Raw genomic sequence first — 276,194 nt, 5'->3', positions numbered from 1 at the left:
CAATTCCAGCTCCAGGCTGTGAGGTCTCATCCTTCTTGTCCCTCCCTCCAGCCCACCCTTGTTTGTGCTTTTGGGCCTGAAAGTTGTCCTTGGTGTGCAGCAGGAAAAGGGTTTGTTTTGTGTCCCTGCTGTGTGCAGAGCTGAGTGACACTGACTGTGAGCTCAGAACTGCACCCCTGGGCTGCACAGGGTCTGGAAAATATGAAAGATAAAACTTAAGGCATCAGAGCAGTGACTGCCATGGAATCCTTATCCCAGAGGAGATGGGAGGCACAGTTTTCCCGCTGGGCAGGGCAGGGAGAGGATCCTCCCTGCAGCCACGGTGGATCCTGGGGGAGATGGAGCAGCATTTGGGATGATAAGGGAAGACTTGGGAGTCCCCAAAACCAGGAAAATTGTCCCCAGCCAGCAGTGGGGACAAGACCAGGGTCTTGCTCTCCCTCCACTTCCAGGCTCTCCCTGGCTTTTCCAGTGGGAAATTAAATTTCCCCCTCCATGAATCTTCCCAGATATTTGGAGAGGACCAGCTGAGCCTGAGGCCTTTTCCATGGGCTTTGGTGGAGAAGAGCCACATCTGGAGGGGGTTTTGCACCATCCAGGCTGCTTTTCCATGGGAATTCCCACTCTGAGCATCCCTCCTGGATAAAATTCCCCAGCTCACTTTTTCCAAGGCACAGAGGAGCTCCTGGCCGTGGATGGGGAAGGTGAGATCTCCAAACTGGGAAACACTAGCATGGCAAATGTCCCCCAGGCCTTTCCCAGATTGCTGGAGGAGAGGTAAAAATGCTCCAGGAAAATCCTGCCCGTGCTGGGAGATGGAATGAGGCCTTTTCTTCCTTTAATTAAACAGAAAATGTCTCCCTCCAAAGTCATTAATTACTAATGACACAATTAGAGCCAGGAAGGAGGGGAAGGAGGGATACAAGGGAAAAAGAAAAGAGACAAAACAAACTCGACACCCCCAAAAAATCCCACTGGCAATTGGAGATGTGTGAAGCTTGAGAGAAATTAAGGAAATAATTGCTTGACTTGAAGTTAATTCTCATTCCTGCTGGGCCCACACAGGATGGGATGGAAACCACCCAGTGCATCCCAGAGCAAGGACAGAGGGCTCTGTCCTGTGGAATTTGATTTTCCTGCTTGGGGCAGAACCTGAGGCACAACGGGATCCTGAAAACTTGGATTTAGCTCCATAATCCAAATATTCACCCTTTTCCACCCCTCCCTTGTCATGTCTCAGGGCCTCACCCCTGCTTTTCCCTCCCCAGCCATCCCATTTTCCCAGACAAGGAATCAGCTCTTCCCTCCTGCCCCATCCCGAGCTCTGCTGCCCCCAGGGATGGGGCAGAGCTGGGGACAGGCAGGGATAACCCATTTCCTGGAGAAGCTCCTTGGCTTCCAAAGGGCAACTTCAATTGCTGAAAAATAGATGAAGGTAGTGGGAATTCCTGGTATTCCTGCCAGTTTTAACTCTGGAATCTCCAACTGGAATGGCTTTGGGAGTGGAGGGAGAAGAGGCTGGATGAGGCAAAAAAAGCAAATTCCAATTGTTTTGGGGGTGAAAAGCAATCTCTGAGCTGGAGGTGGGGTGGGGGAGCCCCAGGGGTGTCAGAGGAACAGGTGAAGGTCACTTTGGGGGGGATCTCCAGGTTTTCCACCTTCTTTTCCGTGCTGGCCATCCCTTGGGAAGTGAAAGCCCCAAAGGTGGCCTGGCAGGGATGAGGCTCAGGGCTGTCCCTGTCCTCTGGAGCCCACAGGGGACAGCAGGGTGGCTGTAGGCCTTGCTTTCAGCCCCCTAGCACTGATGATTTAATTCTATCCCAAAAGCTGAGCTTTACCAGAGGGATTTTTCCCACCCCTGCAGCATCTCTGTCCAAAACTTGCCAAAATCAGAAAGGAGGGAGGTCCATCCTTGCTCTCCCTGCCCTTCAGGCCACCAAACCGCGGTGGGCACCACACTCCTCCCATCAGGAGGCTGCAAAATTCTTGGAGGATTCCCTGGGCAAAGCCAAAGGCCTTTTCCCTGTGCCACCAAAATTGCTCAGCATTTTGTGAAGGTGTTTGTGCCCTGTCTAATATTGGGATATCCTCTCACATCAATTTCCACCAACTTCTTATCCTGGATGTAAAAGGGAAGTTAAGAAAACAAAACAAAACAAAACAAAACAAAACAAAAAAAAAAAAAAAAAAAAAAAAAAAAAAAAAAAGGCAGGAAAGGCAAAAAATGGCAATAAAAAAATCCAAGATTTTTTGACTTGTTCAGTTCCCCTGGAGGTTGGGAGGGAGAAAAGCTCCTAATCCATGGTTTTATCTTCCAGCAATTATGTGCAAATGAGTTAATCACAGGGTCACAGGAGCCAGAACCATTAATTAATCCCCAGCATGAGCTGCAAAGAGGAATTCTTTGCTGCAGTAAACAAATGTGAGGGACCTGGCGAGGAATCAGCTCCCGCTGGATGATCCCAGAGCTCCCTGGAATGCTGGGTTTGATCCCTCCAGACCACAGAGCAGCCCTGCCAAACCTCAGCAACAGCTTTCCTGGAAAATCCCTGCCTTTGGGAAAGGGGAAACAGGGAATGAGCACAAATGCAGATGTTCAGTCACCCCTGGAAAAGATCTGAGGGTGCTGCTCCCTCCTGGTGTTCCCAATGCTTGGAGCAGGGAGAGGACACTGGGATTAAATCCCAGATGGATCCAGCACGTCTCCAATGAAAGGGCTCTGAAGGCAGCCCAGAGCAAAGGAAATTTGGTTGTAAATCCTTGAAAAATATCCTATTTTCTCTTTTTTTTTTTTTTAATATTTTTTCCCAATTTTTTTATACTTCCCCTCATTTCCCCACATGAAGCAGTTGGAAAGGGTGAGAAACCTCCTGAAATTCTTGTGGCAAATTCTTCCTCTAAAAACCCAAACCACCCCAACACCAAAACAAACCCCCTGATTTGCTTTAGGCTGTGTGAGCTGACTGCATACAATGAAGCGAGTTTAAACCCTCTATTTATTCAGCTAAATGGAATAGGAATCATGGAAATCATCCCAATTTCCTCCTGGATTGGGCAAGGCAGGATGAAACTCCCCTGGCTGGGTGTCAGCAGCTCCCTGCTCTGCATTCCTTCATCATTCCCCTGTTCTCTCTGGATCTGTGGGGTCACCCCAAGGGAGAGACCCCCAGATCCTGATGGAGATGCTGAGCTTGGAGACTGCAATCCAAAAAAAAAAAAAAAAAAAAACAATTGGGGGAAACTGGGAAGGACATTCCCTTCCAGATCAGTGGGAAAGCTGAGGGGTTTTACCCATCTTCTCCAAAACACCGTCATTTTAGGGCTCATCCACCCCTTTTTTTTTTTTTTTTTTTTTTCATCTCAGACAATTAAAACCCATAAATCCATTTAAAAGGGAAGTCAAAACTTCCCACGCGTTCCTGGGCTGTCCCTTTGCTGGGTGTCACCAGTGATGGGCTTTGATATTGGACTCTCCCACTGACACTTTATTGTGGTTAATTCCACAATTCCAAATCGCTGCTGCTGTTGCATCCAGGATAATCCACACAGGGATAAAGGTGGAGCCCCAAAACCCACCCAGGAGCTCGTGTTATGACATTTAAATCCCCAGCCACGTGTTCATCCTCAACCCAGATAAATTCCTTGGAGCAGCAGAAAGGTTTTTTAGGGACAGGGAGCAAAAATCACCTTCAGACACCAACCAGTGATGAGAGATCCATCAGTTCATGTGTTCCATCAATTTCCAGGAGAGCAGGGGTGGTTTTTTTGGGATTTCTCCTCTCATTTATGGGATTGAGGCATAGATTTAGAAGAATTAAAGACTGTAGTCAAAATAGATAGTGCTGAGATAATGTAGCTAGGACTTCCCTTTTGCTAACAGAAGCCAGACTGAAAGAACTGATAATCCTTGGAAGGAACCGATCAATCAGAGGAGCTGTCAAACTAGGGCTTCTGCATCCTGAATAATCAATAGACCCCATGAATACAATACAATCATAAATCAAACAGTCCTGGGAAAAACAGGATTTAGCTGTCACAAACACTAAAGGTTAAAAAGTCAGAGCTGAGGAAGACAATCTTACTTCATCATTTTGGGACCCCACCCCATTAAAAAGACCACCGACCCATTTCAAAGAACAAACTACGCATGCTTGGTGGGTTTTTGGGCTAATTACCATAGGAAGCGGGGAATGGGAGGTATCAGAGCTATGAATATGCATTTGTAGTTTGTGTATTCAATACTTCTGTAGATAAAAGGCCCTGTGATGATCTGTAAATTGCGCGTGTGTTTCTGGGAGCGATCCCGCACGCTGCCCGGCGTCGTAATAAACATACACTTTCTAACTTTAAACTGTTAGAGAGTCTTTGTCCGTCATAGTTGGATATTGGTATTAGATCAATGTCCATAGTTTTTTTAATAAATCATTTTGGCGAGCCAGGTAGGAGAACTGCTCTTTCTGGCCGTGGGGCCGGTGGGGTCTAGGACCCCTCAGGGCGCCCACCCGGAAGTTTTCGGGGTGAGGGCTCCTCAGACCTTACCGTCCACCCGGGGAAAGACCTGAACCTCCTGGAGCTACGGACAAAAGGTATGTTTAAAAAATGTATTGAATGAAGGTACCTTTGAATAGAGGCGGCTTATAAGTCATAAGAGACGTCTTATGCAAAGCAGAGGCCTGGGTTTTGGAATCTCCGAGGAGTATTGTTGTTGTGTTGTTGTGTTCCAGGTAGAGCTGGTCACTTGTTGGCTGCATTCCAGGGGGGAAAGCAGCAGCAGCATAGAGATGCTGTATTGGGGGCGTAGTGGCTCCATGTTTGGTTTGTCCAGGTAAAGCTGGTCACTGTGGGCTGCATTCAAGGGGGAAAGCAGCGGCAGCACAGAGCTATTGATATCGGGAGCGTAGTGGCTCCATCCATGGTTTAAAGGTGCACTTTGGTGATTCATAATCTGAGAGGCTAGCCTGAATTTTTAAGGTGAACAGGGTCCCGTTTTGAGTTGCGGTCGCGAACGCTGGATGTGTGTGTATTCGTGTCTGTTTGGGTTTTCTTTGTGATTGAGTGACTGTATGTGTGTGAATTGTGAAAGTTTGTGTTGTAAGTGTTTTTGTTTTTAAGAGATTTTAAAACCCCCGCCGATCCGCGGAAGGATATCTCTGCTGAAAAGCAGAGGAATTCGGGGGGAGGATGTGCTTGGGCCGTGACTGGAGGGTGTCACGGAGAGCGCTGTAATTTCTGACCGCATAACTGATAGTGTGATTTTAATCAGTGTGCTGTTCAATAGAAAAACATCTGTGGGTGAATAGGCTGTTTGTTGTTTATAAGAAAAAAAAAAAAAAAAAAAAAAAAAAAAAAGTTTTGGGTGTTTTTTTGTGACATATCACAGTGATCAGGCAGGAATCTGGGTTGTCCCGGTAACCGGCAGGGAGCCGGGATTTGTCGCCTCCGGCTGTATCTTTGAAATTCTGAAAAGCCTGATGTGTTTGTTTTAACTATTGTTTGTTTGTGGAATACAGTTTTAATTGTAAAAAGAGCCAAAACTGCCTGACCGAGAAACCCCCCCGCTTTTTCCTCAGTGCAAAAATTTGTGGAGTGTTTTTGAACCCATTGTTTTGTGAGCCTAAAAAAAATTGCTATCCCATAAACAGGTTTTGGTGAAGGGGGAATAAGTGTATAAGAAGTGTATAAGGGAATAAGTGTATAATAAGTGTATAAGAAGTTGATTGCAAATTTTCTTCAATTGTTAACTTTTTGTTTTAAGCACAAGAATTGGAAAGCTGGTTCAAAGAGTTCCCCTGCCCAGAGATGGAATTTCAGAAACCCTAAAAATTAATAACCAGTAATTTGAATTATGTGTCTAGGTAATCGCGTGGGTTTTTAAACACAAATTCTTTCTTCAACAGCTGGTGCTTCGAGCCTTGTTTTAAAGAATACATATTGCTAACTTTTTGTTTTAAGAATAGAAGGAACAAGAATTGAAAAGCTGGTTCAAAAAGTTCCCCTGCCCAGAAACGGAATTTCAAAAACCCTAAAAATTAATAACCAGTAATTTGGATTAAGTGTCTAGGCAATTGTATGGGGTTTTTCTTTTAAGTACCTCTGATGGAGAGTGATTTAGAGATTTGGGAAAAGGGTTGCTAAGAAAATGAAGTTTGTAATCAAGCAGCATTTACCAGATCCCAATTGTTGCTTGATGCCATAACAGAAAAAAAAAAAAAAGAAGAAATAAAATTCTTGATAAGACACCGGGGCAATAAAACCCTAACACCTGTAACCAGTAACTATGTAATAATAAAAGAAGCGGCTGGCCAACCTAAAAAAGGCTTACATTTACAAACCATTGAAGTTTAAATTGAGGAATGCCTAATGCTCCATCTGCACTTTTGGGCAGAAATCTGCTAAAGCAGCTGGAGGCAAAAGTAATATTTAAAAATAGAAAAATTATTTTGGAGGTAAAGAATGTAAAACTGTTAAGTTTAATGTAAAAAAAAAAAAAAAAAAAAAAAGAAAAAAAAAAAAAAAGAAAAAATATAATAATAAAAAAGAAAATAGATTAGGTGTTTCCTGGAGTGTAGGCTCCTGACATGCTGGCAGGGCAAAGAAAACTTTTTAAAGATACTGAAGGAGTGTCAGTTTAATTTCAACACTCCTATCGTGCCAGTATGCTTTCTTTTGCCTCCCTCTCCATAAAGCCAGCCAGAAAATCTTTTCATTTGAGTCCTTTGAAGTGGTCCTTGCACAAGAGAACCTCAAAGTGGATAGAAGATATTTGGGGAGCAGCTTGCGAACAATTGCTCCAGTATGCAGAAGACCTCCTAATAGCTACCCAGGTCCAGAGAACATGAGTGGACCGGACGGTAAGCCTCCTAAACTTTTTGGGCTTGCAGATCCCAGAAGAAAGCCCAGCTGATGAGGCAAATAGTCATTTACCTGGGTTAAAAAAGCTATTCAGGCCTTTGACCAGCTAAAGAAGGCCGTCATGTCAGCTCCAGCCCTGGGACTTCCAGACGTGAGTACACGGCTCCTAAAGGATGGCCAGAGTGCCTCAGAATTCACTCTAGGCCAGAAGATGCCTGTGCTAGTGTCCCATACAATGTCTGCAGTCCTTGAAGAAAAGGAGGACATTAGATCTCCCCACAGAGATTCCTAACAAGACGATGTTAAGATTGTGGTAACTAACATTGTGAACCCAGCTTCCTTCCTCAGCGGGAGTATAGGAGAACCAGTGATCCACGACCGCCTGGAGACCATCGAAACCACCTACTCCAGTCACCCGGATCTGAAGGACACTCCGATTGAGAATGCTGAGACCTGGGTTACTGACAGAAGCAGCTACGTTGTCAGTGGAAAGAGGCATGCTGGGTATGCAGTTACCATCAGCAGAGAGGTAATAGAGTCTGGACCATTGCCCACCAACACCTCTGCACAGAAGGCTGGATATTTACTCAAGGTATGCCTTTGAGGTAGTCCTTGCACACGGAGCCATTTGGAAAAAATCCTAAAGCTGCTAGATGCTGTGCAGCTACTTGAGAGGATGGCACAGATCGCATCAAAAAGTGAGCTCTAATTGGAAGAATATGCTGGCGGACAGAGAGGCAAAAGACGCAGCTAAAGGTGAGGTACCCGATGAGACAATTGAGGCAGCACTTCAAAATAGATAGTGCTGAAAGGTAAGCCAGTATATAATATAAAGGGTAAGAAACTTATTAAAGCAGAAAAAGCAAATTATAATCAGGAAGGGTGGGCCATGACAGAGAAAAAGACCATCCTATTTGTTATGGCCATTAGTGTAAAGAGAACATGAGAAAACACACTGGGGAATAGACATCTTGTATAATTATTTGAAAGAAAGAATTGTGGCCAGAAAGTTACAAGGTACAGTGATACAGGTAACCCGTCAGTGTAGTCTTTGCCTCCAAACTAATTCCAAAAATACACCAAAGCCTAAAATGGGACAAATTGGGAAAGGCTGTGGACCTGGGCAACAATAACAAATTGATTTTACAGAGCTGCCCAGGAAGGGGGGATATCGTTACCTATTGGTGTTAACTGATACCTTTTCAGGATGGCCAGAAGCCTTGCCTACTAGAACGGCTACAGCCCGAGAAGTAACCAAAGCACGGTTGCAAAAATAATACCGGGGGTAGAGTTCCAGCCACCATATCCCCAGATAAAGGACCACAAGTATATGGTGGCCCTAAATAGAGAAATTAAGAAATATGTGGCTGGAGCTCAAAACAAAAATTAGACAACCTAGAAATTAAGTCTTTTGCAGAAAAGTTCTTGGAACCACAGTGAGAAGGAGCATTCCAGATGCTTCTTACTACTTTCACTACAATCAAGATCAAAGAACAGAAGGCCTGGATCCATCACTCCCGAGTGAAGAAAGCTCCAAAAGGAATCTGGAAGATCACACCAGGCGACGATGAACTAAAAGACCACCGTGAAACTCACTCGGAACCACAAATAGATGGACTAATAGTTATTATAGACACTATGTGGAAAGTTGTAATTATTGCTGTAATAAGCTTAACCATAACAAGGGTCAATGCAATACTGCGTAGGTACAATGTGACTGAGATAAACAGGTGCCAAAGAAAAGCTTATGATGCTTACTCTCGTAAGGCTTTAAATAAGATGCTAAAGGTTATGGGAAGGAAATGTCCTCCATTTAGACTCAAAATAGAGGGGTGTGCAATAAAAGAGTATGACTCAAATACCTGTAATAGAAAGGCTGTAATCCCCAGGTGCCATCTAGAGATCTCTCACTGGGGTGCTAGGAACAAGGTTGAGAGTATTTCACCTATAACCCTGTGTCTAGTACAGTGACAGCCTTTGTTTTAACGATACATGCCAATAGTCCCCTAAAGATTAAATCATGAAGGAACTGTATTGTACCCTTCTGAACACCAAATGTGAGCACAAGAAATTGAAGGAAAATAGCAAACTGTTAATCTAGAGCCCTGTACTGCAAGAAGACAGTTAAGATCTGTCACTTTGAGACAAACAGAAAACTTCACTGGTGTATACAGGGCAAGGTTGTGTCTGTCTAAGGAGAGCATGCCACATCATAAAAATAGACAACCAAATTACCCAATTCAATTTGTGTATTTGCAATTTTGTCAGAATTAAAGGATGTGATTTTTACTATCGGGCACCTGTAAGATACTGCCTGTACCCATAGGAACATCCCAGATTGAAAGAAATCTTAAAGGAAATTAAAGAAGAGGGAAGAAGGACATTAATTACAATTCACTATGACACAGAAACCATCAAAGGAGTATTTAAGAGGCTTAAGGAACATTTGTCTCATCACTGGTGGGATGTGCTTTTTGAGTGGTCTCCAACAGCAACTGGTATACTAAATGCCTTACTCCACTCTATAGTTGTGTTGCTTATTCTAGTTAGTATAAGTCTAGTTTTATCTGTTGCGATGCTTGTTTGGAATTGAAAGATGCTACGACGAATAGCAGCCTTAACCTCATTATCAAAAGCGTATGGCTTGATCTTAAGAGACACTAGCTGTACAGATTGGATTGATGAAGAAGACACTTTCGAGTAAAAGAATTTACTCACTTTAAAAGGAGAAGTGGGGAAAATGAGGCATAGATTTAGAAGAATTAAAGACTGTAGTCAAAATAGATAGTGCTGAGATAATGTAGCTAGGACTTCCCTTTTGCTAACAGAAGCCAGACTGAAAGAACTGATAATCCTTGGAAGGAACCGATCAATCAGAGGAGCTGTCAAACTAGGGCTTCTGCATCCTGAATAATCAATAGACCCCATGAATACAATACAATCATAAATCAAACAGTCCTGGGAAAAACAGGATTTAGCTGTCACAAACACTAAAGGTTAAAAAGTCAGAGCTGAGGAAGACAATCTTACTTCATCATTTTGGGACCCCACCCCATTAAAAAGACCACCGACCCATTTCAAAGAACAAACTACGCATGCTTGGTGGCTTTTTGGGCTAATTACCATACGAAGCGGGGAATGGGAGGTATCAGAGCTATGAATATGCATTTGTAGTTTGTGTATTCAATACTTCTGTAGATAAAAGGCCCTGTGATGATCTGTAAATTGCGCGTGTGTTTTTGGGAGCTATCCCGCACGCTGCCCGGCGTCGTAATAAACATACACTTTCTAACTTTAAACTGTTAGAGAGTCTTTGTCCGTCATAGTTGGATATTGGTATTAGATCAATGTCCATAGTTTTTTTAATAAATCAGGATCCCTGACCTTTTACAGAATTCCAAGTCTCCCAAGGCCTGGCACTGTTTGTTCTCCTGCTCCTGCCTCCCTGCTCCCACTGATCCCTCTCTTCCCAGCCCTGATAACCTTTGGGAAGAGCATTTTGGGAACCTTGTCAGCCACAGGGACAGGTGTCCCATGGCCCTGGAGGCAAAGGGAGGGATCAGGATGAGGAATTTCCCTGTGAAATGGGATATTTGACACCAGAGCTTCCCAGATGGGAAGAGCTGGGCTGGGAAAAGCAGGGATGGAGCTGCTTGGTGACACTTTTGGGGACAAGGAAATCATGGTCAGAGAGCAAAAGCTGCTGGTACCACAGGGAACAAATTTCCTGCTTTGCTTAGGTGAGGATGTGTTGGGACACAAATCTCCCTGAGCCCCATCCACTCATGTCCAGAGATGTGAATTAAAACCTTCAGAGAACTAAATCCACTCAGACATGAGGTAGAAATTCAAGTTTAGTTTTGAATAAGTAGAAAATATATTAAATGCCTGAAGCAAATAGGAGACTGAATTAGTAAGAAAAGGACCCAAAACCTGGTTTAAAGTTCAGTAGCTTTACCTTTTGCAAAGTTAGTTAAGCTCTAGACATGATGAAAACATTGTAGCCCTGCTGAGCATCCCTAGATGGAACAGATAGAGTTATATGGGTAGAATTTGTGTAAAAAATTACAAATACTGTGGCGCATCAATCTTAGCTTAGGATAGGTCCAGCAAGACTGTAGAAAATTTGTATTTAAGCCTGATTGGCTAAAAATAGAATAAAAATGGACTGGTTTGAGGATGTTATCACAGTCATGGAACACAGATTATGGGTGCTGCCACTGATACCACTGCTGCTGCTGCTGGGGACATGGGGACTTGTTGGGAAAGATGGGACAGGAAGGGCTTGTAGATATGATTGCCTGGTTAGAAATAATAGGGATGTAAAACCTGTGAGTGAAATAGAAATGAAGGGCAGCTTTGAGATGTGATCATGGCAGGCAGGAAGATGGTGATTAGCTGGGGATGGGTTGAGGGACAGAAAACAAAAGGACCCAAGGGTGCAGCCTCTCTCCGCCCTGCCAAGGCATCAGGGAAAAAGCAGATAAGAAAAGTAGTCTTTAGAGTTTAGAATATAGGATGATATGGTGATATAGCAGTTCTCATTGGCTGCATGCAAAGTTTGTAGGTTTTGTATCTCACACTGGTTGGTCACTGTAAATTAGAATATTCAACACAAAAGGAGATAGAATGGATTGTAACAAGGTCCTCTCTCTTACCTCTCTTACTCTTACCTCTCTTAGCTCTCTTAGCTCTTTTACCTCCCTCACCTCACACCCCCTCTCTTTCTCTCCCTCTCTCTTTGGGGTTCCTTCCAGCCTAGGCTGGTGGCTGAAGGCAAAGCCCTTTTAACCCATGACCCTTGCAATAAAACCACATGTTTCTAGAATATCTCAGGTCTGTAGAGTTCCTTCTCCCTGCCACCCACAGATGCTCCTACAGGGACTTTATGGTGGAAGGCTTGAACTGTAACACCAATGCCTTCCTGAGACTGATTTTAATGAAGCAATAAAGGACTTTGCTGTTGCAACTACCCAGCTTTTGGTCTTCAATGGAGAGGCACTAAAATCCCGACGACAAGGGCGGGAATGCTGAAGTGCAGGGATGGGGATGTCTCTTCCCCGCTTTTCTTGGGGTGGTACCTGGAATCCAGCCCTGATTCACTCCGGCAAAATCCTAAAAAACCCACAGAGGCTCAGGGGTGGTTCTGGGGCTGCAGCACCCAGGAACAGCAGGATGTAAAAATCCTTGGATTGTGGAGAGACTGAGGGGAAATCAGCCAAACAAGGTGCCCGCCCTGCACTGAGCCGTAATCCCCTGCTGGAAAAGGGGGAAAAAAAAGGTTGGGATATCTAAACCCTACCAGCAGCAGAGCAGGAGGGAGGCCAGGCAGCTCCCTGTGTTAAAAGAGAGGGAGAAAATGAGTCCTTTTTGGTCTCCTCACCCATTTGCACACATCAAACTTCCCAAATGCTAAGCCAAATAAAGTCGTCTTATCGGTGTATTACCACTTAAGGCTCTTTCAGGCAGATTTAGGATGAATTAGTGCTTTTTTTAACCACAAAAAAAAGAGAGCAAAGTGAAATTTCTCATTCCATCAGCCTCTGCAGCCTCTGCCTCAACCCTTGGAGGGGAAAGAGGGGTCAAGGCTGGGCCAAGGTCTCTCCTGGTGCCAAACTTTGGTGTGGAAGGTGCTGCTTCTCATGGATCCTGGAGATTCTGGGAGAGGTTTGGGATTGGCTCCAGAGCACCCTGATATTCCCTTTGTTATGGTGAGTTATGCAGCTTTTGGGGGCACAGGGAGTGCTCCACAGCTTTACCCCAGCTCCAGCAGTGGGAAAACACCAGTGTGGCTCATTAGGGAGGTAAATTGGCCACTGGATGGGGATGTGGTGGGGTTGTGCCCATCCTGAGAGCCCCAGTCCACACCCAGGGACCTCTGGCTGTGTCTGGAGGGGGGAATTTGGGATCCACAACAGATCCAGGTCTTGTCCTCCTTCCCACCCAGGCTGGATTTGGGACACAGCAGGATGAGGGCTGTTGTCTCAGCCCGTGCACGGAGGTAAAAATCATGAGGAACTGGAGCATAGAACCTCTCCCAACTGGGAAAATGGGAATGTGTCGTTATAGGACACGAAAGAAAGATGAGAGACTCCAAATATTTCAGAGGGCAAAGAGCATAGAAAAATGTCTTTATTGTCTAATCATTACTACCTTTAATAAGGTGTTCTGATACAGACTGAACATGATTGGTGAATAGGAACGACACCTCTCTAATCCCATGGGTTAAACCAGAGAAACAGCAAAACAACACCTGGAGAAAGGAGAGTTGTTTGCCAAGATTGTTTGGAGAAGAAACTTCCTTGAGAAATTTTTTCCTTGGGAATAAGTTAGCAGGTGCCAGCAGGCTGAAATCTCTGAGACCCAGAAATCTCAGGCCCACAGGAATGGGGAGCCTGGGAGTGCACAACCTTTATGTGAATGAGATAGAACTCTCTGTGTTAACAGATATACTGTATGCATGAGTTTTGTGTTAAGGTTTAATATTATCCTTTGTAGTTTTACACACTCTGAAAATTAAGTTTAAATCAGTGTAAAAAGAGTGTTTTAAAATTACCTTCTTAGCTAATTGGGTAACCTATAGATAAGGAAATAAAAATACATTTATAGTTTATAGGTAAAAATTCTCTGGTTTAAGAGCAATAGCACAGCACCCCTCTCCCAGTCACAGGGGACTGTTTGCAGCTCCACGGCCAGGAGCACAAAAAATCTACTTGATGTGAGTTCACAGGGGTGGAATTGTCCCCCCAGAGGAGCCACCAAATGGCTCCTTCACCCATTAGAGAACCACCACTCGTTAGCAATTAACTGCTTGACTTAATTGCTCTCCATCCCTCCCACTGTTCCGCTGTTTCAGGAATGCTGATCCTTTCCAAAGCTTTTTTGGGTTTTTTGGTGGTTTTTTTTTTCTGTGTGTGTGTTTAGCAGGGAGCAGCTTTGTGGCTAAAATTATTCCTGGGGATGAATGGCTGTGGCTTCTGGAGCCTCCAGGAATGGAGTCACCATCTGCTCGTGCTTCTCAGGGAGACACATCCTCAGCACACACCCCCACACAGCTCTGCTCCTCCTGGGCAGCCACACAGGGCCCAGCCGGGCTGGGAAATCATTCCAGGGGGGAAAAGCAGCTCCAGAGGGGCCACAGCGCTTGGGAAGCTGCCAGAAGGATCAGGGCTCTCCAAAGGATGCTCCAGCTGCTGTGGGTCCGACCTGAGCAAGGCTGGTGGACCCTGCTCTGGAGGGGGTTTGAGGAGGGGTGGTTGAGTCCTTGGGGTTGGTGTGGGAACCATCCCTGCTCCAGCCACCATTCCTTCATCTCCAGCCACCATTCCTCCTCCTCCAGCCACCATTCCTTCTCCTCCAGCCACCATCCCTCCTTCTCCAGCCACCATCCCTCCTTCTCCAGCCACCATTCCTCCTTCTCCAGCCACCATTCCTCCTTCTCCAGCCACCATCCCTTCTCCTCCAGCCACCATCCCTTCTCCTCCAGCCACCATCCCTCCTTCTCCAGCCACCATCCCTTCATCTCCAGCCACCATTCCTCCTTCTCCTCCAGCCACCATCCCTTCCTCCTCCAGCCACCATTCCTCCTTCTCCTCCAGCCACCATCCCTTCATCTCCAGCCACCATTCCTTCTCCAGCCACCATTCCTTCATCTCCAGCCACCATCCCTCCTTCTGCAGCCACCATCCCTTCTCCAGCCACCATCCCTCCTTCTCCAGCCACCATTCCTTCCTTCTCCAGCCACCATTCCTTCATCTCCAGCCACCATTCCTTCTCCAGCCACCATTCCTTCTTCTCCAGCCACCATCCCTTCACCTCCAGCCACCATCCCTTCCTTCTCCAGTCACCATTCCTTCTCCAGCCACAATTCCTCCTCACCAGGCAGTCCTGTGAGCCTGGGGAATGTGCTCCAAACCATGTTCCAGAAAAACCTCCTCTGCGTCCCCAAAATTCCAAGCTGAGCTGCCAGTGCTGGAAGATGCTGCACAAACCATCCCTTGGGAATAAAGCTGGGCTTTTTTTAGGACTTGGCAACGTTTTTCCCTATCCTCAGCTGCTCCAGGGCTGAAGCAGGATGGGAACAGGTCACTGCAGCATGGCTTCCAACACCTCCTTCCTGATCTTCACGGGGCTGCCATGGGCACAGCACTTTGGGCTTTTCAGCTGGGATCTTCCAGGGTCAGCCACCACCCACAGCTTTGGGAATGGGGCTTTTGGCCACTCTGTAGTGGTTCCTCTCTGCCCTATCCTGGACACAGCTCCCTTTGGGACACACCACCAGCAATCCTAATTCCCCATCTCCCAGAAGATGAAGCTGCTGAGATGTCACTCCTCTTGGTGACCAACCTTCTGCAGGATGCCCCAGGCTCTGTGGGGAGTTGGCACCCAAGACATGGAGACCCAAAAAACTTTGGGAATGATCCAGCCAGTGGCCACCAACCCCCAGGAAGCCTCCAGGCCATCCCTGGTAGTGTGGAGCTGATCCAGGCAGTTTATGGAGGTGACAACCCCAAGCCAAACCTTGGCAGGTTCACCTTCAACAGGGGCAGCCCTGGTGCCCTCCCCAAATCCTGATATGGAAAAGGAGCCACCAGCAGAGCTGGGAAGGGCCTCCCAGGACCTGGCAGAGCCAGATGGTGCAGGAGGGATGGCGGAGGAGCTGTGAAGGAGCCATGTCAGAGCTCCATCAGCATCTCCCGGCGTGGGAGGCACCTCCTGCCACACGCCAGGGGCTGGATGGTGCTCCCCCTCCTCGTGTCACTCCTGGAAATCTCCGTGCCCTGGGCTGGGGACACCAGGCTCTGGTGGTTGCTCTGGGGGCTGGTGGGAAGTTGGCTGGGAGATGATCCGGGGTTTTCTGGTGGCTCCTCGGCACCGTGGTGATCTCCCCCTCCCTCCAGCCGGCTCCAGTTCCCAGCACTGGCTGCAAAGAGAGTTTTTCCCCCTTGCTGAGGAATCAGCTCCTTTCTGATTCCTTCTCAGGGCCTGCCAGGATGAGAGGAAAAATCAAAATATGCCAAAACTCCAGCTGGGTCTGAGAGACCCTCCTCGACCCTTCTCTGCAGTCTGTTAGCACCAACTCCACTCTCTTATTCTCATTGATTTCGAGAGCTCCTGAGCCATCCTACTAAATTCTGAAGCTGTCCAGGCCTCTTTTTTAAAAAAAATTATTAAAAAAGAAAAGAACACTTTCTTCCCAAGGCAAAATCCGACTCTTTGTGTCCTTTTCACACGAGGCAAGTGGAGCTCACTTTGAAAAAAAAACCACCACAAAGGTAGGAGAGATCCCACATCTCCCCCATCCCAGCTCTCCTCCACTGCACCAAAGCAAATTAAAAGGGAATTTTTCCAGTCTTCGTTCACAATGGGGAAAGTGCAAGGGCTGAGTTTGGATTCAGGTGGGAGGAAATGATGCCTTGATCCTTTCCCACAGCTGCTCTCACCATCCCCACCTCGAGATTAGATTAGATGTGGTGGTGGAAAACTACCCCCAAAAACTCCATTTTCTCCCAGGAAAAACAAGCTCCAAAAGAAAATTTTATGCAAAACAAAGATCCCTCTCCCCTCTCCCAGCTGCAGCCACAAAATTGTCATTTATGGGTGAATTTAGAGAGGCTTTTTCGGGGAAAAGATGTGCTTGGAGACCTTTGCTCGCCTCCCACTTCCAGCCCTGTTTTTCTGACTTTGGAAAAGAAAAAAAAATCTGATTTTCATGAAAACCTCACCTCGCTGCTCTGGGAGAATCCAGATTTTTTTGTTGCTGTTGTTTTGCTCTGGGATGGTTTTGTGGGCTCAGCGTGGTGAGGAACCAAAGGCTCTGGGAAATGAGGGGTGGAAAACTGACAAACATCCAACCCCACTGAGTCCCTCCGCTGCAGCTTTTGGACCTTCTGGTGGGGCAGCAAGACTCCAAAGTGGGGCTGCCTTCCCAAGAGCTGCTGCTCCAAGGAAATGGGGTGAAATCCCCGCATTGTACAAATTAAGGGCATAATTAGGTGCATCAGCCATTAATGCAACCCACAGAGACCCGGCTGCTCCTTCCATGGACGTGGGAAAATCTGTTCATTTTCCCCCCAAATTCCTGGGATTGCTGGAGCCTGGGGAATGGATCCAGCTCCCAGATCCCAAGGCCCCAGCCCGTGTGCAGTGTCCCAGATCCCAGCAAAGCTCTCAGCTGCTCCCAGCCTGGGGACAGGGCACTGCAGGGGACAATTCTCACCTCGCAGTGACACTTTCTCCATGGATCACTGTTGTGGTTTGAAAGCAAAGCAAGTGAGAGGCTCCAAGTCAGAGATATAATTTAATAAGAAGAAAGGTAAAAAGGTAAAAGTAAAATAAAATAAATGCAATAACACAAAGGACCACTGACAGAGTCAGAACACACCCTGAGCAGGGTGGTGGGAGCAGTCCAGGTGAGGGGCTCTTCCTGAAGCAGTGATCCCACAGAAAGGTCTGGGAGCTCTGCTCCTCTGGGAATCCAGTGGCTCAGGGCTGCTTGTCCTGTCCCAAATCCCAGATTCTCTCCAGGTGGGAATGCTTGGCTCCTCCCCCTGGGCATTGGGAGCATCTCCCAATGGGATGAGGAGTCGTGCAGTGGCTCCTTGATGGCCCATTAAACAGAGAGAGCTCCTGGAGGGAGTTCCCTGTGAGTCCTGGGCAAGGCATTGATGGGCCATGAGCAGAAGACACCCCAAAGGTCATTAGCAGAAAAGGCAGGGGGCTTGGGAAAACACTGCCCCACCTGGTTTCAACAGTTCATGAAGATGGTGATAGAATAAATACTTTGTGTACATCCTACACTGCAACCCAGGACAATCACCATCACATTCCCACTCCCCTGCCCAGCTCTGAGCCAGCAGGAACATTTCTCTGCCTTTCCTTTGCAGACCTGGAAGGCAAAAAAAGGGATGAAGAGCCGTGGCTGTGCATCCCAAATGTTTGAGGGAAAAGCTCTGGCAGCTGGGAACTGTGAGGGGTGAGAGGCAGGGAAAGAACTGAGTTAATTAACAGGAGCAAAATGAGGATCTGAGGGGGCTGGTGGATCAAGGACTGCTCACAAACCCTCCAAACACCTCCTGTGGGCCACAGCACTGCAGGAAATGTGACTTTATTGCCCAAACCTCTGGCAGAGCCCAGCTTTTCTTGGGGAAAAAAAAAAATCCTTTTTGTACAGCTCAGAGAAAACAGGAGCTTCACATCACTCTGACCTCCTGCTTTATTCCCACCCCCACTGTATTATTTCCCCTGAAAAAACATCATTTTCCACTTGATCCCCTGAGCTCTTTGTACAGGAAGGCAGAACATCCAAGGTCCATTTACAGCATCTCTCTGACCCCAGGGCTCTGGTTTTTTGGGAAGCTTTGGGAAGCTTTCCTGAGCTAAAAGCCTCTTCCACTCCACACACACCACTTCCCTTGGCCTCTCTCCCTCTCACTCTTCCAAGGCACTTCCAGCAAGTGAATGCCCAAAGTTTTTTCCCCTGGGATGAGGCTGGGCACCTTTTTCCTTGCACAAAACCCACAGCAGGAATTGGCTGATCCTTCTCTGCACGGAGGAGCTGAGTTCTCCAAGGGCACTCGAGGGGTTGGGACAGGCAGGATTTTGATAATTCTGACTTTTTTTCTCTGAGTTTCCCCCCAGAGCTGCTCCCAGGATCCACATTCCCAGGGCCAGCCCTCTCTCAGGCCCAGGTTTCAGCAGGAAGCATTTTTGGCTCCTCTGGATGTCAAACCTTCAGCTCAGCATCTCCGACTGATGCTGAAATAGGACGAAGACCCTCCCAGGCCAATCCTGTTGTCGTGTCCTCTCAATTCAAACATTTTACTTGCAGAGTCACTTAATTTTTGGGTTGTTTTTTTCGTTGTTTTTTTTTTTAAGCCAGATTTGGTCCTGTTCAACTTGGAGATAAAGGTTTTTTATTTCCTGGAGCAATGGCATTTGGTGCCAGATACCCATCTGACTGCCTGGCCCGGGGCCAGCAGCTCCCTGCCTTGCCAAGGATCCCAGGAATTTCACCCCCAGATTCTGTTTGCCTCCCATAGCAGGGACTGGTGCTGGCATTGAGCTGCAATGGGAACAGCACCCCCAGAAGTTGTTCTGGGAGATGAAAAGGGGTGGGGTTTTTTTCTCTTTGAATCAAGCTTGGAGCTGCAGATGGGCCCAGCTCAGAGAAGGGATGGACTCAGCTCCGTGCCAGGACTAACCTGAGCACAGACATTCCAGACAATCCAGAAAATTTCCCTCCCCAAATTTTTGCCTTTCTGGAGCTGGCACAACCCAGTGTTGTGGTTTGAAAGCAAAACGAGTGAGAGGCTCCAAGTCAGAAATACAATTTAATAAGAAGAAAGGTAAAAAGGTAAAATAAAATAAAATAAACGCAATAACACAAAAAGCACTGACAGAGTCAGAACACACCCTGAGCAGGGTGGTGGGAGCAGTCCAGGTGAGGGGCTCTTCCTGAAGCAGTGATCCCACAGAAAGGTCTGGGAGCTCTGCTCCTCTGGGAATCCAGTGGCTCAGGGCTGCTTGTCCTGCCCCAAATCCCAGATTCTCTCCAGGTGGGAATGCTTGGCTCCTCCCCCTGGGCATTGGGAGCATCTCCCAATGGGATGAGGAGTCGTGCAGTGGCTCCTTGATGGCCCATTAAACAGAGATAACCCCTGGAGGGAGTTCCCTGTGAGTCCTGGGCAAGGCATTGATGGGCCATGAGCAGAAGAGCCCAAAGGAGGGGCTGGGAAAACACTGCCCCACCTGGTTCCAACAGCTCATGGGGATGGTGAGAGAATAAATACTTTGTGTACATCCTACACTGTAACCCAGGACACCCAGGCTGTCCCTCCTGGGTCACCCCTCATACCTTCCCATGTCCTAATTCTGCACCCTCAGTGATGCATGTACAGAGCACTGAGTCTCTGGGAGTCAGATCCTGTGGCAGATCAGCACTTTCCTGGCCAAAAATCCCACCAGTCTCATCAGTGTTTGCAGGAATGAGCCCAAATTCACCTCCCTGCTGGGTTTTCAGGCTTGCCCAGCAGCAGCCTGGGGTCTCAGCTGAAAGCTGAACTCAGAGTCCTCCTCTGCTTCCAAACCTTGGGGAGTGACTTTGCTTTTCCCACCTTGGAATGGGACTGGCAGGAATTGGGTGCTCCAGCTTGGAGCAGCCTCTTGCAGGAGCCTGGGGCAAGGGAACAAACCCACAGCAGGGGAGAGGGTGGGTGAAGGTCCCAGGGTGCACTCAGGAGCCTTTTCTCCCTTTTCTTTCCCTAAAATCCAGGCTGGAACATTCCAGGGTTTATCAGAGATCCCGTTGATCTCCTCCTGCTTTTCAGGGCTGGGTAGGTGTGTGGAACTGGAGCAGCTGCTCTGGAGTTGGGGACATTCCTGCCTCATCCCAGCAGTTTGGAAAGCCCTGCAGGAATCCTCCCCCTGGTTTATTGCCCGGTTGTCACCTCCTGTGCCCAGCCCTCGGGGAGGAGATCAAAGCCCGGAGCTGGAGAGCACTGGCTCCTCTCTGAGCAGGGATTCATTCTCCCCGAACAAAGGAGGGTTTCTCCTCTCCCAAGCCCCCTCTAAATCCAGGAATGTGTCTCCCTGATTCAAAAGCCTTCTGACGATCTTGTTTACATACTTCTAGTGGAATCTCTCACGAATGCAACATAAACAAAAGCAGATTGTTTTTATACCTCTCTGTGATGGACTTCTGAATTGACCACTGGGGTCAGAGACCTGTTCCTCTCATCTACCAATCCTTGACCAAATCCTAAATCCTATAAAAACCCCAAATCATAATAAACTGCCTTCCTTCTTTGCCTCACTTCAACTTGCCCGTGTCGTTCTTAATTGCAACACGAACATATCATAATTTAAAGCAAAATACAAAACCTTTTGTTTAAACCGCTGAATTCAGAAGGAAAATCGATCCTTTAAGAGTGGGGCTGAGCCTCACCTCCCCTGTGCCCTCCCCGGGGCTGGGCTGGAACAGGGCCGGATCTCTTTGGGATTTTTGGGGGAATTTTGGCTGCCGGGTGGCGGCGACTCCATTTGGCAGCGCAGTAGCAGAAGGGACCTATTTCTGTCCTCCTTCTGGCACTGGGAAGGCTCAGGCTTTTTTAGGGGCTGCTTGGCTCCCGTTCCTCAGGGAGGGGGAGCTGCCAATTGCATGACTCAGGGTGCTTTGAGGAAAAGAGGGATGAAAACACCAGAGCTCTTGGCTCCCACCTCCTGTCTCTGCCAGAGTTCATACAGCTGTTTCCTCCAGCTCAAAACCCGCTGCTAAAAATATGCTTTGGAAAACTCGGGGATGCTGGCAATTCCAAATCGCCTCGTTACCAGGTTTTTCCATGGTTTTGGGTTTGGTTTTTTTTTCACTCTTGGTTGCTTTTTTCTGTGAAGAGGAGCTGTCCAGGTGCTCCCTGTGCTGGACCATAAAAGCAGAGTGACCTCCCATCAGGAGGAGGAGTCACATCGTGTCCGAGCTGCTGTGAACACCTTGGCCAGCACAAAGAATTGTAAGATAAAAATTAATAAACAACACAAGAAACCAAGAAAACCAAGACCTTGAGACTCCACTTCATTCTCACGCCAAACCGAACACAGAGATACAGAGTCAGACTTAAAATCCTTCAGAGATCAAGGAGGGAAAAACACTCCCTCAAGCCCACCAGAACCACCAGCCTTGAAATCTCGGGTCGGGAAAAAAGAACCATAAAACCCAACAAGTGGCGTCCCTGGGTGGGCAAAAGAAAGAAACATAAAAACCCGAGAGACCAGGGGTTGGGATGGGTCATGAGCAGGAGGAGGAGGAGAAGGAAGGGACAGTGATGAGCTGAGCCCAGCTGAGTCAGAGCTGCGAATGTAACCCCTGGGAATGACCAGATTTACACCAGCCCCGGGCTGTTCTCTGTCCAGCAGGGAAATATTCCTGCTCTCCCACTCCCCACCTCCTCCCTGCTGCCTGTGGCACAGGAGTCAGCCTGCTCTCCAGCCTGGAGCTGCCTATGGGGCAAAATTTGGGCAGCTGGGGCATCCCAAACCATCCCTGAACTCCTGGGAGCTGGGCAGAGCAGCAGGATGTTCCCAGGCTCCATTTATCCTTTTTGCTGCTGGGCACAGTCAGATTTTGGGGAAAGGCTGGATTTGGGGCCATTCTGGGAGGGGAGTTTTGCTTTGCCAACAGGAAAGAGAAGCAGGAATGTGGTGGCTTTTTTCTCCACATCATCCCTGGGTGGATTCAGCAGGCACTGACTGTCCCTGTGTGATCCTGTCCATCAGTTCTCCCAGGATCCCGAATTATCCCCTGCTCCCAGCCTGAAAGGAGCTGTAATTCCACAAAAAAAACCAGGAAATTCCACTCTGCCTGGTGTTCTGCTCTCATTCTTTTCCTTTCTCTTTGGCGTCTCCCATCCTTGGGCCAGGTGCAGCCCCAATCCCTTTGTCAAAAGGGGCAGAGCAGCCCCTAAAAATTCTCCTCCCAGACAGGAAAGATCAACCCTGATCCTTCACCTTCCCGCTGAGTTCCCTGTACCTGCAGGACACTCAGAGGTGCCCCTCAGGATTGGAATTCCCGAGATCCAGGTGCTCTCGGACTTTCCCTGGGATCCCCTTCAGAGTCACCGATCCCCAAGCCCAGCAGGGAATCAGCGTTTCCTTTCAGAACATTCAATTTTAACTCCCCTTCCCTTCATTTAATTCTGCCGTGTCCCTCCCTTCCCACCGGCGGGGGAAGCGATGGCACGTCCCGTTCCGATATCCGTGGGGAATTCGCTTTGCTCGTCTTTAATTCACCTCCACTGTGTTGGGGGTTAGGTTTGCTCCTTTTTTACTTTAAAGAATTTTTTCCCCATGAGTCACCAAGGAGACTAAGTGTTGGATATTTAAGGGTACTTGACCAAAACAAAGAAATAGCCAAAGGTTTTGTTTTTCTTGTCTGTTGTAACTCCAGAAGGGAGGGGGTAACTGCCTTACCTGATAACAAGGCAGCTGTTAAAACCCGGTGGGGTGTTGTTCCTTATCTCTGCTCAGTCTTTCACTATCCCCATGGGAATATCTTCTGTTAACGCACCATCAAAGCTCACCAATGGCACGACACATTTCATCACCCTATGGGGAGATGCTCTACTAGAGAGCAGAACAGCGACCATTTCCACTGAGATAAAAAGGAGCCACAGGTATCACCAGGCACTCCGGTGCTTCCCACGGGACTCCCAAAGGAAGACTGGACCCATTTTGGGACCCCTGGCTCCACCGGACCCATTTTGGGACCCCTGAATCCACCGGACCCATTTTGGGACCCCTGGCTCCCAGGACCATCATCTCTGCTCCCAACAGGCCCCATCTGCCACTCCGGGAGGGCTGACTCTGGACTGTTCCCAACGCCCTGACTAACAGGGTGTCAGGTTGTATTTTTCTGACTCTGTCAGAGGTTTTGTTTGTGTTTTTTTTTTGTTCTGGGATTCCTTGTTTGTTTGTTTGCTTATCATTTTGTACTATGACATTTGTATTTTTAATATCTCTAGTAAAGAACTGCTATGCCTATTCCCAAAATCTTTGCCTGACAGCCTTTTAATTGCAAATTTATAATAATTTGAAAAGGGGGGGGGGGGCGGGGGTTACAATCCAAGGGAGGCTCCAATCTTCCTTGGCAGATCCCTGTCTATTCAAACCAAGACACGCTGTCAAAAAGGAAAGGCCACGATTTGTCTGATGGGATCTTTGCCTTCCTCTCCTCCCAAAGTTCTTCCCAAAGCCCCGAGCCCGTGCTGGCAGCACCTTCAGGAGCTGTTGGAGAAGGATGCAGCTCTGTCCCAGTCCCTCCCAGTCTCTCCCAGCCCCTCTACCAGTTAATCCCTTAATGCTCTCCCGACACGCTCCCATTTCCCGAGTGTTTCTCTTCCCCCCCCCTTCCCCGGAGCTATTTTTACGAGGCCGTTTGTTACTTCCTAATTGTCCAAACCACTTTTCCACATTTCTCTTGATAAAGGCAGATTTCTAAAAGCAGTTCGGCATCTCAGCCATTTCAGCTTCATCATCTGTCTCATCCCTTTTATTGTTTAGCAAATGCCCTACTTTTGCTGGAGCATTTTTATTTCCCCCCAAGAGAGGGTTGATTCCACCCCACCTCCTTTATTATTTTGTTTTTAACAGCTTTTTCTACCTCTTAAATAATTCCTCTTACACTGATCCCTCCTGCCTTTATTTCACTATTTTACTCCCACCCATTCCTCTGCTGGGCCAGCCTCCATGGGTTTATATATTTGGGTTTATTTATTTTATTCCCTTTTCCTCACGAACATTTTGGGGGGTTTTTTTCAGGGTGGTTCAGAGCATTTCTCAAAGGAGGGTAAGTGCTGGGTTCCACCCACCCACAGCGATGTGCTGGTTGGCATCTCAGTGGCCAAACAGAGCAGGTTGTTGAGGTTTTGGGATTTTCCAGCCTTTTCTTGGCCAAAAAAATTCACATTTCAATGCTTTTCTGGTGGTTCCAGTTGTTGAAGGAAAATCCCAGCAGGCCCTTGTCTCTTACCCCATTAAAGAGGGAATTTGGTCCCTAAATGGAGTTTTTGGAGCTGCCTGGGGACCACTCGAGCAAATTATTTCCTCTCAAGGGGAAGGAAATGGAGAGGAGACAAAACTCTGCTGCAAAAGGGTATTGTTTCCAAATATTGGATTAAGGGACGTGAAGGGAAAGGGAATCCTGGATTCAAACAAAGCCTTTTCTTCCAGCTGAGGCAAGGGAGGAAAAAACCCCTCTGGGAGAGGATCCGGAATCCCACCCTGGATGGTTTGTGCAGCACTCACTTTGCTCTGAGCTCGACAGAATCAAGAGCTTTTTGCTGTTTGGGACATTTTTCTCATGAAGGAAACAAAAAAGTGTCAAGAAGACTCAAGTCTAGGTTTGAAACAAACCTTTCTGTGAAACCTCCTGAGGATCCCAACCCGGTGTTTCCTCACATTCCCTGGGATTCTGGGGGAGGGGAACAAGTGACATTTTAAGATGAAAGGGATGTAGAGCAGATCCCTGTGGCTGCCAGGAGCTGAGTGGGAATGGCAGGACAAGTACAGGAGGTGGTGGCTGTGCCTGAAAAATCAGGGCAGCTGTCCTGGGTTGCAGTGTAGGATGTACACAAAGTATTTATTCTATCACGATCTTCATAAACTGTTGAAACCAGGTGGGGCAGTGTTTTCCCAAGCCCCCTGCCTCTTCTGCTAATGACCTTTGGGCTCTTCTGCTCATGGCCCATTAACGCCTGGCCCATGAGTCACAGGGAACTCCCTCCAGGAGCTCTCTCTGTTTAATGGGCCATCAAGGAGCCACTGCACGACTCCTCATCCCATTGTGAGATGCTCCCAATGCCCAGGGGGAGGAGTCAAGCATTCCCACCTGGAGAGAATCTGGGATTTAGGACAGGACAAGCAGCCCTGAGCCACTGGATTCCCAGAGGAGCAGAGCTCCCAGACCTTTCTGTGGCATCACTGCTTCAGGAAGAGCCCCTCACCTGGACTGCTCCCACCACCCTGCTCAGGGTGTGTTCTGACTCTGTCAGTGCTCTTTTGTGTTATTGCATTTATTTTATTTTACTTTTACCTTTTTACCTTTTTTCTTATTAAATTATATCTCTGACTTGGAGCCTCTCATTCATTTTGCTTTCAAACCACAACAGCAGCACATCCTGGTGGAGGGTGAGGGTGGAGAGAAGGGTCCAGCTCTGAGGATTGGGGGTGTCTGGGTCTGGTGAAGCTCCTGCTTCCTGCTGTGAGTGTGGGACAGGGAGGGGGAGGATGGAGAGAAGGATCCAGCCAGGGAGGATTCATTAATTCCTTCAGTCTGGCTGCAGCTCCTCCTTCCTCTTGTGCCACAGGAGGGGACAGGGAGGGTGAGGTGGCTGCCAAGCAAAGGGAAAGGGAACTTTTCATCCTGGAGGCAAACAAAGCCTTTCCAAATGTGTGGAGCAGACACCAGAGAACCCACACAGGAGTGGGGTCTCAAACAAGAAACCCCTCCCTGAGCCAGGATTGCCCCACAAACCACCCCAAAGTCCCTGCAGCCAGCTGTGGGTTTCCTGCTAGTGCTGGATAATGCTCCAGGAATTTCCCCAGGGACTGCTCCTAATTGCCTGGAGAGTCCCTGATGTCTGGTGAAAAGAAGGACGACATTCCCAGCACGGCCCTTTCCTCAGCAGGGCCATTAATTATGTCCTTCACTCCTCTGGCAGGCTGGGGATCCTCACCGAGCCTGTCAGAACATAATTCTCCTCAGATTCCCATTATTGCTGTCAAATCCAGTTCCAATTGCTTCCTAAGTGGGAAATGAGGAGGGCAGACACTGCTGCTGTCTCAGGCACAGGAGGGGAGACCCCACAAACCTCTTTTCCCCAGGAAATCAGTCTTGCAGAAACCAAAATACTCCCTTTTTTGTGTGTTTCTCTGCAGCTCAGCACATCCATCCTGGCACTGGCCTCCAGCCATCAGCAGAATCCAGGGATCCCTCCAGGAATCTCGGAGCACTCCTGGAGAGTTGTCCCAGCAGATCCCACAGGGAATGACCTGTCCTGGAGCCACAGGAAAAGCTCCTGGAGCCACAGGAAAAGCTCCTGGAAGCAGCTGGTGAGAACCACAGTGGGAGAAATCCCTCTGCCTCTGAATTTCCTAGAGGAAATTTCCTAGGCTTTACCTAGAGGTTAATTCCTCGTTTTTTCCTCTCTCTGTGGGGTGCAGAGCTTGGTGTTTTCAGGGATTGGGAGCAGCTCTATTTTGAGGGCTCAAAAGCCAGTTAATCCCTTCTCTGGGATGCAGCAATGTCCCCTGCTCATGGACAGTTTGGCACTTATCAAGAAAAAAATAAAACACGAATGTCTTTCCAAGGTGGGAGAATGTCCATCCTTTGTCAGCCTTCCCCGTGTGTGAGTGCCAGGGAAAGCAGGAGCCAGCTGGGGCTGGAGGAGGGATCCTGAGATCCGCATCCATCTCAGCTCTGGAACAAACTAGAACAGAAATTAAACGTTTTCTCTCCCTTTTTAGTGCGCCTGATGCCTTTTTTTAGGACTCTCATGGGAGGCAGGGAGAGCGCAGGGATGTGGGCAGAATAAAACTGGCTGAAGATGGGGAAAGGAGTTCCACGTGGGAATAACTCCTTGCAGCAAAGTCAGGGGGAGTGATACAGGGACCTGTCCTGGGTGGTGACAAAGCACAGCTCAGGAGTTGGAATATAAAAAGTGGGAAGAGAAAACAGACATCCAGCAGTGGATGAGAGTTGGGAACAGGACAGGGCAGGAGCCCAGGGGCAGCTGAGCCAATGTCACCTCAGCCAGGCTGTGCTGGGGATAAGGATTTAGGCTGGGCTGTCCTGCAGGGCACTCAGTGGGAAGATGAAGGATCAGGATTGATCTTTCCTGTCTTGGAGGAGAAGTTTTAGGGGCTGCTCTGCCCCTTGTGACAAAGAAACTCTCCCTGAGTGCTTGAGGGACTTGGAGACTTTGTTCCCTCAGTCTATCCTCGCTGACTGGGCTGCAAGGTGGGACTGGAGAGAGTGGATGTCTTGGGTGTGTATTCCATTATCATCTGCTGAAACCTGGTGGGGAGCTGTTAATGGGCAGCTGTTAAACCAGCTGGGGCTAGTTCTTTATCCCTTCCAGGCCCCATCCTCCCTCCAGGGGATCTCTGCTGTCCATGGGCCATCCAGGCTCACTGCAGGGCTGAGACAATTCCATCATCCCAGGGGGAGATGCTCCACCCAGGGGGAGGAGCCCAGCATTCCCACCTGGATCAAACCTGGCATTGGGAACTCCAGCACAGCCTGTTTGGATTCCCAGAGGGAAATCAGACCTAGCTCAGCACCACTGGACCTTCTACAGGATCATCTCTGCTCCAACAGAACCACATCTGGCACTGCAGGAGGATTTATTTGGACTGCTCTCAACACCCTGACCAACAGGGGGTCAGGTTGTGTTCTGACTCTGTCAGTGTTTCTAGGACTTTTTTTTTTTCTTTTTTGTACTGCTACACTTTTATTTTTAACATTCCTAGTAAAGAGCTGTTATTCCTATTCCCACATCTTTGCCTGACAGCCCCTTAAATTCAAAATTATAATAATTCAGAGGGAGGAGTTTTACATTCTCCATTCCAAGGGATGCTCCAGCTTTTCACCTGTCTTTCCAAACCGAGACAGTGGAGAAGGGATCTGGTTGGGATGAAGGTGCTGAGCTCCCCTCTGCTGGCTGAGGATGCAGCCCTGAACACAGCCTGCAATTCCCAGAGCTCCAGAAGGAGAAACCAGGAGAGCCTCTCCATTCCCCAGCACCTCACAGCTCGCAGGAGTGGTTGGCGCTGCTTCCCCCAGCACAGGAAGGCAGAAAGGAGCCCTCGCTTCCTCTGGTGGGAAGGAAAGGAAGGAAATGAAATCATCATCCTCCTCCACGAGGCACCAGGATGCCAAAATCAGCCAGGATCCAGCTCAGAAACACCCCCAGAGCGTTTGAGGGTTTGGTGTCGGGGTGTGACACCCACGCACAGTGTGGAGGCTTCGTGTGACCAGCGCTGGGTGTGGTGACACTGCCACAAACCCCTGGCAAGGCACTTCCCTTTAACACCCCAAGGAGCTGGAAATTCTGGGAATGCTGGAAATGCTGGAAATGTGGCTGCCAAGGTGCAGGAGCTCCGTGCCTCCGAGCAGATGTTGCTCCTCCCGCTACACCAGCACTCTCGTCTGCTTCCCAGCTGTCCCTGGCTAATGAGCAGCTCCTTCGTGCTCCTTCCCCTTGTTCCAGGGGTCATCCCAGGTCTGAGGTATTTAAAAATATCCATGGAAGCTGCAGCTCAGCACAGTCAAAAGGTTTTGCTGTACGTTGGGATGTTCCGGTGCAGTGGATGAGCAGGAGGTGGACTTGGGGAGGATTTTAAACTCCTTTTTAAACCTGGGATGAAGCAGAAGTGTTGGTGCACAACACATCCCTCACTTTTCCTTTAGGAAACTTCACGGATGCTGCAGCCATGGGATTCACCTGTCCTGGGGGAGGCGGGCTGAGTTTCCAAATCATCCCATGCAGGGGGTGGACAAAGAGATCCCAAATCACTCCATGCTGGAGGTGGATGGAGAATCCCCAAATCATCCATGCAGGAGGTGGATGGAGAGATCCCAAATCCTCCCAAGCAGGGGGTGGACAGAGAGATCCCAAGTCATCCCATGCAGAAGGTGGACAGAGGGATTCCAAATCACTCCATGCATGAGGTGGATGGAGACATCCCTAAATCATCCCATGCAGGAAGTAGATGGAGAATCCCTAAATCATCCCATGCAGGAGGTGGATGAGGAGATCCGAATCATCCCATGCAGGAGGTAGAGGAGGAGATCCCGAATCATCCCATGCAGGAGGTGCATGGGATGATCCCGAATCATCCCATGCAGGATCTGCTCATTTTCCAAGGGATTTTGGAAGGGGATGATCCTCCTGCCCCTGCCATCTGCCCTGAGCCACATTATGGGGTTGAAATTAAACAGAACCCCCTTTGCAGGTGTCAGTGCTGCACAAACAAATCGGAGCCATGGTGAGAAGGAGGCAGGAGCCCGCAGCTCCAGCAGCACTCGGAATCCAGGGGGAAACGAGTCTGTGAATAATGAATGGGCACTGGAAAAATAAAACACATTATTGTGGGCAAGATAAGTCTATTAAAGTCCTGCTGCAGAGCCTGCCTGATGGATTATGGAGTTCTCTGCCTCCGGCTGCAGCTCTTCCCTATGCTGGGCTGGGTGAGCATCCACCCAGAGAGGGTTTTCTAGGCATCCCAGCTCACCTGGATGGACATTCCTGGCCTCTTCTGTTCCTCAGAAGTGCCCTGCAGTGGCTTTTAGTGAGCTCTAGGGAATGCCCACCATGGGATGGTGAGCTTTTTCTGGGACTACCTAAAAAACAGAGGCCAGACAGAATTAAGGGAATAAAAAGCAGTTTATTTTTATTTTTATTATTTTATTTTTAATTTTTAGGGGTTTTTTTTACCTATTGAAGGGCCTTCAGGTACTTCAGCAGCCAAGGCCCCCGTGTGCCAGGACCTGGGGTCACAGTGCTGTCCCCAAGCTCAGCCCCACAGCACTGAACCCGGCCGTGCTGCCCTAATTAGAAACACCCCAATTAATCAGTGCATTGCAGCTCTGAGGAGAGCCTGTGTTGTTCTGCACTGACCTGAAAGGATTTGTCGGTGGTCACTTCAGCTGTGTCTGCTCCCATTCCAGCTTTCCCTTCTGAGCTGGGCTTGGCTTCCCTGGATTTATTTTTTATTTTCCTTAAAGAAAAAGGGGGTTTGTTTGTGTTTCTCCTCCAGCAGCAGGAATTTTCCTGCTGGAACAGCCACTTTCAGTCAAAGTCTATCCTTTCTGAATGGGCCAGTGAGGTTTGGGGAGGTTTTCCCCATTTCTTTTCGAACTTCTCCTGGATGAGACTGGGGCAAGGTGCAAATGGGGTGTGGGGTCACCACCTCAGCTCTGTGCAGCACAAACTGCTGTGTGAGCCACACTCCTGCCTTGTGACAGATCCAGGGAAGTCCCTTCAGGGTTTTCCTCCCTCCACTTCAGTCTGGAGCTGTGACAGCTCAGGCTGTGCTGAGTTTATCACCCCAAAGAGGGCAGGGAGGCTCTTTTTTTGTTTTCAGCTGAGGCTCAGTCCTGGGCTTTGATGGGGGCACAGGGAGGACAGGTGGGGATTGGACTTTCTCCCAGGTAACAAGAGGAAATGGCCTCGAGTTGCTCCAGGGAAGGATTAGGGTGGATTTCAGAGAAAATGTCTTCATAAAAGGGTTGTCAAGCCCAGAGCAGTGGTAGAGTCCCCCTCCCTGTGTGTGGATGTGGCACTTGGGGACATGTCAGTGGTGGCCTTGGCAGTGCTGACATTGACCTGGATGACCTTGGAGGGCTTGCCCAACCTAAATGACCCCAGAATTCCAATGCTCCCAGGAGGGAAAGCACCACAATCCATCCCTGTTTCTGCTCCCTGCCCTCCTCCAGACTCACACCCAGCCCTCAGCCCATCTGTCACCCCCTAGAAATGGGGATGGTGAGCAGGGCACCAACCCTGAGCAGAGGTGGGATCCCAGCTGGAGCCTGGCACTGCCCCTGTCATTGTCACTGCTGAAAGGCAGCCAGAAAAGGAGGGATTTATTTTGGGATGGTCATGGATCCTTCAGCCCACAGGCAAGGTGGCATTTTGGGGCGTGTGAGAGCTGCCGGGTATCATTTCCTAGCTCAGATGTGCACCCAAGGAGCTCAGGGGTGGTGATTTAAAGCAGCCCGTGGGGTCGCACCCCATCCCAGGTTTGCTCCATCCCAGAACGATGCTCCCGGCCTCAAGAGCTTCTCCTTCTCCTCCTGCAGCTTCTCCTTCTCCTCCCTGGGCTCCCATCCTGGGGGAAGGTCCCTGCAGCAGAGGCAGCACCAGCCTGGCTTGGAGTTTGAAGAGCTTGATGAGCGTTGTGTGGTTTGGGGAATTGCAGGGGGGAGGCAGCAGGAGCTGGGAATATTGGGGGTAAAATAACATCAATAACGGAGGGAGCACGGAGGGAACCAGCCAGGGCTGCCCGTCAGGCCGCTGATTTAGGATCCACTTTGAAAACTCATTCCCCTGCAGGGGAAACACTGAGTGCCCCACCGGCAGGGGAGGGGAAGGGAGGGGGAGGGAAAGGGGAAGGGAAAGGGAGCAAAGCAGAGCTTTGCAGGGCCAAATCCCTTCGGGAGAAAAGCTGGGCCGGCAATTCCCACCCGATGAATGAAGTGTGAATGATAAAAATGAAAATTAGAATGTTGAAATTTTGAAAAGTTAAAACCCTTAATTGTCATGGAATAAGTGTATTAATATTTTAAATGTAATAATCTTAAATTGTAATGTAACAGTAAGGAGCCACCTCCGTGATCCCCCTGAGGGGAGCAGTGAGGGGGGGCTGCTTGGTCGCTAGAGGCTGCCCACAGCCCCCCGCCCGACGCCAGAGTGGACTGCCCGCTGCCTTGGGAGAGCCTGCACCCCCCAGACCCCGGAACGAGCTGCCCGTCGCTTCGGAGGAGCCTGCAACCCCCGCGAAATGCTGGCTGCCCGCACCTTCCCCCCCTGCCGCCGCCGTGGCTCTGTCGACGGGGCGGCCCGCCCCCAACCCAACCCGCTCCAAAAGGACCCACTCTCCGAGCCATGGCGGATAGCCACCGAGCCGCTGGCGTGCCGCTCCCCCCCGAGCATCCGCTTGCCTCGGGCCCGCACCTTCCCACCGCTGCCCCGTCCCAGCATGGCTCTCCCGACGGGGCGGCCCCCGTCCCGTCCCGGCCTGCACGTCTCCCACACCACTCCCACCACGGAGCGGCCAAAAGCATACACACGCCCCCCCCATCGAACCCGCGGGACCTCCGAGACGCCTGCTCCCCGTGTAGCGCGGCCATCTCGCTGATGCCAGTTGCGAAATGCCATGAGGCTGCTCCAGCCCCTGCCCCCCCGGGGCAGCCCCATAGAACATGTAAATTAGAAATCCCAGTGCATTCTGGGACCCTTTTTAACACCAAAAACCCCCTATAAAGATAAATCTAACTAAGATTTAAACCCACAAAAACCAGTACTAAGCTGTATATACCCTAGAGTATCAATAGAGCTAATTAATACAATTTTTGTAACTCGCTGTAACCTAAAAATACCAAAAAAAAAGGTGAGACCCCGAGGCAAACAAACGGAAATCAGAACTCCTTGGAGACTCCCAGCGAGGGAAGAGTTCTCCAGCTCTGCGGAAACCTCCTGCTGCAAAGCTGACCAGGACCCTCCTCCTCAAGAGCGAACCGGGCTGCAAGGTCCTTCGAGCCACCCTTGTAAGAGCTGATTAATAAAAGCATTTTAAGGAGAAAAATATTATCTCCGCCCATTTTTAACATGAGTGGCCAGGCTTTGGCTCGGGGTGCTCGCCGGGAAGGGGAGGGGGAGAGGCTGGTCCTCAGCGCAGGAATTCAGGCACATCCCTCTGGGAACAGCTTCAAAGGCTCTCCCGACCCCAACACCTTTCCTGCTTGTAGCCTCTGCTTTGCCTTCCCATTGGTTGGTTTGGGGTTTTGGGGGGTTTTTTTTGGTGTTTTTTTTTCGAACACCACCTAATCACGCTAATTAATATATTCTGGGATAATTCCTTCAGCCTTCCATCACACAGAAATCAGCTTTTATCAGCATTTTGCTGTGGCTGTGGTGGTTGCTCAGGTCCTGGTGCTTATCCCACCCTCCTGCCAGGACCAGGTGCTCCTTCCCCAGTCACTTTCTTCTCCCCAGAGGTGACACCATGGGGTGACGCTGTTTGGAATCGTCCTTCACAGCCAAAATTGATCATTTTTTTCACTTTCATCCTGCTCTCTTCTTGCTTGCCCTTCCCTTGTACCAGCAGGAGCAGTAAGGGATGCTGGAGATGGGTCAGCACAGGCACACAGGTGGTTTTTCCTCCCTAAAGCCATTTTTTTGGAGCACACAGGAGCTCACACACCCTCCTGCTTCATCCTTCTGCAGGCTGGGGGAGAACGAGGGGCTCGGGTCCATCAGACATGGGATGGGAGGCTGTGCTGGAGGTTTGTTGTGCACTGTGAGATGTTCCTCAAGCCTTTATTGCCACATCAGCCTCATGACAGGGATTGAGGCAATTAAAAGATGGAACAGCTCACATCTGCCAGCAGCAGCTGAAGATTTCTTTGTTTTAAAAACTTTCTAGCCAATAACATATTGCTAAAGCTCACAGACAACTGTTCTAGGCACACAGGCTTTAAACAATGCTTGCTTGGATGCTTTCTATCAACAATACACAATGTTCCATGATGAAGCTTAAAACCTTCTACTATCTTGCTAAGCATATTTTTTCTGCAGTCTTAAGGTCCATCCTAGCCAAGCCTAAAAACTCAGACTATTGTTTCATGTCCTTGTTTGCTGTACCATTGTATCTTCTCCTACTTTCAAGCTTTGCAGCTGCAGCTAATTCCAGGATCTCTTTCTGTTTCTGGGGCCTGTTTTCACAGATTTCCGAAAGCTTTTTTACCTTTAATATTTCCCGCAGGAGGCTGCACCCCTCTCCCTCATCTCTCACAGGGAGGAATGTTTAATTCCAGATTTTTGTGGAGCTGAGGAGGTTTGGGGGTTACTACACGAATCACTCCAGATTTTGAGCCCCTCATGTTTGGGGACAAAAATACCCCCCTACCCCATTCCCCAACACAGAGAGAGAGAGAGCTGAGGCAGTAATGGAAGAGGCTTTGGGGTGTTTTTGGCCCTCTCATGTTTGGGGTCAAAAATCCCCCCTGGCTCCATCCCCTGCCCACCAACACACACAGTGAAAGCACAGGCAGTAATGGAAGAGGCTTTGGGGTGTTTTTGGCACATTTACTGATATTTCCTGGGGGAAATTCCTGCCGTAGGGCTGAGCCACCTCTCCCTCCCTGCTGTCCCTGCTGTCCCCTCGTTGTTGCCAGGATGGATTCCCAGTGTCACCTCGGGGCAGGTCAGGGCACCGTGCCCACAGCATTGTCATGGTCATTAATCTTAATTAGATGTGCCAGGGCGGCTCTGAGCACATGGAGCCCATCGAGCCTGGTCCTGCCAGGCTGAGCTCTCCATGCCCGGGGAATGGGCAGGAAGAAGGTGGAAAGGATGGAGATTTAGGGAGAGGAGGAGTGCACACACCTGGTTTTTTAAGAGCACAGATATTGGGATGTCCCTTTGCTGTCACCCTCTCCCTTCCTTGTTGGGAAAGATGGGACAGGAAAAGCTTACAAATATGATTGCTTGGCAAGAAATACTGAAAATATAAAACCTGTGAGTGAAATAGAAATGAAAGCTTTGAGATGTGATCATGGCAGGAAAGACTGTGATTAACTGGGAGATGGGATTCAGTAATAACAAACAAAGGGACACCAAGGGACTTTAGGATATAGCTTAACTAAGGTATCAGGGAAAAGATAGATAAGAAAGTAACTTTTAGAGTTTAGGATACAGGATGATATAGTAATATAGTAGTTCTCATAGGCTGCATGCAAAGTCTGTAGGTTTTGTATTTCTTGCTGGTTGGTCACTGCAAATTAGAATATTTAACACGAGAGGAGATATAATGTACTGTAACAAGGTCCTCGCTCTCCTACCTTACCTCTCTTATCCACGCCACCTCCCACCTCTTACCCTCTCTCTCTCTCCCTCTCTCTCTGGGGCTTCCCTTCAGCCCAGGCTGGTGGCTGAGGCCAGACCCTTTTACCCACCACCCTTGTAATAAAACCACCTGTTCTCAGAATATCTCAGGTCTGCAGAGTTCCCTCTCCCTGCCATCCATGGATGCTCCTACACGTCCTGTCCCAATTTGCCCTCACAGAAGGCCCTAAAAGAACCAGAAGGCAGCAGCACCACACCAGCATTAACACCATCCCTATTTATTTATTTATTTATTTATTTCCTCCTTTCCCAGCAATTATTTGCATTGAAAAATCTCAGAGGCTTCTGCCTCTGGCTAACACAGCCCCTCATCTCCGCACTTCTTCTGAAAGCATTCCCAAAATATTCGGGGTGGAGTGGGGATGTTTCCCAGCTCTCTGGCCATTTAGAAGGGTAAAAAAAGGATCAAATTCCAGGGGCTGCTCAGTGCAGGGGACTTTGCTGCTGCATTAGCTGCATCAGCTTGGAAAATGTATCCTTCAATCAGTTTAAGCCTCTAGGCTTGATGTAATTTTACTGCTGCCTTCTCTCTGAGGTGCTTTTACGGCTGCTATCTCTGACTATTTACAGCAAAGTGAGGAGAGACTCGGCTCAGTTTGTCCCCTGCTCCAGGCTTGGCACAGGGATTTTTTTTCCCAGGGATTCATCCTGCTCTGACACGAGCAAGGAGCATCCTCCAGCACCAGCAAAACCTTGTGGGTTTGTTTTATTTAGTACTGTAAGTGATATTTTATTTTATTTTATTTTATTTTATTTTATTTTAATTTAATTTATTTTTGCTTGTTTTATTTTATTTTATTTTTTTTATTTTATTTTATTTTTACTTATTTTATTATGACCTGTTTTATTTAGTACTGTAAGCGATATTTTATTATGCTTTTGTTATGTTTAAAGTTAAGTGACCAGGTTTTAGGGCTTTGGGCTTTGTGTTGGTTGATACATTCATAAGGTACGTAGAGTGTACCATAATTTAAATTAATTTAGAGTTAAATTCAATTAATTAATTAAGAGTAAAATTTAAATTTTTACTTAATATTTACGTGGCTCAATATATTTTAAATTTTTTAAAAGGCTTTAATCTAATTTTTACATTTAAATATTTTTTTACAAAAAAAATTTACATTTACTATTTATATTTACATTTATAACTTATATTTGCATTTATAACTTATATTTGCATTTATAATTTATATTTCCATTTATAATTTATATTTGAATTTATAATTTTTAATTTTTACACTTCAATTTTTTTTTTTACCAAAAAACATTTTTTTTTACATTTATATTTTAGATGTTTTTTCTAAAGGCTTTAATTTTAATTTTTACATTTTTCTCTCTCCCTCGCCGGACAAAAATAAAGGACTCTGCTGAAAGTTCAGCAGAGTTTAAACCGCTCTGCGAGGTGGATCCAGTCCCGCAGCGAGAGTTTTGAATGGAGTTAATTGCTCATTGTGTGCCTTGGGAGAGTCCTCGCCTCCAAAAATCACCACCCATTAATTCTTGGGAAGGTTCTGCAGCAGCTGCACCATCCACACCAGCGGTGCTCCCAGCTGGATTGGCACAGTTTGCTCGCTGGGTAGAAAAATAGGGATTTATTAGAGCAGCCGGTGTGGTTTGGGTTCCTGGGGTAAATCCCGGTGGGACCCACAGCCCAAAACCCACAGGGGAACAGAACAGGGAGAGGAGAAATGATGGGAATCCTCACCATGGCTTGCAGCCTGAAATTAGGGAGATTTCTGCATCATTTCTGCATCATTTCAACTTCCCTGTGTTATAAATGTATATTATACAGTTGGCTTTTCCCAAGATGTGTGCTATATGATTAATAATGTTGCGGTAAGGATCTAGGATATAAGTTTTTTGTTTCTGCTATTAGTAAAGAAAATTAGGCATAGTGGTAGTAGTTGATGTAGTCTGCTTAAACTGTCTGTTTGGTCAGGATAACATCCAGTGAACATGTAAAAAGGACCCTGCTATTGATACACCAACTATCAGCATCTCCCATCTGAAGAAAGGCTGGAGCAAGGCCCAAGCTGGAGGTGATAATGAAGACACAGCCAAGAAACACACATGCTCTAAAAAGGCAAACCCAAAAAGAGACCATGCAAAACAGCTCCTGGAATATGGAAACTAGTTTATGGAAAAATATGAATATCCATAAACTGATGCAATAGAAAGGGTATTTAACAAATGTCTCTGAGATAGCAAGGTGTGGACTGGGCTGAGTGCTGAGTCACCTGACCAACCGTACTTCGCTTTTTTTATCTCTTAATTGTCTTAATTTTTTTATTAAACATATTTCTTAAAATTTACCAAAAAGTGAAGCTCGTTTTTCACACCTGGATCTGTCCCTGTGACAGTATAGGGTTAAAATGATTTCTGAGGTAGCAGGGCCCGAAGAATGGGACATTGGATTCACTGCAACCAGGATGTTATTCCATGCTATTGTTTTAACCAAATCAAGTATAACTTTGCTTAGGTAGTGGGGGAGAAAGGGGGGACGATGGTGATTCTTAAAGTACACAGGCCTTGAGAATAAAGTTAGGTCAGGAGGATCTGTACCTGTACAATCGTCTGTACAATAAATGATATTATTGTTAATTGTAATGTTAGTTTGATAACTAAATATGACTATTCTCTCAAACCAGAATCTTAAGCAAGAATCACGAGGATCATTGTTGCTTGGGTAGAATCAATGGAACAATGGGGTTTAATGATTAACATGAATCCTTATGTAACAAGAAAGGTATAAAATTGTATTAATTTTGAATGTCGGACAAAGGTGAGATCTGGGTCTGGGGAACCCTCGGCTCCCAGAGCTCTCAATAAAGCACCACACTCAATCTGTGATTGTGTGTTCTCTCCTACTCTAACGCCTGCTGTCTGTCGCCCCGATCTTTTTCAGCCCTTCTGATGTTTGCGTTTTTGTAGTGGAGTTTCTCACAGATTTACATGTGAACAAAGTGATGTTATGGTAAATTGTCCTTTTTGTTTATCATTCCTCTCTCGAGGAGGGACAATTGATGGACTTCCAGTTTGACCAGTGGGGTTGGAGAAGGGGGCACCCTCATCCTCCAATCCATGGTCATTGTCCAAAATTTATATAAATCGAAGTAGAAAAATAAACTTCCCTCTTTTTGCCCTGACGACTTGACTGCGTGTGTGTCCTTCATTTTGTGTCCTATAGTGACAGCTGTCCCTGCTCCTGGCAGGAGCATCATCATCATCATAATCATCATCACCATCACTCTCCTCCTCGCTTCTGGTGGCTCCTGGGCTGCTCAGGGTGGCACCTCCAGTGGTGCCTCCTGTGCCAGTGCTGTCACTCAGAGGTGCTCAGGCAGGGGGATGTGACACAGCCAAAGTGTCTCCAGCTGGCTGCAGTGACAGCCAAAGTTGTCACATCCATCCCCACTGAACCCCATGGAACAGCAGATCCCAGATCCCGGGGCCTTCAACTCCACCAGCTTCTCTTCCCTTGGGTGAAACCCACCCTAAATCTGCCCTGTGCCCATGCAAGACCCTGGAAATGTTGTTTTTATCCCCTATTTTTTATCCCACTCTACAGATAATCCCAGTTAATTCACCCACATGGCTCCAGAGCTAACACAACCTTCCCAATTGCCTGCCCTTGCCCTTTGACATGTCCGTGAAACAGCCTGGATGGATGGAAATGCTCCAGGTTTGGGTGGCATGGACAGAAAACTGATCCTGGGACAAAGTTTTGTTTTCTGGGACAAAGCCCATTTGTCCATCCCTGTGTCCATCCCTCCATTCCTCACATCTCCATCCAGCCAAGGCTCAGCCCCATTTGCTGCCCTGGCCGTGCAGGTGAAGGCAAAGTTGTTAATGTGGTAAATGAAAATCATTAATCAGGGGGAAGAGAAGATCCTGGAGGGAAAGGTTCTCATTCATCCACTCCCTGACACCTCTAATGGGGCTTTTGTTTCCCTGCGTCTTCATCTCACAGATGCAGAAATTCCAGCACTGAACCGAGTTGGAAACTCCAGCAGGAGGAAGCCCAAAATCTTCCTCCCCTCATCCCTTTGCACCCTCCAGACTGGGGAGGTTTCTAAGTGACTTTCCTGCTCTCACGGACCCACCTGAGAACCTGAATGCTTTAAAAACAAGAAAATGCCAGTTTAAGGACCTGATAACTCCTGGGCTTGGGGGGGCCTCTTTGTTCTGGGAGGAATGGGGGGAATTCCAAGCAGGAATTTGGAGGGGATGGCTGGGGATTCCACCTTGTCTGCAGAGCTGGAGCGTGCCCAGATCCACGGGCATCCCTTGGGGGGTTTCAGCTCAGTTTGAGCCTAAGGGATGCTGTGCCTCAGTTTCCCCATTCTGTGTGAGGAAGCTCAAGTCTGAAGGGACAGCCACATACCACATCTGGATGTCCAGGACCTGATGGTGATGCCACATCTGGATGTCCAGGGCATTGGATCCTGTGCCAGGTGTGACATTAAAGGGCTGATCCCCATTTTTCTGCCTTTTTCAAGCTGAGCCTGCTCCACCCTTTCCAGTCTCTTCATCCAGGCAAATTCCCGAATGGACTGGGCAGGTCCTGAGGCCCTGGAGCCCACACCAGCAGCAGAGCTGGGTGCTGTCAGCCCAGCCCTTCCTTGCCTGGCAGCTCCATTAATCATTTTTATCCCTCTGCTGTTGGGATTGCTGTTCTGTGATCCCATTTAAAATCATTGATTTACCACTGAGGCATCGAGAAGCAATTTGGAGCAATTGGAGCTGTTATCTCATTGTGGATCTCACTGTGCTGCTGGCAGTGAGAGGGGGGAAAGGGGAAAGGAAAGGAAAAAGATCCAGCCTGGATCCATCCCTCGCTCCATTCCACATCTCTGGAAGGCTGGGAGGGAGTTTGAGTGTTGTGGTCTGGGAGCAGGGAGATGGTCTTGGCTCCTTTTATTGGGATTTATCCAGGATTTGGCAGCACAAAAGGACAGGGAAGATCCAAGGAGGGCCCTGAGGGTCAGAACTTGGGAATAAACTGGATTTTTCCACCGCAGCCATGTGCACTTGTGGGAAGCATAACAGCCCCAGCAGCAGAGCTGGGAGCTCTTTTGCAGCTTGGCTTCAGAAGTTTCTCCTCTCTCTGCTCAGGTTTGAAGCCCTGGATGTCACCTTCCCTGCAGGCTGGCTTTGCCTCCTGTGTCTTCTGCTGTATCCTTGGAAAAACACCCTTTTTGGGAGCCAGGGGGGAAAGGAAAAGGAAATCTCAGCCTGGTTAGAGGGAAATCTCTGCATCAGTGAGCAACAAAACCTGCCCCAGCTCCATCAGGCAAAAAACAATTCACAGGGTCAAGGGGAAGGATAAAACATTCCAGCACTGTCGATTTTTAGCAGTAAATTTCCAGTACATTCAGAGCCCACCTGGAAAAGCGTTCAGAAAAGTGAAAAGCCACTTCAGAAAGTGCCTCAAGAAGCACAATTAAGGTGGGTTTTGGAGTATCTGTGTCTTTTTAATCATTAGATGAGGATGAAACCATAAAAGCCCTGAGAGGCTGTCCCAGAGAGGTTTTTCCTCCTTGCTGACGGATGGAGAACCCTCTCCTGGCCAAAACCTCCAGGACAAACCCTAAATCCCAAAATCTGCTCGTGGAGCGAGTGAGAGGATGTGGTGAATGTGATCATTCACAAACCGTGAACGTTCTTCGAGTGGAGAGAAAATAAATCAGCCATAAAGCAGCTACCTGTGAGCTGTGGTAATAACAGCTTTAAAAAAACACCCTCAGGAAGGGATCCAGCTCTTTTCCAGAGGGTTTTGGGAGCTGCTTTTTGGGAGTAGGGATGGGCAGAGGGTTCCTGTGCCCTTCTTGCATTGGTAAAGGCAAAGTGATGCTCTTTGGTGGCAGGGAAACACCTTAGAGATGATGTTTTTTTGCTGAATTTGTTGCTGGTGCTCCAAGAAATGCCTGGTTTGTGTTTCTCCCTCTCCCCTGCAAAGCTTTCTGCTGGAATGGAGGTCACCCTCAGGGCTTTTCCTGTGTCCTCACCCTCAGCAGGATGCCCGCGTTGTGTGGGTGCCACACACAGCTTTGCTCACCCGGGGTGACCCAACCACTGCAACCAGCAAAAACCACACAAGAAAAACACCCCAGCAAAAAACCAAACCCTTCCAAGTTGTGAAGATCCCCAAATTCCCCGTTTTTCTGTAGGGAAGAGGAGATTTTGACATGATGAATTGGAGCAGAAGGCTCTCCTACAGAGCAGGACCCTGAGCTGCCTCCCTCAGAGACCAAATCCTTAAAAAGTGCCCCCAAGAGACATCATTTCCATGCTGGAGGGCTCAGCCTGGTTTTGGGCATGCTGGATTCTCTTGCTGTGCACCCCACAGCTTTTTTCCAGAGGCATTTTGGCATCTCCAGCTGTTGGCAGAGCAGAGCCAAGGCCATTCCTGCCAGAGACCTCCACAAACTCAATATCTCCTTTCCCAGCACTGCCAACAGCAGATTTATTTGGGCTTTTTCTTTTTCCTGATTCTGGAGTAGTTGGGAAAAAAAACCCAAAACAAACCAGAAATCACTTTTCAGAGACATCCTCTGTGCTCTGTCTCCGTTCCAGTCAAAATCAAAAAGGGCTGGGGTTGACTTCCAGCTTTTTTAAGGTAAAAAATAAATAAACACAATCAAAGGAAGTGTCAGGGGGGAAGAAATTCCAGATCAAAAGATTGAGGCGGCTCATTGCGAGCCAAGGAAACGTGTCAAGAGGAAATGTTTTTATTTCTGAATGTGGGGTTTTTTCTGTCCTTTTTCTCCAGGAATTTTCAGCCACGAACCATCAGGTGCAGCAGGGATAAATCCAAGGGGCTTGGAGCCACCTGGGACAGTGAACAAACACCAAAATATCCCCTTTTGTGTCAATGTAAAAAGTGTGGGAATCGTTGGTGTCATAGAGCTCCACTGGCACAAACGTGGTTTGAGATTCTAAATCATGTTGTGGTTTAGAATTCCAAACAAAGGACAAAGCCATTGGATTTTTTGTTGCAGTGGGTCACAAAGAAGAAAATTTCCCCTGTCTTCTTACTCTTAAGAAGAGAATTTTTGAGAGAATCAAAAGAGATTCAAATTTGCAGAGCTGAACGCAAACAAAACAATTTAGTGCCTTTTGTTTGGTTGGTCCCGAAATAAATTTGGGGAAAAAAAACTTAAAAAGGAATGTGCTAAAAGATTTGCTTAGAAATAAAGAGTGGAAAAATAAATGCCCTAAATCAAAAAATCAACCAAAGAAAAAGAACTAAAGTTAATCAGGTATCATGTTCATATCTTATTTTGTTTGCTTTCATCAATGCAACCTTACCTGTCAATTAACTACTAATAATAAATAATAAAAATAAATAATACTACTAATAAATAATAACAATAAAATTGGAGTTGAAGGCGTCCAGGAGGGGTGGAATGAGATGGTTTTTAAGGTCCCTTCCAACCTTAACCATTCCATGACCCAGCAGGCCCCTGTGGGAATCTGGGGTGGGGAGAAGGAGCTTGGGATTTTCCACGGAGCTGCCTCTGAACCTTGTGCTTCCAGAGGGACTGGGATGAATCCAGAGGGGTTGGGATCACCAAGATGAGGCAGCACAGCCCACGGAGATCAAAGGTGGGACTCTGAGGTTCTCATGGAGGTCTCCCAGTCCTTCCCCCAGCTCATGTCCGTTCTCTCCAGCTCCATAAATCCCTGACTTGGGTTACACCCACCCCAAAACAATATTTTTCCCACCTCCACTGCAAACACAACTCAGAGAATCCCTCTCCTTTCCCTAAGTGACCCCAGAGCCATCTGAGCAGCGATTTTTCCTCATTTTTGTTTTTTCTTCCCAGCGGTAAAACCGGGACCTGCGGCGCCTCCGTGTCCCCCCAGCCAGCCCCAAACCCCATTTATTAATCTGCTCAGCGGGGTCCTGCCAGATAAAATGTATTTCACTGCCAGGACAGAAAGGGATGGGCTGGCAGGGAGGCAGCAGGATCATTTCCATGGCATTGATCGGGGGCAGAGCTGCTGCTGGCTCAGCACTTTGGAACCCCCTGGATTTCATCAGCGGAGTGCTCAAAAGCCTCGGCTAATTGGATTTGCCGTCGTTAGGGTGATCTATGCCTCCTCCAAGTATTCCGGGCACGGGCCTGGCTGGGATTTTAGCAGAGACAGGGAGCCAAAAAGTCCTGAACCGGCAAGGTCGGCCAGGGAAAGGCATCCTGGGATGTTCAAAAATTGGGACATCAAACATTGAGATATCAAACATTGGGACGTTACCGCCTGGAAAAGAGCTGGAGCTGAAGTTTGGGCTGAGGGAGGGTTTTATTTTTAACTGGCACCTTGCAAAGGGCAGAATCTGCAAATCCAGGGTTGGAGAGGGTGTGGAAAACAGGCCGGGGTTAATTACTGAGCGGTGAATTCCTGTGGTGTTAATGAGGCTGCGGCATCCCCTGAGCCTGCCAGGGACTAAGGGGGTACCAGTGGTGAGGTAAACTTAGGCATGGCTGGGTGAAGCTTTGCCACTGGGCCACCAAGAGGGGTTTTGAGGGACTTTGCTCCTTGTCCCTGTCATGCTGCACCGTGACAATGATGCTGCACCGTGACAATGCTGCTGCACCATGACAATGATGCTGTTTCCATCCCCAGCTTGGTTTTTCCAGATGTGTCTCAGTTCAAGCCACTTTTTCCTCGATCTGGTTTCTCCCCCGTCGTGTGGAGCAGCTCTTTAGATTTCTAAGGAAGACAGAGAGCTACAACCAAAACCAGCTGTAAAGCCACTAATTTGCAGGGAATGAAAATCCATGATTTTTTTTTTCTTTTCCTGGCCAAAAAGAAAAAAAAAACAACAAACACAACCACTCAATTTTGGATCCAAGCATGAGGAGAGCTCAACTGTGCCTCAAAAGTCAGATATTTCAGATATTTGGGAGGTGTTTGCTCCCAGGGGAAGAAGGAAAGGCTCCAGCCATGCCCAGCCCTCCCAGCCTGGTTTTCAATCATGTCCAACAGGAGCCCTTTGCCGGGAGGGAGCACAGACGGATAATTGGGAGCCGAGTCACGGCGGGTCAGACAAGCTGCTCTTCCCTGACCTTTAAATCCAGAAACTCACAAAAATTGGGGCTTTTTTTCTACAGCCAGGCCACCGGGACAGCATCTGCTGCTCTGCCCTGGCCGGCTGTGCCTGTGGATCCAGGAATAGCTGGATTTATCCCTCTGAGCAGAGCTGGGACAGGGGACAGGGAATCCTGGCATGGGACAGGGATGATCCCGACAGGGGCTGGAGAGATCCGGGAAATGATTCCCAACCTGCTGAGTCGGGGGAATGGAAACGAGCCCGGCGCCTTTACGGGAAGCGGGGACAGCTCATTGAAAATGCGGCCGTGGGTAAAGGATCTGCCTCTCCCAGAGCAATCCTGATGCTGATCCTTTGCTCAGAGAGAACCCAGAGGTGTTTGGAGGAGCAGCCTCTGTCCCAAAACCAAACAATTCTCTGTCCCAGAGAATTCCTGAATGATCCGGGTTGGAAAGGACCTTAAAGGCCGTTTAATTCCAATGACATGAGCAGGGACACCTTCCCCCACACCAAAAGACACTCAGACCCTGCCCCACACCAAAAGACACCCAGAAAATCCCTCAAATTCCTGGCAAGCCCAAAAGGAGATCTGGAGAGCAGCAAAAGTTTCCAGCAAGGCCTGAAAAATATTTCAGAAGGGCTCCAGTCCTGCCATCCTTAGGGGAGTCCTAGAAAAAGGGGAGAATTCATAGCAGGATCCTTGAGGAGGCTCCGTGGGGCTGATGGGGGATTTGGGAGCCAGAATATTTCAGCAGCACAGAGGGATCCTCAGCTGGGAGCACTGGGAACGACTTCCTCTCCCAAAATTTGGTGTCTGGTGGGTTTTCCTATTCCCTGGAGGCGCTCAGAGCAGGCCTCCAGCTGGTGCAGAGACAGGAGCATCCCTCCTCTCTCCCCAGGGAGGGATCTCCGCTGAGCCAGGCAAAAAAACCAGCCGCGAGCCCCCAGAAATAATGGCGCAATTACCAAAGTAATTAAATCGCGGCTGCCGAGCAAATCCTGCCCCGGTAATGTCAACAGCGGGGGCGGGAGTGGGGACAGAGGCTTTGATTAAACTTCCCCCGGACAGTCAGGGATGGCTCTTCTTATCCCGGGAAATGAATCTCCTACATTTCTGGGAATTTCCTCTGGGCAGGCCTCAATCCCATTTATATTTATATTTATATTTATATTTATATTTATATTTATATTTATATTTATATTTATATCTATATCTATATATCTATATCTATATCTATATCTATATTTTTATTATATTTATATTTATATTTATATTTATATTTATATTTATTTTTGTGTGTGTGTATGTGTGTATATGCATATGCACATATATATGTATATATATTTTTATATACATATATACACATATATATGTGTATATGCGCATATATATATACACACATATACATATATGTATATGCACATATATATTAACACATATACATATATGTATATGTGTGTGTGTATATATAGGTATATAGAAAACCAGCATAAAGCTCTCCAGTAAAATTTTAAGGCCAACCAGAGGAGAAATTTCCACAGACCCAAAAGTAATAAACTCCTTGCAGAGGCTTTTGAAACACCACACACCACCCCAGAGCACAGCTCACCTGGCAGGGAAACTGAGGCACGGGTGGGGCTGCTCCGGGTGCACCACAGGGGTCTCTGTTCCCAGATAAATCCCACCCTGGGGACACCCTGGAGGCATCCCAAGGGGGTGGGATTGAGGGGAAAAGGGCCCTGAGCGAGGTTAAGGGTTGAGAGAAAATCGAAGGCATGAGGAAATGATGGAGGAAAAGGGAAGGGACTGACCCCAGCACAGAATAATCCCGATTTTTCCACTCTCCTTTGATCCCTCCTCTCTCTGAGCACACAGACATTGACAGCCCGTGAGGTTTGTGGGGTTTTAGAAGGGTTTAAAGGGTTTGTAAGGCACCAAGCATCCCTTGGGGAGGTGAGGGGACACCAGGGTGCAGGTCCCCAGCTCTGCCTCCTCCTCCTCACAGGTGGCTCCCGCAGCCTCACCAGGCCAAATTAAAATGCAAATATGTCCCTGCCTGCTGGGAACAGATAGTGAACCACTAAACAGGGAAAAGGCAGCAGGAATAAACACAGGGAGCACTGAGGGGAGCTGCTTTTTCATTATTTTACCTTTTTTTTTTTTTTTTTTTGCTATCTGTGACACGCTGTTTGCTTGGGGATGATTTAATAGGATCTAAGGCAATCAAGAGGGAAGGCGCTGGGTTTTGGGGTAGCACAGGTGGATTTGGGCCTTGTCCACACAAGTGCCACCAGCCCCTAGCTGTAACCTCCATCTCCTCATCTCCAACAGCACCCTGAGGTCTTTTTTAAAATTCATTATGTCCCAACTGGATCAGTCCTATGGGAGAAAATAAATAAACTGGCAGTGGCAGGAGTGAAGAGGACCAGACACCATCAGAGCCTTCAGAGAGTTCCCATTTTCCGGGGGTTTGTCCCTGGGTGTTTTGCATTTGCTGATGGATTTCCAGAGCATCAGAACCCTGGAAAAATCGGTGGGGAGCTGTTTTCCTGGCATTCTGAATTCCCAGAGGGACTGGGATGGTGGGTGAGACTCAGGGGCCTGAATTTAGGGGTGTCTGTAAGTGCACCCCTACCCCTGAGAAAAGGGGGTAATATATATATTACCCCCTTAATATATTATACAGTCCTTATATAGCTATATATCTATATATCATCTATATATCTATATATCTACATATGGATATAGATAAATAAAATTTAAAATATAAATATATAAGTTTATAAGTCTATAAATAAATCTACACACACATTAGAGATGCATATATATGTGCAAAGCCTAAATACATCCATATGTATGAAGCAGAAATATCCACATCTGAAGGTACCAATGAATAGATGGAGCTGCACAGGAGGGTTTGCTCTCCTCACTCTGAGCAGGGCTCTGCTCCCTCACTCAGGAATGGTTGGGATCAGGGAGACCGGGGAATGACTGGAGGAGATGCCAGGAATGCTGCAGGACAAAAGCTTGGGGTACACAGCCCTGAGAGCATCCTGGGCCTGTGGGTGCTGCCTTCCCAAGGATGCTGAGCTGGATCCATCAGCTGGAATGGGGAGTGACGGGCTGGAAAAGTGCTGCTGATGCTCCGTGTCAGACCCTGGGCTTGGCCACGGCTGGGAGAGCAGCCAGGAGAAGTGGGAAAACCTGGCAGTGGGGACAGCCCGTGCCAAGCCTGGCCACACTCCCTGATTCCCATGGATCTGTCCCTGTTGTCTCCAGCTCCCACCTCCACAGCCCCAGGACATGCTCATGGACTGGAGTCAGGCACTGCCAGCTCTTATTACAACTAGAAAATTTTATTCCGCCCTTTTCTGACCTTTCCCTCCGTCTTTTTTCTTCCCTTTTTAAAAATTTTTTCTTTTCCCTCTACAAGTATTCATTTATGTTAATTGAGCGAGGAGGTTTGGCAGTTCCAGGCAGGAGAGGCAACTGCATTAATTTTCCTGCTCAGAGCCACAATCAGCTCCGTGGCTGGTTCAGATAAAGGGGCAGAGTAAAACCAACTTCCTGCACACCCTGGCTGCCCTCTGGGCAGGCCTCAATCCCCCCGTATTCATATTTATATTTATATGTATATATATATGTATATAGAAAACCAGCATAAAGCTCTCAGGTAGATTTTAAGGCCACCCAGGGGAGAAATTTCCACAGACCCAAAAGTGATAAACTCCTTAAAGAGGTTTTTGAAACACCACACACCACCCCAGACCACAGCTCACCTGGCAGGGAAACTGAGGCACGGGTGGGGCTGCTCTCTGCCCACCCAAGAGGGGAGGATTTTGGAGGGGGAACCCTCAAAACCACAGCTTTGACCCCAAAATGCTCAGTCAAAGCTGAGCCACCCCCCAGCAGACCCCACAGCCACCAGGGCTCACCCCCAAACCCACTGTGAACCCCCATCCCGGGCACCACAGCAGAGACAGGGCCCATGACAGCGCTGCCACTTGGGTTTTTGTTTCATTTTTTTCCTTTTCTGGTCTTTTATTTAAGAAAAAAAAAATAAAAGAAAAAAGAAAAATAAAAAAAAAAATAGAGACACAGTGGTGGGTAACTTTCGATCCAGAAATAATCCGCTGCCAGCCTCCAATGGTGATGCTGGGGGTGTCCCTGGCCCCCCATGCTCGGTGCCCATGGGGACAATTGCACAGCCCAGGGTCCCCGGGTGTCCCCCCCAGCCTGGGGGATGCTCCACACTGGGCTGGGACATGGGGTGGCCCTGGAGGTGCCACCAGCACGGGGGGACCGGGAGGCATCGGGTTATGGCAGTCAGAAGGCACCACACAGGCTGAGCCTGGCCCCGGGAGTCCCTGCTGGGCTGGCACTGGGACAGCTGGGCTGGCACTGGGACACACAGGCCAGGTCCCATCAAGGGTGTCCCCGGGGCACTGGGAAGCCCCCACACCACATTCCCATCCCATTCCAGCACTGGGAGAGGGCACAAAGCAGTGGCTGGCCCTGGAGGCCCCAGCAGGGCTGTGGGGGGGGGGGGCTCAGCACTGGCCTTATGGCTGGGACAGAGGGACAGGCAGCAAATGTCCCAACTGGTCACCCCCAAACTGCCCAGGCAGACAGGGAGTGGGGCACACCGGGAATTTGGGGCTGGTGATGGGGACAGCAGTGCCCTGGGCCCGTGGCCACTGTGCCCCACTCTCCTGCCTCCCCCAGCATCACCCAGTGTGGGCAACACCCCAAAAACCACAGGGCGACCCAGCACTCATGTCCAAAATTGTGCAACTGAGCGCGGCAAAGGCTGGGGGAGACCCTTGGGAAGCCCTCACCCACCACCTCCCTGCTGGGTTCTGGGGGGAAAACAGGATCTGTCCCCTCTCCCAGCCCCTTCCCAGCAGGACACACAGCCTCCCCCTGCCAGGGCCACACGCCCGCCCTGAGCTGTGACCCCCATCCCCTCTGGGGGGGCCACGCGTGTGCTGCTGCCTCCCCTGGGAAAACCGGTGTGGGGGGAGAAAAGGGCGAGAACTGAAAAAAGGCACCTGTGGAGGTGCCTTTAGGGCGGGGTGAGGAGGTGAGATGTGCGGAAAGAGGAGCCGAGGGCGGGTGCCCGGCCCCGGGGAAGCGTGGTGGCGCGGTGGTGGCACGGCGTGGCGTGGCGTGGCACAGCGTGGCAGCCCCCTCCCCTCCCGCCCCTGACCCCGCTGCCCCTGCGTTAAGCGATCTCCTTGATCCTGCGGATGTAGTTGTGGAGCTCCTCGGGGTCCTGCAGCCCCATGTCCTGGCACACCCACTCCAAGTCCTCCTCGTCGGCGATGGGGATGGAGTTGTAGGCCAGCTCGTCCGAGGGCATGGTGGCGAAGGTGGTGAACTTGACCCGCTTCCGTTTGGAGGTGGGCGAGTTGAGCGGGTCCTCGCTCTGGTCCCGTGTGGAGCCCCCTGAGGAGCCGTCCCCGCGCCCATGCACCTGGCTCTGCACGCTGGTCTGCGAGCTCCCGCTGCTGTGGTGGTCCCCGTGGCAGCAGGTCTGCACGTTTTCCAGTGGGTTCCCCGGGCTCTCGGGCTGCGGGGAGAGGTCATTGTGAGCCCTCAAGGGCTGCCCGTTGCCCAGGAAGACCCAGTGGTGGGAATGGTCCATGTTGGTCTGGCCTTCCGGCGGGATGCGCTTGTGCCGGTACTTGAGCACAAAGACGATGCAGTTGATGAGGAAGACCAAGATGGCCAGGCAGAAGACGCCCAGCAGGGCATACATCCCGATCTCCAGGTCCGTCAGCCCCCGCGTCACCTGCACAAAGCCGGTGGGGATGGTGGGGAAGTCCTCGGTGGGGTGAGATGCGCCGGACACCCGGCTGTCCACGCTGGGGTCCGCTTTCCTGTCCACCTCTGCCCGCAGGGTGGTGCTGGCCCCGGCCTCCCCCAGCCCCGGCCTGCTGGACACGTGGTCGTAGTCATAGGTGGGGTCCTCCTCGGAGCCAAAGTGGACGCGCACAGTGGCCAAGGCTGTGGAGAGGACGCTCTTGCGCTTGGTCTTCTGGCAGCTCTCACAGATGACCAGCTCCGCCCGCAGCAGCTCCCCTGAGCCCTCGCTCTCCGCCACCACCAAGGGGAATGCCCGGTCCTGGGTCACCGACACCACCTTCTCGTCCAGGCTGCTCACCACCAGGTTGTAGTCCTTGGGGTCGTACAGGGACAGGGGGGCCGTGGTGCCGTCGCTGTAGGAAATCCACAGGCTCAGCAGCGCTTCCTGCGGGACCAACACAGGCACCGGTTGCCCAGCAGGAGGCCAGTCCCACCTGCACCCCTCTGTCCATCCCCCCCCCATCCACCTCTCTGTACAATTCACCCTTTATCCCTCCATAATCCATCTTGTTCCAACCATTCCCTGTTTTTTATCCTCAGCCTGTTCTTCTCTCCATGTTCCCCATGCTTGCCCAGGCTCAACCCAAATCCCAGAGGTGCCAGATGTGGCTACCAAGAGCTGTATAGGATTCCATCCCTTCCTCTTTGTGTCCTGTCCCCAAGCTTGGATCATAGGTCTCTGTGAAGGTTTCTGGGATGTTTTGGGGTCACCAGGGTGTCATGAGCACAGTGGGTGTTGTGTGGCAGGATTTAGGAGGAGGGGGCTGCACCTCAAGTTCCCCCTCAAGCCTGGAAGCCCCCTCGGCCTCACCTGCTTGAAGAAACTGAGGGTTTGCTGCACGGACGTGCGGGCAATGATGGTGTGGCTGTTTCCAGGGCTGGGGTGGAGGGACAGCGAGAGGCTGGAGACCACCTGGGCCTTCAGGTCCGTGATGCTGACCTTCTCCTCAGCCACTGTCACCAAAGTCTCGCCCAGCACCGCCTCCACCAGCGGGGACACCACCTGCAGGGGACGAGGTTCCTGTCACCACCTGCCACCCCCAGCCAGGCTGGCAGAGCGGGGAAAGGTGACCAGGGGTACCTTGAAGAGGGTGGTGCCTGGCTCCCGCCCAGCCAACGTGGAGCTGTCCACCATGTGGGCCACCCGCGGGTCGTCCACGCGCATGAAGTCGCTGACCAGGTCAGTGACCTCCACCAGCCAGTCCGGCCCCAGCATGGTGACCACCTGGCCCGTGCCCTCGGCTGCCGTGGTGTGGAACTGGGTGAAGACCTGCAGCGTGGAGTGCTGGTACTGCAGGGCACAGCCCCGGCTCTGCTTCCGCTCATCCTCCTCCTCCTCGTGCTCGCTGTCCCGCACTGACCTGTGGGATGGATGGATGGATGGATGGATGGATGGATGGATGGATGGATGGATGGATGGACAGGGCAGTGGGTAGGCAGTGCTGCCAAGCTCCCTATACCATGGGTCCTCAGCCCCCTACCCAAGAAAGGTGGCCAATCAGGGAAAAATGCAATGTCACCAAAAAATGGTGTCTCCTGGGCAAAAGACGCCCATTGTCCATGAGGGATTCAAGGGATTTGGGAGGAAGTGGTAACAGCAGGGTCACCAGCATTTCTGCCCACTAAACAAATGAGAGGATAAGGTTTCTCTGCTTAGGATGGACACCTAGAGGTCTTTAGATGTCGAAAAAGGGACTTTGGAGCTTGGCTGTTCCCAGTTTCATCCAGGGAACTTTTGACCACCACCAAGGAGGGATGTTCTCCACCAACCTGTGAAATTTTTTCCTTCTCCATAACTCATGTCCATGATCCCTTCCGTTTCCACCAAAGACCCCCTGAGACACCTCTGTCTCCCCCGCCTTTAAAACCTTCACATGAACTAGCTGAGCAAGGCAATTAACTCATGACCACCGCCTCCACCTCGCCTTCCCCAGTCTGACCAGCACAGCCCCTCAGCACCCACCTCCTGTCCGGCAGGATGGGCACCCTCCAGCCCTTGACTTGGCTCAGCCGGGCGTCCGAGAGCTCGATGTGCAGGGGCAGTTTGGGCACCCACACCGTCATCTCCAGCGGGGCTGACAGGTGCTCGTAGGTGAAGGTGACCCGGGCACTCATGGAGCCCCGCGACTCCTTCCCGCTGACGAAGACGTAGTCGCAGCTGCTGGAAACCTGTGGGGCAAGAGAGGGTGGATGGTCCTGTAGGCATAGCTGAGATCTTGGCAGGAGGCTGGAAGAGCAGAAGGTCGCCCGGTGTGAATCTGGTTCATGCTGGCCCCTGGAGCAGGGATGATCCCTCTTCCCAAAAATCCTGCTCAGAGGGAGATCCACACCCCGTGTCTATCATGCAAAGTGTCCCCTGACCCGTGCCCTCCTGAGGCACACATTCACAGATCTGTGTCCATTACGCAAAATGTTCCCCAACCCAGGTTCTCCTGAGGCACAGATCCACAGATCTGTTTACACCATGCAAAGTGTCTCCTGGCCCATGGCCTCCTGAGGCACAGATCCATGTCCATCATGCAAAAGTGTCCCCTGACCCAAATCCTCCTGCGGCACAGATCCACAGATTCGTGTCCACCATGCAAAGTGTCCCTTGACCCAGGTGCTCCAGCCAGCCCTCACTCTCTCCCACCCGACCAAGAACCTCCACTTGGTGCCTCAGTTTCTCTTTGGCCTCCACACTGAATTGTCCCTGAGCTAGAGGCACCCATGGGTGCTTCACAGAGGTTGCAAATTGCTCAGCCTGGAAATTTGCCCCAAAGTCTCCTCCAGAGGAGGCAGCAAGTGCAGACCCCTCTCGTGCCTGTCCCCACTGGTGCCTGGTCCCTGTCCCTCCTGCTCACCCCAGAGCAAGATTCCTATGGTCTGAGTGAATCCTCCTGCTCCTCTTCTCCCTCCTCCTCTTTTAAATTCCCACTAATGCAAATGCCATTAGTGAAATCGCTATAAAACAAATCCATCCTGCAGGGGGTCACTCATTACCACCCGCCTGAGCCAATTAAGGAGCTCAGGGGACACCAGGAAGCACCTCCCAGGGTTTGAGCTCAGGTCACCAGCCAACAGCTCCTTCCCAGCCAGAGTGGCAGAAGACAATCAGAAGGAGACTCCAACCTCTCATCTGCAGCCCCACAGCCCAACCCCAATCCCCTGTCAGAGATTGCATCCAATTTTCTGGATGCTGAAAAAGAACAGAACTCATTTGCTCAACCAGCAGCACTGAGCACCTCAAACAGCACAGGAGAGCTGATTTCCAGCAGTTGAGAATCCCTGGATTCTCTGGTGGATGATAAAGGTGGATGATAAAGTTGAGGCCAGGCTGCAGGTGGCTGACAGCAGAGGTGACAGCATCCCTGGCTCTCTCCCAGCCAATTCCTTGAGCACCTGTGGGCAACCAGATGCATTTCTGAGCCCACAGCAGGGTTTGGCTTGTACAGCAGCTCCAGGAGCCCCATGCACGGTGTCCATAGTCCCCTGGGGCTGGTGGAGGAGGCAGAGCCCTGGAGCTGGGCTCCTGGGGACACCCCTGAGCACAGGAGGGAAGGGCAAGCAGGAGGGTTTGTTCCTTGTCTTCCTATCAGAGGTACCAGCTCAGCAAGTCTGACAAGACAATCTCATCTGTGGCGAGGCAGCGTCTGAATAAAGATGAGCTCCCAGGTGAATCCTGCAGCAGAGGATCTCTGGATATTGTGCCATTTATCACAATAAACACGATGGGCTCTGCTTGCATTACCTTGGCTAATAAAGCCCCCGGCACCTCCTTCTGGGCACCACTTGCTCTGCAGCCGGGAGGGGGTTGAAACTATGACAACAAAAAATCCCTGCACACCAGGCCTGTCCCGAAGATGGAGTGACTGCAGATTAGCTGGGAAATGAAGCTTGTTGGGGGAAACTTCCCGGATTTACAGTGAGGTGTCAGGAGCAGGGAGGTTGAGGGCTGCCTGGGCTCCCAGCCAAGACACCGCTGCCTCTGCTGCCGTGGCCAGGAGATCCCAGCTTGGCACAGGGACAGGCATGGGGACAAGGGGAAACACATTCTCCAAGGCCCCCAGGAGTGGGGAGAGCCACCATGGTCCTGGTGGTGGCTGTGGGTGAGAGCAGGATCAGTCCCATTGAGCTCCTGGGAGCATTCCCCAGGGGATGTGGAGTGTGAGGTTCTCAGAAGAGTCACACGCACAGGTGAGGTTAAGCATCTCCCACCCGTGTGTCACTCCACACCTTTACCCATTTTAAAAATAGGGGGTGATTTCCACCCAAGACCCTGAGTGATGATGTCCTCCTGTACACCTTCGTCACCCTGTGTCGCCACAGAAGGAGATGAGCACGACAACTCCCACTCGTGCTCTCCCACCACATCCTTCAGAGAGCCACGTCCACACCAAGCCCAGGACAAATCCCACATTACACAAGAGAGCAACCACCAGGGAGCCACACCAGCTCCCCAGCCCGCCCTCACGTTAAATTATTTACAGTAACAGATAGCACATCCCACTCCGTAAGCTGTGATTTATGGAGCAGGTTTGGAGCCCTGACACCGCAATCATACTTCCCGATCTCAGCAGGTAACTGAGAGCTCCCTCGGAAATGAAGCTCCAACACAAACACCAAATAACTCAGGGAGAAATTGCGCAGGGCTCCGAGCAGGATGAGAACTGGGGCCAGAGGGCTGCTCCCTGCATTATTCATCCCGGCTCCTGGGCATGTGCCTGCTCCCCCCAGGTCTGGGGACAGAGTGTCAGTAGATTTATGAGCAGAAAGGCAGCACATTAAACAGTTTAAGTGTCTTGGAGTCCATCCTGAAGTGTATTATTGCTCCAGTGTTTTATCACGCTGGGGAGGACTGGGCTCCATAAATTAGAGCCGGTCCTGTAAATCCCATGGATCTGAGTTTTAGTCAAGAACTCAGGTCAGCACTCTGTGGCACTGGATGTCCCCTGTGGTGGGTGTCCCAGCAGGGACAGGGAACTGCCATCACCCTTGGGGCAAAGAGGAGAATCCAGACCCCTTTCCTGCCTCTGCTCACCCCAGAGGGAACATGGAAAGGGAGAGCTGGCTGGGTGCATGCAGGGAGAGGGGTGGGAGGTGTTCGGGAGAAGGGAATGATGTCTGGGGGTGGATGGATGGATGGAAATGGTGGCAGAGTGACATGGGCAGGTGGGCAGATGGATTTATTCAGGGATGGAAAAATGTATATGGATGAACAGGGCTGGTGATGGAAAATTGGAGGGTTCGAGGATCAAGGGCTGCCTCAGTGGCTGGGGCAAGGAGCCTTTGGCATTGGCCCCACCAGCACCTCTCCCACCTGGATCTTCCCCCTCAGCTCCTCTTGTCCCTCCATCATTCCCATCTTGCCAGTCCCCAGCTCAGCATCTGATCCAATCAGGACATCAATGTCACTCCAAGGCCTGAGTGCAGGCAGCGATGGAACATGCAGCTCAGCCCAACAGCAACAGCATTTCCCCTTATCAGCACTAAGTGTTGTGATAACCCACAGTCACTGTGGCTGCCAGTGTGGGAGCATCCCATGGTCTCCTTGGGGACAGTGACAAAGTGCCTTGTCCTTCTCCCAGCAGACCCCAGGGAGAAGCTTGCACAGACTGGAGCCACCCAGGAGATGACCCTTGGTTTTGGGTGGGGTTGTGAGCCCCATCAGCTCAGCCACCAACTCCAGCCCAGGGTGCTGTTGAGGTCCTGGAGGAACCCCAGCCACTCATGAGAGACCTCCCCATCCCCACACCCACCTTGATGATGTCCTCGTTGTTGGACTTGCACTCCACCATGGCCGAGACATCCACGATGACACCGCTGAGCTCGATGGCAATGACCTTGACGGGAATGGCCACGGTGCGCCCCGTCAGGATGGCCGTGTTGATGATCTCTGTGTCCTGGGGGTGGCATGGAAAGGGCAGCACCGTGTCAGAGGCCAGCCTGTCCCATCTGGGGCAGAGAAGGGCCTGGGTGTGGGTGGGATGGATGATGGATGGATGATGGATGGAGGGATGGATGGAGGGATGGACGGACAGATGATGGATGGATGGATGGATGATGGATGGACAGATGGATGGATGATGGATGGATGGACAGATCAGTGGACAGATGGATGGATGGAGAGGCACTATATGGCAGGTGATCAATCCCCCAGGGGGGCCCGACCCCTCAGAACGGTAACAGCTGAGGGCAGGAACCTGCTCACCATGGCCAGGGGCACGATGGCCCTGATGTCCCTCTGGATGACCGTCAGCTCCGTGACCACCTTCTCCAGGTCGGGCGGGGGGTTGCGGCCCCGGTAGTCGATGTGCCACATGATGCGGCGTGTCACCGACTGGCTTGTGAAGTTCTCCATCTCAAAATCCAGCTGCATGATCTCAGATGAGGAGTCCCCATCCCTGGGTAGGGGGACAGGAGCAGGGGACACATTCAGGTGGCTGTCCCAGGTTCCAGGATAAGCACCAGGCCATCATATTCCCCAGCAGGTGTCCTTGGTGTCCCCAGGCTGCCAAGGGGGACAGTGCAGCGGGTGCCACCCAAACCCAGACACACTGACCCCCACCCCTGCAAAGGCTGCTCCAATGGGATCCTGCAGATTCCCATGGGAATCTCCCCAGTGAGAGAGATAAATGTGTTTTACCATCTCTCCTAGCAGGACAAAAAATCTTCATCAGCTCTGCTGGGTGACATCACAGGGTGGGTGTGTGGCCATGGCCTGGGGGGACAGTGGGTGGCTGCTGGTGCTGGCCTTGTCTGTCTGACTCCATCTTCCCAGCAGTGTGGATGGATTTACTGCTCCTGCCTGGACACTCATGTCCCACAGGTCAGATCCCTGTGTCCCACACTCAGAGCACTCAGGAATGACAGATAAGTGTCAACACATGAGCTCAGCCCAAGCTGTTGATTTTAGAGGCCCTGCCAAGGGGATCTCAGGGAAACTGAGTCACAGGAGAAAGAAGTTCCAGTGCAGACAGCAGGTGGGACAGCACTGAGCTGAGACATGGGACAGGGCTGTCCCCTAGGCTGTGAGGGAGGATGGGCAGGGGACAGGGGAGGTGGACAGAACCATCAGGGGAGAACAGCCCTGAATCTATCCATCCATCATCCATCCATCCATCCATCATCCATCCATCCCTCCATCCATCCATCCCTCCATCCATCCATCCATCCATCCTCCATCCATCCATCCATCCATCCATCCATCTATCTCTCCATCCATCCATCCATCCATCCATCCTCCATCCATCCATCCATCCATCCATCCTCCATCCATCCATCCATCCATCCATCCATCCATCCATCTATCTCTCCATCCATCCATCCATCCATCCATCCATCATCCATCCATCCATCCATCCATCCATCCATCCCTCCATCCCTCCATCCATCCCTCCATCCATCCATCCATCCATCCATCCATCCATCCATCATCCATCCATCCATCATCCATCCATCCATCCATCCATCCATCCATCCCTCTATCCATACCTCCATCAGCTCAGCAAATACACAGCAATGCCAGGGCTGATGACAGCAGGACACAGAGCTAAAGGACAGGGAGTGACCCCTGAGGTGTCCCCGAGGCAGGACAGGGTGGAGAGGATGTCAAACCCAGCACGTGGTGCCAGACTAATGGACAGGTTGATGTCCATCTGCATCATGGCTTGGACACAGCCCCACAGCAGCAGCATAAATCACTCCTACCCCCCCATCCCTACAGTCAAACCTCCCCAGACCTGATCCTGCCCTCCCAGCTCTGCCTCTCCCCTTCAAATCCTTGGAGTGACTCAGGGTTCAACCCTGCCCCGAGTCAAACTTCCCTGCCCCCCAAAAATTGAACATCCCTGGAGGAAACCCCAGAGCCTCCACAAACCACAGCACTGGTAAAAGGCCCCCAGAGCCAGCAAGGAAAAGTGAAATTCCAGTGGAAGGGAAGCCAGGACTGGCTCCAGTTTCATCTCAGTGCAGCAGCAACCAAGGAGGTCCCATCGATCTGGGGATTCAGGGCACAGCCAGGCTTCTCTCTAATCAATATCTAATGAGTGACAGGGAGAGAGCAGAGCAGGAAGCTGGAGCTGCTCCAGGCCAGGGCAAGCCCTGCTCCCTGCTCCCTTCTCCCTGATCCCACAGCAGCTGTGATGGGCTTTGCAGTGGAGCTGGTCCACAGGGGCTGCGGGAGTCTTGTTCTGCCCCAGGGCAGCCCTGGGGTTCAAGGGGAATCACCAAAGGCCACAGGGTCTGAACAGCAGATTTGGCTGCTCTTACAATGCCAGGAGTATCAAACCCAGCTGGGAAGAGGCAAGTACAAAGACAAAGCAGAGCCAGAGGTGCTGTGGCAATTGGACTCCTGGCCATGGGGTGCCCCGAGGTGTCTCAGGAGCTCTGCCAGGCCCAGCAACATCTCCTGCCCTCCCCCAGCATCATCTGCTCAAGCTGAGACAAGAGCCAGGCTGCCCACATTGCGGGAGAACAATTTAGGACACAGCTGCTGGGGTGCAAAACACCCCAACTTGGCCATTCTGACCCCAAAACTCAGGACTCACAGCCCCTCCCTGCACAGCCAGCTCTGCCAAAAGCCCCCAGAGCCCCAGCGCAGCAACTCCTCTGTTTGCACAGCCCGGAGGGCAACACGGCTCGGAGTCATTCATCCTCTCCATTCCGTTAATATTTGATGGAGTTGTTTGTCTAAAAGGTGATTGTAATCACTTTAAATTCCTCCCCCGTCTCTAACCTATGCAGGCTGATTGGAAGCAGTGCTGGCAGCGGGAGAGGGGGAAGGGGGAGAGGATCCTGCTGCTGGCAGCTCTGGTCTCCCTGCTCTGGGGTGGGCGTGCAGGGGACAGGGTGGCCCTGGTGGCCCTGGGGACACTCCTGGGTCAGCCATGGGGCCCTGGGTTTGGATGCTGTGGGTGCATTTTGGGGCAAAGGGAAATCCACCCTCCTGGTAAGAAAGGGGTTCTGCAGAGCTATGGAGGTCACACCAGAGCAGGCAGAGCTGAGGGGCTCTTTTTTCCAAGGGTCTGGCCCTAACTTAGCTCAGTTTTGGGATAGAGGAGAGACATGTGGGGAGATTTCCATGGCAGAGGACAGGAATGCCTTGAGCACATCAAGTTGCTCTGACCCAGCTCCTGGAGACACTTGTGTGCCTTTACCCAGGGCACAGTGACACAGATATCACTGCTGTTCTCCAGCACTTCAGAACCATTCCTGCTGCTGTTTTTGACCCTGTGCCCATCCCCTGCCCTCGCCTGCCCTGTCCTGCCAGTCTCACATCTCCCCTTCCTCAGGCTGAGAATCCTCCAGGGGTGTCAGCTTGGCCTTGTGGCTCCTTCCTCCTTCAGATCATTCTCAGTTCCATCCCCAGGGCTCTCCTCAGCTGATCTGAGCCTTTCCCAGAGTCCCAGGAATGTGTGAGCAGGGCAGAACTGCCTGTCTCAGGTGCTGACTTGGATCCTGCTCTCCATCCAACACTCACCCATCACTTTAGGGTTCAGATGAGACCTTGCCTTGCTCTCCTTCCTTCTCAGAAGAGACACCAGGATAGATAGCAAGGAGCTGCTGCTTCTTACAGCATTAAAACTTAATAAGAAAATCAAAATTCTTCCACCCCAGACTAAGGAATCCTCCATAGCCTCACAACTCAGCCTTAAAATCCTCACATTCCCCTGCTCAGCTCCCACACGGCACTGCAGCCACCCACATTCCCCCAGGCAGGGAGCAGAGAAGTGCTCCAGGCCACATCCCAGCACTTCCCTGGCATTCCCAGAGGTGCAGCCCTTACCTGGGCCCGGCCCCTTCCACCCTGGACACATCAACGGTGGCAGTGGAGTGTTTGCCACCCGTCAGCAGCTCCGAGCTCACCAGCCACTGCCCGCTCCTGGACTTGGTGCTCAGCAGGTTCACACCTTTCTTGGCCTTCACCCTGCAGAGAGCAACAGTCAGGGGTGGATCCTCACCCTCAGGCACTCCTGGATCCCCTTGGACACCCTGCCATGGCACAGGAGGAGTTCTTCCCCTGATCCCTTCAGGCTGTGGGGAGCACCATCCAGGCTGGCAGCAATAGCTCGTTCCAGCTCCTCTTTCATGGCATTTTGTGCCTCCGATTCTGGATTTTGGATCCCCAGCCCCCCAGTGCTGCCCCAGGGCAGTAACACCCCTGTGGCATTGGGCATCCCTGGGGTGAAGGACAGGAGAGCCTGGAGCACCACATCCCCCACTCCAGGTGCTCCCTGCTGGTCCAGAGGCCACAGGACACCCGAAAGTGCCCTTTGAAGGGCTGTGGCCAGGGTTTGTGTCCCCATCTTTGTGTCCCCACAGGGACACTTGAAAATACCCTTTGAAGGGGTGTGGCCAGGGTTTGTGTCCCATCTTTAGGGACATGCAGTGATGGGAGTCCCCCCTGCTCACACCGGGATTCTCAGCACCTCCTGCCCACCACCCCATTCTGCTCCCACCTGCTTCTGGGGCAGGAGGAGGGGCTATGGGGGATCCCCCTCACTCCACAGCAGCCCCAAGGCCATGTCCCCAAAGTGGCTGGGAATAAACCCACAGCTGCTGGCAGAATCCCAGAGCAACTGGGAGCACTGGGAGAGGCAAGGCAGCAGTGCAGAGGTGTCCTGCGTGGACAGGCCTGCCCTGTAGCAATGTCTTTGAACACCTTAGGCCATAATGTGCTCCAGCCAAACCACCTGTAGTTATTCTCATCAGAACTCTCAGGAATTTGTCCAGGTTACTGAGACATAAACAGTGCTAAAATAACTAAGAAGAGTCTGAGAAACAGAATACCAAGAATGCAAGAACTAGATAAAGGAGGCCTGTGAAGTGATGGACTGTAAGCAATCGTATTTCCTGAAAAGGGCACACTGAATGCACGGACAAGATAGAGGAACCAGTCAAATAACGTGAGATGGCGTGAACACTAGTGTTAGAATGCACAAATACAGCTTAATGTGAACAATAAATGGCTTCTGCAAAATCACATTGCTTGGTTGTACAGAAGTCCTGAGTTTCTGCACTTCCCTTCCTGCAGGCAGCTATTCCCACGTTCCAGATATTGCTCTGGCTCCACTTCCAGACCTGCCCCAGCCTCCGGCAGATCCTACGCACACACCACACCCTCCCACCCCCTCCACAGCCGCTTCTCCACAACCACCCCTCGGCAAAAGGAGCGCGCACATCCCCCAGGGCCTCACCTGAGGGTGAAGTGCTCCACCGTGGAGTTGGACATCAGGTAGAGGAGGATGCTGAGCACCTCTCCCGGCTTCAGCGGCTTGTCGGGCAGGCGGATGAAGACGTTCCCGTCCAGGCGATGCTCCTGCAGGGCGGGCCCGGCCGGGGGCTGCAGGAGGCTGACGCTGCCGATGCGCAGCAGCGGGTGCTGGGTGGGCCCCTCGGTGCGAGCCCCCCCCGGCCCTCGGCGAGCCCCGCCGTCCCCCAGGCACTGCCCGGCGCCGTCGGGAGCGTGCAGCGTGTAATACAGCTCGGCCTGCTGGCTCTCCCCCGCCACCACCTCCAGGCTCTCCTGGGCGCTTTTCCTCCTGCCCAGCGGCACCGCCGAGGGCCCGAACCAGGCGTGGGGCAGCTCGGCCTGCACCAGGCACATGGCCAGGCTGCCCCGCAGGCGGCAGGAGCTCTTCAGCTCCCGGGCATCGCGGAAAGCGTGCAGCCTCACGCAGGGCAACCTCTCCGTCACCTCGAAGTCATCCCAGTCCCGGCCGGCCACGTAGAAGAGCACCTGGACCACGGGCTGGCTGGCCACCAGCCGCGGCTGCACGATGAAGGCGCGCACCTTCCAGTTGACGGTGAGGCGGTCGGGCACCTCCAGCGTGCTGGAAGGCTGCAGGTGCTCCTTGGGCAGCACCAGCCCCGTGCTGAAGGGCCCCAGGGTGACGTTGAGGACGGGCAGCTCCTTGGTCTGGAAGACGACGAAGGGCTCGGAGCGCTGCAGAGGGGCGCTGCCGTTGCCCGGCCCCCCCGGGCTGGCCCCCAGCTCCTTGAGGAAAAAAGCCAGGCGGGTGTTGGACAGGCGGTAGCTCACGGGCAGCAGGATGGCACCGGGGGGCTCGGCGGGCTCGGGGCTGGGGGCTGGACCCTTGGCCTGGGCTGCAGAGGGGAGGGAGAGTGGAGTTAGCACGGGCAGCCCCTTCTGGAGCAGCTCCTGGGCAGGGAACAGTGAGCCAGGGAAGAGTGGAACAAGGAGTGGGAGTTTCAGCACCCAAACACCTGAGAAGGGCAGCAAGAGCCTGGCTGGGTTTCTGTCCCACAAATCAAAAATGCAGAAGGTCCCGGGACTGGAATCCTCCCGTTTGGAAATCAGTGAAATCTGATCTCACTCTCCTTATGTTATCTGCTCCCTTGACCCAAACCCTAGAGTCCTCCCCTGCAATACGCAAAAAAACCCCACCACCCTGCCCCTGCGGCCTCCTGGCCTTCTCCTCCCTCCCTGCCTCGGGGTGAGGGGGGAAATAAAATGGATTCTGGAGCTTAACACAACAGAGACTTGTTTGATCTGTTCCCTGCTGGCAGCAGTACCTCCCTGGACAGGATGATCACCAAAGCCACCCTCGGTGTGGGGTGGGCTGTGCTGAAGCCACATCCAGCCTCGTGAAGTGCTGGTCACCCACGCCAGCACTGCCTGACCCAGCACAAAGCCTTTCACAGGAACAGGGCTGGCTCCATCCCAGCTCCATCCCAGCTCCATCCCAGCTCCATCCCTGCTCCATCCCTGCTCCATCCCTGCTCCATCCCTGCTCCATCCCAGCTCCATCCCTGCTCCATCCCAGCTCCATCCCTGCCCCATCCCAGCTCCATCCCTGCCCCATCCCTGCCCCATCCCTGCCCTATCCCAGCTCCATCCCTGCCCCATCCCTGCTCCATCCCTGCTCCATCCCAGCTCCATCCCTGCCCCATCCCAGCTCCATCCCTGCCCCATCCCAGCTCCATCCCTGCCCCATCCCAGCTCCATCCCTGCCCTATCCCTGCGCCATCCCAGCTCCATCCCTGCCCTATCCCTGCTCCATCCCTGCTCCATCCCTACCCCATTCCAGCTCCATCCCTGCCCTATCCCTGCTCCATCCCTGCTCCATCCCTGCCCCATCCCTGCTCCATCCCTGCCCCATCCCTGCCCCATCCCTGCTCCATCCCTGCTCCATCCCATATCCATCCCTGCCCCATCCCCTGCTCCATCCCTACCCCATCCCTGCTCCATCTCTGCTCCATCTCTGCTCCATCCCTACCCCATCCCTGCCCCATCCCAGCTCCATCCCTGCCCCATCCCAGCTCCATCCCTGCCCTATCCCTGCGCCATCCCAGCTCCATCCCTGCCCCATCCCAGCTCCATCCCTGCCCTATCCCTGCGCCATCCCTGCTCCATCCCTGCCCTATCCCTGCTCCATCCCTGCTCCATCCCTACCCCATTCCAGCTCCATCCCTGCCCTATCCCTGCCCCATCCCTGCTCCATCCCTGCCCCATCCCTGCTCCATCCCAGCTCCATCCCTGCCCCATCCCTGCTCCATCCCAGCTCCATCCCTGCCCTATCCCTGCCCCATCCCAGCTCCATCCCAGCTTCCCAAGGCACAGATCCTGAGTTTCTCTCGAGGCTCGTTACCAAAAGTGACATCCAGGTGAATTTTTGGCTGGCAGATCCCACCACATATTTATTATCATCAAGGCTTTCCTTCTGCTTCCAGCTCCCACATCTCCAAGGGAAGGTGGCTAAATCAGCCCTCAGACCTGCTCTGTCCCCTCACCTGCCTTCAGGGTGGTGTCACAACCAGTCTGTCCCCTGTCACCCACCCAGGGGTGCCACCCACACTGTGCTGTCCCCATGTGATAAAACACCACATTTTTCCAGACTTGTTGGAAAGGTGACACAGATGATGTTGGTGCCACTTTGTGAAAACCCCAGGGCCCCTTTTTTCCTTCATTTTGGATATTTTTGCTGTAAAAAAACAACTCCAGGACTGGCAGAGCAGGGAGCCCCTGCCAGCCGAGGGGCAGAGCTGCCCGAGCCCCTCGGAATGGTCCCAATACTCGCTGTAAACAGAGGGAAAACCCACGGAAATGTCCCTGGGAAAGGCGGCCAGAGCCCGGCACGCCTTGTGCTGCTGGCAGCTGCCGGAGCCTGGAAGACATCTCAAGGTCTTTGCCTTCTCCAGCGGCTGCCAAGAATTCCCGGGAGGGCTGGATCCAGCCCCCGCTCCCCTCAGCTCTCCCCATCCCCGGCGCTGATTGCAGCCGCTCCCAAGCGGCTCCACGAGCGGCAGAGCCCAAATTGCCGGTGTCAAACGGCGGGGAAAGGTGTGGATGTGACGGCTCCGCTGCCGGGAATGACTCAGCCCCCTTCCCCACGGGAGCTTCTGGACCTGGAGGCTTTTTCCAGCCCTGAAAGTGACCCCAGCCACTTTTTCCTTGTGGTTCGAGGGGTGCAGGAACCCCGGCCCAGCCGGGGAGGTGTTTGCTGAGGGGCACAGGGGAGTTTAAGCAGCTTAGAGGGCTGATAAAAGGATTAGGGCTGGATACGGGACAGGCAGAGTGCACAGCCCGGGATGGAAACTGTCCCGGAGCCAGGGAGGGAATTCCCGGGGGTTTGGGAATGCTGGGGACCCTCTGCCACCGTGGCACAGCCCCATCCCGTTCCCTCTGCCTGTTTTCCCATCCCCCAGGAGCTGCAGGAGAGGTGCTAAACCCTGGACAGCACCCATGGGTGCCCTTCTGCTCAGCAATACCAGCACTGAGGGGCCTCCTGCTCCTGGGAGTCATGGAAGTTGTTTTCTGCTCTGAAATGTGAACGTTTGCACGCCCAACAAGTGGGAAAAGGGAAATTTTTTTTCCAAGGTATGAGATGATTTGAGGAAAAGGATCCATGAGCTGGACCTGCTTGGGTGAGGTTTAGGGAAAGGGGCTTTGCTCAACCCACTGGCTGAAACAGCACCAGCCTTCATCCCTTCAAAATCTCTGGGGTTTGGAGCAGGATCAGGATATTTCACAGGGAAAATCCACCCCAAAACCCACCCAAGTCAATCCCCAGCACAGCCCCAAGCCAAATCCATCCCTGAGGTGCTGCAAAATCCCTGGTGTCACCCCTGAGTGTGGGACAGGAGAAGCTCTGTGCCACCCCAGGCAGCACCCAGTGCCTGTGGTGAGGGGCACCCGCTGTCACCCACTGTCACTGACCCTGGGAGGGCCAAAGCCACAGGATTTGGGTGCAATTTGGCCCCTCCAGCACCCAGCTCCTTCCTCCTCTGATGGACAATGAGGGTTGATATCGTCCTGATTTTTTCAGCCTTCTGATGTTTTACATTTTTGTACCGGAGTTCTCACGCATTGCAACATCAACAAAAAGTGATGTTTTGAAAACTGTGCATTCCCTCCTGGGGGAAGGACAAATCCATGGACTCCTGGTTTGACCAGTGAGGTCAAAGAGGTGTCAATCGCATCCTCCAATCCCTGATCAAACTCCAAAGACCATATAAGTCAAAATCCCAAATAAACTTCTTTATTTTTTTGCTCTCACAGTCCAACTGAGTGAGTGTCCATCCAGCGACAGGTTGGGCATTGCAGGATGAGGAAAACCCCATCCCAAACTGGTTTTGGGGACAGGCAGGGTGGCCCTGTCACCGAGCCCTGCACCCCGGCTGGGGCAGGGCCAGGCTGGGCTGCAGATTAATGGGATGGCCGTGATTAGTCGAGCGCCGGCGGATGGTGGCACCCAGGGAAAGCGATTTCCTGCTCAGACAAAATGCATTTAAATGACGCTCTAATCTGTAGCCAGGAAGGGACGGGAGCGGCGCCTCCTTTCCCTGGCCATAAACTCATCCTGCCAGGAGAGGGTCTAAACCAGCCTGGAATCAGCCACAGGGACAGCAGGGAGGGAGAAGGGAGGCAGGAGGGGCACGGAGATGTGGGTGCAGCTGCTGGGTGGGGGGAAAAGGGAAATAAGGATAAATAAAGAAGGAGGGAGACTAAAGGATGGAGGGGTGTGGGTTAAAAGTGGCTGGAGGGCAAGAGAACAGCTCCAGGGATGAGGGAGAAGAGGGAGGGAGGGAAGGAGGGAGGGAAGGAAGGAGGGAAGGAGGGAAGGAGGGAAGGAGGGAAGGAGGGAAGGAGGGAAGGAAGGAAGGAAGGAAGGAAGGAAGGAAGGAAGGAAGGAAGGAAGGAAGGAAGGAAGGAAGGAAGGGAAGGAGGAAGGAGGGAAGGAGGGAAGGAGGGAAGGAGGGAAGGAGGGAAGGAGGGAAGGAGGGAGAGGAGGGAAGGAGGGAAGGAGGGAAGGAGGGAAGGAGAGGAAGGAAGGAAGGAAGGAAGGACTGCCCCTTTCCTTCCTTCCTTCCTTCTTCTTTTCTTCTCAGTAGACTGCAGTCCCACACCACTGTCCCCTGCCCTGCTCCTGTGTCCCTCCCGGGAGGGGAGGTGACCTCAAGTCCCCCTGTGGCCGGGTCTGGGGCCCAGAAGGGTTAAGCCTTGGCGGCTGGCTGTGCTCTGCAGCCCTGCTGCCGCTGTGGCCAGTGGGATTTGCAGCACCTGACCTGCATTCCGGGTTTATTAGGCCGGCACTGAGGGGCCCATATGGCCCTTCCACCCTGGCAGCCAAAACACAGCTCTGCGTGCCTGCCCAGATCCCCGCTGCCCTGGGGGCGTCCCGGGGCTGAGCCCCAGCCCCACCCTGGACCGGCCGGGACTCCCGTGTGTCTCCTGGGCCGGACCCGCAGCCTGGGCAGGCACAACGAGATATAAACACAGCGCTGGTGACCCCTTTGTGCAGCCCCACATCTGCCCCGCCAGATGTGCCCCGTGCCGGCCGCAGACACCGGGCCAGATGTGCCCGAGTTGCTCTGCCCACCCGGGAGGGCCCTGGGCAGGCACAACGAGATATAAACACAGCGCTGGTGACCCCTTTGTGCAGCCCCACATCTGCCCCGCCAGATGTGCCCCGTGCCGGCCGCAGACACCGGGCCAGATGTGCCCGAGTTGCTCTGCCCACCCGGGAGGGCACACGGGGACAGGGGCAGCGCCCTCCAGCCCAGCCTTAAATTCCAGACCCAGTCCAAGAGGGAAAAACAGCACCAAAATCCCCCTGTGCCTCCCCCCAACGTCAGGTTTAGATCATCATCATCATCATTATCATCATCCCCACTCCTGGTGCGGGGGATGTTGGGCTTGGTGGACACACGAGAGACCAGATTGAGCCCCCAGCCCCATCACCTTCCCCTCCTGCCCTGAATTCCCAGAAAACAGGGCACGGGAGCTCCTCTCCATCCTGCTCCCACCATCCCCGCTCCCAGCTGCTATCCCGAGGCTGGAGATCCTCCATCCTCCTCCTGTTCCCTGCTCCAGACCCCCCAGCAGCTGCTATCCCGAGGCTGGAGATCCTCCATCCTCCTCCTGTTCCCTGCTCCAGACCCCCCAGCAGAGCTGAGCCCCAGCTTAGCCCAGCCCCAGCTGTCAGCCATAGGGATCGCTGCAGCCTCGCTCCAGGCATAGGGATCTTTATCCCGGCTTATCCCGCGGGACACAGCGGGGGCTCCCGGGCCTATAGCCCCACTTATGGAGGGAAAAACACCCTGGAGAGGAGGGAGGGGAAGTCTGAGGTCAGCCCAGGAGGGTTAAAACCTCTCTGGATGTTAATGGGTGGCGCTGTGGATCGATGGATTGAAGGCAGCTCCAAGGAGTGTGGGACACTAGTCCTGGCTTTCACAGCTCCTGCCAGGCTGCCGTGGTGATCCCAGCTTGGAACAAGGCAGGAGAGTTGTCCCCAAAGCAGTGACTTGAGCTGCCACAGTGATAAACCCACCCCAAATACCCGGGGAGGGATGGAGGGGGTGTCACTGTCCCTCCCGGAGGGCTCCACCCCAGCTTGGGGCTCCTGTGGAAGGGTTTTGGTGCCCACCAGCACCACCAGTGCCCCCTTATCCCCAAATCCAGTGCCATTCCAGGGTGATAAGGTGATGATGTTAGCCCTGAGCAGGGTGATGATGGCAGGATGTGCCCAGAGGAATCAGGAGGGTGATGGATCCCCCCAAAACCCCGAGAACCAGGAGCCCCCAAAGAGGATGTCCAGCCTGGCTATTCCCCTCTGGACACCAGCATGGATCTCAGTTCTCTTTGCTTCCACCTCATTCCCCTGAGCATCCCGTGGATCCCAGGACAAGCCCCAAAATCTGCTGGTTCAGGCTTTGCCACCCCATCCAAGCACAAAGGGGAAACGGGTGGCCCCAAATACCTGGGGTGTGCCACATCTGGAGCTTCTAGAGATGCCCCACACCTGGAGCTCCCACAGCTGGATATTCCCACAGCTGGAGGTGGTCCCAGCTCCCAGGGAAGGGTCAGGCTCAGAGATCTCCCTTCTCCTCCTGGGAATCCCTCCCCTCCTCATCCTGCAGCACCAACCCCTGCCACCCTACACTCACACCCCAGTGGGGTCAGCACCTCCAGATACCCTAAAAAACCAACAAAAAGGGAGAAAAGAAGCCTCCAGGCCTCCACCCAAAACCCAGCCAGCCCCAACATGTGCCCCTCTCCACTCCACACTCTCCACTCCAGGGTATAAAAACAAAAATCCAGGAACTAAATACAAACCAAAAGCAGAAAATCCAGAGAGATCCTTCATGGAAATCTCCAAAACGTTCCCTGCAGGCAGAGCCTTGGAAATTGGTTTTGGTGACATAAATGACAACAAGCTCCCTCTTCCCTCTGATGCATCCAGAGCCTCCATCTCCAGTCCCAGCTAATTGGAACTCAATTAAGTGAATAATTGTTACAAATGCGGAATCACCTTCCCCTGGCGTGCGGCGTGGGAAGAGAGGGATGCAGGGATGCTCCTGGATCTGTCCACAGCAGGGATGAGCTGGGGATTCCCATGGCACCAGAGGCTAAACTGGCTCAAGCTTCCCAAAATCAGCCTGGGGTGGGGATTGAGTGGGAGCTGGATGGGATATGGAGTGCTGAGGTTGGATTCCTGGAGCAGCAAATGTGGATTCTCCAGCACAGGGGAGCTGTGGCTGCTGGGCTCTTTTCTTGTAGATCCCTGAGATTTCTCCCTCTCCCAAAAGTCCAGCCTGGCTTTTCTATCAGCAATAAAATCCAATAACACTGGTGGGACACATCCTGGGATTTTCTTACGGGGATAAGAAGCAGCACTGAGCAAAAGGGGAACCACCCCAGCAGTGCTGAGGGCTGTGCTTCCCTCAGAAAATTAATAAGAGGAAAAAAAAAAAAAAAAAAAAAAAAAAAAAAAAAAGAAAAAACACACCAGGGACCTAAAGGAATAAATAAATATGGGCTAAATGGGATGTGCCGTGCAGAGGCACAGCCTGCCATAAATTCCTGGAGCCAGCAAGGCTTTTACACGGCAGCTACTTTAGAGCAATTTCCACAAATCATGGCAAGGGACAGGCTGGGGGACAGGGAGGAGAAGGCCTTTCCAGGGGAGGGAGAGAAAGGAAGAAATTAATTAAAAAGGGGAGGGGGGGATAAATAAAGGAACAGGGAAGTGGCTGATTATGAACGTCCAGAAAGCAACAGGAGGGGAAATACCCGGGATAAATAGGGCAGCCCCAGAATGTTCCATGGTGGCTGCTGGGCTGGGGGAAAAAAAAAAACCAAAACCACCGTGGGGAGCCAGAAATGGGAATCAGGGACAGGGACAGCAGCTCCTGAGGGACAAACCCTCAGCACCCCAGTGTGGGGACAGTGACAATGCAGGGACATCCCTGAAGCCACATGTCCCCCTCTCCATCCCTTCCCAGCACGGCCAGGAGCAGGAGCATCCTCCCAGCACCCTCTGAACATTGAATTTGCCCCCCAGGCTGCCCTCCCTGACACCTCCAGGCTGTGCCCAGCAACACCTTCCAGAATGATTGGATGTAATTGGAATAATTCATTCCTTTCCCTCTGGTGACACGTGGTGGAGCCGGCTTGGATTCCAGAGGCACCCAAGGGAAATCCAGCCCCGGATTTCAGGTTTGGGGTCGAACATCAGCCCCAGGCACCCCCAAAAGCAGGGCTGGGGACTGGTACCAGCTCAAACACGGCTGGAATTCCTCCCCTTCCTCTGCTCCAGGAGAGGAGCTGATCCCGCAGCCGCACTGAGCTGGCAGCAGCAGGGATTGCATTTCCAACCTGATTTATCTTCCAGAGCAAAAACACAGCTTCTCCTTAAAGGAAAATTAATGAAAAAAATGAATTGGTTCTCAAGTTTTGCCATTCCTGGGGAAAAGCTCAGAGCAAACCCAAACTCCTGCAGGGGACAGGAGGTGACAGCACCATGTGAGGTGGCAAAGCCACCCCAGCAGCACCTGCTTGGGCTTTTAGGGAAAATCCAGGGTGACAAATAGTATCCAGGTGGTGGGAAAACGCTCACCAGAAGGTGACAGTGGCTTCAATCAGAAGATTGAGCTGCCCTTGTTGGTAGTGTCCTCCCCATGGCCAGAGCAGAGGTGAGGGGGGACAAGGGACACAGAACAGGCCAGGAGCAGCAACAGGTCAGGGAACAGCTCAAGGAAAAGAGAGGGAGGGGCACATCCTTAGGAACAACATGTGCATCCCAGCCCTGGGGTGCTGGTGGCACAGGTGACAGCTCCAACCCCCCGGCCCAGCTGGTGCCACCCCAGACCTCCCCATTTCCAGCCAGATGAGCTCCAGCCTCCTTTCCCCCGGGCAATGGGCAGCAGGAGTCCCCTCACTGCACCCCACTGAACCATTCCTCCTTCTGCCACCACAACTTCCAGGGGACATCCCATCCCCAGAGCCACCACTGGTGTCCCCAACCCCATCCCAGCGTGTCCCACCCCAAGAGCAGCCCCTTCCCTCCCTCCCTCCCTCCCTCCCTCCCTCCCTGCCTGGGGGGCTGCTCGTTAGCAGAGCCACATATTTAATCATCAAAGATCCTGATTAGATTAGCAGGAGTGACCTTTCCCAGATGGATGGGGCGCTCCTGTGGTGACAGTGACGGGCGCCACACGGGGAGGGGACACCCAGCAGCTGCCACACACCATTTTGGCAATGCAGGAGCCCCTCAAAAAAATCAGATTTTGCTGTCTAAGCAGCCCTTCCCTCACCCAAGATGATGCTACATTCCCCTGGCCCCCTCCACAAGAGGGACTGGAGCTGGGATGTGCTGATGGAACGTGGGGGATCCTCAGTTTTTCCCTCTTTTGAGCCTTTTATAGGATGCAGAGGAGCTGGGAGAGGGACCTCAGCAGCTGGAGTGGTTTAAAGAGTAGCATTTTTTTTTTAAATCTCAAGGAAATAGGCAGGTTTCCAAAAATTCCTGAGCAATCCCCAGCCAGAGGGTGCTGCCACCCCATCCCCTGCCTCAGTTTCCCCCAAAAGGACAGGTCTGGATGAGGCCCAAACCCTGTGGCTGGTGCTCCCCACAATCATTGCTCAGAGGATCTCCCTCGGCCTTTTCCCTTCCCTCAAAAACACCACGAGGGCAAAAGGAATAGAAGAAAAGACAATTTCCCAGTGGGGTGCCCAATTTCACAGCCCTAACTCCCAGCATGGGGCCGGGATTTAAGGTATTGGGGTTGCGGGGGGGTGGAACAGGCCTTGGGGTCACACAAGGGCACTCCAGAGCCAAAATCCAACAGGAATATCCCTGCACATCCCTTTTTTTTTCCTGTGGCACCAAAGGGAAAACTTGTGCTCAGAGGCCTCTCCTTTCACCTGCCTGCCAAAAATCCTATTACCCCTTCCCTGCTCCTGGGAAGGCTCCGCTGCTCCGACCCCATCCCGGTTTGGGGACCGTTAGCCCAGCACACACCGGGAGCTGCTCCCGGGGAGAATTCCCGGTGTCAGGCAGCGGAGCCGGGTGTGGGTTCCCAGCTCCCGGCGCGTTATGGCACATCTCCACCTGCTGGCCTGAAAACCCCCGAGTGGGAGAGGCTGAGAGCCACGGCCGTGGGGCTTGGGGTGGAGACCCCACAGGGATGGAGCCCTGGACCCCAATCCTCTATCCCCAGTGCCGTTTTCCTGGGCTGTGGGAATGGGATTTGGGATCCCATTGGGATGGAAATGGGATCCCCGTTTCCTGAGAGCTGAGAATGGGATACACGGGGAGAGCAGCACAGCCCAGCAGTGGGATGGGGTAGGATGGGATGGGATGGGATGGGATGGGATGGGATGGGATGGGATGGGATGGGATGGGATGGGGTGGGATGGGGTGGGATGGGATGGGGTGGGATGGGGATGGAATGGGGTGGGGTGGGATGGGATGGGGTGGGATGGGGATGGGATGGGGTGGGATGGGATGGGATGGGATGGGGTGGGATGGGGATGGGATGGGGTGGGATGGGATGGGATGGGATGGGGTGGGATGGGATGGGATGGGATGGGATGGGGTGGGATGGGGTGGGATGGGGATGGGATGGGGTGGGATGGGATGGGGTGGGGTGGGATGGGATGGGGATGGGGATGGGATGGGATGGGATGGGGTGGGATGGGATGGGATGGGATGGGGTGGGATGGGGTGGGATGGGATGGGGTGGGGTGGGATGGGATGGGGTGGGGTGGGATGTAGGATCCAGCACAGCACCCCAAACCTGCCCGGAATGCTGGGACAGCATAAGAGCAGATTATGAGCACCCCAGCACATCTGAAGCACTCCAGAGCCTCCAGGCTCCTCTGGGAGCAGGGAAACTGAGGCACGCAGCAGGGAGCTGAGGGAAGATGCAGAGTCCAGGTTCAACCCGACAGACACAGCTCAAATCATCCCACAAAGCCATCAATTATTCCCCCAACAGGTCCCGACACAACAGCACCGAGCAGACACCACCACCAGCATCCCCCACGCTCCACATGCCCGTCTGTCCATCTGTCTGTCTGTCCATCTGTCCATCCTGAGAGCCCTCGGAGCCACCCTGGGGCCATCCCACCCCCAAAAAAACCAAAAAAAAACCCCGGATTTCTGGAAGCAGCTGATCTGGGGCCTCGGCCAAGCAGCTCCCGGGGAGCGCAGCAGGAGTGAGCCTGGCACGGAGGGCTGCTCTTAAATAAAATTAAAAAAAAAAAAAAAAAAAAAAAAAAAACAAGGGGAAAGGGGAAAATAAAAGGGAATTAAATCCTCCTAGCAGGGAGAGCGGGGCACTGCCTCACCACGGGCTGACCCCGCGAACGCCGGAGAAATCTGGAGCTCTCAGCGCCTTTTTCCGGCTTCCTCTGAGACCTTTATTTGTCCACCAAAGGCCAGCGAGGGCAGCTGCGAGTCCTGAAAGGAGCTTGAAAACTCCTGGCAGAGGTTTCCCTCTGGGTGGGCACAGGCCAGCCCTGGCACAGGCCACCCTGGGCCACCTCGCGGTGTCACCGCTGCCACCGGGACCCGCCGGCGACAGGGGACAGGGCATCCCCCAGGCCTGAGCCGTTTGTGGGGTCCCAGCAGCGATGGGGGGCTCAGAAAGGGGATGGGGAGAAGGGAGGGGTCACATCCAGCCCCTGCAGCAGAGCAGAGGCCGTTCCTGATGGATCGTTATTCCCATAGGGATGTTTCTTTCCCACAGCCGCCCCAGACAGCGGGATGTGAGCCAGGGAAATCGGGCACTGGGAGAGATCCTGCTTCCCTGCAGGCTCCCAGAGAGCTCTGCCAGCACACCCTGCCCCCGGGAACAGGGCTGCCTCTGCCACCCCCCGAGGGTGCCACAGAAAGTTGTGTGGCTCCACAGCCCTGGAGCATCCCTGCTCCTCCTCCGGGCTCTGAATTTCCAGCGTGGAAAATCCATTCCAGCCCCTTTCAATGCTCCCAATAGATTTATTTTTTTTTTTCCACCGCTCCTCCTTATTTCTCCCCTCCTCAAGCTCCTCCAAGACCCCTCGGGTGCTGCAGATGCTGAGAGAGCCCCCAAAGTGCCTTGGCCGTGGGCTATTGGTGTGACACAGAGCCGGGCACGGGGCAGGGGTCCCTGCAGCCCCTGGGGGGGTCATCAGAGCCGGGCAGTGTCCCCAGGACAGGGCACAGGGGTCCCTGCAGCCCCTGGAGGAGCATCAGAGCCGGGCAGTGTCCCCAGGACACCTCGAGGCCGAGGCCAGGGTCAGGTGTCCCCCCAAGGCTGCAAACAGCCCCCGCTTTCTGCTTGGCCGGGCTGGGGAAAGCGGCTCCGGCCGGGGTGAAAAATCCACGATTTTAAATGGAAAGCGGCACAGAAATGATCGACTGGAGCCAGGCCGGGCCCCTCAGGGTGTGTGGCCCCTCCGTGGCCCCGCTGGCCCATCCCAGCCCCCGGCAGCAGGTGCTGGGGCTGTCACCGCCCAGGCCGGGATGTCACCGCAGCCCGGGGGTGACACGGCAGCCCCCCCAAAACAAACCACGGGGTGGGAGAATGAAGGAGAGGGATGGGGCTGCCCCCACAGCCCAAATCGCTGCCAAGCCAGGCTCGGCTGGCCCAGCAACTCGGCACAGAGCGGGACAAGTGTCTGCTGCGGGTCTGGGGGATCAGCGAGTGGATAATAGCGGATAAAGGCTGATCCCGCCGCTAAAGCAGCTCTGCGTTAAGGAGACAAGACTCGGGGGGGGACAGGGGGACACCCCCTCGCCCCCTGTGTCCCCCCGCCACCCTGCTGGCAGCCCAGGCTCAGCCCAGCCCGCTGCCGGCGCTCGCAAGCACAAGCTGTCATTTTATTAAGCCAGGAATAAAGTCTAATCTTCACCCATTTCGCTGTGAGATGAGGCGGGAGGGGGGGCAGGGGATGGCCGAGATGAGGGAGGGGGGCACAGAGGGTGCCCCGGGGGTGTGCGGGGCAGATGGTGCAAAGCCCGCTATTGCAGACGTGTAAAATATAGAGATATATTTATAAATGTTGCCCCCCGCCGTCTCCCCCGGTGGCGGCACTTACCGGGGAGCAGCAGGGAGCACAGGCAGCAGAGCAGCGCGGCCGGTCCGGGCAGCATCTTCTCCAGAGAGGCCATTGCAAAGGTGGGGGGACAGCCAAAAAAAACCCCCCAAAACCGCGGGGGGAGGCGGGGGGGGTGGGGAAAAAAAACCACCCGAGGCACCCCCGCACGGCGGCAAAAAAAAAATTTAAAAATAATAAATAACAATAATAATAATAATAAAAAGGAATCCAAATCAAGCACCCAAAAAAAAATAAAAAAAAAAAAAATCGCAGAAATCCCCCTAAATCCAACCACGTGCGAGGCAGGAGCGGCGGAATTTGGGAATTTGGGGAGGGGGAGGGGGGGAACCGGCTCAGGTAAAGGGGGGCTCAGCTTTGCCCCCTCCCCGGCTCAGCGAGCGGAGCGCCCCATCCCCGCTCCCCCCCGCCCCTCCCCAGCCCAGCCCGCACCCCAAAGCTGAGCTGCCGCAATTCCCCCCTCCCCTCCCCGCCCCAGGGGCTGCAGGGCGGCCGGGGGAGCGCCCAGCGCCGGGGGAGGCTCCCCCTCCTCTTCCTCCTCCTCCTCTTCCTCCTCAGGAGCCGCGAGCGGGGGGAGCGGAGCACGTGGAACCCCCTCCCGGAGGTAAAAGCGGCCCCGAGGTGCCGATGGAGGAGGAGGATGAGGATGATGCTGATGATGCTGCAGGGTGCGGGTCGCCAGCCCACCTCCCCCTTCTCCCCGCTCTCCCCTGCACGGGAAGAAAAAAATCAGAATTCCAAGCGCTGTTCTTCCAAAGAGGTGAAAAAAAAAAAAAATTAAAATAAAATGGGGGGCGGTGGGAAGCCAAAAAAAAAAATATTTAAAAAATCGGAATTAACGCGCTCCTCCAGAGGAAAAAGATAAACAGGCGGAAAAAAAATTAAATAAAAAAAAGAAAACAACAAGACCGTAACAAATAAAAAACCACCACAAGCCAGAGGCGGGTGAATAATTAATCCCAGGCAGATGCGATTAATCGGCGGCGGGAGCAGCTCGGCGGAGGAGTCCCCGCAATCCAAAGTTTGGGGGGGGGGCACCCCGGGGAGCGCCGCAAGGAGGGGGTCCCGTCAAACAGGGGGTGCCCCCCGTGCTGCCGGCGGATGGACGGGCACGGGGGGGCCGGAGGGTCGCGGGGGTGAGGGGGGCTCTGCCGAGGCCCCCCAGGCTGTGCCGGGCCGGGCTGGGCGCTCCGGTGCCCGGCCCGAGCCGCATCGGCTCCGCTGGGCGGCAGCGAGGGGAGGCGCCTTCCTCCTCCTCCTCCTCCTCCTCCTCCTCCTCCTCCTCCTCCTCCTCCTCCCCACCCCGAACAGCCCCGGGGAGGGGGGGGGTGGGATCCGGCCCTGCCCCGGCGGCACAGCAAAGGGATGGGGAAATTTGGGGGGTGCAGAGCCTCCCCCCTGGGGGCACGGGGGAGTGAGGAGAGGAGCGGCCACAGGGTTTGGTCACTCCTGTGTCACACCTGTGTCCCCTCTGTGCCAGCCCTGGTGTCACCCCCACCCTGCGGGCTGACCCCCTGTGCCCCCCCCCCCGGGTGGGGGATCAGTCCCCCCTTTCCCTCCCTCGACACATCCCGGGGCGCGCTCCTGCAGGGCCTGGAGGTGCTCCCAGCACGGCTGGGGAGGGATTCCTCCATCCCGCCTTGCTGGAGCCGTGTGAGAGCTGGAATTTTGGGAATGCCCAGCGGGAATGTTGAGACCCCATTCCCAGCACGGCTTTTCCTGCCCGCAGCGAGCCCCAGGTGCCTCCCCGTGTCCCTCTCCCAGGAAAGCTCCAGCACGTCCCTCCTGGCAGCCTCGGTGGCGGTGGAAGCGCTCAAGACATCTCCATTAACGCCCAAATAACTCACGGCAATTAATGGCATTGACCTTGAGCGGTGACAGGAGCTGGAGATGCCCCCGGGAAGAGGCGGCCCCGCAGGGCTGAGGGGAGGATGGATCCCCCTCAACGAGGGTCCCCAGCACCTTTGGGTGCTGCCGGCAGAGCTTTGGGAACAACGAGGAATGGGGTGAGGAAGAGGAAGGAGGTGGGATTGTCCCTCAAACCCTCCACCTGGAATTCTGCAGGAGCGGCCCCGGCTGCTCGTTTCCATAAAAACACCATAATTTATAAACCAATCTCCCGATGGTTTCGGGAGGGGAGGGCCGGCTCCAGGGCTGAACCCCCAGGGATGACACCAGCTCAGAGGGAGCGAGGCCCACGGCTGCCCAGCCCAGCATTTCCTCCTCCCCAGCAAAGCCTCAGTTTCCCCGCTCCACAAGGAGCCTTGGGGAACGGGGAGGAGGATGAGGATGATGGCAGGACCGCGCCCCATCCCTCCCCGCCCTGGCATCCTTCTCCCGCTGATGGATGAGGGCTTTTAACCGGGGATGTTTGGGTGCAATCCCTCCTGCGCTCCCGCGGCGCCTCTGGCAGGTTCTTGGCATCACCGCCGGCAGATTTTTCAGCCGTTCCAGAAAGGAGTATTTTTACCCCAGCTGGATTTTATTTATGACTCCGGCGCTGGCGGGAGCTGGGGCGGGCAGGAGCCGGGATGGGATCGCTCTCGCCGTGAGGAGCAAAGCCAGGGGGATGTGCTGGAGGTAAATCCCGATATTCCAGCAGGAGCTGAGGCAGGAAAGGGCAAAATTCCGGCCCAGAACAGGGTCCTGGGTGTCTTTGTGGGGACCCACCCCAGCACCTTCTGGATGGATTTTCCAAGGAGTTATCCCAAAGAGCACTGAGGGAGGTCCAGGCAGGGATTTGACTTCCCAAATCACCGCTGGGCATCTCCACCCCATTGGCTTTGCTCCCCAAAAACACCACGAACACCCCATTGTTGTTTTGATTTTAGGGGTTTTTTTTAGCTTTTTGATGTTTGCATTTTTGTAGTGGAGTTTCTCACAGATTTTCATGTAAACAAAAGCAACGTTAGTGTAAACAGTTCTTTTTGTTTATCCTTTTTTCTCTTGAAAAGAGACAACTGATGGACTTGTAGTTTGACCAGGGTGGCTGAAGAAGTGTCAACTCCATTCTCCAACCCACATCCATTGTCCAAAATCTATATAAATCAATGTAAAAAAAAAAAAAAAAAAAATAAACTTCCCTCTTTTTTTGCCCTTCATTTTATGTCCTACGGCAACAGGCCGTGCATGTCCACAGGCCCTGCAGGGAGCTGATGGGGTTTGATGAGCTGGAGGCTCATCCAGGCTGTGGGAGCCAAATCCCGCAGATGCGGTGCCAGGTCGGGCAGAGAGCAGGGCCGGTAATCCCCGGCTCACCTGCCCTGATCCCTGATCCCGGGGCAGCACTAATCGCTGGGATTACAGGGCAATAATCCCCCGGGCCAGCCCTAATCCCTGTGGGAGACACCCGGAGGTGCCACCGGGACAGAGCCACTTTCCCTGGGGAAACTGAGGCACACGCAGCCTCTCTCCAGCTCTGCTGCTCCCAAGGGGTTTGCTGGGATGATCAGATGGATCCTGGAGTGCAAACCCCTCCTCATCCAAAAACACACCCCAGGCCCCATTTTTGGGATGCTTTGCACCTGGAGTTGTTATTTTCCCACCCTCAGGAACCTCCAGAGAAGATAAATCCCTTATAAACCAGAAAGAATTAATCCAAACCAGCCCCTGGGGACAGGCCAGGAGAGTGAAAGCCTCACTCCAAGGTTTTCCCATTATTTCCCAATAATTCAGGCAGGGAAGTTCCTTGGTGGTGGCTGGAGCATCCCAGCCCCACAGCTAATCCTGAATTGTGGTTAAAAATACATCTCCATCCCCTCCCTTCCAGAGCACTGCCCGAAATCCATTTGTATCCTCAGCCTTTCCTTCTACGGCCCTGATAATGACAGAAATAGAGAAATCCCGTAATTGCCGTAAATTCATTTTATGTGATTATTTCTAAGGAGATGGGGGGGAAAAAAAAAAAAAAAAAAAAAAAAGCTTTTTATTGGAATTAATTGTCCAGCTGGATTCATGTGGATCCATGGCTCTGTCACTGGTCCCAAGGTTCTCCATCCTCCCAGAAAAATGGGTGGGAAAAACAAACAAACAAAAAAAACTATTTTAAAAGGGCTGAAATACTGAAATATTTGACTCTTGAGCACATCCCAGCAAATCTGACTTTTGGGTGCCCCGAAGAGTGCAAAGGCACATTAGGTAGGGAATGCAATATTTATAATATTAAAATGAATATTTCAATAGGGCCCATAAAAGGAGAGGAAGGAAGAGGCAAAGCGGTGGCGCCGAAGCCGCTCCTTCCTGCGGGATAAAAAATGTTTCATTTCACTTTTACTGCCCCAACTCGTCCCTGCCTCGACTTTTACGTTCGATTAAAATATTCATTTCGGGGCCTAACAGAGGAATTTAATATTTCAGCTGATTTAACAAGTCAATATTATCAAAGCTGGGGGGGGGAAGTCTCAAAGGAGAACATCTCAACAGACCCTTTTCCTTCCAAAAAATTTTAATCCTATGAGGAAATTTCTCCATTTTTGCTTTAACCTCTACTTTTGTGAGAGGGAAAAAAAAAAAAAAAAAAAAAAAAAAACCACCACAAAAAAAACCACAAAAAAACCACGCAAAATATTGGGTTGCCCAATATTTAAATCCCTGTGTCCAGGGGCTGGGCTGTGTTTTGTGTGCACCCAGAACTCCCTGATGGAAACAGAACATCCCAACATCCCTGAAATCCAGGGAATTGCTGCACAGCCCCTTCCTCCAGCACCAGGGAATGAAAGCACCTAATTACAGCAGCTCGTTTGGAGGGTTGGTTATCTTGGCAGCCAGAGAGGCCAACAAGAGAGTTCTTTTCCTTGCCTTGCTGTTTGTTTTGGGTTTTTTTAAAAAAGAAAATAAATAAATAAATTGTGGTGGTTTGGAGTTGGATTTAAGCACTGGGTGAGTTCAGGAGCAGCTCCCCTGAAATCAGGGCTGGGCTGGCCATGGGGGTTTGGGGTTGGGAGCAGTGGGGTGAGGACCAGAACATCATTTATCCTCATTTTTAGGGGGGTTCAGGGAGGATTTGAAGCACGATGAGAACCAGAAAATCATTTTATCCTCATTTTGGAGGAGTTCAGGGAGGATTTGCAGCACGGTGAGGACCAGCCCATCATTTTACCCTCATTTTGGAGGGGCTGGGGGCATTTGCAGCACCTAAATCAGCCTCTTGAAGTGAGCAAGGCCCAGCAGACGCTGATAAAACCCAAAAAGCTCTTGGGTTTTTGTTTGTTTGATAAAACCCAAAAGCTTTTTGTTTAAGGTTCTGCCTTAAACAAAACCCATTTTGACACTGAATTTCTGTGAGGGCAAGATCCCAAATAAATAAATAAACACATAAAAAAGGGAGAATTCCTTCTTTTCCAGCCCTGTGCAGGTTGGGAGCTGGCAGGAGGGCACCTGGAGCACCAAGGGACACCTCACCTGTCCCCACTGCCCTTTCCCTCCATCCCCCCCCATTCCCTGTCCCTCTGGCCCAGATGGGGAACACAGGGAGGGAAAAGCACATCAGAGCAGCCTCACTTGTTTTAGTTTCCCAGTTTCCCCCTCACTTGGCTTCTCCAGGCAAATTTTCCAGAGGTTTTTAGGATCAGGAGCCTTTAATGGTGTCTTGGGGACAAGGTCACCACAGGGCACAGCCTCAGGAGCTCCTGGCCAGCCCCTTTCCACTTTCCCCAGTTCCCCAGCTGGGATATTCCGGGCTTGAGCAGATTCCAGGGAATTCTGGGCAGGGGAGAGGTGGAGCTGGGGGTTTGCAGGGTGAGGGGAAGGGCACAGGGATGTTCTGGGCGTGCTCAGGGGTTGGCAGCTCAGCAGCCTGGGACTCCTCCTCTGGGAAGGGCTGGGCACCTCCAGGGTGGGGATTGCATCAGGAATTGGGATTGGCTGCTGGCTCTGTGCTCACTCCATCCATCCATCCATCCATCCATCCATTCATCCATCCATCCATCCATCCATCCATCCATCCATCCATCCATCCATCCCTCCATCCATCCATCCACCCTCTCCTGTCCCCTCTCTCTCTCCCCATGGCCACTGTGACTTCCCAGCTGGGGATCCCCCATTCCAGGGGTTCCAGAGCCCCTTTTCCCCTTCCCTGGACCCACCCAACAGGGGTTTTCCATCTGGGGCAGAGACAGTTGAGCATCCCACAGCCTGGTTTGATTTTAGGGGTACCTTGAGATCAGTTTTCTCCATCCCAGTCTGATTTGGTTTTTTGGGGTGCCTTAGGATAGTTTGCTCCATGCCACAGCCTGATTTGGTTTTTTGGGGTGCCTTGGGATCAGTTTTCTCCTGGCCACACGGTGGTGGCAGCTCTGGCATCACCCCATCACCTCCAGGACACACAGCGGGCACTCTGCTGCACCCCAAACCCCACCCAAGCATCCCCCAAACCCCAAACCCCAACACCAGCAGCAGGAGGGGGGGTTCTCATTCTCCCTCCCAGGGGATTTTAACACATTCCCGAGGGAATCTCCTCCCCGGGGCCAGCAGAGCGAGCAAGGAGGGATCAAACCCAGGCTGGGGAGGAGAAAGCAAAGCCTGGCTTTGATCCCAAAGCTCCATCCCAGCGCCCGCCCGGCTGCGGGAAAACAACGGGAGCAGCTGCTGGACCAGCTGGGGTCATCCTAATAGGCATCCCATAATGGCCAGGGGATGCGGGATCCCAGCTGGAGCAGCATCCCAAGCCCATCCTTCCTGCCATTAGCCATCCCAGCTGGGATTTGGGATGTGGGATTTGGGATTTGGGCTCTTCCCGTCCCTCCCGGACCGGCGGAACTCCCCCTGGAAGAAGGAGCGTTTTAGGAGTATTAACTTTTCAGGAGCTCGTTTAGCAGCGAGAATCTTCCCCAGCTGGTGGTGGGCAAAGCGGGTTAACCCTTTTTGGGGTGGGGATTTAAGGGGCAGATCCCCAGTGTTAATGGGGCCGCTGGGGTTTGGAGGGTGGGAAAGGCAGAATTAGGAGCAGGGGATGGGTTTGGGGCCCTGGTTTTTAATCTTTGAGACCAGGGAATGGCAAAAGGAGCAGCAGGAATTGTGTTTCACCCCATATATCCCCGAAACAAGCAGGAAAAAGCACCTCAGGGTGCACCTGAGAGACAAAAAACCTGCTGGGAAATCGGGGCAGAATTTGGTCTCACCCAAAATATCCCCAAAACAAGCAGGAAAAAGCACCTCAGGGTGCACCAGGGAGGAAAAACCTGCCGGGAAATCGGGGCAGAATTGGGTCTCACCCAAAATATCAATGGAACAAGTAGGAAAAACCCCTTCAAGGTGCACCAGGGAGGCAAAACCTGCCGGGAAATACTTGCAGAATTGTCTTTCACCCAAAATATCCACGAAACAAGTAGGAAAAAACTCCTCAAGGTGCAGCAGGGAGGCGAAACTTGCTGGGAAATCCTTGCAGAATTGAGTCTCACCCAAATATCCCCAAAACAAGCAGGAAAAAAACCCTCAAGGTGCACCAAGGAGGCAAAAAACCTGCTGGGAAATCCTTGCAGAATTTGGTCTCACCCAAAATATGCCCAAAACAAGCAGGAAAACCCCCTCAGGGTGCACCAGGGAAGAAAAACCTGCCGGGAAATCGGGGCAGAATTGGGTCTCACCCAAAATATCAATGGAACAAGTAGGAAAAACCCCCTCAAGGTGCACCAGGGAGGCAAAACGTGCCGGGAAATCCTTGCAGAATTGGGTCTCACCCAAATATCCATGAAACAAGTAGGAAAAAACTCCTCAAGGTGCACCAGGGAGGAAAAACCTGCTGAGAAATCCTTGCAGAATTGTCTTTCACTGAAAAATATCCCTGCAACAAGTAGGAAAACCCCCTCAAAGTGCACTTGGGAGGCAAAATCTGCCGGGAAATCCTTTCAGAGTCCCCCCATCACCTGCCAGGAGCCTTTGGGATCACAGGCAAGGCCGGACCCGACGGGCAGGAGGCACCAGCAGGACTGGGAGGCGTCGGGGAAAATTGCATTTGAAGCACAGCCAGTGCTGGGAGTCTGGAATAATTATAGCAGCGGGGTCAAAAAGAGCCTCCTGCGACATCGTTTTCCTCGCTCAATAGGCAGCAGATGTTCGAAATAAAATTAAAAATAAAATTAAAAATAAAATTAAAAATAAAATTAAAAATAAAATAAAAGCCCCCAGAAAATCCACACAAGGGAAGGGCCAGGAGAGAGGGAGGGTTCTCTAGTGGGGTAATGGCTGGGCTGTCTCAAGGATCAGGGTTTTCTGGCCAGTTCTGCTGTTTGGAGTTTCTGGCAGTGATTTCTCTCAGGTTTTGCAGCAAAACTCCCCCTGCCCTCGGTGGCGTGGCCAGAGATGAGTCAGGGTTTGGCTCCAGGTGGGCACAGCTCCATTAAAGCCCCCAGGGCTTCTGGTGAGGCTCTGATCGATCCTTTACATCGATCTACTAATGGGGCCGGGATTTCCTGATGTCTCCAACCCTTTTAGACCTTCTGGGAGCAGAGGGAGCATCTGCTGGGTGATCCCAACCTTCCTCAGCCTCACCTTCCCCTGCAGAGGGTCCCCCCAGTTCCTGCATTTCTCCAGTCTGGGATCAGGATTTGTGAAATCCAATAGCCAGAAGGACTGAGGTGCTGTCACCAACACTCAGAGTGTCCTTTGTCACGTCCCCTGCTCGTCCCTGGCACAGGTCAAAAGGGGTTTGGATTTTGGGGCGTTTGCAGAAGGGTCTTGTCATATATGCCAAGGCTGGGGTGTCCCACCAGTTCCTCCTCTCCCATTTCCCCATTTTTTTCCTCCCAGCTTGGCCTGAAGGTGAATTCTGGGGGGAGCAGCATTGATTTAGGGTTTTGTGCTCCCAACAAACCCACTGGGATTTGGTGACAAAGCGCCCTGACCAATATGTGCCCTCTGGATATTCCCCCAAACGTCCAGGCTGCCATTCCCATGGAAAAACCCCTGGAAGAGAACAAAATCCCACAAATGCAAAGCCAAACACCCCAAAAGAGACCAACAAAATCCCATAAATTCCAAACCAAACACCCCAGAACAGACAAAACTCCCACAAATTCCAACCCAAACCCTCTGGAAGAGACCAAAATCCCACAAATTCCAAACCAAACCTCCTGGAATAGACAAAAATCCCACAAATTCAAAAAAGTGAGGATTCAAAGTGGGTTTTAGGGTCCTTAAAAGTATTTTCTGGACACTTTCCCCTTCACTGCTGCTTCATCCTGAGCTGCAGAAGGATCTGGGGAAGGGATGGGAAGGTGGAAAATCCCAGGAAAACCAGGGGTTGGGTGAATGGGATGAGGATTTGTGGGCACAGGTTTGGGATGGGATGGATTGGGATGGGTGAATCCCACCAGGGATTCAAGAAAAAAAAAAAAAAAAAAAAAAAAAAAAAAATCCCTGAATTCCCTTTCCTCTGGCCAGAATTCCTGGGAGGAATTTGTCCCTCTTTTCAGGGGTAAAATTCCCGAGGGATCCTCAGCCTCTCCCTATCCTGGTGATGGAGGGGGAGAATAGGAGCATCCAGAGTTTGGGGAAGTAGCCAAAAACAATGGGAAAAGGGATAAAATAATTGGAAAATCCAGGAGAGGGCTGAGCCAGAGCCGTGGGCAGCAGGGAGAGAGGGGTGGCAGCTCCTCTGTGCCTGGAGCTGGATCCTGGCCCTGGCTCTGGGCAAAGACAGGGAAGAAAATCCTCCCCCAGGACCGCTCAGATCCTCTGAATGGCCCAAATTGGGGTTATTTTCCTGCTTTTTGGCCAAAGCTGCTGGAGCTTGACCTTGAACCAGTGTCTGGTTCCCTCCTGCCAAGCCTGAGCTGCTGGGATTTCAGCAAAATAAAACCTGGGGCTGGGGGAGAGCTGCTCCTGCCCAGCTCTGGGGCTTGGCTGGCACCCCAAGTATCCTAAATGGCCTCGGGGTGACAGCCAGGCACCCAAAATATCCCAAATGTCACCTCAGTGTGACAGCCAGGCACCCCAAATATCCCAAATGGCCTCGGGGTGACAGCCAGGCACCCAAAATATCCCAAATGTCACCTCAGTGTGACAGCCAGGCACCCCAAATATCCCCCATGACCCCGGGGTGACAGCCAGGCTGGAGCAGAGGGGGGTTTCAGGTGGATTTTGGGGACACCCAGCAGCAGCAAAGAGGAGCCTGGGGAGAAAAGGAAAACCAGCAGCCCCTTCCCATCCCCACCGCTGCCCCAAACCCCTCAATTAACGCCCCTAATCTCCCGTTCCCAGCCCCACGGGCTCAGGGATCCCTCCGGAGCCTCCCCTGACTCCGGCACGGCGGCACCGCCTGGAGAATATTGAATTATCCCCCTCCTTGTGCTGGGAATTGCCAGTTAAGGCTCTCAGGCAGGGCTCCCTCGCTGCCCCTAATCTCATTCACCTGCCATTTAGATTGGGAGATACCGGGGATTTCATTGCTAATTAGAGGGAATAATCAACATTTACCAACATTTACCAGAGAGAATAATCGATGTTTAGCGGGGGGTGCTGCAGATTGGTGGGGTTGGGGTGTGTTGGGATGGAAAAAGATGGGACAGGAAGGACTTATGGATATGATTGTATGGTGAGAAATACTGCAGATGTAAAAGCTGTGAGTGAAATAGGAATGCAAGCCAGTTTTGAGATGTGACCATGGCAGGCAGGAAAATGGTGATGAGCTGAAGATGGTTGAAAAAACAGGAAAAGACTCAGGAATGTTGCCTTTCCACCCTGCCAAGGTATCAGAGAACAAGTACATAAGAAAGGAGTCTTTAGAGTTTAGAATATAAAATTACATGGTAATATAGTGGTTCTCATGGGCTGTATGCAAAGTTTGTAGGTTTTGTATTGGTCACTGTAAATTAGAATATTCAACACAAAAAAAAGATAGAATGGATTGTAACAAGGTGATCACTCTCTTCTCTTTACTCTCTTGTTCTGCCCCTCTGCTCTCTTGCCTCTCCCCTTTTTCCCCCTACTCTCTTCTCTTCGCTTGCCCTCTCTTGCTTCGCCCCTCTCTTCCCCTCTTGCTCCTGTTTTCTCCCCACGCTTTCCCCCTGTTCCTACCCCATTTCCACCCCTTAGCTCTCTTCTATCTCTCTTTCCTCATTCTCTTTTTAGGGCTTGTTGTGGTTTGAAAGCAAAATGAATGAGAGGCTCCAAGTCAGAGATATAATTTAATAAGAAGAAAGGTAAAAAGGTAAAAGTAAAATAAAATCAATGCAATAACACAAAGGATCACTGACAGAGTCAGAACACACCCTGAGCAGGGTGGTGGGAGCAGTCCAGGTGAGGGGCTCTTCCTGAAGCAGTGATCCCACAGAAAGGTCTGGGAGCTCTGCTCCTCTGGGAATCCAGTGGCTCAGGGCTGCTTGTCCTGTCCCAAATCCCAGATTCTCTCCAGGTGGGAATGCTTGGCTCCTCCCCCTGGGCATTGGGAGCATCTCCCAATGGGATGAGGAGTCGTGCAGTGGCTCCTTGATGGCCCATTAAACAGAGAGAGCTCCTGGAGGGAGTTCCCTGTGACTCATGGGCCAGGCGTTAATGGGCCATGAGCAGAAGAGCCCAAAGGCCATTAGCAGAAGAGGCAGGGGGCTTGGGAAAACACTGCCCCACCTGGTTTCAACAGTTCATGAAGATGGTGATAGAATAAATACTTTGTGTACATCCTACACTGCAACCCAGGACAGGCTTTGCTTCAGCCCAGGCTGTAAAGCCCTCTTTACCCACGACCCTTGTAACAAAGCCACGTGTGTCTAGAATATCTCAGGTCTGCAGAGTTCCTTGTCCCCGCCATCCACAGAAAATACTACAGGGGTGAAAAATAGGTCCTGGAACTCCAAAATTCCTCAAAAAAAAAGGAGTGGAAAAGGAGAAAATTGGAGTTTGTTGTGCATGTGGATTAATGGCATGAATTAAGGAATTGAAATCGCTCCCCCAGTTACCCACCCAAAACACCAGCCTGGCACCTGGGAGTCTCCAGGGAATGTTCTCCCAGTTTCGGGGATTTCTGGGCCCTAAAACCAGATTTGGGGACACCAGAACCATTTCCAAGCTCGATGGAACTCGGCTGAGTCGCTCAAAATAAGGAAGAAAATAATGAGAGAAGGGATAAGGAGAGAGGGAAAGTGACAGTTTTGGGTTTCACGTTGGCAGAGGGAGAGGTTTGGTCCCAAAATCCCTTCTCCAGTCCCCTTCCACCTCCGGGGATGCTGGAAATACCCTGAAATCCAACCAGGCCCTCTCAAATCCCTTCCTTTCAGCCTTCAAAATTATCATTTAATTAAAAAGGACACAAAATGCTTTGATTAGGGCCCAAGACAGAAACATCTATTTTTTTCAAACCTATTAGTAAAAGATAAAATCCCCAAAAGCCTTGGAGGGGGTGGTGGAAGTTCCCACCAGTTTTGGGGCAGAACAGGGACAGAGTCAGATGGAGAAGAGCTCTGCGTGAGAAATCCTCTTCACCCCATCTATATTTTGCTAAATTTTGATTATTTTTCGTCTGGAAAGTTTAAAAAAAATCCAGTTTTTTAACACCTTCCCGAAGCTGCCGAAAATAGGGAGGGTGCTGACACCCACTCCACGGCTCCTCCCGTCCTCAGTTCCTTTTTTTTTCTTTTTTCTTTCTTTTTTTTTTTCTGTCTTTTTTTTTTTTTTTTTTTTTTTTTTTTTTTTTGTCTTTTTTTTCCTCTTTTTTTTTAATCTCTTTTTTGTTTGTTTGTTTTTGTTTTTTGGGATTTTTTTTGTATGTGTGTGTGCTATTGATATGATTTTTTTTTTTCTTTTTTTCCCTCCTGGCTCATTTCAAGCCTGAGCTCCCCAGCCTCTTGCTGACATCTGTTAATATCCCTGAAACCTGAGCCCGAAGGGTTTGGAACCACGACTTTGCTGCTATTTCCAGGATCAGGAGGGGTTTTCCCCATGCTGGGTGATCCAGGACATCAACCCGCTGAGTTTTCCGCTGGGTTTCTCCTCCAGGGACAGCACAGGCTCCGGAGGAGCTGCTGGAAGAAGGAGAATTGTCCCCAAAAACGAGGACAGAAGGGACCAGCAGGGAAAGACAAATCATCCTGAACATTCCACTGTGCCCAGCCCACCTTTCTGCTAATTCCAATCAAGGAAAACTCCATCTGAGACGAAGAAAAAAAAAATAATTTCATTTATTTATAATATTTTTTTGGTGTATATTGGGCGTGCTCGCCAACTCACCAGCCCAGCCCAGCCCTCTGTTTCACTGTACTAATGACTTTTTACACTCAGGGACAAAATTGGGGTGCAGAGACCCCCAAATGAAAGGTGGGAGCCCCCCAAAAGGGAAAGTTTTGTTTTCCAAGACCCACTCAGGGAGAGAACTCTTGCATGACCTGGGTGTTGCAGATCCAAACCAGCCATCCAAGGAAATGACTAAAAGTCGTTTTTGGAGGTTCAGGATGCTCCAGAAAAGCAGCTTTGCCCATCAGCACCACGGGCCCCCCATGACACAGAGGGCTGGGCTCAGGTGGTGAGTCGGCGAGCACACCCAATATGCACCAAAAAAAAATTATAAATAAATTAAATTACTGGTTTTCTCTTCTCCCTAAATGGAGTTTTCCTTGATTGGAATTAGCAGGAAGGTGGGCTGGGCACGGCGGGATCACCACCCCGAGCCCGGCCCTCTGTTTCACTGTACTAATGACTTTTTACACTCCAGGTAAAATCAGAACAAGACAGGGAGAGCTTTCGGAGAGAGAGAGAGCTCGTTCTGACAAATTCCTCACTGTAATTACTGGAGCAGAAAGAACTCATCAGCAGAACACGCCGTTGCTCGGGGCGCTAAAAGTCTCGAGTGGTGGTGGATGGCCCAGATCCTGGAGCCGCAGAGCCGGGAGGGGCTCGGCAGGTCCCGCACGCCCAGCCCTGACCCAGGGTCGTGGTTTGAAAGCAAAACGAGTGAGAGGCTCCAAGTCAGAAATACTATTTAATAGGAAAAAAGGTTAAAAGGTAAAAATAAAATAAAATAAATGCGATAATACAAAGGAGCACTGACAGAGTCAGAACACACCCTGAGCAGGGTGGGGGGAGCAGTCCAGGTGAGGGGCTCTTCCTGAAGCAGTGATCCCACAGAAAGGTCTGGGAGCTCTGCTCCTCTGGGAATCCAGTGGGTCAGGGCTGCTTGTCCTGCCCCAAATCCCAGATTCTTTCCAGGTGGGAATGCTTGGCTCCTCCCCCTGGGCATTGGGAGCATCTCCCAATGGGATGAGGAGTTGTGCAGTGGCTCCTTGATGGCCCATTAAACAGAGAGAGCTCCTGGAGGGAGTTCCCTGTGAGTCCTGGGCAAGGCATTGATGGGCCATGAGCAGAAGAGCCCAAAGGAGGGGCCTGGGAAAACACTGCCCCACCTGGTTCCAACAGCTCATGGGGATGGTGATAGAATAAATACTTTGTGTACATCCTACACTGCAACCCAGGACACCCAGGAGCGGTTTTATACCCCAGTGACCCCGAGAAATCCCCGTCCCCTCCAGGGTGATGTGGGGAATGGGATGGGGTGGATGGTTCCAGGAGGTTTTGGGGCTGGCTGGAATACCTGGGAAGGAAATTCAGGCTTGTTCCCACTGCTCACCCAGGTTTGGTGCTGCTCTGGCAGAAAAAAATAAAATAAAATAAAATACAAATAAAATAAAATAAAATATAAAATAAAATTAAAAATAAAATAAAATATAAAATATAAAATATAAAATATAATCCATTTCTGTAGTTTTGGTTTCATGTCTGAGATGTTTTAGTTTTCGAAAATTCTTCTCTTTTTTGGGGATTTTTTTTGTAAACAAGAAAAGCATTTTTCTAAACTGTACTTTGGTTTTTGTTTCTTTTTCTGGGAGGGACTTCTTGATGTCCCTCTGGTCTGACCAATGTGATTGAAAAAGTTCACCTTTTTGTCACCAATCAGCTTGGTCTGTGTAAAATAGGATATTAAAGAAGACACATCCCAATAAAAGAATCACTTTCAGCCTTCTGAACCTCAGAGTCTGTGTTGTTGTGTGCGTTGTGTCATTGTGTCCACATTTCCATCAAAACCAAAATCAAATCCATGGAAAAGAAAAAGGGAAATAAAGGCCAGCCTGGGCTGGTGGCAAAGCTCCAGCAGTGGGTCCAGCAGGGCTGGAATGTCCCTTTTTGGCAGAATCCACAGCTCAGGGGGTGCTGGAGAGGCAGGCAGGGAGGGGAAAGCCACCGGGATGTCCCCAGGGACAGGAGGAGGTGACAGGCACGGGCTGGAGGGAGCAGCACCAGGGGGAAGGAGGGGACAGAGTCCCCAGGACTGTAGCCCTGGTTGGTGCCTGATGTGTTTTGGTTTCTGAAATTCCTTTCTCAGGGAATTTTCTGTGAACAAGAGACAGGTTTTGGTAACGACAAGAATGTTCATATATTTCCCCTTGGAGGGGCCTCTTGATGTCCCTCAGGTCTGACCAATGGGAGTGAAGAGGTTTGTCTTTGTGTCACCAATCCAATTGGTCTGTGTAAAATAGTATAAAAGGAGAAACATTTTCCAAGAATAAGTCACTTCTTCAGCCTTCTGAAGTCAGAGTCTTTGTGTCATTGTGGTGTACAGCAGCGACACAGAGCCATCCCAACCCCACATCCTCACCCCAAACCTGGCCCTGACACCCTCATGGGGGGACCCGGGGAATGCTTCTCTCCCACGAGCAATGGCTTGGCTGGGAAGGGGTTTGGGAAGAGCTTTTGGGGCATTTGGAGGGAAGTGCAGAAGTGTTGTGATATTCCTGTGCTTCATGTCCTGGGAAAGGGTTTGGGAAGAGCTTTATGGGGGTTTGGAGGGAAGTGCAGAGGTGCTGTGACATTCCTGTCTCTCACTCCTCATGTCCTGGCCTCAGCAAAGGGAAAACTCATCCCAGGTCTGCTTTCACTGCCCCTCCAGCCAAGGCAGCTCTCAGAGAGGGAATTCCCCTAAAAACACGGGAAAGGAGGGCCCTAAATGTAGGCTGAGGGGGTTTAGTGAGATGAGGGAGAGGAGAAATCCCTCCATCCTTGATCCTCTCCCCCGGGATGAGCTTCCAGCATGGGGGGCCGGGGGCTGCAGGGATGTCCCCCCGCTTAGGGGACAATGGGGACACACAGAAGGGCTCAGGGCGGCACGCAGAGTGTCTGTCCCCTCCCCTGCCGCCACCCCGCAGCCGCTGCCGGCACCTAAAAGGATTAGTCATTAGGGATTCATGGTGGATTAGACACTCGGCCCCATATGGCTTAAACACCGCGGGCAAAGCATTAGCGGGGAGCCAGCAGGGGAGGGACAGGCTGGGGGCAGCTGGGGGACACTTGGGGATGGGCTGGCACCGCCCTGTCCCGCTGGCTGGAGGGAACAGAGCTGGGGGGGCTCCCAGGCACCGGGGCAAGAGGGGGATTTGGGGCCCAAAAAGGGAAAAATATGGACCTGGAGGGATCTAGAGCAGGGTGGACCCAGGATGGACCTGGACGGATCCAGAGAAGGATGAATCCGTGGAGCTGGATGGATCCAGAGCAGGATGGATCCATGATAAACCTGGATGGATCCAGAGCAGGATGGATCCAGGATGGACCTGGGTGGATCCAGAGAAGGATGGATCCATGATGGACCTGGATGGATCCAGAGCAGGGTGGACCCAGGATTGACCTGAATAGATCTAGAGCAGGATGGGCCTAGGATGGACCAGGATGGATCCATGATGGATCTGGATAGATCTAGACCAGGACAAACCCAGGATGGACCAGGATGGATCCAGAGCAGGATGGACTGAGAGCAGACCTGGAAAGATCTATGATGGACAAGAATGGATCCATGATGGACCTGGATGGATCCAGGATGGACCCGAATGGACCCCGAGAAGAATGGACTCATGATGAACATGGGTGGATCCAGAGCAGGGTGAATCCATGGACCTGGGTGGATCCAGAGCATGGATGGATCCAGGATGAACCCAGGATGGATCCATGTTCCTGGATAGACCCAGAGTAAGAGAAGTCACCCCCAGCTCACCCCCACCGAGGTCAGCCCCACAGAGCATCCCCAGCTGAGCTCTTCCAGAAGCACCACGACCCCACAAAGCTTTCCCTGCCCCTGGAAAAGCTGGAGCTTGGATCCTGCCCCATCCTCTGCATCCTCCAGCTCCTCAGTTCCCAATCCATCGAAACATGGGAGCCCCGTGGTGCTGATGGGCAAAGCTGCTTTTCTGGAGCATCCTGAATCTCCAAAACCGACTTTTAGTCATTTCCTTGGATGGCTGATTTGGATCTGCAACACCCAGGTCAGGCAAGAGTTCTCTCCCTGAGTGGGGCTTGGAAAACAAAACCTTCCCTTTTGGGGGCTCCTTCCCTTCCTTTGGGGTCCCTGCACCCCAATTTTGTCCCTGAGTGTGACTCCAGGCCCCCCACGTGCCCCAAGAGCTCCCCCAGCACCCCAAGAGCGGGGCTGGAGCACACGGGAGGGAACGGATCCCTCTGCTCTTAATCTCCCTCTATCTGCTAATTAAATATTGATGGTGGTTAAATATTCATAGAACACTTGGCTCGGAGTTTTTATCTGTCTTCAGGCAGACGTGGGGTCTTTGATGTGTTATTTTCCTGGTCACCCAAGGTCCCAGAAGCCTCCAGACTTGTCAACACTCTTTTGAGGGCTTTTTTTTTCCCCCTCCCATTGCCACGTGTTGCTGAGAGAGGCGTTGGGTTCTTTCATCCATAGCTCTGTATCCTCCCGGACCTCTCCCCAGATGATTCCCGGGGCTCTGGAGGTGTCTGGGAGCCTTTTGGTGCCTGCAGAGGGGAGGTCGAGCATCCCCCGCTGTTCTCAGGGGGGGTCCCCCCGGGTCCGGGGGGCACGTTCGGACCCCGGGGTGCTGCACCCCGGTTTGGGGACCCCCAAGGAGCGCCGTGGCCCGGCCAGACAGGGCGGTGGAGCGGCACCGAGAGCCGTGCGCGGGGCAGCACTGACATCTTGTGCCAAACGCAGGGAAAACAACATCCAGGGATTGTTGAGATGCAGGAATCCCTCCGCTGCCCCAAACAATCTCTGCTCGTGCCCGCCCTGGGCTGGCGCCTCGTCCACCTCGGGGTTTGGCCGCTGCCGTGAACCCCGAGCAAGCCCTGAGGTCCCAAAAATGGCAGAGGGACCCAGGCCTCGCCCCAGCCCTGCACAGCTGGTGCTCATCCCCATCTTCATCCCCATCTTCATCCCCATCATCATCCCCAGCTTCATCCCCATCATTATCCCCAACTTCACCCCCAGCTTCACCCCCAGCTTCACTCTCATCTTCATCCCCTTCCTCATCCCCATCTTCACCCTCATATTCATCCCCACCTTCATCCCCATCTTCACCACCATCATCCCCATCTTCATCCTAATCTTCATCCCCATCTTCCTCCCCACCTTCATCCCCATCATTTCCTTCCTCATCCCCATCTTCATCCTCCTCATCGCCATCTTCACCCTCATCTTCATCCCCAGCTTCATCCCCTTTCTTATCCCCACCATCATCCCTATCTTCATCTGCTTCCTCATCCCCATCTTCATCCTCATCTTCACCTTCATCATTCCCAGCTTCATCCCTCCCATCTTCATCCCCATCATCATCATCCTCATCTTCACCCCATCATCCCCATCATCCCCATCATCCCCTTCCTCATCCCCATTTTCACCCCCAGCTTTACTCTCATCTTCATCCCCATCATCATCCCCATCCTCCCCGCCTTCATCCCCATCTTCACCCTCATCCTCCTCATCTTCACCGCCACCATCTCCCCTCATCCCTTTTGAGGTGTCCCATTCCCACACTTCTCACCTGGAATTTTCCCTGCAGCAAACTCCTCAGGAAGGTCCTTCCCCACAGCCAGCCCAGGAAATGTTTGTGAAAGGATTTTTTTAGGGGGATTTCCAAAACGGGGGAAGGAGAATCCACACCGGGACTCTGCTGCGTGGGCTCCACCCGTCCCACCTGCCGGGAGTGATGCCAGGGGAAGGATTCTGGAGGAAAACACCCCGGCTGGGGCTGGAGGAAATGAATTCATCTCCCCTGGGGTGTCTTTTCCTCCCCTGGTCAGGCGGTGGCAGAAAATACGTGTGAAAAAGGTCACCGAGGCCACAAAGGCCGATCGGAGCTGCTGATAGCCGGGAAAACACCGCTGGAACCAGGGTGTGAAACAGAAATCCCCAGATCCCGGTGATGCTGATCACCACCTCCCTGCATCCCATGGGCACCGTCCTGCCTTGGGGCTGGAGCCTGGAGAAAACCCAGTGAGCCCAACAAGTCCCCAGAGTGGATTTTTTTTTTATTACTTTTGATCCCAGCACCTGGGTACAAAAGGTTTTAAAAGCATCTTCCTTGCTGCTTTGGGATTTATTTTTCTTTTTCTGTCCCTTGCAGGGTGCTGGGAAATCGTGAGGGAAGTGGAAACTGCAGGAATTGGGGTGCAGATGAGGAATTCAGATGAAGATCAGGAATTGGAGTGAAGATCAGGAATTGGGGTGTAGATCAGGAATTGGGGTGTGGATCAGGAATTGGGGTGCAGATCAGGAATTGGGGTGTGGATCAGGAATTGGGATGAAGATCAGGAATTGGAGTGAAGATCAGGAATTGAGGTGAAGATCAGGAATTGGGGTGTGGATCAGGAATTGAGATGAAGATCAGGAATTGAGGTGAAGATCAGGAATTGAGGTGAAGATCAGGAATTGGGGTGTGGATCAGGAATCAGGGTGCAGATCAGGAATTGGGATGAAGATCAGGAATTGGAGTGAAGATCAGGAATTGAGGTGAAGATCAGGAATTGGGGTGTGGATCAGGAATCAGGGTGCAGATCAGGAATTGGGATGAAGATCAGGAACTGGAGGGGGCAGATCAGGAATTGGGATGAAGATCAGGAACTGGAGGGGGCAGATCAGGAATTGGGGTGAAGATCAGGAATCAAGGGGCAGATCAGGATTTGGGATGAAGATCGGGATTTGGGGTGCAGACCAGGAATAGGGGTGCAGCTCAGGAGTCAGAGAAGGCTTTGAGTCCCTTTGAGTTCCGAATTTGGGGTTTTCAAAGGTCAGGGCTGGGAAGAGCTGGCTGAGCTCTGAGCCCAGCCCTGATAGCAATCTCAGGCAGAGGGGTCGGGTGTGAATTCAGCGGTGGAGCCGGGCCGGCCCCGTGCGGAGGCAGCCAGGAGGGGCCAAAGGACACGGGAAATGAGTCATGAGCACTCTGAGATGTGTCGAGGAAGGGGAAAAGTTCAGCTCGGGACAGCTGAGAGAGGATGAAACGCTCAGGGACAGGGGGACCACCACAAACCCCCTGCCCTGTGCCCAGGGACAAAGGGACAACACAGACCCCCTGCCCTCAGGGGATGGGGACAGGGATTGTCATCCCAAATGGGAAATTTTCACCTCTCTGAGCTCCCCACCACTGCTCTGGGCTCCAACCCCTTCCCTTTGGGGCTGCTCTCCCTCTGGGATGTGGGGACTGAGCTCCAAAATCAGGGGAGGAGCACAAACCCCCAGAGATTTACACCAGAACCGCACAAAGCCGTGTTTTCCAGGGTGTTTCCTCTTCCCACAGCTGGGAACATCAGTCCCAACTTTTCCCTGAGCCTGAATTAGGTCGGTGAGGGCGACGTGGGCTGGTCCAAGGCTGGACCAGCTTCTTCCAGCAACACCTGTGGCATGTTCAGCATTCCCACCACAGGATGGACACATCTGAAATTGGATTTAATCGGGATTTTCCTGGTGAAATCTCCCCTGGAACAGGAGAACAGCACTCATTCCATGTTAATTCCATAGGAGGAAGGAGTCTCAGGGGAGCTGGGTGCCAGGCAATGCCTTGGACAAAAAAATACCCACCCCAAAACATCCCCATCGATTTTGGGGGGCTCTGCAGGGATGTGGGTGGCAAAGGGGACACCGTGAGCCACCTTTTCTTGGAGACCTTTTTTCGGTGACCCAGCCCTGACAGAAACCAGGGGAAGTCCTGGGTGGCTGGGACCGGACAAGGACTTTTAAAAAAGGAAATGGCACAAACAGGGTGTGAATTCAGTGGTTACCTCAGCGTCAGCCCCGGCCAGGAGACGGAAAAGCTGAGCCGACCACACCTGAAAAGGGAGAAAAAAAAAGAGATCAAACGAAGGGGAAAGAAGAGATCAAAGGGAGAAGAAGAAATCAAACAAATCCTTGTTAAAAGCATCCCCAACCTGGGGAAGCAGCTTTGCTCCGGGCCGTGGCTTTGGCCGCCCCCGGGGCATTGATCAGTTGGATGCAGCATCGATAAAGCTTTGGCTGCACAAGCAGGTCTGCCCTGGAGGGGAGAGGCATTCCCGGCCTGTCCTGGGCTGTCCCGGCCTGTCCCAGTGTGTCCCGGCCTGTCCTGGTGTGTCCCGGGCTGTCCTGGTGTGTCCCGGGCTGTCCCGGCCTGTCCCGGTGTGTCCTGGCCTGTCCCGGTGTGTCCCGGCCTGTCCCGGTGTGTCCTGGGCTGTCCCAGCCTGTCCTGGCCTGTCCCGGTGTGTCCCGGTGTGTCCCGGCCTGTCCCGGCCTGTCCCGGTGTGTCCCGGCCTGTCCCGGTGTGTCCCAGTGTGTCCTGGGCTGTCCCGGTGTGTCCCAGTGTGTCCCGGCCTGTCCCGGTGTGTCCCGGCCTGTCCCGGTGTGTCCCGGTGTGTCCCGGCCTGTCCCGGTGTGTCCCGGCCTGTCCCGGCCTGTCCCGGCCTGTCCCGGTGTGTCCCGGCCTGTCCCGGTGTGTCCCAGTGTGTCCCGGCCTGTCCCGGTGTGTCCCGGGCTGTCCCGGCCTGTCCCGGCCTGTCCCGGTGTGTCCCGAGCTGTCCCAGCCTGTCCCGGCCTGTCCCGGTGTGTCCCGAGCTGTCCCGGCCTGTCCCGGCCTGTCCCGGTGTGTCCCGGTGTGTCCCGGCCTGTCCCGGTGTGTCCCGGCCTGTCCCGGTGTGTCCCGGTGTGTCCCAGTGTGTCCCGGGCTGTCCCGGTGTGTCCCGGCCTGTCCCGGTGTGTCCCGGTGTGTCCCGGCCTGTCCCGGCCTGTCCCGGCCTGTCCCGGTGTGTCCCGGCCTGTCCCGGTGTGTCCCGGCCTGTCCCGGTGTGTCCTGGTTGGAGGGGGTTTGTCCCGGTTTTGGGCCTGGTTGGGAGCACAGGGCAGGATCCAGCACAGGCATTCCTGGTCCGGATTTCCGCAGGAACGCTCTGGTTTCTGTCAGGAACAGTCTGATTTCTGTCAGGAACACTCCAGTTTCTGTCAGGAACGCTCCGGTTTCTGTCAGGAACACTCTGATTCCTGTCAGGAACACTGATTCCTGTCAGGAACGCTCTGATTTCTGTCAGGAACACTGATTCCTGTCAGGAACACTGATTTCTGTCAGGAACGCTCTGATTCCTGTCAGGAACGCTCTGATTTCTGTCAGGAACACTGATTCCTGTCAGGAACACTGATTTCTGTCAGAAACGCTCCGGTTTCTATCAGGAACGCTCTGATCCCTGTCAGGAACACTCTGGTTTCTGTCAGGAACACTGATTCCTGTCAGCAATGCCTGCTCAGGACCGCAGGCTCCCCCAGCACATCCCAGTCCCCCCCAGGAGCAGACCTTTGGAGCTCCTGCGGATATTCTGGCGCAGGAATGAACTCCGGGTGCACTGCCCAGGTTTGTCCCCTCCCTCCAGGCAGGAGCGGGATCTGTCCCCTCTGCCCAAGCCTGGAGCCACAGCTGGGGGTGCAGACACCCATAAAACAGGGAGAGAAAGGGAGGAAAAAGGTGTTTCCCAGATAATTTGTGGGATCAGAGGGTTCCTGGGCCCACCCCAGAGCAGGCACTGTGCCCATGGCTCTGCCCAAGGCCTTGCTCTGCACCAAACATGAGCTGGGAATGTCAATCCTGGCCTTCCTTTCCTGCCGCATCCCACCATTTCCCCTCTGAGTCCTTTTTGAGGGGTTTTCCCAGACGGATAAACACCGGATTGTTTTCCTTCCTTTTGTTTTCCGGGAAATGTTTTCTGCCCTCAGACGGCCCGGCCGCACTGGGAGCGCCGCGGTGCGCGGGGGCAGGAACAGGGATGGGGGAAAAGATGGATCCAGGCAGGGAAACACGAGCCAAGGACACAGCCGCAGACATCTCCGCTCCCCGAGGAGGGATGAACTGGGGAGTTTTGTGATGACAAAAGGTGCTCAGCTCCGCCAGACAAACACAAACCCCGCACCTGCATCCCGAACAAAGCCAGGCTGGTTTCTGGGAAACGCCTTTGGAGAAGAACAAATGAGGCGCTTCTTTCCATCCCCATCGGGGCTGGTCCCTTCCAGGAGCAGCAGCCCAGGGCAGGGCCGTGCCCCGAGCACCCCGGGGTGCCCTCGGTGCCATTCCCGGCCCCTCCAGCACGGCCCCCGCCTCTCCCCGCCGCCGCTCCCACCGCCCGCCAGCTGCCGGCAGCTGCGGAGCGCCCTGGGACTTGGAGGGATTGGGGGGAGAAGGGGATTTTTTGACAGCTGCAGCCAGGCACAATCCACCAGGGAAGCCCCTCACTGGCCCCTGCCTTTCCCAGCCCAGCATGGCCAAGAACATGAGCTATGGCTTTGGCACTGAGTGTGGGGAAGTGGAGCCACCTGTCTGTTCCCCCACCCCGGCCCCAAACACCCCAAAACCTGCTCAGAGGAGTTCTGTGCCTGATGCAACCAGGCAGAAGCTGTTTCTCTATGATTTGGGAGTCTTCTCTATAGGTTTATTTGCTCTCTGGCTGTTTTTCGGGGGCAGGGTAAAGGGGTCTTTTGGCTTTGGTGGTCCCCAGGGCCAGGATAGAAAACTGCAGGGCAAGGAGAGGACATGGACCATGAGAGACTGCAGAATGCTGTTACCCACCCAAAGGACATCCCCAAACCCTGTCACCTACCCTAGGTCTCCTTCCACGAGGCCTGGACACAGCCTGCCCAGAGAACCAGGATGCAGAGCCAAACTTTGGGAACAGCCTGTCCATCAGCCCTAACACCAGAGCTCAGGAAATAATCCCAAGCCCATCGGTGCCAGAAGCACAGCCTGGGAGCACATTTTTTCTTTCCCAGGGCTGGGGAGGGGATGAGGGGATGAGTATCACTTTACCCTCTGTGCTTTGGGACGTGGCAGGGGACCAGGCCCTCCCCCCGGCCCTGGGAGAAGCTCCCCCATAAAAGCAGCCGGGGCAGCCTGGCCCCAGCACAGGCGGCTCAGGCACGGCCACAGCCTGGCATGGGGACAGCAACCAGGGTGGTCTGTGCCCTCCTCATCCTCTCCTCGCTGTGCTGCCACAGCCTGGCTCAGAGTGAGCATCGCCCTCACCCCAGGGATGGGGGACAGGGACAGAACCCAGGAGTGGGGTTCAGGGACAGAACCCAGGGATGGGGGGGATGGGGACAGAACCCAGGGATGGGGACAAGGACAGAACCCAGGGATGGGGGGAATGGGGACAGAACCCAGGGATGGGGGGAATGGGGACAGAACCCAGGGCTGGGGACAGGGACAGAACCCAGGAGTGGGGTTCAGGGACAGAACCCAGGGATGGGGGGAATGAGGACAGAACCCAGAGTTGTAGGATCAGGGACAGAACCCAGGGCTGTGGGACAGGGACAGAACACAGGGATGGGAACAGGGACAGAACCCAGGGATGGGGGCGATGGGGACAGAACCCAGGGTTGTATGATCGGGGACAGAACCCAGGGATGGGGGATGGGGACAGAACCCAGGGTTGTATGATCGGGGACAGAACCCAGGGCTGGGGGACAGGGACAGAACCCAGGGCTGTGGGGTGGGGTTTGCTTCATGCACGGGGTGCAGGGGGATCCCCCCAAGGAGCTGCCATTGCCATGGAAGGAGGGCTGAGGAGGGATTGAGGGTCTCCAGGCTAAGCCAGGCTTATGCTGTCCCCCAGGAGCTCCAGCCATGCCCGACAAGTGCTGCTTCAACTTCCAGACCAGAAGGATCAAGAGGGACAACGTGGTGTCCTGTTACCCCACCAGCCCTGAGTGCCCACACCAGGCTGTGATGTGAGTACCCCTAATCCCCCCTGGATCCTGCCAGTCCCCATCCCTGTGCCCTTGTGCCCCTCAGGGGCTCAGTGTTGGGGTCCCCACTGACCCCAGCCTCTCTGTGTCCCAGCTTCAGGGTGAGGAATGGGAAGGAGATCTGCACCCAGGCCAGCAGGCCGTGGGTCAAGAGGTACCAGCAGAGCTTCCAGGTCAGCTCCTTCTCCATCCCCAGCTAACAAGGTGGCCGGGGACAGTGGGGACTCCTCCCCACGGGGGACACCCCCAAGGCAGAGGGGACACTTGTGGATGGAGCAGCTCACAAGGGACATCCTTCCCATCACGATGACCCTCAGCACCTCCCTGAAGGCAAACCCACCAGGATGGAGTGTCCAGACCCTCTGTGGGTCCACGGAGAGGCTGCAGCAGGCAGGGGGTGAAGGGGGAGCAGCTCCACTGTTGGTTTTTTGTAGACACTGAACAGAATTAAACGTGATTCCCACATGCAAACATCTGTCTGTGCGAGTCTCTGGGGAATGGGCAGATCCTTTCCTGCCCAGGTGCTGGGCTGAGGAGCCAGGAAGAGCTGGAGCCTCAGCCAGGTCTCTGTGAGGATGTCCAGGGGTGGATGGGGCCAAACCAAATCCATGAGGCCTTTGGGGAAGAGCCAGAGGGACAACAATGCCTGGGATGAAGGAGTTTCCTGTGCTCCTCACCCACCATCCTAATTAACAGCCCAAATTCCATTAGAGAGGGACCTCGGGGATGCCTGAGACAGCCCAAAATCCCAGGATGCCACCAGGAAACGTAGCAGGTGCTGTGACAGTGGGAGAGCCACCAGGATGAGCAACCAGCAACATGTGATGGAGAAACCAGGGACAAACCTGGCCACCAACAAACCACCCACCCCAGAGCGAGCAGTGACCTCACAGCCACCACCAAGAGGTGATTTTTGCACAGGAACTCGTAAAGGATGAGCATCACCCTGCACTGTTTGCTGCTGACCACAACCCAAACCCAAAATAGACTCCCAGCCCCACAAGCACCGGCCTCTCCCACGCTTTCCAACAGCTCTTGGGTGTCACTGCGGCCAAAGGGGCTGCCAGAAGGAATTTCCCTCCACCACTTGCCCTTTATGGAGAGATCCAAGAGGTTCTTTCCGCGGGGAGCCATCATGGAAAGCCTGGCATGGGCTGCTATAAATCACACAGGGCTGCAGGCAGGAGGGCAGGCAGATCTTGGTGGAATCAGAGCTGCTGCTGCTGACAGAGCCTCAGGTTGGAATGAAGATCTCCTTGGCCCTGCTCATCCTGCTGCTGGCAGCTACCTGTACTGGGAACCAGGGCTGTAAGTACCAATAGGGAGATTTTCCCCTCTGAGCTGTCCCAGCTCCTCCTCTGATGGGATTTGAGAGCATCCAGAGGAGGCAACGAGGCTGGTGAGGGGCTTGGAGCACAAGCCCTGTGAGGAATGGCTGAGGGAGCTGGGGCTGTTTATCCTGGAGAAAAGGAGACTCAGAGGTGACCTTATCACTCTCTACAACTCCCTGAAAGGTGGTTTTAATCAGGTGGGGTTGGTCTCTTTCTCCAGGCAGCAATGAGAGGACACAGCCTTAAGCTCTGCTAAGGGAAATATAAGTTGGATATCAGGAAAAAGTTTTTTACAGAAAGGGCAATAAAGTATTGTAATTGCCTACCTGGAGAGGTGGTGTATTCACCATCTCTGGATGTGATAAGAAAAGACTAGATGTGGCACTTGGTGCCATGGTTTAGTTGAGGTTAGGGTTGGGTTGGACTTGATAATCCTAGAGGTCTCTTCCAACCCAAAGATTCTGATTCTGATTTGGGGCTGGGGAAGGGGAGGAGAGTTCAGCTCCTGATGGGGTTGTGGGGCTGTGGGGCTGTCATCACCAGCTGCCTGAGCATGGGGCTGGTCCTGGGCTTGTTCAAAATGAGTAAAAAAGGGGTTGGTTCAGCCCCAGAGTCCCAGCTGGGGAGCTCCATGGGCAGGGAAATGAGGGGCTCCTACCCTGGGGCAGAACATCACTGCTGGGGCTGCAAGATGTTCCCTCTGTGGGATGGGGGAGCAGGAGCAGAACCCACACCCCTCGTGCCAGCAATGGGAGAGCACTGAGCCCTCCCTGCTGCTCTCAGTCCACAGCTCCGGAAGCAAATGCTGCAAGAAGTACTACCCTGGAAAAATCTTGGAGTCTAAGATCCAGGACTACAACTACACACCTTCCGACTGCAAACTCAAGGCTGTTCGGTGAGTAACCCCAGATCCCACCCAGCCTTCCTCCCCACCACCCCATCCTCACCTCCCTCACCCTCCTTCCCCACCAGCTGCTCTGCTCCTGGGGACTCCCCAGAAACCTGGGGATCAACCTGATCAACCTGCACAGGGTGCTGTGGGTGGGGCTGTCCTGACCTGGCCCTTCACACTCACCTCCCTCCCTGCTTAACCCGAACAGCCCCAAATCGCCCCATTTCTGCTGCCAGCAGGCCGAGAGTCAGCACTTGCAGGGAAAGTGGGGGTGAGGAGGCTGCAGGAATCCCTGGTGGGATCCTCCCCTCCCAGGCTGACTCAGGATATTCTTTCCCCCCAAGTCTGAAGGTGCCAGTGGGGTGGCTCTGTGTGGACCCAGAGAAGCCGTGGGTCAAGAAGTACCTGGATAATCAGAAAAAGTCAAACAGCATCTCCACATGAAGCTGCCTGTCCCAAAAGCTGTATTTATTTGTATCCCCTGATTCTCTGCGTGGTTTTGTCACTCATTGATTCACGGAGCTGGCTCCGTCCCCTCCCACATGGACTCAGTAAACTTCCTTGTGTTCACCTGCAGCTGGAGTGACGTGTCAATCCTGGCTCACATCCAGGCTCAGCCTTCCCAGGGATAGCCCAGGAGCCCCTGGGGGGACAGGGAAACCCAAAGGGCCCAGCTCCCCTCCAATGTGACCAAGGTGAAGCAGCCCCTGCTCAAGTGTGGGGTTTGAGGACACCCGTGGGATGGGGATGGGGAGGCGAGGCTGGCAATGGGAGGAAGATTCCCTTTGGGGTGTTTGAGGGTGTTTAGGGTTTGGGTTGGCTCTGTCCCTGGGGAACACCGCGGTGACAGCCCCAGCTGGGTGTCACTCCCTTCCCTTCAGCCAGTTTGTCACTCAAACAGGCCACCAAGCCATGGGCAGCCAGTTTCTCCAGAATAATCTGCCTTATCCAGGGCACCCATCCAAGCCATGGGCAATCAGTTTCTCCAGAATAATCTGCCTTATCCAGGGCACCCATCCAAGCCATGGGCAGCCAGTTTCTCCAGAATAATCTGCATTATCCACTTCCCCATTAGTCTGTGACTCATTTTGAATCATCTTTTTGACGAGTTAGGACATGCCTCACTCTCAAAGGCACCTCTATACACATTGGCAGATTTGTTGCCATTTATCTGCTCCCATTTAGGGGCATTTTTTGTACAAATCAATGACCTCGGGCCAATGAATCTGCCACAATGCCCACGGGACTGCATCACCTGGAACTGGTCTGGGATTGCAAGGAATATTCTTGCCTAGGACTGTGTAACTGCAATTCTCCATCCAAGCACTTTTGCAGAGAAAATGAGAGTTAACAAGACCTTTCTGGTTGCTCTTTGGTGCTGGAAATCCAGGACCCAGCAGAACATTGGGAGGTGTGAGGGATAGGGCAGGAATTGCTTATCTGAATCATGGAAGCAATTAAGAAAAAGACCTTTAAGGTCAAGTCCAACCATTAACCCAGCACCAAAACCACATCCCCAGGTGATGACACATCTTTGTGTCTCATCTCCAGGAGTGGGGATCCCACTGCAAATGCCACTGAGCATTCTGACTCAGAGATGGAGCCCACACAGAGGTGCCAGATGATAAAAGCATTGAATGAGCTGGAGATGCCAGTTATGCCTTGGGAAGGCTGAGCTGGAACACAGACTGCATAGAGCTAAGAGAATAAAGTAGAGATTTATTGAAAGGCCTTTAGGACACACCTTGGGCAGGACAAGAGCCTGACCAGGGTTACACCCAAGGTGGACCCAAAATGGTCACAAAATGGACACAAAATGGTCACAAAACGGACCACTGGTCATGAGGTTTCACACTTTTATAAGTTTTGGTCCATTTGCATCTTGGGGTTTAATTGTCCAATTCCAGCTCCAGGCTGTGAGGTCTCATCCTTCTTGTTCCTCCCTTCAGCCCACCCTTGTTTGTGCTTTTGGGCCTGAAAGTTGTCCTTGGTGTGCAGCAGGAAAAGGGTTTGTTTTGTGTCCCTGCTGTGTGCAGAGCTGAGTGACACTGACTGTGAGCTCAGAGCTGCACCCCTGGGCTGCACAGAACCTGAAATACATGAAAGATAAAACTTAAGGCATCACCAGATTGCCAAGGCTGGGGCTGAGGGCCACCAGCTCAGTGTCCCTGTGGCCCTGGCAGTGCTGGGGGCAGGAGGGTGGCAGGAGGGTGGCTGCAGTGCCAAACCACCCCCCTGTGGCTGGACATAATCCCCCACTAATCCCTTTGGGATTTTCTGGAGTGCCAGGTGTGCTGCAGCCTCCTGCCTGGGAGAAGTTGTTCTTTCCCTCACCATTCCTCCTCTCAGTCTGGTGCCAAAGCCACTCTGTCTTTGATGCAGGACCACAGAAAATCTGTCCTGGGCTGGAGGTTTTACCACAGGATCCTCAGAGAGGGAAGGAACATTTGGAAATGGGGCCTGGTGTAGGAACTGTGCTTTGAATGCAGAATTTCTCCCACCAAACCACACACACGAGGCTGAGGAACAGCTCATGAGCCTGCCCTGTGCTCTCCTCGGAACCAAGGACCCTTTAGCATAATTTTTATCAATGAGTGTCACTTCCCAGAGGGATGTTGCATAACCCCAGTGGCTTCCTCTGCCCTTGCACAGGATCGAGGTGCTGGCACTGACTTTCATTTCTTTCATTTCTGCCTTGGCCCAGAGCCTGGGGAGGGCAGAAGTTGCTTTGATCCCTTTGGTGCTGCAAAGTCTTGGGTCCATCTCCTGAAAGGGATGCCCAGAGCTCCCCTCTGCCCCAGGGTCAGCAGCTGGACTTGATTGTCCTAGTGGATCCCATCCAGCTCAAGAGTATTCTGTGATTCTCCTATTGTCCCTTATTTCTGGGGTAAGAATCCTCCGGGAGAGGTTCCTCACCCTGGGACTGAGCAAATTTGGGGTCTGCTCTGGCCCCACACTGTCCCTGCTGCTCCCCCTTGTCCTGCCCTCAGTCCCTCTGAACAGCCCCAGGGGCTGAGGGGGTTTTACACCTAATTTCCTTTATTTAATTCCCTTAATTCCCTCCTTGTCTTTGGGATACTCATGCAAGGCAGTGCCAAAGCCATCAGGTTATGCCAGACCAGTGCCATGTTTGCTCTCCCACCCCATGTGAGTTTGTACTGGTGGTGAGGTGGCCACAGCCTGGCTCAGGAGGAATTCATGGGAATCATTGCAGCCTTTTTGTCTTGGCTGCACCTGCCTCAGCTGTCTCTTCCTTCCTTATTTGTTCTCTTTTCCCTTTTCTCTCCTGGGTGCACAAAATTTTGGTGGTGCTGAGTACTGGACCATAACCAGACAAGCCAAACAGAAGCAGCATCTTTGGCTCTTTACTCCCCTCCCTAACTAATGAGCTTTTTCTTCTTCTAGTTTTTCAAATCTGCATTTGGAAAGCTGAAGTTTCTCTTTCCCTTTGTTTCCTCCCCTCCCCTAATTTGTGTTCCTCTGCTGGATCCACACGTCACCTGCTTACATTTCTCCATGGCAGGAGAAATAAAACCACAACTCATTTCTTTACTCTCCCTTTATATCAGTTCCTCGTATCTAATTCCTTAAACAGAATTAAACACAAGCCTCCCTGCTCCTGCTGAGCTGCACTTTTGTGCAATTCTCCGTAATATCCCCGATTCCAGTCACAATGGAAAGTATTTCATCAGCATCCAGTAAGAAGTCCCATCCGGCCCTCAGCTGAATGGAGAACTGAAAGCTTGGCCAGTCACTTCTGCAGGAAAGAGGAAATGGTTTTTTAGCCTTTTCCATCAGAAATAATCTATTAATTGTGAGATTTTCCTGCTGGATGACAAGTCATCCTCTGGAAACTGCAGTGCCCACAGTTCTCAGTTTCCAGAGGTTTCTGGCTGTGAGATATTCCTCACAAAGCTCCTGGTGTTTGTCATCCCCCAGTGCTGCTCTCTTGCCCATCCTGCTCCTTTTCCCTCTGTTTGGGCACCCACCAAGCCGAGCTCAGCTCATCCCTGGCTCTCTCCATAAAAAATCCCAGCCCAGGATTTGGACAGCTCAGGATCTCGTTCCTGTGGTTAACCCAGACAGCAATTCCTGGTTTCCTTCATCCTGCCTGTCCCCACTCCCACCTCTCCCTCATGCACAAACAGAGCTGGCCCTGGTGAGGGCAGGAGAGGTGCCAGAATTCCAGGGGTGGCAGGAGGGCAGAGGTGTGGGGAAATCTCTTTGGGACATGTGGGGTTTACAGGCAGAGAGGGGCATGAAAACACAAAAAACTCCATGAAAACACAAAAAATTTCATGACAACACCCACTGGCTGGCCCTGAATTTGGGATTCCTCTGCACACAGAGGATGCTTTGAGTTCTAGAGAAAACCTCTTAGTGTCTGTGCAATCAGCAGGGCAGAAAAACAAAATAAATGCATGCAGATCTGCATTATTCTGGGGAAATGAGTCCCTTCCTTCTGCCTTTGTGTGGCCAGGGACGTGTGACAAAGCAGGAGCATTTTACAGCAGGTGAATTTTCCAAACCTTCCCAAACCACCACAGATGGACACTCCGGTTATGGTTAAATCCAAAGAATTCATTAATTTATTCTTTTGTGTTTGTTTGTTTGTTTGTCCATTTATTCCTTTTATTAATTTATTCCTTTGTAGCCCTCATGCACAGAGTGGCTGAAACAGAAAGAGCTGAAAGTTGGGAGCTGGAGAAAGAGCTGGAACAGCTGGAACATCTTGAGCTGTTCTTCCAGCACCCCAAGGCCAGATCAGCACTGCTCAGCTCCGCCTGAGCAGCTCCAGGAGATGATTTGCACCCATTCCCACCTCTGTCCCACAGATGTTCACACCAGGCAGGACCTGGTGGCTGGGGAAGATATTCTGGACAAGAAATGGGGCTGGGAGCAACAGGCACTGCCATGGCTCAGCATTTTGGGCAGTTGGACTTCTCCCTTGAATCAGTCAGGAATTAGTCATGCCCAAGGCAGGGTCAGCAGCAAGGCCAGGGGAAGCTGAGGTTTGCATGGTAACTGGTGGCAGCATCAGGAAAAGGCTGGAAAAAGCAAAAAAAAATTGGAGGAAGGGGTGATTTTGGCAGCTGTTCCTGTCTGGGTGTGCAGCAGAGTGGAGAGTGTTTGGGAATTGCCCTCGGGCACTGGAGATGCTGCCCTTTTTCAGGCACTCTCCACTTTCCTGGAGATTTTGTCTGCAGTGAGCTGATCCCTGTGGGTACCAGCAGCATCCCCTCCTCCCTCTGCTTCCTGCTCCTAATGCTGTCCCTGAGAAGAGGGGGTTTTGCTTTTTGGGGCTAAATCAGGAGAGATTAAATTGGATTAAATGATCCGGCTTGGGAAGAAGTGGGCAAGCAGTTATTGCAACAACTGCAGCCAAAACTGAAACTCTTCAGTGTAAATTCAGCCAGGGGACAGGGAAAGTGGCAGGACTAATGCCTTGGGAAGGCTGAGTTGGAACACAGACTGGGCAGAGCCAGAGAATAAAGTAAAGATTTATTGAAAGGCCTTTAGGGTACACCTTGGGCAGGACAAGAGCCTGACAAGGGTTACACCCAAGGTGGACTAAGAATGGTCACAGAACGGCTGACCGGTCACAAAGTCTTACATTTTAATAAGTTTGGGTCCATTTGCATCTTGGGGTTTAATTGTCCAATTCCAGCTCCAGGCTGTGAGGTCCCATCCTTCTTGTTCCTCCCTCCAGCCCACCCTTGTTTGTGCTTTTGGGGCTGAAAGTTGTCCTTGGTGTGCAGCAGGAAAAGGATTTGTTTTGTGTCCCTGCTCTGTGCAGAGCTGAGTGACACTGACTGTGAGCTCAGAGCTGCACCCCTGGGCTGCACAGAGTCTGGAAATATTAAAGCTAAAACTTAAGGGATCAGGGCACCTGAGGCCAGGCCCTGCACCTGCAAGGACTCTGTACCTCTGCAGCCTTTCCTGTAAGGAAATTGTTATTTTGACCAATCATCAGCAAAAAGGGACAAATGTGAGAACCACAGTGACTCCGAGCTCGACACAACCTCATTCCCTCATGCTTTTCCCTGTCCAAGCAGGAGTTGGTGTTACCAGTGGAGATGTGCAGTGGTTGTGGTGGTGGTCCTGCCCAAGGTGTACCCTAAAGGCCTTTCAATAAATCTCTACTTTATTCCCTGGCTCTGTGCAGTCTGTGTTCCAGCTCAGCCTCCCCAAGGCATCCCCCTGACAGAGTTTGGGACCCCCAGGCACCCAAAGAGCCTCTGCAGAGCCGCAGCCTCGTGGCCAGCGCTTCCCCTTCTGCGGTTTCCTCGCCTTTTCCAGCTCAGCGAAACTGAGCCCCCCTGACATAATTTCCTCGGTATGATGCCCTCACTTTCTTTCTTTGAAACCCTGCACCCGCCCCTGGGATGGGGATAAAAGGGGAGCACAGCCCCAGGGGCCACAGAGAGATTCCTGCAGCTTCCCCAGCTCCAGCTTCAGCTTCACGCACAGAGCACTCACCCAACAGCACCATGAAGGTCCTGGCAGCCACCCTGGTCACTCTGCTCCTCCTGGCCACTTGCTCCACATCTGAGGGTCACCTCGGTGAGTCCAGCATGGCTGTGTCCCCCCTGGAGAGCCCCAGCCCTGGTAGGGTGCCTGTGGGGAGGGGTTTGGGGTCAGTGTGGGATTGTTTGGAGACGAGGGGGTTTCTGGAGGAGGTTCTGCCAGGGAACGCGGCACCAGATGGTGAATCCCTGGAGGGGGCCGAGGCTGTGGGGTCTCACCAGGGCCGTGTGTCTGTCCCCTGCCCTCACAGATGGCGTCCCCAGCACCTGCTGCTTCAGCTACCAGAGGCAGCCCATCCATCGGCGCCGCGTCAGCTCCGTCTTTGTCACCAGCAGCTCCTGCAGCCAGCCGGGTGTGATGTGAGTACCAGCCCTGCCACCACCCAGGGGGGACCTGGGGACACGCAGGGGACATTCAGGGTGCTGATGGTGGGACTCAGATCCCACAGCCTCGGCCCAGCAGCTCAAGGCAGGTTTTCTCCTGGCAGTGTGGTCACCAAGAAGGGGAAGAAGGTGTGTGCAGATCCACAGGCACAGTGGGTGAAGCAGCTCCTGGACGACTTCCAGAGCCAGAAAAACTGAGCCTTCTCTGCTGACAGCCACCATCCCACCCCTGCACAGCTCCCAGCCTCCAGCACAACAGAGAGGATTTTACCCTCAGCCTTCTCAAGATGGAAAATTATTTTATTTAACTTATTTAAGTTAAACTAAATATTATTTTTTTTTCTAAGCACAAAAATTATTTAAACTATGTCAGAATAATACACTAAAATAAAGATAATGTCAATTATATCCATGTGTCTGTTAATGAAGTTTTGATGCCTCTTTGCACCAAGGTGGGAGAAGGGATCCCTGGGTTTGCTGTTCCCCAGCTCTGGTGCCACCCAGTTTGTCCCCACAGGTGACACCAGTGGCTCACCTGGGGCTGCCAGTGGTGCCTCTTGTTTGGGGCATGTCCTGGCAGTAGCTGTGGTGCCACGGGAGGGTTGGGGAACGATAAGATGGAACATCTTTTGGTCCATCCATCCATCCATCGACTCCATCCATGGGATGGAACATCCTTTGGTCAGCTTGGATCACCTGCCCTGACTCTGCCCCTCCCAGCAGCTCCTGAGCCCTTGAGGAAGGAGAACACCACTCAGGAACAACTAAAACATCACTGTGCTCTCAACATTATTCCCATGCTGAACCTATCAGCAAATATCTAAAAATTTATATAAAATTGAGCTGCAGATCCTTCCTCAGCTCTGTTGTCCCACACCACTGGTGACATCAGCAGCCAGTTTGTCACCCACCCATCCAGGACCCAAATTTCTGTGCCACTCAACCCTTCATTAACAGGCACATTGATATAACTGAAACTATTTTTGCTTTAAATTATTATCCTGAGCTATTTTAAATACCTACACCTAATAGCTGCCTTTTGTGAGTTCAGAGATATTTGTGGTGAAGGAAAGGCAGTGGATTTCACTCATCTGGGCTTCAGGAAGACACTTGAATTAAGGCCAGATAGTAAATTATGAGCAAAGGCAGGGAAGATGTGACTGGCATATGAAAAGTAAATTTGGTCAAGAGCTGCCTGGAAGGGGAATGGTAAATTGCTCCAGCTGAAAAGAGCTGTGTGACACTGAGAGGGGCTTGCCCACACAGTTCCTTGAGTTTCTGCCTCAAAAAATATCCTGCTTGACATTTGCATTAATGACCTTGGCACACAAAGCAGGAGAAGGCAGAGGAAATGTGCTGATGAGGCAAAACGAGATGGGATCATCAATCCAGGACATCACACAAAAGGATTCTAACGACCTTGAGGGATGGAGGAGGGATCCAAGGCAGCACAGCAGAGCGGGATCCTGCTGCTGGGGACAGGGATAACGGGAACAGCCCCTCCAGTTTGGGAGCTGGGAATGTCTAGGGCAGGGAAAATCCCATGACACACACCACAAGAATGATGTTATCATGAAAAGAGTTAAATGCAAAAGGTTTGGGTTGAAAACTGAGGGACTGATCCATGTGAAGGCACCAGAGGCTGGAAGGAGGTTGTGGACCTCCCTCTGGATCCCTGTGATGGAGCAGGGTGAGAAGTGGCATTTGTGGCAAACCTAGGGAGAAGTTGGCATCTGTCTCCTGGCACTGGTTTTCTGCCAGCAGCAGTGGCTGGGGGTGTCCATGCCAGGGCACCTGAGCTGGGCTGTGCCACCCCTGCTGTGAGGACAGGCTGGAAACTGCCCGGGAATATCAACAGAAGGAAAATCAGGTTTGCATAGGGATGTTGTAAGGGTCTCATGCAGGTTTCTGACCCAAGATAAAAACCAAGCACTGCTCCCATGGGCACCAGCCCCACCAGCACCTTCCACACTGGAGCTGAGATTCCTTCCTGGGGTGAACTGGTTACAAGAGCCTATTCCCAGAGCCCTGTTTTCCAAGGTGTCCCCCAAAGCAGTGTTGTTGTGGAATCCAAAGTTCTCCAAGGCTGTCCAGCCACCAGCAAACTGCTCCCCTTCCCAGGAAAATCACCAGATTCCCTCGTTCCCCTCCAGGCCTGCAGGTGGTTTTGGTGGTTGTAGGTTTTGGTATGAGCTGCTTCACCCCGAAGCTGGCTCAGCTCAACCACAGAATAACAGCACTTCTGCCAAATTTCCTCCAGAATGTCCTTTCTGGACACTCCCAGCTCTACCACTCCTCTTTCTGTGCCCTGGAGGAGCAGAGCTGAGGCAGCCTCTGGTGGTGCAGACACCCCCATTTCCCTAAGCTGACTGTTGCAGCTCCCCAGGGTTGAACGAATTTTGTGGTTCCAACCTTTTACTCTCCACATTTCCTGTGTGTGCCCATCCTCAGGGATGTGTCACCATCACTGCAGTCCTTTAGCACACTGAGCCTCCTTTGGGATCCTCAGGGGTTTCTATTTCTTTGTTTCTCTCCTTTCAGTTTCCTCCACATCCTCATCTCTGATCAAGCCCCTCAGAGCTTCCTGGGCCACCTCACTGCTGAGCTGAACGATTTTCATAGCACTATTTTAAATTTTCAGGCTTTTTCTGGTGACTTCCTCTTTCTCTGGAATTTCTCTTTCGAATTTACTGAGAAAAGATTAATCCTGGGCTCTGCTTGGATCCCTTTCCTTTTTCAACCACAGGATGTGGGACTGACTCACGTTTTAGGGTGAATTATTTCTATCCCCCTTGATCTGTGAATCCCAGCACCTACAGCATCCCACCACTCCCAAATCCCAGCCAAAGGTGTCTCTCTGGACACTCTCTCCTGCTTTTCTCCTGAATTTTCCTTCAGTGAATTCCCCAGCAGGACAAACCTTTGCTTTAATTTTAGGACCAAGCCAGGAGTAATGGGAGCCATCAGCCCTTTCCCACCCTTTGCAGAGCCACTTTTTTTCCCCTGCAGCCTTCCTGCCCAGACCCTGCTGGGTGTAATTCAGCATGACAAAGCCTCTTCCTCCCAGGAGAGGCATCACTCCTGATCCAAAGTGCCTTTTGGTGTGAAAACTGCTTTTTACCTTGGGCTAAACGCCTCAGTGCAGCCCCAAGGTGGGGCTGTGTGCCCCCAGCCCCTGCAAAGAGCTGGCCTTGCTACCCCCAAAAATGCCTTGCAGGAAGGTGGGAAAGAGTCCTGACAGTGCAGAAAACCAGAAATAACAAAACACAGCCGGGTTTTGTGTCTGGGCCTGCCCTTTGCTCAAAGAGCTGAGGGGAAAAAACAGCGATTTTGCAAACAAGGACTCAGGACAGCTGTCCCCACACCAGGACTGTGTCCCCAACATCAAGAGCAGCAGGCTGGGAGCTGAGGTGACAATGAAAAATCACAGGTGCCAGCCTGGAGCTCCATGCACAGCCCTGAGGTTGGGGCACAAGTGCCAGGGATGCTCTGGGGAGGAAGGACACAGCCTCCAGCAAACACAAGAGCCAGCAGACCTCGGTGGCTCAGAGGACACAACCCAGACACGGGGATGGCTGCAAGGAGAAAGAGGAAGGAGTTTGCTCTGGGGGTGATTCTGCAACAGGAGAGATGTGAACTCATCCTGCTGCTGGTAAACAGGCTCCAGAGCAGCAGCAGCACGGGCAGGAAAGGATCAGGATGACTCAGGGGTCAGCCACAAGCGTGTGGTGGTGCCCAAATTCCAGGGCCAGGTCAACTCTGGATCATCCAGGGGGTAAAAACAATCTGGTTTTTGAGAGATAGGTTCCAGCAGAGGATGTGCTGTCTCCAAGGACTGAACAGCATCTGCTGCTTCCCATGGCTCAGGAGCAGCCTGAGGAGCTTCCCATCTGCACAGTTCCCCTTCTAAGGGTTTCTGAGGGAAGGGAGAGGCCCCTGGGGTTAGAGCACGAGGTTTTTCAGAGAAACAGAGAAAGCAGGGCTGGGGAAGCTCATCTTCCACTCCCTGTGTCACTCTAGGAACAGACTTCCCCTCTCTCCAGGTGATCTCCCAGCACCTCCTCACTGCTGCAGGAATTTCTCTCCCTTTTTTTTCTCTGTTTGAGATCAGAACACCGTGTCCTTTCCTGCAGGAAAACAAAGGATGGGATTGTTCAGTGACCCCTGTGACTCTTTCTCAGGCCCCTCTCACCCTCTTTGCACTGCACACCACGATCCTTCCACGCTCTGCAAATTTAACAGATCCACACTTGTTTTGAGCAAGGAACAATAAAAATATCACATATCCCCAGAGCTGTGGGGTCCCAGCACACTCAGGGCTGAAATCCACCCAGGCCATTTCCACAGGCTGACAATGACAATGAGGTTTCAGAAGCATTAGGGGATTTTTGTTGTTGTTGTTGTTGCAATTCGGGGAGCTGGCTCATCCCCACGGGACCGAGCTCATGCAATAATCCCTTCCCAGAGCGCAGCGCTCACAGATTTTGAATCCCTGTCAAAAATGATGTCAGGGTAAACTCCAGGAGAAGAACAGGAGCGAGTGAGTGCCTGCTAGTGTGGGAACAGAGGACTTGGCAGAGATTCCCAAGGAGGATTTCCCAGCCAGGTCTTCCCGGGCTGTTGCAGAGCAGCCTTGCAGCACCATCTGCTGCCTGCTGCTCCCCAGCTCCTCCACGGGCAGCTGAGAAATATCTCCCTGCTCAGGGTGACAAATCCTGCAACCACTGATTAGAAAATGGATCTGTTTTCTCTTCTTGGGGGAAATCAGGGCTCAGGCTGCCCTCAGCTGAAGCACAGCCTCACATCCTGTGGTGATGCTGCAGGTGAGTGTGAGCAGCAGCAGAAGCACCAACTTACAACATTTAATGGCTGCAAATATTTACTCAGGGTTTAAGCAAATTAACACCCTGCTGGCACTTCTCTTTGCAGTGGCCTCCCTGTGGGGGCACAGCACCCCTGGCTCCATGTGTGGCTGTGCATTTCTCAAGCTGATCCCAGCTCCTCCTGACCCATCTAAAAAGCTCATTGCAGATTTCAGCTCCTCTTTCTCCATCTGAAAGGTTCACAGCAGATTCCAGCTCCTCCTGCCCCAGCTGAAAGATTCACAACAGACCCCAGCTCCTCTTTCTCCATCTAAAAGGTTCACAGCAGATCCCAGCTCCTCTTTCCCCATTTCAGTGCCTTACAGGAGATCTCAGCTCCTTCTGACCCATCTGAAATGTTCACAGCAGATCCAGCTCCTCCTGACCCATCTAAAAGGTCCACAGGAGATCCTAGCTCCTCCTGCCCCATCTCCAAGCCTCAAACACCCCTCCCAGCCTGCAGGACCGAGGTGCTGCACAGGAGCAATGCACAGCAAGGACACAGCAGGTTGAGAACAGCTTGTAAAGGCAGGGGTTGTATTTGAACTGGCAGGAGCGTGACCTTGTCCTTTTCTTCACTGGGATTCTCAGGGTTGAGTCCAAAGGAATAAATCGAAGGTGCACATCGTGCAGGACTCCTCTCTGGGTCCTTCTCCATGGTGCAGCTCAGACACAAGAGCAGAAGGAAAGGCCCAGCACGTGTGAAGGATGAGGGCACAAGCTCTGTTGGCTGTGGTAAGACACATGCCAGAAGAAAAGAGGGAACAGGAAAAGAAGAACCAGGGGGAATCCCAGCATTTCTCCTCACCCTCAAATCCGAGAATGTCACACTCAAAGCTGCTGCAGCATTTCCTGGCTAATAGAGGAGATGGTTCACTGGCCCAAATCGTGGCCAATGCCCCCTCCCCAGCCTTGGGACCATGACAGCATCTGCCTCATCATTCTGGCATCTCTGACAGCTTCTCCCTCTCACACACCAGCCTTCTGCAGACAGCTCAGGAATTGTGTGTAACAGCCAATATTCTGCAAACATCTCGTGCCAGATCAAGCTGGGAGAGAATTAACACACCCCAAGCCACCCAGGCAAGGCAGCGAGTGCTCCCAGGGCTGGGAGCAGCCAGGGCAGAGCACTCCTGCCCCTCTGCACAGGCAGCTGCCATCCCCCTCTGTGCTCAGCCTGCTGCAGATGTGTACAGAGGAGATTTGGGTGTTTGTTCTCCAAACCTGCCTCGGTAATGCTGGAGGAATATTGACACAACATTCCCTTCAAAGCAAGTGGAAATTGAAGCTTTTTATTGAACCTGTTTTGGTTTTGTTCTTTAATCTTAGCTTTTAGAACAAGACACTTAACAACATTACCATTCATTTTTGCATACATGTCACAAGTTCAGCTGGGCTCCTGCTTTAGCTGCAGCTGAATGTTGTCTGCTTCCCCAGAGTGAAGATTTGTGGAGGAGCAGACACTTGAACACACACAAAACCAGAAAATGCAAGTGGGTTTTACTAATGAGGCAGGCACTTTGCTGCATGCACCTCTCCACCAGAAACAAGTCCCACTTTAGCAGACACCACCAGCATCTTTTGTCTTTGTCTAACTTGGGAGCTGTGCTGCACAGAAGTGGGAAGACAGTTAATGTATGCAAAGTTTGCTCGAGCAGAAAGTGCTTGATCTCGTCAGGGACTGGAAGAACAGAGGCTTTGCATTCCAAACAAAGGATTCCCCCAGGAATGGGAGGTATTTGAAGATGTCCACTTCTGCATCTGGAATTAAAAGCTGAGACTTCTCACAGAGAAATGCAAATCAATTAAGTGAACCAAGAAATGTTTGGGGAGGAGAAGGAAAATATTTGGCAGGCAAACATTAAAACGTCGAGCAGCTCTGTGGGAGTCATGTCCCAGGGACTGGACCAAAAACATAATTAGTCTGTTGTGGAGATAAACACCAAGCTTGTGTTCTGTCTTCTCATCCCAAACACCTCCTGGGCACTTGCTGCCTCACATCCTTCCTCCAGCAGCAGAGCTCCAAGGGTGTGAAACACCACGGGGAGGAAGGGTTTTAGCCAAGTGTGAAGTGTTCCTTCCAAAGTGCACAAGTAGTAAACAACATTTCCTCTGGGTTTGCACTGCTCCCAGCCACACTGAGGGCACTGTGGCATTCTCAGCTGATGGCACCTGCCTGGGAGCTGGATGGCAGCTCTGCATCCACAGTGCCTTGTCTCTCACACCTGGCAGCAGCCAGAGCTGCCCGAGTGTCCCCACAGAGGTGAAAAGGCCACCAGTCCCACCAAGGAAATGAGGGGCTTCAAATGTAGATGACATCTGAGTCATGCTGCTGAACCTGCAGGCAAATCAAAGAGGGAGAATTAGTTCTGGCTTAGAGCAATTCTCTTTGGTCTGGGTCTTCCTTTCCTCCAACTCTGGAGCCTTTTGCAAGATGCTCTGCAATAGCTTTTTCTTCCTTCCTTAAACAAATGTATTTGCCTCATCCTTTAGTGTTAAAAGTTGCTTCTGTTGCCTCAGAAAGAGCTGCTCCCTCAGCTGCTGCTGCACTCAGTGTCCTTTAGTTCTAAGCACACCAAACCCTGAAGGAGGTATTGAATGTTATATTCTGGAGCTTTTAATTGATCCTAAACCTCTCCAGTTTTGTTCAGATAAAGCACAGCAGATCCATCAGGCTTTGCCCATTCCCAATACCTTGCCCAATTAGCACTGCCTACAGACAGCTGATTTCCTTCCCACTGTTCCAGACTACGTTTCCTTCCAGCTTCTTCTTCCTTCTCCAGCCCAGTGACATTTCAAAGCAGGTTGTTTTCTCCTGCCACCCAGCTCATTGCTCTTCAGGCCTCATTGACAGGGAGCACATGGAAGAGAGCTGAGCTGTGGGGAGCCTGGGTATTTATCCCTGCCTTTTAAAAGCAGAAGACGGCACAGTATGTTTTAAGCTCTCTATACCTGGGAGCACATTTCTCATTTCCAAGTCTGGCTGGTACAAATAAAATTTAACACAGATCCTCCTGCTGTGTACAGACATCTCTGCTTCATTTACCAAGGCTTACAGCTCTGCACTCCAGCTTAGATCAGAAGTGAGAAAAAACAGGCAGCCTCGAGTTATAAACATTCCCAAATGATGTGCCAGCACCAGGGGCTCCAAAATCCTGCAAAAGGGAGGCTGGGACAGAGCAGGACAAAGCAGGTCCCTACAGGCAGCCACCCCCTCTGAACTCTTCACTTTTAGGCAACATTTAGGAATTTACTTATGAATCTGATTACCTTTATAATCTGCTTTCTGGTTCCTGTGCCCACACTGTTGGCAGACAAGGAATTGGCTTGGGAAGATGACTTTTCCACTGGCACCGTGTGCTGAATTTTGTTGGTGCAGGGCCAGCTGCTTGCAGTGTTTAACAAGTAGGCAGGGAAAGGTCTTTGAGGATTTACATCCAGTGAATCTCCAGTCTCGAAGGTTTTCATCCATGATGGGGCCTTTAAAAGAACAGAGCACATAGAAATTTAATGCCTTCTCTGTATCAGCACTCATTAAGCCAAAAAGAACATCAGATGAGCAGTCAGAAAATAAAAGGCCATCTTTCCTCATCATTTTTCAAACCTCCCTCCTGCCTCTAAAAAAACCATTGACTCAGAGCCATTTCTGCTCCATGAGGAACAACCTGCAGACAAAGCCAGCCCTATTCCTGCCCTGCTTCAGGAAGAAGTTGAAGAGTTTATTTAAATAACAAGTGACTTATGACAAAAATCTGGGTCTAGTTCCTCATTGCCTTCAAAAAAATACACACACCAAGGCTTTTATGACTTTCAGCAACCACAAAGCACATGAATGAGAATGTGATGCAAACTGCAAGAAACCACATTTAAATGTGTTAGTCACAACAATTTCATTTGCTCCAAGACCTTAAACCCTGACTGTGATTTCATAATCATAAAATAAGATGATTATTTTTTTGCTGATGGCCCTGGTGTTCAGCATAGGAAAAAGGCCTTAAGATTTTGTTTTGACATGAATTTTCCTCTAAAAGTGTTCATGTTTCTAATATTTTATCATCAAGGGTGCTAAAGGCTTGGAGTGGAATACAGCAGCTCCCTTTAGCACACCCTCACTGTTCCATTTTAGGGTTCATTCTGGAGGAAAGGACAGGGATTTAGGGTTCTTACACTTCCTAAGGAGCGATCCAAGGAGCCCAGGACTTCATTCCAGTGACTGTAAAGCCCAGCCTGTTTCTCCTCCAGTTTCAGAGCATGAATTTCAGACTTCAGTTCTTTCAGTCGATCTTCAAATTTCCTGCTCTTTTCTAAGTAGTCCAGCCTGGGTCCACACATTGGAGACAAAAAAGTTTAGGGGGGCAGATTTAAGTCAAGAACAGGTGTTTGTGGAAGGAGGAGAGTTGTTTCTTGTTTCGTTTGATGTTTTATGAGTAAAATGAACTCTGGCAATGCCAGCCTGGCTCCCCTGACTCAGTGACCACTTGTTTCCTTTTTGCTTTCAAACTTTTTACCAAGCATTTCCTCCCAGACTAAGGGATGTCTGATGGATCAGCTCCCAGCAATTCCCCACTTTAGCACTAGAGGGAAACTTCTGTGCTCTCACATGCTGTTAGTTCAGTCTCTCCCCAAGACAGAAAGTTCTGGATTTATCATGCCCTGATGCCACAAAAAAAAAAAAAAAAAACCTTCACCTGTGAGAAAAGCCAGTCTGACACAGACATCACCCACTCCAGCTCAGTAAAACGCCTCCAGCCATATGCACATCCCAAATCATTAAAAGATGAATGTGATTCCCAAAGATTCCATTGCCTTTCTCATGCATTTGCACCACAGGCATACTGATACCTCTCTCTCTCTATCTCAAAGGAGAGTCTCTTGAGGTCGATGTCCTTCAAATCTAGTTTGGTGGATCCTTTGTCAAAGTTGGCATCTCTGCTGTCACCTGGGGAGTACTGGGGGTACTTGGCCATGTGCTGCAAGAGGCAACACAAGCACTGTCAGTCAGATCTGGTGGACTGGATTGGGATTTATCTCCTCAGTGCTGCAAGAATGCCATGTTGAGTTATCTCCTACATTTCTGAGACATGCAGATGCTCCTGCAGCCCCTCCCCTGCACCCAGCAGAAATCACAACCCCACAGATCCAAGAGCAGAGATTTATCCTGGCTGCAGTGTTTCTATCTCAGCAGAGAATAGAAACCCAGCCTCAGCAGGGCTGCAGCAGAAGAGGGAATTGGGGCACAGAATTCTAGCAGTGTTTTCTTGCTGGGGACAACTTTCATCTGCTTTGCCTAAAGACAGAGGGATGTGCCAGGATGACACAGCTGGCTCAGCACAACTACATCCACAAAAACTGCCTGGCTGAAATGGCACCATGAAGGCAAGACAGCCTCTGCTCCCCAAATCCACCACCAGTTCTGGTTTTGACTTTTGCCTTGCCTTCCTTACCACCCTGAACAAACCCAACTCCCATCCTCACTGCTTTTCCACACCAGTTTGTCCCCCAGTTGGGTCCAGCCACGCCACGACTCAGCTTGATGGGGGCTATAAAAATGCCACCAACACCTGACTATCCCTGAAAGTGAAGTGGTGCCCAGTGGAGCAGAACTCACAGGATAATTAAGCCTGGTTATGTCCAGGAGCTTCTGCTTGGCTTTGCGTTCGGCCTCGCGGGCTTCGTGCAGGTCTTGTTTCAGGTGCTCTGCTTCCTTGGCTCTGCAAGGGAAACATCCTGAGGGGAATGGCTCAACCAACACACGGATTTCAGAGCTCACTGACTTCCAGAGAACAAGCCCACTACTGTGTTATCTTTACACCAAGGCACTCGTGGGAGGATGCTCACATGGGCACAGAGGACAGAGACACCCCTGCACAAAAGGCTGAATTAACATGATTGCCCTATTCCCCATTTCCATGGGCTCAGTTACAACCTGCTGCTACAGATTCTCTCCAGGCCATCAGAGATCCTCCCTGAGGTGGGGAGAGGCTGCTCTTTATTTTGGCAAGCTTCTTGGTTAAAACAAGTAAAAGGATTTCTTAATAACAGAGTTAAAAAAAAAAAATCCTCTGTCAACATTGGCCTGCTCTGCATGCTCAGGGAACAGGCAAACATTCAAGAGTGGTTTATATCCCACGTGAGTTTACCTGATTTTACATTTCTTAAATATCTGAAAAGGAAACAAGAGAATGTTTTCATTCATTGGTACTAATGAATGAAAACAGCCTCAAATCTCACAGGGTATAAAGAGTAAATTTAGATAGGTAGCCAGTGCTCATTTGATAACACTAAATAGGGGAAGATTCTGCATTCTGGATCTTTCTTGCCAAACATCTCTACAGCTTTGCATCTGATCCTCTGTAAACCTGACCTGCAATACAACAACAGCACCCAGGTGGAACAAACAAGGCACAAGGAGGCTCAGTCCCTCTGAAGAGTCACTTGAGGGATAATTCTCCGCATCCTGGGCTTGGCTGTGAGGAAAGCAGCACCCTCTGCAGCCGAAGGAAAGCAAAGCCCACCTCCTGTCAGACTCCTTCACCAGCTTCACGGCTATCAGCTCCGCCTCCCGCATCTTCTGCTCCATCAGCCTCTTCTCCTCCTTGCTTTTCAGAGCCGTGATCTCCAGCCTCTGGCGTTCCTGCTCAGCCTCTGCAGCGTTCTGGGCCAGCAGTTTGGCCTCTTCTTCTGCAATCTGGGCTTTCTCAGCCAGCAGCTCTGCTGCTTCCTGGGATCGGAGCTGAGGAGAAAGAATTTTCCTTAGTTCCTTGTCTAGAACCTACAAAATCACCCCTGCAGGCAGGCAGGCAGGCAGGCAGAAGTCACCTTTTACCAAGAGATCAAGTGATAAAATGTTATTTCTTAAATAAAAGCCAGACACAATTTCAGGGTCTAATGTTCCTCCTCTGCTCCAGAATTTCCTGTGCCTCACCTCTACTAAGAAAGGAGAAAAATCTTAGAGCTGGACAAAGCTGAAGTCAGCCCCTTCACTTGCCTCTTTCTCCCAATTTCAGCTCCAAGATTGTTTCCTTTCCCCCCCTCTTAGCCTGAAGAGAGCACTGTGAGCCAAGTGCAGGGAGGGAATGGCTCACAGATCATGGATTTCCCAGGGATGCCCTTTCCACCAGTGACCAGAAACTCTCCAGCCTTGCCCGAGCTACAATTCCTGGTGGCAAAAAACAAATCCTGCTTCCAAATCAGGCACAAGAACATTCAGTCTGACCCACCAGGGCCTCATTGGCCTGCCTGGCTTCATCTTCCAGCTGGAAGAGGCGCCTTTCCAGCTCTTCTTTGGCTCTCTCAGCTTCTTCCCGGAGCTGCTTCTCCCTGGCCAGCCTCTGGTTCTCCATCTGGAAGCAGGAGGAGCAATAGTTGGTGGGTTTGCAGCAGAATCTCACCTGGGCCTGAGTGAAATGCACCAAACGAAGAAGGGGCTGCCCTCCAACTGGGATGTTCAATCCAGACAGGCTGGAGCTTCCTGAACTTTGCAGCACTGAACTCCTCAGGCAGGCACTCCTGGTTATTTCACACTGCTGGGAGAGCCCTTGGATTGATCTGTTTTGTGCCCCAGATCTTTGGGATCACCACACAGACACACCTCTGACCTCCTGAGGTGCCACAGAGCTGTTCCCACATTCAACCCTGCTGCACCTCCTCACCTCCCACACACACTCTGATGGAATACAGGAGCAGCAAGGGCAGCAGCTGGAATAATCATCACTGTCTTCAACAACACAGGAGCAGGAAGAATCTTACCTTTTTTCTGGCTTTTTCTTCCCTCGCTTGTGCTTTCATTTGCTGGATCTCTATGGAATCCACTTTTCTCCTCCTCATAAACAGGTCATGGTTTCCAATGCATAACTGGAAAATCTGGATAGGAAAGGCAAAGCAAATGGGATTTTGGTGGACTTGTGGCCCTGCCAGAGGGACAAAGAGGCCCACACTGGCCCCAAAGGACAATTCTGACCAGCACAAGTGCTGGCAGCTCCAAGAAAATCAGCACCCAGGGCAGGCTCATAGCCAGGCACACGACAAACAGCTCAGGTAAGTTTGTTACAGGATGAGAGATTCCTCCTGTCCTTCACCTCCCTCTGATCCCATTTTCCTGAATCACACAGGCTGATCTAGGCTGAGATCCCAAAATCACAGTTTTGTTTACAAACAATATTTCTCAGCTTTAAAGCAGTTCACTCACCAGTTTGTTCACTTTGAGCTGGGAAGAGAAGAACTTGAAGACTTCTGCTTTTTTGTCAAGGGGTTTAATAGTTAACTGCACAGGCAAAAGAAAAAGAAAGGAAGCACAATGAGGAAGAAAATAAGTTGAAACTATTAAAACCAATGCAAAACTTGAGCTCATCTCCACTTCTCTCTGGGGAAGCAGGGATTTATGCCACAAACAGGGGCAGAGTGATGTAAAACTGGTTTTCTCCATGGAGTCAGGCTGTGCTGGAGGATAAACCCCCAGTGCCAGTGTGGGTGGGGGTTTTCCTGATGCCACCTGTGCACTGCCCACTGTCCCCAGAGCTCTGGAACAAGCCCTGGTTGTTCAGGGCAGGAGAACAGGACACAGCAGCAATCCCTAGAAGCAGACATGGCCTTAAAGCCAGGGAAATGGCAAATACCTCTCAGAGCAGCAGCAATTGAAGGGATAAACTAAAGTGTCAAGGGCCTAAGGACTTGTTCTTCAGAGCAGCAGGTGAAAGCCCTGGAGAATTCCTCACTTTTTCAGTCTCAAGCTGTTCCGAAGCCAGGCAGAGTTTTCCTTTTTTTTTTTTTTTTTTTTTTTTTTTTTTTTTTTTTTAAGGCCCTGTTTTCTGTGCCTCACAGGTTCCTTGGCACTCTATTCCTCTAATTCATTGGCAAGGTAATTCCTGGATAATTCCAGGGCATCTGAGTCACCAGGATCATAATGTCCTTTCACCCTCTAGGTAATGACTGGCTGCCTTTTGAGGAGCAGGGCTGTGATATGTGACTGAATAAAGTGAAACTTATACACAGGGCTGCCCAATTTCCCCCCAGTAGGGAGTTAAAGTAGTTTATTCACATATCTCAGGGGATGTTTGATGATATAAAACCTGTTTTGGAGGCAGCAAATCTGTAGTCCCCTCTGATTTAATAGACACAAATCTAAAATCCCATCTCAGTTTTAGATCTCAATTTTCTGTGGGTCATTTTCCAAAAGGCCCACAGAAAATAGAACAGGCTGTGCTGACAAATTGCTGCCCTTTGGATGCCAAATTCCAGGTATTCCAGTACCACTGCAGTTTTCCTGGGTTTGTTTTTTTCTGATTATAGCCTTCCATGCAGCCCATGGAGCTGGACTGAGAATAAATTTTCCCCACTCCTTCACTTTCCAGAAGCCAAAGCTGGGCTTCACAGTGAAATTGCAGTGGTGGGGAGTGAAATCATGTCCCAACAAAGTGGCAGAAGTGAGGCAGAAAACCATTAATATCTCCCTGCATGTCTCCTCTGGCCCCTGGGCTCCAAGCCTCAGCTTCTGCGTGTGCAAACAGCATTAAGGTTTTAAGGATCATGGAATTCCTGCTGGGATAACTGAAGAAGCCAGGCACGGTGGCATTCATAATATCTGTCTTTTTCAGAGATCAACACATTTGTTTTGCAAAGGCCAAGCAGCAGGGAAGGAGGCAGAACAGAGTCAGAGCTCAGAGCAGCCTCGGGGAAGCGAGGTGTTGAGCTCATCTGCAAGGCAGGGCTGTTATTTTTAGTTTTGGAACAAAGCTCCTCAGGATTTTCCCCTTCTCCCCCAAAATTATTTCAACAGAGGAAGCTTTCAGCCTGTTCCAAGAATCCCAGTCCACACCCATGCCCATGGAAAAAGAATAATATATCAAAGCCATCATACCTCTTTCTCACTACAGGAAATGTTTCTGATAGAGCTCCACTCAAAGGATTTATTGGGGGAAAACCTGTTATTAATGCTGTAGATGTGAATACCTTTGGCATCAACTCCAAGCAGGAGATCTGTGTGGTTTTTGTTTTGCTAAAAAACAAGAGAGATCAGTAAGTGGCATTTTTGGTGACATGAAACAACCACAGACAAGAACGTATTTTGGTATATTGATATTTATTTGTCTTTTAGGAAATTGGTGTTTATATAAAATATTATGAATGCTTTCACTGGTAATAATAAACTCAGTCCTCTAGGCTGCTTAGAGCAGCTCAAACTATTTCTCCTTCCTATTCCAATAACCTGGAGTTACTCAAAACTTTTGTCACATTGTAAAATATTAATCTTAACTCTTTTATTCACCTGCTTATTTAGCAGGCAAGAAAACCAAGCTGGAAAAAGAAAAAAAAAAAAAACAGCAGCAGGGAAAAGCAGAAGTCAGGAGTCCCAGTTCCAAACTCCCTGGAGGATTTTAAAAGGACAGCACCATTATCTGCAGCAAGTGAAAACTGCTAAAATAAGGCACTTACAGCAATTGGGAAATAATTGACACCGTACATTTCCAAGTCTTGGGCAATTTTCAGGTAGTTCATCTCAGCTTCATCCCTGGAGAATAAAGCCATGGTTATGAAATGCCTCTCCAGCCTTTCTCTCCATTTCCCACTAAGAAAAGAACAGCCAATCTGGCCCTTTGTACAAACTTACTTTAGTTTTCCCATCTTGCTCTCAATTATAGAAAAAAAAAAAGGATAATAAAACCAGCAATCTGGACAGACTAGAGACAGTAAAGTTGCACCTATTTCAAAAGATGACTCCTGGATAGTGTAATCTTCATTAAAATTCATTAAAAGTCTTATCCTTGTCTTAGTTTTGCCACTCCATGCCTTGGAAAATCCCCCTTGCATTGTTTTCCATGAATGTATTTCCTTCAGGAAATAGAGTTCATTAAGAAATGAATTTTGGACAGAGCTTTTGGCCAAGGCCAAAGAAGAGTGAGAATCTCTCCACTCGCTATTCTTCTCCCTTCAAGGTAAATCAGTAAATCTTGAGGAAAATCTTCAATAAAAACAATGCTAAGAAGCCTCCAGAACAGAGAGAAACAGAACACAAATATTAGTAAAAGCTGCCTCTGGGTGCTAACAGATCTTATTTATTGTTTAATTGGATTTCCAGATGGGCTGAATTACACTGAAGACAACAAATCTCATAAATAAAAATGTCTGGGGTTTCCAAGAAATGCAAAAGTTTCCTACCTGGCAATCCCCCTGTGCTCAGCATACCAAGCAGTGATCTTCTCTTCCCACATCTCTGCTGTCAGCTGGTACTGCCTGAGCACCTGCAGGGGAAGGAGGGAGGTTGAACCCCTGGGAAGACCCAAATCCAAGTTCTGCCTCCCCCAAGCAAAGTGAATGCAGAGTTGCAGTTCTCAGCTTGGTCATTTTGCAGAGTTTTAATGCTCTGATTAATCTCCAGCAATATCTGCACTGCCAAGAGGAGATTCGAAGACCCTGAACTGCAAAAGAGGAGGTTCAAAGACCCTGAACTGCAAAAGAGGAGGTTCAAAGATCTTGCACTGCAAAAGAGGAGATTCAAAGATTTTTGTACTGCAAAGAGAAGATTCAAAGATTTGGTTTTGTATAAAATTCAGACTCACCCTTTTGGGTAGCAGCTCATCATGGGCTAGAAAGCCTGGCTCGTGGAAATTTGGGTCATAGTCACCATACTGTCCCAAAAAAGGAAAAGTTATTTCAGTTTGTTAGAAGCAGAATGTTGGGGGAGTTGTTCCTTGCACAGTTTGAAGTGAAAGCTTGAGGGAGATTTTTTTTTCCCCTCATCTGAGCAGTCCATGGAAATTTCTTCCAGCCCCTGTGCCATGCAAGTGGCTTCAACACAGCCACTGAGCCACTCAGACTTCAATCCTAACCTGGAAACATCCAATTCCAACCAGGAAACCTCCAATCCCATCCTGAAAACCACCAATCCCAACCTGGAAACCTTCAATTCCATCCTGAAACCTTCAATCCCAACCTGGAAACCACCAATCCCAACCTGGAAACCACCAATCCCAACCTGGAGACCTCCAATCCCAACCTGGAGACCTCCAATCCCAACCTGGAGACCTCCAATCCCAACCTGGAAATCACCAGTCCAACCTGGAAACCTCCAATCCCATCCTGAAAACCGCCAATCCCAACCTGGAAACCTTCAATCCCATCCTGGAAACCTTCAATCCCATCCTGAAACCTTCAATCCCATCCTGAAACCTTCAATCCCAACCTGGAGACCTCCAATCCCATCCTGGAGACCCCCAATCCCAACCTGGCAGCCTCCAATCCCAACTTGGAAACCTCCAATCCCAACCTGGAAACCTCCAATCCTAACCTGGAATTTAATGTTTGGGGTTTTTTCCTAGCTGTGCTTGTACCTCCCAGGATGACCAACTTTCCCAGCAAATTTTAACCCTGCTGTGTATTACACACCACCATGCAGATGTGCTGGTTAAGCCAGAAAAAAAAAAGTCAATTAAAAAAGAGATTTTTCTATGCACAAACCTTGGCCTGGACAGCATAAGAAGCCAGTAAAACTGTAGCTTCTGGTGAGCAATAGATTTCCTCATCCAGGATCTGCTTCTTAACCTAAACCAACAGAAAAATGGAGCAAGTTCAAAGTCAGGACTTAAGTCAGGCTTGAAATGAAAGCAGACATGCCCAGACTATAACTTGGCACCAAACATCACCTTTAAGAGTTCATAACAGCAACAAGAAATTGGCATTCAGGAACACAGGAAGCCTTTAGTTAGCATTGCATTTAATGAGAGCAAAAATGCCAGTCAGCTCTCTGCACACACTTACATAAGGAGTCCTATAAAAGAATATCCTATAAAACATCAATTTTATTGTCTGTGCTTCATTTATTTTAACAATACTCCACTTTTTTTTTTTTTTTTTTTTTTTTTTTTTCCTGCCTGCTTTGGAAAAGTCAGCTTTGCATCACATCAGACATCAAATTTCAGCTTGGGAGGGAGCTCTGGAGGTCAGGTCTAAGCAGAGCAGGCTCAGGGCTGTGCAGCTGCCATATAAAAACCATAAGAGATGTTCTCCAGCTTTCCAGAACGAGACAATAAAGGAGACTCTCAAAAGAGAAGCTGAATAATAAAACACCTAATTTATTCATTTTCAACGGTCCAAGCACAATCAGACAATTCTAAAGAGTCTTTCAACATTCTTTTCATTTTAATAACCTGTGGTGCTACCAAGAGCAGAGGTGTTAATAGTTTGTAAGGTGGTGTTTGATTTTAAATCAGTTGTGCAATTTCTGTTTGAAAACCTAAAGAGGGAAGGGGAAATTAATCTTCCCAAATCCTCCTCTCAGGTGTATTTAGCTTAGGAACAAGCACAAGACAACCAAATTTTGCACAGCTCACAGTCTTAAACATTTCCAAATAGAAAAATGACTCAAGCTAGCACAGGTTTATAAACACACCTCTGTAGGTGCTGGGAACTGAAATGAACCACCAAGAAAGTTTTTGCTTTTAAATTTAGTCCCTGGTGAGCACAATTTGTGAAGCTGAGTTACAGTGCAGGGAACATTCTTTCTAAGCTGTTAAAATGGAAAGAATGAGAAGATTTCTCTTCCCATTTGGAAAGCTCCAGCTTTCACTCTCGACGGTGCAAATCATGATCTAGAATTTAAAACAATGTGGATAAATCCCCTGTAAGTGCCTGGGTTGTTTTGGTTTTTGTTGGTTTTTTTTTTCCTGATCAGTTTTTACAGGGACTTTTTGTTAAACTTCACAAAGAAGCAATAAATTACCTCATCTTTAAGGGGATAATATTTAGCTTTAGCCACTGACATTTATTCAGGCATTTATGGCACATTAATTTGCAAAGGTCTGAAGAGTCAGGAGAGCTGAAATCTTCAGGCATCCAGATGTCTGTACATGTTTTTCCTATTAGCATCCAGGTGTGAGCTGAAGTTCTTACAGTCGGGAAACTTTGCAAGTTCCAATTTGTTTCAGCCTTGTTTTCCTACTTTGGAATGAGAAGAATTTGCTAATTGCTTATTTGCTAGTTAAGGCAGGTTGAAGGAGAAAAGAAAAAAAAAAAGTGGAAAAATCGGGATTTAAAGAGTAGGAAAGGAATTCTGCTGCTCTCATTCCTTTCCAAAAGATAAATTGCCACGTGGTTAAAAGTTCTGGATGAAGTTCTGGTGGGTTTTTGAACTCCCAGAGCTGCAGCATTGCCCCATTATTTCATTAGCACATCCTCCTCAAGGAACAAGGGAATTTACTGGGTTTATTTCCAGCTGCAGACTGAATTTCTCCCAGCTACCTGCAAAGACACATCCTGCTGGAATAAAGCAACACTCCAGAGGCTGAAACTTCCAGAGGGACTCCACAGCAACTCAGAAGAGAAGCTGGATGGCCCAGACACTGGAAGTTGCCATCCCAAACTCAGCTATGGAGTTTTCCTGGTTGCTCCATCTTTATTTTTGATAAAGCTCCAATATTTTGATCCTTCATCTGCTTTTTTGATTGGAGCTCAAATGGTGTCTGCTGCTCTGCTCCTCTTAAGCCTTGCCAGGTGAACACACCTGGATTTCAGAATGCCTGTCAAATTCCATGATCTTTTATCCCTGCAATCCAAAATGAAAGTTTAGGGAGTCCTTGTTTTCTAGAGGTTTTGCCCTCCAGCATGAGATGTCCTCAAAAGTCTCACAGTTCTTCCAGCAGTTCCAGCTTTGCATTAATTTTATTTTATTTTTAAACATATATTAAGGAGTAAAAAAAGCCTGGAATACTCAGGTTTGGAATTATCCCCCCAAACTGCTAGGTGTTGTCACAAAAAAATGCAGGAGATTAAATATTCCACTTACCTGGACACCAAACCCACAGCAGGCAGGAGAGATGTTTGTACTTCATAAAAATAATCTCTACAAAGTTCTTGATACAGTTGAAGCAAGCAAAACTATCCTGAGCTGCCAACAAGATCAAAGACAATGCAAAAGGGCTGGGGGAAAATACAGAAGGAATTCATGGTTCAAAACTGTTCCTGACCTGAAGGAAGAATAAATGCTGGGTAATTTCCTGTAAGAGTTCCTCTTCTACCTTCTCTGGGTAGAATTTAGCCAAAAAATGAAAGCTAATGGGATCTTCTTTGGGGATTTCTTGATCTAAAACCTGTTTACAGATAAAATAAAATCCAATCAGCAGCAGAAAAGACACGAGTGTCTCCAGGTAATATTCCTGAGGAAAATCAGAAAGCAGCCAATAATCCACTTAAAGCAGCCTTTCTAGATTTTAGAGGGAAGGGTAATTCTGAGCTTTAATCTAACAGCAATCAGTGGTGATTAGTGTGGGATGCTCCAGGTCAAATAGGATAGAAGCAATCAGAGCAAATAATCCAACTGTAGCTTTGAAGAAAGCCACCATGCCAAATTCTGAGTGGTCATGGAACACATCCCTTTAGTTCCCATGCTCCAGAAAGTCAATATTTGTAGAGGTAAATAATTAATTGCCACCCATTTTGTCTCCTGTACCTTTTTGTCCATCTTTAACCAGGTGCACATTCCTTTAATTGTGTACTGCAAGCCAAAGAACCAAGTCTCCCTCAAACCAAGGGCTCGGCACACCAGGTCAAACAAATCCTTTCCCTTCCACTTCATCTGAAAGAGAGAAAAATCAAGAAAAAACATGTCTATCCTAAATGAATTTGCTCCATTTTAGCCCTTTGTCCTATGAAATCTTGTTTCATTTGTAGGTTTTTAATGAAATACTCTTGCTGCTGTGTCAGAGTTGTTGTGTTCCACCTCCTCTCCTTCTCCAGACACACCCAGAGAGCAGCTGGAGTCATTTAATTCACTTGAGGGAATGAGAGGGTTGTACCATAGATTTCCTGGGATGTGGCAAGTCCTTATTAATATTTGTCCAAAATTTTGACTCAATGGTTTATACAAATTGGAGAGACTGAGAGAAAGCCAGGGGAAATCAAATCAGAACCTGGGGTAGGAATGCTGAACAATGAGAGCAGATTCACCTTTCATACCTCTCAGGTATTTCAGTGGCACCAGGCCAAGCCTTTACCCTACTCTGATTTAAATGAGTCTTCTTAAATGTTCTCATTTCTGTTCAGCAGCCACAGAGAGCAAACTTTGATTCAAAGTCCCACATCCACACACATCTGCTGCCTTTTTTTTTTTTTTCACCAAAGAGGCTTCTCTCATCTGTTTCTTCTATTTTACCACATTTCAGAAAGCTGATTTTATCTAATTGCTAAAACTAAAAACTGAATGGCAAAAAAAAAAAAAAAAAAAAAAAAAAAGTGAACTTTTAGGCAGTATTTGAGTGGGAAGCTGGAAATCATCCCAGCAAATGAGCTGGGGAGAAAGGAGAGGTAGCAAAGGAAGGAATACAACAAATTGTTAACAAGGGCTCTGATCTCTAAATCAAATTTTCTAAATCCTTTATTTTCACTATTTTCACACTGCCTGCAAGTACTCCAGAGCAGTAAGTCATACAAGATTAATATATTCTGTTTCTGAAGGACCTAATAAACTACATGAAATGGCTCTCACAACAGTCAGGTCTCACTAAAACTGCCAGTCCCATTGGAACTGAGTTTTCTAACTCCCCACAATACCTGTGTGTCTTGTTTTGCTTTCGCTGGATGATTAGAATTAATTAATCAGGGGCAGTTCTGTCCCTTCAACAGTGCAGCCCAATTTAATTAGCAATCAGTCATTTCTTTTTATCCAGCCATGATTTCTCTAATCAATTTATCAGATAGCCAGAATTAATTGAACTGCCAGCTTTTTCATCAATCCTTTTTTCTCTTCTGCCCAGAGATCCAAACATCCAATTGCAGGTAAAAAACTGTAGTTTATAAATGGCAAACTGGAAGGGAATGTCCCAGATCAACAAAAGTTACCAGTTTATAAATTATTTTATAACCAATATCTTAGCACCAGCTCTGACCAGTTTATCTGAGCTGGAAGTGACTTTAATAAAGAGTTATGTCAGTTCCAAAAAATAAAAGCATTTCATGAAGAAGTAGGAATCCTTATGAAGAAAGTAGGTTTAGTGTTAATTTAGCTGTGTCAGTCAAATGGATTTCATGCAAACAGCTTTAAATTCTGAGCAGAGTCAAGAGAAGAACACATCAGAGGTTAAATAATCCATTATCTATAAAAATAACAGATCAGTTTTAAGACCATCCACAAGCTGATAATCTGAATTTTTCAAATCTCTTGCTCACACAAAAGGCACTGGCCAGCATTTACTGCCACTCTCACCTCACAGCTGAACTCCATCTCAGCATCCACTGTTATAATTCTGACTTTAAAAGTCTTTGGTTGTTTCTTCTTCAGGCCTCGGATGGACATATTTTTCAGCTGATGAGGGCAGCCACACCTGAAATCAAACATTGAGGGGATGAAAATTCAGCAGAATTTCCTTGGTTCCATTCCAAAGTAGGATAAGTCCAAACGTGCAGAATAAAGTCACGTTTACAGATGCATTCTTTGTGTCTGCTAAGGATGTTGGAAGAAAAACCTTTAAAATTAGCTTGCTCCTTAAAGTAAGTTGCTCAAAAAAATGTTATTGCTGTCTTTTCTCAGATTTTTGGCTCTCACCAATAAAATTCTCTTTCTCAAGGGTCTCTGCAGCATCTCCACTCAGTAGAACACCAGAAAATGCAGCTAAACTTTATTATGTCAAGTCCAACACAATCCTTTTCCATCAGTTATGGCTCCTTCAGCAACTAAACTATTGGATTTCTTTACAGCAGGAGACTTTAACTCCCTGAAATTATACAAATGCCAAGAATATATGCATTGAAATTCAGCTGCATTTACCACATTCTCTTGTGCTACTCCACGCTGACAAAAGTTATTTAGGACAGGAATTTTCCCAGTGAAGTTCTTGTGAAATTAATTTAATTCTGCACAAGCTGGCAGAAAATTCCATCGGAAATCTTCTGTTCTAAATGTAATCACCTCCATACCACCCCAAAAAATGGCACAAGGGTTTTATGGAAACCAAATATTGAAAGCTGGAGTTAAATGATGGTGTGGATCTGCTCCAGGCAGTTCTCAGGCATTTCTTCCTGAGCCCAGGAAATCACCCTGTAAAGTTGTTTTTTTTTTTTGCTTCTTTTTACTTCATAAAATTAACAGGTCAAAGTTGTATAATGCAGTGAGAATCTGTGAACTGTACAGGGCAAGAGACTGAGGCATTCCTGGTTTCCTGCAATATAAGACTATTACAATGTGGCTGAGTTCCAACCTCTCCTTGAGGAATTCCAAAATAAAGCTCTAGTTTAAACTGAAAATTTCCATTTGCCTGCACCTTCCAGGATTTTATAAAATATTCTGCTCCCTTTTTTTCTGCTGAGCTCTAAATTGGCTTGCAAATATATCGATTTTCCACTCACTTTGTGCCCCTCACACACAAATTTTGAGAAGTTAAATAGGAGGTCAAACAGAAATGGAAGTTTTCCTTTACAGATTATAAGGAAGTTGAGGCAGGGAACAGATAAAATAGTTACCAAATCATAGGGACATCAGAGGCAGAGCTGAGAACAAGTGATGGAGACAACTCAGAGTGGGGAAGAGAAGCTCAGGAGGAAATTCATCCTTCTGACACCACTGAGAGCAGGTAGGGAATCCTCTGCCTCCAGCTGGCTCTGGTGGAGCTTCTGCTCAAGTCTTGTTTGGGTTTGGGGCACCACTTCTGGAGCTGGGAAGAAAACTGGAGACAGTCCACAGGAGAGGTCCAAGGGCTAGAAAATCATCTGTGGCAAGATGAAAGCACTGGTCAGAACAGAGAAAGGAAGAGTGGTGAGACATTGTGATGGCTGCTCTTCAGGACAAGGAATAATGGCCTTCATGAAGTGGCAGATTGGGTAAAATCCAAGAACAATCAGGATATTAACAGTGCTGGAAAAGCACAGGGTGGCATTTCTCCTTCTAAAACAATACGACAGCATTGTCCTCAGGACTGGAGACACCTAAACCCTCAAGGGACTCCCCCCCAAGCTGGTTCCTCCTGGCAGTGCCCACCAGCAGCCCAGGAGGGGTCACACCACAAAACCCAGTGAAACCCAAGGAACAGCACACCCAGAGCCCAAATCCCATCACCCTCAGGGTACCTGTCTCCTCAGGGTTTATATTTTAGAGTGAAAACCAGATCTTCCCACAAACCCTCCTCTGTAATTTCAGCATCTCAGTGCACCCAACTGAGCAGAGCTCAGGTCCTTCCTACTCAGCACAGCAAAGAGTGTTCAATTAAGGAATAAGAGAATATTGAAAACCCCCAAAATGATCACAGCAATATTGACAGGCAGAGCCTCATGTAAGGGCATCCAAACCAGCTGTAAATTATCACACACATTTTTTTGATCCATAATCTGCAAAATTAAATTTTAACCTGTTCCATTCCAAAGCTCTTTCCCGTCAGTTTTCTTCAAAACTGTAAATGGTTGTACCATTGGATACAGCATTTATAGCCTGAGTACTACAGACTTCTATGCAAATCTGGAAAAAGTTTTATAAGTTTCTAGAAGAAACATCAATGGCTGAAAACTAAGGAGAAAAAAAGCTTCATAATTCATTTTTAATATGCAACCTGAAACAGCCAACTGAGTTAAACAGGAGCTCAGAGTTAGGGCCAGTACAGAACATTCTCAGAGGTTCATATGGAAAATTCTGAACAGATAAAATTGAGCAGCTGGAGAAAAATGTACTAATTTTCTCAAAATATGAGAAAAATACCAGAGCTTTTCACTTGGACTTTGAAGTTATTTCTTTTTTCTTATATAACCAGGTTGAAATGACAATATAATTTGTTCACCATTTCCAATTGCATTTTTTTTTGTTGTTCTTTCCAAAATTTTTATTCCATGGAAAAGTACATTCTGACTCAGAGCAAAAAGACATTTTTGAATATCAAATTTTCCCCCAGAAAAGTAAACTGCATTTTAATCAATAGCACTGGTAAAGAAATTGGAAAGGGTTTTCACACTGAATAGCTGAAATGAAAGTCAGATCCTGACAACAGAAGCGGGAGCACTTAGCAGACCAGATTTTACAAAAAGAAACTTTTTCAAATAAGAGAAATCTGCTGGGGAAAAAAAAAAAAATAATAAATAAAAAAAAAAAAAAAGACAATTGGGTTTGCAAATTTGTTTGTTTGGGTTTTTTGGGGTGGTTTTTTTTTTTTTTTTTTTTGGTTGGGGTTTTTTTTTTGTGCAAATGCAAAAGCAATCCCTTCCCCAGATCCCAGCTAACAACAACCTTTAACTGGGAATCAAGTGCTCCAAGGCAGAGCTCCTGACACCCAGCTCCAGTGATTTATCCCTGCAGGTGCCACAGGGATCCAGAAGGAGCAAAATGTGATGGATCAGAGCATGAATGCAAAATAGGGCAGGGTGATAAAAGATCCCTGCCCAGCCAGAACCTGGGAACAGAGAGTTCAGGGGCTGGGAACAAGCACAGGGAGATGATAAAAGCTTGGTGTGGCGAGGGGGAACACGGAATAAAAATGTGAAGGGAACAGAACAGCCCCAACTCTCTGTTCACGCCCAAGACGAAAGGAGCGACATCCAGCAGCTCTGGGTTTGAGCGTTCACCCTCCTGGACAATGAGAAAGCAGGAGCAAAGCGTGGGGGGCTCGATGGAAACTGGGAAGAGCAGGAAGAACTGGCCGGGTGAGTGTTGCTGATGTGTGTCACAGCGCTTTGATCCACGTGGGGAGCAGCCCAACACCGCTCACTCACACACAGGCACAGGGAGAAAAGGGAAACCAGCACCACCACACACACGCCAAGCTCCATAAACCCACCAGAACTCAGCACCTTGTAGATAAATGCCTCAGCGGCAATTTATTCCCAGTTTAGCATTTCCCAGGTGAATGGATGGGGTTCTGCGGGGGGGATAAGAATTTCCCTTCACAGTGCACTGCCCCTCAGTGACACACTTGGGGCAGTCACACTGTAGTGAAAAATCATCTGTTTCCACACACACAAAATTCAGCAGCACTTTCTAAGGTGAGAACTCAGGTGCAGACAGGTAAAGAATTAATGGCAATAGACACCCCTCTCTTACACCCCCAAAATGAATCTGTCCTGAAGGATCAGCATCGTCCCTAAAGGAGCTGGAAATATAAAAATCTCTGGGACAGCAATGAGAATTCAAGAGACAAGGCTTGGGAATTACTTTAAGAGCCACCAGCAGAAGATGCTTGAAGCATCCACTGCAAAAGCACATTAACACAGCCACTACTACACAGTTTGAAAGAGTGTCACCGCTGAAATATTTACTGCAACTCCGAGCGGCAAACTCCCCTGACTCATTATGTTTTCTCCCAGTTGCTGAATTTCCATACTCCAGCTCAGGAATTAATGCGAGCGATTTGAATGCAGACAACACAGGCGAGCGTCGTGGGCTTTGTGCAGTTGTTGACTCACGCTCCTGCCTGTGCTCCCTGCCCGAGGAACAATTTAAGCAAAGCATTCACTTTTGGTTTAAAATGGGTCAGCAAGATAAAGGGTTTTCTTAGCCCACACTCTAAATAGAAGTCATCTAAAGTCACCAGTTGGAATCAAGACTTACCTCACAGATCCTTTTTTGAATGACGATAAGAAGGGAGGTGAAAAAATCCCTTTTAATCCAAAAACTCCGTATTTTCCCCACAGACATCAATATCCAGCCCTCACAAGTTCTGCCACTGAGAATAAAATCCAAGAACAACTTTTCTACTTGATCCCCTTCCCTTTGTTTCCATGAGCTGCAGCATGTTAGCGCCCTCTGAAAAATCAAAGGATTGCTTTCCCAGGTGATAGGAACGGCTCTTAACCATTTCCTGCCTGCACCGGGCTCCTCCCAACCTCCCTGCTCTGTAATTCAATTAACCAGGCACTAAAATAAGAGAAATCCACGAGTTCTGGCTTGGATATCTGTAAAAAAATAAAAATTGTAATGAACTTATTAATAACTCTTTGGATGGTATTTGATCAAACTATTTCAGCAGTGTCTCCTGTTCTCCCCATATCAGCCACCTTAAAAGGGAACTGCCCGGAGTCGTGCTGTTAATTAAATATGATTCCCTACCTCTCCTCTTCCTGCCGTGAGAGATGATGGGACATCCACCCCAGAAAGAGGACAAGGCTCAGAACTGGGCAGCAGCCAAAATACCAGCAGAAAGTGGTAGGTAAGTGAGCACATTTAAATTAAAAAATAATAATAATAAAATAAAAGGATGGCCTCAGCCTGAAGTCACAGGGAAAAACCAGGAGCATGTTACCTCAAAGTCCAATAACTTTGCCATTATTCAGCTTCTAAGTGGTTTGGGATTTGTTGGGTTTTTTTTGCAAACCCTCCATTTTACACGCAGATTTACAGAAACTGAATATCTGCCAGGTTATGGATAGCAAGGCCAGCTCTCACTCCATATCTACTATAATTATTCTGGATTTTTATGGAAAACCTTCAAGATTTTTTCTCACATCCATCACTTATCAGCAGGGGGACGAGCACCACACTTGTTGATGTGCAGAAACCTCAAAGAGGCTGCACTGAGAGTCAGCTCCATCCCCAAAATTCCATGTAAAGGGGTCCCACAGCCTGTGTTTGTTTGGACAAGGAGGCTCAGGGAGGAATTTCATCACTCCCCACAACTACCTGAGAGGAGGTTGTGGTGAGGTAGGGTCACTCTCTTCTACTGTGCTTGCAGTGACAAGACAAGAAATACCAGCCTTAAACTGAGATGGGAGATTCAGATTAGATATTAGAAAAAATGTTTTCACTGTTTGGGTGGTCAGGCAAGGGAATAAGTTGCCCAGGGAGGTGGTGGGGTTGCCATCCCTGGGAATGTCTGGACCTGGTGCTGGTTTAGGGTTATAGTGGCACTGCTGGATACACAGCTGGACTTGACAATCAAAGAATCACAAAATACCCTGAGGTGGAAGGGACCCATCAGGAACATCGAGTTCAACTCCTGACAGTGCAAAGAACACCCCAGGAATCCCACCAGGTATCTGAGTTCTTGAGCTCTGTCAGGTTTGGTGCCATAACCACTGCGCTAACAAGGAGGCTGTTCTAGTGCTCCACCACGCTCTGGGTGAAAAAATCTTTCCCTGATATCCAACATAAACCTCCTCTGACTCAGCTCCATTTCCTCGAGCCTTGTCACACATGGAACAGAAGAGATGGGGAGCTGCCCCACCTCTTCCCCTCAGGAGAATGTTGAAGACGACAGTGAGGTCTGACCTCACTCTCAGGCTGAACAAACCAAGTGACCTCAGCCACTCCTCTCAAGGCTTCCCTTCCAGACCCTCCACCATCCTTAAAGAGCTCTTAGGTGTAGGAGCAGCTGTGCATGGCAGGGAGAGGGAACTCTACAGACCTGAGATATTCTAGAAACATGGCTTTATTGCAAGGGTCATGGGTTAAAAGGGCTTTGCCTTCAGCCACCAGCCTGGGCTGGAGGGAACCCCAAAGAGAGAGGGAGAGAGAGAGAAGGTGTGAGGTGAGGGAGGTAAAAGAGCTAAGAGGGGTGAGAGGGGTAAGAGCAGTAAGAGAGAGAGGACCTTCTTACAGTACATTATGTCTCCTTTTGTGTTGAATATTCTAATTTACAGTGACCAACCAGTGTGAGATACAAAACCTACAAACTTTGCATGCAGCCAATGAGAACTGCTATATCACCATATCATCCTAGATTCTAAACTCTAAAGACTACTTTTCTTATCTACTTTTTCCCTGATGCCTTGGCAGGGCGGAGAGGGGCTGCATTCTTGGGTCCTTTTGTTTTCTGTCCTTCAACCTGACTCCAGCTCTTCATTGTCTTCCTGCCTGCCATGATCACATCTCAAAGCTGCCCTTCATTTCTATTTCACTCACAGGTTTTACATCTCCAGTATTTCTTACCAGGCAATCATATCTACAAGCCCTTCCTGCCCCATCTTTCCTAACACTTAGGGAATCTCTTCCAACTTTAACGAGCCTCGCCCGACACCACACACACCCCTTTCTCCCTCAGCGCTTCTGAGGGAACAGCCGCCACCTGCGCCTTTAAATACCCGTGATAAGCCCCGCCCCCTGTGGCCCCGCCCCGACCCCGCCCCTTCCCGCCGCGCGGCGCTTCCGTGCTCGGCGCCGCCCGTTCCGGGCCCGTCCCTGTCAGGCCCCTGAGGCGCGGCGGCGGCAGCGGCGGTGAGCGGGGCCGGGGTCCCCGGGGCTGCGGGCTCCCCTCTGGGGGCTCCCCTGTGCTGGGGCTGTGCCCTGGGTGCTGCACGAACCGCCCGGCTGAGCCCCGCTGCCTGTGCGGCCCTGCTGGCGCGGAGGCTCCGGGGCAGGGCCTGTGGGGAGCCGCGGTGGGGGGGGCTGAGGGCTCCCTGTCTGTTTCAGTTTCTTCTTTCATCCTTGTCCGCCGGTGCTCTGTGGGTGTTGGCCTGTGCTGCACACACTTGTCTGCGTGGGGTGTTTAGCCCTGGGGTACAGGAGGGCTCCCCACACTGAATCTTTCCAGCCCTGAACACCCACAGCGGAGTCAGGCGGGGTAAAAGCAGCCCCCGAGTATTTGCTGAGGCTTTTCATCCTATGGCTGTGTCCCCGTATCCCTAAACTCTCCTTTTGATGTGTTGCGACATCAAAGCAAGTTACAAATTGGGGGGGGCATGGAGAATACACAGGTGTTGGTAGTGCTTAACAACGTGTCTGAGTGGGAGAGAAAATGGCCATTAATCTCCATCAGTATTAATATTGATTCAAGTCTTATATTGGCTTTTCCCCTGACTCTTGCAAGAGTGGTACAGAAAGCTCACTCTAATTAAACCGAATAAGGTAATGGGATATAATTTACTTGCAGGAAAGAACTCAAAAGCAAATACATGTACTATAGATCAGACAGCTCTTTGATGTGTCATTTATGGCTTGGGAAGCTCATTACCCTCCTTAGGTTTCATCAGCTCAGCTGATAATGAGAGGCACAGAAGCAAATGACTGAACAAAAGCTGTAGGCTGCTCCCTTGTTTGGGGGCACTCTGTTCTGATGAACAGGTTTCCAGCCAAAACAGCTTTTGGAGTATGAGTTAAATTAATAACTTCCGCAGCTGAGCTTTTCTCTATGGTGTTTGTGACAACTGGGGTGATTGAAAGGAGTTTTGTGAGGTAAGGTCTCATCCTCGTGCTGTCCTAAAGTAACTTTTACTGATAGCAGGCACATGGTGACATCCCCTCTATATTGTCAAAAGGACTGAGGTAGTGCAATAAATGGAGTTATGAACTATTCTTCCAACAAAATGACCTAAACTCTGGCTGGAGTCCCTCCAAATGCAGCTAGATCCCCCCCCAAAAAACCCTAATGAAGCTGTAAGTCTAAAATAAGGGAAATTTTGGTATTGATCAGAAAGGGGTTATGTTTTTTACTTTGTTACAGTAACACATCTCCTTTCCTTGCTGCCAGGCACTGCATGACCATAAGTGAAGGATGTCTGTCCCACGCGGAGCTGTCCATGCAAAATGGATAGTGGGGAAAGTAATTGGGACCAAAATGCAGAAAACTGCCAAAGTGAGAGTGACCAGGCTGGTGCTGGATCCCTACTTGCTAAAGGTAACGCCAGTGACCAACTTCTCCTGCCTGCTGGGGTTGGTGTCTTGTGGAGAAATGTTCTGCTGAATTGACTCTTAAACGTTTTGATGACTTTACAAATCAAACTCCTTAAGGGATGTGGGGATGACTGCAAAGGACTGAAAAGCAGTGAGTGGTGAGGACTTACAAATTACCTGCTAAATGTATTTCTTTGAAGTGCTTTGTTAATGCACTTCATTTGATCTTTTTGGGGAGGTAAGCTTTTGTTGTTTCACGCTCAGATTTAATGTTTCATCTTGATGTGGAAAATGCTTTGGAGGCCTGACAGTTTATTAGTCACTTGTACAATAAATTTTATAGCTGCTTTTTTTCTGTATGCATAATTGTAACATTACTGTGATCTTGAATTTAGCCCTTGTCAATGCACTTCAAACAGGAAGGTTAAAAATTGTATTTTCTCCATTTAAAACAGGGAAACAGTGGTACATAGAGGTAGAATAAATTGCTTTTGGTGACCCGAAGGTTAAGTATAAAGTCAAGATTGGAAAATGGGTGTTGTGGAGCCCATTTCAATATTTCATCCAGTAGAAGAACCTTTATGTATTTCTTAACCTAATTTATTTCTTAAAGGATTCTGCTGTTCCAAGAAGAAGAAGAAGAAGAAAAAAAGAAAAAAAAAACCAAAAAAACACCCACCACTTTTTATGTGAAAAAAATATTATAAAAAACTTCAAAATACAGATTTCAGAGTTTTTTCTTCCCCATCTCCTTTCCTCCAGGCTCAGTTGGCAACACTATCCTGACAAGAGATTGGGAAGGGCAGTGCTGTGCTTTCTGTGGAGAACCTGTAGAGTGCACAGTTTCACTTCTCTTCATGATCCAAACTAAATCTCACTTGCAAACATGCATAACACCTCAGTGAAATTTATTTATTTGCTATTAATTTTATATTTCCCCATCGCATAATTTTGAAATAGCATGCCAAGGTTTCCTTTTATTTTTATTATTTTCATTATTGTTGTTGTTATTATTATTATTCTTTTTGTTCCTTTTACAGTTCTTTAACAAAAGAAAAACCTATTTTGCCCATGACCCACTGCAGCAGTGTGTTGTTGGAGACATTGTTCTTCTGAAAGCTCTGCCCGAGCGAAGGAGCAAACACGTGAAACACGAACTGGCTGAAATTGTGTTCAAGGTTGGCAATGTCATAGATCCCATCACAGGAAAGCCCTGTGCAGGAACCAGATTCCTGGAAAACCTGTCAGATTCTGAAAACCTCACCGAGGCAGATACTACCTATCTAAGTGAGAAACTTCAGGAACTTAAAGTTTGTTCGACAGACAAATAGTGGGGGAAACATTTTAAGCAGAGGGCTTCCAGCTTTTGTCTCTCTCTCTCTGTTGGGGGTGTTTGAGGCCCTGCTGTGATATGTTCAATGTTTCAGTGAAATCTGTAGTCTAAATAAATAGTAAATGTAGTTGCTGATGCAAAGAGATGTTTTTTGCAGATGGATGGACACCTGGAGTTTTGAATGGAAATAGGGAGAAAAATGCAAGTTTAGTGTTCACACTTCATTTAATTATCTGTAGTTTTGCCCCAGTGACAGTTCCCAAAGCCAGCTGCCCCCCTGGAATGACCCCTTTGTGTTAAGACAAGACTGCAACCGTGGGATGTTTCATTTTGGTGGGAGGGTCATTCTCTTATTTGATTGTTCTGTATTTCAGGCAGTCTTTTGTGGTTTGTAGGGTTACTGGAGATGATGCTATTAAAGCTTTTGAAAGGAAGTGTAGAATTTTAAAACCAGCTGCATGCTTGTGTCCTTATTTCCTCTTTACAGTGCTTGCTTTCTGACTTCCAAACTCTAACAAAAACACAGCCCTGTCCTTTATGGTGGCAGAGAGTGAGAATCAAAGCTTTGGGCAGCTTAGAGTAGTTGTCTCTGTCACCTGTCCAAAGGCAGGATTTCATTCTGCAATCTCTGAGCTGCCAGCAGGACAGAGAGCTGATGAGAATACAAAGCCAAAAAGTAAAAGTAAAGGTTAGATTAGATTTAGTCTTACTAGAAAAGCTAATTAAAATAACACATTTTGGGGAGATAGAGGTTTGCTGGATGCTTTAATGTGGAGCTAAAGGCCAGAGCAGCTAATGATGAAAGATGACTTTATCCTGGTGCAGCTCTGGGGATCTCATGTCCTTTGCTCCAGGACATTCAGCAAGCTGAGAGCCTGCAGCTGTTGCAGCAGCCTCGTGTTCCTGACTTTCCAACTAAAAGGGCATCTGCCTCAAAATTTGGTGTGGGAGGAGAGAGTGGGATATGAGAGCTGTGAGAAATCTTTCCAAAGTGGCTCTTGGTATTTAGGATCAGAAGGAAAGCAAAGTGTATCAGGTCTAAAATCTTATCCTCTGACCTAAAATAGCTTACTTGAAGCAACTGAGTAGCTTCCAGTTGTGTTCTCTGCTGTTCTCTGTTGTGTTCTCTGCTGGGAGTTAAAGATCATTTGTCCTTTAACTCCCGGCACAAAATCACTTCTGGCTGCCTAAAAAGCCTGACTGAACTCAGCAAGTGATTTGGGACAGCAGGAATGAGAAACTTGAACTTCCTTCAGTGCTTCAAAGCAAAAAATGCTGCTCTTTGGATGCCAGTGTTCATGTGGGATGTCAAGAGACCTTCACTGAAATGTCTTTGTATAAAATACTGTGGCCTCTGAGGTTGAGGAAGGGCCTTAAGCATGTGGCTGGAGGGTTTTTCTTGTTGTTTGTGGCAGAGGTTTAGGTTTATGTAAATTCCTCAGGAACTGGAGCTGCCTGATCAAAGCAAAGGAAAGGGAAAACCTGAGCTCTGACTCCTGCCCAGGTGAATGTAAAATGTGAAACTTCATCCAAGCAGAGATTGGGAGAACTTGGGGTAGAATTTGGCCCTGGGCTGTGGGAAATGCACTGAAGTTGTATGGAACAGAACTTGACCTTCAGTATATGGGATATGAGTGTTCTAATAATTAGATAATTATAAAAAATAGAAAAGGTTTCCTGTTTGCTTAAGAGGTTGCATCTACATCTAACTAGGGGAGTGAATATCTTCTTGTCTTTCTTGGGATTTCCCTTGAGTAGCTGTGAAAATGCCACATTTTTTTTCTCTAAGATTGATTCATCACAGAAGGTTATAATTTTTTCCAGTGTAGGCTCTGGGAGGGTTGCTCAAGCTCTTGCCATGCTGTCAGATCAAAATGTGACTAAAACCAAGGTACATATCAGACTGTGTTATTTAATAGAGTGATGGGCAATTGTAGGTTAAATTGTTTTAAAGTACCAGGATTGTACTTTTGTGATGTTAAAGCCCATCATATGTGTTATCTTGTGGATTAGTCTCAGAGAGTGCTGATAGAAAAATCGTAAAATGGGAAGGGAAAGTTTATAGGGCCAAGATAGAATCATAATAGGTGTTATGTGGAATGATAAGGATTAGTCATTGACTGCTTTCTGTGTTTATTGGCTTCTTGCTTTTAGAACTGCCCTTTAATTTTTACCCTAATTATCACTTTATCCTTAATTTGAAGTGATTTAAGGATTCGATGCCAGCACACACCTCCTCCTCAGCCAAAATACCTCTGAGTGCAGCGGAGCAGATTGTGAGGAAAACCCTTCAGCTGCCAGCGACTGAAAAATGTACCGGGAGAGCAACAAACCAGGGCTGGGAGTCCCCTAAATCCAACTGGGTCCCCTAAAACCAGGGCTGGGATTCCCAGATTCCCCAAAATCTGCCCGGGGTGCTCCAAACTGAGGCTGGAGTCCATCAAAACTGGGGCTTGGGAGGTCTCACTAAATCCAGGTGTGTCCCTCCCCAGACCGGGGCTTGGGTACCCCTAAACCGGACTGGGGATCCCCCAAAACTGTGTCTGGAGTCCCCCCAAATGCTGCTAGATCCCCACAAACCGGGGCTGGGCTCACCCCCAAACCAGGCTCGATTTGACAGTCCCCCCAAACCGGGGCTGGGGGACCCTAAAACTAAATCCGGGCTCTCCTAAGTCTCAGTAGGTCCCCCCAAACCGGGGCTGGGGGACCCTAAAACTATATCTGGGCTCTCCTATGTCTCAGTAGGCGTCCCCAAACCGGGGTTGGAGCTCCCCTCGGCCGAGGGGCCGTGAGGGGGTCCCGGGGCCGCCCCGGCCGCGCATGCGCAGGCGGCGCTGCCCGCCAGGGGGCGTGGCCGCAGCCCCCGGCCCAGGAGGGAGGCGGCGGGAGCAAGATGGCGGCGCGAGTGCTGCTGCGGGGGAGCCTGGCGGGAGCGCCCGCCGTGCCGCGCCTGCCGCCCGGCGCCGGGCTGGCCCTCAGGTGAGCCCTGAGGGGGCGAGGCGGGCGGGACGGGGGCCGCCGGGGGAAGGCTGCACGCGCGAAGCCGGCGCCGCCCGAGCCACCCGAGCGCTCCCGCCGCGCAGAGAGCGTCCCCCCCTTTGCCAGGCTGGAAATGGCGCCCCGCTCGCGGGGCAGCGGCCGGGCCTGGGCCGGAGAGTGCGAGGCGGCGGGGTGTCCCTCAAGGTCACGGGCCGCAGGGCCGGCCCCTTCCTTCCCTCCTCCGAGTCCGCCCCTGGGTGGGCGGGTGGCCGCGCCGCTGACCCGCCGGGACCAGGCGGCCGGCGGTGCCCGGGCTGAGGGGGCAGCGAGAGCCCTTCCCTTCCCCGCACGGAGCGGGGCACACACACAGCCCACGGCGCTCGGGCTGTCCGCCCGCCCTGCACACCTGTGGTCTGCCCTTTAAATACCTGGATGCTCCGCTATCGCTCCGGGATCACAACTCCTCCGAGCAACAGGGTGCACACAGCCGGCAGCGGCTGCTGGCAGCGGTCACTGCCCGAAATCTGTGTTTCCTCAGGGCTGGGCTGCGTGACTGCACGTCCCCGCATCTTCCTGCCTTCACCGCGCACATAGAATCCCCTCGGGAGTCAGGGCTGCTGTGTCCGTGCTTCCCGTGGGAAGAAGGGAACATCCCTCAAGGTTTGGGGTGCAGGGATTTGTATTTTTGTCTGCAGGGATGCCTGAGGTGCAAAAACACACAGACACAGCTCCTGGGGCACCTCCCAGGTGTAGGAAGCAGGCACAGGGTGATGGAAAACACAAGAATTCCCAAGCTGGGATGGATCTACGCGGTTTTTCCTCCTTTTCTTTGAAGCAGGGAAAGCTGCTGCCTCCAGCTTCAGAATAGACAAGACTAAAAGCATCGCTGCAAGCAGCTGTTCAGGGGATATGTTGTGAGGTTTTTACCTGCATGTTTTGTGGTTTAGTTTCAAATAAACTTTGTTTAGACCGCAGATCAAAAAGTGTCAAATGTTAAACAAGTTGTTTTTCTTACTCTTCAGGTAGATTTGGATTACTACAAAATCTAAATACTTGACCTGGTATGTCCCACCCAGGTTGTATTTTGTGCTAAAGCAGGAGCTAAGTGTAATGAAGTGTTTTCCCTGACATTTTTAATCTAATCTAAGCAAGCTGTTGAGTGTTAGCCTTTTGTGTTCAGAGCCCAACCTTTGCAGCAAGAAGGCAAAGCCCACAGTTAATATTTGCAGGTTGAGAACTTGCTACCAAAGACAAATTGATGCTCACAGCTGTTTAAAGAGCTGAATTCAATCCCTGCTCCTCCAGAACTGATTTTGGGTACAGATTGCCCCAAAAATTGAACCAGTGATCAGTTCAGGGCTTCTTGGTTTGTGGGAGGCTGAGGTGACAGTGATATTTTAGGATGTTGATTAAAAATCAGGCCCTTGAATCTCAGTTTGGGTGTAGTGAACATCTGCTTTAATAAACTCAGCCTGTTACCTTTATTCCATGTGAGGTGTATATTTAGTGGTGATCTGTTAGTCAGTGCTCATGAGGAGCTTTACAGCTGCTGGGGAAAAGGTTTTCCATAAATGTAAAGTATTACTCATGTCATTGTTTTGAAAATTAACCTCCAGTTTTAGGTGCAGTTTAGCGTTCAAGTCATGAGATTTCTCCTAATAGCAAAGAAATTGGTTTTTCAGAGTTATACCTGTAGCTCCAGCTTACTCCTGCTGCTGATGAAGTTAACAAAAAAAAGCATCAGGATTATTTCTCTCTTTCTTCTTCCCAGTTTGCTGCAAACAATGATCCTCATAGATGAGTTTTCTAAATATTACTTTGCTAACTTTGTTTAATAAAGGGGAGGGCATGGTGAGAGTTTACAGGTCTGAGTATTGCAGGACTATTTCTGCCTCCTGGAGCCAATGAGGGCTTAATTTGAGGGAGCTTTTTAAAACAAAACTTGAATTTCTGAGGAGGGGTTCACCCCTGTGCTCTGAGCTCAGAGGAAGCTCTGCTGCCTTATCATGGAATGCCCTTCAAATGCCTGCCCTCAGGAATAGCTGCTTGGCTTCCAGCACAGCCACATGTTTGTGTGTGTGCCCAGGGCAAGGGAAGCACCATTTCCAGTAAATACACCAAGATTTATACAGTATTTCTTCATGCTGAAGGTCATCTCAGCTGTGGTTGCTGTTTCTTTGCTGTGAAATACTTTCCCTTTTCTCCATCCTGCTCCCATGGGCAGAATCAGGTCATTATGTTCTTTTCTGACACTGGGATTAAAAGGTAAAAAACTGCTTTTGTGTAACACCGGTGTGTCCAGGGGGACATTTTCCCAAAGGAAATTGAGATTTTCTTTCCCTTTTTTTTTTTTTTTTTTTTCTGGAAGAAAGCTTTGGGCTGGAGATCCAGCTGTCTTCTGGGTGAAAAGGTGACATCTGAGGCAGGAAAAGGCTAAGGTTTCCAGTTTAGGAGTAAATAAATGTGGTATAAATACCACATTTAACATTTTAGTATTTCAGGAGAAGCTTGTGACAGAATCAGTTTTCACTGTGGCTACTATGGGGCTGTCCAACAAAAAAAAAAAAAAAAAAAAAAAAAAAAAAAGACAAATTGAAGGAAGAGAAAGAAGCAAAAACATTTGAGCTTGTCAGACATTGTAGGGGATCAGTTAAATGCGTCCAATTCCTTGTCTTGGTCATCTGGAAAAGAGGAATAATTCCTTTAACACATCACTTAAAAAACCACAGTTATCACTTGGTCTGTGTGCTCTGATGTAAAGGGAGGTGACACTGTTTTGAAAGTGCACTTGGAGAAGCTGAATGAAGATTAGATAAGGAAAGCCAGTGAGTTGTGTTTTGAGGTGAGGGAAATGTGGATGTTGCACAGAGATCCTGGCTCTGTGTCCCCACATGATGCAGTTGCCAGAATCTGGAATTGAAATATCTCCTGGCTGCTTATTTCCTACCACTCATCTTTTTTTTTTTTTTTTTTTTTTTTTTTTTTTTTTTTTTTTTTTTTTCCCAAATTAGTCTTTAATGCTATTTTTCCCTCTTGAAAGACATTTCCCTTTTGTAGAGCTGTCTTTAAGCAGCACAGGAACATAGGGCAGTTCCTTTCCCTTTTACACTGTGCACACTTTTCCTTCTGCACTTTTTTTTTGTTTTGTTTTGTTTTGTTTTTTGGCTCTTTTTCACTCCTGGTTCAGACCTGGCCAAAGACAATAGGTTAAAAAGAGGCTAAATAGGCAGGGAATAACCATGGTTATTAATTACACAGGGAATAGCCATGGGTAATGTGGATAAGTCTATGTAGTGAAATGATAAATCTCAGTGAGGATGAGCTGCTTTTGCCTTGCTGGGAGAGACTGGGTGGGAAGTTTCAGCAATGTGTTGGTGCCTTAAGTTTTAACTTTTATGTTTTTTGGCTCTGTGCTGCCCAAGGGTGCAGTTCTGAGCCTCATATTCAGTGTTAGTCAGCTCTTCACAGAGTAGGGAGACAAAACAAGCTTTTTTCCTGCAAGGACAACTTTCAGGCCCAAAAGCACAATCAAGGGTGGGCTGGAGGGAGGAACAAGAAGGATGAGACCTCATAACCTGAGGTTGAATTGGACAATTAAACCCCAACATGCAAATGGACCAAAACTTATAAAAGTGTGAGACTTCAGGGCCGGGTGTCTGTTTTGTGACCATTTTGGGTCCACCTTGGGTGTAGCCCTGGCCAGGCTCTTGTCCTGCCCAAGGTGAATCCTGGAGGCCTTTTAATAAATATCTACTTTAGCTCTGTCCAGTCTGTGTTCCAACTCAGCCTTCCCAAGGCATCAGTGTAACTGTAGGTTGTGATTCTGTAGTTCCCATTAAACCTGTGGCTGCCCTGCCTGCAGGTGGGAAGGGTGGGAAAGGTGGGAATTGCAGAGGCTCAGTGCCTGTCCTGGAGGGAATCGCAGGGCTCAGTGGGAATTGCAGGGCTCAGTGTCTGTCCTTGTTCCCTGCAGGGGGCTGGGCTCCTCGGCCCGCAGTGCCCGCGAGGACAGCTGGTTAAAATCCCTGTTTGTGCGCAAGGTGGATCCCAGGAAAGACGCCCACTCCAACCTCCTGGCCAAACGAGAGACCAGCAGCCTGTACAAACTGCAGTGTGAGTGATGGTGCCTCTGTGCTCAGCAGCACCTTTCCTTCCCTCTGCCCCTGCCTGCCTCACAGCCCTCTTGTTGTTGTTGTTGTTGTTGCAGTTCACAATGTCAAACCTGAATGTCTAGAGGCCTACAACAAGCTCTGGTAAGTGTGTGAGTTCTCTTTTCACCTTTTAGGTGTGTGGATTTGATCTGAAAATTGGCAGGTAGCATAGTTATGTAGAGGGGAGGTGACAAAATCCTGCTTTTTTTAGGATTTGGTATTAGATCCTATGAAAGAGCAAAAGGTCCTGTACTCAGTTCACCCCACTTCCCTCTTGGTGTTGTCATCTCCTGAGCTGCAGTTGGGGATGATTTCCTGTCCTGAGAGCTTTGGTGACATTTGCTGGAGCAGCTCTCCCCTTTCCCTGAGTGGTCTCAAAGCTCCTGCTCCCTGCAGGGAAAGGTGGGATGTTGGAATTCCCACTGCAGCTGCCAGGTTGAGGATGGTTTTTGTCTGCACACTGGAAGGAAAGAGAGATCACTGGTAAATAAAACTACACCAGTGTAAAAAACTCAGGTAGAACTTTGAGATGGGGCTTTTGATTTCCTCTCAGCTGATTTATATCCCTCTGCACAAGTCCTGTTGCTGAGCTGCTCCCAAGGAGTTACACAAAGCCTTGGATGGGGTCTCTGCATTGGGGTGATTCCCTCCAAAGGGAGCAGCACTGGGACAGCTTTCCCAAAAAGTTACAGCTTTAGAACACATAGAAATTACTCACTGCTTCAAGGGTAAAACTGCAGAAATATTACTCCTTTTCTGCCTCCACAATCTCCCCTCTGGAGCCCTGAAAGAGTTTTGTGTTTAAATTTGGGGATGGCGTGAGCCTGGCACCCAGCAGTGCTTTTCTCACTGACAATAAAGAACATTCTCAGCATAATGACACCTTTCTGCAACCAGCTCTGAAGTGTGAGCACAGCAGCTGGGCTGGAGGGAGGGGAGGAAGTCCCAGCTCCCAGTTCATGTCCTCAGCTGTTCCTGGGTGGCTGCAGTTCATCTGTCACCTCTGTGCCTCCCTCTGTTGGGTTGGAGAACCCAAAACTGTTTCAAAAGCATAAAAAGCCACTAGAATAACATTCAATTGAAATATTTTTAGCCTTTTTTTTTTTTTTAATCGATACACAGTAAAGGACAATTAACATTCAGCCAGCTTGCTGTTTAAAAGCTGAATATAAACATGTCCAATTATGCAAAGACAGGGAATCACTTCTCTGCAGTATTTCATGAGCTGCCTGAATGTTGGGTGAGGGCAGAGATTTCTGTTTGCAAGGAAAGAGACAAACAGCAAAGAAAGAAACTGCTGACAGCAGTCAGATGAAATATCTGTGGTTAGATTGATTCTTTCCAAAGCAAATGGAAGTATTTCAGGCAAGGAGACAACTTGAATAAAGTAATAAACAAAATTAAACCTCTCTGAACTTCCCTCCTGTCTCTCCCTAAAGAAAAAAAAAAAAACAGGTTCATTCTGAATCCAATCAAAATGAGGATTAGTCATCAGATATTAATAAATAGTGTAATGAAGATAATTACAAGAGTATTTAATGAATCACTGTGGTTGAGGAGCCCTTCTGAAGAATTAGGGTCAAAATTAGGAAAATTAGGGAATTTTTTTAAAAGGTGTTCTGTGAGCATTTTTTTCGCTAATTTGCAACAATATATGGTAGAATTATGCAATCATTTCCCATTCCTCTTCAAAGCTGCCTTTCCAGGATCTCATTCTGCTTTGCAAAAATGAACTGCTGCTTGAGAATGTCCTTGAAGAGTCGTTTTATCATATTATTTACCCTGGCTAGTGAGAAAATGTCGAGGTACAAATTGATAATGAGATTTGCTCAAGGTTGTCTGGAAAGTCAGTGGCAGAATCCAGAGGAAAACTCCTCTCTAATGACTCCCAGCCCAGCCTACTTTTTATTCCTTGATAGTGTGCAGAGACTCGTTGCCTGTGAGCCAGACTGAGGAAGAAGGGTAATTAAATAGGGAAAAACAGAAAAGGCAGAGTTCAACCAGACTAATTGACTTGTTCATCAAGGCACAGTGCAGGGAAAGCTGTCTTGGCCCAGTCAGCAATCAGCAAACTTAATTTCCTCATGCTAATACGGGCCACTTCTAAAGTTTGAAAGAGTGTTAGAAACCCTGGGCAGAGTCAGAAATTTTGAGTTGAAGGTGTTTTAAGGCAGTCCCACTGCTCATTAGTGGGTGAGTTGCCTCCAAGAGCACTTTCTGAAATCAAAAAGCCATTATTTCCTTTATCAAATTATTTTTATTCATCCAGCTCAGCAACTGTAACTGGTTTAGAAGGGTGTGCTTTCATATTTCTGTGCAATTCTCCCCCCTTGAGGGGAGCTTTTCCTCAAGCAAAGAAAAACTTTTCCTCAAGCAAATCACCCACATAAGCTGAATTGTCAGTGATATTTTCAAATATCCTGATAGTTATTATCCTGATGTGTTGGATGACCTTTTAGATAGACATAATTATTTAGATACACCTAATTTACTGCATCCAAAGAATCCCTTGTTGTAGATTTCTAAAAAAAAAAAAAAATAAATGGTAACACTCACCTTAAATCTCCATGGGGAGAATTAAGCTGAATTTCAGTGATATTTTCTAATATCCTGATACTTGTTTTCCTGATATGTTGGATAACCTTTAGATGGACGTAATTATTTAGATACACCTAATTTACTGCATCCAAAGATTCCTTTGTTGTAGATTTCTAAAAAAAAATAAATGGTAACACTCACCTTAATTCTCCGTTGATAGCAGAATTTGATATTTCAGCTTTCCCCCTCTGCAAAATAAAGCTTGTGAAATGTTCCTAGCATGCTGCTGTGTTATACATTATGGACTGTGGCCTCCCTGGAGGTCAATGCAACCCAGTGTCTGTGTGTTCCTTGTTTTCAAGTCAAGAGGTGCTGCCAAAGATTCATGAAGAAAAACACTACCCTTGTGCTCTGGTGGGGACTTGGAACACGTGGTACGGAGAGCAAGATCAGGCTGGTAGGAGATAGAAGTACAACCCAATGTAAACCCATGTGCTTGGCAGGTTTCTTCTTTTTTAAATCATCTCTGTTGGCACCTAAAAAAAAAAAAAAAAATACCCCTCTGTGGGGGTGTGTCCAGTGAGGGGTGTGTGCATCACTTCTCAGCTGTCTTTAAATGTTGCACTGCTTTGCTTTTTGTCGTGCTGGGTTGGACAGCAGAGCCTTCATCCTTTTGGTTCTGTCTTCTTGTTGATGTGTTTTTTTCATGTTTTCCAGGTGGTTGTTGAAATTAACAGGTTTTGGGGATAAATTTGTAAAATTTATATATACAAAGCTCCTGAGTATTTGTGGATAATTTGCAAAGCCAGGGTTTGTCCCTCCTTTGGGCAGTCTAAAAGCTTTGCTCAGCCTTTCAGACTGTAATTGCTGTATTGATAATGAATTGCAAATCATTCCAACCCATCTGCATTGTAAACTTAACATGAAACTTTACTGGGGGAAAAGTAAAAATCTTTCTGTTCATGTTCATACAAGGGTACTGCCTAACTATGAAAACAAACTGGAACTAGACATGACTGAAGAGCTGCTACAGAGGTAACTCCAAAGAGCCCAGTGTAGAGAGAAAACCTGAAAAATGCCCTGGGAATTGGAAGGAATGGGAAGCCACAGATCCAAGTCCTGTGAGAGCTGTGCCAGGATCGGTGCTGTTGCTTCCTAATTAAAGAATAAACTCCTGCACACATCAGTTCTCCCTGCACTGCCAGCATATTGCAATGTTGACACTGAACAAATGCAGGGAATTAACAGCAGATGAACCAAACAATGTCTGAGAGCCAACCCTGGAAGTTGAAGGGGAATTGGGGAATGAGGACAATTGAAATGGGAATTCCTCAGGCAAGTCCCAGTGGCTGCTTTTGGAACAGATGAGCACAGGCGGGATCTGTCACTGCACCCCCCAGCCTGCCTGGGAAATGTTCTTGCAACACTGGAACAAAGCAGATTGTGGGGTTTGACTTGTTCAGTGCTGGGTTTATATCAGGTGGATCCATCAGATCTGCCCTGGGGGTGAGGCAGCAGGAGGAGAAATCTGCTCTGCCAGGGCAGTGCCTCCCATCAGCCTCCTTTGCTCTCTTGGAAAAGCTGCTTTAGAGGGGAGAAAATAGCTTTTATTTTTGTGTGAGCTGAAATTATTGCCTTGCTATACTAAATGCTTGTAAATGCATCTTTCTGTGATTTACTAAAGGGGTTTATTCTGATTTATTAAAGAGGGAATGCTTTGAAAAAAATTTAGATACAAACATAGATACTGGAGTTGTTCTTATGGGGGAAATCCCAGCAAATGTTCAGTTTTCTTCTGCTTTTATTAATGTTGAGCTCAGAAATAACATCTGCATCGTTTTTCATGTCCTGCAGAAATTGTCTTGCTTTTGTGCTGGAGTAATTTACTGAAGTGAAAATCTGCCCCTCTACTGCTCTTAGATGAAATTGGTACAAAGAACATTTTTGGAACTAAGTCATCCTCTTCAGCTGAATCTTAATTTCAGTAATGGCCATGACAAGTGATCACATCTCTACCAGCATGGCAACAAAAAGTCCTTTCAGAAACTCCCCTCTTACCGTCAGAGTAAATTGCAAAATTTTCCAAGAGAACCCCTTTCAAAGAGCAGATGATTCCATTATCCCTAAAATATTCCAATATGCAGTGCTTTCATTAGTGAAAATCTATTTTCAACCCTGCTGCCTGGTTTTTATTTTTGCGTAATTTTGTAGTGTGAAGAGCATTGTATATTGTGATTTTTTTTTTTTCCATAAGTTTTACCACTGGTCTGGGACATCCCTGAGAAAACTGAAATTTTCTCTGTTTCAGTTCATTTGTGGAGATATGAGGGAGGTTACCCAGCTCTCAATGAGGTCATGAGCAAACTTCGTCAAAATAAGGTAAAAAATACTGATTTTGTTACTCAGAAAAGAGCAAAGAACAGGCAGAGCAAATAAAAAAATCCAGATTTAGATACCAAAGTGTCTCATCCCTTCCTATAAAAGCCCAGAAACATCTTTGAGAAAGGATTTATTGTCACATTCACCTTTAATTCCTGAATACTTCACCTGGAAATCCTTGGAATTCTCAGATTCACCAGGGAGAATTCAGATTCCTTTCAGGATTTCACTGTCCCACAACACTGACAGCATTAAAAAACCCCAAATTTAACCCACTATAACTCCTGCTGTTTGTTTTTGCAGAATTTGACCCGTTTGTCCCACGTTGTTTTTTTAGGAATTCACAGAATTCCGTAAGGAGAGGGGTAACATGCTCCTGTCCCGTAAGAACCAGCTCCTGCTGGAATTCAGCTTCTGGAATGAACCTGTGCCCAGAAATGGCCCCAATATTTATGAACTGAGATCCTACCAACTCAGAGTAAGTCAGAGTTTTTTATTTCTTTCTGATTTTTGAAAGCTTTACACTGTCCTAAAAACCTTTGGAAGGGTTTTTAATGGCAAGCAAAGCTTGTCTGAAAAATCTGCTTTTTTTAATCCAAGCTGGTTTGTGAGTCAGGGCTGCTCTCAGAGTGTGGGGTCTGAGGTGAAGGCAGGCTCCAACAAGATCCTGATGTCTGCAGGGCTGAAACCCCGTGGTTGCTTTGAGGGATGCTTCAGACATGACTAAGAGGTGGTAAACAGAGCAATTAAGAGATTATTTTAATATTCTTATCACTCAGAGGAAGGGATTGTGTTATTACAGGGTGGTTTCCATACAGAAACGGTGTGAAAATAGTTGTTTTTTTTTTTTTTTTTAACTGCAGCTTTAACAGTGTGATTTGTTTTTGCAGCCTGGAACAATGATTGAGTGGGGCAATTACTGGTAAGTGCTGCCTTCAGGCCTGGACTGTGAGAGGTGCAGGTGTGGAAAAAGCAGGACAGGAGGTGCCAGAGTGGCACCAAAGCCACCAAACCCCAGTTCAGGGGCTGCTGCTGCACTTGCACCTCTGCTCAGACAGTCCTGTGACCCTCTGAGGGAAAAAAAAATGGAATTTTGTGCACAAACAGCCCTCTGTGGTTTGGTTTTCCTTCCCAGAACCTTTTTAGTTTGCTGCAAAAACCTGAATTTTCAGCACAAAGAGTGGCACTTCTTGGTTCATCTTTCCCAAGACCACTTCTAGTTTAAATCTTGCCTCTTGAAGCTTTCAGAATCAAATTGCTTTTTGAAAAGCTGCTGAGCAGCACGTTTGTATTTTAATATATGGGTTAGAAGTATTTCAGACAGTTTTCTATTGATTGTATGCTTCTGGTTTTGTATTATTTTTAACCAGTGTAAGTTTATTTCAATTTACACTCACTGTCCTTGCAATTCTAGTGGTTGATAGTTAAACAATTTGGAATATTTTCAGATATTTGGACAAAGGTGAGGACCTAGATTTTCACACTTGTCATTGATACAATTTTTTCAATTACAGTCATTTGAACAAATTGAATTTAGAATAATTTTTTTTATAAAACAGGCACATGTCTACTGGTAGAAAATCTGTTTTATAAGATGCAACAAGAGAAATATTTATCTTAATTTATGCAAAGATCTACATGAATAAAAAGTTGTATTCCACTACCACAAAATCTGTGGGAAATTAACGTGGCAAAGCTGACATGACTAAAACTTAAGGATTTAGTTATAAAACCTGCTATAAAAAGGTCACTTTACACTGTTCCAGCAATTACCTTTATCATGAATTTGGTTGAAAAATTATGGTTGTAAAGCTTAGTGAAAATGTAGCCTCCAATTTAAATACATCCTAACAAGACACTTAAGAGGTAAATCTTAATTATTTATTGCTGGAAATAAGCACGATGCAGATTTTCCCCTCATTTTTGATTGCTGAAGTGCCCAGAAAACCCAGTTTAACATTCCAGCTTCCCTTCCAGTGTGTTTTCCTTCCCATTTTCCCAGATTTCCTGCCCAGCTGTGCAGGCTCTGATGTATCTGTGTTCCTCTGCAGGGCTCGTGCCATTCGGTTCCGACAGGACAGCAATGAAGCAGTTGGGGGCTTTTTCTCCCAGATTGGACAGCTCTACATGGTCCATCACCTTTGGGGTAAATTCCTGCTCTCTGCTTTTTTTTTGGTTTTGGGGTCTTTTTTTTTTTTTCTCCCACCAAGTCAGCCCAGTCACTTTGCCCAGGAGGAAATAGTTGTACAAAAGGCAAAGGAAATGGTGTCTTAAAAGTTGGGGTTTAAAGGGTTTTTTAATTATTATTTTCTTTTTATTATTATTATTTCTTAATTTGTTGATATTTTCTTTTTTAAATTGTGTAGGCAAATTTATTCTTTACCAAACAAGAAATGAACATTTCATGGTTTGTTCTGGTTTCTCCCACAGTTTCTGCTGTCCCTTTCTCATTAGGAACTCAGTGTTTGCTCTCAGTCCCACAACCACAACCCTGCTGAAGTCAGTTTTTTACTGTTTCATTTCAAGCCTCACCTGCAGAAAGGAAAGTCAGACATTTATTCCCATTCCTGCATGGAGACGTTTTGGCTTTCTCTGTGCATTCATATTCATATAAACACATTAGGATTGTTTCAACTTGAAAAACAATAATTTGTTAGAAATTACTCTGGTTTTTTCTTCATATCCCAACATATATTTCGGCAATCTGACAGCCCTCATTAGAGCTCTGCATTATCTTACCTGTGCCCAGGGATTCTCTCTCTTCCCCAGCTCCTCCTGATTGTGCTGCTCTGGGAGCTTTTCCTTCTGGCAAAGAACTCCTGATTTATTTTTTTCTCCTTCCTGCTGTTCCCAGCCTCCTAATTCCTCCTTGGAATTCTTTAAAGCGATCCCTTCCTGTGCAGAAGGGAAAGGAATCACTCTGTGCTTGTTTTCCCAGCTTACAAAGACCTGCAAACCAGGGAAGATATAAGGAATGCAGCGTGGCACAAACCTGGCTGGGATGAGCTGGTTTATTACACAGGTAACCCATTAACTCCTCTGGAATGCTGGGGGCAGACTTTGGGCTGTGCCACCCTCTCTGCTCCTCAGCACATCCCACTGGGAGAAAAACTTTTGTATCTCGGGGGAAATATGTGTAAATTTCAGTTTTCAGTCTATAACGGAGCAGAGGGGCATTGCACTGAGCTGTAAAGTGAATTTTTGCAGCTGGTTTTACGTGGAAAAGTTGCCCAAGTGCTAAAAATTTGCTGCATTAATACTGAATTTTTATAGCAGCACTTCTGTGGAAGAAGAGATTTATGCAAGTGCTTGTCCAAAGGTTTAGGGAGCCAGGAGTGAAATTTACCTTTATATTAAGTGATTACTTTGAATGCTTCATGGGATACAGGAGCCTTGTTAAACGCATTGCTGGGAAAAGGGAATTTAGACTTTGGCATGAAAAGCCAGGAGATCTTTGAGATCAAAGAAAGCTGTCACAACAGAACTCCCAGAAGTGTGCCAAGCATGTCAGCTCTGGGTTCCATAGGGCACATTTCAAAGGAAGTTACACCAGAAAAATGTAGGATCGCTTCCATTTTGGTGAAAAGAATGGAAATATTTGTCTTCAAACGAGCAGAGAGATGATATTAAAATAATTTTTTCCCCTGAACTAATGATTACTGAATGTGCTGAACTCTGTCAGTGAAATTAAAACCTCTCTCTGTTTCTTTCAGTGCCCCTTATTCAGGAGATGGAGTCCAGAATCATGATACCCTTGAAGATTTCTCCACTTCAATAAAGTCACTGATTTTCTTGTGCCTACATAGATGAAGTGACAAGTATTTGTCTTAATTTATGGTATACACTGTATATCATAGTCTGAAATATAAAAGTACTGTATTGAGCTTATAAAAGAGACCTCTTTTCTTCAGAACCCACGACCTTGTGCTCTTAGAGGGGGGAAAACAAAAAAAAAAAAACTCCAGGACTGTGATGAAAAGGTTGGGGAATTGAAAACAAGTCCAAATGTGTGCGCCAGGTCCCCAGGTAATGTGTGACCCAGAGGATTTGAAATCTCCTGCTCCACAGGCACTGCCCAGAGCTCAGTACCAGCCCTGCTGTGAGCAGTTAATGACTGCAGCTTTCCAAAACAAACGTGGGAGTTGACACCAGAGGCTCTGGAGAAATGAGAATTTCAGATTGTGAAAGGAGCAGCTCTGGGGTTGCTGTGAAATCACCCCTGGCTGGTGGAGCAGGGCTGAAATGAGCCAATCTCCGTTTCCAAGCAGGCAGTCATTAATTGGGGATAATCCTGCATGGCAGGGGATGGACTGGGGACATTGCAGGGACATTGCAGGGGCTCTGAGCACACCTTTTTGTGGAACCTCCCCCTGGAGTGGAGCCCACACAGGGTGAGCCACCCCACAGACACTGCCTGAACACCCTGCAGGGAATCCACCCACTCCAAGGCACTTCCCTCCCCAAACAGCTCCAAACTCTGGGAAAAGGGGTTGAATTTAATAAGCAGTGCTGGTTCAGACTCAGAGGCTGGGTTGGTGTGTGAAGCTGGGCTTGCCATTTCCGTGTACCATGGTGTCCAGTTCTGTTTTGGTTTCACTTCTAGGCTAGAATGTATCCACACTTTTTTGGTGTCTGCAACGATGTGAACATCCTGTAAGTGACAATAATATTCTCTCTCTCTCTCTCTCTCTCAAGTGGCTCCAAGAATCAGTGTAACATACTGAATGTACAAATCAGTTCTGAATGTCCAGTTTGTACATTTCAAGAAGTTTTCAGGAAGAACATATCAGTCAATAAAAACCTTTTAATTTTCACTTTTTTTTTGCTGGCATCTCCTATGTATTGCACCACTTGGGTTTTCTCTCCTCTTGCAGTGTTCAGTATGGAAAATTTGGAATATTTCAGCTTAATTAACCAATATCACTTCTCTGGGTCAGGGACAGCATTTCCTATTTTCTGCTTCCCTTCAAATTGAATTTACAGTCTCTTCACCACATCCCATTTTGCTGAGTGTTCTGAGTGCTTTGGTGATAAATACAAAACACTTTTGATTATTCTCCACAAATTATGCTTCATTTTTCAGGTGTGGTTTCTTCCCTACTTACATGAACTACACTGCACTTGTGCCTCCCCTTGAGTCTCCTCTTGAACAAAGCCAATATTTGATCTGGTTCTTATCTGGTTTTATATTTCCCTCCTGTTGTAATGATGGAAGTAATGATGGAATTTTACTGAGTTACATTCTGTGCTTTAGCAACTTTTAAGTTGCTCAGTGGGCCAAGGAAATCATTTGAGCTGATCCTCCTTGTAAATCAGCCCTGAGCAGGGATACCACCTGGGGCTGCCATTTTTCCAGACTTTTGGGGCTGCTCTTCAGCTGCAGAAGGAAAAAACGGATGTCAATATCACCTTCCAGCCCTGTTCATCTCTCCCAGCATCCTCCCAGATTTTTTTCCCCTGGAGGATTGTCCTTGTAACTCTTACCCAGCAATCTCAGACAGAGACAAACAGAAAAGAAAAAAAAAAAAATCTTTGGAGCTACAGGATTTTTTGTGTTCTGATGCAATCCATATTTTTTACCCTCACCAGGAATTAAATTCTGCCTGGCACAGCTCTTGTTCAAAGGCCACGAAGTTTTGCCTGAATGAGGAATCAGAGGAGTGTCCTGTGGGGTGACATCACAGAGTGCAGGTCCCTTATCCTCTCCCAGGATCTGAATTCCCCCTGGAATTCTGAATTCCCCCTGCCCTGATGTGTTAAGGATGTGCCTCCTCTCATTCTGAGCTTCCTGCTGGTGCTCTGGCTGCCCTCAGGGACAGGTTCATTCCTGTTATTTTATCTGCAGATAAAACAGTTCCTGTTCTTTTCCTTACAGGTAACAATGTAAACTCCAATGGAAATGGGTAATGCCAATCTTTCCTTTTACCTGGGCTTGGCTTTTCGCTGGTCCTGTGAACACTGCTGGGATTTTCCCTCTTAATTCCATGGCTGAGTTGAAGTTTTCCTGAGATGAGCAATCCCTCAGCATTCCTTACATCAGAACTGCTGGAGTTCAGAGCTGAAGTCACTTCCCAAAGGTTGAAAAGTGAGGGACAGTGCCTGGAAGGGCCTCTGGCAACTCCCAACTCTTGTTCCACTGCAATGACACAATTAAAGCTCAGCTTTTATTGTCCTGGAGAAAGCTGCAAAGTGTTCCTCATGCAAATACATAATTTAAAGCAATTCTTCCTCATCGAATAATCACAACAAAAGGCTTTATATGAAGGTCAAAAGACCCACCTGGAGCCCTGTGTGCCCTGTGCTGCTCCCCAGACTTTGCCCCTCCGTGCTGGGATGTGACACCGAAACTTCCCTCACTGCTTGCTGGGAATTTTCCACTATTTCACAGCCCAAACAGCTGAGCATCTCCCTGAGCTCAGCAATCCTCCAGCTGCCTCCTGGGCTAGAGGTCAGCCTCGATAATTGCCCAGTGCAAGGGGAGGAGGGCTTTTTTTCTTTTCCATGCCAGTGCGACCTCGAGAGCTGTTGTGAAATCCCTGGCACAAGCCCCACGTTTCCATAGTGCCCCGACGGGCAGAAGCTCCTGCTGTGAATGTTAACATCCCTTCCAGGGCTCCGGGGAAATGGCAGAGCCCTGAGCCGTGTCCCAGTGCCTGCAGCTCCAGCTGATCAGCTCCATGTCAGGTTCATTTCCTTTTAAATCCATAAAAAACAGCAAACTCCTTTAAGTCCATAACTGTGGGATTGCACAGGGGTGCAGAATCACTCTGGACATGCCCTGCTCGTGCAGCTTTGCCTGAACAAAAGCAGGATTGTTGTCCAGGGGCTGCCCTGGGAGCTGGCTGGGACTTGGCTCAGGGAGAATTTCAAAGAGCCCATCTCGAACCCTCCCAGAAGTTGTGGGGAGCGCTGCCAGCCATTGTCTGCCTGCCTTTGGTGGGCTGTGCTGGATCTCTGCAGATCCTCCGGGGCTCTGACGTGTCTGCCTTGTCCCAAAAAGCATCACAACTTTGCTTCTGGGCTTGTTTTTTTTTAACCCTTCTCTACTATTGAAATGCTATTGGAACTTGAAGCCAAAAGCATCTGAGAGCATCACTGAGAGCTGCACCCCTCACTCTGGGCTGGGTCATCTCCTCTGTCCCCCAGCCCCTCCTCTGTGGTGTCACAGAATTAACAGAACCAGTGTTTGCTTTCATTGTTGGTGAGGCTTTAACAACTGGACAGCAGCTGTCTCCTGGCACCTTGGTTTATTCATCATAAATTAAGGAGATTCAGTGCTAATTGGGAAAAGCAGTGATTATTGTGAGACACTATGGAATTTTGGAGGGTGGGGATGTCACTTGTTTCTGTTCCACCCTGAAATACTTGGAGGGGTGAAAGAGAATCTCCAGACTTCAGTTTCTGGGAAAACACTGGGACTCTTTGTAAGTATTTAGAAGATAAAAACCTCTGTAGATATTACATATTTTTAATACTAAATCATGTCATATTTACCCATCCTTCTCCTGTGTGTTGTGGGGATTGAAGGAAGGGGCAGGTGTGATGTGTTTTAATGTTGGTAAAGCTTTTCACATCCTCACAGGTCAGGGAAATAAAAGTCCCACAATGTGAAAAACACACTCAGGAGAGCTGGCAGCATTTACCAGCTGTGTTCTCTTGGATCAGACACTAAAGAGACTCCTTAAAATACCAGGATCCATCAGCTGGAGCTCAGAGGAGTTCTTAGAACGGGTCAGGCTTAACTCTGGCAGAGTTTAGGGGTGGTTAATCCATGTTGGAGGCAGAGGAAGGGACTGAAACTTCCCAGAATTTCCTGTAAAGGTTGATGAATTCGCTCCCATCCCATGGTAAATGAATAAAACACTTCCACAAACACTGGGACCACTTTCCAAAACCAGCAGTCTGGAGTTTGATTGGAATATTTTGATGAAAGATGGGAACCACTCTACCCCTCAGCTGAAAAATGTTTCTTGGCCAGGGATGAGGGTTGGATCTGTCTCAGATTTCCATGCAGCTCCTGCCCCAGACAGGTTGAGTAACTGGTGTTGAGTAAGAGATGACACCTCAGGTCCTCTGTAGCCATAATTTTAATGAAATCAGAGATATTCAGTGATGTTTTACACCTGTTCACTGATTACCTGCTGCTGAGATTCTGTGACGTGAAAGGTACTTGCCAAACTGTAGCCTGAATTACATTATTATTATTATTATCATCATCATCATCATCGTTATTATTATTGATTGGGAAAAGTTCGTGTTTGTGGCCTTGTTCTTTTTTTGTCACTCAAAATAAGCAGAGACATTGCTGATGAAACAACAGATGTGCAATATTGACCAGGAGATAACCCCTTAAGGTATTTTTAACTTATTATTTTCTATGTTTGGTCCTCACTTGGAAGTCAAGAATCAATCTATTTCTTCCACCATAGGAAACCTTTCTAAAAAATCTTTCCCATTTTCATTACAACCCATTTGAGCAGAAAGGTGCCACTGGCCACAGCAGCCAGAGTGGAAGGTCCCCAACTCCCAGAACCATGAAAAACTCCAGCCCACGAGTTTGCAAACAAATAAATGTTTAATGGCATTGTATAATGGATTTACAGGTGTTAAATAGATTATTTTACACGAGGATTTATCGCTCTTCCAGCTCCTTTAGCAATTCATCAAAGTGGGTGATGTACCATTTTGCTTTCTCCTTTACTTGCTTTCTGACTACGTTGCCTCCAAAGCCAATGAAGCAATCCTGGAAAAACACAAGGAATGGGCACATGGATTATTGCATGGAAGGAATGGAGTTCTCAGTGATTAAATTTCCTTTTAGGATTGGATTTTAAAATCACAGCATTCCTCCCTGCCCTGGTTTCCTCTGCACGTTCATTTTTCACATTTATTAATGACTAATTCTGCAGCATTTTGGTTTTCCTCAGTGCCTTGTGGCTTCCAGACTGTTCAGATGTGAGATTTTACTGAGAATCTGATGTAAATGTGATGCAATTCCATTCAAGAGCAAGTAAACATTGGCTCATGCAGGAGCATCCCACAATTACCCCTCTGCTGTTTGTCTAACCTGTTTACCTCACCTGAGAGATACAAAAAGCAAACTTTAACCCTGTCCTCAATCATTAACCAGAGCAATCATCGTTTCTACATCTCACAAAACCCCCTGCAGTGAAAGTGCAGGGTTTAAAATTTCCACTGCAGCTTTTCTTTTTTTTTTTTTTTTTTTTTTTTTTTTTTTTTTTTTTTTTTTTTTTTTTTTTCCCTTGAGGTGGGAAGCATAAAACAAATCCTAAGCTGCTTTGGGGTACTGGGGAGACTTTTGTGTGGGGAAAGGAGCTGAAGGGGAGATGAAATTAAAATCTCTCCCTGGATCATGACCATTTATAAAAGTTGTCTTTCTGGTGATTTTTTTTTTAATTAAAGAATCCAAACCTCACTCTTCTTTTTCCCCCCAAGGATTTGCTTAGAAGGAATTCAGGATTTCTGTAATACTCACTCCAGGAGGGCAGGCTTCCATGTCTGTAGCTCCATCTCCAATCATCACCACTTTCTTGAAATGGAACTGTTCTTTCAGATGAGTGATAACCTTTCCTTTGCCCCCTGATTCAGCTGTTGGTTGTGTTTCATCAAACCCTGCATATTCTCCTAGAAAACAGTGCAAGGACAGGTTGGAAACACAGATATTTTCTTGGAAATGAAGGAAGATCTCTGCCTGTGGTCTTGACTTCACTGCATGCAGCCCTGCAAAACTCCCAGCACCAGCATCCCAAATAAATAATTCCAAGGTGAGCTTAAGATTGGGATTTCACCCAAGTCTTCAGTGGGGGGATTTTCAAAGAAAAATAGAGACATTTTCAGAGAAAAACAGAAACCTGTGTGGGCAATGCTACCAATGCATTCCCAGGCACTCTGGTGTGGATTTCCCAACAGCAGCACTGAGGATGATGCAGAGACAGTGTAGGAAAGCCTGAGTAAGGAACAACCTCAGTCCCCACAGCTCTGCTGGGCCACTCCAGATAAAAACCCAGAGCAGCTCTGCTCCAGAGCCCCAAAGCACTGAGAGGGAGGTCTGTGAGAGCAGCTCAGGTCATGAACTCTTCAACTTGAAGGAGCAGGAGAAAATGAAACTCTGCTCTCAGCAGCTGTGACAAGTTTTACCTTTGGCACAGCTCACAATTAAAAAGTAACTGCAGCTCTGTTTCTTGCACTGAGTATGCCCTGAGCTGGTTTGGGGTGAGGTTTTGTGAGCTGGATTGGTGACAGGACAGTGCCTGCAGCCCAGAGTGTGACAGCTGCAAACAGAAAAGGTCCATGAATGGGCAGAGAGAGGAGATCTGAGGGGACTCTCACCGTTGAAGTAGAACTTGAGCCTGTTGGCGAAGACGTTTGCTGTGGGGATGTTGAGCTGCAAGGCCACGTGTTCCACAATGCTCTGAAAGCCCCCAGACACCAAGAACACCTGGACCCCTCGTTGGTGCAGCCTGCTCACCAGCTCCCTGAGAGGAGACAGCACAAAGCTCAAATTAATCCTTCCCAAACTAAGCTTGGTGCTATTCCAGTTCAGTTTTGGCGTGTGCTGCTTCCAGCTCCATCCACCTCTGCTGCACAAAACTTTTCCTCCTTTCTTTGTGCACACCTGGCTGGAAAGTGCTGGACAAAACCATCATTTCATTCCTCAAAAACAAGCTCCCCCTCAAACTCTTTCCTTTCCACTTTCACATTAGTTCCATTTCTTTCACATTCGTATAAATCCTTTCACATTTCTTCCATTTCTTTCACATTAGTTCCCTTGACCAAGTGAGAGCAGATCCAGCAGCTCAGATTTTATTTTTTTTTTCTGAAGTGAAACAACGGCAAGAAAATGAATCTGGAATTGCAGCAAAAAGCAGGGAATGAGATAAAAACCACTGCTCCAAAATGCTAAAAAGGTGCAAAGTGCAAATGTTTTCTAGCTCAGAGTTGGTTCAGCAGATGCTGGGCATTGATGCCATCTTTAGAAGAGGGCACCAGCTACAGGAAAGGAATCAATAAAAGCAGTTTTTGGGCCCAGTTCATGTGAGCAGGACTTGCAGGCAGTGAAAAGTTTTGGGGATTTGGCTCTGGAGGCAGGAGGATCAGCCTGCAGGAAAGGGAGCAGGGGAAGGGGTAGCAGGAACAGCAAAAACACTAAAGACTGAAAAGCAAAGCAGAGGCTTAAAGCAGGACACAGAAAAAGAGGAAGAAAGGGAAGGAATGAAAAGGAGGAAGAAAAGGAAGGAATGAAAAGGAGGAAGAAAAGGAAGGAATGAAAGGAAAATCCCATGATCCTGAACCAGGAAACAATGTTCTCTTTGTAGTTATCTCTAGCTGTCTTCTACAGAAAAAAAAGATAAAATACTAGCACAGGATCATCTAAAACTCCTCTTATATGCTAAAAATATTTCAGACTTGAAGCTATGGTCAGATTTTGTAGTAAAGAAATTCTTTTCAATTGTTAGAAACAATCTGAATAGGGAAAAAATCCCCAGAGCTTTTCAGTTTAAATAGTTCATGTTCATTCCAAACCTCAGGACGAATGAATACATATATTTATGTGTGTTTGGTTAATGAGAATTTTAATCTTTTTAGGGATTCAGAATGGGTAGCTCTGAGCAATGGATCCTCTAAACTGAGCCAGGGGTGTGACTGCACTGAGGAGAGTCAGAGAGAGGTCACAGAGTTGCAGAACAGACCAAATTTAAGGAGGTATTAAATCTCCTCACCCCTGAAAAAGCAGTGGTTGAACAGATTCTTTTCCATGCCCATTTAATCCTCAAGCCAGGATTTGAGCTTGGCAGCCAAGGTGCCAGTTAATATCTAAGAATCTTTTCTTTTTCCATGGATGCTTCATCACTTGCCATGGAGTCAGGCTCCTGATCCAAGCTCTGTAACACACCCAGCAAGGAGGTGGAGCAGGAAGGCAACACAAACCAGCTCTGATCCACAAACAGGATCATTAATGACACAGAATTTAGTTTATTTATACCATCCGCTTCCTGAATAATGAAAAAAAAATTCCATTCTTCTTACCTTATTCCTGGAGTTAGTTCAGGTGGGTTGTCAGATATTAATTTCTGCACTTGCTCGTAGGAGGGCCGGATGAGCCCTAACCGTGCTGTGAGAGCTGCCTTGAATGTCACAGTGCCACCCATGGCTCTGCGGGTCCTGGGGGACACCAAAGACTCACATCAGGGACACTGCACCAGCTGAGGCTTCTCCCAGAGACAGAGCATCACCAGGGAGTGACAAGAGAGGTAATACTGAGCCCAGAGACTGGTGGTGGTGTCCGCTGCCAGGAGATCTCCATGGATGGAGCAAAGGAAAACGGCTCCATTCCCTCTGTGATGCCAACTGGGACCATATTCCTGAGCTGAATCTCAGCTTTTTTTGCTAAAAAAATCTCAATCTTTTTTGCTAAAAACTTCAGCTTGTGCTGTTTCCCAGCCTCAGCAAAGGGTTGGGAGTGCTGTCCCCTCTCCTCCATCTCTTGGTAAGGTTTCCTCGTTCAGAGCAGGGTTTGGTAGTGCTTGGCAAAGTTTAGTGATGAGGGCTGCTCCTGGTCTATCAAAATTACCACTGGACAATTCATGCCAGGATAGTTTTGTTGGGTGGCCTCACAACTCCCACACCAAGTTACTTCATTAATCCCACTTACTACTTACTAAGTTACTTATTAATCCCACTTTATAATCATTCAAGTTACTGCATTAATTCCCCTTATCGCCCCGACCCCGTTAATAAACCGTAATAACCCACAGCAGACTCTAAAGACCCTAAAGGCTAAATTCAGGGTCTCAGATTAATCCCATCCCTGGCTAACTCTGCCTGGCCCTGTGTGGGCTCCCCCAGCCATACATACATCTCTGCCACGGCATCCCCAACCCCACAGAACTTGGCCAGCTCGTCGATGCCCTCCTCCCTGATGACGGTGCTGTCCACGTCGAAGCACACGGCGTCGGCGCTGCGGAAGATCTCCTTCAGCTCCATCAGGGAGGCCATCCTTTTGGGAGCCTTCTTACTGTGAGGGGACAAGATGAAGTCTTTCTCTGAGTGGGAGTAGTGCACTGTTTCCTGAGCCATTGGTGCTGCTGCTCTGGCGCGGGCGAGAAGGGCCGAGCACAGCCCGGCCACGGCTTTTATCCCGAGGGGAATGGTGGTGGAGGGTCTGCCTCAGCTGCTGATTTGCTCCCGCCTGTTGCTGCCTACTGATGGTCACCTCGTGCTCCAGGTGGGCAGTGGAGCCCTGGGCTGCTGCTGATTTGCTCCCTGCTGCCTCAGCCCACTGATGTGCGTGGGTTCAAGGTTGTAATCCTTGGCATTGGCTGAGGCACCAGGCTGCCAAGGGCTGTGCGGGATTGCGCGGCTCTGATTCATCTCAGGGGAGTCTTGACTCCTCATCCAGGCCCTAAGGATTGATTGCAAACTATCCTAAACCTATCAGTGAGTGCTTGTGCCTAAATCAGGGAAGTTTGTATCCTTTTCTACACCTTCATTAATAAAACGGGGATTAGCCTTTTATAAATCCATCAAACCTCTGAGAACTTCAGTCAACCCATCAAGACATCACAAATTTTCCTATCAGTCCCCGACAAAAGTTTATTTTCTACCCTTTTAGATCTGTCCACTTCAATATGTTGAGCACTTCTGCAGATCAGAAACCTGAGGACTTAAGTATCTTCTCACCCTGTGCTTCATCCTTTCATAGGGGAATTAATTCAGTGTGGATTTTACTATTTACTTCATCCTTTCACAAGGGGAATTAATTCAGTGTGGATTTTACTATTCACTGATCTATAATTTAGACACAATCAACACCTTCCTATTTATCTCACTTCTCAGATTTTGGTAGAAGTTTTTGTTTCTTCTAATCTCTCAGGACATGTCTTGTATGATGGGTTGCAGGTTCTTTTCCTGAGACAGGGGAAAAACACCATCGGACAGCACATTCTTAAAAATTATGGGTGTCTTTATAACCTTTCATCTTTTGGTCATCTAATGGTCAAAGCAGGAATGAGAACTTTTGGGTTTATTCCCAGGACATGGTGAATATTGGGACACAAAAAGAAAAATTTATGAAAATTTCCCCTCATCACTACAAATGTAGAACACACACCTCTCTTATCTGCTCTTGTGCATGGAATAAAAGGGAATGCTCCAATCTGTTGTTGAAAGGTGGAAATCTGCCTAAAGGAAACCACCCAGCCTGAGTGGTGAAACCTGCTGAGAACAGCCAGGAGCTGTGTCTGCACGAGAGATTGTGCCTGACAAACAGGGACATGTCAACGAGCAAGGGACAGAGACAAGTGACAACAAGTGAGAGGCACGGGCAGCCCTCAGACAGGATTTCTTTGTGGGGTTTATTCTTCTACCTTTAAGGGGAGTGGGTGGAACTAGAGGAGATCCCAGAAAAGGGCTTTCACAGAGCTCCTCTGAGCTGCAGTTTGGCAGAACTCTGTACATGGGCACACCATAAAACTCCAGCCCAGCCTTAGGACCGTGACTAAAGGATTATTTGCTGCAGGCCACGTGGGGTTTTATCTTTTTCTACAAAGACTGCACTGAACATGTAAGAATAATAGTTATAAGCCATCAGCACAGCATCTAAAAGAAAAGTGACCAGGGACATCCAAACCTCCCTGTGCCAGAGTCCAGCTCCGAGGTCAGGCTCGGTGGCCAGGGGCCAGCTCTGAGGTCAGCCTTGGCACTGACCAGGCAAGTGACACCTGAACTCCAGGTTGACTTTGCTGTAGCCTTGACTCGCCCCGGGCTGCGGAGGGCGGGCTGCGTGTCTGTGTTTGCAGTGAAACATCCCGCTGTCCCAGCGCGGGGGTGACACTGGCGTCACCTGTGCAAAGGCAGCCTTGGCTCACCTGGGGCTGCGCTGTGACACTGCCACAGGTGAGGCAATGGCACAGTGTGGGGACACTGCTCTGTGACGTGACGAGCTGCAATGTCGGGCTGGATACACGGATTTAATCTGTCCCAGGGAAATGTTATCTCGTGCTGGGAGCGGGGATGATGAAATGTTCACGTTTCTTTTTCTCTGATATCCACATTTCCCGTGTTCCCTTCACTGCTGGATGGGCCTTACAGTGATGACATGAAAGCTGTGCTGGACTTTGATGGGCAAATAAAGAATTATTGTGGAGTCATAGTTGGAATTAACCCTGTCCTCTCTTTATTCCAGGAAAAAACTCTTTGAAAATAGTTGCAAACTGTAATAAATAAATCTTTGAAAATAGCTTTAAACTGTAGTAAATAACACTTTGAAAATAGTTTCAAACTGTAGTAAGTAAGTCTTTGAAAATAGTTTCAAACTGTAGTAACTCTTCAAAAATAGTTTTAAACTCTTAAAAATAGTTTCAAACTGTAGTAAGTAACTCTTTGAAAATAGTTTTAAACTAGTAAGTAACTCTTTGAAAATAGTTTTAAACTGTAGTAAATAACTCTTTTGAAAATATTTTTAAATTGGAGTAAGTAACTCTGAAAATAGTTTCGAACTGTGGTTTGTGTTGTCTAAAAATGACAAACGGGAAGGGAAGAATTGCAAAAGTAAAGGGTAAAGGATTAAAGTTGTGTAAAACCCTTTTAGGGACAAATCTCAGCTGCAGTCAGGGAAAAGCAATTTTTGTTTTCCAGAGTGATCCAGGCCTGTGTAAGTGGCAGAGATTAATTATCCCAAAATACAGAGCATCTGATTGCTTAAAAGTGTAAATGTCTTCATGAGATGGGAAGAAAAAAGAAATTCCCAGAAATAATGGGTTCTGTTTCCACATGAAAAACACTGATAGGGAATCTCTGGTCTTCCTACCACTGAATTTCAGGTAGGTAATTAATTCCTAGCCTGAAAAGCATCCAAGCAGCAAACATTTCAACAGGTCTGATATAAAATATCATGGGGAAAAGCTGGGAAGAAGAATATAGGGAAGAGAAGAACAATGGCTAAAGAAGACAAAAGAATGACAGTGAGAGAGAGGTAGGGTGAGAGTTGAGATAAAAATGGAGAAAAAAGGAAATCACAAGGGAAAAGCAGAATTCCCATGAGATCTCCTTGCCTCCAGACTATGAAGTGTTTCATTAGGCTGTTCTGAAGAAAAAAAAAAAAAAAAAAAAAAAAAAAAAAAAAAAAAAGACATTTTCACAAGAAACAATTCTCTTTCATAATAGACAGGGTGGAGTCACAAAGTGGAGAATTATGTAAGCGCACATGGGAAAGGAAAACAACTGAAATCCTTTCTGTTTGCTGTCCCTTCAAAGAAAAGCACTTGCTTCACTGGGAAAAACCTCCACCATCCTCTGTATCCACATGTAATGCAAACAGAAGCAGTAAGTGGTGCTCAGAGCTGCAGGTGTTCTGGGGCTGCCAGGTTTTGATGAGATCTCAAACCCCTCATTGTGACTACACCTCCCTTGTTGTCATATCTCAGCTCTCAGAAGTGCTGACACCCTGCTACTTTGCATGATGATCACATTTATTGCTGTTTAAAATGAAGATTAAGTGAATCTTAATGAAATGTTACGCAGCACTCAGGAATATCCTTGTTTGCAAACAATTTCTGATTCACTTCCCCGTTTAACATTGTATTGAACATTAGGAGAAGTTCAACCACATTAAACTGTTTCTTTTGCCTTGAAGGGGAACTGCTGTTCAGAGCAAAGGATTTGGAGAAAACAGTTCTTGAAACTTTTTTTCAGGACCTTTTTCCTCCTACAGCTTCTAAGAACATTCCCAGGAGTGTTTCCACGGTATGAGTTGAAACAAACCACTTAATCCTCATTGTTCCCAGTCCTGTGTCTGTAAAATGGGAATAATGCAGTGACAGAGCTTTTCTGCGCTGAGCTTTCATCCTCAGAATTAGCAACGTTTTGAAAGCTTTAGAGGAAAGCTGATACCTTTAAGCAGATTAGTTATATTTAAGCAAATTGTGTTTGTGTTTATGTAAGTTTTTGAAGTTCAACCCATCCACCCGTAACTTTCTATGGTTGCAGGGTAAGAAATAGGAAGATTCAGTCCTTAATCTCCTGGGTTTTCTTTTTTTGGTTGTTTTCTTTTTGTTTTTGGTTTTGTTTTTTTTTTTTTGTTTTTTTTTTTTAGGATTTTGTTAAACCCTCCCAGGTTTTCTATTTAATTTTCGGTTTTTCTTGGACCTGCTGCTGGGTTTGTACAAGGCAGTGGCACAAAGCCGCCTGCAGTGCAGGGATGAGCCGCCCGCAGCCCCAACACCATTATCTGCACAGCAGTGCCTCACAGCGAGCTCATTCAAACACCCCGCGCCAAAAGCAGGTGAAAAAAGGGCAGAAAGGAACCTGTTGGATGCTGTTGACATCCACCTCCCCACTCTCCAATCCCCTCTGGCCTGCCCTGCCCTGCCAAAGCCGCCGCTCCCCCCGTGCCCGGTTGCATCATTCATTCACGCCGCTGTGATAACCCGGCACCGCGCCGGGCACGGCCGCAACTGCCTCACTCTCCTTGCTGGGGAAAAGAAAAACCAAAACCTTCTGTGTTACGGGTCTGCCAAGCCCTTCCGCCCTGGAGGAAAGCACGGTGGGGTGACTTACAGAAGCGAGCCGGCCGTGCTGCCGCTGGAACCCTCGGCGGCGCCGGGCGGGGAGGGAGCGGCCCAGCCCGTCAGCGCCACAGGCCGCAGGCACGGGCCCGGCTGGACGGGAGCCGCATTCTGCCGCTCGGGCCCTGATAAAGCGCTGACTCAGGCAGGCCGGGGGGTTTGTTTGAGCTGCTCGCACACATGGGAGCCGCGGCAGGGCAGGCCGTGCTCGCTGCCAGCCGGGGCACGGAGCTGTGACCGCCCCGCGCCGGGGGAGGAGCCGCGCCGGGCCGGGCCGGGCCGGGCCGGGCAGGGCAGGGCAGGGCAGGGCCGGGATGGGCAGGGCAGGGCAGGGCCGGGCCGGGCCGGGCAGGGCAGGGCAGGGCAGGGCCGGGATGGGCAGGGCAGGGCAGGGCCGGGCCGGGCCGGGCAGGGCAGGGCAGGGCAGGGCAGGGCAGGGCAGGGCCGGGCCGGGCAGGGCAGGGCAGGGCAGGGCCGGGATGGGCAGGGCAGGGCAGGGCAGGGCAGGGCAGGGCAGGGCAGGGCCGGGATGGGCAGGGGCGCGGGGAGCGGGCTCGGCTCCCGGGCACGGGCAGCTCGGGTGAGCACGGGAATGAGGGGCCCACAGGCTGCCATCGGGAGTGTCTCCTGGCACAAATCAGAGGCCAGGCAGGGACGCTGTTTTCGGGAGAGAAGAGAGGATTTGTGAGCGGAGATCAGAGTCACTTTTTAAGATCACCAAGTCCAACCCAGCCCTAACACCTCAACTAAACCACGGCACCAAGTGCCATATCCAGTCTCTTTATAAACACATCCAGGGATGGTGACTCCACCACCTCCCCGGGCAGACGAGTCCAACACTTTATCACTCATTCAGTAAAAAACTTTTCCTAACATCCAACCTTGATTTCCCTTGGCTCAGCTTAAGACTGTTCCCCCTCATTCTGAAAAAAGAGACTAAACCCCCTACTGACCACAACCACCTTTCAGGTATTTAAGTTTGCAATTTCTCCTCTTGGCTTAAGCTGTCAGTGCATCCCTGAGCGAAGTTACACACACAAATCACATCCAAAAGCTCGGCAGCAAAGGGAAAAGGCGTGGGAAAAGGCTCGGTGTCGTTTCCCCAATTGCAATGTTGTCAAAAGCTGTGGAAAAATTGCCAAAGCTGCCCGTGCTTGTGTTTTGGCATCCCACGGAAGAGCTGCCCAAGCACACTGCCGTGGGTTGGAAAATGGGAGAGTGCCAGCCCCGGAGCTGTTTGGTTCAAGGTCAAGGAAAGCTGATTTAGCTGATTTAGCCACTTCTGTTCCCTTGTGCCAGGAGTCCTGTGACTGCTGCCCGCCTGTTCTGCACCGCTGGCTGCTCCAGTCACACTCCACGCATGACCTCTCCTGCCACCCCTCAAAACTCCATTTATTAATTAAAACAAATCTCCTTTCGTGCCCCTCCTCACTTTATGTCTTTGCAGAATTTCTCAGTACAGGAGCAGATGTTGACAGGATCATCTGTCAGTCACTGCTGGAGTCAGGAGAAGATGGGACCGAGCCCCTGTGCTGCCAAACCGGTGCCAGGGATCAGCAGCCCGGTGTTGTTTGTCAGCTTCAGACAGGATGTTGTTTAAAGCAGATTTAGAAATCATTTCTGTGAATAAGGTTAAAGGAAAACCCATCTTGATAAAGATGAAAGAAAATGGCTTTTACTGAGAATCTCAGAGGGGGTTTTTGCCAAGATAAGCAGTGCCTGCTTTGACTAAGAGAATTGCTGCTGAATATTTCATGAAGGATATTGCCTTTATTTGGCTTGGTTTAATGGACATGTAGGCTTTAATTTAGTTAAATATTTTGATTCTAACCTGGTGTAATCCATTGAATTCATGGTGCAATTTAAGTCTAGTAAGCATTTGCCCTTTATTTTTATTACACATAAAAAACAAATACACAGAACAATTCTACAGCTAAGACTGAAAATAGGAAGAAAAGCTTGTCTTGATGGCTGAAAATGCTGCAAAATGGGAACTTAATGTGAAGATGCTCGTGAGAAATGTTACTATAACACAAAATAACTATCCTGAGGAATGTGAGCCAGGAAAGAAACACAGAGAGCTCTGCCTGGGAGCTGTAGGAGGATGCTCAGGAGTGAAAATACAAACGTGTACAAACACAGCGCCCAACTCTTGTACATCACTACAAAACCTCTCCATTTCTACAAAATCCAGCAGAAAACACCTGCATGGAGGATTAGGAAAGCTGTCTTTGAAAACAGCTTTTCCTTTTTATCCCCTATTTTCCTAAAAAAACCTCAGAACTAAATTTTTCCTGCAGAAATAATTCCTCTCACAAACCTGAATCACTGCCAGCCCTACACAACACAGGTGTTTTAGGGTGGGCAATTCCTGCCTTTCCATAGGCATCAGCAAGGAAAACAGAAAATATAACAAGCCTGCTGGGATGAGTTTGACAAGGCTGCCCTCTGCTGAGAACAGCCCTGAGAGGAACAGGAAAAAAAAATAAACCAGAGAAGCAAGAGCAACAAAATATTTGACCTGGGAGTTCCAGAATCCAGGGCAGAGCTGGGGTCCAGGTGTTTTAACTGGACATTGCACAGCAGCCTATTGGGCTAGGTTTGGTATTTTGGTCTGTTATTGTTTCAGCATCCCAACGAATTGCAGACAACATTTTAACAGAATTCCAGAGCCAATACTGAAATGGCAATTTTGCAACGTTTAATGTTTATTCCTAATGGTTGGAATCACAGAGGAGAAAGCCCAGCCACTCCGCTGGAGTCAGCATCAAAATATTTCACAAGACACTGCTCAGCTAAACAAAAGGGCTCCAGACTTACTTGTAGGACACCCAAACACCACCTAAAACATTTAAAAAACCAGAATCCTGAGGATATCAGCAGCTGTCCCTTCCAGGGAGACAGACAGGCCACATGTGGGAGTCCTCCTCTTGTGCACAGAGTGGCATTTTGGCCAGAAACATGAGATCCACAGCCTGCAGCCAAACCCAGCCAGGCTGCCCTGACACTTGACACTGACTTTTCCCACCAGGCTCCCCAAAACTCCTGTGCAGCAAAGCTGGACCCAACGGCAGGCTCAGGCTTTACTCCTGGTGCTGGTGTGGAAATATGTCCAGGTTGTTGCATTGCTGAAGCAACCCAGGGCTGCATCCAGAGCTCCCTGCTGCAAAAAATGGGATGGAGAGGGAGAGATTTCATAGAATTCATAGGTTTGGCTGGAAAGGAACTTCAAGAGCATCTTGTTTCAGCCCCCATGCTATGGGCAGGAACACTTTCTTCTGTCCCAGGCTGCTCCAAGCCTCATCCAACCTGGCTTTGGACATTTCCAGCTTCTCTGGACATCTTCATACCTGGTGGGCGAGGGCTGGGGAAGGGTCTCTGCCTTCCCTATACCAAATACTGACAAAATCCTGGCCTCAGGGCCAGTTTTCCCTGTGGTCAGCACCCTCTGGAGCACCTGGGCTGCAGAACACGGGAAACTGCCTGGGGACTGTTCTGGGGCTGGGCACCTGCCTCATGCAACACTTGAAATAAGAAGAGGTTGTGTCACACCCAGTGTTGCCGTGTGCTCCAGTCTCAGGGTACAAGGTGAAGCAATTTGGGATCCAAACCTGGTGCAATCAGTGCCCGCAGGGATGTGAGGGACCACGCCAGGAGCTTCTTCTCACGCTCCTCTCCAGGGAAAATCACTCATTTCAGAGCCCAAAGATACAAATATTTCAGCATCTCCAGGAGTGAGATCAGACAGGCCACGTAGGGCAAACATTTCAGTACCCATCAAGGTTGTCTTGATAACAATATTTCTGGTTTTATTCTACACAGAAACCTGTGTGGCCTTGGCAGGGACCGACCCCATCCTTAGAACCCCTGGGAGGGATTCAGTGCAGGAAACCCCCAGGTATAGGGTGTGCACTGGGGGCTATGGAGGCCCCGCTGCCACACATATGCTTGTGTGTTATAAGAAGACGAGTTTTAATTAACCCCAACCCCGAATTTAACCAAGAACCGTTGATTATTAACCCAGTCCACTCAACTATTAATTCTGTCGGCCTGATGCGAAATCAGCGTGTTTAATTATTTATTCTCACGGCTCTGGGGAGCTGCTAGGGGTGTCTGTGACATAAGAGGGTGCATTATAAGCACAGATCATCCCCACCCGTTCAGAAACTGCTGCACCCGCCCCGCGCTCCCCTCACGGCCCGGTCTGAGGGCGGGGCCGCGCCCGCGCCTCAGCGCCGGGGTGGGGGCGGGACTGGGCGGAGCGACAGGCGCCACAGCCAATGGAAATGCGGCAGAGGCGCTAATAAACCAATAAGAAGCCGGAGGACCTCAGCGGCGGAGCAGCGGGAATGAGCGACAGGCATAATAACCAATAGAAATGCAGTATCCCGCCGGGGGCCAATGGACGAGCCCGGAGTGTTCTAGAAGGGGCGGGGCGGAGGCGGGGCCGCGGTGCCCCGCCCGGCGGGACCCAGAGCGGAGCGCAGTCATGGCGGTGAAGGCGCTCAACCCCAAGGCCGAGGTGGCCCGTGCCCAGGCGGCGCTGGCCGTCAACATCAGCGCGGCCCGCGGGCTGCAGGACGTGCTGAGGACCAACCTGGGGCCCAAGGGCACCATGAAGATGTGAGGGAGCCCGCGCGCCTCTCGCCGCGGGTGGGGTTAGGGGGGAGCGTGGTGTGAGGGGAGGCCGCGGTGTGCGGAGGGAACAAAGGCGGGAGGGGTGAGTGGCTGAGGGACGGAGCGAGCGGCGCGGGGCCCCGCATGTGTTGCGGCTGGGGATGGACGGATGGATGAATGGACGGGAAGGAGCGGGGCGGGCCCGCGGCCTCACACACACACACGTGTGTCGGGGCCGGGCGCTGCTCACCCGCCCCGTGCCGCCCGCAGGCTCGTGTCGGGCTCCGGAGACATCAAGCTGACCAAAGATGGCAACGTGCTGCTGCAGGAAATGGTGAGCTGGGGCTGGTCCTCGCAGGGGGATTTCGGGAGGGATGAGCGCCTGTGGGTGATCCCACTCATCCCACTCACCCTTATCCATTGAAAGCAAAATGTCCTTTGGGAGAAGGGTAACAAAGTAAAGAGCAGATTAAGACAATACTGTAAGGAAAATAGTGTGAAAAATATAAACGGCACCATTAGAATGAGTGAAACAACCAGCCAAAGGAGTAGCAAACCAATTAGGGTAAACCATTCTTTCGGTTCTTTCTTAGCTGATCTCAGAGTTCTATTTGCTGTACCACTGCAGTGAAACCTAACTGCTCGGCTTCTTCTTTTTGTCCAGCAAATCCAACACCCCACGGCCTCCTTGATAGCAAAAGTAGCAACAGCACAAGATGACATCACTGGAGATGGCACCACCTCGAATGTCCTCATCATTGGAGAGCTCCTAAAGCAGGCAGATCTTTACATTTCTGAGGTCTGTATGCAGGGTTTCATTTGTAGGTGGGCAAGTTAAAACCTTCACTGAGACCTCTCAGTGTTTTTTGGGTTTTTTTTGTTAAATGTTTAATAGGAGTGGAACATAAATACATTGTTCTGCTTAAAATGAGAAGTTGTAAAAAGGGGAGAAAGCTAGAGGAGAGGACTTAAAGCTTGTTCACAATCAAACCCACTGATTGTGGATACTGTAGCTGTTAAGGTGTTGTGTGATAGCTGCTGTTACTTTGTTTTGTGTGAGTCTAAACACCTCTGGGGTGTTAGAAAGGAGCTCCTCCCTGAGGGCAGGTAAACGTGGATCCTGCACAGCGAACACCCAAGTGTGCTTTGTAGTTCCCTTGGTTTCAGTCCTGTGCTAAATTAACCTGTACTTTTCCTCTGCATTGGAAGGATTTGCATTCCTTTTATATGTATTCAGAAAGACAGAACACCTGGCCTGTGTGGGATATTCCCTGTGTTTTGCCATTCCATGGAATGTTGAAACCATGGCTTCTGTTTGTGGGGAAAGGACCATTTTGTCTTCCATAGTCCAATGATTCTCTTCCCTTGCCTTAGGGTTTGCACCCTAGAATAGTAGCAGAAGGATTTGAGATTGCCAAGGAAAAAGCACTTGAGGTTTTGGAGCAGGTCAAAGTGTCCAAGGAGATGGACAGGGAGACCCTGATCGACGTTGCCAGGACATCCCTCAGGACTAAAGTCCACGCTGAGCTCGCTGACATCCTGACAGAGGTGAGTGTCCCTGTCACCTCTGCCTCTTTGTGTGAAGAGATCCAGCTTTGAACATGCTGGGATTGTAATTCCAAGTGTGAAAGGTGTGAACTTGCACTTTGGAAGGCTGCTGGTCACTCTGGGATGTTTCCCTCCCCTGTGTTGCAGGCTGTGGTGGATTCTGTCCTGACAGTCAGAAAACCAGGTGAGCCCATTGACCTGTACATGGTGGAGATCATGGAGATGAAGCACAAATCAGAAACAGACACAACGTAAGTCAGGAGCACCCTTGAGCTTCACTCTAATGGGGCCTTGAGCTTTGAGGAGCCTGGGGGGTTTTGGTTTCTCTTTAGGGTGTCCCAAACCTACCACTGAAGAGTTGAAATACAGATTTCAGCCATAAATACCTTGGCAGAGGTTTCTCAGTCACTGAACTTGATTCCTTGATAAAATTATCAAACACCAAAAAGCAACACTGGCTTAATAATGTTGGATAAATACTCTTTTCTTAGTGTCTGTGGCTTGATGATGCTTTAGATTGGCACCTGTTAAATGCAAAGCAGCACTTGATAAATGGAGACTGGGTTGTGGATTGGCCATTCCATAGGATTCCCATTTCCCTCAGTGCATGGATGAATTCTGCACTAGCTTTCCTCAGTAGCTGATGCAGTCAGACACCATGCCAGAGCAAATTCTTCTTTCCACTGTGCCTGGTGTGCTTTTTTTATGGAATGGGCATGCCCTTGGAAGGGGAACACATCATCCTTGTTCACTGCCAGCCCGAGTGCCCAGGCAGTTTGGGTTGGGCCAGTTCCATCCTGTGCACTCCATGAAATCCTGTGTTTGTCCCCACTGACACCCAGAGTGGTTTTTAATCCTGCAGGCTCATCCGGGGGCTGGTTCTAGATCATGGAGCTCGCCACCCTGACATGAAGAAAAGAGTGGAAGATGCCTTTATTCTCACCTGCAACGTGTCTCTGGAGTATGAGAAAACGTGAGTACACAGCAGATGCTCCTGTCCTAAGGACTTTTATTTAAAGTGTGCTTAAATACCAACCAAGACTGTGAAGGTGAAAGGTGATGCCCCTTCTGCAGCCCTTTTGGGAAAGGTGGTGGGTGAAAAAAACCTTCCCAGCAGTTTTTATTTTGTTGTGTGATCACAGAAAGGTCGAAAGTCCTTTCTTTTTGTGGGCATAATTTGATATTCTAGAGCAAACACATTCACAGTTCTCTCAGCTTCAAGTGTCTGCCTTATTTTTTGAAGTAAAAGCTCTGAAAAAGCTCTGAGGAAGCTCAGGAAAAGCTCTGAACTAGAGAGCAGGAACAGCAGTATGGGTTAGGGAAACTGGTTTGGTTTGGGTGGATTTCTTTAGAATGTTACTGAAAGGCTCATCCCTTATGCTGAAGTTTATTTCTGCAGCAGAGAGGAAGTTTTCTCACTGCTTTTTTGTGGTGTTTTTCCCCCTTCAGAGAGGTGAGCTCTGGATTCTTCTACAAAAGTGCTGAGGAGAGGGAGAAGTTGGTGAAAGCAGAAAGAAAGTTCATTGAAGACAGAGTCAAGAAAATCATAGAGTTGAAAAGAAAAGTCTGTGGCGACTCAGACAAAGGATTTGTTGTGATCAACCAGAAGGTGAGAGGAAGAGAATAACTAAAAATTACTTGAAGTGCTGCTTCCTTGTGTTACCCACCTGGTAATTGTTATTGAGCCAGAATTAGCTAAATTTAGGCTGATACTTCTGAATATAATGTACAGTTCCTGCTTGAGGATCTTCTTAGAGCCTTGAGGAAGAACTTACTAGTGCCAGAGTGAGAGAAGGTGTTTTTAGCTTTGTCCTTGTGCTGATGGTCACTTTCTGTTTGCAGGGAATTGACCCATTTTCCTTGGATGCCCTTGCCAAAGAAGGAATAGTTGCTTTGAGGAGAGCTAAAAGGAGGAACATGGAAAGGTCAGTTTTGGGGAGAAGGAGAGGAAAGGACACAATAATTACCTGCTTTTCCAAACTGAGACAGTGAGTCAAGTCTGACTTAAATCCATCTTTAAAGACTTGATTAAAAATTCTGCTTCAATTTGTGCAGCTCTTCTGGTGTAACTCAGGGCAGTTTGGACAAACTGTAGAAACAGCTTGAGCTCTCAGAATGTTTTAAATGCAGACACCTACAGAGGAGCCTTAATTCTACAAGTTAGTTCTTTAAAGAGCTCTGCCATGAACAGAACCAAACTGTTGCAAGCACTTACTGTCAGCGCCTTTGTGTTTTATCAAACATAAAGCTGAGCTGTCCCTGTTCTCTGTCAGACTGACCCTGGCCTGTGGAGGCACCGCCATGAATTCTGTGGAGGATCTCACTCCTGACTGCCTGGGGCACGCAGGGCTGGTCTATGAGTACACCCTGGTGAGTGACCAAATGTTTAAAGATTAAAGCTGGAGTGGTGAAATAAAATACTGAAAATCCACTTGGATGTGAACATCTGCCTGGATGTTTGCTCCTGAGAAAATGGAAATTAAAGTTCTGCTGTTTCTCATCACTCCTTGAAGTGCTGTCAGTGCAGAACCCAGCCTGAAAGCATCCAGTTGATTAGTTTGTGTCCACATTGCTGAGGTAAGTGCCTGCCAGGCAAACATGAGCCTATTTTCCACAGGGAGAGGAGAAATACACCTTCATTGAGAAGTGTGAGAACCCGCGCTCGGTGACCCTGCTCATCAGGGGCCCCAACAAGCACACACTCACCCAGATCAAGGATGCAGTCAGGGATGGGCTGAGGGCTGTGAAAAATGCCATTGAGGATGGTGAGTCTCCTCCCTGCTAATCATGATAAGCACTCATCCCAAAATTAGGGAATTATCTATCAGCTCCCTTAGTTCCTGCTCCAATCCAAGCCTGAGTTTATTGTGAGGTGATTTTATAGTTCTGTGGTTGATACCTGTGTAAAATACTCCCCTGTTCATGTGCAGGGTGTGGAGGGAAGAGATCAATCTGCACTAAAAGTGAGCTGTTTAGACTGAAACAGGTGCTCTTCCCTTGCAGGCTGTGTGGTGCCAGGAGCAGGGGCACTGGAGGTGGCAGTGGCCAATGCTCTTGTGAAACACAAACCCAGCGTGAAGGGAAGAGCCCAGCTCGGAGTTCAGGCTTTTGCTGATGCTCTGCTCATCATTCCTAAGGTAAAAGGCATTCCTGGGTGATAAAGTGGCTTTAAAGCACACATAGACTCACTGCTCTTTCTGCTGGAGGGCTCTGTAATCAGCAGAATGAATCCAATCCCTGTGTCCTGTGGCAGGTGCTTGCTCAGAACTCGGGGTACGACCCCCAGGAGACGCTGGTGAAGGTGCAGGCCGAGCACGTGGAGTCGGGGCAGCTCACTGGGGTTGATCTCAGCACTGGTAAGGGCTCCCTCAGCCTCGGGCTGGTGCTCCTGTAGGAACCTGGCTCAGCTCTGGAGAGCAAAGTGCTCTGAATGCAGAAAGTTTTACCTTTGCTGATAAAAAGCTGCACAGAAGCCTTGGCAGTCAGGCTGCTGTAGTTCACTGTGTTCTCTGATCTGAGGTTTTTAGAGGATAAAGCACATAGTACCACTCTGCTGGGTAACAGTGAGTGATGTCAGATGTCAGCCAGCAGAAAGTCTCTGTGGGAACTGCTTATTTAAAGGCTGCCTCACTTCTATTGCAGGGGAGCCAATGGTGGCTGCAGCAGCTGGAATCTGGGATAATTACAATGTCAAAAAGCAGCTGCTTCATTCATGGTAAGGCTGGCACTATTTCACTTCTAACATTACTCTGAGTGTGTTTAAGTGATGTGAAACTGGGATCCCACCTACTGGAGGATGTCTTGAAACAAAAAATGAAACAATATTTCTTTCCTGTTTCCAGCACGGTGATCGCCAGCAACATTCTCCTGGTGGATGAAATAATGAGAGCTGGGATGTCCTCCCTGAAAGGCTGAGCTGAAGCTGCTCCCTGAGGAATTTCTCCAAGGAATCCACCCCAGGGCCCTGTCCTTGGCTGTGGTGGATGTCCCAGCACCACAGGTCACTCTGCCACAGGGGCAGCCCCTTTGGTAACATGGCCACTCAAAATCTCAGCAACTTCAATCAAAGATTTGGCTCTAAAAAGGAGTTATTTATTTTTGATTTCACTGAACTGTGTGGCTGCAGTTGCTTTCCATTTTTACCCAATAAACTGTTTTGTTCTGTGCTTTAAGTGTCTGATTTTTAACCATCACCCTCTCCAGAACGTTCTGCAGTGGAGGGGCTGCATTCCTGGGTCCTACTCTTGGGAATTTTGTGAAATTACTGCTCTGGGAACAGGGTGGGATCAGGCATGGAATTTTTTTCAGTAAACTTAAAAAAAAAAAAAAAAAAAAAAAAAGCTGGATTAAGGCGATCACTTAATAATTTTGTACTTGCTTGTGGATAAAACTGAGTTCACTGACTGTAGAATGGTTTGAAGGGGAGGGGTGAAGGAGCTCTATTAGGGGGTGGATTTACACTGGTTCTGCTGCATTAAAGAATTTATGGATGACGAGTGCCAGCGCAGGCACAGGCAGAGCTGTCAGTGGGGTTGTGGCAGGGGAACAGGCTCCTGCCCTTTGGAATGATTTCCCCTCATCCCAGCCGTGCTTTGTGTTGAGGAATCTCCTCCTTCTGTCACACGCGATCCTGGATGACCATAAACAAAACCTTAAAAAACCCTCAACCACCCAAAAACCAAAAGGGTTGCGGGTGGCCCCGGCGCCTGGCAGTTTTACCCCGGTGTGCAGCCGGAGAGTGACAGAACTGCCTTTTTTCCTACAGAAATCCCCTTTCCTACAGCAGGGCTGCCCCGGAAGCGCTTCCCGACCCGCGGCACCTCCGGGGCGGGCCCGGTTCCTCCGCCATGGGAGCGGCGGGGCTGGTGCTGCTGTGCTGGGCGGTGCTGGGGGCTCAGCGCGGTGAGAGCCCCGAAATAATCCCCCCTGGCATCCCCGAAATCCCCCCTCAGCGTCCCCAAAAATCCCCCCTGGCATCCCCCTCCACGGAGCCTCCTGCTGACCCCCCACTCAGGGCTCGCTCTCCCTTCCCAAAGATGTTATTTGAAGTGCTTTGAGCTGCCCAAACACCACTGGTTGTCACCACGCAGGAACATCCCGTCAGTAGCTGCGCCTCGCTCCTGTTTAAAAGTGAAATTTGGACTGAATTTCTCCCTTTTCAGGGCTTGGGGAGGATGGGGGCATGGTGCAGCTGCCCGGAGGCACCTTCCAGATGGGATCCCCGCAGAGGAGCGGCGAGGAGGGGCCCGCCAGGGAGGTGACAGTGCAGCCCTTCGCTCTGGACAAACACCCGGTGACAAACAGGGACTTCAGGTGAGCCCCTCTGGTGGCCGTGGGGAGGGGACAAGGGGAATCGTGGTGCCGGATATTCTGGGGCTGCTTCTGGGGTTTGAAAGCCGATGCTTGGGTGCTCGTTGGGAAAAAAATGTGTCTGGTGATAGTAAATCACCCCTAGAGGTGCAAGCTGAACCATCGTGGCAGTGTAGCTTGCAAATATACTTTTATTTCCTTTTATGACCCCCTCTTTCTTTCCTCTTTTTCTTCTTCTCCTTTCCATTTCCTCTTCTTCTCTTCTTCCTCCTTCTCCTTTTTTTTTTTTCTTCTCCTCCTCCCTTCTTCCTCTCTTTTTCTTCTCCTGCTCCTTTCCCTTTCCTCTCCCTATTCTTTCCCTCTCTCCTACTTTTCTTCCTCTCTTCTCCTCTTCCACTAACAGCAGCCACAGGTTTTATTGGCTTTTAAGAGATTTTTTTCTCTCTGCAATTATGGGAACCTGAGTGCAGGCTGAGTTTACCTGCACAGGTGACATAAAAAGTATTAAATCTGTGCAAAGATGTGCACACTGGACTGTTTTATCTGTTAAATCTAAATTAAACCATCTGGAGCTGGGGGTTCTGTAAGTTTTGTACCTTTTGCCTTGCTCTGAACTCGTTGCACGAGCAGATTTGCGAGGCAAAGCTTGAAGAACTCTTACCCAGAGCGTGTTGTATTTATGCCAGGGAGTTTGTTAGAGAAAAGAAATACAAAACAGAAGCAGAAGCATTTGGCTGGAGCTTTGTCTTTGAGGATTTCGTATCTGAAGAGCTGAAAAAAAAAGTCACCCAAAAACTGGAGGTAAATCTGAATCCTATGATGAGTTTGGTGTTGCTTTTCTGATGAGCAGCTGCCTCTTTGCAGAGCCTGGCTGTTCTCAGAGGTTTTTCTTTAGTCTTGTTTTGCTTTTGAAATTTAGCAGAATTGAGCTGGGGTTGATTTATGTGCTCCTCTATTTCCATGTTCTTTGAGCTGTCAGCCTGGACTCCACAGAGCTGGAAGGAAGTAAAATGTATTTCAAAGTACTTCAATAATCCAACTTTCAAACAGAAAAACCGAACAGCACGAGCCTCTTGATCTATTTTCACTTTTAAAAGCAGATGCCTCTGCTCTGTGGGAAAGCAGCATCCAAATGTCTGTGATAACCCAGCTCACACTGCAGCATTTCCCAGACTAACACACCCTGCTGTGGGACAGTGTCACCAGTCCAGGTGTCACCAAATTCCCCTTTAATCTGGTGTAATTTCTTTCCCCAGTCTGCCCCGTGGTGGCTGCCCATCGAGAAGGCATTTTGGAGACAGGTGAGTAAAATCCTGGTGTAATGAAATCCTGGTGTGGTAAAATCCTGGTGGAATAAAATTTTGGTGTGGTAAAATCCTGGTGTAATAAAATCCTGCTGTGGTGACTCCTCCCCCCATGCTGGGAGCTCGTGTGTGTTGTGTGTGCTGAACCTTATTGACCAAAAATAGGTGAAAAAAAACATTTTCTATCCTTTTGACTCTTCCACCCCTTATTCCCTTTGTAATGAAAATTGTATATAATTAATTCCAATCTGCTTAAATCCCTCCCAGCCCTCAGGCCCTGGCTCCAGCATAAAGGACAGGCTGGATTACCCAGTGCTGCATGTGAGCTGGAATGATGCTCAGGCTTTCTGTGCCTGGAAAGGGAAGAGGCTCCCGTTGGAGGAGGAGTGGGAATTTGCTGCCAGGGGAGGACTGCAGCGTGAGTAGCACAAGCTCTGAGCTTTTCCCAAACCAGGAATGGAGTGGTGGTAGTTCCACCAGATCCAAACCTCCCTCCACATGTTAATCTGAGGGGGTTTGAACCACCTCTTTTGGCCTGAGAGGGTAATATTATTAATAATTAATAAAATGAATTAATAAAACCTCAGTATCCCAAGCTGAGCAGAAAAGGATAATCCTAAAAGCCTGGCTGGAGTAACCCAGGGCTAATAAGTGTCTTTTCCTCCCTGGCAGAAAGGATGTATCCCTGGGGAAACAAGTTCCAGGCAAACCGTACAAACCTGTGGCAGGTAAGATCCTAAAAATCATCCCACACACACTGGGCTCTCCTCAAGGTGGGGTTTCACTGACTGAGGGTGTCCTGGGAAACACTGTGGGCACTGAAACTGTGCTCCTGAGGGGGTTGTAAAAACACTCTCAGAGGGAGCAGGCTCAGTCCATCTTCCCTGGGAAAGCAGGATTTTACTGCTTCTAAAAATTAATGCACAAATTCATTTGAAGAGGGAACTTGTGACAACTTCAGCTGATTGATCTCTCTTGACCGGCATAAATTCACACCAGAGAGTTATTTGCCTACTCAAAGTGTGGCACAGCCCTGTGAGGGGTTTGTTTTGGGGTGGTTCTTTGCTGGGAGTGGTTTCTGTTCCCCCAGGGTGACTTCCCTCAAGGGGACACAGCTGAGGACGGCTACCACGGCGTCTCCCCAGTGACAGCCTTCCCTGCCCAGAACAGCTACGGTACACAACACCCTCAGCCTGCCTTGGGGATGGCATCTGCTGCCTAAAGTCATGTTCATTGGCAAATCCTGGGGCTGGGCAGAGTTTCAGATGGGTGGGATCTGGAGGAGAGTAAGTGAGCCCAGGAAAAGCATGGATGGTTGGTGCTGGAGTTGGCTGAGGTGCACCTGCTGCACTTCAGGCACCAAACCACCACCTTTTAATTAAAACTGGGTTATATTGCAGCTCAGTGGGATGTAACGAAAAATTCCAAGGATATTGTTTGGCTGCACATGGGAAATGATGACACATTGAAGTTTGAAATACAGTGAGGAATTTCTTGAGCCTCACCATTGAACCACACTCTTGAACAATGCTTTGAATGTTGTTCCCCCTCCCATACACCAAGTTTGCAGCCCTTGCACACCTGCTCTCCTAATTCTCACACAAAACCATCTCAGGGCTCTATGACCTGCTGGGAAACACCTGGGAATGGACAGCATCAGAATTCCTGGCTCCAGGAAGGACATCCAGGGCTCAGAAGATGCAGGTGCTGAGAGGAGCTTCATGGATTGACACTGCAGATGGCTCTGCAAACCACAAAGCTCGTGTCACCACCAGGTAGGTCTGACCAAAGCCCAGGTGCTGCTGCACATGGATTTTCTCTGGGTTGGTTTTATTTTAAAAGATGTCTGTTCGTTCCTACACAATTTTTTTGAGAAGCAGTTGGCAGAGCACACTATAAATATGGCTGAAAACACCCCTGTTATAAATCCATTCCTAAATGCTTCTCAAATCATGTGTTTTCCAGCAGGTATTAATAATTAAATGCTTTTCTGTAAGATATTTAGGGGAAGTGGAAGATATTTCTGGGCCGTTCTAGCAGATCACATTAGGGTTGTGAGGGTTGTAACATGTTAGGGGTATATGTTAACAAGTCAGGATCTCTAATTTTGCGTTTCTTTTTTTCTGTGAGGATGGGGAACACACCAGACTCTGCCTCTGACAACCTGAGCTTCCGCTGTGCTGCCGACATCCCGCCCGTGCCAGCCTGGAAAAGCCAGGGCAAACCTGAGCTCTGAGGGCTCACTGGGAATCCTCAAACCCTGAGCTCTGAGGGCTCACTGGGAACCCCTCACACCTGAGCTCTGAGGGCTCACTGGGAACCCCTCACACCTGAGCTCTGAGGGTTCATGGCAACACAGCACCTCACATCTGAGCTCTGAGGGCTCATGGGAATCCTCAAACCCTGAGCTCTGAGGGCTCACTGGGAATCTTCAGATCCTGAGCTCTGAGGGCTCACTGGGAACACCTCACACCTGAGCTCTAGGAACACCTGAGGCATTTTCTCCTGTGGAGATGGACAGTAACCCGCAGTTGTCACTTCCATTAAACCCCAGTTGTTTTTAAAATTCAAAATTATGTCAGTCTTTTCAGTGCTGCGATGTGTGGGTGTGAGCAGCGATTGGGATGGCAGGAAGGGGAGGTTTGTCTTTAGGCTCCTTTTGGTGTGGATACTCCAGCTCTCCTGCTGTTGGCCATGTAAAGCAGAGGGGTGCAGGTGTGGGACTGGGCCTGAGCTGCTCTGACCTCCAGCCCCAGCCAGGGGACACCCACAGCCCCCTGTGACCATCCATGTGGGGCTGCCAAGGGGGAAGTGATGGGGGCACATCCCCAAGAGGAAGTCATTCATCAATCCCCATTCCTTTGGGAAGTTCCAGCTTTGGAGCAATGCTGAGCCTTCCCAGAAGTAAAACAAGGCCCCTTCATTGGTGTTTGAGCAGTGACAAAATGATGTGTGTGACAGATGACACAAATCAGTGCCCCACCTCTCCCAGGAATTAAAACCAGCACAAACTCTCTGTGCACGAGCTCTGCACCAAAGCTGATGGGACCAGGAGCCTTGACAACAACAGATGGGCCAGAAGACTACTGAGGGATCTCTCATCCGCCTCTTAACTGTCCCAAAACAGGCACTGCAGGTGCCTGAGGGCTGAGCCTTCCCCATGGGGAGCTGCAGCTCCAGTTGGACACCCCCCAGGAGCAAATTATCTGCTGGGTTTGTATTTACACCAGTCAGTCCTGAGGCCAGTGAAAGAAAACTTAAAAAACCCAGAAATCACCGTTTCGTTGTCCAATATTTTACTCGCCTACTGTGAGCCAAACCAGGGGCTGGGGCAGGGATCAGAACAGCTCCTCCTCGGCTGCCAGGGTGAGCAGGATGGCCTTGCAGGTGTTCTCAAAGAGGGCAGCTCTGTTCTGGGCCTCCCCTTTCTTCACCCAGTGGCGGTAGGTGCGGAAGGCACAGGCGTCGATGAGCTTGCGGACGGGCTTGAGGGCATAGGGGTCCCTGACCACCAGCTCCCTGGTCACTGACTTCACCTGCCGGTACTGGTAGTAGATCCTCACCGAGGCCAGCACAGTCAGGCAGATCACCTGGGGCACAGGGAACAGCCTGGCACTCAGGGGAATTCTCCTGCAACAGCCTGGCACTCAGGAGAATTCTCCCACAGCAGCCGGGCACTCAGGGGAATTCTCCCACAGCAGCCTGCGACAGCCTGGGATTCCTGGCATTTAGGGGAATTCTCCTGCAACAGCCTGGCACTCAGGGGAATTCTCTCACAGCAGCCTGGGAATCAGGGGAATCCCAACAATGGCCTGGCATTCAGAGGAATTCTGTCACAGCAGCCTGGGATTCAGGGGAATTCACCTGGCATTCACCCCATTCCCACAATGGGGTGGTCCCAGTGCATCCCCCCATGCAGGGGAGTCAGGAGGGAGCTCAGTGCCTGGCACAGTTAAGTTCCTGTGGGGCTGGCAAAGGGCAGGGGTTCATGCCAGGGAATCACAGTATCACAGCATGGTTTGAGTGAAAAGGGAAGATAAAGTCCATTTTACTCCACCCCCTGCCGTGGGCAGGGACACCTTCCACCAGCCCAGGCTGCTCCAAGCCTCGTCTGACCTGGCCTTGGACACCTCCAGGGATCCAGGGGCAGCCACAGCTTCTCAGGGAAACCTCTGCCAAGGCCTCCCCACCCTCACAGCCAAGAATTTCTTGCCACTATCCCATCTATCCCTGCCCTCTGGCAGTGGACAGCCACTCTCCCTTGCCCTGCCACTCCATCCTTTGCCCAAGGTCCCTCTCCAGCTCTCTTGGAGCCTCTTTAGGCAATGGAAAGGGCTCTAAAGTCTCCCTGGAGCCTTCTCTTCTCCAGGCTGAACTCCCCACCTCTTTCAATGGGTTTTTTTTTTGGAGGTGAAAGGCAAACTCTCACCTTTACTCCCTCCCGTGAGCGAGTGCCTGGTCTGCACCCAGGCTGCCCCATCCTCCCAAAACCCAGCCCCACCAGCCTTACCCAACCCTCAGTTTCTCCCAGCTCAGCTGCCAAACCCATCCCACCGCTGTCTCCTGCAGCTCCCAGCCTCATCCTCACCTTGAATTTTCGGAAGGGGCTGAAGTGCCGGACCTCCTCCACGTCGTACTGCTGGAAGAAGGGGTGTGCCAGCGCCTCTCCCGCCGTGTACCGCTGCCGCGGGTCCACCACCAGGAACCGCGAGATCTGCACGGGCCACCCGCTCAGTTTGGGCCCTCCCAGGGGTCTGCAGCACCCCCTGCTGACCCCAGTTCTCCCAACCCGAGCGCTTACCAGGTCCTTGACGGTGTCGGAGCGGTCGTCCCACTCCGGGGAGCCGAACTGGTAATCGCCGTTCATGATCATGCGCAGCATCAGCATCTGCTTGCGGTGCCAGAAGGGCGGCGAGCCGGCCAGCAGGGTGTACATGATCACCCCGGTGCTCCACCTGCGGGCAGGCACACCGAGCTTCCAGCACCCCCGGGCCACCCACCTGCCCCTGCCCCCCTGGAAAACCAGCAGGGAACTGCCCTGCCTGTGCCTGGGGCTGAGCTTGCTGCTGGAGCAGGGCCTTGAGCTGAGCTGGTGGGGAGTTGCTCCCTGGATGCTGCAGCACATTGAGTATTTGACCCTTGCAGAGTTTTTTAGGGAAGAGAGTAGGGCTTGGTGATGCTGGGCAGGCTGGATGCCCTCAGCTCACTGCCAGGTGTCCTGGCTTAAACTGGGAAGAGGATGAAATCCCCTGGTGAGTGTCACAACTCTGCCGCCACCAAAGAGGATGGCAAAGAGCAAAGACGGCAGAGGTGATGGGCTGCCCTGAGCTGGCTGCTCTCTCAGGAGCTGCACAAGATGTGTGTAAAACCCCCATGTCATGGAGCTCAGCCTAAGCTGACTCCCATGAACAGAAAGTGTTGCTTTCCCTCCCACAGTGCAGCAAAGTGGGGAGATGGGCTTGTCCCCAGGCTGCTTCTCCCCCTGCTCTGTGCCAGAGCCCCCTGGTGACCCAGACACCCCCTCACAGCCACCAATATTGGCTTTTGCTGCATCATCTCCTTCTTTCCAAACACTCAAACAGGTCCCCACCGGCACAATTCCGGCATGTGTGTCTTTAGGGAACAGCTTCTCACTCACATATCCACCTCCTTCCCATAGCCTTGGTGCTCATCATCCATGGAGCACTGCAGGATCTCAGGGGCCAGGTAGCCAGGAGTGCCACAGATCTCTGTGGGGACAGGGACACAGGGCAGAGCATCAACCCAGGTGCCATTCCCACCCACCCCTAGGCAGCCCATGGTGGGATCACTGTAGGGATGGTGGTCACAGGGAGGAACTGCAACCTCTGTGCATCTCACTGGTGAGTTTTTTGGTGACTTATTGTGGCTAAAAAGTGAGCAAAGAAAATTACAAGGGTGCTTGTGGGAGGGGATGTCTATGTGGCTCTTTGTATGTGGGAGCTGGGGGAAATAATGCTGGGCAGTAAGTGGATGAGGTAATGGGGATCAAGTGGAGGAAAAAAAGAAGGGGAATGGATTAGGATGATTTTCCTAAAGAGCAGCAAGGAGAGAGAGGTGTGGAGGCTGTGTGCAGTCATAACGTGTGTGAGGACAGCAAAAGCAGCCAAACAGCACCAATTTTCAGCCCCAGGTGAGACTGGTGACAAGGAGAGAATGGGGCAGGAAAATCCCACCAGCCCAGCATCCCTTCACCTTGCCAGCCCCCTACCTTTGAGCTTCTCATTCTCGTTCAGCTGGCAGGAGAAGCCAAAATCTGTCAGCTTGATGTTCATGTCATCATCCAGCAGGATGTTCTCTGGCTTCAGGTCCCGGTGGACGATGTTGATGGAGTGCAGGTACTGGATCACTTCCAGCAGCGCTCGCATGATCTTCCTGGGGATGGGGACAGCTCATCCCCTATCCCAAATACCCACTGGCACCATGATCCCAGGGATGGGGACAGGGACAGGGCACAGGGACACAGCCCAGGGTGCTGTGCTGCCTGCAAGGTCTCCCCTCAAACCCACGCTCTGCTCTTGCAAGGTGATTTTCACCCCTCTGCCCCTGGCCTTACCTGGTTTCCTTCTCGCTCAAGGTGACTTTCTCAGTGAGGTAGTCAAAGAGCTCCCCTCTCTTCATCCTGCAGGAGGGAGGGGAAACAGAGACAGGCAGAGGCTGAGCTGCAACAGCAAACCAGCCCTGAGTCCCTGGGGAGGATCAATCAGGAGTCTGTGCCCCTTAACAGCCCAAAATAACTTTCATTAAAAGGGTTAAAAAAGCCTTTATGTATTTCAGTAAAATATCAGGCAGGAGGAGAAGCTGTGCCTGGACAGGGCAGGTTTTGATAGAAACACAACTGTTAAGGTTGGAAAAGATCTTTAAGATGGTCACCAAGTCCCACCATCAAAGATGGAGCAGGGATGGGGCTCTCCCAGTGCCACCCCACTCCTCTGACATCCACTGCGCTGCCCTGGCATTGGGAATTGTGGCTTTGCAGACACCCTGGTCCCACTGAGCATATAAATAACTCTCAGGGATGCATGACAGCTCCCACCAAAGGTTACAGGGAAACCCGAGCAGCGCTGAGCCGCTGACAGAGGGGAAACAGTGCTGGCAGTAGGGCTGCAATGAGCTTGCAGTAATTGGGGCTTGGTTCTACCTTAAGGGCTGCCTGTCCCTCCACTTTGCCATTTTTGGGCCATAAAAAGCTGGGACCAATCTGCAGAGAAGGAGTGGTCCCAGGGTACTGAGCCAGCTGGTACTTACAGGTCAAACACCAAGAAGAAGAAGGTGCTGGATTCATAGCTGTCCTTCAGCTGGACTGCAATAAAGCACAGGGGCTGTGAGCACGGTGTTCCTGTCCATCAGTGGACTAAAAATCTGATTAAACTGCTAATTGAGTTAATGAGGAGCTGATCTTCACAAGTGTTGTGGTCGGGAGACAACACGGGGGGTACTACTGGGGTGTATGTGTGTGTGGAGGGAGAGCAAACAATGCTCTGTGTGTCTGAGTCTGCATCATCCAGGGATTTCACCCCAAAAACCCCTTCCAGGGGGACACCCAGAGGAACAAACAGGGCAGGAACTCCCCTTGGCTGGACGCTCGAGGCCTGACTTACTGACGTTGGGGTGGCCCGAGACCTTGCGCAGGATGTCGATCTCCTTGGCCGTGGCTTCCCGCAGCTCCTGCACCTCCTTGGGGGAGATGTTCCCCGCCGTGATGTCGATGATCTTCACGGCATATTCCTGCCTCGTGGTTTTGTGGATGCACCTCCGGACCACGCTGCTCACCCCCCTGCCAGGGACAACAGGGAGAGAAAAGGGGGGGTTCCATCCCTGCCTGCCCAGCCACCGGCACCTGGCCTGGCTGGGATTTTCATGCACCAGCGGGTCTTGCTCTGTCACCCTGTCTCGGTGGGACAGAAGGTTTTGAGCTGATGGAAAGTGCTGTTCCATGCTATTTTTAGCCCCATGCTGCTGTGGGCCCTGTTTGTATCAGATTCCCATGGAATGCTGTTCCTCTCTGGCACTGGAGGACGTGCAACCAAAACAAGCTGCTTGGCAAAAAATAAAGCTTTACCTGCCCAAAACCTCCTTCGGCTCATATTTTTCATAAAACTCCTTGGATGAGTTCCAGTCTGGTAGATCTTCTTCCTTGGTCATCTCTGGCTCCTGTCAGGCAGCACTCTGGGCTTGTCTGAGGGCAGAAAGGGGCTGCAAGGAAAACAGAGAGAGGATGGGAACTCACTGCCCCCAGAGTTGGGATCATCAATCCCTCGTGGAAGAAAAAACGTTGAGGAGGAAGGAAGAGAAGGAAGATCCTGGACCAGCCAAAAGGGGTATTTTGCTGCTTGGGAAAAGCCAAGCTTTGCCCTTGGGATGCTGTGGAGATCCCACTGGGAACAGGAGAAACCCCACTGGATTCCCTCATGGCCTGGCTGTCCTCAGGGGCAGAACCAGCCTGGCTGGGGCCAAGGCTTTGGGAAATGCTGCAGCACCCCAAAACCTCATCCCTTCCCTTTTCATCCCTTCCCTGTTCATCCCTTCCCTGTGCACAGGTCACAGCAGCAGCCCCCAGAAACACCACCCCACCCCAACACCAACCCAAGTGGAACTTGGAATCTGCCCCTATTGCTTTTCTCTTTCTTTACCTTGTTATTTTTAAGAGGGTAAAGTTGTCTTTGGCTGAGAATGAGGAGGGAAAATAAGGTTTAAAGGGAATGGAAAGGGACTGAGGAGGAAAAAGAGGTGGTGAGGGTCAGTGAAGCAGCAGGAGGGGCTGGGTGAGTCAGGGTGCAGGTGGGGACAGAGGGACTGGGGACAGTGGGAGCTGAGCCAGCGTGAGGACAGCGGCTGAAAGAGCTCCCTCAGCCACTCCTGTGCAGCTGCCAGCAGCCTCCACAACTCCTCAAAGGCTCTTGTCCCATTTCTTTTTCCTATTTCAGGCTTGGAGAGGTTTTTACACAGCTTGTTTCTGTATGTTTCTCCATACACGGAATCCAAGCAGGTAGGATGGAAAGCAGTTCTTACAAACCTGCGCAGCAAAAGTGTCCCTTTGGGATGACAGCTTGTTTCTGGGGAGGGGACAAAGGTGGGCAGGAGATCCCCAGTTCTGTGAGCTTTGCCCTCCTCTCAATAACCCTGCCAGGGCACTGGCAGCTCTAAGTACATTTAAATCTCATTAGCAATGTGTATCTGTCCTGACCTGGTTTTAAGGGCCAAAGTGGTGTTCTGGGTGTCTGGCTGCTGCTGCCAGGTGTACCTAACACAGGCTGGAGCATTTCTAAACAGCCACGAGTTTAACTTACAAAATTTTAGTTGTTGGAAACACCGTGAGTAACGCCAAACCAAGCTGGAATCACAAAGGAGAGCAAAGGAGCGGCAGGACCAGGAAGTAGGGACAATAAAATATCTCTGAGGTGTGGGGGAGCACTCAAAACCTGATTATTTTTAAAAATCCAGGTGCTGGGGGTTGGCGTTGTGGGGAAAGGCTGGAGGCTGGGGAGTATCCACGGAGCTCTGCCGGGAGAAGCCCGGGATCTGTGCGCTGCCTTCTGCTGCCAGGGCAGACCCCGGGAGTTTGTTTAAAACACCCTGAATTACACCCGCAGCCGGTGCAGGGCTCTTAGGGGACACCCCGGGTTCATCAGCAGAGCGCAAGGGGGGCCGTGAGGGGATTTTCTGCCTGCACAACACTGAGGGTGAGGCGCCGGGCATCGCCCCCCGCCCGCGGCTGCCGAACCGGGGGGAGGCCCTGAGGAGGACAAAGATACGCAAATAAACCCGCAAAGCTCAAGAAAAAAAACCGCAAGCTTTTAGGCCGGCAGGAGAACGCGGCCCCTCAGGCGCTGACCCCCCGACCCTCCCGCCGCTGACCCGGAGACAAAGAACGCTGAGCACGGGAGTTTTCCGGGGCAGGACCCCCCCTCACGCACCGTCCCCTCAGCGCCGTGGGGGCTCGGGCTCCCCCCGGGCTCCCCCCGGGCTCCCCTCAGCCCCTGCTCACCTCGGGCTCCCCCTCAGGCTCCCCTCAGCCCCTGCTCACCTCGCTGAGGGCAGCGCCGGGCCCGGGCCTGCCGCCGGGAGCCGCCGGGAGCCGCCGCAGCGCTCAGGGCCGGCCGCCGCCGCCCGGCCCCGGAGACAGCGCAGGGCGAGCTGGCAGCGGCGGGCGCCGGGCGGGCATGGCCGGGCAAGGGGCGCGGGGGGGCCGGGGCCGCCCCGGGGCTTCCCCGGTTTAACCCTTCCGCCGCCGGGCCCCGCCGCCGCCCCGGCCGCTCCTCCCCCGGGGTGGTGCCGTGGGGCTGCCCCGGGGCGGGGGGACGGGCTGGGCCGGGAGGGCACGGCCGGGATCGGGACAGGGGGAGAGTCCCGGCGCCGCCGCCGTGACCGCTGGGCCGTCTGTCCTCACCCAGCACCGGCTCCGGCGCCCCTTGGACACCTCCAGGGGTGGTGACTCCACAGCTTCTCGGGGAAACCTATTCCATTGCCTCACCACCCAAACCGTGATTTATTTTTTTTTTTTCTCTAATAGCTAACTGAATATCCCCTCTATCAGCTTAAGGCCGCTTCCTCTCGTCACAGACTGGCCCAAACACCCCAATGATTTTATTTCAGTTTCACCAGGACGGTGAAACACCCCAGAAATGAGATGGGAGCTCGATCAGCAGGGGCGAAGCTGCTCCTGTCACCAGGACAGGCACTCCTGTCCTCATCCCTCCCCATGAGATGATTCCTCGCCCTTTTAAACACTGATTTAACCTTTTCATTTCCAGGAACTGCAGGTGAAGTGCATTAAGAACGGGCAGGACATCGGGGAAAACAGGTCATGCTAGGGAAAATATTTTTAACGGAAACTGCACTTTTCAGAGCAGGGTTATTCCCCACCACAGTTCGTGGTGGGAGCACAGCTTATCCAGGCTTTTCCAGTGGTGTCCAGCAGGGTGTTTACTTTATCAGCCTCAAGGATTTGAGCAAGGCATGACGTGGCTGCTCCCTCCGATGGAAAAAGGAGGGTTTGCACTTTGCGTCAGTAAATACTTTTAAAATAATTATTATTTTCATGTAGCAGCGGCGGCTTTGCTCGAGCCAGGCAGGAGGGAAAGGCCACAGGCCCATCCTCTCATGGTTCAGCCCCACCACAGCATGAAAAAAAAACCCACCTGCAGAACACCCTGTCAAAATCAATTCACCTCCTCACCCTTCACCTCCAGCACTCAAACTCAACCAGAGCAAGGTACTTCAACAAGAGAGAGAAGTTTATTTATAGACAACATTACATACATTCAACACAACAATCAGCAAAACCAGTTAACCCAATGTTAGTTCATTCTGCTTTATTATTCACTCTTCCATTTTGTGCTAAATTAAATTGCAGCTGTGAAGTTGGCTCACATCAGAGGCAGCTATGGCAGGAGTCAAGCCACAGGGATGATGATGAGAGTGTGAATATATGAACTAACAAGATACCAGACAGCTTTAAACTTTATTACTGAAGCTTTTTTGGTTTTCATTCATAGGTCAGTTCTTGCAAGATGATCTTCAGCAGCCTCGTTGTGCAGGCTTAGGCCATACCTGAAAGGCAAAGAATCACGTCAGTGAGTTTTGGAACCCTGAATGGGAAGTGTTTTCCTTGCCCTAAGACAGATTTGTCAGGGTGTCCCCCCGTCCCTCATGCATTTGCTGGGATATGCTGTGCTGCAGGCATCAGCACTGGTGCACAGCTGCCTCCTTCCTCCCAGGACAGGATGGTTTTGTAGCCCTTAGAGCTCTGCTAATGGCCCAGATGTGCTGCTGCCACTTTTCCAGTCATCTTCAATCCACAAAGCACCAGGAATTCACCCACTCTCCAGCCCAGCCACACGTACAGCACCCAAGCACGAAGCCCAACAAAACAGCAGCTGCTTTACCTGACTCCAGAGCACCTTCACCACTCCCCATCCTCCACCAGCTGGATCAAAGCCCCAGGACACCATTCCCACTGATTATCCCATTTAACAGCTGCCTGTCAGCACTGTGGACTTACCATTGGCAATCCTGCATTGCTTGAGCACCTCACTGAAGCCCTCACACAGCTTGAGGTCAGTCTGGTTCTGGGCACACTCCAGGAATTTTTTAATCTCATACTGGCAAGGACCCTGCTGCTGCTGCTCCTGGACAGCCTGAGCAACCTGAGGCTCCTGAAACACCAAATGGCTCCATAAGGACCCTTCCAACAAAGCCAAACCACCCCCAATGCTGCTTGCTGAGGGTTCTCCCCTGTGTTTCAGTCAAAATCTTCAGTTTTGTAATGGAAAACAAGAGAAGGGCTGAAGTACAAAACAATTTTCCAGCAGTGGTATGCCACATTCAGAGAAGTTTTTGAAGTTACAAAGACTTGAGTGACTCTGATACACTCAGGTAACTCTGATGTGTATCAGTGTATCAGGTAACTCTGGATGGCATCTGAGCAAAAGTCTCCCCAATGCCACACCTGGAACATGGAAGTTCTACCTGAACCACAGGAATAATACAGTAGAAAATAACACCAACACCTGGCCACACATCACTCCTGCATCCCTCTGAACTCTTTTTAAGGATGATTCATTGTAGCCCTGGTTCCGTGCCTGAGGTGTTTTGGTTTTCTAAAATTCTTTTTTCAGAGAATTTTTTGTAAACAAGAAAAGTGTTTTTGTAACTGTAACTTTGTTATTCATTCTTTTTCTTAGGAGGGACTTCTTGATGTCCCTCTGGTCTGACCAATGTGAGTGAAGAGGTTTGTCTTTGTGCCAGCAATCAAATTGGTCTGTGTAAAATAGTATAAAAAGGAAACACATCCCAACAATAAAGAAGTAATTTTCAGCCTTCTGAATCTCGGACTCTGTGTCATTGTGGTGTAAAACAGCATCAATTCATGGTGAGTTACCTTGGAGATTCAGTCTGTAGCTACAGACTATATATAGTCTTATATATATGCAGTTTATAGACTATATAAAGACTATAAGTAGCCCAGCTGTGACTCATGTGGTGTTTAAGGCTCCAGCAGCTCCCTGAGCCCACGTGGAGCTGAGCTGCCCTCAGCGGGTGTCCAGCTGTGCTCCCCCTCACCTGGTAAGTGATATCGGGCCTGGCGGCCTCGGAGCTGCCGCCTCCACTGAAGCCTCCGGTGATGGCGTGGCCGATGGTGTGTCCCACGGCCGAGCCCACGGCCACCCCGGCAGCGGTCGTGGCCATCTGCGCCATCAGCCCGGGCTGCCTCGGCGCCGGGGCCGCCACGGCGGAAGGCGGAGCCGCTGCGGGGACAGCGGCCCGAGGAGCCGGGGCTGGAGACGCGGCTCTCCTCGGGGGTGCCCGGCTGCGGGGACACGGAGAGAAACATCACTCCATCATCATCATCATCGTGATGACCCCAAACCACGCGGCTGCAGGGCCAGGAGCGCACCGTTCCTGCTGTGAGGAACAGGACGTCCCGAGCTCCAGGGGACACTCAGGGAGCGCCAAGCGCGACTCGTGGCGCTGTACAGGAGGCCTCAAGGATCACGCTGGGATTACACACACCCCTGCTACACGCTGAAGGGATGAACTCAGTGCTCTGGTGAGCGTATTATGCAAGACAGGGTCAGGATTACAGGCGTCTTTCTGCCTGGTTATTCCCCACCTCACATAGGGCTCTGCTCTTTTGCGGAAACATAATACGACCCAAAAGCGGTTGATAAACACGGTGCTGGCGTCCAGGCCCTGCAGCCGAGCAGACCCATTTCCATTCCCCGAAGCGCCCAACCCCGCTCCGCTAACCCAGAGCCAGCCCAGCTCACACCCGCCGGGCGCTGCCACCGCCCCGGTGCGTCACCCGCCCGCACAATGGCGGCCAGGCCGCTGCGGCCTGCGCGGGGGACACGGGACAACGAGAGGGGGCCCCGGCAGCCCTCACCTGGCGGGGGGCGCCACGCGGGACGAGCGGTTGCCCCTGGGCATGGCGGCGGGGAACCGAGACAAGCGAGAGGAAGCCCGGAACGGCGCGAGGGAACCGAGACAAGCGGAGAAAACCCGGAACGGCGCGATCCGGCCCGGCCCGACACCCGCCCGCCGCCTCTGAAGGTCACCGCCTGTGCGTCACTTCCGGGCCGCCGCGCGCGGGGCGGGGCTGGGCCGAGGCCACGCCCCCTCCGCCCGCCTGAGGCGCCGCGATGGTGGCGGGAGGTCGCGGTGAATAAATAAATAAATAAACGCCCAAACCGCGGTTAAACCCACGCTTGGGGGACCGTCGGTCACAATAAACGTTTAAATAGCGATAATCCTGCGTCTGCGGGACTTTCACAGTAAGCACCTAAATTGTGATATATAAGTGCGTGCAGAATCCTCGGTCCCCAACGCCTAAATCGCGATAAACCCGCCTTTGTAGAATCCTCAGCTACAACAAGCACCTAAATGGTGATAAAACCCCGTCTTTGTGGGACTTTCAGCAACAATAAACACCTAAATAGGGATAAATCCGCTTTTTTAAGATCCTCGGTCACGACAAACACCTAAATAGCGATAAAGCCGTGTCTGTGTGGGACCAAAGGTTACAATGAATACCTAAACCACAATAAATTTGCACCCGTGGCACTTTCAGTCACAATAAGAACCTAAATCGCGATGAAAAGTGTTCCAGCCTTCAGGGAATCGTTCTCTGTGGAAAAGGAGCCTCCAAAAGGCTCTCGGAATACAGCAGAGTTACAGATTTTAGATTTCAGTCTGGAGCAGAGAAGGGATCCCATCAATCCATGGGGTGCCAGAGGAGGATCCCAGATTCTTTTTGGTGATGCCCAGCAGCAGGACGAGGAGTAATGGCCACAAACTAAAACACAGCAAGTTTCACCTCAACGTGAGAAGGAATTTCTTTACGTTGAGTGTGGCAGAGCTCTGAACCTGCAATGTCCCTCTCTGGAGACATTCCAAACCTCACCTGGATGTGCTCCTGTGTCACCTGCTCCAGCTGATCCTGCCTTGGATGATCTCCCTTCCAAGTCCCTTCAAATCCCAACCATTCCGTGATTCTGTGATTTTCACCCCAAAAAAGAAGCAAGGCTCCCTCCTGCCCCCTCATTCCCACCCAAGGGCTGAGCCTCCTTACTTTAGAAACACTATCTACCTGTAGAAATTAATTTTTAAATGAATTTATTAACTATGGTATTAATTAAGCTGTTTCTACACACAGCAGCAATGATAAAGGAGACCACAGTCAACAGTTATGATAATTCATGAAAAAAAAAAAAATTGTTTGTTCACAGTTTCTTCACTTACAAAGAGGTGAAAGACCAGGCATTTCAACATCTTTTACATCAGGGGATGTAACTGTTGCCTGATGAAAGAAGTGCTAACGTTGTGAGTTTATAGAGCAGAAGTACGGCTCAGAAAAGCAGTTGCTGACAAGAGAATTATCAGGAGATAAATATAAATGATAAATCACATTGAGAACAGGGACATCTGCAGAAGCTCAGACCACTGGTGTTGCTGCAGGATGCTTTTCTCATTCCTGAGAATTTCTTCTCCCTGGCTCTTGGCCTCTCTCCATCAGAGCAAATCACAGCACAGAAAGCAGGAGTTATAATTTTGCTTTCACGGAGTTCAAGCACCTTGTTTCTTAATGAGCGGTTTTCTCAGTGCTTTTTAATTAAGAGTTTTCAATTTCCCCCTTTTTTTTTCTTTTTATTTTTTTGCTGGCAGTGGGATTCTTGACGCTCGAAGTCATTTTGCGGCCGCGTCCCTCTTGGATTTGTTTTGTTCTGCAGGACAATGAGGGCAGGATGGGATGAATGGTGCCATTGTGCTTTGTCCCGCTGCTCTCCTTGGGAAAACTCCAGAGCTGCCTTTTCTACCGGCTCAGCCTCGCATCTGCTGATGCCCACAGCAAGGGTTTGGGGAAGGGCACCAGAATGAGTAGATGGTGGCCAATCCCAAAATTCAGCAATAATGGTGGCTGTGTGTCGCCCCTGACTTTCTTGCTTTCAAGTGTTTAAACCTTTGCAGCCTGATTCTCACGCTGCTTCATGTGAACAATATTGTATCCTTAGAATTTATCAGTATGTTTTGCATAGTTGTTCTCTGAGAGAGAACTTGACTGATGCTCATAGTGACCAAGGGAGTCAGGAGGTTGTAACCTCCTTGGGCCAATCTTGGCCCACTGTACAAAATGTATATAAGTAGAATTAGAGTCAGATAATAAAAAGCCTTCCATGTTTAACCATGCTGCTGCCTGCTGTCCTCTGTGAGGGTCTACACCCACGTCACAACGTGTTTTCCCTCTAAGTGGAAAGGTAACAGCCGTGGGGATGTTTACAGCAAGCAAAGATTGTTTGTTTTCAGCTGCCAGGACTTTTGTGTGGCTACACCACAGGGATTCGGCAGTTCCTTAACCACCAGACAGGTGCTGATGCTGCTTTTGGTAGAAACGGGTGGAAGGAGAAAGATCCAGCCTTGATTTTGGGTTGTGTCCATCTGATTGTGACCCGGTCTGGCAGAATGTGACCCCAGAGCTGGGAAATAAGTGATGAAATCCCATTGCTCAAGTGCAAGGCCCTGGGGGAATCCATCAGCAGCTGCTCCCCAGCCAAGTGGAGCGCAAGGCTGCGCTATAAAAACCAGACTTTTAATATGTTTCTTCTATCGTCTGTCCAAATGACACATCCCAGAGCAGCTCGTGGCGAACTTTGGGAGTGTAACAGGCTCTCTGCACACCAGATGGGCTCTGTGCCTCTGCAGGATGCAGGATTTTGGTGTGTTCTGCCCAAGATCATGAAAAAACCCCTGGAGAACGGGGCTGAGGCTCACATCACCTGAGTTCCGGTGAAATGACACATCATCCCTGAGGGTCAGGTCAGCCGTGAAGACTTTTTTCACGTATTTCGGAACTGCCCAGTTTCCCCCATATCCCAGATCTGAGGGGGAAAAGGCGAGGAAAACCCCATCTTCCTGCTGGAAAACCCCATTTTCCTGCTGAAAAATCCCATTTCCTTGCAGGAAAACCCCATTTTCTTGCTGGAAACCCCCATTTTCCTTCAGGAAGAGCCCCTTTTCCCGCTGGAGTCGGGCGGGGCGGGGGCGCGGGCGTGAGGGGACTGTGCCGGGGGTGCCGGCGGCCGCCAGGCGGCGCTGTGCCACGCCCCCCTCCCCCGCCCAGCCCTGACGTGACGTCGTCGCGGGGCGCCACGTCCGGCGCGAGCGGCGAGGGGCGGGGCCAGCGCGGGGGGTGGGGGGGCACAGGGGAGGGGGTTGTGGCGCGCCCGCCCGGCCGGCCAATGAGGGCCCCGCGCGCGTGCGGGGCGGGCCAATGAGGTGCGCGCGCGCGTGCGCGGGGCGGGGCGGCGCCGGGCGCGCGTCGCGGGCTGAGGCGGAGGGACGGGGCCAAGATGGCGGCGCCCGTCCTGCTGCGGGTGTCGGTGCCGCGCTGGGAGCGGGTGGCGCGGTCCGCCGTGTGCGCCGCCGGCATCCTGCTGTCCCTGTACGCCTGCCACCTGGAGCGCGAGAAAGGCCGCGACAGCCACTACCAGGCCCTGTGCGACCTCAGCGAGCGGGTGCGCTGCTCCGCCGCCATCACCTCCAGGTGAGGCGCGGGTGGGACCTGCTGCCGCCCCCGCCAGGGGAAGGGGCTGAGGGCGGCGGGAGCGCTGGGGACGGGTCCCGGAGGGCTGCCTCCGGTGCCTCCGGGGGTGCTGGGGCGCCGGGCCGGTGCTCGGAGGGGCTGCGGGCCGGGCGGGGCACGGAGGGGCCGGGGCAGCCCGGGGAGGGTCGGAGCTCCCGCTGTGGGGCGGCCCCATCGCCCGAGGGCTGCTGTGGGAGCCGGGATTTTCGGGATCACTGCGGGCTGGAGGGCGAGGCACCCGCAATTGCTGTGTTGTAATCAGCGGTAATTAGGTGGAGTGACAGGCGTTTTAGTGGTAAAAGCTCGGGAGAGTGGAGTGTTGTAGCTGTGAGTTGTGGTTAAGGACAACATAAGCCAGTGCAATTGCAGGTGGTTTGCATTATTAGCTTTAATTGCAGTATCTGTATTGCGTTTTCATTGGGGTGTCTCCTGGTAGCACAGGAGATGCTTTGGTGATACGGAGGAAGTGCTTCATTCAAGGGACACTTGGGTGCCTCTGCAGCACAAGCCCAGTCCAAATCCTGGCTTGTTTTGCAGACGTTCAGCCTGTTTAGCACTTATTTTCTAAAGTCTGAGGCTCGTATTCCTGTTGGGAAAGTCAGTGTATAAATCTGGTTCTTGAGCAGATCTATGTATTAAATCCCTCCTCTTTATTTTAATGAGAATTTTGTTATTATTGTGCTACTCCCTTCAGCTGAGTGAGTAGTGGAGGTTTACTTTTTCCTCTCTCAGTGTAACCCCTGCAAAAGCTGTCACAGTTTTTATAGATGTATTTGCTGTATCATCATAACAAGCCATTTTGAGGGAATATTTCCATCCTCTGCCAAGCTGGGACCTGTGAAATTACTGAGGCAAAACACCCAGGGAGCTTTTTTCCCTAAAGAAAAGAGCTTTTCCTTTTCTGTGGTGGCAGAAGTGAGATTGTGTGACAGAGATCTGTGTCTCTGGCCACCTGAAATTGTGGTTAAATAAAGGCTTTAACTCTGCTTTTCTGTCTGCCTCAGGTCATCTGTAGTTTGTGAAGGTGCTTGTTCATGTCTCTGCTTGGAAAATGTCCCAAAATGAGAAGTTTGGATCTAACTAGGGAGGAGACTTCAATAACCTCACCAGATAAATTCAAATAATATAAATTAAATTATCCTTAAGCTGCTGAGGTTAAACCACATGAGTCTCATCAGTAATTTAACTTTGATCACACATACAGGGGTGAAAAGAGAATAACAGAGATTTAAACATTGGGTAGCCTGTTCTTGCATAGAAGTGGTTCTCCAACAGCTTTTGGTTGTTGCTGCAAATGCTGTTGTGACAGGGAGCTGGATGTCACAGTTCTGGTGCGTGTTTACCAATGCTCAGGAGAAAGAAATTACCTAAAGATATAATTGGAATTATTTCTAATTCCGGCATCAAGCTCAGTTAATTACAGCGTTCATTAGCGATGCTGTAGCTGACAACGTTGAGTAAGACCTGGAAATCCTTTGCTGTAGGAATTGTGTGTGATGATGTGAAGAGTTTTGGGGATGGAATGCACTCAGATCTCCCAGCAGTTGCTAGGAGAACCGTGCCTGGAGTGAAGCCTTGCAAATGCCAGGAGAGCTCGTGATCGTCGGAGCAGGTGGTAAAAGGAGTTTGTGCAAAAGGAACGTGCAAGTTCTGTTCACTCCAACCATATTTGGAGAAGAATTTGCTTTCCAGGCTGTGCAGGACACAGAGGGGGAGTTCTACTTTAAAAGTGAGGCAGGAGGACAAGGCATTAAAGTTGGAAAGAAATGAATTTTATTTTCTATGTTGCCACAGCTTCCCATCCATCGTTTTCTCTCACTTTCTCCAGCTGAATGTTCCTTGTTCCCACATCACCAGAGCTGCTCAGAAACTTCATTTCTAAAAGGAACTTTTAACCACACTTTAGATTTCACTGGGGTTGTAGAGTTTCAATTTTGTGTTCCAGCTTTTCCTCAGGTAATTCAGATTTGACTTGCACATTTCTTTTCTCATTAAGCTTTTACACTGATAGTCAGAATTTCATTGATTAGTTAATTATTGGAGTTCACTCTGCAGAGTTAACTGGCTGAGAAACTTCTGTTTCTACTTTGGCTTTTAGATGGTTCATTGGGTTATGTGACCTTTTATTTAAGCTGGATTTGCTGATGGAACTTGGAATGTTGCAATCTTCACATCTTGAGTTTTGACTCCAAGAGTGGGCTGAACTTTAAAAAGCACTTATTGCTTTTTAAAGGGTTTTTAATTATTTTTTTAGGGTTCATTTTAAATGCACAGAATAATTAGAATAAATTAGTTTATTCCTTCCTGAGCTGACTTTCTTTCTGGTATTTTGGGCGGAGTTTTTTGCACCAGCTGTTGGTATTTCCAAGTCTTGCTTTTAAGCCAGACCTGGCATTGGCACAACAAGAAGAAGAACAGAAATGTAAAGACTGCCAGCATGCAGAGGGAGGAGCACAGAAAATCTCCTATCAGAGCCTGACTCATGCAGAGGATTATTTTGGAGAGATCCCTTCCCAGTATCCCTTACCCAAAACATGAATGGTCAGCATATTTCAAGTTTTTATCAAGGGGAAAGTTCATGAAATCATTTAAAAATAAAACCTGCTGAGGAGTGGCTGATAAAGGCAGGTATTAGGGCAATACCTCACATCTCCATTGGTAATTGCTGTATTTATTTTAAATTAATTGCCGTCTTATAGTTGAGAATAATTAAGTGTCAAGAATGGCTTTCTTTATATAATGAAACTGGCTAATAGCAGTTCCTGAAAAATAGATTTGGTCTTGCTGTAGTTTCACAGAGGGAATTGAAGTAATAAAACACATTTCAAGTCATACAGGTCATGCTACAGCTTGAAATAAAATGTGACTTTTAAGGGGTAACGCAGAGACCCAGAGCCTTTGGCTTTGGTCTTTTCCACACCATTTCCTAACACGTTTCTGCTTTCTGTCTTGATGAATTGGAGATTCTGGAGGATAAATTAATGGGTTTGAGTGGCTTTTGTAGGCTGGCATGCATTAATGAGTGCTGTACCCAGTGTGACAGAGCCTCAAGACAGCAGCACAAACGAGCAAAGGGCACATGTCGTGGATATCTTTGGCAATATTTGCAGCTACATCAGTGAGGAGGTTTGGCAATAGTCAATATTGATCTTTGCCTGATTGCTGGAGGAGTTCTAGAGTCAGAATAGTGTTTTGAGAGTCAGGATGTCATTGATATTTTAGGAATTACCCATTATGTTCCACAGGCAAAGTCTTGGATTGGTGTGTTGTGTTTGAGGCACTCTGAAAAGTTCTGGAAAAGTCTGATGTGACAGAATGGTTTGGGTTGGAAGGGACCTTCAGGTTCCTCTTGTTCCAGCCTCTGCCGTGGGCAGGGACACCTTCCTCTAGACCAAAGTGCACAACCACCTTGTGTTTTCTGAAACATGTTTTCTGAAAATATTCACCTGGTAGTTCCTGAAAGTGCCTGTTAAATGTGGGGTGTGTTGTGGGTGGGTCTGAAAGGGTGGCCTGTGACAGCTGTAGTGTTCTTGTACAGCTCATAAATCACTTTAAACACAGAATTTACACCCGTTTGTGTTCTGTTTGGTGTTCCTGTGCAGAGAGGGTGTGAATTGCTCTGAGAACTGCAGGTAAAACTGCCCCGTGCTGGTTTCTCAGCAGAACACGCCTTGCTAGAACTGTTCCAGGGCATCTTTACAGGGACCAGGGTGACAAGAACAACCCCATTATCCAAAGAAATGGGACATGGAGAAAACTTCCCAGACCTCCCTAAGCTGATGTTTAAACAGATTCCTCCCATGAGCTCTGTTGTGGGGCAGTTCTGTAAACTTCTTGTCTGTCAAGTTTGCTTAATTCCAAGAGAAGAATATTATGTAGCAGTTATCATTTGTATTTATAATAATAAATTCCTGATATCCTAGGAATTTTTTCATTGCTGTACCTGCAGACAAATATCAGATATGTGTGATTATTTCAGCTGCAAGTGTTAGTGACTGGTGTAAGGTGTTAGGAGATGTAACAGGGTTTTTTTTACTGGGTTTGCTGTGTGAGGGAAGCTTGGAAGATCTCTGGTTTGCAATTGGGCAGGGAGAAATTGGAGCAGCCAAATTCAGCGCCACAGGGGAAGGGAGAGAAACCCAAAATCACTCAGCTCAGCTGAAGGGAAACCTGCCCTGGCAGCCGAGGCTCTGTGTCCCCTGTCCCCAGCTGGGCTGGCACTGTGCACACAGGACTCACACAGTGGGGAGCAGAGGATGAGGGGCTGAGCTGGGAGGATCCAGAGTTTATTCCATGTGCTGGAGAGGGGAGCTGTGCCAGGAACGCTGCTAGAAACCAGCTTGGAGTTTTAAAGTTGCTCTTAAAACTCCAGAAGTTGAAAACTCAACTGTTTGGGGTTTGTTTTGTGTGGTTGTGTTTGGTGTTTTGTTTTTTTGTTGTTGTTGTTGTTGTGGTTTTTTTTTTGTTTTTTTTTTGTTTTTTTTTTTTTTTTTTTTTTTTTTGGGTTTTTTTTTTTTTTTTTGGTTTTGTTTGTTTGTTTGTTTTTGTTTGTTTTTTTTCATCTTTCTAATAGAAAAATGATGATTTAATACTGATACAACATTTACTGACTGAGGCACATCTTTTATAAAGCACAGCAGTGCCCTTGCTGTGGGAATCTTTTATTTCCCATCCTTACAGTGCTCACACAAACGCTTTAATTTTTGCTTTTCATAAATATATAATTTCCAGCTTGACTGGAATTTTTAATATGGCTAGGAATTATTTTGCCTGGTGCAAAGTAAATTTAACAAAGTGCTTATAATTCAGACTTGCGCTTCATTTATGGCTTAATAGAAAAGATTATGTAGAAGGAATCAGTGCTGTTGGGTTGTATCTTGAATAGCCAGTGCTTCTGTAAAGGCTGCTATAAAATAATTACCCACTGTCTGCTTAATATTTTGCTGATGTGGACACTGAGAGTTTTTACAGAGTCTTTCTGAAGCAGGGCTGGAGGTTATATAGAAGAAAACCTCATTTGGTTATGTTAAATGCTGCTAATAGATTTAAACATGAAATTAAGTGTATCAACATTTTCGAGCACTCCTGGCAAGTTTACAAATGGGAATTTTTAATCTCCTCTTTTTTGTGGCTTCTAATTGAAGGCTTTTACTTAATTTATTAAAACTGTTAAGAGTGGCCTTGAAACCATGAATTAGGTTTAATCCAAAATCCTCTGGTGAAGCTGGAAAGAAATTGCAGCCAAAGTTTCTTAACATGCTCCAGATCCTTTGACCTTTATATGAGCTTTTCTCTGAAGACTGAGCTCTGCTCCCCTCTGAGAACTTCCACTCTGGACCAGAAATTACCTCACAAGTCCAGTGGAGCTTCAGGAAATGTGCACATCACTTATCGAGCGTAGCCTTTTTTGATTCCTGTGGAAAATTAGATTTATTGTTTCCTCAGGGTTACAAAGTGGTAAGGGAGGCTTGCTGTTGATAACCAAGTGATGCTTATGGGATGATAAATAATCCTGAAATGAGAGGCTTCAAGGGAATACTACTACCCAAAAAACCACCCAGACTTGAGTTCTTTTCTCGCAGTTTGAGGGCAGAATCTTATTTTATTGTTTGCCCTTTTCACTGCAGCAAACCCAACAACTGAGAGAGAATTGTGTTGGCGAAGCTGACAATGCAGAGATTTGGGCTCACACCTGCCTTTGGATAATCTGGTCCCCTGAAGGATTTGATTGAGGACACTGGAATGTGACCTGGGAATTGTGGACCTGCCCTGACCCAGTATAGTTTTTCCATGTTAAAATAAAAATACAGAGGTTAACTCAGTTCTGGGCATAAAAACTAAGTGGGTTACCAGGTGGAATTGAGAGGATGTGGCCCTGCTTATCACTAGGGGTTGTGGAGGTCAAAAATGCTCAGAAAGCGTCTGGGACATCCAAGAAGGTTTCAGAGTAGGGCACCAGGTGTCTTGGTGCAGGTAAAACCCTAGTTCAGAAGTTTCAGCTGATCCTTAGGGACAGTGGAGGCCAAGGAAAACATCCTGGGGAATAATCTTTGACAAAATTTTTAATAATATCTGCAGGTAACTGTCCGAGCTGGGGCTTGGCTACAAAAACACTCCGGCATGTCTTACAAGGGCTGCAGGGGACACTGATCCAGCTCCTGGCTAAATAAACATTTTCTGGTTTGTTTGTTTGACTTGGTGTGTTTGGCAGGCTTGGAATTCTGCTGCTTTTGGAGCCAGTGCTGATCACTCATAGCTTGTAACCTGTTAAACTGGAAGGTTGTTTGCTTGTCCTCTAAAATACTTGAGATACTGGGGGACTAAACGAGGTTCTTCTGTTCCCTTTTAGCTTTTTCTCTGCTATATTATGCTAAAATGTTTCAAGTGTGTCCAGTAATACACTGTTCTGGAACACAGAGGATGTTCATCATTGTGCAAAAGTGATTTAAATTATTTTAGTGATTTAAAAGTGTAAGGTTTTATTGGAGGTACGTCACTTGTGGAACACAGTGACCTCAATTCTTTTTGTCTTCCCGTCAAGAAGTAACAATTGCACACAAATATTGCTTTAAACTTCTGAAAAATGCAACATTTGAGCTTTATGAAGCACCTCAAACCAAAAGGGACTTTGTTTAGAGGGTGGATAATAACTTTCAAAACCTCCTTTTGATAAAAGTTAGTGCACATTGGACTGAAAATCACCGCAGTGTTCAGTTGTAGGTGTTGGGAAAGCAGATGAATCACTTCATTTTAGATTTCTTGAATCACTGTTAAACATTTTAAAGAACATTCAGAGCGGTCCACGCAGGTAGGGAGGGAAACTGGGTTCCAAAGATGTCTTAAAGGTTTGTTCCTTGTAATTAGATCAGAGTGCTTTTTATTCTTTAATAGCAGTGAAACTCGGGCGTGGCGAGAGTGGGTTTGGCACTTGTGTTTGTCACAGTGCTCTGAGTCACCTCGAGTGACTTCGACCTGGATCCTCAGGGATGGGAGCCGCCGTCAGAACCAGGAAAAACGTGGTGAAATCAGGCTGTGCTTTTATCTTGCTGTTCAAGCAGCTCTGTAAATACTGCAGGTCATTTTGTTTAGCGTTCTGCATAAAAAAAAAAAAAAAATGCAAATGAATAACACGTCTTCTAAATTACGGGTTTTTTGTAAAGTGCAGGTTACATGAAAGAGTTTTGAGTTTATTTTTTTCCAGCTTATCTTGCTGTAAGGACTTTTTTCTTGTATTTTGTTTGCCGTATTTTTTTAGCCTTTAAAATTATCATCAGTCAGGCAATTCACACCTGAGTTTGGTGTGAAAAGGAACATTATCTACTCTGGTTTTATCCTTCCTCTGCTTGTTGGCAGAAGTTCCTGGTTCATTCTGGGGTTTACAACCTTTAATAAAATTAGGAGACAATTTAGACTTTTCAGTAGGGAAATGAGATGGGAAAGGGAGTATACAAAGTCAATATATTTAAGGGTAAATAATTTGCTTTTCAGTTTGATGCAGAACAATTTGCTCCCACTCCAATCCTTATAAGGCTGAGAAAAATGTTCTGTGCTAAACCCCAGGCTGCTTAGCTGTCTCCAAGTGTGTGGAATAAGATGTGAGATTAAACCTGGACTCCATGGGCTGAAATTTAATACTTGATGTCCTCAAAGCTGCTACAAGGCCAACAAGACACTTAATGAACTCCTGCATGTGGAGAAAGCTTTCCCTGTGCTCTGACCTTGCAGCTCTGCACAGATCACTCCGGGACTCTGACTCTCAGGACGGGCTGGAACTCATTATCCTTCCACTGGCAACATTTTATTCTCTCACAGAACGACTGCAAGGGTCAGGTTCTGTAAAATGCCGTTTCTGATGTTTTAAGCACGAGTTTGCTCTCCGACACCACAGGATCTGCTGAGCATCACAAGTGAGAGCACTCAGGTGGGGATGGATTCAGCATCCTGCAGTTATTTGGGGTTAGGCTGAGGCTGAGCCTTTGCCCACTTTGGGTTGTGCAGGAAAACCTGAGTGTGTTCAAATCATTTTAATGTCACCCTGCAAAGAATTCTCACTTGGAGTCCAGAACAATAAACTGAGCCTGTGGATGGCAGGCTGAAACATCTCTAAATGTAGTAATACAGAAAAATAAATGCAAACTATTAAATGTAAAAATGATAACTCCTTTAATATATTTCTGTGGCTCTTCAATACAGCCTTTGGAATTTGGACAAGACAATTGTTACATGTGTTGTGACCATCTTATCAAAGGAAGGCTAAAAAAATTAACAGTTCTCACTTAAAATCCATATCACATTCGAGGTGTGGGATGAAATCTCACCATATCTGAGATTCTCTGTCGTTTCCACATCCCCAGAGTTGCCCTGGGATGAGAGCAGAGAGCCAGGCAGTTCTGCTCTGCTTTTCCCTGCAACTCCCTGTCTGGCAGCTCTGGGATGCTGAGGCTCTGTCCCCTGGAAAATCATTGTCTGTGCTGCCTTGAAGGTTAATATTGGCACAAATTAAAAGATTTGAGACCAAACCAGTATGTTTAATTTTGAACTGTTTATATAGTGAATCTGCTTTCTAAGAATTGGGACCTGCTGGGTTTCTTGGGGAGAAGAGCACTGGAGTATTAATAGTGAATTCAAACTTAGTCTGCAATTAAAATGATGAGTTTAAATGAGTCTTTGCACAGATGGCTGTGAGACTAGAAAGTGTTTTGGAGATGGTGTTAAATTGTCCTTATTGTGGTGCTTCTTCCTGTGAGCAAACTGCTTGTGGTGTGGTGATGGCAGGTCCCAGGTGAGTGACACCAGCAACACTCCTGCCACGTGCAGGGACAAACCTGAGCTGTGTCATTGCCTCTAGGACAAGAAACTTCCTGAAAACTGCATTTTCCTTGGAGTTTTCTGCTGCAGCAGGATGAGGAATGGCACTTTGTTACCTTGCTCAGTTAAGCTGGTAATGTGAATCAAGTCTTGGATTTGTGTAGTGCTTGGCTTGATGCTCCAAAACTCTGCTGGCAGATATCCCAATATGCTCTTGTGAGTTAAATTACCTGTTGGAGCAGCAAAATAACTTCATATTTTCAAGTGACACTAATAAATAGGGTCCTCACTTTGCTTTTACAAATAATGGCATGATCTGCCTTAGGGCACGGAATTAATGGTTTCTGGCACAAACACATTTGCTAATTTAATCTTTCCTCCTCCTTCCTGCAGCAGCAGTTTTGTAGGGCTTGTGCTGCTTTCTGCTTTATCACTGGAAAGTTGAAAGTCACTTTGTGGGGATTTCAGGTGTTGGTTCAGTGTCACACTGAGCAAGAGCTCCAGCAAACGGGGGCTGGGGATCTTGTGATGGTGCCATGCTCAGCTCGTGTGCTTGACAGATTTGGGTTCCTCCTGTGCTGTTAGACTGAGGTGCAGATTTCTGTCCTGATTCTCCTGCTCTGGTGCAGGGAAGTGAGTGGAACAAATCCTTGCCTCAGCTTTGTGGTGACCTTGTGTCCAATTTACTGTGGTGCTAGTGCTGTCACTGGGGGAAGGAAGTGTTTGTTTGACAAAACAGCTCCCAGCTGCAGCGCTGGGAAGCAGAGGTGGTGCAGCTGTGTGAACTCAGTATTTCCTGATGTGTCAAACAACTTTAATCAGCAAGGTGTGGGATAAAATTGTGCCCAGTGCTCCCCCTGTTGCTGCTTGGTTTTCCAGGAGAACTCCACATCGATCATGTCAGAATATGTGTCCTTTTCTTTTCCCTAACAGCCCTGAACTGAAAATGCTGCTGGAAAGCAGTAGGTGGCCAATTAAGAGTTAATTAGTTTCCCTGTTTTACAGATGGGGTCGAGGATTCGGTCTCTTGGGTTCCATCTTTGGGAAGGACAGTGCAATAAATCAGTCAAACAGTGTTTTTGGCCTGGTGTTTTATATACTACAAATGCTACTGGGTAAGTATTCATTCACTTCAGAGCCTCAAGTTTACAGCAGGGCTGTGGGGGTGAAGGAGGAGAGCAATATCCATTGCACAATCTGCAGGAAACCAGATAAATGCTGCTGATTTTTATATCTTGGGGTTTTTTTTTTTTAGCATCACTCTAATGATACATCTGTCCAAAGGGCTTAAAAACCCGACTGATAACAAGAGTAATTGCATTTTCTCCTGATATGCTATTAATAATCTGAGTGTGAAGACGGTTTCTGTGCTGGTATTTTCACTCCAGGATATTTGGCATTGGATTGCATGGTGGAAAAGAGCGGGAATAAAAATGGAATGGGCAAGTTTTGCAGGAGTAATGGAGAGAGCAGGCAAAGAAGTGCATGCAATATAATTATATCTATTTCTTGGTAACTCTGTGGTTTGCTATAAAGCTGTTAATCCTGACAGAAATAACTTGACCACTAATTTCCCTATAACTCAGGAATATGAGCGTGGTTAATCCTACACACCGTCCTTATCACAGGGCTGTCAGACAGAGCCTGAGATACTCCCCTCCAAACACTCAGCCTGGTATTTAAACCAGAATTTTGTGTAACTGTTGCTGAGTGGCTGAGTTAGGATTCAGTTGTGCTCTGTGCGGGGAGGGGTGAGTAACTTTGTCTCTCTTGTTGCAGGTATGACAGCAAGTGCAGTAGCAGCTCTAATCCTCATGACATCCTCCATAGTGTCTGTAGTAGGGTCCCTGTACTTGGCATACATTCTGTACTTCGTGCTGAAGGAATTTTGCATTGTCTTCGTGCTCACATATTTGCTGAACTTCATTCTCTTTATCATCAACTACAAACGACTAGTTTATTTGAACGAGGCCTGGAAGAGGCAACTCCAACCCAAACAGGAATAACCCCTGGTGGAACTTTTGACTGACAGTCTGAAGACCCAACTTCCATTAAGTTTATTTTGCAGTAATTTTTTTATTCTCCATATCAGACACTTTTTTCCCCCCCTTCCCCCTCCCCCTCTGAGAATCATAATGGAAATTTTGAATTAGAAATTTCAAGGTGCCCCCAGATAATTTCTCTGTGCTAATCTTCAGTTTAAATGCGGTTGTGAAAGAAAGCTCTATAACAATCAAAGACAAGCTTTAACTTTACTTTGAAGGAGTTTTAGCCACAGCAAAACCTAGACTCTCTCTCTTCCCCCTCCACTTGTGAAGTGGGTAACACTTGCTATGAAATATCCTGTATATAAATTCAGGTATAACAAGATGTGATCATGACATGAAATATTCTAGACTAGCATCACCATATTTAATGTTGCCATGTTTACAGTATGTGTATTTTTTTCTTTTTTTTTTTCTTTTTTTTTTTCTTTTTTTTTTTTTTTTAGCTGATGGACTTAGATTTGACTAGGACTTATACTGTAAATAAAATTAGAACTCTTGGTTTCATCCCTGGAGAACTCACTGTCCCATGAGTTTGGTTAGGAGCTGTCAGAGGGTTCAGCTCAGAGTCGACTGACACGATGGAAGAAGTGACCTCTAAGGAAGGTGGAGTTGCTGCTCTCACTGTTGTGCTTTCACAAGAATAATGCTTGGGGTTGGTTCCATTTTTTTCTTCTTCTTTTTTTTTTTTCTTTTTTTCCTTTTTTTTTTTTTTTTAATCTCCAGTAACAAAAATGGAATTAAAGCTGAAACCTGAAGTATGTTGATTAAACGACAACCTCATTAATTTCTGTACAGAACAAAAATAGCTTCATGTGGTCAATGGAAAGCTGATTTGCAGATTGGGGGTTGGATGAAGTGTTCTTTGAAAGGACTCCATTTCCAAGCAGAGCTGTTTCATTCGAAGCTGTGCTCAGCCCAGCCAGTGTTACTAATGTTTGATGTTCTATGAATGCTGCAGTATAGAATTGCAATTTGCAGTGGAAACCACTGAGTGAGCAGGATAACCAGACAGTGCGCTGAAAAAGCAGGTCCTTAATTGATCTTGGTCAGGATCTTTGGTTTGTGCTATATTGGGCGATGAACTTTAGGCCTGACACACACACACACAGAAGATCTCTTGGAAGGGCAACCTGTTTAATGGGATAAGTAAGTCAATGTGCTCCTGAAAATAAAATGTGATATAGTGCTATCATTGCTCTTTCTAAGAACTAATTGGGAAAAAAAATATATTAAACTGCAGATTTAAACAAAGGAACAAAATTGTACACGTTGTTTCTGCACTCAGTATTCTAAGGCTGAATGTTAAAAGTGCCTTCTGTCTTCAAATCTTAAACCAAATACTTTGTGTTGAACTTGGCAGGCAGAAGTGTCCTTGCTTTAAAAATGAACAAAAAGAATTCCCAGCAAACTTGCTGGGGATGGGAGAGTATTAAGAGATCTGTTTTTTAGTTTTTAGACTGAGAAGTGGTAGCAGTATTGTTTTCAGATTAATTTAAAAGGTTGATGTGATTTGGAAAAGTGAAATACTCGTGTTTCAGACTGTGTGACACCAAAATGTGTGGGTTCAGCTACTTTCTGTAATTGGTGCTGTGCTGCTTTTTGCCGTTGTCAGTTCGAAATACGAAGAATTCCAACTGCATACCCATTTATTTAAAGAACTAATTTAACATTTTCAGTCTCAAACATGAATGTCAGAGAGACACTTCCATTGTAAGTGGATTTTAAACACTAAGGATAAACTTGACTGTGAAACGAGCAGCGTTTCCATAGAGCAAAACAAGTTTGGAGCTTGAATTCACAAAATTAACACTGAAATTACTACTGGAGTAATTCTGATTTGCACCAAGAGTGGGGGTGGAAACTGCTTTTCTGTACAGAGTTCTGTGGTGTGAGTAACATCTGTTGCATGTAACACTAAATGACTTGTCCCTCGTCTGACAGTTTTAGCCAACAATTCATTAAATGAGTTTTGTATTGACCGGGGTATAGTTAAAGCTTGTCTTGATGTTCAGTTCTGTCTCTCAAATGCCTTCCACTTTGATATTAAGGGGAATGAATGATGTTGAATTGGTCCCTCAAGGCTTGGCTGTGTTCTCTCCCAAGCCTTGAGGCAGTAGCAGTGGTTAATGTGTTGTATAGATTTTATTTCCATGCATTCCTGTGATCTCTACACTAAAGGCATCTTTTTTTCCTCCAAGGAAGAGGTGAACACAGGTGCTGCCTGAAAGTTTCTCCTCTCTCAGAGCAAGCAGCCATGGAGACAAGTCTAATCCATGAGTACTTGGTCCAATTCCTGGGGGAAAAAAAGAGGAAAAAAAACCACAAACCCATCAGCTGAAAGTATTGGTATTGACTTAACTTCACTGTGTCTTGTGCTTGTTTGTGTGGGCATAGTCTGTTGATTCAGTTTGTTTAGTAAAAAATTAGGGCCAGATTTTCAGCAGTGGTGTCTGCAGTCCTTGTTTGTGTGCACAGAGGGAGCAAATGGAGCTGGAGTTTGGGCTCTGGGAGAATTTGCAGCCACACTTTGTGCACGACCTTGCAAATCTGATCCTTAATTGTGAACTCTCTTGTCTTATGTGCATCTCTTGCAGTTACTTTTTACTGGAAGTGATTTGCTAGAAGTGGCCCTGATTTCTTCTATTTCTCTCTCATGCTTCAGAAATGCAGTTGGCCTGAATAAAGGGTGGAATAATCTTAGCAGGAGAAATTTGGACCTTTCTGCTTCCAGTTCTTTTTGACTCTTTCCTTGCTGCTCCCAATGATGGAAACAGCATCTTCCTTCCAGTAAAATGAGTTGTGATGGAAATCAGGAGTGCAGCTGTGCTCCTCTTCCTGCCCCAGCCAAAACCTGGTGGCAAATGTGTGCTTGGTACTGGTTTTACCCTTAAAATCCTAAAAATTCTCAGTGATGCAGGAGTCAGGGTAAAGGCAGGTATTTGTGCTGGCAGGGGACAGGGGGGTGTTGCAGAGATCCTCGTTGTGGTTTCAACCCTCAGGAGAATGAATGGGATAAAATTCACAGTATCTAAACAGAGATTCTGAATTTGGGCTCTTCTTGCCCTCCTTTGGCTCTCTCAGAATCCCAGAATTCCTTTGGGATCACAGAATATTCTGAGTTGGAAGTTCCACAGTGAGGGGGCGGATTGGAAAGGCAAAAAAACCTCATCCCAAAACCTGCTTAGGAATTAAACATTCCTGAAATCCTCTTACTGTAAGGTACTTGCTACTCTTTGAGGCCAACAAAGCATTCGAGGAAATGAATATTCTTGGAAGTTTCTTCCTCTAAAACGTTTGTGACACTGAGACCAAGGAAACATTCCTGAGCACCTTGGAGATCTGAAGTGACAACAAATCTCTGGTGAGGAGGTTTCTGAGGGCTGTAATTTGCATTTTTTGTGCTGCTGCAAAGTCTCAGTTGTTCCAGGAGGCTGGTGAGGTGCTTCAGGCAGTTTGCTCCTGATTTCTGTGGGCTGAATCAGAGGTTGGATGGCTCTGGTTCTGCCAATGTTGTTTAAACTCAGAAAAGATGAAGTATTCTGTTACCATAAATCTGTATTAAGCATGGCCTAAATATTAGGTGTTTGTTCTGTATAGTATGTTCCATCAACTATTTATTCCCAGTGCTTTCAACTCCAAATCCAGCACCCATTTCAAATGGAATCATTGGGCAGATATTCCTTTTCTCAATAGAGGCTGAGAGATTCTCTCTTGGAGCTTTAGGATACAATTTTGCTAACAGGTTAAAAAAAACACAAAAAAAACCCCATGTAAATATGTACAAATTCTATTTGTTGCACATAACTTTTTTGGTATAAAAAAAAAAAAGAAAAACCCCACAAAAATAAATGTAGAAATTACCTGTGGATGTCTTGCTGCAATCATTCTTATGCTGCAATCATGCAGTCCAAACATAAGAGCTTGAATGAACCCAACCAGAGGCCTTTTTGGACTCAGTCTGAGCCTTAGAAACTGTTTTTAATGTCAGTACTGTAATTCTGTTTCTAGAAATTGTACCAAGTCGTGTGTTGTTTTTTTGTTGTTGTTTTTTTGTTTTTGTTTTTTTTTTTTTCTCTAAGACCTTGTGTGTGTTTAGCTGTAGAAGGGTTAAAGCACTTGATTTCCCCCCAGATCCCAGTTTTCCCAGTAGAATTCCTGCAGCTTTGTGTCTGGCTGAGCATTGTGTGTAAAGGCTGAGCAGCATTGACTTGAGGCTTTCACTGTTTACAGTTCTTTAAGAAAAAACAAAACAAAACCAACCCAACATTGTGGTTTTTATCACTTTCTGCTTTATTGGGGCTGCTCAAAGCTGGTCCCACAGACCACAAAATCCCTGGAAACTGCTGGATGTGTCCCTGGATTTGGGGATGGAGCTGCTGGGCAGGGTTGAGTTTGTTGAGAACAAGCAGGAATTAAACCTCAAATGTGTGCTCAGATTTTGGGGGGGCTGAGCTGAGCCCTGATTTGTAAGGAGTGACCAGTGTCAAATCCTCAGCTGTGTTTTGGTCAGGTCTGTTGAAATTGGGGAAGAAAATGAGTTTTGAAAGGATGATGGCTAGAGATGGAGAGGAGTTTCAAACACTGCTAGTGGGCTTAAATACAGGAATTGCTCCTACCATGGTGTGTTTGAACAAGTGTCTTTTTATTGTGCATAGAGTTTTATATCCTGGGGGTTTAGTTCTAGGGAAAATCTAGGCCTAGCACAGTGTGAGGAATGCTGTAGTGTTGTTTCTTTTCCCTTAAAAACACAAGAAAAATTGTTGTGGAGTCTGCAGTGAACATCTGTGTCCTTATTCTGCTGGGGCAGGGTGGAAGGTGCTGTTGGTTCCTCGTGTATCACCTCTGAAAGGAACAGAATTTGGCCACCACACAACAGAAAAGCAAATATTTTTGTGATATGGTCAGATTCAGGTCACTCCCCTGAGCCACTGACACCAGAGGCAGCTGCAGGACAGGGAATCGTGGCACCAGGTTCACCCAGAATCTGTGAATTCCAGGAATCAAACTCCAGAATTGAAACTTCCCAAATGCACTGGGCAGCTTCTGATTTTTGTTGTGATGCTGCTGGGAAGTTTGCAGACTAAATATGCTGAGTTTTTGTGTGAGTGCTGGCATGATCCATGCCAGGGTAAGCCTAAAGGGACATCACTGCAGCAGCACAGGGATTTCTACCTGGCCCTACCCCAGAGGGCTTCAGGCCACTCTCAGAAAGGTTTGGAACACAATTTCCCCCTGGGCTGCTCCTCTGTGGTGACACTGAATATGAAGGAAGCCTTTCCACAGTGGAAGTGGCATTGTTAGGCACAGTTTGTGTCCAATAGTAGCAGTTTTGGTACTGTAAAATAACTAGATTTAAAGTTGAGTTGGTGTAGTCCCTCCCTCTCTAACATTCCACCTTGCTGCTGGAACAGGAATTCCAAACTCTCTGCTGGAGTGTGTTGGGTGGTTCACACCCTTCCTGACTGCTGGGAATGCTCAGGATTTCTCACACATCCATCCTGTCAGGCCAGAGCAGCTGCACAAACTGTGCTCCTCTGCAATCCTGTGGGCAGTTTGCTGTGATCTCAGTAGTGTTAACTCTTAGGGGAGTTTAACTGGAAAACCTCATTTGCTCTAGGAGGATGTGATGTTCATTTAGAGTAACTTAGATTTTGTTTTTAAGTTCAGCATCGAGTTGTATCATGTAATATTTGTGTATATTTTTTTGCCATAAACAGATACCTCAGTCAGGATTTCTTAACTTCAGCTCCTTGAAAGTGAATATTTGTTTTCCTGCCTGGAAAAGCCTCCAGACATGGCTGAGCACAGGAAACAAAAGTTTCTGATCTCTTTTGCATCACAGTAACTACTTCAGGTGGACTAGAAATCGCATTGGACTTGCAAGACTTGAAACAGGCATAAAACTTCTTTTAACAGAAATTTAATAACAAGTTCAACATAGTCCCCAGCCACTAAACCCTTTGTTTTCATTTTAGGAAGAGGGAATGTGATGTTATTACAGGAGGAAGGCAGCTGGATTCATTTGCAATCTTCCAGTATCTGTCTCTAAGAACAAATGCAGCTGCTTTGGGCTGGCGCTGGCGGGTGAAGATTCCTTTCTTGTTCCCCAAAACTCGTGTGGTCCCTGCAGGGAAGTTAGAAAATAAAGATTTAAGCCAAGCTCTTCCAGGCCCTGCTGTGAGCTGTTACAATGTAGGTACTAGATCAGGCCAGGTGGAAGAGACCTCTGCACTTTCTTCTGGACAGTCAGGTACAACAGGGAAGCTTGGCAGGATCCCAGGCTGTGACAATTCCTTCATTTTACAGCTGGGACACTTAACTGGGGTGTGCCCATTGATCAGGGTTAGATCTGCAATAGGTTGGCTCCACCTTCAGACTGGATGGAGGAAATGGTGGTGACTATTCACTGCCCTCTGTGGTGTCTGGATCCTTTCTTCCCGTTTTAATTTTCATTGAAAATTAGAGAAAAGGATTGAGAGACTGGAACTGCATCACTGTGTGACCTGTATCTACATTTTCTCTGTCCTTTTTGATGCTGCTTTTCTGGCCACTGCCATCACTGAGCCTTCTAAAGCCTGTGCTGGTGCTCTGCAGGGTATTTTAGTGCTGTTCCTCCCTCCCACTGACTGCTCACCACCTCAACCCACTGCAGGTGGCATAAGCAGAGCAGATTCATTATTAGATTGTGATTGTTTCATTTCTGTGGGACTGCACTGTAAATTAAGGGATTTCCCTTCCTTTGTGACTGCACTTATCTATAAATAATAGGTAGAGTGTCATGGTGAGGCAGCTGTGTGCCAGTGTGGCACCTGCTCATCTCCTGCTAAACCTCTGCCCAGTTAATGATGAGGATTTAAGGTGACACTGGGAGCAAGTGACATGTCCCTGACAGCTGCCTGAAGCTCTGAATTGAGGGTAGCCAAAACCCAGGAGCTGTCTGGGTCCCTCACAAGCTTCCCCTGTACATTGCCTCACGTTCCTGGGAACATCTGTGCAGGAGAAAGGATGAATTAAACACAGGCAGGAACTTCCCTCTTGGTCCTGCTGGATTTTGGGTCAAAAGCAGCTGTGCTCTGTCCTGGTGAACAGAGGGCAAGCACAGTGTTTGTGTGGCATCAACCACTAACCTCCCAGGAAGGGTGGAAAGGTGTTCAGAATAGAAATAAAAGCTCACCTTGATTGGTCATGAAATCAGCAAAATTCCAGATGAGCTCCCCGATGACATACTCCTTCCTCTTCTTGTCAAAGACAGAGTGGTACTCCCTGAGCATGGCCTGCTGGTACTCCTCAGTGAACATCATGGGGGGGTCCTGCAGCCACAACAACAGCCTGAGGGGACACATCATCCCAGCAAAGCCATTCCCACTGACCCAGGAACTATTCCTGAACAGAAGCCCTGGGGTTACCTGCTCTGCATTTACTTGGCTGTTGTGACCATTAGCAAACACAAAATTCCAGGTATTTCCAGGGGAAATTTCCCTGGTGGCCTTTGGCATGACAGGGACAGGAGTGTCACCTCCCCTGCACGGGACAGCACCACAAACCTCCATTCTCCAGGGTTTGCTTTATTTGAAGCATTTTCTACCACTGCCAAGGACAGATTTTGGAGTCATCTTTAAGCTCACTGGTTTTGGTGGAGCAGGATCCCAACCCTGGAGTCTTTTGGACACTCCCAGGGGTGCAACCCTCTCCCAGTTCCATTTTGCTGCCCTGTAAGAGCTGTTTCCATCAGGCAAACACCACAACACTCACACTGTGCAGCCCAGGCACTGAGTCTGCTCCATATTCACTCTGGATTATGGGTTTTTGGTAGGTTTTGTACCAGTTCTCAAACTGGGCTGTGAGTTGGAGTGGGATCACTTCCAGGTGGCCTGGGTCGTGGTACCAGGAGAAGTAGCTGTTCACACAAATCACATCCACGTAGGGAGCCTGCAGAAAACAAGGTGAGAGTCTCTTGGCACAGACTTCAACCTCCTCTTGTAAACCTAAATCCTCCTTTGGGTTCATTTAATGGAATCCAGGTTTATTACACACAGAATGAATTGTTTCTCCCATCACTCAGGCCCTCCAAACATCATTATCTTCCCCAGAAAAAAAAAAAAAAAAAGCAGGATAAATTTAATAAGCTAACAGCATTAATCAGGCATTTTTCTTACAGATTAGGAAATCACAGCAAAGAGTTAGACAAGATCAACATGTTTCATTCTCAGGTTTGTTAGAAGATTTTTGGTTTCCATGATGTCTCTGGCTTGCTGGTACATTTAGATGTACTTTTTCTTTTTGAGTATTGGAATGTGATTATCAAGTGAGTGGTCAAATATTTTGACTAGCAACTAAATTTTGTGCATCAATGGTGCAATACTAAGACTAAAGCATTCTGCAAGTTATTTGCCATTTCTACCACATGGACAGTGTGATAAAAGGGCACAAAGCCCCCTCAAGATAAAGTGATGTTGTATGTAACTTGTTCAATGTTCTCTTAACATGTTTTGTAATAAAAGAAAAAAAAAGTTCTAATATCACATCAGTGTATGAGAGATCTGTTCTTTGGGTTGGTTTCCCTGAGCTCCGCCGGTTGGGCATAGTGGAAATGGGATATCCAAAATCAGATTCCTGCTGGGACCCTTCAAATTTAAAGCCATCAGAAGTTGGGGATTTTTTTTCTGGGGTGGGGAGGAAAACCCTCAGAGTTGCAGCCATTCCTGCTGATTAGATGACATTTTAGAAGAAATCCAAAGTGTAACCTGGAGCAGGGATGTGTGGCAGCACCAACTCACCTGCTAGAAATGATTATTGTACAAGGATCTACCCTGGAAACAAATACAGCTGTTAAAAATTCCTTGGTCCATGCTATGAAAGGCCCAAAAATCCAAGGAAAGTGCCTTTGGGTTATTTACCCAGCTCTAAGGCTTTAATTATGGATCTGGAGGAGCTTTTAGATTGTTCAACACAAACAGACATCTGCCAAAGCAGATCTAGAGCAGTTTAAAGCGGGAATTAAAGCAAAGCTCCCTTCCTTTAGCCTTCCACAAGGGTTGTGAGTATTTTAAAGAGGTTTAAGCTTTGGCTTAATTGCAAGTGAAAATCCTGAGCATTAGTAAACATAATCAATGGCAAGGCAAAGCATGGCAATATTAATGGAATCCAGGAGCGTAATTCTGCACACAAAGAATTATTCTCTCTTACAGATTTATTTTTTTTTCAGCTGGGCTACAACTACGGAATAAAGTGATTTCTACTAGAAATAAAAATGTAATTTTTCTTTAGCCTTTCTCCAGTAAGGAGAGCAAGGAAAGGACTTATAAAACAAGTGACAAGAGGAGGAAATTTAATGTTTGAATTAAAAAAAAAAAAAAAAAAAAAAGGAAAAGCTAGAAAATGAAGCAAACTTACACCATGATCAAGAGCGTAATTAGCATCTGTCACAAAGGTGACTGGCCTGGAGGGGTCCAGAGCTTTAGTGTGAGCTATCACTGTCCTGTTTGCAAACAGTAAAGCAACAGTTCAACAACAGCATGGAGAAGCACAGCCTCCTCTCCCCAGGCTCTCTGTCCTTCCACCCCCCAGACAGAGCTGCTTTTGATACAGCAGGCAGTGTTTTAATGAAATAAAGAGAAGAGCTGTCACCACGTGGTTGCTGCACCACCTGGAAAAGAGCAGAGGGGAAGCACACCAAGCACAGGGACATGGGCTGGTGCCAGCAGCTTAGAAGTTGAAGGAACAGTTGAGTTTGAGGACAAAACTGTAAAAAGGGCAGTGGGAAGTTTCTCAACAGCTCCTGGGACGTGTTCTTGAGGCCTGTGCCACAGCAGGCAGAGGTTGGATGCTTTTGAGGAAGCTCTGAGTGAGGGAGATGGGACAGGATGGGATGGCCAAGCTCTGCTGCTGCCCTGATATTGCAGGAAGGTGGCGGAACATCCTGCAGGATGAAACTTCAAAGTTCCCTCTTAATGCACCTACAGCTCCCAGGGACAGTCTGCTGCCCATCACAGAGCTGCCTCTGGGCTATCCAAAGCTTAAATCTCTTTAGAAATAAAACCAAGGGGGCTGCAGGGACTCCAGGAAGTGGCTTTGAAGTGGGGAGCCACAGAACATAGAAGCAGCACTAACTGGAGAACCTTGTGTTCAGAATGAAAGGCCAGTTATTTTACAGCTTTGCTGTTAACTCTCAAAGGATTCAGTACTCATCTTCCAGTGCTAACGAGGAACATTCCATTCTCACCAGGATTTTACTTAACCCTTAGCTCAAGAAGAGATGCTCAAACCAAATGGACTCCTGGTAATTTTGTGGAGTCTTGGCAGTTCAGAACCAACATGTTGGGACAGTTCTGAGCATCAGTTGGACACATGCAGCAGTTCCATTTCAGTTTGCATCCTCAGGTTCAGTTCCAGGGTTCCCCAAAAATGCCTGCCCTCCCTTTACTACCTCTCTGTGCCATGCCATGCCATCCCAAAACAAGAAGAGGCATCATGTGCCCAGAGGTGAGGAGCAGAGGCACTTACTTGAAGTAGTGAGCAGCTGGGGGCAGCTCTGATGCTGGCTCATTGGCCACTGACCACATCACCACCGAGGGCCTGTTCTTATCCCTGCGGACCAGCTCCTCCATCACAGCCAGGTGATGCTGCAGGGACTTGTTCCCAAAGCTCTCCCTGCAAGACACAAGGAGGTGAGGGTGTAAAATCCATCTCCTCTGCCTTTCCCTGTGCACACTCAGCCTCTGGGCACAGCAGAGCCTCGATGCTGAGCATGGCTTCTGCCCCTATTTCCCCTAAGTTTGCTGCACAGTTCAGGGCCGTGGTTTGGGCTCGTTAACGGAGCCATGTGGCAAAATGTGGCAGAATGTGGCAAAATGCCCTCGGGTTGCCCAACATCACAAGGCACTGGTGGCGCAACGGGAGATTTCCACACAGAGCAAAGTGCTCTCGTTATCAGCACAACGGGTGGGACACCAAGGACAAAAAAAAAGGGTAAAAAGGGTACTGGGACACTTGGAAAGAGCTCAGAGGGGGCAGAGGAGCGAGGGGCAGGGCGTGCTGGGCAGCTCTTACGGCAGTTTGATGCCCACCCCCGGGCTCTCGTCGATGACCACGATGCCGTAGGCGTCACACAGGTCCATGATCTCCTCAGCGTACGGGTAGTGGCTGGTGCGGAACGAGTTGGCCCCCAGCCAGCGCAGCAGGTTGAAATCCTTCACAATCAGAGGCCAGTCCAGGCCTTTGCCACGGATCTGGGGGGAGAGAGGGATCACCCTGTGTGATCACAGCTTCCCTGCCTGATCCAGCCCCGGAGCTGCCTGCCACTGGTGCTGCCCGGGGTGGGGAACCTGACACCATTGTCACAGTCACAGGGGTTTGGGTTGGAGGGCACCTTAAAGCTCATCCCATTCCACCCCCTGCCATGGGCAGGGATACTTTCCTCTAGCCCAGGTTGCTCCAAGCCCTGTCCAACTGGCCTGGAATGCTTGCAGGGATGGAGCAGCCACAGCTTCTCTGGGCACCCTGTGCCAGGGCCTCCCCACCCTCCCAACAGACTGACTGAAATCTGGGGCTGGGAGATGCTTCAGTGTCTCCACTAGCACATCCATGTGCCCTGAGGGATGTCAGGACTGTGGTAGGACTGGGCACGGTGTCCCCTTAGTGCCTAGCCTGGGAGGAGAGTGTGAGGAAACAAGACAGAAGAGGGAAGAGGATTTCCAGTGTGAGCTGAGGTGCCCCTGGGTGTCCCTGCACTGGGTGCCACACTTACATCTGCATCCTCGTGCTTGTTGACCCCGTGGAAGTAGAAGGGCCTGCCATTGATGAGGAATTGGGTGCTGGTGACGTGCACGGTGCGGATGCCGACCGGGAGCGTGTACACGTCCTCCAGCAGCTCCCTGCCCACCTGGGCCTGCATCTTCACCTGCAAGGCCAGGGAGGAATGGGAGGGATCCTCAAAGGGGTGCCCAGTGCTCTCTCCCCTGTCTGTCAGGGAGATTTTGGCCCCACATCCCTTCCCAGCCCTGCCTCAGCACACGGCCTGTTCCTCACTGCTGCTGCTCGGGGGAGAGCCAGTCTGACTAAACAAAACATAGAAATCCAAGGAGTGGGAGCTGAAGGATGAAGAATGAGCCCCTGGATGACCCTTCTGGCATTTGCTCATCCCAAAAGCTTCAGTGTCCTTTCCCCATGGCATCTACCCAGGCCAGAACATTTATGTGCCCTGCAACTTCATCCCAGGCAATGCCATTTGCTGGAAAATCAGAGCAGCTCATCCTCCCTGATTTCTGCACCTGAACATCACTACTGATCCTAAACTCCCACAGAATCTCCCAGGCTTGAGCTATTGAACTCATCATCTCCCCGGAGGGGATGGATTGGACCCTCAGTGTGAAGGGCCAGCAGCTCAGAGCACACTCCAGGAATGCCCTTCTCTCTGCCAGACCCTTCAGAAGCTGCCAAAGCTTGATTTGATTACTGCCTAATTAGCAGAGCCACTCTGGTCACAGACACAGGGCCTGTGAGAGGAGAGGACAGAGGATGGGCCATATGGCACTGCCTTAACCCTGTTAAACACACCCACCCAGAGGAGGAAATGCCACTTTACCTCCAAGGAGTACAGGTATCCAGGGTTCTCATGCATCAGGTAAGGCCACCAGAGGTTTGGGTTGAGGACCTTGAGCTCTCCCACTGGGCCATCACCTGTAGCAACCACCTTCCCCTCCTGGTCACGTAAACTCAGGGACAAGGAATTGGCTGTGCTGCCAACCACTGACACCTGATACTGCACCATGGCTGGCTCAGAGGAGACAAAACACAATCAGAGACTGCCAGAGGACAGCTCAGCCTCAGGAAAAAAGACACTGGGAAATAAATTCAATCAGGCTCGTGCAGGATATTTGCCCTGCTACCCTTGTCACCTCCACATGGAGTATGAGGGAGCTGCTGTAATTGCAGTGGACCTACCAACAGTGTCTGATGAAGTGGTTGTCACAGTGATGTCATCGATGTAGGCAGCAGGAGTGGTGTAAAGCACAACTGGGCGGTGGATTCCGGCATAATTAAAGAAATCAAACTTGGTGTTCTGCACAAAGTAGTTCCTGGGGTACCTGAGTGAGCAAGACAGGAGGACTGGCTGCATTACACTTCATTACACAGCTGGAGGGAGCATGTGGAGGCTGGCAAGTGCAAAATAATCATGTAAAATACCTTTACAACAGGATGGATCTGTCTTACAGCTGCAACACTGAAGGGTTTTGTGTGGTAATGCACCCCACACCCCCAGCTTCCAAATAGGGAAAGGGTTTCAGTTTACTTTTAGATATTTTTGGAAGTTTAAATAGAAAGTCCTGTGCCCTTCCCATTGTAATTAGCTCAGGGCCAAGAGATAAGCACTTATTAGACCTTGTAACCGTTCTTCAAACCCTGTATCTCTATTGGCAGCAGGCCAAATTGTCCTTCCTAAAACATTCAGTATTTAGGAAGGGGCACAAAAGAAGTAAGAGGCTTTTTGGAGTGTTTCTAACAGGGTGTCAGAGGTTTTCTCAGACACCTGTGCACAGCTTTTCTTCTGTTTTCCAGAACATTTGTTATTTTGTTATTTTTCTTTATTAAACCTTTTATTTTACAAAACACCTCTGAAGAGCAGCCTCACTAAAATGATTTTAAGCCAATCAGCAAAGGCTGGACCCTCAGAGATTGATACATTTACACCTGGTTCATAAACCTGGCCAGGTGCTAACCTGTATCAGTTTTTGCAGTTAACAAAAATCTTGATCCTTCAGGTACTTGCAGCTTCCAGCTGAATCCAAGCTTCCCTAACCTGCCATGAATTCAGCCTGACAAATCACCCAACCTGATGTGCACACAACAGATGCAATAACTCACTGCTGACTCCTGAGAACTTAAACTCCTCACTGCCCCACTGACGAATTCCACCATAAACACAACCCCATGGAGGGATTTATGAACCAGCACCGGAATGAACTCCCCCTCTCCCACACCCCTGGGACGAGCCCAGCAGTAAATCACACCTGAATATCGAATATTGAGTAAAAAACACCTGAATATTGAGAAACTCACCTGGATTTGTCAGCCATGTACTGGATGGAGCCCGGGGGCAGCGTGTGGGGGCTCAGGGTGTTGTTGAGGGCGACGGTGATGCGGCACAGGGCGCCGGGGCTGCTCTGCACCACGCTGCTGATGTCAGCCTCAAAGGGCAGGTGCCCCCCTTCGTGCTCCACCACCTGCACCCCGTTCACCCACTGCAGGGAGAGACCCCAAAAAAAACCCAGGTTATTGGTGTTGGAGTCCAAGGCATCCCTCTGGGCACCCTGGATGGTCACAGACCTCAGTAGAGAGGCCTGAGACCCAAAAAAGAGGGTCTGGGGTCTGTCCAGGGGGGTTTGAGGCCCTGGCACAGAGCCCAGGAAGACACAGGCTTTAATTTCAGTCCATGAGAAAAACTTCCACCACAGAGAGGAATTACAAGTCACAAAGGTGTGACAGACAATGGTGTAGCTATCACTCGGTGGAAAGTTTTGTAGTTTTGGGGTTTTTAGAATTGAGGTGCAGGGGAACAAGATGGAGGAATTAGGGTGGAACCCTGAGTTCTCCTTCTTCCTCATCATCCATCTTCTGCAGTGACGTGGGCACAAGGTAGTTTGAAGGGATTGAGTCAGAGTAGAAATGACCCTTTTAGTACAGGCACTAGGCGTTGGTATGAAATGGTAAATAATTTGACACGTAGTTATCTGTATAAAGCAAAGCAATGCCCCATCATGGGGGGAGTCCCCTTGTGTCCTCACCACTGTCCAGACCTCGGCTGGGAGCAGAGAAAATTTTGAGATACCAAATAATAAACAACATAAGAAACCTGAAAACTTGAAGACTCTGTTTTTTTCTTGGGGCCTTTAGAGGGCCAAGGACTTTTAACAACCTGAATCCCGGGTGAGAAACCCAACCCGAGATATCGGGATTTTGCACGGAGAAGGGAAGCCCAGCTACAAGGAACAAGTTCAGGCTCTTGATCCTCAAAGGATCTTTGAGGGATCAGTCTTGATCTTTGAGGGATCTCCCTTTGCTGGGTCACATCAAGTGTCACTGAGGGACAGTGTGGGAGAGATCCATTAATCAGGAAACGTTTAGTCACCAATCCTGAAACTGCAGGACCAGAGAGGAGAAACTGGAATTCATTCCCACTGGGGGAAAACAGGCACAGGCTCAGAAGGGGATGCGAAATCCATCCAAATTTACGCAAAACCATAAAGCTTAATTTAGCCCAGCCTCATTTAGGCAGCACAGGGCCAGCCTCCGAGGCCACACGTACCACGATGGAGTAGTAGTGGGCGCTGCCGAAGCGCAGCACCACGCGGGGGGCCGGGTCGCCCTGCAGCCAGCGCGGGGGGAGCAGCACCTCCTTCTCGTACCACACCCAGCCGATGTAGTTCTCCAGGCTCGGGTCCTGCGTGATGTCGTTGAAGCTGGCAGGCACCGGCATGTCAATCACGGGGCCGCTCTGGTGGGAATTGCATGGAAAAGGAAGGAACAGAGCGTTTAAAAAAAGGGATTTCACTGCTGGAGGTGTCCCCCTCCACTGACAGCCTTACAATGCCTTTGCCAAGGGGAAATACTTGGGAAAAGCTGTTTAAAAACTGCTGAGATCTCTCACAGCTCCTAATTAGCACCTGCCTGTTCCTACAGGAGAAAGCTGCTTCTTTCTTTTCCCCTCCTGGTGTGCAATGAAATGTTTTCATTCATGGCTCTGGCATTACAGAATCAGAGAAGTGAGGGGGGAAAAACCCAAGCCCAAGTTGTTCTTTCAGTGAGAATTTTCTCCTGCACAGCTCCAGAGCAATGTGGGGGTTGTGGTGCTGTTTGTCAGCTAAGAGCTGTAGTAAAACGATAACAAAATAATAGATATTTGAGCAGTAATGGATATTTTCGGGTATTTTTCTCCCCATGGAGACTATTTGGGCTGAGTTCAGTCTTTCCCACTGCGTGAAAGCAACAGAGATTCCTTGGAATTACAACAGAATCCGTTCAGTTGCTTATTCAACACGAAGCTAACAGAGGGGCAGTGTCACAATACATTGGAAATTGAGGAATCCAGATGCTGTTGCCAAACAGAGCCGTTCATTTTCAGCACTTTCTGCCCTCAGGATGTTGCACAAAGGAGTTCTGCAGCTTCTCCATTCCCCAGGAAGCTTCAGGAAATGGAATGAGGAAGGTCTGGGCACCCAGGGTGGGCATCATGTGCATGGCTGACTCAGCACCGGCACTGCACAGAGCCCAGTGCCCTCAGCACAAAATCCCAGGGGGAAAATCCTTGGGTGAGGACGGGGATTTTCTGTGTCTGATCCAGGAGAAGCCTTGCCTGGGCTGGCCAGAACCTGTGTGTCCTTCAGGGAGCTGCTCTGAGGCCTAGGACAGGCTGAATGCACTCAGCCAAGCCTCCCTTGGAGGGAGCACATTGCAGGATTCCTCTCCTCTGGCAAAACTTCCAGCAGCACAGTGCCCTTCAGCCCTTCCTCCACAATCTGGCAACAAAATCGGCCAAAAGGCTAAAAACAGAAATAATGAACGACTTATCCATGTTATGCATAAAACCCATAACTCTTTTCCTTCAGGTCATGTAATTAATTTCCAAGCAGGTCCCAGTCGCACCAACACCTGTCTACCAGCGCTCCGAAACTTTGAAATAAACAATAATAAAATAAATAATAAAATCCCATCGCCCATTCAGGCACATTTTTTGCCGATTCTGGGCTGCTGGAAGCTCAGCGCCGTGCAAGGCTCCTCCAGGGGACACGGGGAGGTGAACGGGGCTCATCTAAACCGTGTCTGCCCTCGCAGCAGCGCCAGGGGCATCAGCAGGGGCTGCTAATTAGGAACTGCCTCGAGGGGCTGCTAATTAGGAGCTGCCCCCTGGATAGGGCCAGCACGGTGGGGGAACGGCAGCGGCTCCGCCAGCCCGGTGGAGAAGAAAGCAGGGAAAGAGGAAGGAAGGGAGAGAGAGGAAGACAGAAGTGGAGCCCCCGCAGCGGCTCGGAGGGAAGAGCGCGGCCCGAGCCGGGGATGGGCAGTGCCCGCCCGCCCCGCTCCCCGCTACCTGCCGGAGCGGCTGCCGGTACCAGCGCTGCGCGAACCCGGCGGCCCTGCCCGGGGACAGATCGGCGCGGAAGCTCCACAGCCCGCCGAGCTCCCTGCGCTCGCGGGTCGGCGTGTCCCGGGGCTGCAGCATCCCGGCGGGACCGGCGGCCAGCGCCGGGAGGAACAGCAACAGCGCCGGCAGCGGGCACAGCCCGGCCCTGCCGCCGCCTGAGGCCGCCAGCGCCATCTTGGCTGTGGGCAGGGCCCGCGGAGGGAGGGGCGGGGCTACGGCTGGAGGCGGGGCCTGATTGGGGCGGGGCCTGATGTATAGGCGGGGTCTGTGTGAGGGGCGGGGCCGTGGCTGAGGGGCGGGGCCGTGGCTGAGGGGCGGGGCTGGGGCTGTAGGCGGGGCTGTGGCCATAGGCGGGGTTTGTAAGGGGGCGGGGCTGTGCCTGAGGGGCGGGGCCAGGGCCCGGTCCCGATCCTTGTCACGATCCCGGCTTTGGTGCCGATCCTGGTCATGACCCCTGTCACTGTCCCCATCCCGACCCCTGTCACTGTCCCCATCCCGACCCCTGTCACTGTCCCCATCCTGACCCCTGTCACGGCCCCGATCCCGGTCCCGATCCTGGTCCCCGTCCCGATCCCGCCCCAGCGGGATGAGCGACCGCAGAGCCCGGCAGGGACAAGGCCCTGTCCCACCGTCCCCTCCGGACAAAGCCACCAGTGTCCCCATGTAAAGGCGGCTCCGGGAAGTTTCAGGCTCTGTCCTTGATCGCTGGATTTCATCGAGCGTCTCTCCTCTCCTCTCCTCTCCTCTCCTCTCCTCTCCTCTCCTCTCCTCTCCTCTCCTCTCCTCTCCTCTCCTCTCCTCTCCTCTCCTCTCCTCTCCTCTCCTCTCCTCTCCTCTCCTCTCCTCTTCCTCTCCTCTCCTCTCCTCTCCTCTCCTCTCCTCTCCTCTCCTCTCCTCTCCTCTCCTCTCCTCTCCTCTCCTCTCCTCTCCTCTCCTCTCCTCTCCTCTCCTCTCCTCTCCTCTCCTCTCCTCTCCTCTCCTCTCCTCTCCTCTCCTCTCCTCTCCTCTCCTCTCCTCTCCTCTCCTCTCCTCTCCTCTCCTCTCCTCTCCTCTCCTCTCCTCTCCTCTCCTCTCCTCTCCTCTCCTCTCCTCTCCTCTCCTCTCCTCTCCTCTCCTCTCCTCTCCTCTCCTCTCCTCTCCTCTCCTCTCCTCTCCTCTCCTCTCCTCTCCTCTCCTCTCCTCTCCTCTCCTCTCCTCTCCTCTCCTCTCTCCTCATTGCATAGGAGTTTAAATGTATTTATCACCTACTTTTACTTATTTATTCATTTGCTTACTTCTTTACACTTTCATTCATTTATTTGTCACATTTAGGTGGGAAAAGCTCTCCGAGGTCCCCAAGTCCAAGCTGTGGCCCAACAGCACCACCTGTCCCCCAGAGCCGGGCACTGAGTCACATCCACCTTTCCCCTCCAGGGGTGGCGATTCCACCTGGCTGTGCTGATGTTTGATCTCCCCTTCTGTGCAGGAATTGGACACCCTCCTGATGTCCAGCTGTCCTGGGTTGCAGTGTAGGATGTACACAAAGTATTTATTCTATCACCATCTTCATGAACTGTTGAAACCAGGTGGGGCAGTGTTTTCCCAAGCCCCCTGCCTCTTCTGCTAATGACCTTTGGGGTGTCTTCTGCTAATGACTTTTGAGGTGTCTCCTGCTAATGGCCCATGAGTCACAGGGAACTCCCTCCAGGGGTTATCTCTGTTAATGGGCCATCAAGGAGCCACTGCACGACTCCTCATCCCATTGGGAGATGCTCCGCCCAGGGGGAGGAGCCAAGCATTCCCACCTGGATATAAGCTGGTATGTGGGACAGTGCAAGGGTACTTACCCACTGGATTCCCAGAGGAGCAGAGCTCCCAGACCTTTCTGTGGGATCACTGCTTCAGGAAGAGCCCCTCACCTGGACTGCTCCCACCACCCTGCTCAGGGTGTGTTCTGACTCTGTCAGTGATCCTTTGTGTTATTGTATTTATTTTACTTTTACCTTTTTACCTTTCTTCTTATTAAATTATATCTCTGACTTGGAGCCTCTCATTCATTTTGCTTTCAAACCACAACACCAGCCTAAACTCAGCTTAGGTTTGTTATTGTCGCTTACTTTTGGTTGTTTTATTGCCTGCTTGCTTACTTCTATTTATTTTCAGAGCGGCTTTTTGAAGTGTGAAGGTGAATGGTTATTTGACACGGCAGAAAGGGCGCTGGGGGGGAGAGGAGGGTGAGCCCCCTTCCCACCTCGGAGAATGAAGAGTCAGGAGCAGGATGTCAGTGAACCACAGACACCCCGGTGTTTATTCACTCCAGGCACAACGCTGCAGGCACGGGATCTCTCCCCACACTCTAAGCCTGTTCCTTGAGCCTCTTGAGCAGCTCCCGCAGCTGCTCGATCTGGGCGGAGACGCTGCTCTTGGCGGTGCCGCCCGCGGCCGTGTACTGCTCCACGCTGCTGCCCGCGCTGAACACCTGAGCCACATCGCTGCCGAACAGGGGGCTGCGGGCACGGCACGGCTCTCACCGGGGGCTGGGCGGCCCCGCCGGGTGATTCGGGGAGTGGCAATAGCGGAGGTGCAAACCTGATGCTGTGCAGCTCCTCCAGGCTGAGATGGTTGATGGCGATGCCTTTGCTCTCGGCCAGCTGGACGGCCTTGCCAGAGGCCACATGGGCTTGTCTGAAGGGCATCTGCGGGGGGGGAAGGGGACAGAGAGAGGGGGCTCAGCTCAGCTCCTCTGCAGCCACACAAACCCCAGCTCCAGCTCTCCCCTGGCACTTACTCCCTTCCGAACCAGGTACAGAGCCAGGTCAGTAGCCAACATCTCCGGGCTCAGCGCCCTCTCCATGTTCTCCTTGTGGATCTGCAGGAGGAGGAGCCCAGGGACACGTTACCATCAGCTCCTCCTTGGGGCAGCGGAGTGCTCAGGGTGAGGGGAATTCATCTGGAGCTCTAAAAGGCTGCTCTGATCCCCTTGAGCAGCTGGCAGAGGGGACCAAAATGAGCAGCGTGGGTGAGCACTGAAGAGTTTTCATTTTAGGAGCAGTCTGGACCCCTGGCCCCTGGGTTACTCACAGAATATGCACCATGATGATGTTGAGCAGTGAGAGGATGAGGAGAATCCTTACCTGGAGCGTGGAAATCACTCCAGTGGCAACCTGGAGCACGGCATTCAGGGTGTCTACAACATCAAAGACAGCCTCCTTGTCCTCCTGTGTTGGAACAGGGATGGAAATGGCTCTGAGCCAAAAACCCCCCAGGCTGAGCTCTCCTGACTCCTCCAGCCAGCAGGAGAGATGGTGTGGAGAGGAACAAGTGCTTTACCTGCAGGTCCTTGTTGTAGGTGCTCGGGAGGCCTTTGAGCACCATGAGAATTGCAGCCAACTGCAGAGGGGAACAGGAGAGGCACAGAGTGAGGCACAGAGCAAAGCAGGGCAGGCCCACAACCCACAGCTCTTTACAAAATAAAAGGCAAGAAAAAGGAAATTCTCCGGCCCCAATATGAGCAGTTTCCTCTCCCTCCTCCTCCCTCTTGGGGCTCACCCGTCCGAACACTCGCCCGGCTTTGCTGCGGATCAGCTCCAGACTGTCGGGGTTCTTCTTCTGAGGCATCAGGCTGCTGCCAGTGCTGGGTGGGACATGAGTGGAGTGCACTGGTGAGCAAAACCCTCATCCACACACACACATCATCACTGACCCAGCCCTCCAAATGCAACGTGCAGGACCCTCTTCACTGTAGTCCCGTTCAGGGCGTAGGAAATCACTGAACTGACTGAGTTGCTCTTGGGATCTGTATCTTGCCTGGAGCTGTCACACAGTCCCACCTCTCAAAGAGAAATTTTAATAAAGGGGGCTCCTGCTCCAGGCTCCCCCAGGGTGGTATCAGCAGGTCAGACTAAGTGTCAGTGTGACTTCATGGAAGGAGAGGCTGTGGCTGTGCCACCCTGCAGACAAGAGTCTGTTGGGATTGCAAACCCAGCCAGGCAAGGAAGGGCTCTGGCAGCATTCCCAGCACAGCAGGAAGTTCCCTCTGCCAGCAGTTCCTGCACAGGAGCTGCTGGTGAATGCAAACTTGGTTAAGTTACCAGAATGACAAATAATTGACCATTGCTGAGGAATATTCACCCTGAGGGTGCTTTGTGCCAAACCCTTGATGTTGGGTCAGCCTCAAGCACAGAGAGACCCCAACCCCTGCCTCACCCAGGGTGGGAGAGCTGGGGAGGGGCTGAGGGAGGAGCTCTCAGCCCTGAGCTGAGACCTACCTATAGGCATCAGAGAGGGTGAGGAAGCCAAACTCGCTGGTGCTGTAGATGATGAGGTCCTCAGCCATCTTGCTGAGGTGGATCATCAGCAGGGTGGCAGCAGAGAGGAATTCCACTGCAGGGAAGGCAGGAAATCAGGAGGGGAAAAGATGCTTGGACAACCCAGGGAGCCCTGACTGGGGCTTTACTTCCCAGTGATGGATTTCAGCCCCTTCATTAAATAAACTGGAAAGGGGTCAGGTGTTTCCCACAGTGCTGGGAGGGCTGGGCTGTGCTCACCCACAAAGTCCCTCTCGCTGACGGCATCCATGCTGTTCAGGCTGATGGAGGCAAAGTCCAGCTCTGCAAGGAAGGGGATGGACACAGGAGGTCACAGTGGCCCTGACAGGACCCTCAGTGCACCAGGCTGTCCCAGAGGAGGTGACTTTTTATCTATTCATGACCCTCCACCCCCTTGTTAAAGTTCTATAACACATCCCAAATAACATCAGGGCAATCCACTGATGCTTCCCAAAATCCCAGATATTATGAGTAGTCCTGTTCCTCAGTCCCAGGGAGACATTTACCACTGCACAGCAGCTCTCTATCGATTCCCAGGGGGTTTCCAGCCAGAGCTCCACTGCCAGGGGAGAAAGAACCAGAAGTCACACGTGGTATCCAAACTGAGATCTGACCAAAACTGAGCTCTAGTGATACCAGACACCTCTCTGAAGATTCCCCTACCCCCATTCACTTTGATGTCACAGTGTGGTCTGAGGCTCATCAAACTCTGAACTCTGGACTAAACCAGAATTTCTCTCCCACATAGGAAGAGTTGCTTAATGGAATCCTTGTGATCCTTGATTTTCAAGAAGGAATAGAAAAATATTTCTCTGGTCAGAGTCTGCGGAGAGGGAATTGAGGTGTCTATGGAACAGAAACCCCAGTGGCTCAGGAGATGGACAGATCTGCCTCTTGCCTTTATCTCAGAGCAAAGCGAGGGCTGAGGATCACAATAAAAAATAAACTTTACCTTCCCAAAGGCAACACATTGATCCTCCTCTTCACCTCTCCCAGGCGCTCAGAATCCCGGGTCAGAGCCACGGCATGGCTGGGGAAAGACAGGAGAGATGGAACAGGGAGATGAGGCTGGAAAATCTCCCACTCCAGGAGGTGAGAATGGCCAAAGGATGGAGAACAGGGAGTTGCCCAACCCATGCTTGGATTCCCAGCTGGCCAGAGCCACACGGAGTTCCTGTTGCAGTTTGCAGAGGTTCCCTCTGGATTGTCACCAGCCCTGGCTGTCCCCTGAGCAGAGCAGGGCCCCCAGGGGGCAGAGGGTGCCAGGGGCTCACCTGAGCAGGAACTGGCTCCATCGGATGGGCTGAGCTTTCTGCAGGTGGGTGTAGCCAGGCAGGACCACATCGATTTCTCTGCGAGGGGAAAGGACAGAGAAGTGACAGCAGGGACAGGAGGGAGGGCAGGGACAGCTCTGTAACTCCCTGCACAGGACATCCTGCAGCTGCATGATCTCACAACAAGCCAAGGAGTCTCCTGCCCCCAAAAGGCCAAAGTTATGGAAAACAGGGACTGTGGACAAGGACTCACATGGCAGCACGTTCCACCAGGGTCTCGATGAGCCGCAGAAGGTGCGTGGAGATGATGGAGAGGGAATTCCTCATGAACAGCTTCAGGTCAGTCACAACCTGTGGGACATTGGCCAAGCACAACGGGACAGATTCAGAGAGCAAATATTGCCCAGCAGAACCCCCTGGCACCATTCTTCCCTCCTGGTTCTGTGTGATGGGAAGGGAAATCTTCCCTTAGGATGCATCCCTGGTCACTGATTTTTGAAAGCTGCTGGTGCTTTCTAGGGACAGAAACAAAATCTGTTATTTTCCGTGAATTTGTCAGATATTGCCAACGTGGAAACAGAAAATTCCCAGCCAACACAAGCTGATCATCCTGAGGAAGACAGCCCCTGAAAGATGTGTGTACCCAGACAGCAGAGTCAGGGGTTCTGGAGGCTTTCAGAGATATCAGTGGAATTTTGTGGCCTTTTACCCCCAGGATGCAGCTCTGCAAATCCCACTCCCCTGGGTGGACGAGTCACTGCAGCATCATTAGTTTAAAGCCATCATTAATTTAAAGGGAATACAGGCTGGAGTGTGTCAGGGAAGGAGAGAAACGGCATATAAATATTAAATTCAGGAACTGAGGTGGAGAAATACAGAAGGAGAAAAACAAAGATTCTGTCCATACCTGATCATTCCTGCTCCTGCCAGTGTGCAACTTCCCAGCTACGTCTCCAATCAGCTCCTGAGAACAAGAGCAGGTTTCTGTCACCATCTCTGTGCTCTGAACAGGACAATCCACACCAGCAGATCCCCCTGCCTGGAGGGGACTCAGCTCCAGGAGCCTGGGAGGATCCTCTGGGCAAGGGCAGATTTGGCTCCTGTGCCTGTCCAGCCCCAAAGGGGGTGTGGAGACCCTTGGCTGTGCCCCAGGGGGTTCAGTGCCAGCAGCTCCACAGGGATTTCATAGAGGGACAAGCCCTGAATGTCAGGCAGAGGAGCAGGAACAAGAGGCTGGAGGGGCCAAACCTTCAGCCTGCGCTCGTTGGCAGTGTGGATATCCTCATCACTTTGTTTCAGCACAAAGACTCCCTTGGACCATTCCTCAGAGATCTGCAAACAGCACAAACACCAGTCAGCCACAGGAGTTATTAAATCCAGGGAGGATTAATCATTAAATTTATTAAATTATCAAATCTCAGGTCAGGAGCTGTTCATTCACCTGACAGTTTTTGAAGGAAAGAAGAAATACCTTTTCCAGGCCACCCAGGATCTTCTCCAGCTCAGTTTTGGACAGGATCCCAGCCTTCTCCAAGGCTTTGGCATAAGCCATGCTCCCCTGGATATCCACCTCAGACAGTCTCTGGTCATAGCTAATGGAAGCATTGAGCATCTCCATGATGGGATCTGTGCTCCCTCTGAACCTTCCTCCCCAAAGTTTATTCCCCTGAGAGAGAAAACAGCAAATTAAAGAGGCCTGATGAATTCAGTTAAGTCCTGTGCAGTAAATAACATCCAGTGATCCATTTATCTGATACAGAGAGATCTCAGCTCCTTTCAGTGTGACAGAAAGTCCCCTGGACTCCAGGACCTCTGGCAAGTGGTTGAAGAGCTGGAGAACTCATCACTGTCAGTGTTAGTTACCCCTGAGCTCCGAGGCCTGGCCCAGGAACCCTCCAAGGTATTTTGCCTCTGCAGGACTCTGCTGGGAGTCCTTGAAATTAATTATCAGGGGAAGATGCAAGACCAGCACAGATTTCTGTTTTGAGGCCGTGTAAAGGGAGGAGAAACTAAGCAGTCAGTGGGATTAGAGTGAAATTAATATCCTCAAAATCCTTTTTGTGCTTAAACAGACCCTTCTCTGACTGACAGAGCTGTGGGCCAGCACAGAAACAAAAGTTTTCCATCCAAACCAGGATTCCTGTGGTGACCTCAGCCCTGGAATGTGTCAGGCAGTGAGCAGGGGCTCCAGCTGTGCCCCAGAGCAGGCTGTGAGCTGTGTGGAGCTTCTCCAGCTCTGATTCACACTCTGGGTGGCCTCACCTGAGCTGTGTCACCTGCTGAGGAGCTTTTTCCTTGCCCAGCTTGGGCAGCCCAAGGAGTTTTAGTCCTGCCAGACTTGCACTGAAGTGGGTAAGAATTTTACCTGGGCAGAGACAATTAATTTACCCAAGATTTCAAAAGCAACTCTCCAGTGGTGCCAGGCACAAAAAGGAATTGGAGGGCACTAAACAGTGGATAATTACTAATCTACTCGATTTTTTAATCACCACTGGCAAGTTCCTTCTCCTGCTGGTCTCTATAACCACTATGGACAGCAAGGAGCTGGCAGGGCTGGCTGGGAGCTGATCTGTGCCAGGGCTTTACCAGCCAGACAAAACACTCAGAAATGTTTTCCCTGGTGACTGTTCCCATGTCCCTGCGGCTGAAAGGACAACAGGAGGGAGCCTGCAGAGGTGAGGGTGTGGGGAAGGCAGAGAGGGGAATCACAATTGAAAAAAGAAGTGTTAGAGCTCCTCGGCACTCATTTGATGCTCTCAGGAACAAAGTTAATGATGAATTAAAGGCCATTCCAAAGGCTCAGCACTCGGCTGGGGATCAGGAGCACCCGGGTGTAACTTCAGTATTTAAAGCTTCCCATCAAAGTCAGAAACACGCCAGCAGAAACCTTGCAACACACAGATTTCCAACCGGGAAATCAAAGCTGAAAAATTCATTTGAGGCATCTCCAGGACTGTTTGCACCGCGGCCGTGCAGCCTGGCAATGCCTGGAGGGAGGAGCAGGAATGAACTCCCCGGTGCCCGGCCCAGCCTCGGCAGGGAGGAAACAGAAAACGCGGCTTTTGTGCCGAGCGGTGTTTACACACGGGCGGGAAGTGCCCGAGCACGATCGGCCTTTCCAGGGACAGGGGCAGGAACACGGAGCTCCGGGACAGCCCCGCCCGGCCGAGCCCCCCGGACACCCCCGGGGACAAAGGGCGCCCACTCACCTCGGCGGCGGCTGCCATCGCTCCGGGACACCGGGGGCTGGGACACCGGGGGCTGGGACACCGGGGGCTGGGACACCGGGGGCCGGGGACACTGCGGGGAGGCTCCGGGCACGGTCCTGGTCCTGGTCCTGCTCACAGTCCTGATCTCAGCTCCGGTCCCGATGCCAGCTCCAAACCCGGTGCCGTCCCTGCTGCAATCCTGGCCCAGATCCCAATCCCAGCTCCGGTTCCGAGCCTGATCCCAGCTCCGATCCCGATCCCAGCTCCACTCCAGGTCCCAGCTCCAAACCCGGCCCCGCTCCCGGTCCCGGCTCCTGTCCCGGCTCCTGTCCCGCCCCCGCTCCCGGTCCCGGCGGTCCCCCAGCCCGTCCCTCCCCGGGGCGGGGATTTCCCGGGCCAGCCCCGCTCTGGCCGTGCCGGGCACTGCCCCGGCTGTCCCTGTGCCGTGTCCCGGCTGTCCCTGTGCAGTGTCCCCGCTGTCCCTGTGCAGTGTCCCCGCTGTCCCTGTGCCCTGCAGTGTCCCGGCTGTCCCTGTGCCGTGTCCCCGCTGTCCCTGTGCAGTGTCCCGGCTGTCCCTGTGCAGTGTCCCGGCTGTCCCTGTGCAGTGCCCGGCTGTCCCTGTGCAGTGTCCCCGCTGTCCCTGTGCAGTGTCCCGGCTGTCCCTGTGCCTCCCAGCGCCCTCGGGAGCGACATCCCCGTTTTCCTGTCCCCTTTCGCAGTTCGCTGCCCCGTAACCAGCCCCGGTGCCGCGATCCGGCCGGGAAAGGACAGAATCCAGGTGTCTGGAGCAGCAGGACAGCCCAGTGACATCCCGCTGCCTCCGGACGGACACACAAGGCCCTTTCACTGCCGGTGTCCAGTGTGGTGCCCCCGGTGTCCATCCAGAACAAAGCTGAGACTCTCTGTGTCGCCGCCAATGAATTCCCTGCTTCTCAAACATTTCCACTCAGGATTGTTTCTTTTTCTCTTTTCTCTTCCAGACTCGAGGGTGGACAGACCATCACACTGTCTGCACTGACAAAAACCTTTGAACCGTTTTGTTTCCAGATTCCTTCTTCTTCAATCTCTCACTTTTAATGCTTCCTTTTTTTTTTTTATATTCATCCTTTATGGGTGGCCAAACTCCGGGAGGTTGCCGAGGGTTTGGAAGGAAGGTGAGCACAGGATTTACACCCAGAATGACCCAGCTGATAACCAGCCCAAGTGAATTCCTGTAATGAGCAGGGCTTTGAGACCAAACCCCAAACCCCAGTGAGTCAGAGGAGGGTGATGGTGAAAGTCTGAAGACACCGTGGACCGCACTCTGTAATGTTTGTGCAGCTCCAATCTCAAATATTTCACAATTTGAAGAAAAGGGTGGGTGGGTGGGAAGTACCAGTCACTATAAATTACTTATTTATGTAAGAAACTAAAATGTGGCAATCTGCTGCCTCCCTTTTCCTTTCGTTTTGTCACCCAGCACTGGCCATGAGGGACAAGGCCACACTTCTGCTGCTGGGAAAAGAGAAAATCTGCTCAGCTGAGGATCTGAAGAGCAGGAACCACAACATACAAATAGGAAAAATAAGGGGAGTGGCATGGATCAAGAAAACTTATGGGAGGAAAAAGAATTGTGAGGGGGAGATGAGAAAATCTCTGTCCTTCTGACTCTGCAGGTGTCGAGTGTTGGTGGCACCTGTGGCTTTGCTGTCCCTTCAGCCTGGCAGCTGAGTGTGAAAAGTGATTTCCTGGCCACAGTGACCAGTCTGGAGAGTGAGACATGGGCCAAAACAGGAGCACGGCAGGAAGGAGGGGAGCAAACACAAAGGAGGCTTGTGGAAAGGTAATTGAAATGTGCTCTTTAAATGCCAAGAGAATGGATTTGTTTTAGGGCCAGAATAAGTAGAGATTGGTAGTGGTGAGAAAAAGGGAATTTTGCTGTTGCTGATCCTTTTTCCACGTGTTTAAAGCACAAAGGTGCAAGTACTCTGTGGCTCCTGGGGGACTCAGGCTGGAGATTGAGCTGCTGGCAGTTTGTCCTGCCTGTGCTGCAGCCCTCGCCCTGAACTCGGTGAGGCAACACCTTTGTCATTTCTGTTCCAGACCTGCAGCTCTGAGTCAACACCGCGCTGCTGCCTCAGCACGGGGCCAGGGGGCTGAGCAAAACCCGGCTCTGCGAGGCTGGGGATGGGAAAGGAACTGCTGACTAAAAAGGGACAACCCCAACCTCCCCTGCAAGACACACCCGGGTGTCCTGGGCTGCAGTGTAGGATGTACACAAAGTATTTATTCTATCACCATCTTCATGAACTGTTGAAACCAGGTGGGGCAGTGTTTTCCCAAGCCCCCTGCCTCTTCTGCTAATGGCCTTTGGGGTGTCTTCTGCTCATGGCCCATTAACGCCTGGCCCATGAGTCACAGGGAACTCCCTCCAGGGGTTATCTCTGTTTAATGGGCCATCAAGGACCCACTTCACACTCCTCATCCCATTGGGAGATGCTCCGCCCAGGGGGAGGAGCCAAGCATTCCCACCTGGATATAAGCTGGTATGTGGGACAGTGCAAGGGCACTTACCCACTGGATTCCCAGAGGAGCAGAGCTCCCAGACCTTTCTGTGGGATCACTGCTTCAGGAAGAGCCCCTCACCTGGACTGCTCCCACCACCCTGCTCAGGGTGTGTTCTGACTCTGTCAGTGATCCTTTGTGTTATTGCATTTATTTTATTTTACTTTTACCTTTTTACCTTTCTTCTTATTAAATTATATCTCTGACTTGGAGCCTCTCATTCGTTTTGCTTTCAAACCACAACACCGGGAGGAGGAGCCCACACCCCCTTCCCACCTCGGAGAATGAAGAGTCAGGAGCAGGATGTCAGTGAACCACAGACACCCCGGTGTTTATTCACTCCAGGCACAACGCTGCAGGCACGGGATCTCTCCCCACACTCTAAGCCTGTTCCTTGAGCCTCTTGAGCAGCTCCCGCAGCTGCTCGATCTGGGCGGAGACGCTGCTCTTGGCGGTGCCGCCCGGGGCCGTGTACTGCTCCACGCTGCTGCCCACGCTGAACACCTGAGCCACATCGCTGCCGAACAGGGGGCTGCGGGCACGGCACGGCTCTCACCGGGGGCTGGGCTGCGCTCCCCCTGCCCCAGAGCAGCCTCCTGCCCTTCTGCTGGGATCAGCATCAAGGGGACACAGAGCGGCTCCCTCTGGGGGTTTCCTGCCTCCCAGCCCCTCCCAACAGCTCCGTGTGCTGATGGAGTGGAATGAAGGTGGTGGTGTCCCCCTCCAGTGTTTTCAGCCCCAGCATGACCAGCCTGGATATTCAGGATATTGAGGTGCTGCCCAGCCCTTTTGGGAAGGCTGAGCTCTGCCCTGCCTCTATGAAAGAGGCGAATGGCTCAGATAATCTTCTGCTTTACTTTTGTGTAAATTCTTTCTGGGATTCCAGTAGGTTGGGTTTGTAGAGCAGCTTTCTGGGCTGCTTCCTTAACAGCTGTCATTACATATTGAGGCAGTTTGATTTTCTGGTTTATCATGAGCCAGGTCACCTGCTGTATGGGCTGATGTAAGGCCTGTAAGTGGACCTTTAGCATAAAACTTCATTAATTTGGTGAGAGGTCTCCAAGACTTTATTAATTTGGTGAGAGCTCTTCTCTATTTGACTTTTTATAGCATGTACTGCGAATCTGTTAAGAGTGTAGTGGTAATATATTTACAGTTATAAGGTTTGCAATTGCACTGAAAGTGCATTTTAATAGTTGCTTGAAGTAGGGAGAGCCTAAGCCACTCTCTCTAATTGCTTAAGTTTTTTAATTATTTCCTGTGTTAGTTGTATCTATCTGGGATTTATATTTGGTATATTTTAATAGTATTGCTACTATTTGTGTCAATGCTACACTGAAATCTTCTTCTTTTAAACATTTTTCCTTCTAATTTCTGCCTTATTGGTAAAATGTGGTAGGTTTTTTAATAACAGAGGCACAAACCTGATGCTCTTCAGGTCCTCCAGGCTGAGATTGTTGATGGTGATGCCTTTGGTGTCGGCGAGGTGGACGGCCTTGCCAGCAGCAATGTGGGCTTGTCTGAAGGGCATCTGCAGGGCCAAGCAGAGGGGGCACTCAGTCAGTGGCCAGGCAGCTGGGCTGCTTTTCCATGAGGAAAATGGATGTGATACTCTTTTTTGGCTGGCCTGTTTTCCCTTAGGGCAATGCAAGCTGAAGCTGGCAGTGCTGGGGTGGCAGAGGGGAGGATTTAGGAATGAATTCTGATCAGGTCATTTGGGTGTAAGTTGCTATGAAGTCCCCCAGGGCAGCACTGCTTGTGATGCATGTAAAGGATGTGTTTTCAGCCTCCATGGCTGTTGGCTGCTCATCACCCAGGACAGAACAGAGGGGCCTCACCCCAGCTCCTCACTGAGCTGCACCCAAAGCAATCCCAGCTCCAGCTCTCCCCCTGGCACTTACTCCTTTGTGAACCAGGTAGAGAGCCAGGTCAGATGAGAGGATCTCAGGGGTCAGGGCCTTCTCCATGTTCTCCTTGTTGATCTGCAGAAAGGAGGGGCAGAGGGAGATGTTATCTCTCATCAGCTCCTCCTGGGGCACATTAGCTCTAAGAGAGGCCAAAATGAGCAGAGTGGGTGAGGCACTGAAGAGTTTTTATTTGGGAACAATCTGGAGCTCTGCTCTCTGTGCTACTCACAGGATATGCACCACAATGATGTTGAGCAGTGAGAGGATGAGGAGAATCCTTACCTGGAGGGTGGAAATCACTCCAGTGGCAACCTGGAGCACGGCATTCAGGGTGTCTACAACATCAAAGACAGCCTCCTTGTCCTCCTGTGTTGGAACAGGGATGGAAATGGCTCTGAGCCAGCCTGATACAGGACAAGAGGCTGAGCAGCCCAGGCAGCAGAGCAGGGATGTGATCCCAGAGGTGACACTAAGGGTGGCACCTGCAGCACCCCCTCCCTCAGCCCCTTTCCAGGGGCTGTGCACAGAAATGGAGTGCTGGGACAGCTCAGGAGCAGGAGATGACTGTGTCTGCTCACAGAGATGGTGTGGAGAGGAACAAGTGCTTTACCTGCAGGTCCTTGTTGTAGGTGCTCGGGAGGCCTTTGAGCACCATGAGAATTGCAGCCAACTGCAGAGGGGAACAGGAGAGGCACACAGTGAGGCACAGAGCAAAGCAGGGCAGGTCCACAACCCACAGTTCCTTACAAAAGAAAGGGCAGGAAAAAGGAGATTCTCCGGCCCCAATATGAGCAGTTTCCTCTCCCTCCTCCTCCCTCTTGGGGCTCACCCGTCCGAACACTCGCCCGGCTTTGCTGCGGATCAGCTCCAGACTGTCGGGGTTCTTCTTCTGAGGCATCAGGCTGCTGCCAGAGCTGCAGGGAAGGGGTGTGGAGTGCACTGGTGAGCAAAACCCTCTGGCTGAAATCCCTGTTCCAGCCCTCTGAAAGGAGCCTCTGAACCCCCTTTCCTTGTGCTCCAGTTTAGGGTGCAGGAAATCAGTGAGCTGAGTGTGCCAAGTCTCTCATGTTTCCCACAGCAAAGCCTTTGGGTTTTGCACCTTGTGTGGAGCTGCCACACTGTCCCCACCTCTCACACAGAAGGGAAATGGAGGCTCCCCCTCCAAGCAGCTGCAGAGGTGGTGTCACAGGCCAGGCTAAGTGCTCTGAGGGAGGGAGGGCTGTGGCTGTGCCACCCTGCAGACAAGAGTCTGTTGGGATTGCAAATCCAGCCAGGCAAGGAAGGGCTCTGGCAGCATTCCCAGCACAGCAGGAAGTTCTCTCTGCCAGCAGGTCCTGCACAGGAATTGCTGGGCTGAACACAGACTTGGTTGAGTTAAGGGAATCAGAAATAATTGACCATTGCTGAGGAATATTCACCCTGAGGGTGCTTTGTGCCAAACCCTTGATGTTGGGTCAACCTCAAGCACAGAGAGACCCCAACCCCTGCCTCACCCAGGGTGGGAGAGCTGAGGAGAATCCCTTAGCAGAGACCAAAAACCTACCAGTAGGTATCAGAGAGGGTGAGGAAGCCAAACTCGCTGGTGCTGTAGATGATGAGGTCCTCAGCCATCTTGCTGAGGTGGATCATCAGCAGGGTGGCAGCAGAGAGGAATTCCACTGCAGGGAAGGCAGGAAATCAGGAGGGGAAAAGGTGCTTGGACAACCCAGGGAACCCTGACTGGGGCTTTAGTTCCTAGTGATGGATTTCAGCCCCTTCATTAAATAAACTGGAAAGGGGTCAGGTGTTTCCCACAGTGCTGGGAGGGCTGGGCTGTGCTCACCCACAAAGTCCCTCTCGCTGACGGCATCCATGCTGTTCAGGCTGATGGAGGCAAAGTCCAGCTCTGCAAGGAAGGGGATGGACACAGGAGGTCACAGTGGCCCTGACAGGACCCTCAGTGCACCAGGCTGCCCCAGAGGAGGTGACTGTGAGCCCTTGAGCAGCCCCAGGAACACAAACACAATTAGTGGGGGTTTTGTTATGATTCCAAACAGGCAGAGTGCAGCAGGGGGGGCTTCCCTTCCTCCCACCTCACTGGCACTGCCTCTCTCTCTGCAGCAAAAATCCCAGAATATGAAAGGCTCTGGCTGCAGGATGGGGCATTATGGTGCCATTCCCTCCCTCCCAGGTGTGACAGGCTCCCCCATGCCCCTCAGGCCCAGGGGGACATTTACCACTCCGCAGCAGCTCTCTGTCGATTTCCAGGGGATTCCCAGCCAGAGCTCCACTGCCAGGGGAGGAAAACCAGAAATCATTCAACCCTCCTTCCATATCCACCCAAAGCTGAGCTCTGGGAAGCAGGGAAGGCACCCCTGAAGGCTTTGCAGAGCAAAGCAAGGCCCAGTGATCACACCTGCAGCAGATCTTACCTTCCCAAAGGCAAGACATTGATCCTCTTTTTTACCTCTCCCAGGCGCTCAGAATCCCGGGTCAGAGCCACGGCATGGCTGGGGAAGGACAGGGGGGAGAAAGAACATGAAACCAGGGAATGGCTCTTCCCTTTCCAATCATTATCCTGCCATGCCTGGAGCCTGGGATCCCCCCTCAAACATGAGGTTGGAGTGGAGCCAGGGGGCACAGGGAGTTCCTGCTGCAGTTTGCAGAGGTTCCCTCTGGATTGTCACCAGCCCTGGCTGTCCCCTGAGCAGAGCAGGGCCCCCAGGGGGCAGAGGGTGCCAGGGGCTCACCTGAGCAGGAACTGGCTCCATCGGATGGGCTGAGCTTTCTGCAGGTGGGTGTAGCCAGGCAGGATCACATCGATTTCTCTGCGAGGGGAAAGGACAGAGAGGTGACAGCAGGGACAGGAGGGAGGGCAGGGACAGGGACATACCAGAGCTCCTGGCAAGGTCACAAACTGAGCATCTTTAGCCTTTGTTGTGCTGAAGCTGGTCCATCATGTCAGCTCTCAAGCCAAGTACACTGGGTCAAGCTATTCCAGAGTGGTGAATCTGCCCTGAGCCTCCCTGGAAAATTGCCTGGAGCAGCAGCCCCTCAGTGGCAGGCCAGGATTCCCCAGCCCAGCCCAGGTTTGGGCTGTGAGGAGCAGAGCTGCACAGGGAGGTGACACAGCTGAGCTTTTTCTCATACAGAAAAACCTGAAACATTTCCCCCACTCCTTCAAATGGGTTTGGTGCCTTCTAAAATCTCATGTGGACCTCCCACCTGAACTCCTTTGCCAGGCATGAAGGGAAGGATCTCTGAGGGAGGAGGAAAGTTTCTGTGAAGTGAACTCTGCAGAAAAAGAGGCTGTTGTGTCCCCAAAACTGCCTGGCTGTACCTCCCTGCACAGGAGACTCTGCTGCTGCCCAGTGGGGTCAGGCAAAGGACAAACCAAGGAGTCTCCTGCCCCCAAAAGGCCAAAGTTATGGAAAACAGGGACTGTGGACAAGGACTCACATGGCAGCACGTTCCACCAGGGTCTTGATGAGCTGCAGGAGGTGCGTGGAGATGATGGAGAGGGAATTCCTCATGAACAGCTTCAGGTCAGTCACAACCTGTGGGAGATTGGCCACAGTCAGGCCACAAAGAGTGTCACATACACGGTGACAGCAGGGTAAACCCCTCCTTGCCCTGTGTGATGGGAAGGTGCCTCTTCTTCTCATCATTTGGTCATATTTATGTGGTAATGTCACTATTTCTTGCTCTCCAGAAGAATTCCAGAGGCCACTCTGGACTGAGGTCTCCTGAAATGAGGTAGAGGAGGAATACAGAAGGAGAAAAACAAAGATTCTGTCCATACCTGATCATTCCTGCTCCTGCCAGTGTGCAACTTCCCAGCTACGTCTCCAATCAGCTCCTGAGGACAAGAGCAGGTTTCTGTCACCATCTCTGTGCTCTGAACAGGACAATCCACACCAGCAGATCCCCCTGCCTGGAGGGGACTCAGCTCCAGGAGCCTGGGAGGATCCTCTGGGCAAGGGCAGATTTGGCTCCTGTGCCTGTCCAGCCCCAAGGGGGGTGTGGAGACCCTTGGCTGTGCCCCAGGGGGTTCAGTGCCAGCAGCTCCACAGGGATTTCACAGAGGGACAAGCCCTGAGTGTCAGGGAGATGTAGAAGAACAAGGGGTTAGAGGAGCCAAACCTTCAGCCTGCGCTCGTTGGCAGTGTGGATATCCTCATCAGTCTGGATCACACCAAAGACTCCCTTGGACCATTCCTCAGAGATCTGCAAACAGCACAAACATCACAGTCACCCTGCTGTGCCCGAGTGTCCCCAGCAGCGTCCCCTGTCATTCCCAGAAGTCTCATGCAAACTGCATCCTGATATTCCACACTACAGCTGGGATTCACCTCTCCATCCACGACAACCCTGCAGTGTTATGGAGGATTTAAGCATTGCAGCGAAAGATTGAGCTTAAATGTCAGTGATTTCTTCAGCATCAGCCACAAAGCTTTTCCTATAAAACATTGCCCAGAGTCACCGTTGTCCAGGGTGGGTGAGCAACAACCAAAGATATTTAATAAAAGCACTTGTCTGCTGCCTCCTTTTCCCCGCTACACCTGCCCTGCATTGCCTCCTGTCGGGCAGCAAGACTCAGAATTCCTCAGGGAAAATCCCAGCAGGAAAAGGGTGTTCTTAACTTCACACCGAAATGATTCCTCAGGCTGAAGAGGACACGAGAACATTTAAAACACTCTTTGAAACAGCAAAGTGCTGCCAGGTAAGGAAAGATTCATTCCAGCACACACGAGAGGTTGTGAAGGGAAGAAGAAATACCTTTTCCAGGCCACTCAGGATCTTCTCCAGCTCGGTTTTGGACAGGATCCCAGCCTTCTCCAAGGCTTTGGCATAAGCCATGCTCCCCTGGATGTCAACTTCAGAGAGTCTTTGATCAACAGGAATGGAAGCACTGAGCATCTCCATGATGGGATCTGTGCTCCCCACAAACCTTCCTGCCATCATCTTGTCCCCCTGCAAGTCATGAAGGGAAGAGACACGATTTATGGATATACCCCCTAAAAATCAGTTTCATGTCCATTTCAATCCTTTACTAAAGTAAAACTGAGGAACCATCTCAGGAATGGTTTTATTCAGTCTATACCAGCAAACCCCTGGACTTGGAGCATGTCACTGTCACTACAATTTAGCCCTTGAGGTTACAGGTTTGGCTTAGGGATCCTCCAAGATATTTTACTTCTGCAGGGCTCTCTGAAAATAAACATCAGGCCATGTGGTGCAAGACCAGCATGGAATTCTCTTTTTAAGAAAAAAAAAAAAAAAAAAAAAAAAAAAAAGGGTAAAAGAGCCAGAGATATGGTGAAAGCTGTTCCCTGATCCTTGAAATAATAAAAATCCCACTCTTTTAGGGAGACTAGAAGAAAATACTCAGCTGATAAGGAGCTGTGGGCCAGCACCAGCCACACACTTTAAACACTCCAGTGACCATGAAGTGCCTGAAGTCACCGTTTGAAGCAGCTCCCGGAGCTCACAACGTTGTTGCACAAAATTAGGATAAAACCGGCCAAGGTGCAGGCTGCAGACAGGGAGGCCTGGGCGCCTTTCAGTGGCACAAATGTTCCAGGGAGGTGAAAAGGGAAGAGAAAAGCCCGAAGCAGCCCCAGAAGGGCTCGGCGGGCGGAGCTACCATGGACAGCGGGCAGGGAAGGGCAGGAGGGAGCGGGATGGAGGCTCGGGCTGGGGCAGGGAAGGGCAGGAGGGAGCGGGATGGAGGCTCGGGCTGGGGCAGGGAAGGGCAGGAGGGAGAGGGATGGAGGCTCGGAGTGCGGGAGTTCTGCCTTCCCAGCGGGTTTGTCCGCAGGAGCTGCCGCGGAGGGGAAAAAAGAGCAAAGTTTGGAGCTCCTGGCTGGACAGCCCGAGATGGGCAGAGGGGACAGGGGGGGAGGGAAGGGCTGGGATGGGAAGGGGTGTCCAGGGTCACAGCTGGGACGGTGGATTACTGCAGCAAAGGCGTTCGCCGTCCCCTTCTCCATTGAAAACACGGGAAAACCACACAGGGAATCATTAAGGTTGGAAAAGACCTCCAAGATCAGCGAGTCCAACACTGCCAGGACCACCCCTAACCCCCACCCCTGAGTGGACACGGACACCCTTCCCAAAGCCTCCCGGGGATGCTGATCCCACCCGCTCCAAACGGAGCAAAGCCAAGCTCCCCCTCACCTCGGCTGCCATTTCGGACGACGTTTTGCTCGTTTGTGCAGCGACCTTGGCACCTGGTGCAAACCTGCGGGACAGCGGGGGGATGCTCAGCTGCGGCGGGGCGCGCCCCGGGGCTGGGGCACCTTTCCCCGTCCCGCTCCCGGTTCCCGGGCATCCCTCCCTGCCCCGCTCCCGGTTCCCAGGGCATCCCTCCCTGCCCCGCTCCCGGTGCGCTCCCCGTTCTTGGGGCATCGTTCCCGGTGCGCTCCCGGTTCCCTGGCACCGCTCCTGGTTACTGGGGCATCTTTCCCCGTCTCGCTCCAGGTGCGCTCCCGGTTCCCCGGGCATCGCTCCAGGTGCGCTCCCGGTTCCCCGGGCATCCCTCCCTGCCCCGCTCCCGGTTCCTGGAGCATCCCTCCCCGCCCCGCTCCCGGCGCTGTGCCGGTGCCCGGGCACGGCTCACCCGCTCCGCACGCAGCCCCGGCCGCTCTGTGGCTCCTCGCTGCTCCCCGGCCCCGCTGCCCCGCTTTTACAGCCCTCGGCTCGGGGCTGGCGGCTCGGCCCGGCCCACCGGGGCGGGGTGTGCCCGGGCCCGGCCCCGCTCGGGTCCCCCCCGTGTCCCCCGTGTCCCTCCCCACCCCTGCGCTCGGCCCGGGGGCAGGGGCTGCTCTGGGGAGGGAGGGTTGGGAGGGATGCTCCAGTGGTGCTCCTTACCCGGCGGAGCTCCTGCGCTGGGGACAGGGCAGGGATACCCTTGGGATGCTTTGCTGGGAATATCCCATCGCTCTGTGTCACACGCCTCTCATGAGCTGTCATAAATATAAATATAAATAATATAAATATAAATAATATAAATATAAATAATATAAATAATATAAATATAACGGATCCAGGGCTCTGTCCCCACTGCCACCCCAGAAAACACAAGCAATGGATGGGAGCCCCTTGTTCTTCCCCATCTCTGCACGGATGGAACTGCTCACCCCACCTGGAAAGAGGCTGCAGCCCCAGATTTGGGGCTCCCCTGCTGTCCTCAGGTTGTGGGATCACCTGAGAGCCTCAGGCAGTGGCTGTGGGGCTTGGAGTTATTATGGCAATAACCTCTGTCTTAAACTCATCATACCCTAAATACAGTGGAATGAAGTGGCTGATGTAAAGCACAAGAGACCTCTGAGAGCAGCAGTTCATTTCTCATTAACTCCTCAGACAGAGCATTTTCTGCAGCCCCTCCACAGAAAGCTGAATATTTGCAAGTGAGCTCCTGCAGTGTCATACATTGTCCAAGCCTCTCACAGAGCTCAGGAAATATATTCCAGATTTCTCATCCACATTTTTTGTTGGATTTTCCTCCCTTAAACTGACCCTCTTGTTCTTTTTCTACCGTTCTGTCACTTGTACAACTTATCCCCTTTTCCTTCTCCCACTGGGAAACTGAAACAGTTCTCAATCCTTTTGCAGTCCTACCCCTCCCTCTTGTGAAATCCCTCATTTTTACACATTTCTTGTCTCCTTCACCTTTTCAGAGCGTCCTTGTCCTTACTTTGGGCTTTGACAGGAGATTGCCAATGTGTTGTGAAGACATTCAGCACTGGATTTATAACCAGAGTGAATGGGTGTAAATAAGATTTTTGCTACCCCGTGTCTGATATTACATGTGACAGGGGATATTCCATCCCCATGGGATCTGTCAGCAATGCCACTGTGGATTTAGCAAACTTCCCAGGGATTAGTTGGCTCTGCTCAGCTCCTGCCCCAGTGTGTATCTAGGAAATGATGAATTCTCTCTTTATTTTTAGATCAAACAGGCAGCAACTCTGTTTTCTGCGTAATAAACAATGTAGAATGCAGATTAATATTTTTATAATCTGAGTGGAAGTAAAACAAAATACAAGCAAAATTCCTTAACTTAAAGATGAGCATTGAAGAAACAGGTTTTCATAAAGATGCTGGGAGCTGGAGAGTTGAACTTTTTTGAGGATAAAATAGTAAAATATCATATATAGGCTTTCTAATGCAAACTGAAGTGCATTCTCTTCACTACCTTCTCCATTTGTTCTGGTGTGGAAGTTTCTCCACTTCCCATCATCATCATCTTTCAGTGTTTTATTTGAAACAGAAGGATTAACCTCAAAATCCTCACCCCATACTTAATACCAAGGAAGTTCTGAAGGAAAAGTCTCCCATTTATTTTCCTTTCTGGCACAGGGGATGGCAAATTATTCCTACATCAATATTCCCAGCTCCACCTTTTTTCAGGTGAAAATAAGTACTAGAGAGCAAATTGCCAATTCTGCAGCGCAGAGAAGTTTAATTAAATATATTTGAATAGTCTCAAAGATCTGAACTTTATTTTTATTTCTGTATTCAGAGTCTTTCCCTACTAATTCACCTTTTTGCTGTAAGCGTGCAGTGCCGAGGAGCTCTGGTGGCTCTGGAAATCCACTTTTCACAACAGCACTGCAAAGGAAAAGGAGGGCAGAAACAGCTACACTGCACCTTCTTTTAAAAACATCATATTTTATTTTTTTTTTAGCTGTCTTTTCATTTTGGAGAAAGAAAACAGCTCCATGGGCTGAACGTGCCTGTGCAAACGCACCGTCAGCTCGGCTGACGTGCTGACATTTTTTTGTTCAAAAAACAAACCCACCCAACTTTGTTTTTAACATTATATGAATGTAAAAGAAAAAAAAAAAAAAAAAAAAAAAAAAAAAGAAAAAAAAAAAAAAAGAAAAAAGAAAATAGACGCCATAGGGTGCTGAGTGAAATGCTGAACACAGTAAACATCTTTCATGACAAAGAACACAAATAGCCAGCAGATCTGCTGTCAATAGCAAGTCCCCTGCTTTTCAATAGTTAACACTGAGGCCCCTCTCTCCCCAAGCCTTACTGGTAACAATCACAATGGTTAAAATGTTGACATGCTAAGCACATTTGGAAAAACCCATGTCTGCATTCCCTATGGATGGTGTAGCATCACTGTCTAACACCTAAAGGGCAGCAGTGGAAGGCAAAGTGACCTTCTCACCTCAGCCCTGCCCAGTTGGGTCTCTCTTGATATTCCCTTTCCTGCTGTCAGTGGAGCTGGAGCTGACCCATATTTGTATTTACAGCCTACCAGGCTTCCTGTCTGCACTGGGAAATGTTTAGGAGGAGTATCTCAATTAGGGGGAAAAAAAAAGCTGCTGGATGAGGTGTTTGTGTCGTGCTCCTTCAGTCCCAGCTTTGTGTCTTCGTCCTGGGTTGTAAAAAGCAGCACTGATTGGAAAAACGTGTCAGGAAAGTGAAATTTTGGGGAAGGGGCAGGAAAAACGTGTCAGGAAAGTGAAATTTTGGGGAAGGATGGAAAAAAAACGTGTCAGGAAAGTAAAAATTTGGGGAAAGGGTGGAAAAAATATCTCAGGAAAGTGAAATTTTGGGGAAAGAGTGGGAATAAATATAATAATTTGCTGCTGAGGGAGAGAAATAAAGAGATGTAAAGGAGAATTAAGATCATTGTGTGGAAAGTTCTGAAGGTGAGAGGCAGACAAGGATTAGCAGATTTCTGGCATGAAACCCTGAGATTTGTTTGTCTGGAAATAGGCTATTCTCACATGAATCCTGACATCCTTCCCATCCTGGCATCCTTTCCCTTCTCTCAGGGAGGGTTTGGGCCATGGCAGGGCACTCACTGAGCTTTTGCTGTGCCAGTTTTGGCCAATTTACAAGGCCAGTTAATCCTGACATGAAAAAGGGCAGCATCCAAAGCATCCTGTGCCCTGAGTCACACCAGCAGCTCTCGCTCTGCCTTTGGAGATCTCTCTCCTGGCTTTTTTTTTTTTTTTTTTTTTTTTTTTTTTTTTTTTTTTAATTATTATTATTATTATTCCACAGGAGTCCACAAAAAAATGATTCTGAAGAATAAATAAATTTCTATCTGTACTCCAACCCATGTGTGATGGGGGTGCACATGCCCACTGAAACTTTTTTTAGGGTTTTTTTTTCAAATTAAAAGGGCTAAAAAGCCTTTTCAGTCAGCTTTTAAATTTTGCCCAGCACTTCTAGATCTGGTGATGAAAATTCCTGGAAAACTGGGAGCTGCTGCTTTCCTGCTGTCCTGGAGAACGTTCCTAAAGCACTGCAGTTTGCTCGTGTTGTTTTAAATTGATTCAGCATTTGCAACACTCCAAGGAGAAGAAAAGGTTTAATTTTGTCTGGTTTGGTGGTGGAGAAAAAAGCAGCTGGTGGGATTTGTGCTGGAATTTCAAGGCTGTGGGCACAAGTCTGACCCATTCAGCTCCCTAAATCCCTAAAAGGGTCTTAAATCCCAGCTGCAAGCAAACAAAAATATCTGTATGACACTCCTAGGGGAGTTAGAGATGCACATAAAATTTCCCCTGAGGGATAATGTCAAAATTAAGGAATCAGTATTTCCCTGGCCAGGTAATTTTCCTTGCCACTGGGATTTTCAGCTGTTTGCACTCATTGAAGCGTCACTGGTTTTATTGAGGACGACAAGAGCTCTTGGAAAATGTAACAGCATGTGGTTGAGATGGGAAAGAGTCACGGTGATGGCTGGGAGAGACACGATGCTGATGGATTTGATGGGTACATGTTTGGGTGCTTTAAAAGACACCAGCACTATTACACAACTGCTTCAGCCTCGCCGCACTCCGCACACGCTTAAAGATTTGATTTGAAGGTACTTTCGCGATCCTGTTCTGCCTTTGTCACAGTTAACAGCGGCTAATTGCCAATGTGGGTGATTTCGGGCAAAAATTACGCACGTTTTCAACTGATATACGGACAAAAGCTGCGACGAAAGACACATCCTCATCACTGGCATTGGTGGTTCAGTGGTAGAATTCTCGCCTGCCACGCGGGAGGCCCGGGTTCGATTCCCGGCCAATGCAGTTGATCTTTTTCCCGCCTCCTCTCTCTTTTTTTTTTTTTTAAAGGTCCTTATTTCTCCTTCCTTTTCCGCTTCCGTCGCAGGCGCCGACTCTTCCTTCAGCTCCACCGGGCCCGTTCCGCCGCCGTGTCCTGGCGGATATATCCCCGCTTGCCCGGGGATAGCGGGGGATCCTCGGGGAGGCCGCGCCGGGGAGGACAAGATGGAGGTGTAAGGACGGGCCTGAGGGGCGAGCCCAGGGCACGGGCGGGCCCCGGAGCCACCCTGCCGTGCCCACAGCGCGTCTCTGAGGGGTTCCTGTGGGGTTTATCTCTCTGTGGGGTTCCTGTGGGGTTTCTCTCTCTGTGGGGTTTCTGTGGGGTCTGTCTCTACGGGGTGTGTGGGGACATCTCTCTGTGCGTGTGGGCACATCTGTCTGTGGGGTGTGTGTGGGTACAGCCATGTTGGCTTGGGCGTGAAGGTAAAATCAATCCGTGAGGGGTTTATTGCCCCCAGCAGTGACTTCAGGCGTTCTGCTCAATGCCTGAGGGGTTTATTTGCTTTTAAAACTCCTGCCGTACAAGCTTTTTGGGGCGAAAAGCGGCGTGAATCCTGTTCTCGTCCCCTCCTGTCCCCTCCTGTCTCATCCCCTCCTGCTCCCTCTGCCCCGGGAGAGGCAAAATGGGATTTTTTCATTATTCCCGTGAAATTTTCATTATTTCCCATATCGTGTAGGAGCTGGAAATGCTGGGGAAGGAAAAAAAAAAAAAAAAACAAACAAAAAAACCCCAAAAAAACCCCCAAAAAACCTGAGGGGTTTGTGCAGCGATTGCAAACACAATAAGACAGTCGGAATTTTGGCTGGTCGCTATTTCAGGGCTGTTACACCCGGCCTTCTTGTGGTGTATTTTGGGCATAAAAAAATACAGGATTTGACCTGGTTTGAAGCTTAAAATCTCACCACGAGTTGTGTGGAGCTGGATACATTTATAGTTTTTATTTCATTTTAATTTCTCTAACGGGTGGGGGCACTCATGGGATGTATCCCCCAAAGTCACTGAGCTCCTGCAGCCCTGTAATTTTATTATCATTAAATCTCTGCTATGAGCATGAAAATTAAAAGCTGATAAAAATATATGAAACATCTGCTGAAATACAGGTTTGTATCTTTAAACGTGTAGCAGCCTGCAGAGAAATGAGCTGTTCTGGTTGTGGTTCACTGAGAAAGATGCTTTTGATACCATTAATTAAAAAAATAAATCTGTGATGCTCCTTATACATCCACTGAGTTTTTATTAATCTTTTGCCTCCTGCCTGATTTGGAAGGGAAGCTTTTCAATTCTCCAAGTTCTTACCAGAATTATTCTGTATTTTTAACCAGAATTATTCTGTTATTAGAGAAAAGAACTCTCAGAAAAGTTTGTGGTTTAAATACACAACACATGGGAAACAGCATTCTTAAAAATATGAAGTGTCAGTGATATTTGTAAAGGTGTGATGCCCTGTACTAAGATTTTTTTTATATATAAGCAGCCCTACTCGAGTATTTTGGTTTAGAACTAAATGTTGGGCAAATATTAACTATTTAAAGATTCTAGAAAGTGTTTATATTTTTGGTGTTACCATGAAAATTTTTACTTTTCTGCTCAAGTCTTAATCACATAAAAATTAGGTGAAGCATTGAGCTGGCTGATTAAAAATATACCTTAGAACTCATTGTTCAGAATTCTTTATTTCCTGACTGTAAAATCGGTAGCTGTGAGTCAGGACTGAAGGAAATTTTTATTTCTATTGGAAATGTTGATCCGTTTATAATTTTGGTATTTCAGCACAACTGACCCAGGTGAAGAGCCAAGTGCTGAAGATTTGAGACTGACTCGTTGGCAGGAGTGGGGAAAATTTTGTCATAATTTTAAATGCGATAATTTTACTGACAGCATGGAAAATATTTTCCAGAGAATCACCAAAATAAGATGTCTTGGGGATTTATTTTTTTTTTAACTTCATGTTCTTTTAGTGTCTGTGACGGAGCAAAGAAAAGCTTCAAACACAGTTTCATTTGGGACATAATTAATCGTTTCCATTTGTCCTTTTAGAAAAGATGCAAATGCTGCATTGCTGAGTAACTTTGAGGTTAAAAAAAAAAAAATGTATTTTTCCGAATGGCAAAACGGATAGGAGTGAAAAAAGGAAAGCAGTTTGTCTTAAATAATTTAATTCTTCGATTCCGTGCCTTCGTTGTGTTCATTTCACCCTCTCTCAGCTGAAGGATTTCCACACGTAATTCTCCCTATAGAATGTCTTTGATCCGCGGGGATTTCTGCAGGGCCCGGCTGAATGCAAACATTCTGAAGACTTGCATTTACCTCCCAACAAAAGCTACATATGTGGCCTGTAAAACATGAATGAAAAACTAATGCGTGCCTGAGCTCACTTGCTGAAGTTTCACTCGGGTCAGCGAAATGGAAGTTTGAAGTTCATCTCAGCGTATTTTAGGAGGTCCTTTTCATTTAAAAACAATGCTAGAACCTGTGGAAGTTTGTGGACGCATTTACCATTTGAAAGTGATGAACGTGACAGTTCTATTCAATGTGTTTTAACAACACATTGTACCTTTTTTTTTGTTGGTTTTCTTTTTTCTCTCTCTTTCCTAAGCCGCTGCACAGACCTGAGAAAGGCCTTTTTTTCCTTTTGTATGGAAACTTTCTGTTGTTGTGGCTACTGACTGCTCAGCAGAATGTGTTGTTCAGTTTTTTTCTCCCTCTTTTTACTTTAAATATATAAATATAAAATATCCAGGAGGAATAAAGGCACGGTGTGCTTGGCTCTGCAGTCACCCTGGATAAGGATTATTAAATGGGGACTGAGGAAGTGGAAAATGGGAAACTCAGCCTTGCCTTTCTAATATAGGAACAGACACATAAAGATGGGAAGAATAAATAAAGAGGAAATGCAATAAATTGGTGTTTTTTTCACTCAATACAACATATAACAATTAAAGCCCTCTTTAAATACACACACACATGTGTCCGTGGTACTAAAATACTCAGGGTGCTCTTGACTGATAAGGAAAATAGTGCTTGCAATCTGAATTATTTTTCCCATCAGTCTTCATTTGAATAAAATCAGAGGTGTTTTTTTCTAAGGAAGAAGCAGAGCAATTTGGTTTGAGTGTGTGAAATTGGGTGAGTGAGTCAAAGTAGGGTGACTGAGTGAAAGGAATGTGTTGTACAAGTGTATTATGATTTATAGGGCAAACTGTGCAAAATATACTTAATATTTATGTAATAATTTTACTGACAGCATGGAAAATATTTTCCAGAGATGGCAATTGTAGAATCACCGAGATAAAATGTCTTGGGGCTTTTTTTTTTTTTAAATGTTCTTTTAGTGTCTGTGACTGGGCAAAGAAAAGCTTTAAACACTTTCATTTGGAACATAATTAATTGTTTTTATTTGTCCTTTTAGGAAAGATGCAAATGCTGCATTGCTGAGTAACTTTGAGGTAAGTTTGCCTTCATTCTGCTTTTAAAGCAGCAATTTCAAGCTGTCATCAGTCCCTTGTAGAATCTTTGGAAGCTGAAACCTGGCAGTGGCAATCAGCAAAACCTGCAGGGGATTCACTCTTCCTTGCATTTGGTTAGTTTTCAAGGAAAAAGGCTTTTTAAACAAGATTTGGAAATGGTTTTGTTTGTTTGGAAGTGGTCTTGTTTGTCTGGTCTTGAGATCATTCCAAAGTGGGTATTTTTCTCTCTCATTTTAAGAGGGGTGGAAAGAAATATTGTGTCCTTGTTGGTTTAATTTAAGCCAGGTAATGGAAATATTTTGCTTTGCTGATTAATGTAATTTTTGGCTCAGTTTTAATAACCCAAGTGGTGTTGTCTGTGTTATTGTATTGCTGAAGGAGATCTTGATTGAAGCCAGGTAAAAATGAGGGGAGGAGGAGTGAGAAGTGCTCACTTGCTTTGCTCTGAGTATTGGTTCTGGATATACTGCAAAGCCTGAAGCAAAACATCTGAAAAAGTTCCATTCATCTGTTTAAAACAGTCACAGCTTTTAAAAAACAATTTACATCCTTATTCGTCACTCAGGAGCCAAAACATTTCTCATTTCAGTTGCTGAAATCCACTAAAACAGCCACACATTTTCTGTTGTTTGGCTGACAGGAATCTCCCGTTCATTTATTATTTCCTGCTGTAATATTTCCAGGTAAAATGCTCTCAGATGCTCTAAACCACTTTATTTATTTATTATTTTTATTTTTAGGTGTACCAGTTACTTACTGATCTCAAGCAGCAGCGGAAGGAGAGCGGCAAAACCAAGCAGAGCTCTGGGCAGCAGAACCTCAACACAATAATGTATGAGGTGAGCAGCACTGGGAAAATCCATTTACCTGTTGCCTCAAGCTAATAATTCACATCCTTAGGGCTGTGTATTAATAATTTGGTATCAAATGTCCCCTAATTCAAACCATAATAAAATGTTTTATTTTCTGTGGTCGGGTGACTGGGCTGTCAGGGCAGAGTTAGGCAGCTGTTGTTCTTAAAAATATAGAAAAGTGTTTCAAAATTTCAACTCCCCTGGTTTTCAACTGTTTAGTTTTGTTAGGATTTTTTTTTTAATTCTAAGTATTCCATCCTTTTAAGACACAGCTCGTTATCATCCGATGAATTTCTGATGCCACCCAATGTGATAATTAAGATGATGATTTCAAAGCTGAGGCACAGATTACATGGTGTTTTTTTATTAACACAATTAAATTAATAATTCCCAGCCAAAACAGACAATTTAAATTGGGTTTTTTTGCTCCAAAGAAAAGCCAAACCCACATACAGATAACATCACTTGCCTGCCAGGTCGGGAATAAACATTTCACCCCTTGCTGGGAAGGAATTCTAAAATTTTATGATACAAAATACCAACATTTAAAATAAATTAGCAACTTCCCAGAGCCTTGCAGTGAGAGCCATTGTGTGTGTGCTGGAGAACTGCATGAGCAGCACCAGGACTGACAGGCAGCTGAAAGCACTTTGCCTTTGCTTGCATGAGTAATTCTGTTGAGCCCTGAAACGACTCATGTGGATAAGATCTGGCCTAGGCTTTGGTTTTGTTTTCGTTCTGGCTTTGTTTGAAAAAAGGTACAGGGGTTGTAATTCCTAAGCCTTGCATTCAAGAGAATAGGGGCTTAGCAAAACTGGGAATTAAATCTTCATGGGGACTGACAGTCTCTTCCTGCACCTCTGGGAAACAGCTGAGGAAGATCCTGTAAGTAAATTTTATCAGGATGCACCTGAAATCTTGAATTGCTTTGTTATTCTATGTGTTCAATGCTTAGAGGATGCTTGGGGGTGCAGCTGGTGTCAATTCTGGGTGTATTTTTCTATGTTTGACTGAAAGAAAAGCAGAATTTGATTTTACAGGCTTGTCTTTGGATTTCTTCACAAGCTCCCTGCAGACATGGATCCATTGGCACTGAAGTAGCTCCATGAAAGGAGCTTTGTTTTTCTGTATATTTGGCTTTTTCATTGATTTGAAATTGCCAAAGAAAAGATGAGCCTGGAAGAGAAATGACTCCTGTGAAATAATTATATTACATGACAATACAATAATTTCATTTCTATCACTGATGGGGAATAACAGCTCCAGTTTATCTGGAAAGGTCAGACAGGGCTTAAAGAAAGGAGTAATAAATGATAATTATTTCCAGCTCTTCATTTTGGGGTTTAATTGAAGCAACAATAAATATTTTAAGACACTTCCGATGAAAAGTCAGCTGTGAACTGGAAATTTTGTGGGGTTTTTTATCAACAAATTGGTTTTTTACTCAGGTCAGTTTACTTTGTGTAATGTAATTCCATTATCCACCTGCTCAATGTTGTTATTTTAAATACAGCAAATAAATGGAATATCTGCTATCAAAGTCAGTTGAGATTGGTGAGTGTTACATGGAAAAAAATGATCAAAGTTTAATTGTCTCAATTGATTTTTAATAACAAAATATTCATGTAGATTTTATAGCAAGCCACTTAATCTGCTTCTATCAACTTTAAATTGCTGAAAAAGGAGGTAAAAGATAAAAACAAAGATAGATTAGAGATCTTAAAGAGGGATTTCTGGGCTGGCAGAGAGAATATTCCTGGCACTGAGACCAAGAAAATTTGGGTTTAAGGTTGAATTCAACTTTCCTGTGTGCTTGTAAAAGATGAAAACCAAACAAGAAGCAAACCAAGGTAGCAAATGTCTGTCACAAACAGCAAGAGGGTTTTTTTTTTTAGCAGGCAGAGCTAAAACTCAGTCCTTTCCTCTATCCTTCAACTTGCAATTTTGGGCTTTGAACAGCTCAGATAAAGTTGATTTCCAAACCTGAATTGATTTTCCAATTTTTCTCAGGGCTGAGGAGAGTTTTTAGAGTTACTTGTTCCATACACAACTGGTAGAACAAGTATGAAGTGTGAAATAATTCATATTTTCTTTCTGTCCCTTGCAGACACTGAAATACATTTCCAAAACACCCTGCAGGTACCAGAGTCCTGAGACTGTCAGGGAGTTCCTGGTAGCAATGAAAGACCATAAATTAACCAAGTAAGTGGAGCTGTGCACTTGAACAGGAGTAAAAACTCAATTAGTGCTGAAAAACTGATCCCTGAGGACAGTGTGATGATCTGTTTAATGGATTTTAAGTATTTTCTGCCATTATTTAAATGCTCAGCCAAACATCTTTTCCTTCACTCATGGGTGAGTATTTCCATCTTCCATTTATGTGCTCTTTGTCCAGGATCTCTGAGATCTGTATTTAAATATTGGATCAACCAACTTCCCTCCTCCCCCAGTAGTTTCCAGTGAAGCTGAACATCCAGGGATTATTTTGGGAAGCTCTGCCTGGAAAAGAAAAGATTTCCTGTGCAGTTCCAAGACTCCAAGGGCTTTTTTCCCTCTTTTTGAGTGCCTGTCCTTGAGGCACATAATCCTCTTGGAGCTGTGCAGAGTGGCAGGGAAGCCTGATGTAAATAGAAATGGAATTAGCTCTGATCACTCCTCTGACTTCTAAAGCAGAAAAAACCACAATATTTAGCTGCTTCTAAATGACTCCTCTTTAACTTCTGAGGAGTTTATGCTTTACAGATACTGAGTGTGTTTTTATTCCCTGCTGTGAGAACTCCCAAGGAGTTCATCCTCTGGGAAACAAAGCCTCTCATTCATTTGGCTGTGCCACAAAATGCACAGTGAGAGCTCTGGGGTGCTGCAGGATGAGTTTTTGGCCTGTGCAGAGTAGGGAAAGCAGATTGTCAGCTTTTTGTCAGACTTTCAGTGCCCCCTCTCTACAGCCAGGCACATCCAGCACAGCAGCAGCAGCTCTGCATAAAGGGATGCTCCTTAGGAATTCTGGAATTGTGCTTGGAGTGCTTTATTTGCCAAGAAAGTCAGTGTTTAACCCTCCTGCAGCTCATTTTATACAGCAGGATATTCATTTGTGTATCTTAATTGTTTTCTGGAGGTATTGAAGCATGGAGAAAAGAAAATACACTGCAACGAAAATACTAGAGGTGTACAGAGGTGGGAATGTGGCACTGAGAGGGTCTTAAAATTGGCAGGAAACATTTCTTGAGTAGTAGTGAGCATCCTTCCCTTCTGGTAATGTAAACCAGCCCTTTTTGAAGAGGAATAAGCTTTGCTGTGTGTGCAGGGCAGCAGTTTAGGAAGAACCAGCTGAAGGATGTAGCGCAGCAAAAAGGCAGAGAAGGATTTTTCAGAGTAAAAGGAACTGAATAATGCTGGAGTAAAACTCCCATTAAAAATCGAAAGTGTTTATTTTAATTTAAAGTTCATTTCTAAACTTCTTTCAGGTGGAATTTGACCAAGACCTGAGGGTTAGCTCTTAGTGTTATCACTTTAGGTACCTTGACTGCAACTGCTCCCCTGGATGGGATCTCCAAGAATGAAATACTAAACAATTTAAATTAAAACAGAGAAACTTCCAGCTACAGGTTCTCTGTCTCCCACAGTGCTGAGCACTTTTGTAGAAGATCTCCCCAAATATTCACCTTCCTACACCTGCTTGTTCAGTGAGCTGGAAAGGCTGGAACAGTTACAAGCTTTAAAAGTGCTTTTGGACTGTTGAACTTTTTCTGGATGCTCTGAGGTGCCTTTGGGGTTAGGTATTATCCTGTGTGTCCTTTTCCTGAGGCAGTGAAGCAAGGGAATTATTCCCAAATCGTTTCTTGGGCATAGTGGCAGCAGGGTGAGAGTGAAGAGCCAGCCAGTGGTGTAGGTGACAAATTTACTCTGTCAGAATTCAGATTTCTTCTGTGAGCATCCTCTACAACTTTGAATTTTTTAATTCCTATCTTATCTGGTAAAGAACTTCCAGAAGAAAATTTCACAGGATAAAAACCAGAATTGTTTTGTGTGATCCTGGCACTTCTTTTTTCTGTTGTTTTTTTTTTTTTTTTTTCCATGCAGCCACTTGAAGGCAGAAGTGTCAGGGCCCATGTGGCAGCTCCTGCACCCCAAACCACAGGGGTGGAATTCCTCTTAAAGACACTTTATGTTAAACCACTTAAAACAGCCCTGCCTCCAAGGCAGTTTGTCCCTTTGGTTCCTAACCAAGGTCATTTCAGCACTGCTTCTCTTGTTAAATAAAAAGGCTTTGATGGTTTCCGTTCTGTGGATGGAGGTGGTGGTTAGGGATTTCATTCCAGCTGTCTGCCACAGAGCTTCCTTCCCTTGGAGAGGAAAGACCTGCAGTGTTTGCTCTTCCAGGACCTTGCTCAAGTGATCCCTGCAATGACCTTTCCTCCCACCGAGAGTAATGAGCTCCAGACTCTGTTTGCTGCTTCCTTTGTGGATGAGGCACCCCAAAATGTGTTCTCTGAGCTGGTCAGGCACTGGCTGTGCTGCTACCAGCTCTCTGCAGTGGCTGATTTAGATTTAAGATTTATTTGTGTTAATTTGGGTCTGTCCTCAGGCAGTTCAATCTGGTTAAAGAGTCAGCAACACCCCATCACCCCATTTTCCTTCCCTGCCTTTTAAATTCCTGTCGTGACTCCTCCTCTGCTCAGAGGGGGAACAATTAAGCAGCCTGTCCATGCTCTTAATTAGGCTCAGCTTATTTCCTAAGCTGAGGACTTTGAACATGAGGCTTTGCAGCCCTGCCTTGAGACGTGCCATTCCCTGCTCAGGCTGTGATTGCTGCCCTCGGCACTAGGCTGTGCTCGTGGGTGGGAGAATCCCCACAGCCAGGGAAACAGCCAGGAACTGAGGCACAGCAGAGCTTTGAATCGAGGGAATTGTTATTTTTCCCTTCCACAACCCTGCAGGATGTCAGGCTGCCCGGGATGTCTCTGCTCCACTGAGAGAACTGGTAACATAATTCTGGCCAGTTCTGCAGTTCCTGGAAATCACCTCAAGCCTGCTGTTAGCACTGATTTTTGCCACTCCAAATGCCAGATTAACAGAACCAGCATCCATTTTGTCTCTTTAGTGTTACAGACACACACAAAAAAAAAGCTTCCTAAAAGGGAAATTTTAAATACAAACACCCAGTGTGCGCAAACAAATATTCCAGAGTCATCTCAGATAGCTGCCTTGCTAAATGGAGGAAATTCAAAGCCAGTATTTCACTGATATAGTTAATATGTGGCAAAACAGTTTTTCCCATAATTTTTAATCATTACTTTGCTAAAATTCAAACTGTACAACTGAGATTTTTTTTTAGAACTAAAGCTCTGCACCCACATAATGAATTTTATTATTACCTTGTTGAGGCCTCAAGCTTTGGCTGGAGCTCCAGTTCAGTGAGCCATGTTGTACTTGGAAATAGAGTTTGCCACTAGCAGCTAATTTTCCAGTTTTAGTGCTGGAATGGCTTCATATTTGTAAAGTCTAGTGAATTGCATTGCATGAAAAGATCATTTATTAAGCTGGAGCTCTGTAATTATGATTCAATGAGAACTGGCTCTACTTGTGCCTCTTCCTGTTACTGATAGTCTGTCTTGGATCTCATTTTGAGATAACCAAATTTCCAAATTTCGCTGCCTATTATTATAATAAAAAAAAACCCCAAAAAAGTAGTCAGGAACATTGCCCTTTTTGTCTTTAAATCAACACAGTCGAGAAGTGTTGAGCTGAAAATCTTCAGAAAGTATATACTTGCAGAAAGTATTTTCCCTCATGACTGCCAAAAGCTACAACAGATACAAACCTCTGCAATATTAAAGGCTGAAGGATTTGCTTGGTAATTATTGTCTCCTCTAGAGCTTCATTTCAAAATGGATATTCAACAGCAAGTCAGGCTTGTGTTCATTGAACAGCAGCATCATTTAAGAGATTTTAAAGAGATTATTCTCAGCTTTTCCCTGTGGGAATCCCTGTGGAGAATCACAGCACCCATTGGGACTGTGATTTCCCATTTTGTGCTCAGGATTCAGGCATTAAAAATTGCCCTGGTTGCTTCAGGACCATGGGATTTCTATTTCCAGCAGGAATAAAACCCCTGGTTGTGTGTCCAGCTGTTACTTCCTGGTTTTCCTAGCAACTCTCAAACATTCAGTCCTGAGGATAAATTTGCTTCTGCTCAGGCACAGATGTTTGAAGGGGTTTTTTTTAAGCTCTCTTGGCACTGTTCTCTCCTTACCCAGATCTCTTGCTGGAAGAACACTCTGAGAGTTCAGCAGATTAATAAAAGGGCAATACCAACACACAGAGGAGATTTTGGTTCAAATATGAACTGCAAAAGTTTGCTTAGTGCTGACAGGAAATGGTTCATTTTGTCTGAATTTCCACAGGAGCATGGAAGTATTTGTTTTTAGAATGGATGTATCAATGTAGGAACATGCTGTCTGTTCTGTCTGTGATCTTGAACATGACCCAGGGGTGGTTTTTGTCCTGTAGAAATGGGGTTTTTTAGGATGGAACTCAACATCCTCACCTCCTCCAGCACTCTCCCCTCATCCAGACCTCAGACCTATTTTCCTCCTAGGAACTGCACAAGTTTTTATCCCCTGCAGCCTGAGCTTTGTGTGTGTGTCCCCAAAGGCACTGCAGAGCATTTTTCCATCCTGGAGAAGCTGCTGGTGGCTCCAGCTGAGCGCCAGAGCTGCAGGATGTGGCTGAGGCTGAGCCCCACAGCAGGAATTGCCTCAGCAGGCACGTCCTGTACAGGTCTGCAGCACGGCCCATTAACTCTGATTAGTGGAACCTTGCTTTTATGGGAGAAAATTCCTTTCAACTGTCACTCATCTTTTGTATGGATTCTCCTCTTGAATGAGCAGCTCTCGTGTTCCAAACTGTTACTAAAATCCAGGCAGAGCAGGGAAAATGCAGGTGGTGAATTTTGAGGGCAGTGACGCTGAAAATGTTCTTTGCCTTCTGTTTGGATGAATGGGACAGTTCCCCTTTTTATTTAATGAGCATCAGCGTGCTGTGCATGCTGTAGAAAGTGCAAAGATGAATTCATGGGAGCTGGAAAAAGTTAATTTGAGTTTTTAGATTTAATGGAGCATGAACTAAATTTGGGCTTAGGTCTGTGCCCAAGCCAAACGCTGCAGTCAGGGCTGATCCTAATGCGTGGTTGCCTTGCTTAAAGTTAATCTCTGATGAAATTGTGGTTATTCAGGTTTTCATTTGTGCATGTGCTGTCAGGAAATTCCAGGTACACAGAGAGCCTGATCCTAGCAGTGAATTTTTGAGATCACAGATAGCCTGATCCTGGCAGGGAATTTTTGAGATCAGACACTGAGCCTGATCCCAGCAGTTGAAATTTTGGGATCAATGTTAAAAAGATGTGGTGAGTACTGAGCTCCAACTCAAACCTCTGCCTTCTGCTGGCTGAGGGCTGAGCAATCCAGTTCCTTATTAAATGAAATTTAGAGACATTTGGGAGTGTTTGTTTCATTGCTTCCCTCATAATTACATATTACCATGTCTAAAGATCGTTATGTCGGGCTGTTAATTAGTGCTCACGCTGCACAAGCAGCTCTAGATGAAATATGGCATTTATGCAGCTTTTGGTTTTGTTTTTTTTTTTTGCACCCTGCTGCTCGTTCCTTTGTGTTGTTCTGCATCCTTTTCCAGAAGGGAGCTTTGCTGATCAAAACCAGCCATGGAATCCTTCAGATTACACATCTAAATGTGTTATTCACTTGTAAATTCTCTCTCATTCTTCTGTACACATTTTTAAAAACTGCAAATACCCTGAAATGATGCATTTAGGATCTGTTTGGCCTGACTGTAAAATTTCTGCCTATCCCTAATGAGCTGGAGTGATGTTCATGCCTTATAAGCAAAAACTCTTGGAGAGGTGACCCTTTTTTTTTGTTGTGCCCTCCATTTCTTCAGGAAACATGAGCAGTTGCACTAATTGATTATTTTAGTCACCACATGTAATTGGTGTTAATTTATTTCTGCTTGCTGCTGTGCCAGTAATCTTCCTGTGATAAACACAAGCTCTACCTGCTTGAAAATAGCTCTGGATAAATCAGGTTTGCATTCTTCAGCTCAGGCATGAAATGGCTTTTGCTATTTGATCCTCTTTATTTGGCTCTGGAGTTTTGCTGGCAAGGAATTTCAAGGATATTACTTTGAAAAGAAGAAGAAGAAGATGAGGAAATTTGTTTCATAAAAGTCAGATAATGTGCTCTGTGTGGAGGAGTGGTGGAGCTGGAGGATTGGGATGTGTCTTGCTGCAAAAGAGAAGAAAGAGTTGTTTGAGAAGGCTCTGATCTCAGAAGTGGCATGTGAGAGAAACTTGGGTAAAAAATGAATCAATCACAACCTGTCCTTGTAAGCAGGGCTGGGGGAGGAGGAGGAGGAGGGGGGTTTTCCAAGGAGCATCCTCAGAGAAGCTGTTGGAGAGCTCTGGAAACTGAGGCACCAACACTGGCTTGGCCAGGGAGCAAAGCAAAGAGCACTGAGAGCACCAGCTCTGTGCCTCCATCAGGCACCAAAGCAGGGAATTTCCCAGCTCTGGAGGAAAAATCTTTCACAAATCCAGCTGAATTGGCCAGATCTTTATAGAGTAAAGATATTATTTCATATCCTTTGCCCAGCTCTGCATGGCAGTGCTACCTTTAGCTTCGCTTTTCACCTGAGGGAGTTTCGTGTCTCATTGATTCCTTGAATCCCCTGCTTTCCATGTGGAGGATCTGAGTGCTCATCTCCTGTCATTATTGGGGTTTTATTCCTGCTTTTTATGACAGGGGTAGATGGCAGCAGTTACAAACACCTCATCTCTTTGCCAATAAAGTGCTCTGAGTTCAGAGCAAAATCCAGGCACGCTCTCCATAAAGCCTCATGATGAAAACACCAAATAGATTTGAGTGAATAACATGGGAAAACAAGGGAGGTGCATTCCCTGCTTCCCATCACCAGTGGAAACATGTTTTGGCTCTCCAAAAGCAAAGCAAACTCATAATAAATAAATAAATATATATATAGGAGGATTTCCTGGAGCTTTCTGTTAATATCTCACAAATGCTCTGTTGAAAATTTATAAGCTTTTCTTCTGAAGCTGAAAGTGGTGACTAAAATTGACATTTGAGTTGGATGATCCAGCAGTCAGTGGCAGAGGCCATTTGAAATGAAATTCTATCTTTGAGGTATCTCCAGACACACAGAAATTGTTGATTGTAAACCTCCAGTGATCTGTGTTCTCTTAAAAGCTGGGAGGTTTCCTTTCTAAAAATCTCTCAGGGAAAAACCCTCCAGAATCAGTTCAAATGTGCTTTAAACCCTCCAGAAAACATTTAATATGCTTTGAACCCTCCAGAATCAGTTCAAATGTGCTTTAAACTCTCCAGAATCTGTTTAAATATGCTTGGGAGAAGCCCTATAAATAGTAATAAATGCCAAGGTTTAGTTTTTCCCAATTGTAGTTCCCTACAGTTTGGAAACTGGAACTTTGTATTTGCAATGAGCTGAAAGGATAAACGAGTTGCTGCCATTTGATGGGATTGTAACTCCTTAGGTATGAAAATTGTTCTCGTGGTTATGTGTTCACAGCAGAAGTTTTTGATCTCTGCTGAGTTGTTCAACATCTCTGCATGGCTTTAACAAAGCAGCAGTTAATTAATGCACAGTAATATCTGAGGGTCTCTGTTTGCCATCTTGGGTTGGAGGTGCCAACAGCAGCGTGGCTGAGCACAGGAAAGTCCCCAAATTATCAAAATATGCAAATTATGGCCCTCCAGCCACACTGCAAACCCAGCCAGGATTATTCCTGACAGTGACATTTCATCCCTAAGTTATCAGGAATGTGCTTGCATCACTGTGCAGGCATTGAGGGGATCCTCAAACCACCCAGTAATGTGGATTTTCTTCCACTGTGCTTTTACCAGGGCAGAGAAGCTGCAGCTGCTGAACCACAGGCCTGTGACTGCAGTGGAAATCCAGCTGGTGAGTAACAAAGCCTGGGCCTGTTCAAAGCTTAACTGGGAGCAGCTTTTTAACCTTGGAGATCAATTGAATAATTGCTTTCTCATGGGCCAGTGATTGAATGTGTCCCTTCATGCACATTTTGCATCCACTCAGGTTCAAATCCACTCAGCTTCCTGTCAGAGCTCTCCTCAGAGCCCTCTCAGACAGATTCCCCACCTCTGTTTGCTTTAGTGGCACACATTTAAAATGCCCAATGCAGTCATTAAAAGTGATTTATGAAAGTATTGTAAATAAGAATTTATTTAATCTTTTTGCTCTGCAGCTCTGTGGTGGAATACTTTTCTTTTTTTTCTTTTTTCTTTTTTTTTTTTTTTTTTTTTTTTTTTTTTTTTTTTGACATCTTCCCTTATTGTTTTAATGGCAGGGTTAGACTAAAATCAAAAATTCTAAAAAGAAATGAGCTCAGTAATGCAGGATGAGAAATGGATTTAAACTTTCTGATGGAAAAGAGCCATTGTCAGTCCAAGAATAATTCAGCTGTAAAGAGGGATTGCCACTAAATAGAAATAGATGCTTCTGTTCTCTCAAGCTTCTCCTCAGGAACACAAACCCCTGTGGTAATAAAGAGATTGTTATAATCAGGCTATTATTTCAATAAAGATCTCTTGCATTAAGAACATCTGTTTGCAATCTTCCCCCTGGAACCTGAGGAGGAGCAGGATCATATTTTGCTGCACAAAGAGGGAAGGATTAAAGAGGGACCAGTAGGACTGTTTTTCTTCTGTCACCAAGGAGCAGAGCTCAGGATGCTGAAGGCATCTCAGCAGAATGATTCCAGCTGAGGAATTAATGCTGTGCTCTGTGGCACAGGAGATCAATGTCCATCAGCAGCCCCAGCAGGAGCTTTAAGTTAATCAGGAACCACAATTTGGAGCCTGTCTCACACCTTTGTTAGCTTCATGTGCTTAGATAGGTTGATTTTATTGCCATCTGCAGCCTTTTCTTCCCTTCTTTAAATCTTTTGGGGGCTCTCAGGTGACTGCATGGCTTTGTCTGTCTCTCCCCTCCTGTCCTGCCTGCTTCATTGTTATCCTTCCTACACAGAAAATCTTGAAAATGGTTTGCTCCTGTGTCATGGTTGAAGAAAAGAAGAATTTGGGGTCGTTCTATTAGTCTGCAGAGTGCCATATTTTAGATATTCCAAGTTTGGTAGTGTCTAAGTTAAATAAAACTCGTTGAAGCTTAGAAAACACAGACACAAGATTTGAGTTCAGTGCCAGTTCATTATTGATCCAATAACGATGAATTACTGATCATTATTGATGACAATGATGTAAATGATCTTGTCTAATGATCTAAAACAACTTGTGAAGAGTTGAATATTTGTACATTTGGGGGTTAGAAAGTTGGATACCTGTACATTTGAGGGTTAGAAAGTTGGATAGCTGTACATTTGGGGGTTAGAAAGTTTGATATCTGTACATTTGAGGGTTAGAAAGTTGAATATCTGTAGATTTGGGGGTTAGAAAGTTGGATATCTGTACATTTGAGGGTTAGAAACTTGAATATCTGTACATTTAGGGGTTAGAAAGTTGGATATCTGTACATTTGAGGGTTAGAAAGTTGGGTATCTGTACATTTGGGAGTTAGCCTGAGTTTATATCTTCACGGAATTATTTGGGATGCAGTTACTCCTGTTCCATTGTGATTCCTCTGCAGTTTGGGGCACATTTCCCCTAAAATCAGCATGGCAGTGGTGTGAGTGTCCTGGATTGTTGACCCTGTGTCAGGTGAACCCTCCCCAGAGCTACAGCACATTTGAAAGTGCTTCAATCAAAGCTCAGTGACTGCTCAGGGGAGCTGCAGGTTGGTGGTACTGCAATCCTGAGCTGGGAGAAGCAAAGAGATGGTTTTGCTGTTCAATTTCTGGCTTGGATCCTGTTTTTGATGAGGACAGAGGTTGCAGCAGTCACTGAACACACAAAATCTGCCTTTTCTGGCTATAAAATAACACAGAGGTCACCCCTGCACAGATTCCCTGCAGTGATGGATGAGACACAACCGGCTGAGAAGTGAATTTGGGCTCTAAAATGGCCTTGATTCTCTCCTCACTGGACTTGCCCCTGAATCAGAAATAAATGCTGGGGAGAACTTCTGAGCAGTTCCTGGAATGGAGGCACATCAATTTTACTTTTCACAAAGCTTTAAACAAAATGCCAGCCAAGGCCAAGCTGGCACTCACTCAGTTTTGATGTCCCAAACCTTTACTCAGTGCAGCCTGACCATGGAATGGAGCCTGGCAGGCTCAGGGAGAGGATATTTATAATTATCATTACAATTATTGCTGCTTTTTGCCTTTCCACCTTTTTTGTTTTTTACTCTTCTTCTACAAAATCCCTTATTTTTAGCTGTATGCAAAAAAATAAATCCATCTTGATATAATTATTTTGCAGCTAAAAAGCAAATTTCTGGCATGGCCTTTTGATCTTTTGTAAACCTTAATGCATAAATTGCTGCCATTGTCCATCTTTGCCTTTTCCAGCCTCCGTGCCAGGATTTATTTTCCAACAACAAAAGCAATGAAAGGAGAATGAAATTGAAATTCTTACCCCGCAGAGTAAAACACTGTACACATTGCAGGTATCTTAACCTCCTGCTTTATTTAATCTTTATATATTGGGCCTGGCTCAGTGATTCCCAAAAGGAGGAAATAAAAAATCAGGGATGTTCAGCTTTATTTAATGCTGAAGATAAAGCATCATCTTTTTTAAGGAACAAATTGCTCCACGTTTTTCTCTCTGAGTGGAAAAGCAGGTTTTAATTTTGTGCTTTTTAAAAATGTATTTTGGAGAATTTCATACTTTTGTGCATAACCCAGCTGGCACATTGTCTTTTATACTGGAAAATAATAATGAAAAGTATTTTGGAGAATGAAAGATCTTAAGAGGGTTTGAACATTTTATTTTCTCAACAATGTATTTTGCCTTGCCCTTGGTTAATTATCTCTGAGGGACATTAATTTAATCATTCAGTCTTTTACTTTATTTCTTTTTTAATGTGGTTTTTTTTCCTATTAATGTGGTGATGGCTGAGCAATTTCAAATCACTGCTCAGAGGAGGAAATAACAGTGATTTTCTCATCAAACATCTCCCTCCTCCACCAGAGTTAAATGATGTGCTGGATTGCTTTGGGAATGATCAGAGCCCCTATTTCCTTTATTACTGTACTTTACTGATTATTTTAAAATCTAACTCTTAGCTGATTATTCCAATAAACAATAGCTTTCAACCCACAGGTTGTTTTGTGAGGCTGAGGTTTGTTCACCAAATTTCTCGGTTCTTTCAAGACTTTTTGTGTGGTTTTATTTATTCCTTATTCCTGATTTATTGTTCTGTCTCAGGAAATAAAACCAAAGAAACATTAGCATTGAAAGCAGCACAGGGAGGAGGATGAAGTCTCTTAAATTCTGCTTTTATTTGGTTAAGCACAAAAGATAGGTATGGTTTGAATTAAGGATGTTTGTCCTTCTTTCACCAAGTAAAAAAAAAAAGAAATTTAGATATTCCTGAGTGATTTTGTGCTTTCATTTGTCCAGAGCACTGTGAACATAGATTTGCACCTTAATTTTTGAATAAACACTTTCATCCCTGGGATTATCTTCCTGGGCTGGCTGTGAATTAAATTTGAGCTGCGGGGGGAACGTGCTGCTTTTCATTTGAGCTGGGAGAATTTTCTGCCAATTAATTTATCAAGTTCTCCTGATTCCCTCTTTGATCAGATGTGGAGCATTGTGGAAACTAAATGGGACCATTGCTGGCTTCATGAATCCATTGCAATGGGAATTGAGTAACCAACTGCTCTAATTTGGGTGAAATAGAAATTTTTAGCTGAGTGAATTACCACATTGCACAGGTAACACACACTGGGTGTGTTCAGGAATAACATTGATGCGCTGCAGCAATTTTTCCTAAACCCCTGGAGTTATTTTGGGGCAGCACAGCCTTGAACGCTGAAAAGCACCAGTGAGAATTATTTATGGCATCAGGGGGGCTTTTTATGCACAAACTGTATTTCTGTCACCCTGCCCATTTCTGCTCCTCACCCAAATCTCCAAATATCGAGGGCCAGCAGCACTTTGGTCAGAAATACCCCAAACTTTTCACACGAGAGGGGAAACTGTTCCCGTTTGGGCTGGGTGGCACTGCCAACATCAACATCTGAGCTCATCCCCTCCCTTCAAACATTTGCATTTTTGTTTTCCTTACTATAAACTTTGCATTCCTGGCTGCTTATGGGCTCAGTCTGGCTCTTGAGCAGTTTCAGCCAGTGCCAGAGATTTCAGCTTTTTCCTGGAGATTTTCTCCAAGATTGGTAAAATTGCTGCTGGAAAAGGAGGTACCTGGGGTTGTGGGGTTTTTTTTACCTCTTAGGCTGCTTCTTGCACCTCATTTCTCTTCTCAGCACCAGATTTCTTAGTGCTCTCAGCATCAAAGGTATTTTGTCTTGCAGCTGTAAATCAGAAGGCTGTGGGAACATCTGCTGAATGTAGAATGAGCCTCGGAATGACCTCCTGTTCCCCCTGAGATCTGTTTTCTTTTAGGACAGTTTCATTTACCTCTTTATCTGCCTGCTGCCTGTGCTTAATTTCTGAATTTTTCCTTTTGGCTTGTTGCTTTGCTGCTTCCTCACTGTTTATGTTTTCATAAATCAGGCTCAGGCTGTTTTTTTCCTCTCTTCCTGAAAGAGTGGGAAAATTGATTTTTACAGTTTGTGCTTTTGATCCTTTGAAATCACAACAAAATAAGGCTGAAGCATCAACCTGACTAAGAAGCTGTCTGTCCTTGCTGCTAAATGTTGATTTGTGTCTGTTGGTGATTCCTGGGACTGCTGGACAGGCACCAAGAGGTGAATTTGCTGGAGAAATTCCCACTTCCCTCTGGATCTGTCAGCAGAAGGGAATTTGGGAGCTCCATCCCCTCCTCAGTACAGGGTCTGGCATCTCTAAAAATGCTTTTCACAACATTTTCATGAGACATCACAAACACCAGAGATTATTTTATTTAATTTCTGGGATTTCTGGGGCTGCTGTGTCTGTCCCTGCAGTTTGTCAGCCTCGTGCTGTGCCAGTAAAAATGACATCAGTGGGGTTCTTCCTACTGGGAGTAGGGGCATTACTCATTTGGAGTCACTGGGAAGCAGGAAAGAAAACAGGGATTAGAATTCACATGTTCTGCCTTAAAATCAGGAGTTGGTAAGAGCTGGTGCTGATCAGAAATCCTGGTTTTTATTTGAGTTCTGATTTCATCAGAGCAAGCACCTAAAGGAGAAAGTGGAAGGAAAAAAAAAAGGAGAGGAGATACAGATATAGATAAAATGGGAAGAGGGTTGGGCTTTATGTCTTGCAGTAAATCAAATCTGAACAAGGCCAAATGCTCTTTTTCTGAGGGATGGTAATAAATCTGGAAGACATTGGCTCAGTCATCCTACCTGGAGTAATCCCTTAATCCAAAACACCTCTTTGTACAGCTCCTGCTCCTACAGCACCTACCCCACCTTGAAAATTCAGTGTAACAGCCATGAATAACCCCCTAATCCAGCCTGAAAGCCAGGCTGATAATCCCCTGTGAAATTTAATAGCAAAGGTCATCTGGAGAGGAGTGACTTGTCAGCAGCATTGGCACCAAGGAGTGGGTGGAGCAGGTTTGATCATGGAATCACAATCCCAGGATAGTTTGGGCTGGGAGAGACCTGCAAGAACATTTAGTTCCAGGAACATCTTCCACTTGCACACTTGGTGGTGTGGTGGTGATGCTCCAGGGCGTGCTGAGCTGATTCCCCGTGGGAATTGCCTGGCAGGAATCAGCTGCCAGGGGATCTCCCGGGCAGGGAAGGAGGATTTGGAGTGTTTGAGCACAGGGTGAGCAGTGCAGCAGCTGCTGGGGAGCAGAGCCAGGGCTGCTGTTCAAGCCAGTGTCCTACAGTAGTTGTAGTGCTTAGAAATCCCACTCCACAGGGATTTGCATCCTTTGATGGGGATAGTCCCCAGAAAGTCATTTACAGTTGGAAATTCTCTGTCTGCCTTTTGCTGAGGAGTGGATTCTCTATGTGTGTGTGTGCAGATCTGCAGATGGATGATCCTGATGAAAGATGATCAGATTGTGCAAAGAGGGCTCAGAGGATTCTGAGGAAAAACAGAAACGGATTGAATGTCCCACTCTGCTCTTCAAAAGGCATCTGAAGAGCTGCAATTTACAGCTCAAGCTGATTAAACCTGCTCTGACATGGAACCATCACTCATAAATCACTCCTCTTCAAAGGCCATTTTCAAGGACTTGGTGTAAAAAAAGAAAACTCAAACCCCTCAGTCCTAATTGGTTTCATTTGTGTTTGAAGAGTTCTTCTGACTTGCTTTTCCAGTCCTCTGACAAACTATTATTTTTTTCTTTTAACAGCTGCCTATAAATTAGGGCAGTTGTTTTACTGGTAGCAATGATATAAAAGCTGCCACAGCTCCACAGTGGGAGTAGGTCCCTAATTAATCTCATGGAATCATGGAGTTGATTCATGACAGCGTTTTTGATGTTGCTCAGAGCTTTTAAATGTCTTTATATCCAGGAATCTCCCAATCCAAGCAAATTCCAGCTGCTGTAGGATGAAGTGGTTTCTTTTATGAGCTGATGATTTCATGTAGGTACTGGATGAGATGCCAAGGTAGGTCCAGGGAATCCCTCTCAGGATATCCCATGGAAACACAGAAATTTGGGGAAAAGGGTCAGGAATGTGGGGCTGCATCTGAGCTGAAGGAAAAGCCTGGCTCAGGACATGGATGTGGAGGTCAAGAGAGGCTTTAGGATAAACCAGGCTGGTCCCAGGGTGGTGTTTTCCTTGCTGGAAGGAAAGCAGGATCTCATTACACAGTGCCAATTGTCGTGGGGAACAATGGAGTCCTTTCTTTTTTCTTTTTTTTTTCCACAATATTCCAAGAGTTCTGCTTTGTCAAATGCTTTTGTGATGAGCTCAGGCTGTGTCTTGACAAAGTCTTCCCTGCTGAGCTGAGTCCTTCTCTCTGAGGGAGGAAGTGTGGATTGAATGATGCCAATGAGGGTTTTTTTTTTGACCTGCAGATGGTGGAGGAAAGCGAGGAGAGGCTGACAGAGGAGGAGATCGAGTCCCTCCTGCAGACAGTCACCACCATCCTGCCAGGGGACCCAGAGGAGCAGCACAGAGACTCAGCAATGGCCACAGAAGACAAAGGTGACCAGGCATAGGAGGCAGCACTTCCAGAAGACAACCAGCTGCTGTTAGTCTGGGTTTGATCCCAGTTCAATCCTGCATTGGCCATAACTGTAAAATATATTCCATTTTTTTTATGATTCGGAGGTGATGAGGGAACCAATTGTTCCCAAGCAAGCAGGGAAAAGGACACTATTGTTTGGGGGTTTTGTCATCAACAGGGGGGCAGTGCCAGAGTTTGCCTGGAGCAGCCTGAGGGGGTGATGGGGCTCAGCATCTTCTGGGGTTTTTCCATTCCCCACAGGATCAGCACAGCAGTGCTGCACTGAGAATTCCTTTCAGAAGCTTTGGAGTTGCCCAAGTGGCTTCCAGAGCAGTGCAAAGGCAATTTTGGGGCTCTTTACAGGGGTGTACAGCAGCTCTTTGGGGTCTGGCCAGGCACTCCCAAATCCTGGCACCATGGAATGGGGAAGATCTGTGGGAAGGCAACTCAAAGATGTCTGATAGTCCCTTCTGAATAAAAGACATCCACATTCACCAAATTGCACTGAAACCAGAGGAGCTGAAGCTGTGAAATCAAAGCTGAGAGTGCCCAAACAGCAGAATATTGAGGTGTCTCTCTGCCCTCTGAACATTTATTCCAATATTGACACACAGATGAGGCACTCCTGTGATGGAGGAATAAATGAGGCAACACTGAGCTCTTGATCTGGTTTGGTAAAATGAGAGTCAGGCGTGGATGAAGCAGAATTTCCTGAGCTTTTTTTTTTGTCTGATGAAGGATTTCAGGATCAAGTATTTCATGTTGAAAGCCTTTGTGATTATAATAAATCATCTGTGTGTGAATATCCACACAAAGTCGGCCACTGGTTTAAATTGTGGCTGCAAACCATTCTTTTATAATTATTATGATCTACTGGAAATAGAAATAAAATTTTAAGTACATCCTGGGAGTTTTGTGGCTTACAGGCGAGATCAAATCACAATATCTGATTTTTTTTTTCCCCTCAGCTCTGTCATGGGTTTATTTTGTGTTTTTATGCAGAGAATTTGTGCTTTCTGAGCTTCAGTTGTGCAGTATATGAAAGGGACTGATAAATTCCAGTGTCTGGGGGATTTGTCATATTCGTTTCCATGGTATTTAAGCTTCTTTGATGTCTGGAGAGGAAAGAAAATCATTGGAAAAAATATATTTGTCGCCTCTTAAAGATAATTTATCATACATTAAATGCCTTCCAAGGCTGGATACTAAAGGCACATTTAGACTGGGTTTGTTTAGTGTTGGATGGGGAAGTCCTTGATGGGTTTTTGATACATCAGTGTATATTTTTCTCTCCAAAGGGAAAGAAGACAAGAGATAAGTGGATCACAGTGTGGAAAGACACACAATTAATTTTAAAATTAACATTTTCCTTCCCAGCAACCACTGATGCTGTTTGACAGGCTGCAGCCTTGGGCTGCAAGTGTTTACATTTTGATCTGTCCCTTTCCTAAACTGAAGTTCTTGAGATTTGCTCTGAACATATCAAAAGCAGCTGGGAGCAGTCTGGAAATATCTTCAGCCAACAAGAACAACTCAACAGATCCCTGAAGTTGGATGTTCCACCTTGGGAATTGATTTGTAGCTGGGGTGGTTTGTTGCCAGCAGCTGGGGCTTGTTCTGGGGGTGCTGTACAGGATGCAGGAACTCCCTCACTCGCTGTTGGAGTGAACCTTTCTGTCAGGATCACTTCCAGATGTTAACAGCTG

The 276,194-nt window shown here is 49.0% G+C and overlaps 17 protein-coding genes and 3 long non-coding RNA genes across 23 annotated transcripts; 10 read left to right on the top strand and 10 right to left on the bottom strand.

Annotated features, from left to right (window-relative positions):
* Positions 1-49,309: 49,309 nt before the first annotated feature.
* Positions 49,310-76,198, bottom strand: TMEM132E (transmembrane protein 132E). The gene is made up of 9 exons (XM_083875381.1): positions 74,766-76,198; positions 61,135-62,044; positions 59,724-59,864; positions 56,148-56,340; positions 55,696-55,839; positions 51,921-52,126; positions 51,039-51,318; positions 50,769-50,960; positions 49,310-50,342 (listed from the first exon to the last, which is right to left on the bottom strand). Exons 1-9 carry the CDS (start codon positions 74,836-74,838, stop codon positions 49,314-49,316), a joined length of 3,168 nt encoding a protein of 1,055 aa, XP_083731507.1. The 5' UTR covers positions 74,839-76,198; the 3' UTR covers positions 49,310-49,313.
* A 22,723-nt stretch (positions 76,199-98,921) lies between these two features.
* Positions 98,922-100,181, top strand: LOC310917265 (C-C motif chemokine 4-like). The gene is made up of 3 exons (XM_083875357.1): positions 98,922-99,014; positions 99,621-99,735; positions 99,848-100,181. The coding sequence occupies exons 1-3, from the start codon at positions 98,942-98,944 to the stop codon at positions 99,951-99,953; spliced, it is 294 nt and encodes a 97-aa protein (XP_083731483.1). The 5' UTR covers positions 98,922-98,941; the 3' UTR covers positions 99,954-100,181.
* Positions 100,182-100,961: 780 nt separating this feature from the next.
* LOC310917233 (C-C motif chemokine 5-like) lies at positions 100,962-102,420 on the top strand (the record flags this gene model as incomplete). The annotated part of the gene is made up of 3 exons (XM_083875318.1): positions 100,962-101,061; positions 101,868-101,979; positions 102,321-102,420. Exons 1-3 carry the CDS (start codon positions 100,998-101,000, stop codon positions 102,418-102,420), a joined length of 276 nt encoding a protein of 91 aa, XP_083731444.1. The 5' UTR covers positions 100,962-100,997.
* Positions 102,421-108,404: 5,984 nt separating this feature from the next.
* Positions 108,405-109,293, top strand: LOC310917203 (C-C motif chemokine 3-like). The gene is made up of 3 exons (XM_083875279.1): positions 108,405-108,540; positions 108,755-108,863; positions 108,992-109,293. The coding sequence occupies exons 1-3, from the start codon at positions 108,468-108,470 to the stop codon at positions 109,083-109,085; spliced, it is 276 nt and encodes a 91-aa protein (XP_083731405.1). The 5' UTR covers positions 108,405-108,467; the 3' UTR covers positions 109,086-109,293.
* A 6,219-nt stretch (positions 109,294-115,512) lies between these two features.
* Positions 115,513-131,030, bottom strand: LOC310917102 (merlin-like; the record flags this gene model as incomplete). The annotated part of the gene is made up of 17 exons (XM_083875093.1): positions 115,513-116,087; positions 117,020-117,229; positions 117,917-118,067; positions 118,592-118,719; positions 119,358-119,460; positions 120,265-120,482; positions 120,970-121,092; positions 121,499-121,612; positions 121,938-122,012; positions 123,606-123,743; positions 124,181-124,256; positions 124,904-124,986; positions 125,305-125,373; positions 126,203-126,286; positions 128,707-128,829; positions 129,189-129,314; positions 130,941-131,030. The coding sequence occupies 17 exons, from the start codon at positions 131,028-131,030 to the stop codon at positions 116,052-116,054; spliced, it is 1,947 nt and encodes a 648-aa protein (XP_083731219.1). The 3' UTR covers positions 115,513-116,051.
* Positions 131,031-137,779: 6,749 nt separating this feature from the next.
* On the top strand, positions 137,780-141,039 carry MRPS17 (mitochondrial ribosomal protein S17). The gene is made up of 3 exons (XM_083875121.1): positions 137,780-137,858; positions 139,111-139,257; positions 140,294-141,039. The coding sequence occupies exons 2-3, from the start codon at positions 139,135-139,137 to the stop codon at positions 140,582-140,584; spliced, it is 414 nt and encodes a 137-aa protein (XP_083731247.1). The 5' UTR covers positions 137,780-137,858; positions 139,111-139,134; the 3' UTR covers positions 140,585-141,039.
* A 2,430-nt stretch (positions 141,040-143,469) lies between these two features.
* Positions 143,470-157,447, top strand: NIPSNAP2 (nipsnap homolog 2). The gene is made up of 10 exons (XM_083875120.1): positions 143,470-143,565; positions 147,539-147,678; positions 147,773-147,818; positions 150,617-150,711; positions 152,563-152,633; positions 152,971-153,111; positions 153,524-153,555; positions 154,685-154,779; positions 155,572-155,655; positions 156,347-157,447. The coding sequence occupies exons 1-10, from the start codon at positions 143,480-143,482 to the stop codon at positions 156,409-156,411; spliced, it is 855 nt and encodes a 284-aa protein (XP_083731246.1). The 5' UTR covers positions 143,470-143,479; the 3' UTR covers positions 156,412-157,447.
* LOC310917117 lies at positions 145,896-150,610 on the bottom strand. The gene is made up of 2 exons (XR_014591396.1): positions 150,273-150,610; positions 145,896-146,111 (listed from the first exon to the last, which is right to left on the bottom strand). It is a non-coding gene; the product is annotated as an uncharacterized lncRNA (long non-coding RNA).
* On the bottom strand, positions 156,478-159,101 carry LOC310917118. The gene is made up of 3 exons (XR_014591397.1): positions 158,913-159,101; positions 158,560-158,769; positions 156,478-158,010 (listed from the first exon to the last, which is right to left on the bottom strand). It is a non-coding gene; the product is annotated as an uncharacterized lncRNA (long non-coding RNA).
* A 2,088-nt stretch (positions 159,102-161,189) lies between these two features.
* Positions 161,190-170,232, bottom strand: PSPH (phosphoserine phosphatase). 2 transcript variants are annotated; one of them, XM_083875075.1, is made up of 6 exons: positions 170,211-170,232; positions 165,511-165,669; positions 164,682-164,816; positions 162,984-163,129; positions 162,130-162,278; positions 161,190-161,376 (listed from the first exon to the last, which is right to left on the bottom strand). In XM_083875075.1, exons 2-6 carry the CDS (start codon positions 165,648-165,650, stop codon positions 161,266-161,268), a joined length of 681 nt encoding a protein of 226 aa, XP_083731201.1. In that variant the 5' UTR covers positions 165,651-165,669; positions 170,211-170,232; the 3' UTR covers positions 161,190-161,265. The 2 variants fall into 2 exon arrangements, with proteins under 2 accessions (XP_083731201.1, XP_083731200.1); XM_083875074.1 differs by lacking the exon at positions 170,211-170,232 and having other exon boundaries at positions 165,511-165,832.
* Positions 170,233-174,694: 4,462 nt separating this feature from the next.
* On the top strand, positions 174,695-180,549 carry LOC310917050 (T-complex protein 1 subunit zeta). The gene is made up of 14 exons (XM_083875010.1): positions 174,695-174,841; positions 175,106-175,169; positions 175,500-175,634; positions 176,210-176,383; positions 176,531-176,634; positions 177,246-177,356; positions 177,833-177,992; positions 178,226-178,308; positions 178,657-178,753; positions 179,001-179,148; positions 179,387-179,520; positions 179,637-179,739; positions 180,026-180,098; positions 180,226-180,549. Exons 1-14 carry the CDS (start codon positions 174,708-174,710, stop codon positions 180,296-180,298), a joined length of 1,593 nt encoding a protein of 530 aa, XP_083731136.1. The 5' UTR covers positions 174,695-174,707; the 3' UTR covers positions 180,299-180,549.
* A 674-nt stretch (positions 180,550-181,223) lies between these two features.
* Positions 181,224-186,178, top strand: SUMF2 (sulfatase modifying factor 2). Of its 2 annotated transcripts, XR_014591382.1 has the most exons (10): positions 181,224-181,285; positions 181,546-181,696; positions 182,380-182,494; positions 182,950-182,994; positions 183,265-183,415; positions 183,670-183,725; positions 184,088-184,172; positions 184,613-184,772; positions 185,128-185,340; positions 185,379-186,178. XR_014591382.1 is itself a non-coding variant. In XM_083874962.1 (9 exons), the coding sequence occupies exons 1-9, from the start codon at positions 181,231-181,233 to the stop codon at positions 185,231-185,233; spliced, it is 924 nt and encodes a 307-aa protein (XP_083731088.1). In that variant the 5' UTR covers positions 181,224-181,230; the 3' UTR covers positions 185,234-186,178. The 2 variants fall into 2 exon arrangements, 1 of the variants encoding a protein (XP_083731088.1); XM_083874962.1 differs by having other exon boundaries at positions 185,128-186,178.
* PHKG1 (phosphorylase kinase catalytic subunit gamma 1) lies at positions 182,569-193,124 on the bottom strand. Of its 2 annotated transcripts, XM_083874961.1 has the most exons (11): positions 193,043-193,124; positions 191,078-191,211; positions 190,617-190,792; positions 190,264-190,318; positions 189,572-189,637; positions 189,227-189,390; positions 188,636-188,726; positions 187,799-187,952; positions 187,586-187,711; positions 186,302-186,587; positions 182,569-182,688 (listed from the first exon to the last, which is right to left on the bottom strand). In XM_083874961.1, the coding sequence occupies exons 2-10, from the start codon at positions 191,158-191,160 to the stop codon at positions 186,336-186,338; spliced, it is 1,167 nt and encodes a 388-aa protein (XP_083731087.1). In that variant the 5' UTR covers positions 191,161-191,211; positions 193,043-193,124; the 3' UTR covers positions 182,569-182,688; positions 186,302-186,335. The 2 variants fall into 2 exon arrangements, with proteins under 2 accessions (XP_083731087.1, XP_083731086.1); XM_083874960.1 differs by lacking the exon at positions 182,569-182,688 and having other exon boundaries at positions 186,274-186,587.
* A 1,110-nt stretch (positions 193,125-194,234) lies between these two features.
* CHCHD2 (coiled-coil-helix-coiled-coil-helix domain containing 2) lies at positions 194,235-197,093 on the bottom strand. Its single transcript, XM_083875290.1, has 4 exons — positions 196,904-197,093; positions 196,081-196,327; positions 195,020-195,173; positions 194,235-194,568 (listed from the first exon to the last, which is right to left on the bottom strand). Exons 1-4 carry the CDS (start codon positions 196,945-196,947, stop codon positions 194,558-194,560), a joined length of 456 nt encoding a protein of 151 aa, XP_083731416.1. The 5' UTR covers positions 196,948-197,093; the 3' UTR covers positions 194,235-194,557.
* Positions 197,094-200,298: 3,205 nt separating this feature from the next.
* VKORC1L1 (vitamin K epoxide reductase complex subunit 1 like 1) lies at positions 200,299-212,166 on the top strand. The gene is made up of 3 exons (XM_083875219.1): positions 200,299-200,557; positions 210,410-210,519; positions 211,184-212,166. The coding sequence occupies exons 1-3, from the start codon at positions 200,364-200,366 to the stop codon at positions 211,408-211,410; spliced, it is 531 nt and encodes a 176-aa protein (XP_083731345.1). The 5' UTR covers positions 200,299-200,363; the 3' UTR covers positions 211,411-212,166.
* A 4,193-nt stretch (positions 212,167-216,359) lies between these two features.
* Positions 216,360-228,766, bottom strand: GUSB (glucuronidase beta; the record flags this gene model as incomplete). The annotated part of the gene is made up of 12 exons (XM_083875054.1): positions 216,360-217,576; positions 218,627-218,762; positions 219,205-219,381; positions 220,846-220,930; positions 221,956-222,102; positions 222,502-222,680; positions 223,199-223,351; positions 224,036-224,223; positions 224,395-224,537; positions 225,511-225,692; positions 226,757-226,945; positions 228,539-228,766. 12 exons carry the CDS (start codon positions 228,764-228,766, stop codon positions 217,419-217,421), a joined length of 1,965 nt encoding a protein of 654 aa, XP_083731180.1. The 3' UTR covers positions 216,360-217,418.
* A 2,084-nt stretch (positions 228,767-230,850) lies between these two features.
* On the bottom strand, positions 230,851-235,839 carry LOC310917049 (argininosuccinate lyase). The gene is made up of 15 exons (XM_083875009.1): positions 235,645-235,839; positions 235,422-235,505; positions 235,081-235,137; positions 234,427-234,524; positions 234,174-234,251; positions 233,852-233,929; positions 233,406-233,458; positions 233,119-233,181; positions 232,840-232,954; positions 232,121-232,205; positions 231,902-231,961; positions 231,706-231,789; positions 231,360-231,440; positions 231,161-231,267; positions 230,851-231,078 (listed from the first exon to the last, which is right to left on the bottom strand). Exons 1-15 carry the CDS (start codon positions 235,789-235,791, stop codon positions 230,928-230,930), a joined length of 1,341 nt encoding a protein of 446 aa, XP_083731135.1. The 5' UTR covers positions 235,792-235,839; the 3' UTR covers positions 230,851-230,927.
* Positions 235,840-238,037: 2,198 nt separating this feature from the next.
* On the top strand, positions 238,038-239,530 carry LOC310917215. The gene is made up of 3 exons (XR_014591420.1): positions 238,038-238,536; positions 239,038-239,204; positions 239,465-239,530. It is a non-coding gene; the product is annotated as an uncharacterized lncRNA (long non-coding RNA).
* Positions 239,531-240,230: 700 nt separating this feature from the next.
* Positions 240,231-248,483, bottom strand: LOC310917048 (argininosuccinate lyase). The gene is made up of 17 exons (XM_083875008.1): positions 248,435-248,483; positions 247,993-248,056; positions 246,592-246,786; positions 245,956-246,039; positions 245,615-245,671; positions 245,272-245,369; positions 244,563-244,640; positions 244,245-244,322; positions 244,050-244,102; positions 243,656-243,718; positions 243,377-243,491; positions 242,663-242,747; positions 242,444-242,503; positions 242,116-242,199; positions 241,828-241,908; positions 241,351-241,457; positions 240,231-240,458 (listed from the first exon to the last, which is right to left on the bottom strand). The coding sequence occupies exons 2-17, from the start codon at positions 248,002-248,004 to the stop codon at positions 240,308-240,310; spliced, it is 1,401 nt and encodes a 466-aa protein (XP_083731134.1). The 5' UTR covers positions 248,005-248,056; positions 248,435-248,483; the 3' UTR covers positions 240,231-240,307.
* Positions 248,484-252,803: 4,320 nt separating this feature from the next.
* On the top strand, positions 252,804-275,702 carry CRCP (CGRP receptor component). Its single transcript, XM_083875242.1, has 6 exons — positions 252,804-253,069; positions 256,307-256,343; positions 257,105-257,203; positions 259,326-259,420; positions 267,172-267,229; positions 274,337-275,702. The coding sequence occupies exons 1-6, from the start codon at positions 253,062-253,064 to the stop codon at positions 274,478-274,480; spliced, it is 441 nt and encodes a 146-aa protein (XP_083731368.1). The 5' UTR covers positions 252,804-253,061; the 3' UTR covers positions 274,481-275,702.
* The last annotated feature ends 492 nt before the right edge of the window (positions 275,703-276,194 follow it).

The sequence above is a fragment of the Zosterops lateralis genome, assembly GCF_965231275.1.
Source record: "Zosterops lateralis genome assembly, chromosome: 19".
Classification (NCBI taxonomy): domain Eukaryota; kingdom Metazoa; phylum Chordata; class Aves; order Passeriformes; family Zosteropidae; genus Zosterops; species Zosterops lateralis.
Note: the sequence above shows the minus strand (reverse complement) of the source record. Positions and strands in the feature narration are given on the sequence as shown.

Excerpts from the sequence above, each read along its gene's own strand:
- PHKG1 (XM_083874961.1), bottom strand. The coding sequence starts at position 191,160 with ATGACCAAGGAAGAAGATCTACCAGACTGGAACTCATCCAAGGAGTTT. Across the intron at positions 190,793-191,077 it reads CCGAAGGAGGTTTTGGGCAG|GGGGGTGAGCAGCGTGGTCC; the intron begins GTAAAGCTTTAT and ends TGTCCCTGGCAG. Across the intron at positions 189,391-189,571 it reads TTGAGCGAGAAGGAAACCAG|GAAGATCATGCGAGCGCTGC; the intron begins GTAAGGCCAGGG and ends CCCCATCCCCAG.
- TMEM132E (XM_083875381.1), bottom strand. The coding sequence starts at position 74,838 with ATGGCCTCTCTGGAGAAGATGCTGCCCGGACCGGCCGCGCTGCTCTGC. Across the intron at positions 55,840-56,147 it reads CCATCGTGCCCCTGGCCATG|GACACAGAGATCATCAACAC; the intron begins GTGAGCAGGTTC and ends TGCCACCCCCAG. Across the intron at positions 52,127-55,695 it reads ACAACGAGGACATCATCAAG|GTTTCCAGCAGCTGCGACTA; the intron begins GTGGGTGTGGGG and ends CTTGCCCCACAG.
- LOC310917048 (XM_083875008.1), bottom strand. Across the intron at positions 242,504-242,662 it reads CCGGGCGAGTGTTCGGACGG|TTGGCTGCAATTCTCATGGT; the intron begins GTGAGCCCCAAG and ends TCCCCTCTGCAG. Across the intron at positions 240,459-241,350 it reads GAGGACCTGAAGAGCATCAG|CCCCCTGTTCGGCAGCGATG; the intron begins GTTTGTGCCTCT and ends CCGTGCCCGCAG.
- LOC310917265 (XM_083875357.1), top strand. The coding sequence starts at position 98,942 with ATGGGGACAGCAACCAGGGTGGTCTGTGCCCTCCTCATCCTCTCCTCG. Across the intron at positions 99,015-99,620 it reads CTGCCACAGCCTGGCTCAGA|GAGCTCCAGCCATGCCCGAC; the intron begins GTGAGCATCGCC and ends GCTGTCCCCCAG. Across the intron at positions 99,736-99,847 it reads TGCCCACACCAGGCTGTGAT|CTTCAGGGTGAGGAATGGGA; the intron begins GTGAGTACCCCT and ends TCTGTGTCCCAG.
- PSPH (XM_083875074.1), bottom strand. The coding sequence starts at position 165,731 with ATGGCTCAGGAAACAGTGCACTACTCCCACTCAGAGAAAGACTTCATC. Across the intron at positions 163,130-164,681 it reads GAACTAACTCCAGGAATAAG|GGAGCTGGTGAGCAGGCTGC; the intron begins GTAAGAAGAATG and ends GTCTCCTCTCAG. Across the intron at positions 162,279-162,983 it reads GCTCAAGTTCTACTTCAACG|GAGAATATGCAGGGTTTGAT; the intron begins GTGAGAGTCCCC and ends ACTGTTTTCTAG.
- CRCP (XM_083875242.1), top strand. Across the intron at positions 256,344-257,104 it reads CATTGCTGAGTAACTTTGAG|GTGTACCAGTTACTTACTGA; the intron begins GTAAGTTTGCCT and ends TTTTATTTTTAG. Across the intron at positions 259,421-267,171 it reads AAAGACCATAAATTAACCAA|GGCAGAGAAGCTGCAGCTGC; the intron begins GTAAGTGGAGCT and ends TGCTTTTACCAG.
- MRPS17 (XM_083875121.1), top strand. The coding sequence starts at position 139,135 with ATGTCTGTCCCACGCGGAGCTGTCCATGCAAAATGGATAGTGGGGAAA. Across the intron at positions 139,258-140,293 it reads TGGATCCCTACTTGCTAAAG|TTCTTTAACAAAAGAAAAAC; the intron begins GTAACGCCAGTG and ends TTCCTTTTACAG.
- LOC310917049 (XM_083875009.1), bottom strand. The coding sequence starts at position 235,791 with ATGGAGATGCTCAATGCTTCCATTAGCTATGACCAGAGACTGTCTGAG. Across the intron at positions 235,506-235,644 it reads TCCTGGGTGGCCTGGAAAAG|ATCTCTGAGGAATGGTCCAA; the intron begins GTATTTCTTCTT and ends TGCTGTTTGCAG. Across the intron at positions 233,459-233,851 it reads AATGTGTTGCCTTTGGGAAG|TGGAGCTCTGGCTGGAAACC; the intron begins GTAAAGTTTATT and ends CTCCCCTGGCAG.
- CHCHD2 (XM_083875290.1), bottom strand. The coding sequence starts at position 196,947 with ATGCCCAGGGGCAACCGCTCGTCCCGCGTGGCGCCCCCCGCCAG. Across the intron at positions 196,328-196,903 it reads CGCGTGGCGCCCCCCGCCAG|CCGGGCACCCCCGAGGAGAG; the intron begins GTGAGGGCTGCC and ends GTGTCCCCGCAG. Across the intron at positions 195,174-196,080 it reads GGCCCGATATCACTTACCAG|GAGCCTCAGGTTGCTCAGGC; the intron begins GTGAGGGGGAGC and ends TTGGTGTTTCAG.
- LOC310917050 (XM_083875010.1), top strand. The coding sequence starts at position 174,708 with ATGGCGGTGAAGGCGCTCAACCCCAAGGCCGAGGTGGCCCGTGCCCAG. Across the intron at positions 174,842-175,105 it reads CCCAAGGGCACCATGAAGAT|GCTCGTGTCGGGCTCCGGAG; the intron begins GTGAGGGAGCCC and ends TGCCGCCCGCAG. Across the intron at positions 179,740-180,025 it reads TGGGGTTGATCTCAGCACTG|GGGAGCCAATGGTGGCTGCA; the intron begins GTAAGGGCTCCC and ends CTTCTATTGCAG.
- VKORC1L1 (XM_083875219.1), top strand. The coding sequence starts at position 200,364 with ATGGCGGCGCCCGTCCTGCTGCGGGTGTCGGTGCCGCGCTGGGAGCGG. Across the intron at positions 200,558-210,409 it reads TCCGCCGCCATCACCTCCAG|ATGGGGTCGAGGATTCGGTC; the intron begins GTGAGGCGCGGG and ends CCTGTTTTACAG. Across the intron at positions 210,520-211,183 it reads TATACTACAAATGCTACTGG|GTATGACAGCAAGTGCAGTA; the intron begins GTAAGTATTCAT and ends CTCTTGTTGCAG.
- SUMF2 (XM_083874962.1), top strand. The coding sequence starts at position 181,231 with ATGGGAGCGGCGGGGCTGGTGCTGCTGTGCTGGGCGGTGCTGGGGGCT. Across the intron at positions 182,495-182,949 it reads AAGTCACCCAAAAACTGGAG|TCTGCCCCGTGGTGGCTGCC; the intron begins GTAAATCTGAAT and ends TTCTTTCCCCAG. Across the intron at positions 184,773-185,127 it reads AAAGCTCGTGTCACCACCAG|GATGGGGAACACACCAGACT; the intron begins GTAGGTCTGACC and ends TTTTTCTGTGAG.
- NIPSNAP2 (XM_083875120.1), top strand. The coding sequence starts at position 143,480 with ATGGCGGCGCGAGTGCTGCTGCGGGGGAGCCTGGCGGGAGCGCCCGCC. Across the intron at positions 153,112-153,523 it reads TGAGATCCTACCAACTCAGA|CCTGGAACAATGATTGAGTG; the intron begins GTAAGTCAGAGT and ends TTGTTTTTGCAG. Across the intron at positions 154,780-155,571 it reads CATGGTCCATCACCTTTGGG|CTTACAAAGACCTGCAAACC; the intron begins GTAAATTCCTGC and ends TTGTTTTCCCAG.
- LOC310917203 (XM_083875279.1), top strand. The coding sequence starts at position 108,468 with ATGAAGGTCCTGGCAGCCACCCTGGTCACTCTGCTCCTCCTGGCCACT. Across the intron at positions 108,541-108,754 it reads CACATCTGAGGGTCACCTCG|ATGGCGTCCCCAGCACCTGC; the intron begins GTGAGTCCAGCA and ends CTGCCCTCACAG. Across the intron at positions 108,864-108,991 it reads TGCAGCCAGCCGGGTGTGAT|TGTGGTCACCAAGAAGGGGA; the intron begins GTGAGTACCAGC and ends TTCTCCTGGCAG.